This window comes from Pinus tabuliformis, chromosome 4_1 (genome assembly GCF_031772625.1).
Source record: "Pinus tabuliformis cultivar Carrire ecotype Pingquan chromosome 4_1, CPIR1, whole genome shotgun sequence".
In the NCBI taxonomy this organism is placed as follows: Eukaryota; Viridiplantae; Streptophyta; class Pinopsida; order Pinales; family Pinaceae; genus Pinus; species Pinus tabuliformis.
Window position 1 is genome coordinate 875,752,509 of NC_142303.1, and position 288,358 is coordinate 876,040,866.

Sequence of the window (288,358 nt, forward strand, 5' to 3'; positions counted from 1 at the left end):
AGACATCTTGTAGGAAAACCTGTAGTGGCCTGTTTTGAGCCAGGATTGAGAAAAATCATCACTAGGAGCTAGGATTAGGCCCCTACTTTCCCTCCAAGACATCTGAACGATTGTACTCCTTTTCGTCCACACCTATCTCCCCTGCCAAAGAACTAAGCAAGATTAGCATTTACATTTTTCAAGCAAAATGATAAAAAGGAAAAAGTTATTTTATATTTATTCATGCACATAGTAGTTAGCACTCTCTAGATCAGATTCCATTCTTTGTTAGTTTAAATCATCACATGTGATAAATAGGGTTAAGCTAGGTTTCTTTTACGTTTATTTCATGATCTTTATGAAATTATAATATGTTTCTTTCCTTGTGCTTTATTTCTTGCAATAGGTTAGGGTTTCCATTTCAGTTCATTTTCTGCAATTAGTTTAGGGTTTGATTTCAGTACATGCACTCCATTACACCATGACTGAAAATGAAGGACACAATGTATGCTGAACATATAGTGTCGATACCTCCTAAGTTTGTATGAACCCTGGGTTGATAAGTAAAGTCGGTAGCCTAGGGAGTTGCAGCATTCTTGCTGCAATACCGAGGCTCATCATTTTGGTTAGGGCTGATTTGACTGTTATTGACTAAGGGTATAATTGCATATTTTATAGGGTTGTTTTGGAGAGTGAATTGGAAAATCAATTTCGACTTTGGCTTTGTATTATTGTACTATGTATCTCTACTGAACATTTTATATAATAATAAGAAGAATTGATCGAAGGGTTTTCTCCATTTGGGGTTTCTCCTTGGAATTTGCCAAATGCTAGTGTTATTAATGATTAATGTGAGTGCTATTGATAATTAAGTGGAAATTGTTAGTCATTTCATAAAAGGACACTGAAGTAATTGTTGCAATCATAGAACATACCATTGTTATCTAAATTTAACACTTAAACTGCTCGAAAGTAGCCCAATCTCTCGCATTCACCACAGCATGATACACAAGAAGTAGGCTCCAAGGGGAAATCCTAGAATGAATATCTTCCCTTCTTATAGAATCTACTTGAAAATACAATACCAAGACTCAACACCCTAGACCAAGTCCTCCTCCAAGCACCAAGTCAGCCATTCAAGGATATCTTTCAAACAAGTTGAAGTTTGGAAAATTCAAAAAAGGTAAAACCACTTCAAATCTTCTTCACTTCAGAATTTTCACCCTCTACTCTAGGTTTGAAACTTAGGCCCTTTAAAACAACAGAAACCCTAAATTATTTGCATGTGTTAGACTTCCAAGAGATTCTTCCTTAAGAAATTCAAGGTATACCAAGTCAATGGAAATCAAACCCTTTACGAAATTCCCCAATTGTTGGCTTTTTGGGGCCTGACCCAGTTTCAGAGATGATTTAGCCAAACAAATCCCGGTACTACTGGCCCTTTTGGCAATAGTCTGTGAAGCGTGGACTAAGGTCTCACCTGAAGTAGTATGGGAAGGTGCTGGAACCAGGTTTCTTCACCCTAGAGATCTCTGATGGGTTTTGAAGGTTCAAGGTTTGACCCTGCATGCATGTTGCTATGCACATTTATCAGTACCTCGCAGCCAGTGACACTGCCTTTGTATAGCCCTACTCGGGGCCCGAACAACGTTATTGCCCAAACGCTTACTAGAAACCCAGTATTAGTTGATTAAATTAGCTTAGCTGTATGCTTTCATTTATACTTAATGATATTTACCATTCATACAAAAGTGCACAGTAAATAAACAATATAATTACACTTGATACCAACCAGGAAATAACACAAGAACTGATACACGAAATTCAGATAAAACTTCTCTTTATTATTCTTCTTCCTTGGTTACAGACTCAACTTCACCCTGTGCACTCAGCTACAAGGGTCCGCACACTCAACTGCGGACTCTACTAGGCCTCTGTGCACTTAGCTGCAGAGCCTCTTCCTACTACTACAACCCAAGATACTAGACTCTTGCTCTATGCTCGCTATCTTCTTGACTCCATCCGTTTTTCAACTTTTTCTTAACTTCTTTACAACTTAGAGCCTTGATCTATTTATACAATCCCATGGTTTGCGGACCATGGGTAGGCCGACACTACATTCAAAACTTAGGGAAGACAACCCTATGACTCTAACATACAATTCGAACATCACGCCTGCAATTCACAGAGTTTTTACAACAATATTACGCAAAACTTGGGCTTTGAGCCCCAAACCATTCTGTTGGGGGATTCCATGCCCAACAAGCCCCCAACATAAATATCATGACTCGCCCTCAAGTCACTCTATCAGCGTGGTGATTTTGGAATGGAGTCCCTCTAGCTGGTCCCGAACGGTCTTGATGTCTGCAGCGCACTGAGCTGCTACTTGCTGAACCTGCTGCATTCTATCTTCTGAGCCCTCTATTTCCAGTGTGTTGTGCTGCATATGTGCATGCATCCCCTGAATCTACATGATATTTCCTTCAATATCTGTTGTGATTGTGAAGGCTTCATCAATCCATGGTTGGATGCGCGCTTTGAGAACTGCTTCCTTATGGCACGCCGCATCCACCTGCTCCTTTAGTGTTTTGGCTTGCTGCATTCTTGCAATCCACTGAATAAGGGCTATTGTCTATGTAGTCCCTCTGATGTTGTCATACTGTTGCTAGAGTTTGTGTGCCTCGGTCTCCAGCCGCTGGATGTTGGAGTCCTCCTACAATGTCATGAGGACCTCAAGCGCTTGATCCAACATGTTGGTACAATCGCGCACTACACCTCCAATCTCTTCCATCCCTGCTGCAATAGTGTTGGCGCGCTGTTGTCTAACCTTTGGGGGAGTGGAAGGTTGTGCCTTCAACCGCAGCTCAACAAGCTGGAGATTCAGCTCCAGCTTTACTCTTGTTGTTTCTTCTCACGCGTTGTGGACTCCACTTGCCAAATAGTGGATCCGCACTTCTGTCGGTAGATCTGCTGCAATGGACAAATCTGGGACGTGCTGGCAAGTGTCATCAACTATCTGCACCAACTTTTGGTTCTGCGACACCAACTCATCGTGCTACAAGCTAAGTTGTTATATATTAATCTTCTGTTCACTCAGAACCTAGATCACGTGGCTCTCCCTGGTGCGGAGTTTTGTTGTTATCCCATCCTACAACTGATATAGTGTGTCTCGAGGAAGAGCAGCCAAATTGAGGCCAAGGCCTTTCATCATATTAAGCGTCACCCGATCCATCGTGTTTTCTGAGACTAGTGCTCCATCTAGCAATACTATTGTGTTGGCCATCCTCGTACGCAACATCTGTTCTGGTGCTGACGTGCCTGCTACGACATGGGTAGACAAGGTACCTTCCTGAGGGGGTCGCACCTGTAACTCCTGCAGCTATGCCTGTAGGGCCCCCAACACAATTTGATGCTCCATCATAAACTCTTGGAGCACTTCACTGGTGACATCGCAGACTATCTCACCAATGTCATGGAGATCACCTTTACTTAAGGTGATTGGGTCAATGGCTAGCTTCGAGGCCTTAACCTTTTTCCTTGGACTTGATCTCTCTGCGATGTGCGGTTGTTTGAGCTGTGTGGATGCAGTCCCTAGATCCATGCTCCTTTCTACTATTTTTCTGTCCTCTGCCTCCTGCCCTGAGGACGTTGCTTGGCCCTCCTCTACCTGTACCGTTCCGGCCTCTATTGTCTGTGCTGTTGCTGCTGCTACTTCTGCGACCTTCTTTTAATCTGCGGCTTCTTATGCTGCTTCGTGGACTGCTCTTACCTCTGTTGCCACTTTTTCATTCTACCTTCTTCTGGCTAGTTGGGTGAAACACAGCTTGGCATCATCCTTCTTTTTCTGTGATACAACTTTTTCTAGTTCTGCCAAATCTGGGGCGCACCACTCAGGAGGCCATATCTCCAATATCATAAATATCGCGTCGTTAGTGGCTACAAATGGTAGCTTCGTCCACTACTTCGCCGGATCCTTTTCCACCCTGATGTATATGTTGTGCATATCCGCCTTGAAGTATGCAAAACTTTGCAGAATATTGTGCACCGTTGGTGACAAGCATGGCCTCTTGTTGATCCACATTTGGATGCTCGCCTCCATGAGCACCCAGAAAATTTTTATATCGTGAATTCGTTTCGCGTCCTTGGTGGCCCAAAGTGAAGCGTACTTCGTGGCTTCTGGTAAGTCCTGGTCAATGTTTGGGAATTGACTATCCTTCGAAAGTTCTCCCGCTACCAACAAGATGGATAAGAGCAACCATGCATAGTAGAAGGTCTTACCAATCTCCTGGGCTTCGCGACAGTTTAACAAAAACTCCTCACAAAGGAACTCAGCCCAGTTGAACTGGACCCCCTCTACGCATTATTCAGCCAATGTGACCACCAGTGCTGGTACCTCATTAGTGCAACATTTTCTCATCACTTTACCCACCAGTAGTTGGGTGGCTACGCGCACCCCCTTATCCTTGATGCTAGAGATGGTGTAGCCCCTCTTCTTTTTCTCTAGCTTATACTTTTCCTTCATGGCCTCTGTGAAAGCCAGATCGCTACTTTTCCCAGATATCGTCATGGGGTCCTTTCCCTTATAGGGAAGCCGAGAAATCCAGTGGATGAGGTCTACCATGATGAGAATAGACTCCTCCAGCCATAGATACCCATCATGCACCAAGTAGAGCAGCTGCCTGATGACGAAAATGGTGATGGGTGCGCGATGGAAATGTGGAATCCATAGCAAGTGCAGAAACCCAACCTTTTCCACACCGTGCAGCCATTTTCGCTGCTCTAACACTATCACTACCCCTTCAGTATTCTACTTCATCAGGTTTGCTGTCTCTAAGTGTGGAAACTTTTCGCTGTCTACGAGGTCCCAATCTTCAAATTTCATGGTGGGCACGTGGCCTAGGTGTGAGCCCTCAAATACAATTCCATTGGGGAGGAGCGAGGTCTGGAGTGAACTCTTCATTGCATCCAAATCCTTCGGTACTTTGGCTTTTTATTTCCACGGAGGGACATATGCGGGTAGTTTCGGGTAGAGCGCAACAGTTGGATGTCCTCCTCCACGTCTTCTTCTTCTTCTGTGGCAGCAATCAGGGCCTACAAATCTTCTTCCTCCTCATCTGATTCAATCATGACTGCCTTCCCTTTTTCTTCCATTGATAACTTGTTATGTCATGGATTCCTCGGGGACATGCATACTAGTCCCATTGCCTACTTATCCTTCTTCGGCCTCGGTGTCCGCAATGATTTTGGGATTTCTGTCACAAGCCCAATGCCTTCGGGAACATCCTGTACCATGGGGGTCTACGCGGCATTGCTGAAAGTTCCTTCCTTAATTCCCAACCCATCCTTAGTGGCCGTCATCATTTCTACATAGTATTTTGTCTCTCACGAACTCAGGGGCCCTATTATCGCTCGGCTCTCAACACTCTATGCTCTGCTCAACCGTTCAATACTCAAATGACTAAGTGTTGTCCACTGGCTAGTCCTTTGAGTTTTATAGCACCTTTCGAATTCAAATTCGACCGTTCCCCCCATTTCGGTCCATCAATGCTTTCCTTCCACCAGATTTTCGTAAATATTACCCATAACTTTCACCTTAAATGTCCGTCGCCTGCTCCATTTGGCCTCAAATCAGACATCACGTTATGAATAGTGACACCAACGGTCACTTTCCAGCCGACCTGTGTGGCAGCGTAGCCCTCCATGTGCGGTCACGAACCCTATAATGTCTTGCTCCTGCACGCATCCCTCATATTGCGCAACCCCCAGGCAGAATCTTTTATAGTCCTGCGCTCCCTTTCAACTGCCTAGAGCGCTAAGACTCTCCTTCCTATAGCTAGTCAAGTGGGCACACCACTCGTGTTGTGCCTCATCTCATCCTCCACCATGGCTCATGGAGAATCCCCATCTTACCTTGTAGTGACCGGCATCGCGCACTCTACTATTTCCACTGTGCTACCCTGGTCACTTCATTTGGCGAGATGCGGTCTCAGCCACAGCAGCAGACTAACCAATTCACGACGATAGATTTCCAATTTGTCAGTATGACTGTACACACCTTGCCTTTCCATCCTCGGTTTCTCGACAAGAAATGCTTCCTTCATTTCAGTTTCTAGCATCTTGACCTCTACATCCATTACGACATCTCTCTTCCTTAGTTGTACCCGGTCTTTTTCAAGTTTGTGAAGTCTAAAGTCCCCCCGTCGAATTTCTTCCTCAAGTCTTATATGTTATGTTTCATGCAACTGTGTGATTTCTTCGTTCCGGTTGTCGCGAACCATCGTATCTACGGGTGTTGTCATGTGCAGACTCATCTTCGCATTCTCCACAGGGACTACAACCCCTGCTTCATACTTCAACTTCAGAAGCGCTTGTGCGGTCAAATTTTTGCACATAGTCCTATAAGCCCAGAAAACCGCTGGTACACGCAGGTCCCAGTCAGTGCATCTCACATGGTGGAACCTGTTCAGCTCTTTGCACACCTTGTCAAAGGCTTCCCCATGTATGATGTTTGGCACGCTAGGTTTTATTGTGCTTCGTCATTCGCACCCTTGTCTTGGTTGCTACTTCCTGTTGTTCCTGCTTCCTATCATGATAGAGGTGTGTGTTCGTGTGGGCTGTGTACCATACGCCTATACCAATCTGGAAAGGTGGGTGTGCAAGCTATTTCTCCCCTCATAACTAGCTCCCATCCGTAGTTGTGGTTTTCCAAATCATATAAGCATTCCCCTTCGGCATTTGCGCCATTCCTCAAAGCTTCTCTGATGCATACCCCACCACCTTGCAGTTGTCGCGCACAGTGCCCATTTCAAAGCATCAAACCACTCATGTTCTAGCACTGCGATTTCAAATTTTTTCAGGAATTCATGCACCGCTGTCAACCCATCATACATAAGTAGATCCCTTACCTATGTTGTCATGCAGTGCAGTGATCTAACAATCATGTTGCAACTGAGCGTGGTTACCTTGTGTAACAGGTTCTACCATCGTTCTGTTTCTTCATCTGAATCTGATGTGCAGGAGCTTTCACACTCCCACGAAATCTGGCCATCCTTTGTAGGATTCACCCAATCCTATACCCAAGTGGTTATCTTGTAGATATAGTCTAGCTCATCGTCGCTCTTGTCGTCACGCACTGGCTCTGTGTAGTGCACTCCTTCCGTAGGGTCTAAAGACACCACTACGTGTAGCAATTTTTTCTCAAAATTTATTTTGCACTCCTTTAAAATTATTACTCTGTTCATATCAATGGCCCAGTCTATTCCTAATAGCGCGGGATAGGGATTGTTGTCATTGACAATCTCTATACTTCGAAATCCGCCAACGCGCTCACACCTTCAATATCCACCGTTACTCCTTGCAATCTTCCCATGGGTAAGATCTTTTGTTGGTTCGCCATTCACAATTGAATAGGAGACCATTGTAACATGGGTCTGCCCATGCATTTCCATGTTTTTTTTGGCAGTACATTCACGCTTGATCCTAGATCTAGAATTACTTGATCCATTTCATACTCCCTGATTTGCGTAGTCAATATCATTTCCCTTCCTGTTCGCGATGTGTGCTTTCTACGTTTCTAGACTACGCACGGTTATCCTGACCCAATGCACCTAGTGATAAGTTCCTATAGCCCTTTCACAGCCTTGCTGTTGTGCAATAGTTTCATACATGTCTCCAGAAAGGTAGTGATCATTGAAGGATCCATCTCTGGCTCTAGTTGATCCTTACTACCTGAAGTGGAGGCCTCCGTGAAGCTCTTCTTAGCTTCCATGAATGTCTCCTTCGAATGCTCTAGATCAAATTTAGGTTCCTTTGTAGGAGCCTTGTGAACCCACGCACTTTCTTCAGGCTGCTTACCTTTGTCCTCTCTTGTCATGATACCGCTTCTGAGCACTATGTTTACATTCGGGTTCTCTTTGCGTGGCTCAGACCTCGTCATTTGCAAATTCTGAGTCGAGGGAGGCTGGAATACCCCTTTCTCGCGCAACCTTGCTATCAGTGTAGGACAGTCCTCTACCTCATGATAAACTGAGTACAGTATAAACATGATGTTCTCTTCGGATTCATATAATCGCGAGCATAGTGCCTTGGGCCTCTGCAATTGTAACAATTATTTGTCTGTGACCCATTCCACCTCAACCTCGTTTGCGCCCTTGAAATCCAGTGCACGCCAGTCCTGCATTTGGGTCGAGGGCTCACGTTTTGGTTTGTACTCTGTAGGTAGGAGTCCGATCCATCATTATTTCGTAGCTTCTGCAGGTGCACTCATCATGGCCTACCGACCTAAAGAAATTACAAAATAATTGCTGGGATGTCTGTGTATACTTCTGCAATAGATGACAATTATCCGTAGTGTGTTTTCCTCCTATCTGAAAAATCGCACACCATAATGCACGTGCCGCACTTGGTCCTGCTTATGCCTCTGGTCTTAATGGCATTGGCCCTCCTCCCACCAAGTAATTCACGAAGACTGGACAATGGTCCTTGTCATGCCCCTGGCCTTTGCATTTTATGCACCATACCTCCTCGCGCGCTTCTGGCCGAGTTGTCTTGTCCTGTTTCAAACTCTACATTTCCAGACACAAATTTTGCAGTTGTGTGTGGATTTGCTAGACTCTCAGACCATGATCTTGTATTGGGGTCTCATACAGTCTCATATCTCCAAAGATTTGGCTTGGGTGGATAACTTCTACTGCGACACTGTCGTTCTTATATGTGGTGTTAGTGACGCTACAAACCATGCGAGGCGTTGCCCATCTGCTAAGGTCATGTTGGCTTCATGAATCATACTCTTCAGTCTCTAGTCCACATCCCATGGGGTATTTCCTGGAATCATCACGATCTCCTTAAATGTGATAATTGATTGTGTCTCCGACTTTGGCCTGCTAAATTCCCTATTCAGCGCAGCCTGGATATCTGCGATCCTTGATTTTAGATGGTCATTAGAATGCTTAATGTACCATGTCAGTGCATGATCCTACAATGCACTCACCAACGTTGCCTTCTTTATATTATCATGCACAACTCCTTGTGTTTCCCATACGGCCCTAACCATGAGCGAAAATTGGTTTGGATCTTCGTTCCCTACCCCTCTCAATACCGGCAATTTTATCACGCTCTACATATTGAACTATGGTGGTGGCGAAGGTGGTGTGGGCAGAGATGGAGGTGAAGATGGTGAGACTGGTGGGGGTGTAGGTGGAGGTGGTAGGCGCGGAATTCACTTCCTTATCATACTGACCGCCCTTCTCGGAGAAACTTTCGCAAGCTCTTCCTCGCTTTCTCGCTGAGGCGAAATTAAGGGGTTATTCTCTATTTATGCGCTACTTTCATTTGTATAGATCCTCCCACTTCGTGTCGCACCAAACATCAATTTATTCTCATAACCCGCTTTTCACACAATAACATCTTAATCCAAGTGTTCAGAGCTTGAATGTACTTACCTCGCAGTCCTTTTAGAAAGCGTCATTCTACCTCGCTGTAGCTGACTGTTGTGTCTATCGCGAACTTGGTGATAAACCCCCTTATAATTCAATTGAGCCAATGGTCAAAAATGCATGTGATCTTATCTTTCGATTCTTCTAGTCTTCACACTAATTCTGGGGTCCACGCAATTTGTTTGTCGAACTTACACCTTCCCTAATTGTCTGCTAGCTTTGCAATCCACTCATACAACTCAAAGGGAAGGATACAAAGAAAATTTCATGGATTTCCATATATAAGTAGCACTCCAACCATTGTTCCTTTGATACTCACGGGTTCCTGTTTTCCTGCATCGTGAACTCGTTAATCTTTCTGTATAACCATCCTTCAATTTCTTTCTTCGTTGGATTCCAGTGACATGACATCAGACATCCCTTATGCAAATCTCGGTCCCGGAAATGGAACCATTTGTTGGCTTGTTGGGGCTTGGCCCAGGTTTAGCCAAATAAATCCCGGTACTACTAGCCCTTTCGGCAACAGTCCGTGGAGTGTGGACTGAGGTCTCACCCGAGGTAATATGGGAGGGTGTTGGAACTAGGCTTCCGCACCCTGGGGATGTCTGATGGGTTCAGAAGGTCCGTGGTTTGACCATGTGCACATGTTGCTATGTGAATTTATTAGTACCTCGCAGTAGGTGATGCTGCCTTCGCGCAGCCCTACTCGGGGCCTGAACAATTTTATTGCCCAAACCCTTACTGGAAACCCAATATTAGTTGATTAATTTAGCTTATCTGTATGCTTTCATTTAAAATTTACAATATTTATCATTCATACAAAAGCATGCAATAAATAAACTATAATTGCACTTGATATCAGATAGGATATAACACAAGAACGGATACACGAAATTCAGATAAAACTTCTCTTTATTATTCTTCTTCCTTAGTTACAGACTCGACACCACCCTGTGCACTCAGCTGCAGGGGTCTGTGCACTCAACTGCGGACTCTACTAAGCCTCTGCTCACTCAGCTGCAGAGCCTCTTCCTACTACTACAACCCAAGATACTAGTGTTGGGTAGCAGATCCCCCGCGTAACGGTTTTGGGGCCTAAAGACCACAATTTTGGGTAATGGTATTATAAAAGCTTCTTGAAGTGCGCAGATGGTAATGAGTCAACTCAAAGGGTTTTCCAGCCTCGAATAATGTAATGTAATAAAGAAGGTGTCATCCTACCCATGGTCCGCGGACCATGGGAATGTATAAATAGAGCGAGGCTCTAAGTGTAAAAGACAGATTTTTGTTGGGTATGATATAAGTATTATGGTTTTCTGAATGCGGTATTGGATGTGAGTCTGTAGACCAGGTTTAGGGTTGTAGTAGGAGATAGAGGCTCCGCAGCTGTGTGTGCGGAGGCCTAGTAGAGTCCGCAGCTGTGTGCACAGACCCCTGCAGCTGTGTGCGCAGGGTAGGTTGTCGATTATAACTGAAAAAAGAATTAATAAAGATAAGTTGGTTTTGGAATATCCCATATCTGTTGCTTTGTTTTTATTTACACATCTATTTACAGTTTATGATTGCGCGCATGTTTGTTTATGTTAAATGGTAAATGAAAGTATTGTGCCTACTTAAATTAATCCAAGATCTATAATAATACTAAGCACAGTAAAGAGAATTCACGCTCGTTCTCCAAGTCGCGCGAAGGTAGTTTCTCTGAACAGGCGGCTACCCGGAAGTAGCATAGTGCGAGGGATCGATTCACGAACCTTCTAGACCTCATCAAGACATCCCTAGGGTGTGGAAACCTAGTTCCAGCACCCTCCCATACTACCTCGGGTGAGACCTCAGTCAGCACTCCATGGACTATTGCTGAAAGGGCCGGTAGTGTCGGGATTTGTTTGGCTAAGCATTTTTGAACCTGGGTCAGGCCCCAATAAGCTAACAAATGGTTATGTTATCGGGGCCGAGATCTGCCTAAGGGATGTCTGATGTCAGAACACTGGAACCCTACGAAGAAGGAAATTGAAGATTGGTTGGATCAAAAGCTTCATGAGTTCGTAGTACAGGAAAACAAAACCCTGCAGATATCTAAGAAGAGGTGGTTGGATCGCTTCATATATATGGAAATCCATGAGATCTTCTTTGCGTCCTTCTCTTCAGAACTGTATGATTGGATCGTGAGGCTAGAAGATAGCCAGGGAAGGTGCAAACTTGATCAACCGATAGTGTGGACTCCAGAGTTGGTGCGCAGGCTAGAAGCATCTAAAGATAAGGTCGCACGAGCCGTAGACCATTGGCTGGATCAGATAATAGGAGGGTTTATCAATGAATTTGCGATAGAAACTACTGTAAGCTACAACAAAGCAGAAAGACGTTTTCTCAAGGGACCGTGAGGTGAGTACATCAAATCCTTGAATACCTAGATTAAGATGTTGTTGTGTGAAAAATGGGTGATGAGAATACATTAATGAGTGGAACGACGCGGAGCGGAAAGGTCTACAAGAGTATCAAAGGGTTAGGAAATAATCCTTTAACTTCACCTCTGCGAGCGAACGAGGAAGAGCGCGCCAAGGTTTCTCCAAGGAGTGCGGTTAGTTTGATAAGGCAACACATTCCACAGCTATCATCCCCACCAATGCCACCACTCACATCACCTCCTTCACCTCCATCTTCTCCAACACTGCCTCCACCAAACTAGCAGTTTAGCATGGCGAGCACGATCAAGCTGTCGGTATTTAGAGGAGTAGGAAATGAAGATCCAGATAAGTTTTGGTTTGTAGTAAGAGCAGTGTGGGAAGCACACGGGGTTACGGATGATAACATTAAGAAGACCACATTGGTAAGCACGCTGCAGGACCACGCACTAACGTGGTATATCAAGCACTTGAATGATCACCTGAATGTAGGAATAGTGGAGATCCAGATTGTGTTGAACAAAGTGTTTAGCTAGCCAAAGTTAGAGATGTATTCAATCATTGGATTTAAGGAGATCGTGATGATTCCAGGCGAAACCCCTGGGATCTAGATTATAGGCTGAAAAGTACGATCCACAAGGCTAATATGACACTTAAAGATGTGCAGCACCAAGCATGGTTTGTGGCATCTTTGACACCACACCTGAGGATGACGTTGTCTCAGCAGAAGCTCTCTACCTAGGCAGAAGATTTGGAAATAGCGATGAGGTTGCATGAAACATCAATCCAGGATCCAAGGTTGGGAGTCCAACAAATCCACGCTCAACTATAGAACCTATGCTTGGAGATGCAAAGTTTGAAGTAAGATAGGGCACCCCGACCTGAAGCGCGCGAAGAAGTATGGTGCATAAAATGTAAAGGACAGGGCCACGATAAGGATCACTGTCCAGTATTCGCAAACTATTTGGTAGGAGGGGGACCCATGCCATTGAGACCAGAGGCTCAGGTAGGGCCAAGTGTGGCACCCACGCTCTAGTGCATGATCTCTCAGGTGGGAGGGAAGCACACCATGGACAACTATCACCTATTGCAGAAGTATACACAGACTCCACAGTAGCTATTTTGTAACTTCTGTAGATTAGTGGGCCACGATGAGTGAAACTGTCAAAGTTATGAACTGTTAATGGATCGAACACTTGTCTACATGATGTAGATCGAGGCGTGAGGTCAAGATCCAACTACAGCCATAATGCGCGATGGATTCCAAGGACGCAGACGTGGATGAGGAGGAATGGGACCTGGACAAGGGTGTGCACAGCTAATCTATTATAATTGCATAGGACCAGGGCACTACACTCGTGATTGTACCAACCCAATGAGAATATCTTGTTCGTAATGTGAGCAGTTTGATCATGAAATGGTATATTTCCCAATGCTGATCGCACAAATTCACGAGAAAGGGGTGCTACAACCTATGCTGATGCAGAATATTCAAATGATGAGGTATGAACCACGTGAAGAAGACCCAAACGTAAACATGGTGCTCAGAAGTGGCCCGACCACAGGAGAAGATAAGGGAAAGCAACCCAAGGGATATACATGGGCTCGCAAGGCTCCTACGAAGGACTTTGAGTTTGACTTGGAGCGCGCAAGGGAAACGTTTATGGAAGCTAAGAAGAGCTTCATAGAGGCCTCTACTTCAGGTAGTAAGGATCAACCAGAGTCGGGAATGGATCCTTCTATGCTTACTACCTTTTTAGAGACATGCATGAAGCTACTACACAATGATAAGGTGGTTAAAGGATTACAGGAGTTGATAACAAGGTGCGCAAGGTTAGGAGAACCGCGCATAGTCCAGAAACTGGGGAGGCATGCACTGCGTACCGAGAGGGAAATGAGATTGACGACACAGATTAGCGAGTATGAAATGGATCAGATGATATTAGACTTGGGCTCAGACGCGAATGTGTTACCAAAATAGACATGGGAACGCATGGGTAGGCCCACGTTGCAGTGGTCTCCTATTCAATTATGGATGGCGAACCAACAAAAACATTTGCCCATGGGAACATTGCAAGGGGTAACAGTGGATATTGAAGGTGCGAGCACGTAGACTGACTTTGAAGTAATAGAGATTGTGGATGAAAATAACCCTTACCCTGCGTTGTTAGGGATAGACTAGGCCACGGACATGAATGGAGTCATCAACTTGAAGAAGCAGAAAATGATTTTCGAGAAAAATTCCCTACGCGTAGTGGTTCCGCTCGATCCGGCCGAAGGGGTGTGCTACATAGAACCTGTGCATGAGGATGACAGCGATGATGAGCTGGTTTGCATCTATTAGATAACGGCACAAGACCAGGATCGGGTGAACCCGATTGAAGATGGGCAAATCTCATAGAAAAATGACAGTTCCTGTACTTTGGATTCAGATGAAGAAATAGAACGCTGGAAGAACCGGTTGCACGAAGTTACAATGCTGAACTGCAACATGATGATTCGATCACTACGACGCATGACGACCGAAGCAAGGGAATTTCCAACAGATGATACGGTAACAAGAATGGATAGATCCTTAGACACAGTTGAAAGTACCGCACTAGACTGGGGTTCACTCGAATGGGTGTTGTGTGTGACACCCGCACAACGGGTGCATATACGTCAAAAGAATATCGAAAATTGGCGTGAATTCTGGCGGATTGGTGGAAAAAAAGAGAACGGCTTGCAGGCATACCTTTGTCGATGGGAGTGGCCTATACCAGCGTGTAGCAATATTACAATATCAGGCCTAAACAGGATGCATTGGAGGAAGAGAAGGATCACACTACCAAGCGTGAGGGAGAGAGCACCCACCAAGATATGCGAAGTCATGAATAAGGGTTAGTAGATATAGTGTAAGAAAGGGGACATGCACGCCCCAGTGGATAGTTGGGCATATACGACAATATGCAAGAACCTAGCCGCATAGTCGAGTTTGAGGCTGTAGAGGGGTATAAGAATTGAGGTCCATTAAGAACTCCCACAGACGGCCGTGAACATAGCAATGTCGGTGCTGAGAATAGTGCGCGAAGTCCAAACAGAAGAACTCGTAAAATAGTGCAACGAGGAGCATGTAGGGATTTAGGAAGCTATTCGGCAAGGGAATTTGCAACTTCGCGAACTGGAAAGAAACAGGGTACTACTTCGAATGAAGAATATGATGTTGGACGCAAAGATTAAGTTTCTAGAAAAGGAACTAAAGAAGGACTTTCTGAATGAAAAACCTGGAAAGTTGCGGCTAGATGTGCGCAAACCCAAGGATGAATTGCAGGAATATGACCACAAGGTAATCGGTCGAATGCCATGGTTAAGGCAACGCCTTACGCTTGAGAGAAATCAGGAGAGCGTGCTGCATCTAGCAGTGTGCGTAGCAGCAACAATAGAGATCGTGTCGCGGGGTGCTCGCTAAGATGCGCTAGCGGTGCACCAAGGGGGTACGACCACCTGACTATTCGAAAAGGAGACAGCCTCAACACTCCAGATAGTTGAAAGAGAGCACGGGACTACAAAACAGTCTATTAGGAGGCTGCGCGACCACAGGGGTGCACGTAGGGGCGGTATATCACAAGGGTCACAGACGCGCAGGAGGGTCTACGCTACCTCGTGGATAAACAAGGAAGTCACTGTTGGTGTCATTGTTCATGACAAGACATCCGAGTTAAGGTGAAAAGGAGTGGGTGGTGCACATTTAAGACATAAAGTTAGAATTAGATTTAAAATTATCTGCCAACCCTATAGCATTAATGAGCCAGAATATGGAGGGATGATCAAATTTGAAATTCAGCGGGCCTATAAATCACAGATGGCCCTACCCCAAGCAACCCTTAGCATTTAGCGAAAAAAATTGTTGCATTATCAAGCGGACGGGTACTCGATGAATGAGGAGGTCGTAAGAGCAAGTCCATGGTTTGAAGCATTGTCGAAGGATACACAGGAAGCCCTAATCAGAATCATGTCAACAACCAAGGGAGCCGCGTAGAGTCCTACGCCATCGGTAGGGGATGCACCAGAAATCCCTAAGTCGCCCTACACCCTGAGGCCCAAGAAGGACCCACAGGTAGCTGGACCAGTCCATATGTCTCTGCGAAATCCACGGTTGGACAAACTATCAATGGAAGAAAATGGAAAAAATATTAATATTGAGAGCGATGATGAGGAAGAGGATCATCTGGCCTTTGTCGAAGAAATGGAAGAAGATATCCATCCAATACGTGCCGCGGAAAAACTGCCCAAGTATGTTCCTCTGTGGAAAGGTAGGGTAAAGGTACCCGAAGATTTGGATGCCATTAAAAGCACACTTAACACTTTCTCCCTCCCCGAGGGGGTTCTATTCGAAGGAGCAGTTGTGGGTCGCATTCCTACTATGAAGTTTGAAGACTGGGACCTTGCGGATAGTGAGAAGTTTCCTCATTTGGAAACTAGTGAACTGATGGAACAAAGCATGGAGGGGGCCATTACAACATTGCAACCGCAGACATGGTTGCATGGGGTGGAGGAGGCTGGGCTACTCCACCTCCTATCAATTCCACATTTTCATCGGGCCCCAATCGTGATATTTGTCTTCAGGCAACTACTTTTCCTGGTGCACGATGGGTACTTATGGTTTGAAGATCCCATTCCTATCATGAAGGAGCTCATTCATAGGATTTCTCGGCTTCCCTGTGAAGGAAGGGACCCTACAGAAATAGTTGACACAGGTGGAGACTTGACGATTGCAGAGGCCATGAAAAAGAAATATAAGTTGGAGAAAAAACAGAGAGTGTACGTTATCACTAGTACTCAAGACAAAAGGGTCCGCGTTGCTACCCAGTTGTTGGTAGGAAAGGTGATGAGAAAATGTCAGGGCAATGAGGTACCAGTAACGGTCATCGCACTCGCCGAGCAATGCACAGAAGGGGTATGGTTCAATTGGCTGCAGTTTCTCCATGACGAGTTCCTGACGAAGTGCAGGGAGGCCCAAGAGCAGGGTAAGACCTTCCACTACGCGTGGTTGCTCTTATCCATCTTGTTGATTATAGGTGAATTTCCCGAGGATACTCAGTTTCCTCCCCTTGACCAGGATTGGCCAGAGGTAGCAAAATACGCATCACTATGGGTAACAAAGGATGCTACAATAATCTGAGAAACCAAGATCTTCTGCATACTGATGGAGGTGAGCATACGACTGTGGATCAACAACCGACCGTGCCTATCCACATCGGTATACGACAGTGTTAAGAGTTTTGCAGACTTTAAAGCAGATATGCACCATGTGTATATCAGGGCATGGAAGAATCTAGAATAGAAGTGGACCATGATCCCCTTCATCGTAATAGATGATGATGTCTTCACGGTGCTCGACACATGGCCAATGGAATGGCGCGCACCAGATGCGGTGGTGTGCAATGAAACAGAGATTCAAAAACAGAAGGTTGCCGCCAAATTTCTAGCAGAACAGAGGTGGAATGAACAACTAGCTGAAGAGGTACAGGCATCTTGGGAGGTAGCGAAGGCCACTATCGAAAAAGCAGTAGCAGGAGGGACCGCTACGATAGAAAAAGAAAGAGGCTCAAACATGACTATAGGGCAGGGGACAAATAGTACGACGAAAGGTGTGGACCCAAGCACCACCTCTACACCCTTAAAATGACCATGCGTAACAGAACAAACAAGGCCATGAAAGAAGACCAAGGCTTCCAAGTTGCATGGGGAGCCTATCACGCTGACCGAGGGTGACCTATGCGACATCAACGATACAGTTTGCAAAGTTTCCAGGGAGGCACTCCAAGAGTGTTATAGACATTTTTGTGCCCTACAACTCCAAGCATGAAATGTCCATAAACCAAGGGCTCCTAAGTCCCCAAAAGTGTTGTTCTAACCCCTAAAGGAACAAGGTCAACAGATTACATCTTCTCCCAGAAGTTCTCCACCAGAAACTGCTCAGAATAAGTCAAAACAGGATCATTTCAGCTGCTCCACTGGTTAGGTGCATTGCATTGCACCTAAATACACTGTGAGGGTGCGTTGCATTTCAAAAGTCCCTTCTGTGGGGTGCGATGGGTGAGAAATGACAAATGGCAGTGTCATTCCGCGAGGTGGAGAGACAATGGAAGCTTCCAGAATCTTCTCCTGAGACACTTGCCTCACTGAATTCGACCAAGGATGAGTAAGAGGCCTTCAGCCTCCAAGTGGAAGCAAGAACTGACAGAGAGAAGACACTAATCAAATCACAAGCTGACTCATCCTCCTTACACATATCTATATATGGATCCCTCATCTCAGAGATCGAGAGGCTGGAATTTTGCATATTGTAAGGAATTGTTGTTGGTTTTTGAGACAAACATCAGAGTATTGAGTGATCTATGCTTTGTTTGAGGTGAAGAGGGGCTTCTTTGGTGGGAGGTTTATGCTGGGTCAGGAACCATCGGTTGTAACTCCTCCTGGATCTTTTCTTGTTCATCAATAAAAACTATTTGAGTTTTTCCTCCATGCTTTTGTATCATTGATGCTTGTTACATTTGTATGGTTAACTTGAATCTGATCCTAAGTTGTTCATGAATATAGATCCATGTCTTTGTATAGTGTTCTTCTTCTGTGATCTTACAAGTACTTTGTGAAGCTGGGCAAGTAAAGGAGCAGGTAGCTGGAGACTGTCAAAGAAGAGAGAGATTGGATCAAAGGATTAGCGCAAGACACAAGTTGGTTCTTTCTATTCCTCTCTATCTATAGTTCATAAAGGAAATACAAAAGTAGTTTTTCTATGTTTGTTTCCAAGGCAGCTGTCACACCTTAGTGGGATAGAGCAGTTCTAAATAGACACTTTTCCCTGTAACAAAATGGCAACTCCACTGGGGAATGTCTAATTAGTTTGTTTGTGTATCTCTTTGTTGTTTGTTTCATAAACTTATAAGTAGCTTTCGAACTGCATTTGCCATAAAAAATGCAAAGTAGACAACCGCTACTTCAATCCATTCACTGGATCTATTTATGATTTAAACAACTGATTCACAAACTATCTCATTTCCCTTGTGATAGCTTTTAGACCCTCCTTAGATCTACCCCTGATTGTTCATTACTGATTGCTTTTACTCGGCCAAAAACCAAAGACTGAACTACAAACTGTGACCCAGAACCCGGACAGATTCTCGTTTATGGCCCAGCGCAGGTACTATTAAGAGATCCTGAATTTCAGCGCACTTCCCGAAAGGGCAACCTGCGCTGCATTTCAGATTCTCTGTGTTACAGTTGTGCTGATCAGACTAGCCCTGTGCAGCTGTGGTTCTTGTGCTTCATTCTTTCCAGTTCTATCTCTGAATTTTGTTGCCTGTGATCAATATATGTCTGTTTAAAACCCCTTTTCCTTGCTGTTATTCCACCTCCTTTGTACAAAATAACTATAGATGTTTTTGTGTGTTTGTTGAGTCGTTTACAGTTTTCCATTGCAAAAGTAGAATAGTCGTATTGTCGTCCTTTGATTTGAATCTGTCGCAAGTGTCGATTTCAATCATAGGAGAAAGTTTGATTGCTGTTGATGGTCGATTATACTATTACTATTGCCTTTGGTCTGAATTTGTGATTTTCTAGTGTCAAGAACAAGTGTTCATTTCAAAATCGCAAGGTGTCGTAATCATCTCTGTTTTTGATTTCGAAAAAGAGCTTGTTTATATTTGTCGCTTGAAAAGAAATTCAGATTTGTACATCAACTTTCTTTTTAGCATCAATACTAAGAAAGTCGAAAACAAATACATGCATGTGCATTTGCATATAGACAGTCTGTTTGGCTTGATTTAGGAAAGTGCATTTACAGTGTCCTCTTTGCTCTTGTGAAAAGATTGTGTCTTTCTTTTCCTCTAGTAGCTAGGATTTTCATTGCACAAAAGAGATAAAAGTTTGTTTATCATCTTTAGATTGCATTTTAGGAATTACATCTACATCTCGTGGTGAACCCAAAAGGAAAACTTCATAAGCAAGATCAACTTAAAATAAATTCAATGAATCTAACAACGCTTTGGAACTTAATGTACAACATTTAGAGGTCTAGGCTAGAGACGTATTCCAGCGTCGTAAAGCCTGGTAACTATTGTCCTCACTGATGGTTGGGTGATTCCTCCACTTTGAGACGATAAGTGCCAGTACGGACTTGTGCTCCCACGTACCGTCAAGTATATTTTGGGAGACCCCTATAGGCTTAAATCCTTTATCCTTAGGAAGCCGTGTCTGTCGCCTTATCGATCGCAATGCACTGAACACAGCATTCGGGAAGATTGACTGCCATACCGTAAAAAGTATTCTGCAATTTTGCGATTGGTTTGGTACTCCCTCTACCTAGATCTACAGAGTAGTCCCTTTCGTTCCTTTTCAGACTCCTTAACGGAAAAGGTCCATCTGAGCACTTGTCACTTCAGGCTCATTAAAAATCGAAGGAGACTAGAGTCATCTTTTGTTTTTTCTCGACTCTTAAAAACTGAAAAAACAAGTTGTGTCAAAGCATCTAAAATTCATTTAATTCAGAAAAGTACCTTCCCTTTATTTTAGTTGATCGAGTAATCTGAAATCGTGGAATAAAGTCAATTGAAACCCCGTCGTTCACGGAGGCTTACGAGTCAACCGTCTTTGTCCCCGGAATCGAAACCAGTACGGACAAAGCGAACTCGTTTAACCTGTTCCAAATCTCCTATCAAAGTTAGAACAAGTGTTCCAACGACATCAGAGACTCCGGTTACTCCAAACATTTCTGGAATCCCTGTCTCTACAGAAGAAGTTCAACAGCCACAGAAGGACAGTGATACTGATCCTAGTTTGAGAATAAACACTTGTGTTACCGAACCAGTTCCATCTACAACTGGTTCGGAGAGTCTTACTCTTCAAACATCTGTTGCTGCCACACCTTCTTCGACACCAGAAATATTTTACGGACCTGACGGTCTTCCCCTTCCACCTGGTCTGATTGCAATAGAATAAATTGTAGAAGATCCTCAAACAAGTACTCCAACGCACTTTGGAGTCGGGATCACTCTATATCCTTCTTCATCAGAAGTTAGTCTACCACCAGTGGAAGCTCCTGTAGAATCGCTAGGTAATCTTTTGGATAGACTACAAATGTCTGAACAACTATCAATATCTAGGACTGTGTCGTCTGACACAGCGACGGTAGAACTCCCTGCTATCACTCCGACAATGTTCGCCGGTATACCATCTGTCCCGACTAGCTCTCAGTCACTAGAAGGAGCCCACTCAGGGGCTATTTCGACAGTATGGTCCGTTCCTGTTTGTTCATCCAGAATAATATCTGGAAACTCTTATGTTGAGTCTCAACAAATTGATCCATTTGGAGGTCAATTTGGGCAGTCCGGTCCCCAAGGGCAAACAATTCCCTTGAGTTCCGGATTACCACCGTATGGGGGGCAGTATACCCTTTCATTATCCCCTCCGGGAGGATATCCATACGGGAGTTCACAACAACATTCAGGTTATACTGGAATTACATCAAGTGGTTGGGTACCTATACTACCTCAATGACCAAGAGTTGTGTACTCAATGCAACAATGCGTACCTATGTCGAATATCCCGACTACACTGGCTATTGTGACGGTGTCGCAAGTTCAAGTGCTGCCTGTTGTATGTCAACCTCAGGTTTCTCAGGTTGTAATGCAACAACCCCTTGACCATGCGACTCAACCACAATTGCCAACTGGTGGAGCGACACAGGTTTAGACGGGTACAATTACCCCTCATCTTGGTCAAACTGTTAGTATCGGGCAATAGCACATGGCTTCACAACCATGGCTGGTGCAATACCAACAACTGCAATTCCAACAAGTATACCAAGGTTCTGAGTAGCAAATCTTTGCTAACAGTGGATAGCCATACATTCAAAACGGTCAAAATCAACCATTTTACAATGGTCATGTCCACCAACCTTATCAAACATACCAGCAGCATATGCATTATGCTGGTATGCAAAGACCAACTGCTCAGGCAATACCATCTTACCCTGGGTATGCTTCACCTAACCTAAACCAACAGTCACCCTTTGTGGCAACCTTAGAGTTACCTGATTTAAATCGATTAACGAACGATCCAATTGCTTATGCCCCTTGGTGGCCAGCGATTCCGCATAAACTTCCATGATATATTCCTAAATTTAATGGAAATCCTGGTGAAGATCCATCGAATCACATGATGAACTTTCATATATGGTGTTCATCAAACACCTTAAATGATGATTTGATAAGACTTCGCCTCTTTCAGAGGACGTTAACGGGACCGGCGGCAAAATGGTACATCGAATTGCCTAGAGCTTCGTTCGACAACTTCAGTACCTTAGCCACAACCTTTTTAACCCATTTTCAGTTACCAATAAGGTACGAAATGGGAACAGAACTTCTTACCAACTTCAAACAGACAACAGCCACTCACATATCTGATCATATAAATGAGTGGCGACGTCGTCGTAGGATGGTAAAAACGTACGTCCCCGATCAGCTCTTAGCTGAATGGTTTATCAAGTCATTACTGCCTTCCATCACGAAAGATGTGGCAAAGGGGGGAGTCGTAATAGAAGAGCAAGTTATCGCTCGTGTGCAATATCTGGACTTGATTTACACTCAGTCTGGCACGCTCTACGAAAAAATACCTGATGCCCCTAGACCGGAATTCTCAATTCCTCCTCCTCCTAAATCAAACAATGACTCTCATGCCAGCGATGGTGTGATTGGCATGACAGACACGAAATCGACAAAGGCTACATCCAAAAAGGCCCGTAATATTTCAGATCAAAATGCAAAAGACGAACTTCTTGCTTCGGAAGTAAATGCCGTATCGACAGACAAAGGCAAAGAAACCAAACAACCAGGGAGCAAGAAAAAAGGCAAAGGGAAGAAGAAGAAACAAGAGGAATCATCACCTGAAAAATCTTCTTCAAACCCTCCTGGAAATAGGAAACCAAAAAATCCATGCTTTATATGCGATGAGGATCATTGGACCGCAGATTGTCCACACAGGGCTGAGCTTAAGAAATTCTTCAAGAATTCGAAAACCTCCGCAGTGTTAACTGATCCGTTTCCAAATCCAGGAACAAATCTGGTTGAGAGTGGAAACGCTTCCCCGTCTCAAGTGCTAATGTTGTCGGTTTCAAAACAGCAAAATGATGCTTTGATATCAACAAGGAACAAGGATTATGGGAATCCACAGTGATCGAATAACAAGGCTAATGAACAACCTAGTAGTTGGACAACAACTTTGACCGAAGTTGTGCCACCCATCATTCCTGAACCAATGATAAAGCCGCCAAAGGGAGTAGTACACAAATCGACATTTAATCCTCGTGCAAAAGTAGCACAAAATTATAATATAGTAGAGGACCTGGCCCAATCGTCATCCGCTATGTCGACACTTGAGGTACCGCAAAATTGCCCCTCCCAAAAGCAAGCTTTATTATCAGCAATAGGTGGGATTGACCCAATGGATTCCAATCTTGTAGCCTTCGATCATAAAGGATATGACCCTCAATTACCGGCTCAACTAGCTTTCCTTATTCAAGTGAAAGCCCTCAACAAAACTATTCATCGAACAATTATTGATGAGGGGGCATCTACATGTATTATGTCGATGAGTTGCTGGAAAAATTTAGGCTCACCACCCTTGTCGAGATTGTCAACGACATTAAAAGCATTTGATGGACGATCATACACTCCATATGGGATTTTAAGTAACTTGCAAGTTGAACTAGGGGGCAAAACAGTAGAAATTGATGTTGAGTTTATCCATGAAAACCTCGATTACAACATCTTGCTGGGAAGGCCCTGGATATATGCCATGGCCGCAGTTGTGTCGACCTACTTCAGGAAGATTGCATTTCCCTTTCAAGGAAGAATTACAATCGTCAACCAACAAACATTTCTCCCCAACAGTTCACAAGTTACGGGAAGCATTCCAATGATCCATGGGAGCAATCATTTGCTTCAAAATATCGGAGTAGGTCTCTTAAAAGACCCTGCCTTAATGGGTACTTTTGCCCTACCACCTCCGAGTAATCTGGCAGAAGTGGCCACAGTGGAAACCTACAATATGAAATATTCTATATTTAATGGATTCCGAAGATTCCTAAACATTTTTTCAGCATGGATCATCGCCATTTTAGAAATATTGTAGCAATCAATTTTCTTGGCCTAGGGGGCAACCCCAAATCAATGCTCATCGAGTGTTTGGATAGATAGGTCTAAAGAATAGGGCACCTCTTCAAATCCTTGGCCGCATGTACATTCTACAGACAAAGGAATCATTCAATCAATGATGAAAGAAGAGGCACCATGGGAATATTACCACCATCACTCCCATCTTCTAGATTACCACGAAGATTATTCCAGCAACCTTAATCATCCTTCAGTTTTTGATTTTCTATCAAATACTCTAAATACAGTGGATGCCGAGGACGGTTCTTATCTCATGTAAACCTCGTTAAAAAATGAAACAAGGAGTCATGAGGATAGTTATTTTACTGTGTCAACCTCATTAAAAAATGAAACAAATCCCCTTTCCAAATCTCAAAGGTAAACCTTCATTCCAACCACCGAGTTGAATGCAATGAAGCTTGGGGGGCATGCACCTCGATTTGCGTTATTATGCTGGGGGAATGCAAACTTATCACAAGCAGTGTTACTGTAGGGTTCAAGCTCGTTAAAAAAAAATAAACCCACATCGAGCAGTGTTACCGCAAGGTTCAAGCTCGTTAAAAAATAAACCCGCATCGAGCAGTGTTACCTCAAGGTTCAAGCTCGTTAAAAAATAAACCCGCATCGAGCAGTTTTAGCACATAGTTCAAGCTCGTTAAAAAAATAAACATAAGACATGAGAAAATGATTCCACTCGTGTTTAAGCTCGTTAAAAAATGAACTATTCCCCGGTAAATAACTACAGTGAATGTAGTACTTCAGCCATTAAATCCTTGGTCGTGTTTGCACCGTCACCTACACTTTTTCATTGGCCGATCATTCACCTCCATTTGATTGTTTACCCATTTTGAGGAATAGCTGCGAAGAGTGATTTCACTAGCCATCCTTGTGACACTGCCGTGATTGGAAAATTCCAAACCTTACCTGGAATCAGCTGCTACCCGTTTTATCACTCGTTCCTCAAAAGACGAGTCTCCTTTAAGCTTTTTTCAACTGACTCGTAAAATATGAAAAGATTGCCGAGTCCTTGGCCTTCCAGCTCGTTAAAGGGACAGGAAGTGCTATCCCTCATCTAGATTTTAATCTTTTTGGACCTGAGGGATTATTGCACAAAAAGATCGAGCGCTTGTTTTGTTCGGCTCGTTAAAACTATCAAAAATTCATCCCTTATGTATTGTTTTATACTTTTTCGGACTTAAGGGATTAGATGACGAAAAAGGAATTTTGGAGTTATCTTTACGTTCCTTTTCAGACTCTCTAAAATTGAAAAGGACCGAGTTATCTTTGTCGTTAAACTCATTAAAAAGATTAATAGCGACAAACTTGTCTTTAGACGAGAAAGAGTTTCACTATCGCTAGGCTCGTTAAAACATAGCGATGGATTTGCCCAAAGGGCAAATTATAGAACAAGCATATGTTATCCTCCTCAAGCTTGACAAAAATAAAGAGGTATTGGTCAGCAATGACTGGGGAAAAATTGGGAAGAAAACTCAAAGAATCTTTATTGGTAGCAAGTCGCTCTTGAACATGACACTTCCACTCTGTGTCCGAGTCGGGTTGGGTTGTTTCATTCACCGGCCACATCGCCATGGTCACACCATACCATCCACATTTGGGGTTAATGCTACCAGTCCATCACATCAGTGTCGCCAATATGTTCAAGAGAAGTCATCCAGAGAAGTCACCTGTGTCTCACCCACTACCATACATTATATTCTATTCTTTCATGACCGCCACCTTGAACATTATATCATCAGATTGTTTTCACCTCCATCAAAATCATTTGCTCCGTTCCGTGTCATTGATGTGGGATTCATTAAGGCCCTCCTTTGACGGATCACTTCTTGTCGACATCAGCTCATTATCCAAGAAGTTGGTCTAGGAACGCCCCATTCAGTACTTTGAAGCTTGCATGCCTCAATGGCAAGTTTCTCACTTCTGGCGACAGGTTTACATCAATGACCTTCGACCGAAAGATTTTGCATGGTGTTCGACGCCAAGTCCTTTATTCACACCACGTGAATTGTACTGCAGTACCTTGAGGATCATTATCATTATCGGTGATTCCTCTCGTGCTTGTTAACAGTTTACATCATTGACTGGTAATCAAGCGATGTCTTTCCATGTTCGACTTCAAAACATTTCTCACATGGATCGACTTGTACTTCAAGTAAAGATCAGACGAGATTGAATACCCCGGATCTAGTTTCATCCATCCGGGCTGCGATATATATTTAGGGAAATAAAGACATCAAATGTACAACATTGCAGCACAGATAATCATCCTACCAAAAGGATGATGGCTCTATCAGAATCACCAGTCTACACTCACACGATTGTCTGTCCTATGTACATGAAAATGAATTTATAAAGTTGAGCATGGGAATGCCCGCCTCAGCTAGATCATGAAAACAGTATGAAGATAATGTATTGTATTGTATCTTATTACAGGTCTCCTCCCAGCATTGAAAGAACTTCGGATCCTCATAATAAAGCATTTCACCCGACACCAAAAGGTTAACGGCCTCATACTTTAGGGGGCAACTATTATAGACATTTTTGTGCCCTACAACTCCAAGCATGAAATGTCCATAAACCAAGGGCTCCTAAGTCCCCAAAAGTGTTGTTCTAACCCCTAAAGGAAAAATGTCAACAAATTACAGCTCCTCCCAGAAGTTCTCCACCAGAAACTGCTCAGAAAAAGTCAAAACAGGATCATTTCAGCTGCTCCACTGGCTAGGTGCGTTGCATTGCACCTAAATACACTGTGAGGATGCGTTGCATTTCAAAAGTCCCTTCTGTGGGGTGTGATGGGTGAGAAATGACAAATGGCAGTGTCATTCCGTGAGGTGGAGAGACAATGGAAGCTTCCAGAATCTTCTCCTGAGACACTTGCCTCACTGAATTCAACCAAGGATGAGTAAGAGGCCTTTAGTCTCCAAGTGGAAGCAAGAACTGACAGAGAGAAGACACTAATCAAATCACAAGCTGACTCATCCTCCTTACAGATATCTATATATGGATCCCTCATCTCAGAGATCCAGAGGTTGGAATTTTGCATATTGTAAGGAATTGTTGTTGGTTTTTGAGACAAACATCGGAGTATTGAGTGATCTATGCTTTTTTTGAGGTGAAGATGGGCTTCTTTGCTGGGAGGTTGATACTGGGTCAGGAACCACCGGTTGTAACTCCTCCTGGATCTTTTCTTGTTCATCAATAAAAACTATTTAAGTTTTTCCTCCATGCTTTTGTATCATTGATGCTTGTTACATTTGTATGGTTAACTTGAATCTGATCCTAAGTTGTTTATGAGTATAGATCCATGTATTTGTATAGTGTTCTTCTTCTGTGATCTTACAGGTACTTTGTGAAGCTGGGCAAGTAAGGGAGCAGGTAGCTAGAGACTGCCAAAGAAGAGAGAGATTGGATCAAAGGATTAGCGCAAGACACAGGTTGGTTCTTTCTATTCCTCTCTATCTATAGTTCATAAAGGAAATACAAAAGTAGATTTTCTCTGTTTGTTTCTAAGGCAGCTGTCACACCTTAGTGGGATAGAGCAGTTCTAAATAGACACTTTTCCATGTAACAAAGAGGCAATAACGGAGCAACAGATTTTGTTGGGGGCACTCAGGACGCAACTTTAGGAACTTCAGCTGTGGTCTCCACAACCGGGAATGGTAGCCGCCTACGGGGCTATGGGTACATCAGCAATCGAGCAGTTGCTGCAGGCAAAAATGGCTAATACTGTCGCTCTGCCAGAAGAAGCACTGCCAGTAGACAACACGGAGGACAGAGCCACAGTAGGACAGCTCAAAGGACTCGGCTTAAACTTGGCCGCCCTCCCATGAGAAATCTTATTCCTGCTACAAGATAGAGCAATGACAGAGCTCTGCGCTAGGGAAGGGCGCGCAGTACAAATGCTCATTGAACAGCGAATCAGCATTGAGTAGTTGAGCCTCCAATGTAATGAAGCAATAGCGCAGACTCAGTAGTTGGAGAAAATCATCGAGGAAGCATGTCATCATGTCCCAGAGCCCGAGATTGCAGCAGACATACCAGTAGGCATACGGATCCACAAATTGGCCAGTGGGTTCCACGAGGTAAAGGAGGAAGCAACAAGGATCCAGTTGGACCTCAACTTGCAGATCGCAGAGCTAAGGCTGAAGGCGCAGCCTGCTACACCACCGGAGGTCAGAGAATAGCGACACCATGCCATTCAAGCAGGGTTGGAAGCAATAGAGCGTGCCATCCAGGATTGCACTGGCTTGCTAGATCATTCACTCATCACCCTCACTTCACTACAGGAAGACCCAACGCTCCAGCGATTAGAGACAGAAGCACGGGAGCTACACCAGGTTTATGACAATGTCCGGGGACTGCACAGACAGTCGCCCTTACTCAACTGCTGACCAAGATGAGGGAAGCCCAAGCTCTAAAGGCCCAGGTGGACACTGTGTGTCAAAAAGAAGCGGTGCTCAAAGAACGTATTCAACCTTGGCTCAAGGAAGCATTCACGGTCACCGCCAAGATCAAGGAAAAGTTGGCACACATGCAGGGCGTATATGAAATCAGGCAAGGACTTGCACCTGACAACAAAACATTGGAGCTACATGCACAATGGGTACAACAGACAGCGGAAGAATGTGTTGCAGACGTAAGCGAAGCTCAGAGATTACTGGATGATCTTCGTGTGAAAATCACCGAACCAGCCAAGTGACTCGGGATGAGTCATGATATTTGTGTTGGGGGCCTGTTGGGCAGCGGATCCCTCGAGTAACAGTTTTGGGGCCTAAAGCCCATAATTTTGGGTAATGGTATTGTAAAAGCTTCGCGAGGTGCGCAGAGCACGGATGGTAATGAGTCGAGTCAAAGGGTTGTCCGCCCTCAAATAATGTAATGTAATAAAGAAGGTGTCGGCCTACCCATGGTTCGCAGACCATGGGAATGTATAAATAGAGCGAGGCTCTAAGTGTAAAAGGCAGTTTTTTTGGGGTATGATCTAAGTATTATGGTTTTCTGAATGCGGTATTGGATCTGAGTCTGTAGACTAGGTTTAGGGTTGTAGTAGGAGATAGAGGCTCCACAACTGTGTGCGCGGAGGCCTAGTAGAGTCCGCAGCTGTGTGCGCAGACCCCTACAGCTATGTGCACAGGGTAGGAAGTGGATTGTAACTGAAAAAGCATTAATAAAGATAAGTTGGTTTTGGAATATCGCATATTTGTTGCTCTATTTCTATTTACAGTTTATGATTGCACGCATGTCTGTTTATGTTAAGTGGTAAATGAAAGTATTGTGCCTACTTAAATTAATCCAAGATCTATAATAATACTAAGCACAGTAAAGAGCATTTGCACTCGTTTTCCAAGCTGCACGAAGGTAGTTGCTCTGAATAGGCAGTTGCGCAAAAGTAGCATAGTGCGAGGGATTGATTCATGAACCTTCCAAACCTCATCAAGACATCCCTAGGGTGCGGAAACCTGGTTCCAGCACCCTCCCATACTACCTCGGGTGAGACCTCAGTCCGCGCTCTACAGACTGTTTCCAAAAGGGCCGGTAGTGTTGGGATTTGTTTGGCTAAGAATTTATGAACCTGGGTCAGTCCCCTATAAGCCAACAACTAGACTCTTGCTCTATGCTTGCTATATTCTTGACTCCATCCGTTTCTCAATTTTTTCTTAACTTCTTTACAACTTAGAGCCTCGCTCTATTTATACAATCCCATGGTCTGCGGACCATGGGTAGGCTGACACTACATTCAAAACTTAGGGCGGATGGCCCTATGACTCTAACATACAATTCGCGCTCCGCACCCGCAATTCACGAAGTTTTTACAACAATATTACTCAAAACTTGGGCTTTGAGCCCCAAACCATGTTGTGGGGAAATTCCATGCCCAACACCAATCAAGGTCTTGGTCATTTAACTTCGGATCTACAACTTGGCCTTCAACTTTTGGTCCTGCAATCAACCTAGAACAATTAGATTCTCACTTTTATGAATAGAATTAAAACTGATTTTCGGTCTTCCTCTTCGGCTGCATCTTTCTCCTTGACATTTTGATCTTTCCTCTCTATTTCCTTCTCTTTTCACTATAGATCAAACTTGTTTCTTATACAAGTCAAATTATGTGTTAAGGAGGTTAAACCTACTTCTTTATATAGGCTTTCATTGAGGTTGAATATCTCTTCTTAGTCGAAATTCTTGTTGGTAAGGCTGACTTATGCTTGGAGGCTCATAAAGACTTTCTAGACTCAAAATAATATCTTTTACATGCTACAACTTTCCTAATAGGGTCTTATACAAATGATAAAGACTCTTTTGACTCAAGAAAAATATCCTTTTCACATGACAACTCTAGGAGCATGAAATTGATGCTTGACCTAGATGACAAATCAAATGAAGGATGAAGTCCATGCTTAAAAAAATATTCTCATTCTTATTTTTCTTGTAACATAATATATACATATTAACATGAGTACAATGACAATTATGAGGACCGAAACTAGTTACATTTTTCAATAGTATGTCCCTCAGAGGCAATGGTATCCAAACTTATGCCTCCCAACATTATGGTATGATCTAATGGAGACATAGAGTTTGTTAGTAAAGGCTTTGCTATTTTTGACAATGTTGGATATGATGATGTAAATCATCATTGATGCTTATCAATTTGAATCATTTCTTATATTAATATTTCAACTTGAGAGTATATTGTTGTGACATTATGAATACCTTCCTAGTTAAGAGGGAGTGTTGAAAAATGTAATCAATCTCGGTATTTATAATGTAATAAAACATAATTTTTATCATATTCATTTTTATTTTATTTTCATAAAAGCATGTTCTTCATTCTTATAATAGTCAAAAAGAAATTATTTTGAGTCGAGGAAAATCTATTTGAGTCAAGTACCATTTAATCCTTTCTAAAGAAATAATGTCAAATTTTTATTGAGTCAAAGTCTTGGACACATATCTCTCTCTCTCTCTCTCTCTCTCTCTCTCTCTCTCTCTCTCTCTCTCTCTCTCTCTCTCTCTCTATATATATATATATATATATATATATATATAGATATAGGACAATTTTATCACTTTGAAGGACACACATTCATGATCATTGTACATATATTCTACAACTGATTAGGGGATAAAAGGACGAAAAAGAAGGAAACTATTTGCAAGATGGAGTAGAACCAATCTTTTTTGTGACAACCTTTAATTTCAGGGCCAAAATTTCAGGAAAAGGCTCAAATTTTAAAAATATATAGTTTGACCATTATTGACTTTCACTAGAGTAGAGAAAATTTGGAGGTGACTTGGAGGAGAGTTGGACTTGACATTTTAGTGGCAATTTTGAGTCTTAGTCTTGGTCTTAGATATTTCCTTTTGATCTAATTCTATAAGATAATATTTTTGGGATTTCCCCCTTGTACGGCTTTTCCCTAGCATAGAGCCTTATTTCTAGTGTCTCTTGTCTCTTGTGCATTACGTTCTCTATGTTTTTCTATTGTCTAATTTCTTGATGACATAAATAAACAAGTAAAAACTAATAAAAGAATACATATCAGTCACAAGTAATTACCATGATAAGAAATTCTATATTCTATCATAGTTTCAATAGGATGTAGTAGATGCATTATATTGTTACCACCCTAATTGATTTGTTTCTAACCTCCTTGAAATTTGGTCTAGGATATGCACCAAATTTACCTCAAACACTCAGTTTGCACTTGCATAGTTGTAGTCAATGCAAGATAAAAAACAACCGGTCCTAATTTTCTCAAATATTCAAATTATGTTTAATTTTAATCCTTTTCTCTTCCATATCCTTCAGCATATCAAACCTAAGGACCACCTTTGTACTACATTATCCTAATTATGATTAGAGCACTACACTTCCTATGATAAAATCGTTTAAATGATATCATTTTTAATGAGAGCTCAAATACCCATTGTTGTAGGAAAATCCAACTATGTGTATATAACCCTTCATCACAAATGGTTTGTCCATCACACTCACACACATTTTGAGTATGTCCCCAAAGATATTATTAGATCTTGTTTCATACCTATCTATGTGTGGATGATAGGTTTTAGTTTTGTTCAAATTTGTGTCTTACCCCTTCAATAACCCCTTCAAAGAAATAAAGCTAAATTTAAAATTTCTATTTGACAAAACAATTTTTAGCACTCCATGAAATTCGATAGTTTCTTTCATATATATCTATGAAATTTATGTTTCCTTATCACTTGTCTTGAGTAGGATGGAATGTGAACTTTAGTTCAATATTTTACCACCACCATGATTGAGTCATGCCACTTCACTTTTATGACAAATTTAGTGATGATAATCATGTTGATTACAACTTGTAGTTAATATGTTGGGTTCTTATGCTTGGCCTTTGCCCCATGGAAGTCCATGCTACATCCTTCTTCAGGCCTAGGAAAATATATTAACTTTTTATAGCTACATTAGTCTTCTAATAACCTAGGTTTCTATCATAGGTAACATTATGCATATCCCCTAATATTAGATATTTCTGCTTTTATGAATTTGGCACATATATTTTTATCCCTATATGTCACGGTTCTATCATCTTTTAACTCATAATGATTATATGTTTTTTTACTTGCAAAAAGTGCTAATCCAAATTTGCAATCTCAAAAAATCTAAATTTAAATATGTATTATACACACTTATGGATGTGGCATGCATCTCATGTATCCTTTTGTTGAGCGTATCAAATACTTTGTTTTCTTTTACCTTAATGTTTTTTGTCTTCTATTCATATTCACTAGGAAAATTCAAGCCATTTATCTAGCTTTGCATTCAATGTTAGCTATTCAAATAAATATTTCGAACCACTATGGTATGTCCTCAACTCAAACCTTTGTCCCATAAGATAAGGTCTCTACATTTTCAAAGCGTACAATATGGATGTGAACTCTAATTCATGAGGCATAATTATTTTATGTTCATTTAATTTCCAATACTGACTACATAGTTGTTTTTCATGCATTAGTGTACACAATACATTCTTCAAATAATAAAACAATTTTCACACTATATTGTCAATTCAAATTTAATACCCTTGCTTTAAAAAGACAGTGATCGAGTTTGAAATCTTTGAAAATCCTTGAATAGATCCTCTATATTAGTTGGAAAACCTCATGAATTATCTAACGTTAGTGACATTCTTGGTGTTGAACAACTTCTAATTGTTGCAATTTTCTCTAGATTCACCGCTATGCATTAGACAATATGCCTCAAATTGTAGAGATGCTTTCGGTAAAATGAAAATTTATTCAATTTGAAAAAATGTTGATATTCTCTTAATACTTGTAGCACTATCCCCAAATGGTTCTCCTACTCATATTATGATTTGAAATAAATTAATATGTTATTTAAGAAGATAATGAAAAATTTAATCAAATAATTTCTAAAAATTTCATTTATCAATCACATAAAAATAGTTGGTGAATTTATCAATCCAAATGGCATGCCTACAAACTCATTGTGTACATACCTTGTTGTGAAGGCTATCTTAATTCATTATCTCTGATTATTACTATATAGTACATAGATCTTAGATCATTCTTCAAAAATACCTTTAATATTCTTACTCCATTAAAGAGATCATCAATTCTGAAGTGGGTACTTTTTCTTCAACAAATTATTTTAAATCTAACCATAATTGCTAATAAAACTAACAAATCTTTTAAAAAAATCATCTTGAAGCTATTAATATCAAATTTAAAACAATTTTACCACAAAATATTCTATTTTTAATGACAATATTTTGATGACTATTTTTAACATCCTCTTCAAGCAAAATATTGTAACAAAATTCCTCCAGTTTCTAGGTTACTATGGCTATCTTCCAATCTCAGCTAAGAACTCCTATATGCTCAACCAATTTTGTCATTTTTCTCGCCTAAAATTAGAATTTGTAGCTTGGGAAAGTTACATATCAATTTAGACAAATTTCTTCATACCATACCCTTCACGTCTCCAATTTTTGGAGGTAAACAAAAACTCTTTTATGAAGAGAATGCACCATAATAGAGTCAATATAAAAATAGTGAAATAGAGAGAGCCATCTTCCTCAAAGGATAGGGTGAACCAAATGAGCCATAGAGACCTTATATTTATACAAATTGATGGAGGGTTTTTGCTTGTGAGGCTAACTTTAGTATGGAGGGAAAGTTCAAATTCAATTTCCATTTCAATTTGTAAATCACTTGCCCCAAAAAATTTCTTTTTCCATATCAAACAATAATAATATTTCTTCATTCATTTGAATTCTTCTTTGACCATTATAAATTCCCTTTGGGTCTCAATGGGCTTTTCTACGGGCTTAGGATTTTCCTTTAGGTAAATTAGTCCCGAAGTTTCCCAAATTTCAACACTCCCTCTGATCTAGGGAGGAGTTTCCATTCTCATCTCAGTTGAACAAGTATGCTACATCACGTCTCATCTTGTCTCATCTCATCTCATTAGAATAAGAAGATTAATCCATAATTTACTGTAGGGGAGGTCCGTCCTCAAAACCCTAGTAGACTCTAGGTAAAATTCCATGACCTTCATCTCAACTATATCAACAGAACAACCAACTCATTGTGTCTTAACTTGATTCCTATGATCATTAGTTAAACAATGATGCCTAAGGAAGAACAATTATCATAAGGGTGCTTCTGGCTACCACCCTATATCTAATTGACAGTGGGTAGGATACAAATTACCATGAAAAATAAGGATCATAGATATCTTATCATAAAGATAATCGGCAAGGATACTACTTACCATAGGAGGTAAGGATCACAATTGACCTATATTTAACTGAAATTCCCAACTACACCCTCAAGAGTCAGTGGTAGAACACTTACATCCCTTCACTTGGGAAGGATACTATTTACCATAAATGGTAAGGATCACAACTATCCCAAGTCTCCTCACCCATTGGCCAGATGGGTGGAAAACTCAACAAGCCCAACTTGTGGGTAGGATGCCAGCTTGGGTATACCCTGTCAAGTCTCGGAGATGACAATAGGTAAGATACTACTTACCATGTGGTAAGGATCATAGTTATCATATTTTCAAACAATAGGCAGGATACTACTTACCGTGAGGTAAATATCACAACTATCCTATTATCGAGAGTTCCTTCAACCCTATGATCTCTCTGACTCAATTCCACTCCTTGAGATCTCAGATAGTGGGGACAAGCATATCTCAGTGTACTTGAATAGTTGAGACCCTTTCATCTTGTCAGTGCCTTCACTAGGCTTACGACTATTAATATTTTCCATAACACATGGCACCTAAAGAATATTGGGTCAACCACAAGCTTACATGTTTGATCTCAAGAAGCCAATTGTTTTCCTATTCATCAATCAAAATTTGATGGAGTCTCATATCTCCTCTTTGCATCATATCCAAAATATAATGATATTTGATCTCAATGTGATTGATCCTCTCATGGAACACAGGATTCTCTGTATTCCGTATCTCATAATATGTCACAGTATATCATAGTTGTGCCCAACATATGCTCAAATAAGTCTTTGAAGAGCTTTCTCAACTATATTGTCAGCCATGCTAGCAACAATGCACACAACCTTTCAACACAAAAGAATTTCTATGCTAGGAAATCATCTAGAAATCTAGGGAAGACCTAAGGCAACACTCAGATGTGTTCTTCCATTCAACAACATTATGAGCATCAGTGTATCTATCAATTTTTTGGTAGTGTGTCTTAGTCCATGATTAATAGTTAGCAACAACCCAATATACATATCCACGCTCTATCTTGCTCATGCTACAAAGTAAGAATTTATCTAATTGTCCTCTCATCCTAGGATCCATGAGAATCTAAATCTGAAGAGGAGTCTCTCTCAACAGCTTTAGTGTAATTCATCTCTCAAGTTCTTTAGTGTAATTCATCATGCTAATATTTTGACAACATACTTCTCTTAAGAAGGAAGTCCTCATCACCTCTTCTAATCTCAAACTATTGATCATGTGGACTTAAGGGTCAACTCCCTTAGGGATTGAACACAAAGATGATTTGATTGTGTCATAAATCAATTGTCAACATATATAACTAGATATAAAATACATACCTACAACCTTGAAGGGAGGTTGGTGTCCACATCATATGATCATCAATCCAAGTGTGCTAAGACTAGAGGGCTTGCTTGAGTCCATATGGGAATTTCTTCCATTTGAAATCATGAATCACATCATATGTGCCTTAAGGCTTTCAAGTATCTCCAAATATACTTTATTCCTTATATACATCATGGAGGAAGCCAACTTAATATACATACAATTAGTGCATCTGGTAAAAGGAGATACAATCTTCTCCCTCTAAGTGTATATTCCTTATGAAATTGATTTTGCTTAAGAATTTGGAACTATAAAATCTTGTCATTTGGAATGGTCCTTGTAGGACGTTTCACTCTGTTAATTTTAGATAACAATGGTATGTTCTATGCTTTAGATAAATTTACTTCAATTTTTCTTATTAACCCAATATCAATTTCAAGATTAGAAATCACATTAACATTGATAGTAAATTCAAATAGAACATAAACAATAAGCAGAAGACAAGCCAAGATAAGAGAACACGATATTTGGCAGATGCCAGGGAAAAACCCCAATGTGGGGAACAATCTTTCATCAAATATTTTTACTATTCTTCAAAAGTTTAGCAGAGAGTGATCTAGGTGGCTCCATAGACACACACAGGACAAAGAGGACTCATGAAAGCTCAAAACTCAAGGCATTTAGATTATGCTCAAACTAGGACCAGAGTGTAGATCTCGCTGTCCTGATCACGGTGGTGCGAATGGTTCATCAATCCAAGTCCGTATGAGAAAGTTAGAAGCAATCAAAGTTGGGTTAATTTTTTGATGATTGGGCAGGGTTAAGGAGGCCACAATTTGGAATTTTCCCGGCCATCGGATTGCAGCCAACCTGGGCCGTATTCTGGACGAAATTGTGGGGTCATTAAATTGTCTCCTATGGCTAAAATTCGAATTTCAAAAAAGGTGCATTTTGTTATTATTAAATATATATATATATATATATATATATATATATATATATATAAAGGGGGTGGGGGCCACCAACCCCACCACCCCGAACTCACCAACCATAACATTAAGCATCAATTAAGGTGGTGGGCCAGCCCTTGGGGCAGGGACCCAACCACCAAATAGAAACCATTGTTGCCAATAAACTTGGGCCGACCCTTGGGGCGCGGACCCAGCGTACAACCGCCCGTACAAATGAAGTGGAGTAGGGGATAGATGAGGTGGGCAGGCTGCCCAAGGCGGGCCCAACCCAACCTCCCTTCCCATTTAAAATTTGATATGTAAAAAAAAGGGAGAAGGCAATGTTTGACTGCCCGACCTCCTCCATAATAACCAAATCTTTAAACCAACTCAACCCAACGATTTCTTGTAAAATCAGCCTTAAAATTTTAATATAAACCTTCATCTGCCCAGTGCACCTAGATGGAGAAACCAGGAGCAGGCATGAATTTCGAGACAAAGGAGGCAGAATCTTGGCATATAGTTTGAGGGGTGAAATTTCACTTTGTCAGAATTTGAAACGTTGACGGAAAAATGGTTTTTACTGTGGATTCTCCGGTAATTTCAAAAAAAAAATTATATGGTTTCAACACTTCTCGATGCCTCGAATGCAATGGCATTGTCCATGCCTCAATCAGAGTTCTGCATTTTTCGTCCATTTCCAGTATGAGGGTGGAACCATGATTGCTGAAAAAACAAGGAGCGGAACCATGAGCCTTGAAATTTTTCCGTGGAGATAAATTTTCTCTATGTCGGAATATAGTCAAGTTTATAATCATTTTTCGCGGTTTTCCGCAGGGATTGCAATGGTGAGGTCAGATTAGCGATTTGAGTTGTAGATTTCCAGTCCACCCTTGGAGTAGAATCTTTGAGGAATCTAAAAGATTCCTTAAGCCCCAAATTCTCAATTTCTCAGAATTCATATTTTGGACAGTCGATTTTGCACTACTTGATGCCAAAAATCTGACGATGCATTTAGATTTCTCATTCTCTCAATCATTTTCCAGCCACTTTTCTAAGTGCCAATTCAGGTGTCCACATTCATGTGTGAGAAATCATTTTCATGTGATCCATGCCGTGAGATCGATGGTCCGAACTGCTTCAACAATGTGACATCCTTTTCGTCAGATGGCCCTTGGTTGTGAGATATATGATGTGTTCATGTACTTCTTTATGCATTGTGCTTCACAAATCCTTGATTGATGTTGATGCAGGATCTTATTTCTTACTCTTTTTTACGATTCCTACTTGATGTGACGTGGAATCGCCTATGTGATGTACTTGTTGTCATGATTCATCATTTTATGTTTTGAGGTCCCTTTGTTGTATCTTGATGGGATACTTATGTTGTTGTCATGCATATTTGCATTGAGATCCCTTTTATGCCATGTTGGCGGGATGATCACCATGCATGAGTTTGCGTCATACTGATAGGAGTCTTTTGACTGAGAGTTCCTGTAGTGGAACATCTCTTGGAGCCACTCCTGCATGAGGGCAGTTTCCTTGTATGATCGCGACATCATCTCTTGTGTACATCATCACTATTGACAACACTTAATGCAGCGGCCTACACCATCTTGACACTGGGGCCCAGAGACGTAGTCCCTCCTGGACGAACTCCGTTATCAACGCTTATGTTTTTATGTTGTGGATGATTGACATGTTCCTTTTCTTTACAACATGCAAATGTATTCATTTATATCCTTTTAAAAATGCAATTTAACACATCACGAAAGTAAAAGGTCTTGGAAGGGTCCTTCGTCATACCAAGACCTGGATCAAGTGGTATCAGAGCGGTCTTTATGTTGATGTGAATTGCAGCATGAACAATGGAATGTGTAGCGGCAGAGGACGAAAAAGTGATGTATGAGACCATGCTCAACATTTCAAAAAGGGTAGAAATAATGTATGAAACTCTACAAAAAGAGATAGAGGAAAAGGAGCGATTTCAACATCAGCTGCAAGCCATGGAAGAGGCCCTGAAAGAACTCAAGTACAATAAGCAGAATCTTCAAACAGAGAATGTTGAATTGAAGATGTGTCTACATGAAGAGAAAGATGAAAAAAATAGTTTGGTGAGACAACTGCGAGCAAAGGACGAGGCCTTGGAAAAGCTACAGAGTGACCCATGTGAGGTAAAAAGTAGTTCTCTAAACTCATGCATGTTTCCTGATGATGATTTCGTTGTTTTTGAAAATCACACAACAGGTATTGGCTCCAAACTATTGAAGAAAATAGGGTATGAAGAAAAAGGCTTGGGCATTAATGGCCAAGGCATTGTTAACCTCATCAAAGTAGAGGAATTACCGTGTCGAAAAGGACTTGTGTATGTTAGAAAGGAAGTTGGGGAATGCGTTGAGACAGCTAGCGAACCACCAACAACAGACGATGAGAAGCCCTCATTAGGTCTTTCCAAATCGACAGAGGAGGTAAAAGATGTTGATTTCCTTTTGGTTTCATCTTCACATAGTATGATTTCTATTGGAGATTTGGAGATCCCAATTACAAGGACAAACATCAGGCTCCTTACCAGGATGAGGCACGAGGAGGAAAAACAACTTGGTATTAATAACCAAGGCATAAATCAACCTTTGGAGGTTGTGCATGAACACCAATTTGCAGGTTTGAGATACACTAAAGGAGAATGGTCGAAGGTGTCAGAGTCATCCGAGACATCGTTGAAATTGTCAAGGAAAGAGAATGATGGGAACACATCCCCATCATCCCACGACAGTGCCCATTGTAGGGAGAGAGTTGAGGCAAGCTCTCATTACCATACTTACACCAGAGATAACAGGGAAAGGTATAACCACTTTTGACATGCAAATGTTCATTTCGATTATGATCATGTTGTTAATGATGAACATAAAACATGGCATTGAAAAACATGTACCTTTTGTGGATTACATAACCATACATTTTCTAAGTGTTGGAAAAGAATGGCAACACACAAAAGAATGAGGCGTGAAAGACCCTCTCAACAATACGTTAAACAGATATGGAGAAAGAAGATGTATTGCAATCATTGTGACAGAAATGGCCATCAAAGAGCCACTTGTTGGAGGCTCCATCCAGATCCGCGCCTTAAAGACAAAGCATCGGTGCGTGAACCAGGTGAAGTAGTTGTTCGACAAGAAAAACCACCACAAAGAGGTGACCCATTCACCTTGTTCAGTGAAAAATGGTTCCTAGACATGTTAGCGTTTCATGGTCATAGTTTTGTAGATCATTTGTTGCATTTTAAAATGTAATAGTGATGATGTGTTTTCCATCACTTGTTCAGCAACAATGATGTCTGGGCTTATTTTGAGTCGCATTTTACACTCTTAAAGTGATGTTATGTTTCCATCACTTTTCAAAACAATAATTTTTGGCCTTATCTTTGTAAATCATGTGTTGCGGTGATGATGTGTTTTCCATCACTTGTTGAAGCAACAATAATATGTTGGTCTTGTTTTCGTAGCTAGGGTATTACGTCCATCTTGCTGTAAACTTGACCTCTGAGTATGTATTATAAGCTCATGGCAAGTGTGGGACATTTGAGTCATTAGTTGGTCATGAAAGTCAAGCATGTAATATGAGAAAACAATGTACTACAGGTTGCAGAGGTTGCAGGTGTCGACTCATCACTTAAGGCTCCGAAGAACAAAGGTGAAGGAGATGGAAGCAAGATCTTTCAGGACGCTTGTGATGGAAACTAGCTATAGAGAAGTTGCAGATTATTTTTCATGCTTTTGGAGGACCAAAAGCTCCTCAGTGGGGAGGATTGACCTAGGCGGCTCCAAAGAGAAACACAGGACAAACAGGACTCAGGAAAGCTCAAAAATCAAAGTGTTTGGATTATGCTCGAACCCGGACTAGAGCGTAGATCTCGTCGTCCTGATTGAGGTGGTGTGAACGGTTCGTCAATCCGAGTCGTATGCGAAAGTTAGAAGTAGTCAAAGTTGGGTTGACTTTTTGATGACTAGGCAGACTTAAGGAGGCCACAATTTGGACTTTTCCCAACCACCGGATTCCAGGCGAAATTGTGGGGTTGTTAAATTGTCTCCTACAGCTAAAATTTGAATTTCAAAAATAAGTACATTTTGTTATTATTAAACAAAAAATATATATTTAAAAGGGATGGGGGCCACCAACCCCACCACCCCCAACTCACCAATTGTAACATTAAGCACCAATTAAGGTGGTGGGTCAGCCCTTGGGGCACAAACCCAACCACCAAATAGAAACCATCGTTGCCAATAAAAAAGGCCGGCCCTTGGGGCGCAGACCCAGTGTACAACCGCCCACACAAATGAAGTGGAGTAGGGGATAGGTGAGGTGGGCGGGCCCAACTCGACCTCCCTTCCTATTTAAAATTTGATATGTAAAAAAAAGGGAGGAGGTAGGGTTTGACCGCACGACCTCCTCCATAATAACCGAATCTTTAAACCAACTTAGCCCAACGAATTTCATTTAAACTCAGCCTTAAAAGTTTAATACAAAACTTCATTTTCCCAGTGCACCCAGATGGAGGAACCAGGAGCAGGCATGAATTTCGAGACAAAGGAGGCAGAATCTTGGCACGCAGTTCGAGGGAGCATTTTGCAGGATGGGTGAAATTTCACTTTGTTAGAATTTGGAAATTTTTATATGGTTTCAACACTTCTCGATGCCACAAACGCAATGGCATTGTCTATGTCTCCATCAAAGTTCTGCATTTTTCGGCCATTTTCATTATGAGGGTGGAACCATGATTGCTGCAAAAACAGGGAGTGGAACCATGAGCCTTGAAATTTTCCCGAGTAGGTAAATTTTTTCCATGTCGGAATATAGTCAAGTTTATACTTGTTTTTCACGGTTTTCTGCAGGGATCACAATGGCAAGGTCAGATTCACCATTTGAGTTGTAGATTTCCAGTCCACCCATGGAGCAGAATCTTTAAGGAATCTAGGGGCAATCTAAAAGATTCCTTGAGCCCCAGATTCTCAATTTCTCAGAATTCAGATTTTGGATAGTTGATTTTGCACTACTCGATGCCACAAATCTGATGGTGCATTCAGATTTTTCATTCTCTCATTTCATTTTCCAACCACTTTTCTAAGTGCCAGTGCAGGTGTCCACGTTCATGTGTGAGCAGTCATTTTCATGCAATCGATGTTGTGAGATCGATGGTTCGAATAGCTTTAGCAGTGTGACATCCTTTCTTCAGATGGCCCTTGGTTGTGAGGTATATGATGTGTTCATGTACTTCTTCTTTATGCATTATGCTGCACAGATCCTTGATTGATGTTGATGCAAAATCTTGTTTCTTACTCATTTTTATGATTCCTTCTTGATGTGATGCGGAATCGCCTATGTGATGTACTTGTTGTCATGATTCATCATTTTATGTTTTAAGGTCCCTTTGTTGTACATTGATGGGATACTCATGTTGTCATCATGCAAGTTTACATTGAGATCCCTTTTATGCCATGTTGGTGAGATGCTCACCATGCATGAGTTTGTGTCATACTGATAGGAGTCTTTTGACTAAGAGTTCCTGTAGTGGAACATCTCTTCGAGCCACTCGTGCGTGAGGGCATTTTCCTTGTATGATCGCGACATCATCTCTTGTGTACATCATCATTATTGGCAACACTTAATGCAGCAGCCTACACCATCTTGACACTGGGGCTCGGAGACGTAGTCCCCCCTAGATGACCTCCGTTATCAACGTTTATATTTTTATGTTTCCAATGATTGACATGTTCCTTTTCTTTACAACATGCAGATGTATTCATTTATATCCTTTTAAAAATGCAATTTAACACATCACGAAAGTAAAAGGTCTTGGAAGGGTCCTTCGTCACACCGGGACCTGGATCAGAGAGAGTACATCATACAAAATTTTCTTGCCCAAACATTGTCAAAATAGTCTAGCCAATCTAAAATCAACAGGATGCCCTAACCAAAAATTCAACACTGGTCAAACCAGTAGAAATTTTCCTCCAGATAAAATCGGTCAAACCTAGTCAACTCAGTCTCCAAAAATAGTCTGAATCAGCCCACAACAGTCCTAAAATTCTCGGTCAAACATAGTCAACGTAGACTCAATGTTGCAGTCAAAGGCCCTGTGGTCAATGTTGGTCAAACCACTGCAAATTCCTCGATTTTTGTGCAAAGAGATGCGGCCTAAGGAAATCGAATTTCCTTCCTTAAAAATGTAGTCAAAGGATAGAGTTTGATCCTCGGCCAATGCTGGTCAATGTCCCTGTAATTTGCCCAAAACAAATTTGTAAATTTTGCCCTGAAATTTCTGTCAACCCAAGTCAACACATGAAGAAGAAGATGCTCCTGTTTGATGTATGAACCAATGAGAATAAGAGAGATAAAGATGTGTTTATGATGTGTACAAATGAGGAAAATGGCTCTTATATTTATACACAATGTTGAGGGTGAAGAGACACATCTGTTGGGCTTCATGAACCTACATTAGACTTCTCACCAACCTTAACAATTTGTCCATAGGAGAAATAAATTCATAATTCCATTTCTACTTGTCAAAGTGAGATGATCTTTAGATCAATCTTGCACCTCTCGGAAAGAGGAATCAAATAAAAATATCATCTCCATCATATGAGTTGTTCAAGGTGGAGTTTTTCCCTAATTTCCAATTTTAACACTCCCTCTCAACTAGGGAGAAATCCACCTGCCAAATCATCTGTCAATCTATACCATCTTTGTTAGCCCTTCCCTACTCTGCTCTTCTCTTCTCTTCTCTGCTAAACCGTGAAGAAATAATGAAGACGAATCATCGAGAGTGTATCATACCACTCTCAATTGACCCGAATTCAGTATGCATTGATCCCACATCAATATCAAACATCCTAGAATAGGGAGTATGGTAGTAAATGATGCATGAATATGTAGTACTATGGTCCCTATCCTCATTTCCCAACTCATTGTCGAGATGAAAGGTACTTCCCATGAGTCTCATACTACATGGGAATGATGTATCAGTAGGTGAAGGTGAACCACTCATCCTGCTCATATGCAATAGGAGAAGGTGAACAACTCATCCTACTCATATGCCACAGGAGAAGGTGAAGCACTCATCCTATGCATATATAAACCATCATGGGGTATCATAGGGGAAGTTGAACCACTTACCTTGTACACAACGCACCACTAGGGGAAGGTGAACCACCCACCCTATGGTCGCTCAAAGCTCCAAGACGTACCCAAAGCCCCCCGGAGCTCCCAGAGCTCAATATCCAACTCAAAAGGGACCCTCATAAGAGTGGCTTTTGATGAATCCAAGTTGTTCATTGAATATTAAGAATTTGAACTTCCCCAGGGGCTTCATAAGAATATCTACGACTTGTTCATCAGTCCCAATGTGATGGAGCCTTATTGCTCTCTGTTGTACCATATTCGAGATAAAGTGGTACCTGATATCAATATGCTTGGAGTGGTCATGAAGCAGGGGATTATTAGAAAGATGAATCCCACTTTGGTTGTCGTAGTAGATCACAATGGTATCCAGCAAATTCCCAAATAGCTCACTAAATACCTTCCTCAAACAAAAAATTTCACAAGAGGTTGTACTAGCAACAATATTTTTGGCCTCAATGGTGCTCAAAGCAACCGATTCTTTCTTCTTGATCATATAGGATATCGATGCAGAACCTAGTGAAAAGAAACATCATGATGTGCTCTTATGATCCACCACACTTCCGGCTTCGTCAACATCATAATAACCATGGAGCCTCAAATTCCCGGTATTGTATCTCAAACAATAGGTGATTGTGCCCAAGAGATATCTCAAGAGATTCTTAGCAACAATCCAATGTATATGATGAGGCTCAACCATAAAGTGACCCAATGTTTCACTTCAAAGCATATGTCTGGACAGGAGTTCACCAAGAACATCAACCCCCCATGAGTTGATGATACTTAGAAGGATTTCCCAAATCGGGCCCAACAACACTTCCACATAACTTATTGAAGTTAAGTTCCATCAGAGTAGTCACGGACTTACAATCCACCATCCCAAATCTTTCAAGTAGCTTCATAATGAATTTTCATTGGGATAGGAAAATATCACTTGGCTTTTGCTAGACCACCAAGCCTAAGAAGAAATGCATAAATACTAGGTCCTTCATCTCAAATTTGGAATCCAACTCCCTCTTGAATTGATAAATAATAGGGTTGGAACCTGTTAGAAAGAGATCATCCACATAAAGTACCAAGATGATAGGTTTATCATTTTCAACCTTGAAGTAAGGTTCAGATCAACTTCACTTCTTGTAAAACCAATATTCATTAGATAGTTGTCGATCCTCTCATACCAAGCCCGGGGATCTTGCTTCAACCCATAGAGGGCTTTATTCAACCTACTTACATGTGTCTTTCGATCTATAACTTTGAACCCCTCATGTTGTTATACATAGACTTCCTCCCTAAGTGAACCATGTGAGAAGGCGATCTTGACATCCATTTGATGTAAATTCCATCCTTGAGAGGTAGCAAGGACAATGATTGAAAAAATGGTGGTATATAGGGAATCTGGTGCAAATATCTCATCACAGTCCACACCTTCCATTTGAGAGAAACCTCGAGCAACAAACATGGCCTTGAAATTTTCGACACTTCCATCAGCTCCATGCTTGATCTTGTAAAGCCATTTCAAGGTGACGACATATTTGTCCTTGGGTGTAGGGACCACATCCCAAACATCATTATTCATAATCGACTCATAGTCTCCATTCATAACATCCTTCCAAACTTGGTGCTTCATAGCTTCTTTAAATGTGCAAGGATCAGTTTGAACAATGGTGCTCATGGCAGCTAAGTACCCTTGGTACCTATTCGACTTCTTACTTTCACGAAATGTCCCTCTTGGTGCAATATTTCTCTTAACATCTTCAAGAGTGTCCCTAAGCCATGATAGTCCCCTTTTTAAGGAGGAGAGCTCATTGGGAGGTCGATCAATGGGATCCATCAATCCTTCAACATCGGGCATCAGCTCATCTTGTGGTTCTCCCTACTTTACAGTATCTTCTTCTTTGTCCTTCCTTGGAATAGTAAGGTTCCTAATTTTCCCAAGGGAAGCATCTTCATCGGAGGTGAAATCATGACTTATTTCCACTTCTCTTTGACCAGTCACATATATTCTATATTCTTTTAACGTTTCATTGCAGCCCAAAAATGTTCCTTTCTTCCCAGATGCATCCAATTTTCTTCTCTTTTCTTTCAACACATGAAAATACATGGGACTACCAAAAATTCTAAAATGTAAAAGATCAGGTTTCTTACCGGTGAAAAATTCTTCAGGATTTTTGGAGTCCAATGCTTGAAGAGGGCATCTATTTTGAGCATACACGCCAGTGTTGGAAACTTCTCCCCATATGAACTTTGGAAGGCCTTGATCATTAAGCATTGCATGAGTGGCTTCTTGTTGGCTTAGTGGGTCTTGACCCGGGTTTAGAGTTAGTTGCACCAAACAAATCCCTACACTACTGGCCCTTTTGGCTTCAATCCGTGGAGCGCGAACTCAAGTCTCACCCGAAGTAGTATGGTGGGATGTTGGAACCAAGTTTCCACACCCAGAGATGAGCATGATGTCATTTTATGCCCTAAATCTACCTTCGCGCAGATTGATAAACCTTTATGGCTTATCTATAAACTCTTGTTAATCAGCCTCTACACCTCAGCGAAGGTTTATGATGGTATTTTGTGGATGTTCAATAAACTAATCAGCTACTTACATGCATCAAATATTACTTATAACCCGGTAATTACTCAGATCAACTTAAGTGTTCGATAACTTCAACCCACAACAAGATAATCTTTGCATAAATAGTTAATAGTAATTGTGTTCATATAACAGTATAAGTCATGTAAAGTCGCACACCAATACATAATTATTTCATAAACCCAATATAACATAAGGCGCATTCATATAAACAGAATTAAAGAGATAAACACAAGTATTTATGCAAAAATCTTCTTTATTAATACTCAGTTCTGCTTACAAACTCAAGACTTCCCTGCGCACTCAACTGCAGGGGTCTGCGCACTCAACTGCAGACTCTACTCTACACCTCTACGCACACAGCTGCAGAGTCTTTCTTCCTACTCTTCTCCCCTAACTCCTTAGACTTCTCCCATAGACCAAAATCCATTTATTGCCTTAGACATCCTAAGACACACCTATTTATACAATCCCATGGTCCGCGGACCATTGGTAGATCTTCAAAAGTTGAAGTCCTTTAGACCGTTATCCTCTAGTACTTCTTCCATGCGATCCTTCTAGGCTATATAATTTGAACTGCCATCAAGGGCATATTCGAGTCTCAAACCATTGAACGCCATAGGTAAAATAGAGATGTGATAAGAATTCAATTTCTATATTCAGGAATCACAAACTTCAACTTCTCCCTTCTTGTATACTATTCTTCCTTGATCACCTATGCTCCGATACCATGTAGAAATTTCCCACCTATAGATCACCTGATAATGCAATATACTAAAGCAAAATACTTGATCTACTTCTACAATCAATTTAGCGAAAGCTTAATCAATTTGAGCAACATCAATAAGAACACATATAACTGATATGGAGAAATCAATCACACATAACACCGAAGATATTACCCGGGGAAAGCCTCGGCCTAAAACCCCAACTCTGTATTATCATACAAGTGGAAATATAGCGAGTATTACAAAAAGAATCAGCTCAAAATCTATCCTGCTCTCTCTGCAATACCTCTGCTGCTCATAGACAGTCAAAGGCCTCTATCTAACCTCTGGTCTGCCCTCCAAGCCTCCTATTTCTTTGCACAATTCTGATTGGGGTCCAGTGCAGCCACTTATGTGAATTGGCCTCTTCACACACTCAATAACCTCTGATACAACTACGCAGTCCTGAAGGAGATAAATCCTCATCATGGATGAGCTTCCTTTATAGGAAAAACATCCATCCAACTGATAGTACACTGTCCCTTCTCTGACCTCAACTGGGTTTCTGTCTGAACTGACATTCATGAGTTATTCATGAGATAATCTTCAGTTATCTGAAGTGTAGCAATTATATGCAAGCATGCATTAACTAACTGAACTTACTTAATTTAAACAAACTGTTTAAATCAATTATAACTGGACTTGACTCAGATAACTAGCCAACTAATTACTACTAAAATTAGAACTCATCCTTATCTCTTTAACTGATGGATAAATTCCTCAATTAATAGAGAAATTGTTGCATGTCCCCACATAGACTTCAGGTTTGATTTTCCTTAACTAATTAACTCAAGATGAATTAATTAATTAATTTACAAACTACTGTTAATATCAAATTCGAATTTTACTTCCTATTTTTAGTCCAGGGACTGACTAAAATAGGAATCCATCCTGAACTGCTAAAAATAGCAATTCTATTTTTAGCACTTCCATTTTTCATTCCCTGTTGCCCAATCCAGCACTAGTACCCAAACTACTATTTTTAGCACTTCTATTTTTAGCATTTCTTGTTGCCATTTTCAACACTCCCTCTCAACAAGAAAGACATTCAACTCAAACCCGATCCTGTACCTCTGAAATGTTCTGCATGCAACACTTCTACCAAGTGTGGTTGCTCCAGCAACTCTCAGAACAAGAAAACTCCCCACTAACCTCTCTGTTGGGCTAGAAACATACTATGATGCTGAAGCTCTACCTACTGCTGACAAGTGCTCCCTCTCTGACCTCTGAGCTGCTGCAACACCCCATGCATCTCACACTATTGCACACCTCTCTGTGCCATCCTGCAATGGTGCAACACTCCTATGCCTCTCGCATCATTGCAACCTACTAGCTCTACATAGTCATAGGATTTGTGCACTGTAGCTCTCTTTGCCGCTCCATCCACACCTTTCTCTACCCAATCAGTCAGTCCTGCTACTCCTCATCGAGGCTCCCGTAGCAGAGTCGAATCAAAGAGGTTGGGTACCTCAAGGATCCTGCACCTCCTGCTTTGGGACTCTCACTCCACATTGCCCCACCTCCTACCTAGAGGTATGGCTGCATGTGATCCCTCTACCCACCTGGCTCGAAGTTTCCCCGTACTAGAGGTCTCTCCATGAGTAGATGTCTCTACTCAATCTCCTCTCACCTTCTCTAGTTGTGGCTACTCCACAACCCCCTGAAGTTGCTTAACCAATCGTGGCTCCTCCATAATCGTCTGAGACTTCTTCTGGTGCTGCATGTTGAGAGGTAATATACTCTCCCTCTCAACCACCAAGTCTCCATTATTTGCCTTACTGCTCAAGGATTTTCATGCATCTTGAACCTCAAGAGCATACAGGTTCTTGATCCATGAACCAATCTTCTTCACCTGTCTAGTGATGATCTTGTCTAAGGAAAAAATTTCCCTTACTGAAGACTACATCATAGCCTCTATCTTCGAGCATCGCGATCGACACGAAGTGCCTCTTCAGTCTTGGTACATACTTGACATCGGTCAAGGTAAGGAGAGCTCCATGCTCCCTCCGAAAAATAACCGTGCCTACAACTGAGACATTATACTTTTCATCATTACCCATCACTATGAGTATCTGGAGATATTTCTCCTCGAAATTACTGAACAAACTCTTATTGCCAGTCATGTGGAAAGAAGCTCCACTGTCAAGAAACCAACCACTTCCCACCATGGATTAAAGCATGCATGTGAAGAGTGTGAAATCCAACTCAAAATGTGAAGCAAGTGCCTCACCTTCTGATCCTTCCCCAGATCCCTTCTTGGATTTCCTATGTGGACAATTTGTAGCAAAATGGCCCACCTCATGACAACGAAAGCATCGCACTTTCGATTTGTCAACCCTCTTCCCACCATGGGAAGAACTAGATTCTGAATGAGAAACCTTCTCCTTCCCCTTCTTCACCTTACTCGCTAAGGAATAGTTTTCTTCATCCTCCATGGATGAAGAACCATCTCTGGTGCTTCTTCTAATCTCCTCCTGCATCAAATTTGACCAAAGTCATTCCCAATCTGTTAGTTTCTCTCTTCCATTAACCGAGTCCTGGTAGCTATGACGGCTCTTAGGAAGACCAAGGAGTGCAAGACTCGCCATGTCATCATCAGCTGTCGTGATCCCTACACTTCCAAGCTCATCCCTGCATGTGGTGAGCTTGTCCAGATACGTAGATATCGTGTCGCCCTTTTCACACTTGATCTTCCAAAGTTTGTCTTTCAGTGCCAGCTTCCTCTAATCACTACTATTCTGATATAGATATTTCAATGTTTTCCACATTGAAAATGGTGTCTCCTTCCCATGGAGACTCGAGACTATGTGATCTCGAACTCCCTCCAAAAGGATTCTCCTTGCTCTAGCCACACATTTCTTCCATTCGGCCAACTCAGCAGCACCAGTCGGCTTGGGAACTTCTTGATCAATGAAGTCCTTTAGACTGTTATCCTCTAGTACTGCTTCCATGCGATCCTTCCAGGCTATATAATTCAAATTTCCATCAAGGGCATATTCGAGTCTCAAACCATTGAATGCCATAGGTGAAATAAAGATGTGATAAGAACTTGATTTCTATATTTAGGAATCACAAACTTCAACTTCTCCCTTATTGTATATTGTTCTTCCTTGATCACCTGTGCTCTAATACCATGTAGAAATTTCCCACTTGTAGATCATCTGATAATGCAATATGATCTACTTCTACAATCAATTCAGTGGAAGCTTAAATTTGAGCAACATCAATCAGAAAACATATAACTGAAATGGAGAAATCAATCGCACATAACACAAAAGATATAACCTGGGGAAAGCCTCAGCCTAAACTCCAATGCTATATTATCATACAAGTGGAAATATAGCCAGTATTACAAAAAGAATCAGCTCAAAAGCTATCCTGCTCTCTCTGCAATACCTATGCTGCTCATAGACAGTCAAAGGCCTCTATCTAACCTCCGTTCTGCACTCCAAGCCTCCTATTTCTTTGTGCAATTCTGATTGGGGTCTAGTGCAGCCACTTGTGTGAATTGGCCTCTTCACACACTCACTAACCTCTGATCCAACTACACAGTCTTGAAGGAGATAAATCCTCATCATGGATGAACTTCCTTTATAGGAAAAACATTCATCCAACTGATAGTACACTGTCCCTTCTTTGATCTCAACTGGGTTTCTGTCTGAACTGACATGCATGAGTTATTCATGAGAGAATCTTCAGTTATCTGAAGTGTAGCAGTTATATGCAAGCATGCATTAACTAACTGAACTTACTTAATTTAAACAAACTGTTTAAATCAATTATAACTGGACTTGACTCAGTTAACTAAGCCAACTAATTACTACTCAAATTAGAACTCATCCTTATCTCTTTAATTGATGGATAAATTCCTCAACTAATAGAAAAATTGTTGCATGTCCCTACATAGACTTCAAGTTTGATTTTCCTTAACTAATTAACTCAAGATGAATTAATTAATTAATTTAAAAACTACTGTTAATATCAAATTCGAATTTTACTTTCTATTTTTAGTCCAGGGACTGACTAAAATAGGAATCCATCCTGAGCTGCTAAAAATAGCAATTCTATTTTTAGCACTTCCATTTTTCATTCCCTGTTACCCAATCCAGCACTGGTACCCAAACTGCTATTTTTAGTAGTGCTATTTTTAGCACTTCTATTTTTTTCATTTCTTGTTGCCATTTTCAAAATTTTGCTGCGGATCCTTCCATGCCCAGATGTACACATGGTGGAAGTCATCTTTAAACTCTGCATACCCTGAAAGTTGTTCAAACACAATTAGTGACAACCGTAGCTTCTGGTTGATGGCCATGCGAATGCTCGCCTCCATCAACACCCAAAAGACTTTGGTCTTTGTGACCCAAACTTTGGAACCTCCAACAAATCTTTCTCCACAGGAGGAAACTGGTTGTCCTTCAGTAGATCCCAAGTGACAAGCACAATCAAGAGCCACAACCACGAATAGTGGAATGTTTTACTCTCATGTTGTGCCTCTCGACAGTTCGCGAGGAACTCACTACAAAGATAGTGCGCCCAGTTGAATTGTACGCCCTCCGCGCACTATGTAGCCAAGGAGATCGCTGGCACCAGAACCTCGTCCGCACATCATTTTCTCATAACCTTGCCAGCAAGGATTTGTGTGGTAACCTTTACTATGGGGTCAGTGGTCGAGGTAATAGAGTACCTGCGTGGCTTCTTTACAAGCTTGAACTTTTCCTTCATCTTCTTTGTGAGCTTGTGCCCGCTCGTCTTTCCACCAAACTCCTTGGTTGGATTCAATCCTGAGTGTGGCAACAACATGATTTGATGGATCAGCATATCAGTGATAAGGATCAACACGCTCAGCCACAAGCATCCATCATGCACTAGGCACAACAACTGCTTAATGACAATCAAGTTGATATTGGAGCGATGGTAGTGGGGCACCCACAACAGGTTCAACAACCTCGACTGGTTCACTCTACGAATCCACTCCACAAGCTCCAATGCGGTGACATTAGATTCTTTGTAAAAGACCCTCTTCATATAGGTGTTTTTGAGTGATAAAAGGTTTCCTTTTAACTCCTAATTATCTTCACATTAATTCTCAACCCAGGGACGATTTTTTATTTCAAGAGTGTACTCAATCTGAGGCGGTCACTTACTCAAGATTAATGTTTTGCGGTATAGTGCTTTAAATGAAAAAGTAAATGAATGCTGAAAACAAAATATAATTGGAACAACAAGAAACTGAAATGTTATGAACTAAATCACTCACTCAAACAACCATTAGTTGAGGACTCAGTAATGATAACTCTCTCCCCTGTAAACTGATGCAAATGAAAATCAATCATAGGCAAGATCTCCAATCTGAGAATTTAGGGAGTGGTAGTCAGTGTCCTTTACAGTTGTTGATCTTTCAATCCACACTAAATCAAATAACTAGAAATGGAAATTCAATTGGAAATGCTCACTAAAACACACTCACTGCAATATCAATTGAAAGATGAAATCTAATCCTTGCAGAAAAGGAAAACCAACTAAGTCTATTGGAAAATTGAACAACAAAGCTTCATCTAATAGAAATTATTTATTAATGGAAAGGAATAGTAATGCTAAATTACTAGAATTAAACAATAATCTTAAATAGAACTGAACAACAAAGCTAATTAATTAGAAACACACAACAACTATAATTGTAACTAAATCAGCAATCTGTAATGAATGGCAAAATCTGAAGTGAACAACAGAGCTTTAATGAATAGCATAACAATTTAAGTTGTAATGAATAATAATCTTGTTATGATGGAAGTGAACAACAACACAATTCAATTATAGCATAGAAAATAGAGCAATTCATTAAGTCTGGCAATACGAAACAGTAAAGCGATGCGACTACAATAAATAGAAATGAAATCAAACCATCACACGACAGAAATTGTAAAGATATAATATAGAGTAGCAGCTTAATCCACCAGATGCTGGGCCCTTAGCTGCCAGCGGATGCTGCTGGGCTTCTTTAGGAAATGCAAGGGACTGTAACTATTTTTATATATTAATCATTGCATAAACATTACAGTAATTTCGTTCTCTACTTCTGCAATGAGAGTCAACAATAACAATTACAATTTGTCAATAGTAATTCTCCTATTCCTCCTATCCTACCCTTTCTATCTGTAATCTAACAATCCATCTAATTCTCTTTCTAATCATCTGTCATGAATCATGAATCCATCATCATTCTTGAATCTCCAATTCTGAAATCATAATTCTGAATTCATTTCTTTGATCCCTGTTTTCATTTAAATAGAGAAAGAGCAGAGAGTAGTTACAACAGAGATGATTACAATATGATTCTCATTACAAAATTGGATTGTTCTCAACAAATTGATAAGCAAGATCATCTCTGAGATATATTTCCATCAATCATTCAACAAGAATAGGTCGAATTTGGCATTGCAACTGGGATAATTTGGAAAACGACCACACAACAAATCTGAGAAAAATGTCTTCATAAAACCTTCCGTTTCTATCAATACAGACTGAATTTGGGAAAACTGACTATTGCAAGACTAATGTGATCCATTTTGAACAAAACCCATGTTTCAGATTTTCCAGATTCTTCTCCATTTTCCCAAAGCGTTCAATACAAAATCATCACTTCTTATTCCAGTGAATTTCTGATTTGGCACATTTAATGATCAAATCTTCAATCTGAAAATTATCTTGGAAGCTAAAAATGGTGAGTAATGTTACAAATTTATTAATAAACCATCATTGATAAAATCATTCATAATCATCAATTTATTAAAAATAGAGAATAAATAATATTTTTCCATAGGAGCATAAATCATTATAAGATGGAATTATATGATAAACCATGATAAATGACATGATAAAGAAGAGTAGAAATGAGTGGAATAGGCGTTCAAAAGTGATAATAATAATGACATATTAACGATCCAACACACCCCCACACTGAAAATATTGCATGTCCTCATGCAACAAAAAAACTAAATATATTGCATGTCCTAATGCAACCCAAAGACAAAACGGATGTGTTAACCAAGCAATAAAAAATTTCTTCATCCCGACTCATGAAATGGATGGAACAGAAGAATTCTTCATCAATTAATGAATATTAAATTTTAGCAATCTTGATGAAGGCGTAACAATTTTTTCATTGACGTTCAACTTATGTGTATATGAAATTGTAGCAAAATATGATATAAGTAACAACAAACTTCATTAACCATTTTCTCAAAAACTACTAACCAGATTTTGTTGAAATTTTGCAAGTAGATTTCTACTATATTAATGCTTCTATGATCCAAAAATCAAATCATTTTGATGCACGGATCATGAGATATAAAAAAAATGGTTGTAGGCGACAGGGCGTGATTTCTGAAATTTTATGAACTAATTTAACTGGAAATTATCTGGGTTTGTGTATTTTAATGATACGTCTATGTTTTCTAGAGATCATAAGAATTGAATTCATAGTTTTAAAAACATTATGGAAATCAATTTTTGCACTGTGTAAAAATGAAATTATATGCCTTAAATGAGAAAGAAAGTAGAAAACATCCATCATGTGTAGCAATTCCTCCCCCTCTCTGAAGAATTAGTATGCCCTCATCCAATGATAGAAAAAAATGTAGGTGGTTGCTACCATCTATTGAATTCTATGCTTGGTGTAAAACAACATGGAATAAGGGAGGGGTTGAGAATGAATAAGAATAGCAATGGATGATAAAGAATATTAATAACATGGGCATAAGAAAAAATGAATGAAAGCAACACTCCCCAAAACTGAAATATGATATGCCGCTAAAAAAAGGGAAGTGGTAAAGATGTGGAATGAAGGATTATAAATAATGCTCAAAATGGATTTTCATTAAATTCTCCTAAATTCATAATAAATCAGAAATTTATGTTATTTTACCTCAAGTTTTACCTCCAAAAAGAAAAATGTGGAATGACATATATGTACTGGCATTTGTTGAAGCTTATGTAGGAAGAGTTGGTGTTGAAAGTGATGCAAAAGGTGGAATTCAGGCAAGCACATCATGTCTGAACAATTGTTCACGTTCACGAGTTGCTCGAGCCTCTTTTGTTAGTTGCAATAGTGTGGTCATGTTGCGAATAGTGTTTCCCCACATACTTGTTGTTCTCCTGTAAACAAATAACTGTTTTGCATACAATGTTCTTGAATCCACAGTGTTAGTTTTGAATAACAATAGATAAGATGCATGCAAAAATTTCAATCAGGAAAGCTTTTGTATACATGCAATACTAATATTTTGTCAAATCAACAAGTTATGGCAGAGTGAAGTAATTATATCACATGCTAACCCATAATGCATACATTCACCCCTCCAATTGGAATAGGGATTCCATGACCATAAAACATATGAAAGGTGTTGTGCTAACGGCAAGGTAAGAAAATGAAATTTACAACAGTAAATGAAGCAGAGTACACATATCAATGATAGGACAATGAGAGTTATGGTTATAATGAGAGTAGAGTGTGTAAAGATAATTATGAATAAGAGATAGGATGTTTTGGATTGATGATAAGTTATGCGAAAAAGAAAAAGGACGACAATATGCCAAAAAGATGCTTTGCTGACGGTATTCTAGCTAAAAATGATGTGATTGATCAGAAAATAATTTCTCATGCGTAAAGGTTCAAAATAGGGAAAAAATTAAGGAAATAACTTCTCTGATAAAAAGAAAAAATAAGAAAAGGGTATTATAGTAATAATTGATGATAAGATATAACTTCAATACCATAAGCAGAGCCTCTGCTGCTAGCAAGCATCCAAAGCCTCGGATGGGTTGCTTTTTAACCCATATGAGTCAGGATCCTCAATTTATAAATGGAGAGTTCCAGTGTTGTTCTATAGAAGAGATCAGTGTGCTAGCATGGTAACCAGATAACCACACTGCCATTCACTGGGATGTAGCAAAAGTGATCAGGCCGGCTCGTGATGAGACCTCCTATTCCAAGGATAATTTGGCTATCCAATGGATCATAACCCTGGTGTGGTGGCCATAATGAGAATGTCACTTTGTTATAGCCTTATAAACATGGTAGGTTGGCTCGTAATGAGACCCCCTATCCTCCATCTGCGAACAAAATTTTGTTGTTATTACACATTTTTATGATAAAAAGAGGGAGGCTCAGTAGTACTTAAGAGTAGGGATGGTGGAAGAAGTTGAACATGTCAATAGAAAAAAATATACCCATAATTTCATTTATTACAGACAGAGAATATTATAACCAGGAAGGGTGGAATCAGCATGGTAGTAAGATGATCAATCAATATCATGTTCAACATAAAATAATGCATTAAAGTAGTATATAAATAATTGTGTCCCTTTTGAAAAGAATCTATCATCAAGGAGCTATCATGTTAAAGATCATAACGTGAATGATATTAAATCGCTTTAATAGAATCCATAATTCTTGTCCTCATAAAAGTAATGTACCTCATGCCATGAAAGGGAATCAGTAAAATGTGGTTGAGATAAACTAGGAATAATCCCACAAGAGGAAGGAAGGGTTGTTCTCGAAATACTCCCAAAGTGTTGCTCCTTTAAAAGAATAACAAAAACACATGAAAAAGTGTTTTTCCGTGCAGGGAACAACAAAGAAAATGCACACCAAAAAGCAAAAATACACATGAAAAAGTGTTGTTCCCTGTAGGAAACAACAACAAAAAATGCATGTGAAAAAAGTGTTGTTCCCTGTAGGGAACAACAACAAAAATACACCCAAAAAAAGTGTTGTTCCTTAAAAGGAACAACAGAAAAATGCATGCGAAAAAGTGTTTTTCTTTAAAAGGAACAACAAAAAAACACCCAAAAAAGTGTTGTTCTTTTGGAAGGAACAACAAAAATGCAAAAATGTTGTTCCTTCGGAAAGGAACAGCAAAAATGTGTAAGTGTTGTTCCTTTGAAAGGGACAACAAAAATGCAAAAATGATGTTCCTTTGAAAGGAACAACAAAAATGCGAAAATGATGTTCCTTCGGAAAGGAACAGTAAAAATGCAGAAGTGTTGTTCCTTCGGAAAGGAACAAAAAACATGCGAAAGTGCAGAAGTGTTGTTCCTTCGGAAAAGAACAAAAAAAATGCAGAAGTGCAGAAGTGTTGTTCCTTCAGAAAGGAACAACAGAAATGCAAAATTGTTGTTCCTTCGGAAAGGAACAGCAAAAATGCAGAAGTGTTGTTCTTTTGAAAAGGAACAGCAAAAATGCAGAAGTGCAGAAGTGTTGTTCCTTCGGAAAGGAACAACAAAAATGCAGAAGTGTTGTTCCTTCTGAAAGGAACAACAAAAATGCACAATCATAAAATGTAGGCACACAAAAAACGAATTAGTTGTTCACTATATTGATGCTGAAGATGGGTTACAGTTTGAATGAAGCAACACCTGAAACACAAAATATAAGATAAATCTGAAAAGAAACAACATTTTATTTAAAAACAGTGTGTAAATAAATAAATTAAGTTACAACCGCTATGATGTTATTAAAAAAAACGATATCTTTGAAAAATGTTTTGACAGAAGTGACAAGACATAAATCTTCAAATTGAAATCAATTCTTCATTTTTTCTATTATGAATCCATTTGGTAATGAGTTGGATGAAATTCTCTTGTTTCATTAAAATTTCTTTCAAGAATCGCTCGTCCATAAATTGACCTTCTTTTTCTCCTAGTACCTGCAAAAAAATGAGTGTCTACCTGCAATAAAATATTAAATCATGGAGAAAGAGAGGTGACCTGACTCCCCTAATCCAAGAATTATGCAAAAAAAAACAACAAATAGTTACTTTATATAACAAATCCTATTGCGAAAATAACAAAGTAAAATTTATTTATCACCTGCTGGAGAGCAGTGGTCGACCATACTAACCAACAGTGTTTTAATCACAACTTATTTGTTTTTCGTCCAAATTGAGTGATTCAAAAATCAAATGATAGACAATTCAAAGGTGTATCTCCAATAGAAACATTTTTTAAAAATTCAATGATATGATATGTCAATTTTACTTAGAACAACCTGCATAACAGAGTCATTTTCAATTACCCCACTTAGAACAACAGTGGATATTTTAAGCATATATTCTTCGTTTGATGTCGGATTCGAGTGATTAAAATTGGAAATGAAATTAGATTCATTTATTTATCTCCAATATAAATATATTTTAAAAACAAGAATAATTAATAGGTCAAATACTCTAAGGAATAGCTGGAAAGACAGAGTTTTAAGAGTGCTGATTTACGATAGACAGTCAGTATTTTGATCATAACTTACTCATACGATATCAAAAATGAGTGATTCAAATTTCTTTGTAAACTATATCCGTAGGGTAATCTACCATCGAAACAGGTTTTAAAAATTCTGTCATTTAGGCCTCCAAATATCGCCTGTCCCAACTTTGTTCTTGCGTTGCCTGCTTGACACCTTGTCAATGTTTTGGTTCTAACGTTTTCATTTCAAATCCAAATTGAGTAATTAAAATTGGGTTGGAAAATATAAATCAAGGGCTACTTAGTATAGAAATAGGTTTTAAAAATATTCCCTTTTGGTCCCTCAAAACATGACTGTGCCGACTATGTTTTTAGAAATTTCATCAAGCGCACAAGCCAAAAAAATATGATATTCAAGAATTTTTTCCAAATTGGTGATAAAAATGAATATGAGTGTTTGTAGAACTTTTATTTCCATTATAATTCATCTACATACACAAATAAATTAAAACATTTATCACCTATGTTGATTTCCACAGCGTGTTGCAACAAAAAACAACTAGTTTTACATAAAAAACAAAATGTATTTATTTATGTCCTTATTTATTTATTTTCTACACTAACCTACTTTGATTTGAAAAATGAATATGATTACGTATAATAGTACTTCCAGTGGAGCCATTTTCGAAATAAGGCTTCAAATATGTACATACCCAAATTTGAAAAATGCATGTTAATGAATATTAGGGTATGAGAAGCCAACTTCCCTTGAAAAGATGGTGTCAAAAATTGTTGAAGTATGGAGTGATGCTGCAAACAAGTGATGGAGTGAAACCAATCTTCAATATATCATTTACTTTCTTGATTTTCCATAGCCATCATACCATGAAGTTCTTGAGCTTTTAAAATGACTTGTTGATGCATACTAAAAGAAACCTCATTTTCTTCCATAGCTTCTACAATTTTTGAATTTGAAACATTCTGAATCTCATTGTAAGTTTTTTCAAGTGGCATATGTGAGATAGAATGGGTGGGAAGGGTGGGTAAATTTTGCAGTTGAACACTGTAAGCATGTTGTACTGGTTTATTATGGTGAAGGTGTGGAATGAGTTGAGCAGGAAATTGTGTACGGAATGGAGCATTTTGATGATGTAGATGATTGGGTTGAGTGGATGATTTTGATAGGCAAGCAAAATGTTGTGGAAGAGTTGGTGAAGAATATGGAGGATGTGTTTGTGCTATAGGATGAGGGAGAGTAGTCATGCAATCATAAGGTGAACCATGCCAAACTTGTAGACAAGATTGGTGGTGGTTATATTGAGATTGACATGGCTGCCCTAACACATTAGTATTCCATAATGGATTATGCACGTAAGAGAATGGAGAAGAAGTGTTTTGAACCATACCTGTAGGTCATGATTTCCATGATTTTGACCTTGTTGCAGCTTCCTCATATCTTTGATATGCTACTTCCATCCTAGATAAGGAAGAGTGAGTATCTATGAGATGCACCTTTCAGTCATGAGGGCAAAACACTTCATCAAATTCTTGATTTTTCTGAACCTGCAAAGCATCCAATTTTGAGTTTAGAGAGCTAATTGTTATAGACATTTTTGTGCCTAACATCATGAAGCATGAAATGTCAATAATCTAAGGGATCCAAAGTCCCTAAACATGTTGTTCCTACCCCTAGAGGAACAAGGTCAGCAAACCACAGCACTTCAGATCAGTTCTCCACCTGAAAACACTCAAAAACAAGCAATTTCAGTATCATGTCAACTGCTCCACTGAGCATCTGCGCTGAATGTCAACTGCTCCACTCTGTACCTGGCTGAATGTCAAATCTAATGAAGGCTACCTGCGCTGGGCGAGATTGGCCAAGTGGCACAGTCATTCTGCAAGGTGTCAGGTGCCCAGGAAGCTTCTAAAATGACACTTGGATCAGCAAATTCGCCCTATGATGAGTAAGAGGTCCTTAAACTCCAAGTGGAAGCTAGGATCTCCAAGTGGACTCAAGAACTGGAGTATAACTGAAGAGGGAGAGGACACAAGTCAGCTTCATGTCAGTCTCAAGCTGACTCATCCTTTCTCCAAATATCCTATATATAGAGCTCTCTCATGAGGTCTAAGGAGGCTGGAATTTTGTGAATGTAAGGAAGTGCTGTTGGTTTGAGTATAGAACTATTGGGTGATTGCTTTGAAGGAGGTGAAGAGGAGATTTCTTTCTGCTGGGAGGTGTTGCTGGATTGGGCCTCTTATGGTTGTAACACTCTCAGAACTTTACTTCTTCCATTAATAAAGCATTTGAGGTTCTTCTATATGCATGTATCTTAATGATGTATTGATGCTTGTATATTTGATTTATTCTAATCCTTGAATCAATTATGGATGTATGCTTCTTGTAGTTTCCCTTTCTTGTGCTTTTGCAGGACCTTTGTGTAGCTGGGCCAGTGAAAGAGCAAGGAGCTGGGAGCAAGCGGCAAGGAGAGAAGATTGGATCAACACTAGCGAAAGACATCGGTTGGTGGATCTCTTTCTCCCCTATTTACTTTCATAAAGAAGAAATCTTAGAGAGCTTTACTTTCAGTTGTTGCTGAGGTACTATCACCCTTAGAGTGGGATAGGGTCATTCCGTGTCGGATACTTTTCCCTACAACACTAATAAAATCAACTTTAAATTTTTCAAATAAAACATTGATTTCAGCTCTTTTGTCTCTTGTTCCTGTAGCAGATTTGGAAAAGAAAGAAGAAAATTCTTTAGAATTATTACCAGCCTTGAAGATTCCTCTTGAATACCTTATGCACAATTCACAAAAGTCATCATATGAAAACTGAAAAACATCACCTTTTCCTATCAAATTTAATAGTTCTAAAAATTCATCTTTGATTCCTTTGAGTAGGAGTGTTTTTAAAATCTCTTTTTCTAAATACTTATGCTTTAATTTTTGAAGGTTGTAATGAAATCGATCTACATAGTCCTCCAAGCTTTCATCTTCCCCTTGTATCATATTGAAAATATCTTCATTGGTCTTGCAATAGTCTTGGTACTTCTTCAAGAATATGTTCTTCATATCCTCCCTTGTTTGGATGTAGTTCCCACCTAGGTTCATGAACCATCAGAGAGCTTCTCCTTTTAGAGTAAGAGGAAACACTTTCAACCGTTGATCATTAGTACAATAATCATATCCTCTACAAAGTAGTTCAAACTCAAATAAGAATGTATTTGGATCTTCATTTGTTAAGCCATGAAAATTTGGTAGAGAAGATGGGGGAATTATGTGCATTTGTGTCACTCCTCCTAGATCTTTGATAGGGAATTCAAAAGTAGAAATGTGAGTCATTTCTTACCATAATAGAAGATGTTCTTCATGTGTTCTTTTTTAGGCTCCTTCTTCAAATGTTCCTGTCAATTGGTTAGTGAAGTGGGTGGTGCTTACATCACCACTTGAGTGAAATCATGAGATTTATCTTTTAAAATTTCTATTTTTTCTTAGTCATTCATACAGAGATTCAAACATTTATTTCTACCTTAAGTTCTTTAACAATCCTACTGGAAAGCGGGAAGGGGAGCAGGGCTTTTACATGCTCCATACGCAGGTTCTTACCTTCCATTTTTAATATCCAATTCCCTCCTAACAAGTACTCATCAGATGCACACTACTCCTTAGAAGTGGCTACACTCTCCCCGGCAACAACGCCAAAATGTTGAGCGATAAAAGGTGTCTTTTTAACTCCTAATTATCTTCAAATTAATTGTCAACCCAGGGACGATTTTTTATTTCAAGAGTGTACTCAGTGTGAGGTGGTCACTTGCTAAAGAGTAATGTTTTGAAGTATAGTGCTTTAAATGCAAAAGTTAATGAATGTTGGAAACAAAATATAATCGAAACAACAAGAAACTAAAATGTTCTGAACTAAATCACTCACTTAAACAACCATCAGTCGAGGACTCAGTAATGATAACTCTCTCCCATGTAAACTGATGCAAATGAAAATCAATCATAGGTAAGATCTACAATCTGAGAACTTAGGCAGCGGTAGTCAGTGTCCTTTACAGTTGTTGATCTTTCAATCCACACTAAAGAAAATAACTGGAAATGGAAATTCAATTGGAAATGCTCACTAAAACACACTTGCTGCAATATCAATTAAAAGATGAAATCAAATCCTTGCAGAAAAGGAACAACAACTAAGTCTATTGGAAAAATGAACAACAAAGTTTCATCTAATAGAAATGATTTATTAATGGAAAGGAATAGTAATGCTAAATTACTAGAATTAAACAACAATCTTAAATAGAACTGAATAGCAAAGCTAATTAATTAGAAACACACATCAGCTATAAATGTAACTAAATCAACAATCTGTAATGAACAGGAAAATCTGAAGTGACACTACAACAAAACCAGCGATTAGCGTCCCTTTTTACTTCTTTTTTTGCATCTAGAGCCCATTTTTGGTGCTATTTGCATCCATTTATCAAATATGGTGCAAAACTTGACACAAAATTTGCATCAAGTTTTGCACCAAATCTTACACCAAGTTTAGCACCAGGTATTGCAATAGGTTTTGCACCACGTTTTGCACCAAATTTTATGCCAAGTTTTGTGTCATCCTTTACACCAGGTTTTGTTCCAGGTTTTGCATCAAGTTTGGCACCTAATTTTGTTTGACATACTTTTGCATCCACTTTTTGCACCTACACTTGCATCAACTTTTGCATCGACTTTTGCGTCCTTTTTTGCATCCTTTTTTAAATCATTTTTTGCATCCATTTTTTCATCCATTTGTGCATCCCTTTTGTGCCAAGTTTTACATCGTGTTTTGTGTCTCGTTTTGCATAAAATTTTGCATCTACTTTTGTTGCATCCACTTTTCCCTCTTGTTTGGCATCCATATTTACATCCTCTTTTGCATCTATTATTGTACCCACTATTGCATCTAATATTTTTGTGCCACAATTAGCGCCTAGTTTGGCACCTCCTTTTGCACCCACTTTTGATTATAATTTTGCATCCACGTTTGCATCCTCATTTGCGTCTAGGTTTTCATCAACTACTACATCTATTTTTGCATCCCTTTTTGTATCCAATTTTGGACTGGGATTTGCATCGGGTTTTGTGTCTCGTTTTGCATCTACTTTTGCATCGACTTCTATTGCATCCACTTTTGCACACAATTTTGCATCCACTGTTGCACCCATTTTAAATTTCACTTTTTGCATCCCTTTTTACATCTTCATTTGCATCATACTTTGATTCTTTTTTTGCATCTATCATTACATCCACTTTTGTTATGCCACAATTTGCACCATCTTTTGCACTCACTGTTGTATCCACGTTTGCTTCCAATTTTGCATCCATGTTCACATCCTCTTTTGCATCAAATATTGCATCTATTTTTGCATCCACTTTTATGTCAGGTTTATGCATTGGGTTTTGCATCTCGTTTTGTATCTACTTTTGCATCTACTTACATTATATCCATTTTTTGCATCCAATTTTGTTTTTCCTGTTGCATCAATGTTTGCTTCCACTTTTACATCCATTTTTGCATCTTATTTTGCATATTTTTTGTCTATTGTTACATCCACTTTTGTTGCATCATATCTTGCGCCTACCATTGCAACCACATTTGCTTCCACATTTGCATCCCCTATTGCATCCACTTTTGTTTCATCCATTTTTTCATATACTTTTGTTTCCGTTGTTGCATCCACATTTGTTTCACCACAATTTGTGCCAAGTTTTACACCTACCATTGGACCCATGTTTGCTTCCACTTTTGCCTTCATGTTTTCATCCAAGTTTGCATTGACAACTTCATCTACTTTTGCATCCACTTTTGTGTCAGGTTTTTCATGTTGTTGTGCATCTACTTATGTTGTATCCACTTTTCATCCAATTTTACTTCTATTGTTGCCCCCATTTCTATGTTCGCTTTTGCATCCCTTTTCCAACACTCATCATATTTTCTGCATTGATGATATTCCTTATGGCATTGACAATTATGAACAATTGATGACAATGTCAATAATATTGACAATGATGAAAATGAAGATGATGGCGATGACATGAATTGTGATTATGATGATAAAGACGATAGTGGTTACAATGACAATGATGATGATGGCAATGATTATGATGAGGACGATGCTAATGACGTTGGCGAATCTTCCCAATTTTAGATGTTTTCATTGTCATAATCATAAGCATTATCTTTGGTGTCATGATCATCATTTTCATCTAGGTCATCATCAAAAACAATAATGGCATGAATGATGATGATGCATGATTACAACAATGTCGATAGAAATTACATTAATGATGATGACGGGGATGATAAAAATGACAATGACGATGATAATGGTGGTGATGATGATCATCATCGATCATCTGTCAAAAATAGAGTTGTTATTTCTCTTACGTATATCAATGTGTCCTAAACAACCCTTTTCTAGCACTGATCACATTTTTTGGGTTGATGATATTTCTTACAACATCTACAATTATGAACAATTGCAAACAATGTCCATAATGATGATGATGATGGCATGAATGGTGATTATGATGATAATGCAATGATGGCAATAACAATGACAAGGATGATGGTGATGATGATGACAATGATTATGATAATGATAATGACCTTACAATCTTATGGATTCGTGAACAATTACTAGTTTCAATACCATCTTCTGGATACGTATTACTATCATACTTTTTAAATTTTCTGTCTCTCTTGAGGTATCTTACTATAATGGTGTTGTCAATACTAGAAAGATATCTTGTTGTAATGGTGGTTCGAATGTTATCACTAGCAAAGTTTAGTAGGGAGGATGCTACTACAAGAGGAATTCATTCTAAGTGACTATGGCATTCAAAATGAGGCTTTATGGGCTGCTTGTTAACACATGTTCTCATGCTCATATAAAATTAATGTGAAAATTTGCTTTAATTGGTTCCCATGCATAATTGATATCGATAATGGGGTGGTATAAAATTGTAATGGGCATATCCGTTAGTTAGTTATGATGGGTCAACAACATTGAAACCATCCAAGTGACATTTCACCTTGGAACAATCGTCGCTCGTGCGAAAACATGAAGTTTATGTAAATGAAAGTTGTGATTGTAGTGGAATTAAAACCATCGAGAAATATCAAAGAAGACGCTGCCTACCAGTTTTGAAAGAAAACCAAGGCATTGAACAACTATTTGCGTTAGGATGTAGTGAGGGAATCGAAGGAAATTTGGCAGCCCTAAGTTGCCATTACTATTGCCAATCACACATTCAATAGTAACCATAAAAGGTAGCCACATATAAACAAAACCTCGAGGTGTTGACAGTCAGAATCTATTGTAATAGCTTTGACGTATATATAGTTTTGTGTTTAGATGAGAATGAAGTGGGCTTCATCCAGGGTTCGGCTCAATCCTCGTCCATTCCATGCAGTGGTGTTTAATTTGCCAAGCAAGAGAATATTACGTGAGTGTTCAGAGTTAAATCAACAGAAATCAAGGATGTGTGATTGTCAAATTATTGCTCCTCCCTTATCATTGAGCGCTTGATGCGATGGTCATTATCCTTGGGTGATACTTTTATTCCCCATTTTCTATTGAAAAAGTAGTGTTTTTCTGTTCAATTATGATAGGATTGGATGAACGCCGGTTTGGGTGGATGTAGACCCATGCTCTTTTGTGGTGATCTTCAAATGTCTTGAGGATAAGAAAAAAATCCTTGACCAAGGTCCATGGTTTTGGGGATGAGTTGGTCTTCTAGTGAAGCCATGGTTTCCCAACTTCAATCCTCTCACTATGTTGCCGATGACTACTCTAGTATGGGTAAGATTCCCAGTTTTCCCATTCACTTTACCCATCTAGATCTCTGAGAAAAATTGGGCAATTTTATTGGAAGATTCATCAAAGTAGACAGGGAAAGACTTTTGAAAGGCATTTTCACCTATGTTTGCATATGTGTTTAGGTAGATCCCAATGAAGTTTTGCGAGATAAAATTGAGCTCAAGTGGATGGGAATTTTGTATTCCCAACCCCTGGACTATGAACATACAACTTTTTGATATAGGAATTACCAACAAGATAGACACCTTCAAACTGTCTGTCCCTTTCCAATAGGGGCTTCCTCCTTACAGTCATCTAAGAACTCTAGCTGCAGTTGGAGGGATCTTAAGGAAAGAGAGGGATCCAAAATGTTACACCCCTCCCTTGTGTGTCAAATTTTGCAAACCTAAGCTGAGAAAAGCTAGGTATGATGTGTAATATAAAAAGTAAATACATTATTAATAAATTAATCACTTGGAAAAGCGAGACACCAAGAGATGAGATTCTTTCCAAATCACATTGGTGAATGGGAAAGGATAATTCTTTCATGGTAAAGCTTCTCGATTTAATTCTAGATAAGTTGGATGGATTGGAGATAAATATCCATTGAGAAAAACATAAAAGTTGTGCAGGAGAGAAAGGCAATCTTCTATGAGGAAAATCCTCATGGGAGAGAAAGGTGAGCTTTTATGAGATAAGCCTACGCAAATGGATAAAAAGATCCATAAAAGCGAGACACCGCTAATTGAAACCATATCATGAAAGAAGGTATTAAATACCCATTGCATAGATCAATTGGAGGCGGTTGATCCATGGCAAGAACCTCGACTCGGTGGTGAACTAAAGAGTCATTTCTAGGTTGGGTAGCGGTGCTCTGTTTTCCAAGTGTCATTCTCTCTTTTGATCTAGTTTGACTCACTTGCGTGGATTGTTCTGTATGTTGGTTTCTTACCCTCTATGTTATAAATTCCTTAGCATATGAGAGAATTTTCTTGAGTTTTAAATGCACTGCATGTGGCGTTAATGAGATGATTTTATGGATGCACATAAATGAAATTATAATTACAGTCACAGTATGTGGATCTTATGTAGAATTGGTGTTAACCTGTCTTTTGTTAAGATAGTGAATAGTCATGCTTGAGCCGCTATGCAAATTTGTTAACTGTGGTTAAGGCTCGACTGTATAAACTATGGTACAAGTTACTTGTGCTATGCATCCAATGTTGTGCTTCTGGTTAATTGTGCATAATCCCTAAGATACACATGTTAACGTGTCATGCAACTGTGGCAGACGGATTATTGATTATGTATGATAAATGATTTTGTTTTGAAATGGTAGAGCCTATGGTTCGGGTTATCTAATATATGCATTATGCATTATAGGATGAATTGCATCCATTGAGGCATTCTAATTATTTATTCGTATTGCATAAGATATATGTCGGGGGTACTTTCGGCCATGACAATAGGAATATGAACATGCTATATGGCAAAGCTAGTTATTGTAAATGGATGACCTGATCTCCATAAATGTTGGATTGAATCCTCAAAGGAGGGATACTCGAATGCGGGATATTTAATAATATTGATTGATTCCTCCTCTGTGATGTGATGTAGGCATGGGTAGAAGTGCTTGTGTTAGCTTTGTTATGAGGTAGTTGTATATGAACGCGTGTGACAACCATTACATCTAAATTTATTACAAGCTAAAATTAGTAAAGGAAACAAATATGTTGCCTTTAATACTGTGGCTAGGAGGTTTCCACTGAAAGAGGACCCAAAGTTGATCATAATTCATGGAAAAAGGTACCAATCAACCTTAAGCACAATGCAAGAATAGGATGAAAACCTTAAGCATGACCACCAACTCATCAAATGGCCTTGAGGCTGCAATATGCAAGAAGAGGATGAAAAACATTGACTTTGAAAGCTTTTACAACCAGAGAACCTTAAACCCCAACTCCCTCCTTAGGACAAGTGTATTTGAGTTTACCAAGAGTTGGCTTCCAACACACCCAACGCTCAATGCTAAACATGACATGGTACACTAAAACACAAAGACCGTAAAACCTTTCAACATATCGACAAAGTACACATTCTTCCTTGAAATACACATTCTAAGGAAACCCACAAATGACTTCTCCTCATTTTGAGGATGGTACCTAAGTTAAATTGGATTGCATAGGGATTTCTTAACACAGGGTTCAAAATTATTACAACAATATACTCATTAATCACTAAATATGTCATTTGTAGGAATTGCAGTTAGGTGGGGAGGATAACACTCCTATCCATTTTTAAAGCTACACCCAATTAATAAGTTCTCCATGTGCCACAATAAATGCAATTTTTATGACTATAGTGACACATCCCTCGAGATTTCCTTCCACACCAACACTTTTATCCATGAACTAAAGAGTGACTATTTCATTATTATATTATACATACATGTTAATATAAGCATTAAAATTTGTATTCCTTTGTAAAAAATGCTAGTCCAAGAGATACATTTGATCACCTTGTCTTGTATCCAATATCCAATGTTGACCCGTATATCCTTAGATCTAGAGTGAAGGTTTCATTTCTAATGTTGTGTTTGAGCTTAAATTCTAATTAAATATTTGGGTTAGCCAAGTTCATTACTTAACTTAATGGCTTTGCAATATACAATGTATCATATTTTTTTTAAGTTCAATTGGTGAGATATGTCTGGGGGATTGAACTTTCGATCACTTGGATACACAAGGGCTTGCCAACATGCTTTTTTCCAATTGTGCTACTACCCTCAGAAAATATACAATGTATCATATTAACATCCACTTAAACCAAATTGACTTTTGGGACACATGTCTCTTTGATGATGAAGGGAATCCAATTATGTGATGTCAAACACATTCCCTCACAAACACTCACAAAGACCCTACACTTTTTAGGGTTCGAACCTAGGTTGTCTGTTATGGAACCAACTCACAAAAAGATAGAAAAGATAGATCAACAACTTAGAAATCAACCTCTTCGAGGGGGCAACCTCCTTTACATTACACAAAAGAACAATTATTGGATGATACAAATGACAAAGCCTCATTTCTATATATAGGAGTCTAAGGGGTCACAATATAATCAAAGTCAACATAACAATAATAATATAAGGGCACAAAAATAACAATAGTGGGCTTCTATGGGGCACAATAATAACAATATGGGGACAATAAGGGCACAACAATAACAGTAAGGGCCACAATGACACTAGTAATGGGGGAATCACTAGTGTTATAGGGACCTAACATTGTCTATATGGAAACACTGTATAATTTTGAATTTATTTATTGTAGATTTGTACATAGATGGATATTCCTTTCTTTGCATTTATCTTTTAGACTTCTTGCTTTCACCAATTGATTTGGAGCTTATGGAGTCTCAAGTAGCACCAATCCCCTTGCTTCTATTGGATTGAATAACATGATTTCTCTTTTGAAATCCATAATATCTCATTCACATGCTTCCTATTTCTCCCATAAGACTTTAGCACAGACTCCATGATCATGTTTGTGTCCCTCTTAATAACGCACTCCTTGGAAGGGGTCATAAAATCTTTTATTAGGACTAAACTTGGATGTCTCTTCTTTCTTGCCCTTTGATTCTTCATTCAATCATACCACCCATCAACTTGTTATTTTTCCATTTTTCTTATAATGACCTTTGTTGTTGGGAAGGTGCCTTTCAAGTATTTTGTCTTTGCATATAGATACACATAAAGTATCATTATTTTAATCTAATGGACGTGGTTGTTAAAATCACCAATATTTAATTAAATATGCATTGTTATACCTTTGCTCAAGTCAACTTCAATTCAAATTCTAACACATGTGTGTATACCCTTCCTTGCTTAGTTTGTATATTGTTGTAAGTCCCCAATATATTTATGTTGGCTTTTGAAAGATCATCTCATCCCAAAATAAGTAGGGGGGATTCAATATTCAAATCCGGCAGAGTGGGGTTGAAGAAATGGATATTGAAGATGGATTCAATTATAGAAACTATCTTTTGAAAACCGGTTAGTTTTGCCCCAAAAAGAAAGTTCCTCCTTTGAGACCTTGCCACAACTTCCATAGTTGTGAAATTTTACAATAATAGAACCTCTAGAGTAGAGGTTTACCATATACTTAGAACTTAGGTTGGAATTGATTTGATTCTTGAACTCTTTAGATGATGACTAGAGATCATTAAATACATATTTTGAAGCGTTTGCTTGTAGTTATTAATGAACTTGTTAACCATCCATAGATGAATACTTCCCTTGCACGTGTGCTTGATTTTGTCAATAATGAAAGAATCCTACTATGTTTTTGGTATATTCGACAAGACTACATCTTTAAAATAAAGAAGATTCAATTCTTAATGCTTTGCAATCCTGTAAGAGGGAGGGACAATCGAAGTCACGCAGAAGGAGGTATTCCCTTTGTTTAGCGAAACTCTACAGAGATAAAGCACTAAATGCAAGATTAACCCCTTGTTTATGTGATAATTAGGGAATATATATCTATTCTCTCAAAGATTAGTCTTATATATTCAAAAAGAATTTCTCATTTATTCTAAATAACACTTAACAGTGTTTATAGAATAATTTCTCACCATTACAATCACAATAATCATTTTTCAAGGCAAAAACTACATCAAAACTTTTTGAATATGCAAGTAGATAATCTCCACAAATGAAGATGAAAACATATTTTGAGCATGTTTAAAGTGGATTAAAATATAATAATAAAAGACACAACAAAAATCTTGATACAATAATAGCTCAAATAATTATCTTTAACAAAAATCTATTAAAAATTACTATAAAATTATAAAATGAAATTAACATTAATAAATAGTCAATTAATTTATATAAAATCCCAATTTAATAATGAATAATTACTTAATTCTTTAAGTTCCACTTCAAAGAAAGCATTGGCACATCAGCTAGAGAAGGGTGCATTATTGTTTTGGAGTAAGAGAAGGGTGCATTAGAATCCGTCGCATCAATATTTTATTTGATGTGCCCAATTATTTTTCCAAAGTAAAACTATTATTCAGCTTAAATAATAGAATGTATAATATTTCAAATTCTATAAAATGTATAATATTTCAAATTCTTTGAAAATCCGTTTTACTGAAACACAAATATATGGCCGTCGATTACATGATCGGACGGTAAATATTCTATCCCGCCTTTAAATTCAAATCCTCTTGGTAGTTTGGCGCCATTGCACATAGCCCTCTCAACGAGCTCAGTAGCTGGCATATGAACAATCATGGTTTGCAATCGCATAAACATTGCCCCAGAATCGATCCACGAGCCACCAGATCTCTCTCTGCACGACTTCCAATAGTTCATCTGCGTTTCTTCGTGGTCAAAACGATTTCAGAAAAGGTATTTTTCTGCAAGAGAGTGCTAAAATTGCAAAGCGCCATTATTTTCTTGTCGCCGTCATGAATCCTCTACGCCTTGTCCTAATGAAATTATTTAGAGTTCTTGATTGGAAAAATTTGCCATATTTCAACTTTCTGGAAATATTTCATTAAATAAGCTACCGTATTATCTAAAATAAATCTGAAGAAAGAGGCCGTGCTCAAAACAATGTTTTAAGCAGCAAATTTCACAAGGGTTATTTCTGGTCAAACTGTCAATATGTATTGGTCTAGAATCTGTGGTCTTCATCAGGAAAACCCTAAAACTTTGGTTTTCTATCAACAATAACTCCATTTCCTAGGCTCTGATTTGCACAATTTTTTTGAAGCTGGGTATTTTTCTAGAGGAACCCAGATCTACAACTGGTTTCTTCATATTTTAAAATTTTAGAATTTGATTTGCTTTTTGCTGTCCTCTTTTTCCTTTGAAAAATTTATATAAAAAAAAAAAAAATTCTTCCACTTTGTACCTCGAAAAAGCTTTGATACCACTTCAAACTGAGCCAAAAAATCCAATAATCTGCTAACTCAGCTAATATTTTCCATTTTTTGGTGACATTTTGTTGATATATCAGGATATTTTCAAAATATCGTGATATGTTCAAAATTTGTAAAATTCACAACTTTTTCTACTGATAATATCCCTGAGCTGAGAGAATCATGATATCTCATGATATTGACGATAGATAACCAATCTTTGCAACACTGTATTGGACAACAGAGCATTAATTGAAGATTTTTGGTCTCATTTCGATGATTCTTTGAGCATCAATACATTCCTTTGCCTTTGGTACTTTTACATACAGTTTTCCACAGCCACCACTTTTTCCCAAAAGTGAGTGTGGGGTAAGATGTTATTATTTTTGCCCATTAGTAATTACAGAATGGTTACATAACGGTAGTAGTTAATTATTATTAAACTAAGAGCGTGAATCCTTTGTTTATATTCGCATCTCCTTCCACCCTGGAAGGCACAGAAGGGCAAGTGTTATTATAAATTTTCTGCCACTTATTTCTTGTTTGTGGATTGTTGGCTTGACATATTACAGGCTATTAATTCTCTATTTTTGTTGTATTGGGCTTGTTTCCTTTTGTCTAACATTTCAACTGATAGACGATGGATGGTAGCCACGTGAAAAGTAGCTAAATTTTAGCAACAGTTTCCTTTGAATTATATATGTTGAAAATGGTTGTTATTGATGTCAAAGGCTATCCAAATGAAAGAGAGTTATATAGTCAAATAACATATTTTGAGACCTTTCCAACGATATATGACACACCTTCTTGAAATATTGTTTTTGGATTTTTGATGTCCCATTTAGGTATCCTATCTTTGAATGCATTTTTACTCCAATTATGGAACATGATATATATATATATATATATATATATATATATATATATATATATATATATATATGGTTGGAAAGCTTATTCCAAGATTTTTGCAACATTATATGGCACTCCCCCTAACTTCTTTTGGTTAAAGAGATGATTTTTTTCAATATTATAGTCTGCCAAGTTAGCGTAGCCAGTGGGCAAGTCAGCCTTGCTTTTGGTGGTCAAACACACTATATATAGGTGTTATGTGTAGGGACCTAGGACTTAATCGCTCAAGCCAATTCAGGTTTGTCTAAGCAAGCAAAGGAGTAATTCTAAGGTTCATACCTCATGAACCAAGTGAATCATAGCTGGAGAGTTTTCTTGTGGGAAGGGTTTTTGGCACTCTTTGTGAAGGTTTTTGGTCCTAGTTAGAAGGTGAGTTGCAACGCTGTTCTAGAGGCTGAGTTTTAGCCCTGTTGAAGGCCGAACTTCAATGTTGTTGAGGCTGAGTTTCAGGTTTGTTCTGGTGGCCAAATTTCGATGTTTGAAGGTTGAGCTTAGGCCTAATTTGAACTTTGAAGGCCAAGTCTTGTAGTTTTGATGGGAAAATTCAGGGTTTGTTTGAGGGTTCAATATAGGGTTTATGTGTGGATGAAGTGCAGAAACCCAGGGAACTTACCCAATGGTGGGCATGCAGCCTTGTACTTATCTTCATGGCTTGTGGAACTTATTGGCAAGATACCTCTTCTTGATCCAACTGTCTGATGTGAATGCCATCCTTGAGAATAGGCAATGATATGGTAATGGAGGTGTAGTTTATATGGAAGTTTTCTTTCAAGATTCAAGTGACACATGACAAGAGTGCTCGTTCTTGTCCTATTTAGGTGAAGATAATACTATATAGAATGTTCAAGGTAAATTTTTACTGTGAGTAGGGGCAATATGGCAATATCCAGCTGCTTGAAATCTCGCTGACCCCAACAAATTGAGGTGACCAATATGCCAGCTGAAGAAATATACAACAACCCAAATGGTAACTTGCTGGTTGCATACGATCAGAGTCTCATTTCTGGCCCTAACTAAATCAAGGCAAAAGCTATGTAGCAAGCTTCCTTACTAGTCCCATGAGATTGAGGAACAAGATACATTCAAACAAACATTGTAGTAGTAAGGTTTCTTGAATATATCTCTGCCTACACATTCCTTTTGCAAGTGTGTAGTTGGTTATACCAGCTTATCATATAAGGGTCAAGGGAAAATTGCAGAATGTGCAATGTGCAGTATCTGGCTAGTTGCACCAATAAGAAAAACCATAACCAACAACATCATCTTCTTATCTATGAAAGTGAGATGGTTGGCAGGGGCAAGTTGAGAGTTGATGTAGCTTTAATCCTCAGCAAGAGAAAGAATAATTTTACTCCATTTGACATATCATGACCCCTCTTTGTTTTCCCAAGGCAATCTGGTTCATAATCCAATTAATTGCAAGCTTCACATGTTGGCTAAATAAAATGTTGTCATCTATGCATAGGTATATCCCTTGGCAATTGGCACTTGAGCTCTCATTTTACACAATTGATGCATGTATGTATGTATGATTGTATGCATGTGTGTATGGATTGTATGCATGTATGTATGCATAGTACATATCCATAGATACATGTATACAATCCATACATACATGTATACAATCCATACATACATACAATGTATGCATGTATGGATGTATGCATGTATGCATGCATACATACATCCATGCAATCCATACATACATGCATACAATCCATCCATACATTTTTTTATTTATTTGTTCAGTAGAAAAAAAATATCTTTCATTATTAAAACAAGGAGCCACTGCTGTGGCGGTAGTCCCTGCCGGGGTCTGCAGGGACAATACAATACAAACGCTTAAAGTTGTCCTGATTCATGTGAAGAACAACACGAGTTGTAAGGTAGGATGAAAATGGAGGATGTATTTATCGCATACCCATCAGCTGGTAGTATGATCTGTACATTGCAGCTGTCCCATCTATTATCATCAGCCTTCCATTTGCATGCTTTAAGCCTGAACTATTTAAATTTTTATCCAAAGTGTATGGAATGCCCTCAGTCTTGTTCGTTTCAACAAGTAAAGGACCTCCTGTAGATTCCCCATCATAGGTTGGTCCACAGCTTTCTATAGATTCCTGATTGTCTGATTCTTCAAAGATTTCCTGGAAAATAAAATTAAAGAAAACACAAATTTTGAGAGGCATTGCAATATAATATTACATTTAAATCACAAGAAGAACTGGATGGCAGTAAAAGGAAAATAATTTTCAGTTAAGGCATTCTTCTATCCATAAAAGACTGCAGTTCATCACTGTAGCATAACCACTTCGAAAGGTAGTATTATCAATTACCTTGAGGTTTGCACTAGCTGAGAAACACTGGCCCTGAACACGTAGAGGTAAATGAAAAGCAGTGGTTGATTTTTGCCTGCCAAGTACCTGAAGAGAAGAACCTCCCAGCTTTGGCAATGATCTTCACAAATGACAGATGTACTAATGTGAAACCCAGGAGGATGTCATTCTCCCAGCATCAGCAGCACATATTGCTTTAGATTATTCCATTAATAGAATGCATGCCCATTTAGAGAGTAGCTGAGTTATTGTTTGCCTCGACAAAAGAGTTTTGCCAAGGCCTGATCTTGGAATAAAAGCTGATAGAGGGATATAGTTAAGCAGTGACCATATGTTTATTTTTGATACTTAAAGAGTTTAATATACACGCTGCATACTAAACCCATTTGTCTTCTGTTTCCTGTTATTTTATGGCCTTGTAAATGCACATCGCATAATCCCAAGAAATGGCCTTGTAAATGCACATCACATAATCCCAAGAAGTGCTTCCAATTGCAACCAAAAGAAACTTAAATATCTTATTTATAGAGCAATTTCACTTTGCAGTCTGCACATATAAAATACCAACAAAAATCATAATATATATCAGAGAAAAATAGGTTAGTTTAATGAAGTGACAAAATACGAACTGTTGGCCATCTCCAAGGACTCACAATTTGATCTGCCTGTCAGAGTATGTACCTGTTTAACAACACAAGATTGGTCATAACAGACTTGAATTTCAGGGTTAGAATCCAAGCATTAAGACGTCCATTAAGATAACATCATTCTCTCAAAGTGCGCTCCTTTAATGGCTCCATAGGAAATTAACTAATGGTTGCTTGAGGAAAACTCAGAGGAAGCAGCTGGAGCCTGAAACATAATAAAACCATTTAAGCATCAGAGCTCATTTGCAGCAAGGCTGAATCATTGAATTTACTTGAACGAAAACAGTGTCTAGGCTGTTAGAATATTTAAAGTCAGTTTGACATGTTAATAGTTTAATATTGTCCACATGATTCTGTATGCACACAGATTTACCACCCATGGTTTTATTAGGTCAGCGAGTTGTTTGTTATGTAAGCAGCCCTGCCCAAACTAGTATACATCTGAGCTCTTGAATTGTAAAATATAATCAATTGAGTACTGAAACAGATTGTATTATTTGGGCATGTCTCTTTCTGTTTAGCGTGCATATTATTTTATGGTAAACCCTAAAATCTAGCATGGTATCAGAACCATGCTATAAGGTGTGTGACAGGTCTCCTCTATCACTATTTAGTATTTTGTAAGCAGATGAATTCGAGGGCAAATTTTATTAGATAGTTGAAAGTGGTGAGTTGTGCAAGTGCTACTGTATACATGACATGCAACCATACGGAGAAAAGGCAAATGCAAAAGTTACACCATCTTAGTAAATAGTTGCAGCAAAGGCATACTTTACAGACTGCTAGCAAATCACATGAAACAGAAAGCCTTGTTGACTAGCAGTGACAATCTGTGTGAGCTTTGGCAAAGAAGATTTGGTCAACGGAACTATGGATCCTTGCCTCTTCTGAAGGATATGTTGGTTGGATTTTCTGATTTCAAGGTGGAGAGGATACAAGTGTGCAAGGAAATGTGAATTCAGCAAGCATGCCAAGGCTGTTTTCCCAAGCGATGATTACCGATCAAGAGGGATCTTTGATCTAATTCATTCAGATCTCTGTGGACCCATGCCATCATCATTATTGACAGAAAATCTCTATGATGTTACTTTCATAGATGATTCTTCCAAGAAAACCTGGGTATATTTAATGAATACCAAGACTGAGATCTTTAACAGGTTCTGAGAGTTTAAAGCTCTTGTTGAGAACCACACATGTAGGAAGATCAAGGTACCAATAGCAGACAGTATTCCTCCAATGGTTTTGATTCTTTTCGCAGAGAAGCAGGAGAAAAAGGGAATTTATGGCGTCTTACAACCCACAGTAGAATGGGGTTGCAGAAAGAAAGAACAGGTCCACAGTAGAAACTGCTAAGTCCATAGTTCATTACATAAATCTGCCTATGTTTCTTTGGGCAGAAGCACATTGTACGGCAATCTGCATACTAAATAGGTGTCCTCACCAAGTGTTGAAGGACAAGACTCCAGGAGAAGCTTTTACAGGAGAAAAACCTTATGTTTCTCATTTCAAAGTGTTTGGGAGTCCAATCTACATTCATGTTCCAGGGGTGAAGAGGACAAAGCTTGGACCCTCTATTTTGAATGGTATTCTACCTGGCTATAATGAGTTTTCTACGACTTACAAGATATATGTTTCACCTAAGAGGAAGATACTAGTGAGTTGAGATTTGAAGGTTGATGAAGATGCATGGTCTTCAGGGTCACAGGGACCTCCAGCAAAGGTTAAAGAGGTAGAAACAGCTGTTGTCCTGATTGCTGAGCAACAATCAGCAAGAGAAGATTCAGATCAGCCAAGTTCTAGTACAGATACAGAGATAGTTTTACCTTCAAGGATTGTTAGGAAGCCGTGGTGGCTTACCAAGTCATTGCAAGAGGTAGAGGAGCAAATTGGTGCTCCAAATACGTCTTTTCCAGTAAGTCATCCTCCGCCGAAATTTCTGAGTTATCTTACACGGATGTCTTCCATCATTGATGCAGAGCCTTCAAGTGATGAGAAATCAGCAGGATGCCATGGTGGAGGACAAAGTCATATGATGCATGGGAGATCGTGCCTAGACCATAAAGGAAATCATTTGTTTATTCCAGGTGGTTGTACAATGTGATGCATGCAGCTAATGGCACCATAGAGAAGTACAAGGCTCAAATCACTTCGGTAAATAATCCGGTAATGGATGAAAAAGTTTGACACGTGTTTCTTACCACAGACACGTTATCAACTGCATGAACCAAGATGGTCAAATGGGGGCCGTTCATCTGACTACGTGTGGAAGTTTTCCATTAATGTTTTATTTGGATAACTTTCAGCGAGAACCCGGACGGCCGATTTTCATCTCCCTGCTCATCAATAAACTCTGTTAATGTTCGTTGAATGTTGAATTGTCCCGAATCTTAATTACATTCTTCCTAGAACAGAAGCCGCCGCTGTCCGTCCGTTAAAGAGAAGACCGAGAAGCGTCTGAGAGTGCGACCGTTATATTGACGGAAATACTGTCAACAAAGGCGAGTCCGTTGGCTGATTAGGTAGGTATGCTGTGCGTTATTTCCGAAATTTGTTCTCTGTGAATGGATGAATTTAGCAGGACCAGGATCAATGGATAGATCAACCATCTAAACTAGCTAGTATGAGTATTATATTTGGTTCAACTCTATTTGGGGTGTTAAATGGTATTGTTAGAGATCTCTTGATCCCAAACGAGAATCAAAATCTTAAATTTGTTTACCGTAAATTTGGCTCAATTCTCTTTGGGGTGTTAAAATGGTTTTGTTTTTGAGATCTGTTGATCCCAAATGAGCAATCAAAATCCTAAATTTGTTTAATTGGTGTTGTTAATGTTTACCAAATGTATAAGGTTAAGGTTCAAATATTTAGAAGGTATTGATAATATTAAGGGTATTGTATTGGGATATGTTGATCCCAAATGAGCAATCAAAATCCTAAATTTGTAATAAAAAGTATAAGGTTCAAATTACTTGAGAAGGTATTGTTAATGTTTAACAAAGTTGCAAAGGGCGTTAAATAAACGGATTTATTTTTGGGATGTAAGGGATTTGTACATCCCAGTGAGTAATTAAAAGCCTCTATTTCTTATTTTTTAATCCCTCTAGGTGATTAACTGCATTTAATAAAATTTTCGGCCCTATGGGTGCTTCATAGATTATATCTATGATTATAGATAAATAATGATCCATCTTAAATCTAAACCTCACCCCAAATTTGTTAATACAGAAACAGAGGGCAAATCTGCCAAATCTGGTAATACAGAGACAGACCTCAAGTCTGCTAAATCTGTTATGCACCCAAAGGTATCAATTTTTGGAGGCGCCATACCCAAAATCCCAACGTATAGGGCCACACCATAGAACCATTTCAATTTTCAACACAGTTTCAGATTCCTGAGCCACAACATAGAACCATTTTAACACAGTTTCAGAATATAGAACCATTTCAACACACCGTTTCAGATTCCTGAGCCACAACATAGTACCATTTTAACACGCAGTTTCAGATTCCTCTAGATGCAGGAGTTCTTGGCGCATTAGATTTAAAGATTAAAATAAATTGATGCTAGTTTGTATTTTTTGTTAGTACCATTTTAACACGCAGTTTCAGATTCCTCTAGATGCAGGAGTTCTTGGCGCATTAGATTTAAAGATTAAAATAAATTGATGCTAGTTTGTATTTTTTGGTGCCATGCTACACACCATCGCATATTCAGATACACAAAATGGAGCCACAAGAAATTCATCTAATGATATAGTGACACATACCTCGTAACAGTGAGAATGCCAAAGCTTCTGCTCTTCTTCAGGGAGAGCCTCAAACAAACGCTCTGATATGATATACTCCACACCTGAAAAACCCAACAAAGATTTGTGCCCAAATTTAACATCCATAGCTTAAATTCAAGATGTTATCATTACTAACATGAGGATCAACTGCAACTAAAACTTCAGGAAAAAAAACATGGGCTTTCCCCAACTTTCCTATGAGACGTGCATCGCTGGCATCTGAATCATACACAACACACTGCAAGAAATCCTCATTCACCGTGGCCACATAATGGTGTGTTTCAATCTGTCTGGTCATATCGTGTCCATATATTGCCCAAGTGCACACATGTTGTACACAAATTGCACAAATTGCGTTAATAAAAAGCAAAGGCCAGAAAGAAAAGGCAGAGAAACCAGTTACTACCGGACGGAATTCAGCATCACACCAGGGTTGTATTTGTGTTTTTTTGAAACGCACCTGACTTTTGAACGCAATAGCCTTCCATGACTTCTGGACGCAATAGCCTTCCTTGCTCCTGCCTCCATTACTATCAGGTATCTTAGCCTGCCCAGCCTTCCCTGCTCCTATCCCCATTACAACCTGTCTCCATTACCAACAGGTCTCTTAGCCTGCCCATCTCAAAACAAAAACAAAAAGCTTACACGCGGAGGCAGAGGACTGTCAAAAATACACGTGGAGGCAGAGGAATGTCAAGAAGTAACATGTAGCATCGATGGCATCAGCGCCCGGGCTAAACAAAACTACTTTGGATAAACAAAACAAAACTTTGGATATAAATAAGTTGCAACATTCCTCGACCTTGGATAAATATAACTTGTCATACTATTTCTATATTGGGATATGCGAAGCCGGCAATAAGAGGTCGATTTCTTTCCAGTGAAAAACTTTGGTTAAAATTTGGAAGGATAACGATTGCAACTCTAAAACTTTGGCTAAACGGTGAGAAAGCTTAAAAAAAAAAGAAGTCAACGATGAATTAATGAGGGTCAACGATCTACCGATCGCTATAGTCCTGCTGAAGGCAGGGACTAATAAAAGAGGTTACATATTCCCGAGTCTTTACTGTTCCTTATACAACCAGATGAAGAAAAAACAATGCATCAAGTTAACAACAAATAATCTAAAGCCAGATAAACCAGTGGAGAACCTCCCTTCCAGATAGCAAGAAACCACAAAAAGCCTAGAAAACTATTAAAAAGTGGACTAGAAAAGGGGGAAGCCAAGAGAAAAATCCGACAACTAAAAAAATAGAGATAACAAGGATTGACTAGCAAATACAAAACCCAGGAAAGTACAGGAAAAACAGAGAAGCAAAAAGACCTTCATGAAAGAACAAAGGTGTCGGAGCTGGTGGCAATGTCCTGAACTAAAAATGAAATAGTCCACCCGAAGCAAAGACATCGTGCTTGGAAAGATGATCAACTAAAATATTTTTCTCCCGATAGACGTGGCAGAAAGATATAGAGGAGAAACATGCCCTCATGGAAGAAATTGCTTGAGCGAGTGGATTAATGAAGGCATAGTAAGAGAGTGATGCCCCAACGCCCAGTTAATGGCCACCTTCGAATTGCCAACAATAAGGATCTTGTCTATCCTATAGCAAACTATATCAGGATTTAAATTTTTTCATCTCCATTAGATAGTTCCTTGCATGGTCCACTCTACCAGCGTTGCACAAAGCATTGATCAATGCATTCAAATGGATTGTCCACTCCGAGAAAGGATTGTCCCTGATTTTAATATATAGTGTGACAAACCGTATGTGACAGGCAGGTGGAAAACTTTTCTCGCAATTGACTAAGCGACGTCCTGCGAGCCAGACTTGAGACGGAAACCCTCGTCAGAAGTATATGCTTGGCTCTTTTCCAAACAAATGAAAAGTCAATGAGGTTTTGTGTAATCACTTCTGGTATCGTATTGGGTTATTGTTAGAAGCGATAATTGGATTCGGATTCTCATCGAGTGAGTTGTTCTGCTTTCTCAATTTGAGAGGGTTTGTTTGGAGGGAAAAACGAAAGAGGACATACAAGAATAGTGAGGGGAAAGATGCAGAGGAAGAGGATTGAGAACATCACCAGCAGGCAGGCTACATTTTCCAAACGTAGGTGGATTGCTGAAGAAAGCTTACGAGCTCTCTGTGCTCTGCACTACAGAAGTTGAACTTGTGATTTTCTCCCCAGCAGGAAAGCTCTATGAACTGTTTTTTAGTGCAAATCCTACTATTTTGATTCTAATAATCATGGCTATGCAAACCTCATGAGATTCTTACTAATAACCCCGGTGGTGCAAGCCCTAGTAAGCTCGATGTTGAAAAACTTAGTGTAAAACCTCCAACAACAACATAATCAATACATGATGTCAAAAAAAATGGAGAAGCATCCAAGGTTCTTAAGCAATGATGTAATGAATGAGGTGGAGAAGCATCCAATGTTATTGAGCGATGGTTAGCTATACGAGGAAACATGCAATGTCATCTTCCTTTCATTTTCATGGATATAACTTAATATAACTTTCTTATGTAGAAAACATGGCTTATCTTAGGCTTAACCATGCATATAAAATACCACCTATCATCTTCATTGAAAAAAGAATGGTGTCTTTGTTCATAAATATCAGTGATTAATCGTAGGAATGGCTATTATTCTCTATCAAACAAAATCAAGGACTAAGTAATGAAGATCTTGGTCGACAACAAAACTTATGATTATTAACTTCACATTAAAATTCACTTCATCTCTGCCACCTTCAAGGAAATCTTTGTTATCCATCACCATATTGATGTTGTGACTTGGTCCTTGAAAAACATTCAGCATGTTTGATTCATGGAAACCTTCAAGTTAGACAGTATATGTCATGCTAACTTGCAAGAGATTGGTGTGAGGTACATTGAGGCTTGCAGGGCCTGCCCTGCAGTTTTCCCTCATGAAAGCATAGAAGTAGATTATAACCAGTTTCTTAGGAAACCATGAATCCTTTCTAGCCTTGACATATCCGTGACCAACAAGATATACAACTCCTGATAATTCAGAACACTTCCATAGTTCCAAATGTACATCACAAGAAGGAAGCAGGTGGCAAAAACCATTTATCCAACCATTTTCCCCCACTTTCATCAAAACTGCAGAAAAATAAATTAGCTCAGTTGATCCAAATAGAACAGGAAATCCAATCGCAAGGAATATATTTTTTGCCCATATAAGAACCATGACAAGAGTCACTAGGCTTGTAGTCACCATAATCATCTCTACCTTTGCAATGCCATATGCATTTGATATCTCGACCATGCTCTTAAAACAATCACATACCAAGACACACATTATCATTAGAACCGAGTTGATGACAAGAATGTAGATCTGACCCATGAACCGTGGGGATGTGTGAATTATTTTCAATCTGGGAAAGCATCCTAGGGCCATGGACATTTTAATAGATGAAATTGTTGCTGAGATCATTGCCTGGCTTGCAATCATGGCAACAACACTAGCTATCATGAAGACTGGCCAGATAAAACCATCTGGAATTGAAGCAGAGAATACGTTCTCCACCACAGAGGGATGCTTCATAAGATATGCAACTTGATCCATGTAAGCCAATAGTAGGCATGGGAATACTACACATGTGAAGGCTATCTGGATGGATCTTACTGAGAAGTGACCCAAATCAGCAAACATAGCTTCAGCTCCTATTATGCATAACACACAGCCTCCTAGGGACATCCATACTTTGATAGTGTTCCTCTTGAACAAGTAATAGATATAAACATGATTGAATGCCCTTAAAATTGTCATGTCATGTTAAATAATATTGTAAAGTAAAATAGAACCAATAGAGAAAAACCATATCATGAGTGCCAGAGAAAATGTCATGCCTACTTTGCTTGTACCAAACTGTTTTATACTGAACAAGATCACCAGGAATATGATTGAGACAATGACCACTGTGTCTTCCGTAAAGCTAGATATTTCATCTTGCATGCCACTAACAACAGACATGACTGATATTGCAGGTGTAAGTATGCCATCCCCAATTACCATGGAAGTACCCATGAGAAACAAGAGTAGCAGTAGGGTCTTCAATTTTGTACTTCTCTAAAGGCTTTCTTTGATTCTTAATAATATTTCCAGTTTCGGGGTGGGCAACTTGAGCTTGAAACTGGAATTTTTTTCATCTGATGGTTGCTGGTTGGGGAGCAGATTGACCTTCGCATATGTGCAAATCAAAGAGTACAAGGAAAATGTCCCCCCTTCACCATTGTCATTGGCTTTGAGCATAATGAACACCTATTTAGCCAAAGGGATGAGGGCTATTGTGTACATCACTAAAGCTAATGCACCCAAAACATCTTCCTCTCCTTTGGTACGAGCTTGGATGAATACACTAGTGAAAACATACAAGGAGTTGGTACCCATATCTCCATAGACCACTCCAAGTGTTTGGAATGCCAAGTCGAGCGTCCGTCCTAATGAAAGGTCCTTATCATGGCCCTTATGAACACTGGGCACGTCCATGGCCTCCACATCAAAGGAATCCACTCACTTGGTCTTCAGAACGAGCCCACGCCTCATTTTGTGTCATGTCTGATCATCGTCAACAAACCACCTTGGGGATTACCCTTCCATTTCACTGCCATCAACCGACCTGGACTCTGATGACAACAAAGACATTGAGCCCTCACTGATCCCATCCCTGTCTTTCTCATCCTAGAAATTGATATGATAATGGGGTTGACAATGACAAGAATGATACACAAAAGAGAAATCAATAAAAACTTAGGAGAATCCCCACAACTGTTTATAAAAAAAGCACAAGTTTATCATCCAAAGAAGCAATTTTTGCATTCAAAGACCACAATCCTCAATCTCATAATTTTATCATCCATAGAAACAACTCCTGCATTCAAATCCCATAATCCAGAAAAAGAAAGAGCTCAATCTCTTCGACCCACATCGTAACATCGCATCCCACATCCAGATTTCCATTGAAATCTTGAAAATCCTCATACCCAAATGATTTTTTGCAGTGACTTCTATGAATACATTACCATCCTTCGATCAGAGCGTTTTTCTTATCTCATCAGAGAAATTCTCTAAGGTCATGTTAATTCCAATAAAATTATACAGAGCGATAACCCGTAGTTATGAAACAAAATTGACACACTAGAATCTCAGCTGAAGCAATGTATGTTATAAAGATGATAAGCTCGTGGAAGATGTTCATTGTAGTTTTGTTGGATTATTGAATATTAAATCATAGATAGTTTAAATTGATTTAGGTGATAATGGCTTCATTGTAGACCATGTTAAAACATTAATTCTAAATCATAGATAAAATTTTAACCTTTTTTATATAGCATTAATTGTGTAACAATTTACAGTGTTAATTGTTTATTTACTTATAAATTAATAAAATATAAATTATTTATAAATTAATAAAATATAAGTGATGGCTTTAGGTACCCAGAAATATCTGCAAATAAATTAGCTACTCTACGAGTATGTTAATTTTTTGAGTTAGATTACAAATATAAAATTTAAAAGTATATAATATTTGTTTTATGAATTTTTCTTACTAATTTTTTTTGTTTTTGTTTTTGTTTTTTTTTTTTTAAAGTTAAATTACAAATACAAAATTTAAAAGTATATAATATTTGTTTTATGATTTTTTTTACAAATTTTGTTTTTGTTTTTGTTTTTTGTTTTTTGTTTTCTTTACATTTGGTTATTTTTCTGTGTTCTCTCCATGTGATTTTTTCTCACTAGTGAACAATCATGGTATTAAAAACTCGATGATGGGATAATGTGTTCTATCATATCTCAAGCTATTCCCTCGCCGTAAACACTCTTAAATGATCATTTTCATGGTATTAAAAACTCACAATGATGGGACACTGTGTGCTACCATATCTCAAACTATTCCCACACTTTTTAGATGTAAACACTCTTAAAATTATCATTTTTAAATTGCCTATAAATATGAACTTTTTATTACTATATGAATAAACCATTAAAATGTTATAAATAAGATATATGAAATAAAAATTCTTAATTTCTTTTTTATTATTATGTAAAGCCAAATTATGTTGAATTGTCAAAATTTAGACTTTAAAATTGTTAATATTCTTTTATTATATAAAGCTAACCTCTCCTAACCCAAAACATCACTTAAATCAATCTCTTATATCATAAAATATTCTAAAAAGTGAGATTTTATATTCTTTTCAACTTTAGTATTTTGTCAAATATTAAGAAATGCGAAACATAATATATATGTTAAAGAAGAAACATATTATATATCTTCAAGGAGAAACATATAATGGTAATGCAAAGTTTTAAAAGGTATGTGATCCTTAGGCTTATTGGAGAGTATATAAAAAAATTCACACCTTTTTATGAGATATGGGAGGAAAACATGTTAAAGATTTTTAATAAATATAAAATTTCCAAAATGATGCTAGTTACGTGTGATTCTTTTTTCATTGTTTGTGATTATGAAAAATGAAACTCAATGTTTTTTCATTAGTGCACACATATTTCATTATATAATTGCATATAGAAAAATCATTCCAGAGCCGATAACAATAAAAGTGAAGAATTTATGGTCCAACGTTATATTTAAGGGAGATGTTTAAGGATGACGTTTGAATTTTGTTTTTCATTTTAAGACATTTGGAGCAAATATTAGGAAGGACTTTGAGAAAGGATTGTCCTTGATTTTCGAAAATGGAGTTGTTCCTTTCCAGCCATATGCCCCAAGTGACCATCAAAGGGAGAGCTCATATGTTTTTTGGATGTTTTCTTTATAGCCATTTTTTTACACATATCCATAGAGTCCCCATGCCATTGATGTGAATTACTTGTTCAGTTTTTTTTAACCAAAATTTTTAACCAAACAAGAAAAATTAAAAAAATGCCTCAAGATCAAAGACTGAAACAAAGACCTATTGACATACCTTTTAAAGTATGGAAAGAACTTGTAAAATCATATGAGAAGTTGGATGCACAAAGAAAAGTCGGCAATGAGAGCATTCAGGTATTGAATTTTTCATTAAACATTATTTAGAATGTATTAATACTTATAAGTATCTTAGACATGTATTTGTGTGAAAATAAATTGAATTGGTTTATGTTTAAGGACAAGGCATCCAAGGCGAGGTTAACCAAGACAAAAGTCACTCATCGTAGTGGCCAGAAAGGTTTAAAAGCACTGATAACAACCTTTGTAAGTATATTAAACATGTGATATTTTTTTAATAAATTTTGTACTAGAAGAAAGTCATTGTTATCTAATTTCTCCCTATTTACTGATTAATAGGAACTAAAATATGGAAGACCTCCAAATCATTTGGAAAAGGAGGTGCTGCAGCAAAAGAGATGGGTTGAATTTGTTGTTTGGATGGACTCTATGGTATGTAATCTTAGTTGGATTTCCAATATACTTTTAAACCATATTTTCATTTTATTTTTTAGTACTATTAGATATTATATCTTACCTCATTTTATGGTTAACATTGTATAACAAAAACATGCGTTGTGTTTTGTAATTAATACTAACATGTAATATTGATTTTTTTTGTCAGAATGCTATAGGTAATGATTGCCAAGACGATGATCCAAATTATGTTCAACATATATCAGGAGATGATGAGGATGAGGATGAGGATGATGGTGGTGAAGGAGGAGATGATGATGATAGTTGCGGTGTTGGTGATGATGTGGATCAGAGTAATGAGGATGGTCAAGATGATCATGAGGATGATCTTGGTGGTGGTAGCTAGGCATGCACATGCATTGTTTTTTATGAAGAAATTATTGTGTAGAATGACATTGTTATGTTTAGATGGGTGTTGTGAATTTACCCTATATCAATGAGACATTTTGATTTTGTAATCATACGATGAGTTTGATTTATGTATGTTGTTAATTTATCGTAGAATAACGATATTCATGAAATATTTTGATTTGTTAATCATATTTGAATTTTACTTGTTTTGATTAAAAATAATACTGATTTTATTAGTATTATGTTGCTATTTTATACATGTTTTGAAAATTGTTAATGACACATTGTTATTTTTTTGGATGGATGTTGTCAATTTCTCTTAAATTTCTTTACAAATGATTTTGAATTGTGATATCTGCTTTAATGATATTTAGAAACTATCATATATTTCACTATGAATCGATAAAGGGGGTCATATATGTAAAGAAAAATATACTCTATATAAGAAGTCAAATGCGGATGTAACCATGGATGCAAAATTGAAAGTAAAATTGGATGTTAAACTATGAATTAATACAAAATGCAAACAATTGACATACAAAGTGTTTTAAATTAGAAGTGAAAAATTGTGCAATAGTTGACACAAAGAAGGGAACAAAACATGGCATACAAAAGGATATCAAATTGGGCAAAAACAAGGACACATAAATGGGCACCAAATTAGATGCAAAAAAAGACAACAACTAGATGTACAATAAGATGCAAAGTTGAGCGTTAAAAAGAAGCAGAAAACATTACAAATTAATATGCCAAATGATGATGCAAATAATGGTGTAAATCTGGGATGCAAACTTGGGTGCAAAAAAGGAAAAAAAAAAGATGTAAGAAAAGACATAAAACAAGATGCAAAATGGGGCTGAAAAAAGGTGAAACCAAGGATGCCATATTGGATGTAAAAAATGATTCCTAATCACATGCAAATTTAGGCTCGAACTCAGACACAAAATTATATGCAAATGTGGACACAAAATGAGGCAAAAAAAGATGCAAATTTGGATGGTGAAAACGATGTAAAACTAGACACCAAAAAAATGCAAAATTGGATGAAAAAGTCGGTGTAAATAATGGTGCAACATTGGACAGAAGTAGACACAAAAAAATGGTGCAAAAAGGGGCATAAAATAGCTTAAAATTGGATGAAAAACTTGGTGCAAAAACAAATACAAAAGTAGACGTAAAAAATGGCTCTAAATTGAATGTACCATTAGACACAAAATAAGATGCAAAGGTGGACACAACACATGACTCAACATAAGATGCAAATATAAATGCAAATTTGGATGCTCAAAATGATGTAACATTAGATGCAAGACATGGTGTTAAAAATGATGCAAAATTGGATGAAACAAATGACGCAAAATATGGTGCAAAATGAGATGGGAAAAATGGAGACAAATCAAACGTAAATGTGGATGTAAAAAATGGTCCAAAAAAAGATGCAAAAATGGGCACAAAAATGGATGCAAAATTTGGTGCTAAATCAAATTCAACACATGGTGCAAAGATAGGCACCAAAGCTGGTGCAAAAATAGAAGCAAAAACTAGTGTAAGACTAGATACAAAACCTGGCGTAAGACTAGATGCAAAAACTGACACAAAATGGATGCATAAAAAGACGTTAAATTGGATTCAAAATACAGTGTAAACTTGATGCAAACGATGGTGAAAAAATGGAAGCAAAGAATGACACAAAATAGGAAGCAAAAGAGAATGAAAAATATATGCAAAAAATGACACAAAACTAGAAGCAAAACCTGTCATAAAATAAGATGCAAATCTTGGTTCAAAATTTGACGCAAAAAATGATGCATAGTTTGGTGTAAAAAATGATGCAAAATCTAGCGTGAAAAAGGATGCAAAATCAGGTGCAAAAAAGGACGCTTTAAAAATTGTACAATAGAGCCAGATTTAGCGCCAGGTTGCTCATCACAATTACAAAAAAAATGCACTAAAATCTGGCGCTAAATCTGGCGCAAATCGCTGGTTTTGTTGTAGTGTGAACAGCGGAGCTTTAATGAATAGCATAATAGTTTAAGTTGTAATGAATAATAATCTGGTTATGATGGAAGTGAACAACAACATGATTCAATTACAGCATAGAAAATAGAGAAATTCATTAAGTCTGGCAATACGAAACAGTAAAGCAATTCGATTACAATAAATAGAAATGAAACCAAACCATCACACGACAAAAATCGTAAAGATATAATATAGAGCAGTAGCTTAATCCACCAGAGGCTAGGCCCTTAGCTGCCAGCTGATGCTACTAGGCTTCTTCAGGAAATTCAAGGGACTACAACTATTTTTATATATTAATCATTGCATAAACATTACAGTAATTTCGTTCTCTGCTTCAGCAATGAGAGTCAACAATAACAGTTACGATTTCTCAATCGTAATTCTCCAATTCCTCCTATCCTACCCTTTATATCTATAATCTAACAATCCATCTAATTCTCCTTCTAATCATCTGCCATGAATCGTGAATCCATCATCATTCTTGAATCTCCAATTCTAAAATCATAATTCTGAATTCACTTCTCTGATCCCTGTTTTCATTTAAATAGAGAAAGAGCAGAGAGCAGTTACAACAGAGATGATTACAATATGATTCTCATTACAAAATTGTATTGTTCTCAACAAATTGATAAGAAAGATCATCTCTGAGATATCTTTCCATCAATCATTCAACAAGAACAGGTCGAATTTGGCATTGCAACTGGGATAATTTGGAAAACGACCACACAACAAATCTGAGAAAAACGTCTTCAAAAAACCTTCCGTTTCTCTCAATACGGACCGAATTTTGGACAAAAACACATTGCAAAACTAATATGGTCCGTTTTGGACAAAACCCATGTTTCAGATTTTCCATATTCTTCTCCATTTGCCCAAAACATTCAATACAAAATCATCATTTCTTATTCTAGCGAATTTCTCAGTTGGCACATTTAATGATCAAATCTTCAATCTGGAAATTATCTTGGAGGCTAAAAATGGTGAGTAATGTTGCAACCAATTTATTAATAAACTATCATTGATAAAATCATGCATAATCATCAAATTATTAAAAATAAAGGAGAATAAATAATATTTTTCCATAAGAGCATAAATCATTATAAGATGGAATTATATGATAAACCATGATAAATCACATGATAAAGAAGAGTAGAAATGGGTGGAATAGGTGTTCAAAAGTGATAATAATAATGACATATTAACGGCCCAACAGGTGTCTATAGCAAGGTGGGGGAACCGCTCATGGTCCACCAAATCACAGTCCTCTAGCTTCGAATGTGGGATGCGCGGACCTTCAAAAGTGAGATTCTCCGATAACAAGGGTGTATTGAGGAGGAATTGTCCTGCATATGCGTCCTTAGGGACCTTCACTTTCCCCTTGTACGGAGGGATGTAATCCAGTAAATTAGATATTAGATCCACCCCCTCGGTGTCTATGTCCTCCGCACCCTCTTCAGCCTCCAAGTCCACCACTTTCCCCTTCTCTTTCATTCTCGGTTTGTATTTCTTTTGACCCTGGGTGGATGCATGCTACCTCGATGACTCGCGCACTAGCCTGGGCTTATTCTGCTTGTCCTTCTTAGGCTTGGGGACTTCCCTCACCTGCGTTGGCTTGGGCCTAAGCAACCTCGGTGCCGTAGGCACTGCATCTAGAGTCTCCATGCTCATGACCTCTGGAGCAGCTCCTTCAGAGGCAACAACCCCTCTAGTACTAGCAATCTCTCTTGGTCCAAACATCATGTTGATAATAAACCACTGGGTTTCCTCAAGTAACCTGTCAAATACAGAACTAGCAACCAAATCAGTGTAAACCTAAGGATTCATAAACAATTGACAATTGAACACCAAAATTCTAATAATGAAAAGTGTTTTCCACTGAATGACCATGCGTAATTTATAGGTGAATTCAATTCAAATTTGACCGTTCCCCCCAAAATCCATTCATAAATGTTGAATTGGCAGTAGATTTCCAAAGATTTCACTCTTAAATTCAGCCTTAAATGTTGCCCCCCCACTCCTCTTAACCGTCTTCTGGTAGTCAAATCATGAATAGTGATTTTAACGATTACTTTTTGGCTGCGTTGCGTGGTCTCTCCCCCTATAGTGCATCTCCCTTCACGCTTCTTCTAGTACTGTGACAACATTCGCTTTCTCGCAGACCCCCTGTCACGTAGCTCTATTAACCAGGCAGTGTAGTTTATATAGCTGCGCCTCCTTGCAGCTTCCTGGAGTGCTAAGACTGTGCTACCGTCATGTAGTCATTGGGCCAGATCCATGGTGTATGGATTGAATCGGCTTCCATTTACCCTTCCCAGAAATGGATCTCCATTCAACTTTGCAAGATGAACTGCTCCACCATCTGTAATCTCTTTGATAACATATGGCCCCAACCAGTGCATCTGAAATTTTTCTGGAAAATTATCAAACTTACTGTCATATAATAAAACTAAATCATTTACCTTGAAGGTGTGTAGTTTGATGTGCCGATCATGCCAAGATTTTTCACGTCCCTTCTAAACCTGTTGATGGAATCCAGCCAAAAACTAATCTTCCTCGAGCTCTGTTAGCTACGCGAGCCTTTCTTCTAAGGCTCTGCAGTCTACCATTCTAGTGAAAGCCACTATGTGTAGACTAGGCACAATTTATTCCATAGGCATTACAACCTCTAAACCATAGACCAACGTAAAAGGTGTCTGACCAGTAAGCTTTTTACAAGTTGTTCTGTAGGCCCATAACACTACTGGTATGCGCATGTCCCAATCATTCCACTGTGCGTTGCAAACCATTGTTAATGTATTATCCAATATCTTATTAAAAGCCTCAACCGTTGCATTGGCCTGAGGATGGTATGGCATACTCTTTTGATGGTAAACCTGGAACTCTTTTGTCAGCGTGTTGATCGTTTCATTGAGAAAATGTGTACCAAGATTGCTCATCAATACCTTTGGGTAACCAAACTCGGTCAACACATATTCAAACAATAATTTCGTTGTTGTTTCCCCTGTACAATCCTTCACAGGCTATGCCTCCACCCATCTGGTCAAATATTTTATCGTGGTGATGATATACCGCGCACCTATTTTCTTACCTAGAGGTTGAATCGGTCCTACAAAATCAATTGCCCATTTCTCAAATGGTTGCAATGACACCTACGGGTTCAAAGGCAGCTCACCCCTCCATGATGGCCTGCCCATCCTCTTACATGCGTCGCATGCCCTACAATATGATTTAGAATCCTTATGCAGTGTCATCCACCACAACCCGGCACGCAAAATCTTCTGCGTTGTTGCTTTTCCTGCATAATGCCCTCCCGCAGCTCCTCCATGAGCTTCAGTGAGGATATTGTTTCTTTCAATGTCGGGCACATAGCGTCGAAGTATTTCATCCAATCCCATCTTATACAAATGGCCTGCAATAACTGAAAATTCCTCACCACCAATTCTTGCTTCTGTTGACTGGTGTATCCCTCTAGAGCCATCCCTATGTTCAGAAAGTGGATAATGTCCGCAAAGTGATTATATGTTATGCGCAATGTGAAGAGTTGTGTGTCAGGCAACCCTTCCTCGAAATTGGTAGGATCCTCTCCTATTTCAATGCATGACAGATGGTCTGGCCCTGCATTCAACCGTCCTGGCTTCACAATCACCTCGAAATCATACTACTGAAACAACAATAGTCATCTGCATATTCCTCCCCCCAACACAGGCTTATTGACTAGGTATTTCAATGTAGAATGGTCTGTGTACATCTTGAAATGTCAGCCTAGCAGGTAATGTTTGAACTTCTAGAGCATGTACACCATTTCCAAGCCTTTGCGCTTTGTCTTCGAATAATTATTTTCAGCTTTAGACAACTTCCTGCTCACAAACGCTATAGGGTGATCCAACTCTCCTTCGCCAGCCTATGTCAGCACTGCTCCTAGCACAATACATGAGGCATCTACATGCACATGGAACTCCTTTTTCCAATCCGGGAAGACTAGGATCGACGCGGTGACCATTTTCTCCTTCAGTACATCCAGGCTACACTGACATTCTTCGTCCCAACAGAATGTAGCATCCTTCTTCAATAACTTTTCCATAGGCACGGTAATCTAAGCATAACTTTTGATGAACTTCCGATAATACCCATTGTGGCCTAGTGTTGTGCATAGCTTTTTAACAATTCTTGGGGCTTCCAAATTGATTATTACTGTGATCTTAATAGGGTCCGCCATAAGTCCTTGCCTGCATACCACATGACCCAGCAAAATCCCAAACGGGACGCAGAACAAGCATTTCTTTAGGTTTAGTGCAATCTGATACCTTCATCATGTACCCAACATTAAGCATAGACTGTCTACATGGAACTTAACTATCCAAAACACTATCCAGTCATCGAAATAGACTTCCAAGAACTTGTGAATGAACTCCTTGAATGCTGCGATGACCATGCGCGAGAAGATCGCCAATGCATTCTTAAGTTGAAAATGCATCATTGTATACTGGAAACATCCCCACTCTATTTCGAATGTGGTGTTACTCCTATCTTCTGGCGCGATCTTTATCTAATGGTATCGAGAGAACCCATTAGTGAATGAATAGGCCTCCTGCTTGCCAACATTATCCAGTACCTCATCTATGAATGGAGCTGGAAAAGGATCATGAATGCAAGCATCGTTGAGCTTCCTAAGATCTACACAAATCCTTATTTCATACTTCTGCTTCTTGTCCTAGATGACCATTGGACTTACCCAATCAGGTTCCTCTACTGGTTCAATAATACCCGCTACAAGCATCTTGTCCAACTCCAAGTGGACCTTTTCCTTGTATTTGGGATTAAGGCGATAGAACCTCTGCTTAACAGGCTTCGTGTCTAGTTTCAAATTTATTTTCATCACTCCCAAATCGCCTACCATGCCTTTTAAGTCTAAAAATTTTGTGGGGAATAAATCTTGATATTCGCGGAGCAACTCAGTGACTTTATCGACTGTAGCATCATCCCAGTAATCCCCAATCTTTGCAAACTTCAGTTCCGCTTCTATATCAATGTTTACCTACTTAGTTTTCAATGGCACGGTGATGTCAAGGTTCTCTATCTACAGTCCCTCTATTTCGTGGTGGCCTTCTACTTCAGGGATGCTAATATTACTTATATCCTCATCCTCTCCTTCAGTAGTCATATTATAGCATTCCAGCACATGACGCAACTGGGTGCTCCAATCCAATTGAATCAATTCCAAGGGATCCTGCGGAATTCTAAAGATTGTTGCCTTAACCTCCTACAACACTTCATCAATAATTTCGAATCCATCTTCAAATCTGAATGTCCTCACGAACCCCTCTCTTAAGATATCCCATTCGGGGGTGCCGTGGCAGATATTTGTTTCCAAATACCAGTTCATAGAGATGATGTCCAAAGTGTGACAGAAAATATGCACCCACTCTAGCTGCAACTCTGCTCCATAAACCTTAGTCCACTTTTCCAAATGATCGCATGGATCATTTCTCTCGTCATACTTCTCAGTCATCCATACCTTGGGGTGACCAAATCACATACTCATCATATTTCTATAGTCATGCCATTCATCAAAACTATATTTATGCGTACCCCACCACCAGGAAGGCATAGCGCACAGTACTAAATCCAAAGCTTGGAAGAGATGCTTCTGAGGCACTTACCTTTCAAATGCATCCAGAAATTTATCTACATCAGTTAGACCATTATAATAAGGCAAACTTCTTACCTAAGATGATACATAGTGTAGCAATAGTCATCATATTACATTGCAGTGTAGATACTTCGTGCAACATATTCAGCCAGTGCTCCAATTCTTCGTCCAAATCTGATGTACAGGAGCTTTCGCGGTCCCATGCAATTCATCCATCGGCTGTCAGATTAACCCATTATTGGTCTCGTGTTGTTATCTTATATATCTTGTGCAAATCATCGTCACTTTCCTCATAGTCGCAGACCAGTTCAGTATAGCGCGGTCCTTCCGCAAGGTCCAATGGTACTACCACACAGAGCTTTTTCCTTTCAAACAACATTGTCTGCTTCTTCAAATTGATGACCCCATTCACGTCGATAGCCCAATCAATTCCAAGGAGCACGTGATATGGATTGCTATCATCAACAATCTCTATTACTTCAAAGTCAACCAACACGCTTGCACCTTCTATATGTATAGTTACTCCATGCAATATCCCCATAGGGATAATATTATGTTGATTTTCCATTCTTAATTGAATCGGAGACCACTGCAGTGTAGGCCTCCCCATTTTTTCCCAAGTTTGTTTAGGAAAAACACTCACATTTGACCACAGATCCAGAATAACTTGATCCATCTCGTATTCTCCTATTTGTGAGGTGAGCCTCATCTCGTGTCTTGTTCTCGCCTTATGTCTACCGATCTTTCTAACCGCGTTGTGCCCATTAGAAGAATTATCCCTACTAGCACATCTATTTATCAACTTCTGTAATCCTTTCACAACCCTGTTGTCGTGCAAGAGTTTCATGAAAGTCTCCAAGAAAGTAGTAAGCATGGAGGGGTTAACTTCTTCAGATAGCCTATCCTAACATCTTGAGGTAGAGGCTTCATCAAATATTTTCTTTGCTTCCATGAACATTTCCTTTGCGTGCTCCAGATCATAGCCGACTTCTTTCTCTGGAGCCTTGCAGTCCCATCCACCTTCTTCAGGTTATTTTCCCTTATCGTCACTAATCATCATACCACTTTGCAGCCTAATATTGACATTGGGATCGTCTTTGCGAGGCTCTGCCCTCATCATCTATAGGTTCTGGGTAGGCTACTGAGGTTGTGCCTTCTTCTCCTGCATTTTAATTATCAATAAAGGGCATTCTTCTATCGTGTGGTCAAACTTAGTACAATATCGGAATGACAGTCGTTTCTAGCTCATAAACTCCCGTACGTAGTGTCCTGGCACTCTGTAATTATAGAAAATAACTTTCCCTCGACCTCTACCAGGTCGTCCTCCTCCTCGGCCTCATCCGTGTCCCTAATATCCTCTGCGTGCTCCCCTGGTGCCTTGATCCAGAGGCTGCATTTCTATTTACATTCGATATGTGGGCATTATTTCCATCGTCAATTCATAACTATGGCAGTTACGTTTGTCATGGCCCACTGATTTACATAAATTGCAGAATAGTTGTTGTGGTGTCTGCACAAAGGTTTGCAGCAAGTGGAAATTGTCTGTTACATGTTTTCTTGCTGCTTGATAGATTGCAGACCATAGTGCGGGCCTTGTACTTGGTCCAGCTTGAGCTTCCTGCCTCAGGGGCATTGACCCTCCTCCTGCCATATAATTCGTGAAAACAGGGCAACGATCCTTATCATGCCCATGGTTATTACACTTGAGGCACCAAACTTATTCATGCACCTCTGGTTGAGCCTCTTTCTCCTTTTTCAAGCTCTGAAACTTGAAGCAAAGGTTCTGCAACTCAGCATGAATTTGTTGAACTCCCAATGTCGTGTCCTGGATAGGTGTCTCATGTAATCTCATTGTGATCTCCAGTGCTTCGGCCTGAGTCCCTATGTTTTGTTGTGACAAATAAATCCTTAAGTGAGGCAGGAGTGTGGCTATAAGCCAGTTGCAATGATGAGTGTCTGTGAGATTCATTTTAGCTTTGTGGATTACGCACTTCAGACTCCGATCCAACTCCTAGGGTGTTTCACCAATTCTCATCACGATTTCCTTGAATTCCACTACTGATTGAGTTTCAGACTTAGGCCTACCAAATTCCTTATTCAAAGTAGTTTGAGTGTCTGCTAATGATGCCAATGGATTATCAGTGCACTACTTAATGTACCATGTCAACGTGCGATCTTGTATAGAAGTAACCAACTGCGCTTTCTTCATATGATCATCTATAATATTCTTCATTGTCCACACATCCTTCGCAATGAACCAAAACTGATCTGGGTCTTCATTTCCCAAGCCCTTGAAAACGGGCAACTTCATCGTATTCGACATGTTGAACAGTGGTGGAGGTGGTGGTGGTGTGGGCGAAGGTGTATGTTGTGGAGGTGAAGGTGGAGGTGGTGTGGGGGGATGAGGTATTCACAAAAAACCCTATCTTATCAACTGTACATCACTTCATGATGAGGCCTGTACTTCTCCCTCGTCGTTGCTCAAAGGAGGTTCTATCAACGGGTTGTATTCGAGACCTGTTCTCTCCGAATTTCTAAAGAATCATCCACTTCGCATAGATCCAAACATCAAGGCACTGGCATAACCCACTTTTCACACAAGATCATTTTAATCCAAGTATTCAAAGATCTCAAATACTTACAACGCACTCTGTTGAAAAAACGTCGCTCTACTTTAGTGTAATTGACTGAGGTATCGAGTGCAAATTCTGTCACGAATATTCCTATGACTCGATAAATCAAGTGATCAACAATGAGCACGCGCTTATATTCAAAGGCTTCCAACATCTGTACTAGCTCCAGGGTCCACACTATTGGACAGTCAAGCCTCCACCTTCCTTGGTCGTCTGCCAATTTAATGATTCACTCGTATAGTTCGACCAGGAAGGTACACAAAAAGATCTCTTGTATTTCTGTGTACAGATATCTGTCCAACCACTGTTCCTTCATCAGGTGCGAATTTCTATTTTCTCGCACTGTGAATTCATGGATCTGTCTATCCAACCACTCCTCAATTTCTTTCTTGGTTAGATTCTAGTGATGTGACATCACACATCTCTTTATGCAGACCTCGGTCCCAACAACGGAGCCATTTGTTCACTTCGTGGGTCCTAACCTAGGTTTAGTGTTAGTTGTGCTAAACAAATCCCTACACTAGTAGCCCTTTCGGCATCAATCCACGGAGCGTGTTGGGTCCCCATAATACTAGTGATTACCCCATTACTGTTGTAGTTATACCCCTTATTAATATTGTTGTGCCCCTATTTCCCCCATATTGTTATTATTGTGCCCCATAGAATCCCTCTATTGTTATTTTTGTGGCTTTATATTATTATTGTTAGGTCGGCTGGATTATATTGTGACTCCTTAGACTCCTATATATAGAAAGGAGGTTTTGTCATTTGAATCATCCAAGAATTTTTCATGTATGTAATGTAAAGGAGGTTGCCCCCTTGAAGAGGCTGAATTCTAAGGCGTTTATCTATCTTTTCTATCTTTCCTTGAGCTAGATTCATAACATTTGGTATCAGAGGTTTGGATTCTAGGGTTTTGCTGCTCCAAACAGGTCATTATGGAATTTTCGCTATAACTGTTTTTTTGCGACGTTTCAGAAGTTGAAACCAAAACCCATTTGAGAAGAGATCTCGCTGAACCTCGGGTCCAAATTTCAAATCTTTTCGCGCTATATCTACAGAGATATGATCTGAGGAAGTTGGTCTTTTTACAGACTCTTGAATTACATTCCAAACAGGTGACCTAGGGAAAATCGTCATAACTTTCTTTCTGAGCATCGGATTGAAATTTTACCAGGAGGTACAGAAAGAGGATAGACTTTAGTTTTCTTGTATATATTTTTTAGCGTCAAAGGTAGAAACAGTGACACGTGGCGCTTCATACAAGTTCGCTCTACTGAACTAGTCTACAATCAGGTCACTGCGGGAGATTGTGCATAACTCTTTCTTGGAGAATCCAATTTGTATCAGACTAGTGGCATTGGAAAGAGGACACAGAGCGCTACTCCAAGACACAATTTCAGAATTGGATGATTCGAAATTATAGAGATACATCAGATTCAATATCAGGCTTCTACAAAGTGAAAAAACGTGTGTAGTTTTTTTTTTTTTTTTTGCGTAAGCTTGGTTTGAAGGAATTCAAAGGGCATAGTAAAGCATTATTATCGGTAATTGATGCCCCGAGGAAAGAAAATGCAAAAACCTAGTAAGAAACTTGAAAGCTCTAGCATGACTTATGAAGAAGAGGAAGAAATGCAATATGATATAGCAGAATTACGAGACCGAGTGCAACAAGTGTCACTTGCACAAAAAAGAACAGAATCTAAGATGGATGGTTTAAAGAAAGATGTAGAAGCTAAGATGGATGGTTTAAAGAAAGGAGTAGAAGCTAATATGGACGACTTGAATATAGATTTGAAGACAAACATGGAAGAATTGAAGAAGTTGCTACAAGAAAGGGTCACTAATGGTGAAAGGGTAGTAAAGGAAACTCATGATGAGAACAAAAGAAATGTTAATCATGATTCCATAGACTCTATGTTGGATCAAAGACCCAGCATATTCCAAAAATTGATATGAGGAAGTTTGATGGCAAGGATCCTGCAACATGGATATTACAGATGGAGAAATTCTTCGATCTTAATAATATGCAAAACACACAAAAGGTATGTATGGCAACTTTATATTTGGAACCAAATCAGTTTGTATGGTATCAATGGCTTTTCTCTCGTAAACAATTTATCACTTGGGAAATTTTTACGGAAGAATTGACAGCACATTATGATGATACAAAAAGAAAAACTTTTTTTAGCCAATTGATAAGTCTCAAACAAAAGGGTTCAATAATGGAGCACATTGAGGAGTTCCAAAAATTGAACATAAGGGTAAAATATATTCCAGAGGAGCATAGGATTGATGTGCTCATAGGGTCTTTAAAGGATAATATCCAACATGATGTTCGCCTTTGGTTTCCTGATTCATTAGAGAAGGCATTCAGGTTAGCAAGAAAAATGGGAAGCAAAATTATGGCAACCAAGAAGCATACCACTCACAACTATAAAGACGGAAGTGTTTTTGCCCCTAGTCTTCCACAACCTATAAGGTTGACACCACAACAATTGGAATAAAAAAGAGCAAAAGGGCTTTGTTACAGTTGTCATAGCAAATACACTAAAGGTCATAAGTGTGCTGAGAAGAAATTATTCTACATAGATTGTGAAGAGGAAGAAGAAAAAGAGCAAGAAAGGTCAAAAGAAGAGGATATACTCCAGGAACAAAGCCTAGATGAAGAACAAATAAATCCGACCATATCTTGTAATGCATTGCTAGGAATTACCACTCCTCAAACCATCAAGATAGAAGGACAAATCAAGAAGAAAAAGGTAATAGTGTTGATTGATTCAGGAAGCACCCACAATTTTATTCATTGTAAGGTAGCAAAAGAATTGAATTGCTTCCTATATCCAACACCAGAGTGTCAAGTGATGATTACAAATGGAGGAACAATAAATTGCTTTGGAAAGTGCCATAATACCAAGCTATCCATGGGAGAATATGTATTGACTAGCCCAATGCTTTCCATTCCAATGGGAGGTGCTAATGTTGTACTAGGAGTCCAATGGTTACAATCCTTGGGTACAATAGCTTTTAATTTTCAAGAACTTTCCATCAAATTTTCTACGGAAGGAAAGGAATTTGAATTAAGGGGTATTGTAGGGAAACTAGGAAAGATAATCAGCTCTAATGGTATGACAAAGCTTTTAAAAAAGGAGCAAAGAGGTGTAATTGCATAATTATGTTCGCTAGATGTTTCCACATCGGAATCATCTATTTCTCAAGATCTCCAAAAAGTCCTGGACAATCATTCCAAGGTATTTGAGACTCCCAAAGGTCTCCCACCTATGCATGATCATGATCATGCTACTCATCTGACTCCAGGAAGTGTTCCTCCAAACATCAGGCCGTACAGATATCCCTATGTCCAAAAGAGTGAAATTGAACGTATGGTTGCAGAAATCCTAGAGGCTGGTATAATTCAACCGAGTCAAAGTTCTTTCTCTGCTCCAGTAGTATTGGTGCACAAGAAGGATGGATCATGGCACATGTGTCCGGATTATAGGGAGCTCAACAAGCTCACTATTAAAGATAAGTTCCCCATTCCTATCATTGATGAATTACTGGATGAATTGCATGGATCAACTTACTTCACCAAGTTGGATCTTCATTCAGGATATGATCAAATCAGAATGAAGATTGAAGACATTCTGAAAATAGCATTTAGAACTCATGAGCGTCATTATGAATTTTTGGTCATGCCTTTTGGCCTTATCAATGCACCTTCAACATTTCAAGGTTTGACGAATTTAATTTTCAAACCATTCCTTAGAAAATTTGTGTTAGTATTTTTTGATGATATACTAATCTACAACAAGTCTTGGAAGGATCATGTAAAACATGTTGACAGGGTGCTACAACTATTGGAGGAGAAAGAATTGTATGCAAAAAGATCCAAATGTTTCTTTGGAGTCCAGGAGGTGGAATATCTGGATCATATTGTATCTCATGAAGGAGTTAAGGTAGACCCTAGAAAAATTAAAGCCATTAAGGAATGGAAAATCGCCACATCCATAAAGCATCTATGAGGATTTCTTGGGTTGATAGGGTATTATCGCAAGTTTGTTAAGAATTATGGGAGAATAGCAGCACCTCTAACAACATTATTGAAGAAAGATGCATTTTCATGGACTCCAGAAGCAACAAAGGCCTTTGAACATCTTAAAGAGGCAATGTTCCAAGCACCGGTCTTAGCTACACCGGACTTCAAAAATACCTTTATTGTGGAATGTGATGCTTCAAGAAATGGAATTGGTGGTGTTCTAATGCAAGATGAAAGACCCATTGCTTTTGAAAGTCGTCCAATCAAGGGAAAGTTTTTAAGCAAATCTATTTATGAGAAGGAAATGTTGGCAATACTCCATGCACTTAAGAAATGGCGACCCTACCTAATGGGAAGACACTTCAAGGTAAAAATGGATCATGGTAGTCTTAAATACTTTTTAGAACAAAGATTATCCTCTAAAGAGCAACAAAATTGGGTCACAAAGATGTTGGGTTATGACTTTGAAATCATTTACAAAAAGGGAAGCAAAATGTGGTGGCAGATGCACTCTCAAGAAAGGATGAGGATGTGGAACCTTTGTTGTGTGCCATTTCTATTATCCAACCAGATTGGATAAATGAAGAAAGGGAGGAGTGGAAGAATGACGAAGAAGTGTGGGCACTTATTCGAAAGTTACAACAAGATTCTAGTACGTCTGATACATTTAGCTGGAAAAATGATTCGTTATGGTACAAAGATCGCTTATACCTCTGTAAGAATTCCCAGCTAAAACAAAAGATTCTTATGGAATTGCACACTTCTCCCTGTACAGTTTCTACTGCATTTATGGAAACAATTCAAAAGCTACATGGAAACCCAAAGATTGTTGTAAGTGACAGAGATCCCATTTTCACTGGAAATTTTTGGACAGAATTATTTTCTTGTCTTGGTACTCAGTTAACTCATAGCTCATCTTATCATCCTCAATCTGATGTTAAAACTGAGATAGTAAACAAATGTTTGGAAGGATATCTTCATTGCTTTGTATCTGATAAACAGACACAATGGGTCAATGGTTGCCTCTGGCAGAATGGTGGTATAACACTTCCTTCCATACAGCAACAAAAATGACCCCATTTATGGCACTTTATGGGTATCAACCACCATCCATCACATCATATTTAAGAGAAAATTCTAAGTTTCAGGCAGTGGAACATCACATTGAAAATCAACAACAAGTCCTCCAACTATTAAAGGATAACCTCGTGTTGGCACAGAATAGAATGAAACAACAAGCATATCAACATCGCAATGAAAGAAGTTTTGATGTAGGTGATTGGGTATTCCTACAGCTACAACCATATAAGAAAATGTCCCTCAAGCAAGCTAAGAAGGATAATAAATTATCACCAAAGTATTATGGTCTGTACAAGGTGTTGCAAAAGATTGGTACTATGGCATACAAATTGGAGCTTCCTGCAGCTTCTCGATTGCACCCAGTTTTCCATGTTTCATGTTTAAAGAAGGTTATAGGAGACAAGCTCCCAGTTCAAACAATATTGCCAGAACTTGACGAGGAAGGAAAAATTATATTGGAACCGGAAGCAGTCACAGAAACAAGAACTCGACAGCTACGAAATTGATCAATTTTAGAGTATCTTATCAAGTGGAAGAACTTCTACGCTGAAGATTCCACATGGGAGGATGAGAATTTTATGCAAAAATATCCAGAACTACTCAAGCGTTGAGGACAACACTTTTTTTGAAGGTGAGGGGCATGTTGGGTCCCCATAATACTAGTGATTACCCCATTACTATTGTAGTTATACCCCTTATTAATATTGTTGTGCCCCTATTGCCCCCATATTTTTATTATTGTGCCCCATAGAATCCCTCTATTGTTATTTTTGTGGCTTTATATTATTATTGTTAGGTCGGCTGGATTATATTGTGACTCCTTAGACTCCTATATATAGAAAGGAGGTTTTGTCATTTGAATCAGCCAAGAATTGCTCATTTATGTAATGTAAAGGAGGTTGCCCCCTCAAAGAGGCTGAATTCTAAGGCGTTGATCTATCTTTTCTATCTTTTCTTGAGCTGGGTTCATAACAGAGTGCCAACTGAAGTCTCACCCGACGCAGTATGGGGGGATACTAGAACTAAGTTTCCACACCCAAAGATGAGCATGATGTCATTTTATGCCCTAAAGCTGCCTTTGCATAGATTGATAAGCCTTTATGGCTTATCGATAAACTCTTGTTAATCAACCTCTACACCTCCACAAAGGTTTACGATAATGTTTCGTGGACCTTGAATAGACTAATCAACTACTTACATGCATCAAATATTACTTATATCCCAGTAATTACTCAGATCGGCTTAAGTGTTCGATAACTTCAACCTACAACAAGATAATCTTCGCGTAAACAGTTAATAGTAATTGTGTTCATATAACAGTATAAGTCATGTAAAGTTGCGCATCAATACATTATTATTTTATAAACCCATTATAAGATAAGGCGCATTCATATAAACAGAAGTAAAAAGATAAACACAAGTATTTCTGCAACAATCTTCTTTATTAATACTCAGTTCTTCTTATGGACTCAAGACTTCCCTACGAACTCAGCTGCAGAGGTCCATGTACATAGTTGCGGACTCTACTCTACACCTATGCGCACACAGCTACAGAGTCTTTCTTCCTACTCTTCTCGCTAACTCCTTAGATTTCTCCCATAGAGCAAACTTCATTTCTTGCCTTAGACATCCTAAGACACACCTATTTATACAATCCCATGGTTCGCGGACCATGGGTAGATCTTCAAAAGCCAACTCAACTTACATAAAAGAAGGGTAAAACCCTTTATGACTCTTTAATTATCTACGCGCTCCACGACCACAACTTGTGGAGACTTTACATCTTTATACAACAAAACTTGGGCTCTTGCCCCAAAATTGACCCTAGGGGACCCCATCCCAACACTTCTATAATAGAACGATTCTTCCTTTCAGGAACACCATTTTTCTCAGGAGTATATGTGGTAGTAGTCTCCCTCTTAATGCCAACTTCTCTACAATAATCTTTCAACTCATTTGATCCATATAAGGTTTCATTATTGGTCCTCAATATTTTTATCTTCTTCGTTGTTTGATTTTCGACCAAAGCTTTGAAAGAGCGGAACCATGTGAACTCTTCATCCTTCTTATTCAAGAAATAAATCCAAGTTTTGTGAGAGAATTCATCCACAAATATAGGATAATACAAATATCCTTCAAAATTTGTCATGGGAAACATACTAGATAGATCATAATGAATCAATTGCAAAATGTCAGTAGTCTTGCTATCACTTCATGGGTGTGGTCCCCTTGTATTTTTTCCTTTGGTAGATCCCATACAAACACCTTCATGATCTACTTTAAATTCAGGCATACCTATCACCATCTTCCTTTCATCGGGTAGGGCTTTAAAATGAAGATGAGAAAATATTTGGTGCCATAATTCGAATTGAAGAGATTTGTCGCAAAACATAGCTCCCAATGGACTTCCTCCAACTTGATATAGGTTGTCAACCCTAAATCCAAGAGTGAATACTTCTTTGAAATATATTTTCCAAACACGTAACTTTCCATCAATGAATTCCACTTTGAATCCTTTGTCCTCCATTGCTGAGATAGATACCAAGTTCTTCTTTAGATCGGGTACATATAGTACTTCTTGTAGATGAATGGTATTACTTTGATTCAACTGAAGAGTAACATTCCCGGGATGGGTGGCACTGTCTCCAGAAATGATTTCCAAATTTGTATCCTTTTCTATTGGGTTTTAAAGAGATTCCTTATACCTAGTGAAGTACCTTGAGGCACCACTATCAATCAACCAATTTCCCAAGGTATCCGGAGGACAAGCAGTAAAGAGGGAAGATATAAGATAAAATTCTTATTGCTTGTTATCTACAACATTAGATTCATCATTGATCCGAATGGAAAATGGCATCAACCCATGGTACTCATCCACCCATATTATTCATCGACCCATGGAATTTACCCATGGTATTGTAAATGGCATCCGCCCGTGGTATTGTAAAATCCACCCATGGTATTCATTCACCCATGGAATTTACCCATGGTATTGTAAATGGCATCTGCCCGTGGTATTGTAAAATCCACCCATGGTATTCATTCACCCATGGAATTGACCCGTAGCATTATAACTGAAAAATACTATAAGTAACAAGTCACATTTTGTAAAAGGACAGATTGTCCGCCACAATGTAGCCTTTACAGTTATTATCGGTTTTAATAAAAAAGTTTCTTTGTGGTTTTGTTTATTGGGCATTCTCCTATTTTTCTTCTGGCAATGCAAGTTTTCAGATCTTGGGGGTCTCTCCTCCCAAGATCCATTTCAATCTTCTAGATCTTGGAGCCTTTCCCCTAAGATCCATTTCAAGTTTTCAGATCTTAGGGTCCTTTCCCCCAAGATCCATTTCAAGTTTTCAGATCTTGGGGGTCTCTCCCCCCAAGATCCAATTCAATCTTTTAGATCTTGGGGGCCTCCTCCCAAGATCCGGATCAGTGGTATCAGAGCAGGTTATGATTCCATGGAAATGAGGGTTTGATGCATATTTTAGTTTCAAATTTTGCAGCAATATTCAACAAACTTCAGGCATTTTCTACAACCTCCATAGAGCACTTTCTTGGGTCAAGCAAGAAGAATTTTTCTTTTCTCATTTTTTTGCAGGAATTTTTTTGGGCAGCGACTTTGCAGATCAGATCTGAAAGATTTGGTACAAAATTTACAAAAACAAATACCAGATCTGGATTCCTCTCGAAAAATCACCCAATTTCAAAAAACAAATGGGTCGAATCGGAGTTCGGATGTGGGAGATATCACTGATTTAAAATCAGCTATTTTATCAGAATTTTTGTGACGGCGGAATTGTTGCAGTGCGAATCTGAGATCTCAGAGTGCCCAGATAAGGATTTCCATCACATGGGAAGATGCAAAATGGTCCTTCTGCTTCCAAAAACAGGTTATAATAAATATTCTGAGCTATATTGGCCGAGTTATGTCCATTTTAATTCTGGAGCAGCATTCAGAGTGGGTTTCCATTGGAGACGTGCCCTCCCACCCCAGGCTATGTAGGGACCTGCTTCACATTCATCAGTTTCAACATAGCAGCAATCGGCTTGGGTTATTTGGAGATGTGCCCTCCCACCCCAGGCTATGTAGGCACCTGCTACTTCATCAGCAACCAACATCACGGTTGTGGGTCATCCACAAACCCACACTTCATCAAAGTCCATTTACTAGGCCGTACACTGTTAGTATCATAGTTGGTCACAAGCATTACAGGGTATCTCTATCCTCGGATCTTCATTCTTCATGGTTATGGGTCATCCACAAACCCACAGTTCATCGAAGTCCATTTGCTAGGCCACACACTGTCAGAATCATAGTTGGTCACAAGCATTACAGGGTATCTCTATCCTTGGATCTTCATTTATCAGGGTTTTGGGTTAACCACGTAAAACCCTTATCTTCAGTGGATCTTCATATTCAAAAAAGGCTTTGCAGGAGGGAACTTTACGCAATGGGGACCATTGCTTCTTAAGGAGGGAGGAATGATCCGAATGGAAAATGGCATCAACCCATGGTACTCATCCACCCATATTATTCATCGACCCATGGAATTTACCCATGGTATTGTAAATGGCATCCGCCCATGGTATTGTAAAATCCACCCATGGTATTCATTCACCCATGGAATTTACCCATGGTATTGTAAATGGCATCTGCCCGTGGTATTGTAAAATCCACCCATGGTATTCATTCACCCATGGAATTGACCTGTGGTATTGTAAGTGAAAAATACTATAAGTAACAAGTCACATTTTGTAAAAGGATAGATTGTCCGCCACAATTTAGCCTTTACAGTTATTATCGGTTTTAATAAAAAAGTTTCTTTGTGGTTTTGTTTATTGGGCATTCTCCTATTTTTCTTCTGGCAATGCAAGTTTTCAGATCTTGGGGGTCTCTCCTCCCAAGATCCATTTCAATCTTCTAGATCTTGGGGCCTTTCCCCCAAGATCCATTTCAAGTTTTCAGATCTTGGGGTCCTTTCCCCCAAGATCCATTTCAAGTTTTCAGATCTTGGGGGTCTCTCCCCCCAAGATCCAATTCAATCTTTTAGATCTTGGGGGCCTCCTCCCAAGATCCGGATCAATCATACCTGAAGTTTCTTGATCTTTTGGGAGGTCGGTGATTTCCATGTTGAGTAGCGGTATAATTCATTTTTCCTTTGTTGTTGAACACATCATTCCTTTGATTTTTGTTGCCCTTGAAATTGTTGCAGTTGTTGTTGTCATCATCTTGAGGCATATCCCTTTTATTAGGACACTCCCTAGCATAGTGGCCAAACATGTTACAAATGAAGCATCTACCCTTTCTTCCATCTTTGAATCCATGTCATCCTTGGCCTTTCTTCTTTGAACCTGGATTTTTCTTCTTTTTAGCATGAGCAGAGAATGAAGTAGGATCTCTCTCCTTCATCCTTGTCTCTTCTTGAGTAAACCTAGTCAACAATTCATCAAAACATGGAATCCGATCATTGTTGAGGATAGTAGTATTGAACACATCCCATTCATGAGGGAGACCTCCAAGGGTAATGAGAGTGAGCTCCTTGTCAACTATAACTTCTCCAACAGATAGAATTTCTTTTATTTCAGTAATCTTCATGAAGTAGGATTGGATAACTTCTCCTCTTCCCTTCTTTATGTCCTTCAACTTATTCTTGAGAAAGAGGTCTTAGTTTCCATTGCTCAATTTAAACATGCTAACCAACTTCTCATACATCTCCTTAGATGTTCCCAAATAGGAGATGTAAGCAACTAAATGCTTATGAATAGAATCCATGATAATTGTGTTGGCTTTGACCTCACCTTTCTTGAAGGAGGTTCAACAATCTTTCCCTACACATAGTCCATAGCATCATGATCTTCCAAAGTCAAGTCAAGATACATCTTCCATGCATGATAATCAAACTTATCATTGAGCTTGTCATCAGATTTGAAGTAAGATGAGGAGGCCATTGAATCTTGTCATTGTCCAACAAATCTCAGTGATTTCTTTTCTCACTCTTTCTTGGGCTCTGCCTTCACCTCCACTCCGATACCATGTTAGTTTTATATAAGAATGGTATGTTCTATGTTTTAGAGAAATTTACTTCATTTTTTCTTATTAGCCCAATATCAATTTCCAGATTATCAATCACATTAACATCAATAGTAAATGCAGATAGAACATAAACAATAAGTATAAGAATAGCCAAGACAAGAGAAAAAATATTTTGTGGATGCTAGGGAAAAACCCCAATGTGGGGAAAACCCTTTGATAATATTTTCTTATTATTCTTCAAAAGTTCAGCTAAGAGAGAGAGTACATCATACAAAATTTACTTGCCCAAACACTGTCAAAATAATCCAATCAAAATGTAGTCAACAAGATGCCCTAACCAGAAAGTCAACGCTAGTCAAACTAGAAAAAAGTTTCCTCCAAATAAGCTCGGTCAAACCCAGTCAACTCGGCCCCCAAAGAGAGTCTAAATGAGCCCAAAATAGTCCTGAAATTATCGGTCAAACCTGGTCAACGGAGAGTCAACATTGGTCAAACAACTGTAAATTCCTCGATTTATGTGCCAGGAGATGCTGCCTAAGGAAATAAAATTTCTTGCATGAAAAACATAGTCAAAGGATAGATTTTGACCCTCGGTCAATTCTGGTCAACATCCTCGTAATTTGGCCAAAAGAGATCTGAAATTTTCGGCCTGAAATTTCAATCAACCCAAGTCAACACATGAAGAAGAAGATGCTCCTGTTTGTTGTACGAACCAATGAGAAGAAGGGAGAGAGATGTGCTGATGGTGTGTATAAATGAGGCAAATTCCTCTTCCATTTATAAGCAACGTTGAGGGTGAAGAGACGTGTGTTGGGCTTCATGAGCCTAAATTAGACTTCTAGTCGACCTTGACAATTTGTGCATAGAAGAAATAAATTCATAATTCCATTTCTACTTGTCATAATAAGATGACCTTTAGATCAATCTTGCACCTCTCGGAAGGAGGAATCCAATAAAAATATCATATCCATCATATGAGCTATCCAAGGTGGATTTTGGCCCTAGTTTCCAATTTTAACACACTTTCATCATCTCCTTATCCCAAAATATATTGTTTTACTTTTACATTCAATTTGACAATATAGTCCCTCTAAATAGGAGGCTTATTTAATCATTCACTAGGGATCATTCCTTCAAGGTCTGACTTATTGTGTGTCTTTTCAGAGCTACTCTAATCATGGTATGTCTCTCCATTCTCAATCTTAATATAGAGGACTTGTTTCTCACATCATTTTAAGGTACATGTCGATCCCAAAGCAAAAGAAATAGAAATAATGTAAAAGTAAATAATCATAATCAAAGTGTACTTAGTGATGAGGCAAGACTATCTCTTTTTTCTAGAAAGTCATCAAGGTAGAGTATTGAGCATTTATATATACATGCCATTGTAGTCTCAATTGAGCCACATAGATAAATGTATATGGTGAGCTAAACCGAGTGCATGAAAGAACATTATATTGTATGCCATAGAAAGTATGTGAATTATATCACAATGAAATATGAGCCTTCACAAGGTAAAAATTTGACCCATAGGTTTATTTCCATTGATATATGAAGTGAGCCACACACAAAGATTAACAAGCCACGATAATGTGTCACAATAGAGTCAATGTAAAAACCCAACACAGAGATCCATCTTCCTTAAATGATACAATGAATTGAATTAGCCATAGAGACCTTATATTTATTCAAATATAGGGAGAACTTTTGCTCGTAAGGGCAAATTTAGTATGGAGGGACAATTCAAATTCAACTTCCATTTCAATTTTTAAATGGATTTCCCAAATATTTTCCTTTTTCCATATAAAACAATAATAATATTTCTTTATTCATTTGAATTCTTCTTTAACCCTTTTAAATTCCCTTTGGGGCTCAGTTAGTTTTCAGGGGTTTAGGGTTTCCCCTAATGACAAATTTATCCAAATAGTTTCTAAGAATTTTATTCATTATTCACATAAAAAATGTTGGTAAATTTGTCAATCCAAATGACATCCCTACAAAATCATAGTCCATTCCTAGTACTGAAGGCTTTATTACTTATGGCATTCTCTTTGATTATTACTGGATAATACCCAAATAGTAGATCTTGGTCACAAAAACATTTTATCTTCTTAGTTCATCAAAGAGATAATAAATTCTAAAGAAGGTACTTGTTCTTCACTCTAATTTTATTATACTACCTAAATTTATCGAATATCATCAATGTCCCATCCTTTTTCATAAGATGTATTGATGCTTCCCAAGATGACATGCTTGAGGTCTAAATAATACGATAAAACCACTTCTAACTACATTACATCGATAGAAAAATATATTTATTTTAGTTGGTAAACAAAAAATATTTACAAATACATCCTAAAATTATTGTAGCACTACATAATTCACCTAATTTGGACACTTATTTTTCACTAGCTCCTCCACTCACGCTGTAAATATTTGACAACCTTTCATAAAAAAAATTTCAAGTTGTGGGGTTGAAGTTTGAGTTATGGATATGGGTTTTGGAATCCATTGAACTTTCTTTCATTACACTTCCTCATAAAGGAAATAAATTCCCAACAAGAATATCATAGGAACCCAATGGAATGATATTTAAATATGCAATTGTGTCCACCCCATTCACATTTATAGGATAGCTCTTGAAAATTTAGCTAATCTTTCTCTTGGTTCCAATGGTTTGCTTAACCACCAAGATATTTCAATATGGCTCTTTTTCAAATGAAATATACCCACTAACTTAGAATCAATGTAACTATGGTTTTCTCCTAAATCAACTAAAATTACATTAGCCTTATCTTCCACCTCCATCATGTGTAACTCATGTTCAACTTTTAGATCTTCAAAGGATGCATATATCTTTAGAATGTTCCTCATTATTCTCTCCTTATCAAACCTCTATCATTGCACTTTCAATTTTAGACTCTTCATGGTCATTATTATCTTAATTAGATATGCTCTACTCCCATGCCCACTAGACTCTATGTCTTCATTACCCATACTAATGTTCATGCTTCTTACTTTTAATATTACATATTTTAATCTTCATAAAACTTTCTAGTGACTATTAATATGTTCAGTTCATAAAGTTATCGTGATATGAACTTTGTAAAATTTGCCCAAATTTTCCGTTTAATTTCAACAAGCAACTTGCTTGTGATCTCTTAAGGATTTGAGTACGTAGACTTTCCTATCCAACATATTTATGATTACTACTCTTATGCTAGATTCTTAGCTCCAAGAAGAAATTTATGCTTCATTATTTACAATACATAATTTTTATAATGTAACTCCCCAACTTATATGACTTATGCCAATATTTCACCTCCATCCCCCATGAGGGGCTTGAAGTAGATAAGGTTAAACACCTCAACAAAGAAAGAAAATAGTAACTTAGGGTTAGTTTTGTCTTTTGTCTATCATACTCTTCATAAATTGTTTGTGGAAAATCTACACCTTCAACTTGAAGTAAAAAATTCAAAATAAGTCAAAAATGTTTGAACCCAATTGTTGGACAAAACCATTGATGTATATAGAAGAGAAAAAGTCTCATGTTAAAGATAAAGAGAAAGGCACTTAAGTTCATCAAAAAAATTTTCATATTATTGGTGGGGCAAGGAAGATGGAATGTTTGAGATGTAATGACTCAAAATCCTCACTCCGATTCTAGTGAAAAAGTTCATTCTTCAACCTCAAGATTTTATCATAAATGTGCTTAGCCTTTGTTTTAAGATACATGTCTACAACTTTCATAAATTTTAATGGTGGAATATAAGTACACTTTGATCTTAACTTGAGGAATATTCTCTTCCTAAATTACCAAATAATAACTCTTGGCTACAAGACAAAACCTCTCCATCATTACATGATGTCTAGGCCTGGTAGGCTCAACCCTTTTTTAGTTTACATTAAAATGAAACTTCACTAACTTCCTGTTCTATAATTGATCATAAATAATTCAAATCAACCTTTTGTGAAACCTTGGTTAGGTAGTAAAGAATATAAATAACTATGCATAATTAAAAAATAAATCTCTTAAGATTCTAACACCCTACATTGTCAGCATTTAAAGTCATCTATATAATAAGAATAACAGAAGTTAATAATATAATAAAGGGAAACAATAAAACAAATAGCTAAAAATGGGTTTATGCATATCATGGGGTTTATAAACTAGTAAGCAATGTAATATACATAAACACGTGCTAAATAAAAAATTATTAATATCATTTATAAATTTTATATTTAAAATTTCATATACAAATAATACCATCTCACATTGCATTGTTATGTTAAATTTCTTAAAGATTCAAAACATTTAAGAAATAATAGAGGAGAATGCAAAACTCACACCATATAAATATTATGGTTATAAGTTTTTAATATAAAAGAAGCACAATTTCATTTACAAATTTTATATTGATATAAATGTCTTAATTCAGTGTTTTATAGACCACATTTAATTAATAATTTATTTTAAATCTAATCATAATTGGTAATAAAACTAACAAATATTTAAAGAATATATTTAAGTTATTACTATCACATTTAAAATAATTTTACCACAAAACTTTCTAGTCCTAATCACAGAGTTTTGATGATTATTTTTAACATTCTTTTGAAGCAAGATATTGTAACAAAAATCTTCTAGTTTTGTCACTTTTCTAGTCTAAAATCAGATTTTGCAGCTTGTTGAAGTTACATATCAATTTAGGCAAATTTCATTATATTATACCCTTCAGTTCTCCAATTTCAAAAGGTTAACGAAAACTCTTTTTCAATTATCTTTCAAAATGATGCTTTATTCCCATTATATTTCAATTGTTGCTTACAACATTTGTAAGTTTTAAGGCAGTCAGATTTATTTTCTTCTCAATGATTAATGCCTAACTTTTCAAACAAATCTACAACACCATAATGTTTTTCCTTCTCGATTTCAATAACAACTTTGTCAAAAGCAACTTTTGTTATATGTATATTGAAAACTGAAAAATAAATCCATGAAAAGAAAAAAAAAAGCTAACTACTTTGTATGGAATGACTACAATTCTTCTTTATATGCATGGCACAATCTCTGCAACCAAACTGCTTCCTTGCTTGCATGAGTGGCTGCCATGTATTCTGCCTCTGTAGTTGATAGTGCCACTACAGATTGTTTCTTACTCATCCAACTGACTGCACCTCCAAATAGGTTAAACACATACCCACTTGTAGATGTTCTCTGATCCAGATCTCCAGCCCAGTCTGCATCAACAAAGCCATAAATATCGAACAATCTGTCCAATCCTAGTCTTCCTTGGTAGCAAAAACCATAATCACTAATGCCACGCAAGTACCTGAAAACCCGCTAAACTGCTGTCCAGTGCTCATTCCCAGGTTTTGACATAAACCTGCTCAATACTCCCACTGCATGTGCAATTTCTGGTCTAGTACAGACCATTGCATACATCAAGCTACCCACTGCACTTGCATATGGAACACGGGACATGTCCTCTTCCTCTTCTTGTGTCTTGGGACACTGTTCAGCAGATAACCTCACACCTACAGGAATAGGAACCTTCACCGGTTTACTATCCTGCATATTAAACCTCTGGAGTATTGTCTCGACATACTTCCTCTGGTTTAACCAGAGCTTCCTCTTTGACCGATCTCTTTTAATTTCCATGCCCAAAATATAGTTTGCAGCACTAAGATCTTTCATGTCAAATTTGGAGGACAATTGGGTCTTCAAATCTTGGATAATTTCTTTGTCATTTCCAACGAGCAACATATCATCCACATACAAGACCAGATAAATAATACGGTCACCAATTAATTTAAAATACACATAATGATCTGCTTTGCTTCTAGTGAAGCCAAGTCCCCGTATAAATGTATCAAATTTCTGATACCACATCCTTGGTGACTGTTTTAACCCATACAGAGACTTCTTTAACTTGCATACCAGTTCTTTCTTACCCTTCACCGCAAAGCCTTCAGGTTGCTTCATGTAGATTTCCTCTTCCAAATCCCCGTGAAGAAATGTTGTCTTCACATCCATCTGTTCTACCTCCTGATCAAAAGCAGCAGCAACAGATAAAAGTAGTCTAATAGAAGTTACCTTGGAAACAGGAGAAAAAATATCACCAAAATCAATTCCCGACACCTGGGAATAACCTTTTGCTACCAACCGAGCTTTGTATTTCTCCACCTTTCCTTCTGCATTTGTCTTCTTCTTGAACACCCATATGCTGCCAATGGGTTTCCTTCCAGCCGGCAACTCCACCAGATCCCGAGCCTCATTTTCGTGCAAAGATGCCATTTCATCGACCATGGCCTCTTTCCAGAGTTTTCCATCCTCTGAATCCACTGCTTCCTTCACAGTTCTGGGATCATTATCAGTAACAGACAAAGAAAAATTTGAACTGAAAGCAGATGGACTATACCTTTCTGGCTGCCTTCTTTCTCGAACTGATCTTCTCACAGCCGGAGTTTGTGGCTCTTCATCTTCTGATTCCTCCTCTGCTGCAGAGTCTGATTCTTCCTCCTTTGGCTCAAACTCTATCTTCTCACGTTCCTTTGGTTGGACTTCATGTTGAATAACATCTTTTACCTCTCTGAACAACACATCTTGGCTGTACACAACCTTTCGTGTGACTGGGTTCCAAAGCTTATAACCCTTTAAACCATCCTTATACCCAATAAAGATGCACTTTTCAGATTTACTATCCAACTTGGTTCGTTTCTCCTTTGGAACATGTACATATGCATCACATCCAAATACCCTTAGATGTGAAAGAGAGGGTTTCTTACCAGTCCATACTTCTTGTGGAGTCTTATCCTCCAACGCTGATGAAGGTGATCTGTTGATCAGGTAACATGCAGTATCCATCGCCTCTACCCAGAATTCCTGTCCTAACCCGGCACCACTGAGCATGCTTCTCGCCCTTTCCATCAACGTCTTGTTCATTCTTTCTGCGACTCCATTTTGCTGAGGTGTATATGGAGTAGTCTTCTGCCGTGCTATACCATACTTCTTACAAAATTCTTCAAATTCCTTGTTGCAAAATTCTCCACCATTATCTGTCCTCAGCACCTTTATCTTCTTCTCTGTCTGATTTTCCACCAGAGCCTTAAATTCTTTAAACATGTTAAAGACTTTAGATTTCTTCTTAAGAAAATATATCCATGTATTCCTTGAGAAGTCATCTATGAATGATACATAGTACACATACTTACCCAGTGATGGAACCTTCACAGGTCCAAACACATCACTGTGCACAAGCTCTAATATCTATTTCGTCCTCTTACCACCAGAGGGGAAACTCACCCGATTCTGCTTCCCATATACACAATTTTCACAGAAATCAAAATCCAGAGAGCTATTATTCATACCTTCTACCATACCTTTACCATGAAGTATTTGAAGGCCCTTCTCTCCAATATGTCCAAGCCTTTGATGCCACAACATGGTCTTCTCTCCAGAGACCACTAGATTCTCTACTCCATTTTCAGGAACCATAGAACTATTGCACCCATCAACAACAGTGCTACCTTGCAGCTTGTACAGAGTTCCAATCCAAACTCCCCGCATTAATATCAGTGCTCCTCGAACCATCTTGCAGGTATCTTTCTCGAACACCGTCTCTACACCTGCATCATCCAACTTGCTTACAGAAATCAGATTTCTGGCCAATGCAGGAATATGTAGAACACCCGGAAGTGTTCTAACCCTTCCACCTTGCAACTTCAACTTTACTTTTCCCCGACCAATGATTCTAGCCTTCCTATCATCTCCTAAGAAGACATCACCACCATCGTATTTCTTATACTCGCAGAACCACTCTTTATGGGGAGTGAAGTGAAAGGATGCACCTGAGTCAATCAACCATGCCTCATGATCTACATGTGTACTTGAAGAAGCCAAGTACACATCCCCACCTTCATCTGAGGTGGTTTTCACCTCTGCAGAAGGAGCATCATCAGATCCCTTTCCTTTATCAGGAGCTTTAGATTTGCAATCCCTTCTGAAGTGCCCTTCCTTTCCGCATTTCCAACACACCACCTTTGTAGGTTTTCCTGGAGATTTAGATCTCCCTCTAGATTTAGATCTCCCACTCGATGACTTATTTTTGTTTCTATTCTGGGACCGTCCTCGTATAGACAAGGCATCACCATTCTGGTTGTCCATATTTTTCCGTCTCATCTCCTCCGTCAGCAAGGCTGATACTATTTCATCAAACTGCAAAGCAGTTGCATTGCTACCTATTGCAATAACCAGACTATCCCACGAATCTGATAGAGAACACAACAGACTGATGCACTTATCTTCATCTGAAATTTTAATATCAACAGATAATAACTGACTTACCACAGTATTAAACGCATTCAGATGCTCTGTCACCGAGTCTCCATCTTTCATCCTCAGGTTATACAGCTTTTTCTGCAGGAACAGTTTATTCACTAGAGACTTAGATTGGTACAAAGTCCCTAACTTGACCCACAAAGCCTTTGTCGTAGCTTCCCCTGATACATTCAGCAATACTGAATCTGAGACACACAATCGTATTGTGCTCTTTGCCTTCCGATCCAACTTCTTCCATTCTTCATCGGTAAATCCTGATGGTTTAGTACCCGGATCTACCATGATCCACTGATCTTTATCCACCAATAGATCCTCCATCTTGAGTTTCCACAACTCAAAATTCTGACCATTGAACTTCTCAATCTCTATCTTTCCACTACTCGTCATCTTCTTTCACTACCAGAATCGATCTCGTAGATCTCCCACTGAACAGGGTCTACCACAGGCCCGAGCGAATCCCCTCAGCAACAAAGGCGTCCCTTTGAAGCCAAAACAACTCTGATACCAAATGTAGGTTTTAACCTTGTATAGAAATTACCTGCATACGAATTCTTAAACAAAGAAAATAAACAATGCGAGAGCATAACCCATAAAACACATATGCACAGAGATTTTTCCCTGGATCCCAAAACTGGGACTACCAGCTTGATTTTTCATTATGTTCCTTTCAATGTTACAATACATATTTATACATGTCGAAGCATCCAATACCATGGACCGAAAACCATCACGTCCAATTCCATGGACCGAAAACCATCGCGTCCAAAAAACATGTGCGAAAATCATGCACAAAACCATAGGTGGGTCCGCCCAACCTAACATATGGTCCAAAACCAAAATTTTCCGGGGCGCTGCCCCGGACCCCATAAAGTGGGGTTACGGGTGCCCTTCAAACCCCCTATTAACTACGTGGAAAGAATATAACACAACCCAACACATCATTACAATCACATCCCCTAGGTGGCGAAGGCATCCACCCATATGGATAAATAACCTCAGTTGTGTAAATAAATATTATTAGACTTTCATCATCAATGGTATTCACTGCACAAATTTGTTTTCTCTCTTTGCCTCCAGAAATGTCCTTAATGCAAAGACCTTCAGGAATTGGATGTTTTTGTGCCCTCCCTATAAATTCAACTGCCTTCAAGCCAAAATCTAGTTGACCAGGCTATCTTTTTAACTAGAATTTGAATTCTGAGTATCCAGATGCCCCTTTATCAAGCCAAATTATGTTCACATCATAGAGCCCATCATAGTATATATTACATTGACGACGCCTTTTATGTTTTCTTGAATTCCTATATTCTTCTGCTTGTATCGATAGATAACTCTCATTGGTATCATCCTGTCTATGTTGTTCTTAACAACTAAGTTTCTGTGTTCATGGTGTTTGTTCTACCTTTTGTCCCCACTATAGTTATTTCCACCATGGCCAGTGTATATCAACAAATCCCCACCTTCTATATCATCTTCATAAACACCTGATGCCACGATGTTGGTAACCAGTGGCACATTTCCCCCTTTAAAGAAGTCAATTCCAGCCTGTATCTGCCAATGAAGACCCACAATGTAGAGCTCAATTTTATAATGAAATTGGTCTCGAACTTCTAATCTAGGAACAACTCCTACAATTTTTTTACCCATATTGACATATAGGTTATTATCTCTTAATATTTTGGATGCCTTTAGAGCTACATCCAAACATTTACCATCTAATGCAGGGTTTTGAACTTGAGCTTCATGATTCTACAACAATTTTCGGCAAGCTACTTGAAATAATAGCAAGGTTTCTTTAACTTTTTACCGGGTATGGGCCTTTCCAAATTTAAGAACTGCATTAGGTAGATATTTAGATGGCGGAAGCTTTGGGGCATTTGTCACAAACCTAGGCAGATAGAGTGGATCTCAGGTTCTAACATTCTTTGAAGAGAGATACTTAGGGGTTGACACACCCTTATATGGAGCCACTTTATTGGTTCCAATTGTATTATGTTGAGAACATAACCCTTGAACCTTGACTGTAGAATGTCCTAGGTTGGCTTCTTTCTAGATCATATGGGCCACTTGATTAGTGTTCTCTATTTTGGGTCACACCTTGAAATGTTTCAAGTTTTTGTATCTAACTTGGCTAGAATGATTAGAAAGATAGTGTGATTATTTCAACGCTGGTCTACAAGGATGGATGTTTTCATTCTCTTTGTTTTTAAAAGACAACATGTTTTTCTTCTTTCTGTTTCCGAAACCATCTTCTTTGTTTCTAGCACGATCTTTTTTCACACAATCCGACTGAAAGTTGCCCTCTCTATTTCTAAAAGACAACATGTTTTCCTTCTCTACGTGAAGCAGAAAACTTAAGATGCATAGAAATTTATATATATAAATATTTTATTAAGAGATGAATTACAGATGATGCTTATTACAATTGCGGGTGCCTGGCTTATATACTGCCATGAACACCCTTTGGGGAAAGGGCATGATCTTATGATTGTGCCCTTTCATATAATTTAACTGAAAATTAAATAATAACCTAATCTAACTAATTTTTACATGACAATAAGTTTCCAAAACCATCTTCTTTGTTTCTAGCACCATCTTTGTTCACACAATCCGACTGATGGTTGCCTCGAAATTTGACACTTTCTTTAGAACCCGAATGATTATTTAATTTGGAATGTTGCTGAATGCTTCCCTTAACACCATTAAGATGGGATTTAGGGGAAGCATATAATTGGTATTGATCCTTATTTACTGAGGGAACGATTCTACCATTATGAGAGGTATAATTTGCAGAAGCTGAAATTGGTGGCATGAGAAATATTGTGGCAAACATTTATAACTCATAGGTGCAACATGAGCTTTCCAGATTTATAACTCACAGGTGAAATATTAGATATTCAAGATTTATAACTCACAGGTGCAATAGGATATGCATATCTCCCACAACTAGGAGAAAAATCCCTTACTGCAGATGGCTTGATTGGCTTCTTAAGCTTAGGAACAAGGTTACTTTCCTGTGAAACATTGTTGTCCTTTTCAAATATTATTTTCCCTACAATTTTATGTAGATCTTCTCTACGATCAAGGTTAAAACTCTTACCAGACTTCCACTTCTTGATCTTAGGTAAATGTACATGTTTTAGGGGATCATCCTTGTTCTGGTCTTCTTCACTTCTGCATTTACCCAAAATTCTCTTACCAGCAGCATCATATTGGGAGAAATTAGCCTCACCAGAATATCTAAGAATGTTATATTCTGTTTGGTTTCTCATTCCCACTTCAAGGATTGCCATCCAGAATATATTATTTGCAACATTTCCTCCTCTTCCATATAAGAAAATTATCCACAGATTGACAAATGTTTCAAAAAATACAGGTGTAGAAATCATTAACACCATAAAGGCATGCAATATGATTACCATAATAGGAATTATGTATTAAGAAGGTCAAATCTACTCCTTTATATAGGATTTCCATGAGGTTTAATACCCCTTCTTAGTCCAACTTCTTGTTGGTAAGGTTGACTTGTGCTTGGAGGCTCATAAATACTTTCTAGACTAAAAAAATATATATTTTATATGTTAAAACTTGCCCAATAGGGTATGATACAAATTATAAAGACTTTTTTTTACTCAAGAAAAATATTATTTTCACATGCCAACCCTACGAGCGTGAAATGCATGGTTAAACTAGATGACACATAAAATGAAGCATGAAACCCACACTTAAAAAAATATTTTTCATTCTTATTTTCCTTGTAACATAAGATATACAAATTAACATGAGTACAATAACAATTATGAGACCGAAACTAGTTACATTTCCGAATAGTATGTACCTGAGAGGCAATGGTGTCCAAACTTATGCCTCCCAACATTGTGGTATGATCTGATGGAGACATAGAGTTTGTTAGTAAAGGCCTTGCTATTTTTGAAAATGTTAGCTATGATGATGTAAATCATCATTGATGCTTATCAATCTGAATCCTTTCTTATATTATTATTTCAACTTGAGAGTATATAGTTGTGGCATTATGAATACCTACCTAGTTAAGAGAGGAGTGTTGAAAAATGTAACTATTGTCAGTCTTTATAATGTAATAAGACGTAAGTTTTATCATATTCATTATTATTTTATTTTGGCCAAAGAAAGTTATCCATGCTTATAATAGTCAAAAATAAATTATTTTGAGTCAAAGGAAATGTATTTGAGTCAAGTCCCATTTGGTCCTGGATATCAGTCACAATGATAAGAAATTCTATCATCTATCATAATTTCAATAGGATGTAGTATTTGTATTAGATTGTTACCACCCTAATTGATTTTTTCCTAACCTCCTTGAAATTTGGTCTAGGATATGCACCAAATCAACCTTAAAGACTCAGTTTGCACATGTAGAGATGTAGTCAATGCAAGATAAAAACCAACTGGTCCTATTTCACTCAAATCTTCAAATTATGTTTAATTTTAATCATTTTCTCTACCATCTCCTTCAACATATCAAACCCCAGGACCACCTTTCTACTACATTATCCTAATTATGATTAGAGCACTACACTTCCTATGATATATTGGTTTAAATAGTATCATTTTTAATGACAACTTAAATACCCATTGTTGTAGTAAAATCCAACTAAGTGTATATAATCCTTCATCATGAATGGTTTTTGCATCACACGCACACACATTTTGAGTATTTCTTCAACGATATTATTAGATATTTTTTCCTACCTATATATGTGTGGATGATATGTTCTAGTGGTGTTCAAATTTGTGCCTTACCCCTTGAATAACCCTTTCAAACAAATAAAGCTAAATTTAGAATTTCTATTTGACAAAACAATTTTTAGCACTCCATGAAATTGGAAGGTTTCTTTCATATATATCTATGCAATTTATGCTTGGCCCTCACCCGTGGAATTCCATTTGCTTTTCCATGACCTTGGTGTCTGAGATAAAGTCTAAAAATATCTAACATTACCAAACCAAGAATCACAACAATACTACTTTGCACAACGGAATATAAGAAACAATAAATCTACTAGTGCACAAAATATTTTTTTACAAATTTCAATCCAACTTCATTATATTAAACAACATATAATACAAAAGTATAGGGATAATGTACCAATGATAATGGCCCTCATACATCCATTGATACAAGATGCAAAAATGGGGCTTGGTGTTCGTGCATCGATAACAAATCTACCCTCAACAAGATACTCTGACCATTTGGCTGATGTAGTCAACCCTCTCAAATCCTCTCGGTTGTACCCTATAATTTACTAGTCCTTTGGCTCCTGATCTGTAGTTCTACATGCTCAACACTCACTCATGCTGCCTGCACTAGCATGTGTCTATACTTGCATGTTCCTACACTCGTGCATTCCTGTACTCATGTTCCTTCACTCCCACATTCCTACACTTGTGCGTTCCTGCACTCGCACGTTCCTACACTCACACGTTCTTGCACTCTTGTTCCTGCACTCTCGTGTTCGTGCACATGCGCATTTTTGCACTCACATTCCTGCACTAGCGCATTCTAGCACTTGAATGTTCCTGCACTCATGCTTCCCTGCACTCACGCTTCCTGCACTTCCACTGCCTTTCTTTATGTGTATACTATGAAAGATGATTCTTGGATATGTCTAAGTTGCTCACACCAAAGTTATATTTATAGGCATCAAGTGGCTCCAATAAATTTGTCTTTGGGCACTACTTTAACCTCAAGTCGACCTACCCAACTAGACAAATTTACCCATCTTAACTTCAAAAATTCATTTCTCTTAAACCACAACTTTGAATTGGATGATGTTTGATGCATCATATTGATCTCAATGAGTACTATCATCCTCATCCATCTCCATAGTTTTTCCCTAACATCGATGGGTGAAAAAAACCCATGCTTGGATTTCAATCCCAGAAGGCAATTTGTGGAACCTCTTCCTCCAAACCCTCGATCCTCAAGGCTTGGAGTACCTACCAACCTATAAAAATAAAAAATCCCTCTTAGCAAGGGAGGTACTTAGAAGATTAGGAAGTAACCATCATCGTTGGTGATACTAGCCCATATGGCATCCATTACTGCAACATACCCTCTAGAATGAACCTGACAACCTCGTTAGTGCCTCTATCTGAACCTAAAGATCCAAAATCTCCATAGGGTTGCTCTCTCGAAGGCTAGACTCCCTCTAGGCCTACATGATCTCCACTAGCTTAGTCCTACAAGCACTCATGATTTTGGATCAAATACTACTCATGAAAATCCCTCCCATATCGGATATGGAACATCATGATTCGATGAAGATTCTAATATTCCAATATGAAGTCCATCAAATGAAAACATATCGATCAACCTGATATTTTCCATGCCAAAGAAACCCTCGAGTTGTTATGATCATCCATGACAAGTCAAAGGAGGTCCATGATCTGCAAACCACTACAAAACATAGTTAAGTGTACTGGATTCACAACCAATCCACTAGAACTCCCAACCCATCCCTCCACGTAACTTGTCAAGACCACATCTCCATGTCCTCATGTGAACCCTCTGCTCCATGATCTAGATACTCACAAATCTCTCTAAGTTGCTTCACTGTTCACACTCTGATTCACTATCCTTCAAAGTAGCTCAAGTACCCTCTGATACTATGTTGTTTTTCTATGACCTTGGTATCAAGGATAGAGTCTTAAAATATCTAATGCTACCAAACCAAGAATCAAAACAATACTCATTTGCGCAAAAAATATAAACAACAGTAAACGTACTAGTGCACAAAATATATACAAGGTTTTACAAAATTCATCCCAACTTCATTATATTAAATAACATATAATACAACATTTTAGGGTTCCCATATCATGGATAATGTCCCTCATATATCCATTGATACAAGATACAAAATTGGGGGTTGGTGTCAGTCCACCGACAAATAATTTGCCCTCAAAAAGATACTCTGGCCATTTGGGTGATGTAGTCGACTCTCTCATCTCATCTCAGTCATACCCTGTACCTTCCTAGTCCTTCAGCTCTCGATCTGCATATGTTGCCTCTATCAATGCTCCCAGTCCATCTAACCAGTGAATCTCGGCTATCAATATACTCACTAGTTGATCATTCGTCCATCAACACATCAAGACTCTTGTTGAGTTGTTCAGAGCTCCACTTGGGAACAACGCTCAATCTTCCCACTGTTGCTCCTCAGCTACTTAGGGACTTCAACCCACTATGGTCCTCCTGTATTGCTCCAATGAAGACCAACATAGGGCCGGAGGGCTGCCACTTATCGCTGCAGGATGAGCATCTCCCACAATGAACACAAGCTGGGAGGACTAACCATCATTTAGTGTAGAAGTCATTCTCCACATGCAAGTCTAGGGCTGCTCAAGTGCTCCTGTCTGATCATACCCTTGAGGTCAATGACTTCCACTCTAGCAGCTAATTTTTTCCATCAAAGTATTACACATCAAGCTTCATCTTAGACACTATCATGTTATCCTCCAACAAACCACAAATTCCCAATCCACTACCCACACTTGGTCCACTCCCATATTTCCCTCCAAAAGACAATGAGTGAATAATCCTTGTTTTATCATCTGCTCTTGGTTAGGGAATTCAACCACATAGGAAAACCTTCCTCTTTGCTGCTAACATACTTCCAAATTGTCCTCTCCTAGGACACCATCCACTAGCATCAATTCAACCTTAACACATCAATAGAATACATACCTATCCCTGTGCAGCTTCTGCGTCAGCCTGGTGTAGTCTACTACATGCTCAACCCTCACTTGTGCTGCCTACACTCACGTGTTCCTACATGTGAGTTCCTACACTCGCTCATTCTCACACTTGCGCATTCCTGCACTCACACATTCCTGCACTCATGTTTTCCTACACTTGCATTCCTATACTCTTGCATTCCTGCACTCTTGCGTTCTTTCACTCGCACGTTCTTTCACACGTGCATTCCTGCACTCACATTCTCACACTCATGCTTCCCGAACTTGCACTACCTTTCTTGATGTGTAGACTATGAAAGATGATTCTAGGATGTGTCTAAATGGCTCACACTTGACCTATATTTATAGGCATCAAGTGGCTCCAATGAATTCGTCTTTGGGCAGCACTTCAACCTCAAGCCGACCTACCAAACTAGACAAATTTACCCATCTTAACTTCAAAAATTCATTTCTCTTCAACCACAACTCAGAATTGGATGATTTTCGATGTGTCAGATTTATGATGAGTACTATCATCCTCATCCATCACATGTCGAAATCTCTCAATAGTTTTTCCCCAACATCGATGGGTGAAAAATCCCAAGCTTGGGTTTCAAGCACACAAGGCCATTTGTGGAGCTTCTTCCTCCAAACCTTCGATCCCCAAGGCTTGGAGTACCTCCCAAGCTACAAAAATAAACATTCTTAATCCTTCTTTAGGCCTAGGAAAAGATATTAACCTTTTATAGCTACAATAGTTTTTGAATAACCTAGGTTTCTAGCATAGGGAACATTATGCATATCCCCTAATATTAGATATTTCTGCTTTTATGAATTTGGCACATATATTTTTATCCCTATATGTGGGTGTTATATCATGTTTTAACTTATAATCGTTATATTTGTTTTTTTACTTGCAAAAAGTGCTAATCTAAATTTGCAATCTCAAAAATTCTAAATTTAAATATGTATTATACACACTTATGGATGTGGCATACATCTCATGTATCATTTTGTCTAGTGTATCAACCACTTTGTTTTCTTTTCCCTTAATATGTTTTCTCTTCTAGTCACATTCACTAGGATAATTCAAGCCATTTACCTAGCTTTGCATTCAATGTTAGATATTCAAATAAATATTTCAAACCACTACAGTATGTCCTCAACTCAAACCTTTGTCCCATAAGATAAGGTCTCCACATTTTCAAATCATACATTATGGTTGTGAACTCTAAGTCATGAGGCGTAATTATTCTAATGTTCATTTAATTTCCAATACCCACTACATATTTGTTTTGAAAAAATACTCCACCAATCCCTTTTTTGCATGCATTAGTGTACACAATACATTGTTCAAATACTAAAAACTTTTCTCACACTATATTGCCAATTCAAATTTAACACCCTTGCTTTACAAACAAAGTGATCGAGTTTGAAATCTTTGAAAATCCTTGAATAAATCCTCTATATTAGTTGGAAAACCCCTTGAATTATCTAACTTTAGTGTGATTCTTGGTGTTGGAGAACTTCTAATTGTTGCAATTTTCTCTATATTCACCACTATGCATTAAACAATTTGCCTCAATTTGTTGATATGCTTTTGGTAAAAAGAAAATTTACTCAATTTGATATAATGTTGACATTCTCTTAATACTTGTAGCACTACCCTTAAATGGTTCTCACACTCTTCTTATGATTTGGAATAAATCAATATGTTATTTAGGAAGATAATGAAAATTTTAATCAAATAGTTTTCCAAACATTTCATTCATCAATCACATAAAAATAGCTGATGAATTTATCAATCCAAATGACATGCCTACAAACTCATAGCGCACATACCTTCTTGTGAATACTATCTTACTTATTTCATTCTCTTTTATTATTACTATATAGTACATATGTCTTATATTATTCTTCAAAAATATGTTTAATCTTCTTAATTCATCGAAGACATCATCAATTCTGAAGTGGGTACTTTTTATTCAACAAATTATTTTAAGTATAACCATAATTGCTAATAAAACTAACAAAATTTTAAATAATATCTTGATGTTATGAATATCAGATTTACAACAATTTTGCCAAAAAATCTTCTATTTCAAATGATAATATTTTGATGACTATTTTTAGCATCCTCTTCAACCAAGATGTCATAACAAAATTCTTCCAGTTTCTAGGTTACTATGGCTATCTTTGAATATCAACTGAGAACTTCTATATTCTCAACCAATTTTTTCCATTTTATCAACTAAAATAAGATTTCGTAGCTTGGGAAAGTTACATATGAATGTAGACAAATTTCTTCATACCACACCCTTCAGGTCTCCAATTTTGGAGACAAACAAAAACTCTTTTTCATTTATCTTTCAAAATAATGCTTTATTACTATTATCTTTCACTTGTAACTTACAACATTTGTAACCTTTAACACTGTCAAGTTTGCTTCTTAATGATTGTTGTCTAACTTTTCCAATAAATCTACAACACCCCAATTTTTTTTCCTTTTCTATTTCAGTAACAACTCTATCAAAAAAATTGTTTGTTATATGTATATTGAACACCGAAAAAAAAAATTGTGAAAAGAAAAAATGAGCTCACTTCGTGTGTAAGATGACTACAATTGTTCTTTATATGCATGACAACACTTCCCAATAGCCAAAGCACATGCATAACATGCATCCAAACAATCCAAATAACACAAAAAAAATTTCACCAATAAAATTCTACTTGTTCCAACACAATAGATATTCTAAGAATGAATCCCATACCCACATGTTTCATTCTTAGCATAAAATTTATTAAAGAGAAAATCAAAATAGACTTCAGTAATAAAATAAAAAATTAGAATACAACATATGTTGATTAATTCAATAACTAATTGAAGAAAATTTAATAAACTAAAAACTTATGAGTGCATAGTATGGTTTAGTACATCAGAAAAAAGCCCTAATTGTGTATCAAATATTGCAACGAGAACTTCCTAGAACTTAATGAATCCTCTCAATGCATTCTGAAGAGACATAATAATAGGATTTCATTTTTATGTTACTATCACAATTAATAACTTCATCGAGACTATAATTATAGTCATGAAAAACATCCCTCATAGGAGGAATGTTCTCAACAACAAAGAGAAAGATATGAGGCAACTTTCTGTCATCATGGTCATAAAGAACATTCTGTGCATAAAGATTAGGAGAAAAAGTGTGATTAACAAATATGCCCACATTTCCACACTTGGCTACATCAATAGTGAATCCCACATCATCCACCAAGTGATAGGTTTTATCATTCTTAATGTCAGGCATCAAGCTAGAAAGATCACTCCAAAGAGATTGATCTTTGTTATTGCAATTGTGTCGAATATGAAATAGGTACTCATCATTCCAAATAAATTTCTTGGCTTTAGTATCGGAAATAAGCTCACTAGTATATTCACAGGTAAAGGTATCGGAAGGTATGGAATCTAATGATATGACCCCTCCCAACCTCTCTTACCTATCTTGAAAACCTCAAGCTTATATCGAACACAATGTTGACTGGCTCTATTGTGGAAAGTAGAAGGAAAACTACTAGACTTGGTTATTGACTCATCCATGCTTTTAACTGTATAGCTCAAGCTCATAGTGTAGTGTATACAACCTGAAGGTATTCATTTTGCAAATGACCCTTGGTCACAAACACCTGAAACTACCACCTAGACATTCCCTGGGCCCATACTCATATACATACGCCACTACTGACTTGGAGGCTTGAATGCCTTGGTGCCCATGTCATTTTAGATAACATTACTTAAGAATTATAGGCTTTCGGGCTTTCAGCCTGGACCACTTGACCATAGCACCCTTCCCCTGGTATCTTTACCTTTTTTCTTGCAGTGGACTAGGTGTTATGACATCCAACTTAGGCCTCAGGGTGCTAAACTACTTTTTTGGCTTACAGGGGCTAAATTCCCTTTATAAATTTTTCACTCCCCTAGTTCTATGTTGTAGGTATAACCTCATGCCACTTAGAAACTGAAGGGCCCCACTCATATACATACATTTTTGTCGAGTTGGAGTTTGGATGCAATAATTCCCATATGTCTTTTTAATACTGTTCATTTAGAACTTCAGAGTAGTTATGGGTGCCAATGAGGGTTGTTGCCATGTGTTAAGATGTTAAGTTCAAACATTTGGTGTTATTTCTTATCTGGCGAGGCATAATTGTTCTTCCTTCGTTGGGGGCTTTTGGGCTTTCATGCTTGTCCCACTTGTGTGCCCTACTGAAAAATGAGGACCTCCACCTATCAGCCCAACTAGAAATACCAAATCCTTAATGATAATTGCTTCTGAGCTTCCAACCTTCTAGGAAATCGATGTTATGGGTTCCATCAATTGACAGTTCGACAATTGTCATTCCCTGCTATCACGACTCCATTTATCCTATGCCATTTATTAATAAATTTACGAGCTTCCAGAAACTGTAATTTTGACCATGGGGGTTCTTACTTTGACTCGCAGTAAATTTTGATATAGGGGAGAATGTGCAGACTTCAGCATACCTTTGGAAATATATTTCCCAGCACTCTCCAACTATGTTGCTTCCAAGATCATTTGACCTATCTATTGAGACATAATTTCCTCCAAAGTCTAGTACTCTCAACCATCGGTCATCATATTATGTCTTCTTTAATAAGCCTCCTACTATGATGATTCTCTACAAGAGACTACAACACCCATAGGACTCCCCCTGAGCTTGACACACCAAGGATATCTATTTCCACTAATCTCAATGCTAATTTGGTTGACATCAATGCCATCACACCTGTTGCCACTATCCATTTGGACAAAATCAACTGGCCAATAAAGACTTTGTCATTGAGCCGACATACTCATTCTACAACCCAGTATGATGGGATGTGTAAGTTTTTCCATTAATCCATCTATTGAGTTTACACATGCCCCTTGAAAAAAAATAAAAAATTATGCTCTAAATAGAAAAACAATGTCGATTATAATAAAACATATTAAATATGCTATAAAGTAATTAGACATAAAAAATTGTATGGGTGAAATGTTTAAAGCATATACTTTACAAAAATATTTCAATAGGATATTTAAGTAAACTATTTGAAGATCTTTGTTAACTAATTTATGTCAATATCAACTTCATATATATCTATATATAGATTTTTTTTGTAAAATGAGATATTTTAGTGTTGTAAATAAAAAACATTCAATGTGGTTTATCAATAAAATTCATATACCTAAAAAAATACTGATAATAAAATAACCATTTTAATTTACACTGATTAAATGTGTCATGTACATGTTATGTAAAATATTTTAATGTCAATTATGTACATATTATATATCATTTAAAAAAAATAGTTTTTTATCGTTAAAGCATATATTTGGTGCTGTATATACTCTATATAGCATTTAAAAATACAATTAAAACAATGAAAAATAACACATTGTATTTTACACTCTAAAGAAGTTTTTACATAAAGAAATTTGATCCCTCTCAGCTCATATTAGATCCATACTTAAGATGGATCTATGCTGGTATGAATCTCAATCAATCTTACATAACTTATTGTCCTATGTTAGAACGCAAGTCAAATTATAAAGTAGAGGGTTCATCTGTAATTCATACTATTGAGCAAGACACAAATATATAACATACCATTGTATCATGCTAGAGGAATCAAATCACTATGTGTATCATTATAACATGCGATAGAACCAAATGTAGTGTGCTAAAGAACCAAGTCCATGTAGCATGCCAAAGAACCAAAGCATTGTGTGTATCACTATAACGTGCAAAGAAACAAATGTAGCATGCCAAAGAACCAAATCACTATGTGTATCACTGTAATGTAGACCATGATATTTCTAGTGATAGATTGCCACCATATCTCTCCGAGCTTGGGTGCGAGGCATCGAACAAATATGTGAGCCACCTAACAAATATTCCATTGTACATGAATATGATTCGAGAGGTAACCTTGCCATAGATGTGATGTTATTATGATGATATATATCGAGTCTAGAATAGCGAAGCCACTAGAATTTAATATTCATCGTAATTCCATTGTGAAATATATAATGTAATATTCACCATAATGCCATTGTGAAATATAGCTTTCCTCAGAAAGTCATCAAGCTAAAGTATCAAGCCATTATATATAGATGCCACTATAGCCTAAAACAAGCCACAAAGATAAATGTATATCGTGAGCTAAATAGACCGCATGTAATAATGTTATATTATACGCCAGAAAAAGTATCTTAATTATATCACAATAGAATACAAGCTTTCACAACATAAAAACCCAAACAAAAGGTTACTTTCCATAAAGATACAAAGTGAGCAACATGTAGAGCTAAACGAGCCATGAGAGTGTGTCATAATAGATTTAATGTAAAAGTAGTGAAACAAAGAGCGATCTTCCTCAAATCATACGTGAATCAAATGAGGCATAGAGACCTTATATTTATACAAATTGATGGAGGTCCTTTGCTTGTGAGGCTAACTTTAGTATGGAGGGAAAGATCAAATTCAATTTCCATTTCAATTTGTAAATGACTTGCCTAAAAAAATTCCTTTTTCCATATAAAGTAATAATAATATTTCTTCATTCATTTGAATTATTATTTGACCATTATAAATTCCCTTTTGGACTCAATGGGATTTCCTAAGGGCTTAGGGTTTTTATTTATGTAAATATGTCCTGAAGCTACCCAAATTTCAACACTCCCTCTCACTTAGGGAGGATTTTCCATTCTCATCTCAATCGAGCAAGTATTCTACATCATGTCTCATCTTGTCTTATCTTGTCTCATATTATAGTTGTTATATTTACCTCATGGTAAGTAGTATCCTACGTACTGATGTAGAATTCCTCTCCTTGGGAGCTTATGCAGTGTTGACAAGCATAACTTAGTGTACTCGAGTACTCGAGACCCTTTCTTCTCATCAATGCCTTCACTAGGCTTATGAATATTAGTCTTGGGCATAGGCATGACACCTAAAGAATATTGTGTCAACTATAATCTTACATGTTGGAACTCAAGAATCCAATTATCTACCTATTCATCAATCAAAATATTTTGGAGTCTCATAGCTCCTCTCTGCATGAGGAGCTAGTGATATTTGATCTCAATGTGCTTGAGCCTCTCATGGAACACAATATTCTCTACATGTAAGATCTCATAATATGTCACAATATATTATATTCTTTCCCAACACATGCTCAAACAACTCTATGAATATCTTTCTCAACCATATTATCAACCATGCTAGCAACAATTCACACCGCCTCTCAACAAAACAAATTTATATGCTAGGAAATCGTCTAGGAAGCTAGGGAAAACCCAAGGCAACACTCATATTTGATTTTCCATTCAATAAAATTATGATCATCAGTAAGCATCAGTGTATCTATCAAGTTTTCGGTAATGTTTTTGAGTCCATGATTAATAATTAGCAACAGTCCAATATACATATCCATGCTCTATCTTGCTCATGCTACAAAGTAAGAATTTATCAAATTGTAATATCATCCTTGGATCGTTCTGAATTTGAATCTGAAGAGGAGTATCTATAAAATTCTTTAGTGTAATTCATCATGATAAGCTTCTGAAACCATACTTCTCTTGAAAAGGAATTCCTCATCACCTCTTCTAATCTCAAGTTATTGATCATCTCAACTCAGGGGTTAGCTACCTTTAGGAGTGAACACAAAGATGATTTGATCTTGTCATAAATAAATTGTCAGCAAATATAACTAGATACCAAATCCATACCTGCAAACTTGAAGGGAGGTTGGTGTCTTCATCAGATGACCATCGATCCAAGTGTGCTAAGACAACAGGGCTTGCTCGAGTCCATATGGGAATTTCTTCCATCTGTATTCATGAATCAAATCATATGTGGCTTAAGGCTTTGAGGTATCTCCAAGTACACTTTATTCCTTATATGCATCATGGAAGAAGCCAACTTCATATACATCCAATTAGTGCATTTGGAAACAGGAGCGATAGTCTTCTCCCTCTAAGTGCATATTCCTTATGAAATTGATTTCGCGAAAGCAAGCCTACACTAGATTAAACACCCCTAGAACAACATGGTAAATAATATAAGTACTCTCTCTTCCCATAACCCTAGTAATTAATTGTAAGGTTGGATTAACATGCTCATCAAAAGTTTCTAGGGGAAACTGAGTTGGCTCAAGAGATAAATTTTGTCTTTATGGCATAAGATAGAATGATAATTGGGCATAATCACTTCTAGAAAAAATTTGAAAGCTTGCTAACAGGGTTTCCTCTAAAAATTAAGTATAACGTTATGAAGGTGGAAAATCAAGAGCTTGTTGGGTTAATAAGGTAAAGACTTGAAAGATATTTTCTCCTAGTGCATTCATTGGAAAACATTTATGAGGATACAACAAAGAGACCGACCAAGCAAAAAAAATTTGGTAAACATATGTCTGAGGGATTATGGTAGAAAATAGGCATGATATTACAATTGCAGAGTATACATGGGAGTATTTTTGGCGAGATAAAATGTTTTGGAAGATTTCCCTCAGGTTCAACGAGCAAACAAGGTAAAAAATGTCCCTTTCTGTGTCCATGAGGGGAATATGGTTGCAAAGTCTTCCATTGAAAATTTCTTCGACATTCTAAATGGCTGAGTGTAGGTAAACACAATGGATAAGTACTTGGATGTTGTTGGCTGAAACCAGATTCAATTGATGAGATGGAATTCATGAAGTGCTTACAGATGCTCCAAAACTTGAACAAGCAATGCGACCTATGAAAGTAATAAAAAAGGTTTTATGGGTAACTCGAAAAAAGTTGATGGAAAATGGAACTGAATGCAAAAGTGACGGGCGTATGGAATGATGTGGTAGTGATGATGTGGATGATGTGATAGTGATGACATGGTGGACGTGGATGACATGGCAATGAGATGTCAGTGACATGGTGCAATCACGCTTGCTTGTCATAGACCCTCAATGGCATTCCCTAACCATTCACTAGAGCACCCATGGTGGTAGAGAGACCATATAAGGGTGATACCATAATAGATATCCTCCTTTGATTGTAAGTCAATGATTTAGCATTGGCTTCTTTACGGGGCACTCGCAACAATAAATATTGTGCTTGTTGTGATGTCGGGTTTCTTCGATTGAGAAGCCCCGACATCTCTATTGAGATCACATGTCAAACATGCCCGAACATTAATATTTTGACCTCTTGGACTCCTTCCAAGTTCCTCCAATCATAAAATTTATTTAATCCTGCACTATCTCAGTCTAAAACAATACCTCTATTATTCTTCGAAAACAAAGTATCATCCTAAGTAATCTTGATTTTGTCTTTATGATATTTTTTTTTTGTTTCTTTTGGAATATATAGTTTTTCTTTTTCACATTTTGGACATAGTGAAAATGAGCTACAACATCTAGCTCCACCTAGGGATAGTGTTTTGGAAAAAACACTAGGAACCACAGATTAGTGCCTTCACTTCGAGTATGGAGTCATATCATAGCTTAAAACATTACAATGAAAAGCTCACCAGGTACATACAACATTCAAACCGGTATTTACAATGGAAGAAATTAAAAAGATCAATTCTGAAAGTAGTGTTTCAAACAATTCCCAAATACAGGAAGTTGAAATAGTTCTCCATCCAAAATTTCCAGAATGAAAGTATTGTTGCCTCTAGCTTTTGCTATTTTGAAAGTTCCAAACCACAAAGGATCAAATTTTCCATGCTTTCCTTTATCTTCCCTTCTTACTTCCCATCTCAAGACAAGGTCTCCACACTAAAATATTATCTCCTTAGCATTTCTGTCAAAAATAAATCTCATATTTTCTTGATAGTTGATTAGATTTTCAATCACTTGCTCTCTATTCTCATGCAGTTCTACTAGTTGGTTAATCCTTTGAGTTAATTCATTGGGTTCATCCTCAGCATATTGAATGAGGGCAACTACTTGTTTGGATAATTGACTAGGGAAAAGAGTTGTTGGTCCATACACTAATTCCAAAGGGTACTTACCAGTAGATATTTTGGTAGTTACTTTGTTTTCCCGTAAGGCAAATTTTCAGCAATTATTTTCTTGAGTATCCTTACCATAGATTATTTGAGGATTTTTCCAACCTATTTCCTTGAGGATAATAGGTGGTAGAATGAGAAATAATGACATTGTAATTTTGGAAAAAATTAGTTAGTTTTGCAAATTTGAATACTTGGGCATTGTCTGTAACCAATTTCTTAGGGCAGCCAAACCTTGCAAAAATTGTTTCTTCCAAAAACTTGATCACTACTGTATTGGAATTGCTTCCACCCATTTTGTAAAGTAATAAATGGCTATTAAGATCCACTTGTGTTGTCCATTGGAAGGTGTATTTATCTCCCTTATGAAATCTAACCGCCATTGCCTGAAAGGATCTTCAACAAACATGAGAACTAAGGGAAGTGGAGCTAATTTTTTCTTCTCAGCAAAAAGTTGGCAATTTTTAAAACATTTAACCAATCTGTAAACATCTGAGAATAAATTCGGCCAATAAAAACCAACCTTCAAGATTTTATGTGTTGTTACCTTCCATTTATAATGTCCTCCACAAGCACATCCATGCTACTCATTAAAAATTTCAATCATTTCCCCTTCTTTCAGACAAAGCAGAAAAAATCCAACGGGATATTTCTAATATAATTGGCCATTTGTTATCACATACTTGTGTGCTTTCAGTCTTAGTGATTTATATTTTTTTCTATCTAGGAAAGTTATGCAGCTAAGAAATGATAAGTAATGAACAATATTTGTATACCAATTGGAGAAGAGATATTTATATTGAATTATGTTATCTGGTTACTTCTCTTAACCTTTTTGATCATCTAATTTTGATTCTGAAATTTATGCAAGAAAATTAATTCCCATGGCCTCATAATTTTGTTCTGTTAAAATATTTAATAATCCCCATCCCTTTATTAATTTCATTGCTTTAATGTCCATGTCATACTCTTGAATCTTGGCTATCCACTTTCCCCTTCTTTCATTTATTGTCACTCTACATCAACACATCTTTTACAGCTCAGTTTGGTATAAATGCAATGATTTGAGACTGCAAAACATATGCTCTTAAATAGGCTTTAACTAGAGAATAGGCTTGTTTCTCTAAAATGTTATAATTTAACTTAGCATCTCTTAATACTTTGCTGAAAAATGCTACTCGTTGCTCCTTATTGTCATGAGTCCTTTGTAAAAGAACAACTGCAACAACAGAAGTTGAATCAAAATAAAAAAATTTGGAATGTTTTCTTGTAATCAGGATTTACTGAAATAGGCGCTTCATTAAAAACCTTTTCAATTCTACCAAAAGATTCCCTGGTTCTTGGGGTCCATTTAACTTCTACATCCTTCTTTATCATATCTGGTATTTCCTTAACAATCTTTGCATATTTTAGATAGAGGAGGAATGACCTGTTATAGAGTTTTATAAGCCCAACGTTTCGGACTACCAAGTGAGTCCATCATCACGGGATGCGTAGATATTCTGAGGCTATTAATGATGCATCCATGAGCTATATTTCAGAGTATATATATATAGGTTATGAAAGAAATGATGTAAGAGATTTGGTCGGCTATTATCTGATTAATTTATTAATATTTAGGTTATTATTATTATTATTATTTTTATTTTTTAATTAATTAATTAATTAATTAGTTTAATTAATTAAACTAATTAATTAACAAATTAATTAAAAAATAAAAATAATAATAATAATAATAACCTAAATATTAATAAATTAATCAGATAATAGCCGACCAAATCTCTTACATCATTTCTTTCATAACCTATATATATATATATATATATATATATATATATATATATATATATATATATATATATATATATATATATATATATATATATATATATATATATATATATATACTCTGAAATATAGCTCATGGATGCATCATTAATAGCCTCAGAATATCTACGCATCCCGTGATGATGGACTCACTTGGTAGTCCGAAACGTTGGGCTTATAAAACTCTATAACACGTCATTCCTCCTCTATCTAAAATATGCAAAGATTGTTAAGGAAATACCAGATATGATAAAGAAGAATGTAGAAGTTAAATGGACCCCAACAACCAAGAAATCTTTTGGTAGAATTGAAAAGGCTTTTAATGAAGCGCCTATTTCAGTACATCCTGATTACAAGAAAACATTCCAAATTTTTTATTTTGATTCAACTTCTGTTGTTGCAGTTGTTCTTTTACAAAGGACTCATGACAATAAGGAGCAACCAGGAGCATTTTTCAGCAAAGTATTAAGAGATGCTAAGTTAAATTATAACATTTTAGAGAAACAAGCCTATTCTCTAGTTAAAGCCTATTTAAGAACATATGTTTTGCAGTCTCAAATCATTGCATATGTACCAAACTGAGTTGTAAAAGATGTGTTGATGTAGAGTGACAATAAATGAAAGAAGGGGAAAGTGGATAGCCAAGATTCAAGAGTATGACATGGACATTAAAGCAATGAAATTAATAAAGGGATGGGGATTATTAAATATTTTAACAGAACAAAATTATGAGGCCATGGGAATTAATTTTCTTGCAGAAATTTCAGAATCAAAATTAGATGATGAAAAAGGTTAAGAGAAGTAACCAGATAACATAATTCAATATAAATATCTCTTCTCCAATTGGTATACAAATATTGTTCATTACTTATCATTTCTTAGCTGCATAACTTCCCTAGACAGAAAAAAATATAAATCACTAAGACTGAAAGCACACAAGTATGTGATAACAAATGGCCAATTATATTAGAAATATCCCGTTGGATTTTTTCTGCTTTGTTTGAAAGAAGGGGAAATGATTGAAATTTTTAATGAGTAGCATGGATGTGCTTGTGGAGGACATTATAAATGGAAGGTAACAACACATAAAATCTTGAAGGTTGGTTTTTATTGGCCAAATTTATTCTCAGATGTTTACAGATTGGTTACATGTTTTAAAAATTGCTAACTTTTTGCTGAGAAGAAAAAATTAGCTCCACTTCCATTAGTTCTCATGTTTGTTGAAGATCCTTTCAGGAAATGGTGGTTAGATTTCATAAGGGAGATAAATACACCTTCCAATGGACAACACAAGTGGATCTTAATAGCCATTTATTACATTACAAAATGGGTGGAAGCAATTCCAATATAGTAGTGATCAAGTTTTTGGAAGAAACAATTTTTGCAAGGTTTGGCTGCCCTAAGAAATTGGTTACAGACAATGCCCAAGTATTCAAATTTGCAAAACTAACTAATTTTTTCCAAAATTACAATGCCATTCTTTCTCATTCTACCACCTATTATCCTCAAGGAAATAGGTTGGAAAAATCCTCAAATAATCTATGGTAAGGATACTCAAGAAAATAATTGCTGAAAATAAGAAGAATTGGGATTATGAACTGAAATTTGCCTTACGGGAAAACAAAATAACTACCAAAATATCTACTGGTAAGTACCCTTTGGAATTAGTGTATGGACCAACAACTCTTTTCCCTAGTCAATTATCCAAACAAGTAGTTTCCCTCATTCAATATGCTGAGGATGAACCCAATGAATTAACTCGAAGGACTAACCAACTAGTAGAACTGCATGAGAATAGAGAGCAAGTGATTGAAAATCTAATCAACTATCAAGAAAATATGAGATTTATTTTTGACAGAAATGCTAAGGAGATAATATTTTAGTGTGGAGACCTTGTCTTGAGATGGGAAGTAAGAAGGGAAGATAAAGGAAAGCATGGAAAATTTGATCCTTTGTGGTTTGGAACTTTCAAAATAGAAAAAGCTAGAGGCAACAATACTTTCATTCTGGAAATTTTGGATGGAGAACTACTTCAACTTCCTGTATTTGGGAATTGTTTGAAACACTACTTTCAGAATTGATCTTTTTAATTTCTTCCATTGTAAATACCGGTTTGATTGTTGTATGTACCTGGTGAGCTTTTCATTGTAATGTTTTAAGCTATGATATGACTCCATACTCGAAGTGAAGGCACTAATCTGTGGTTCCTAGTGTTTTTTCCAAAACACTATCCCTAGGTGGAGCTAGATGTTGTAGCTCATTTTCACTATGTCCAAAATGTGAAAAAGAAAAACTATATATTCCAAAAGAAACAAAAAAAAAAAAATATCATAAAGACAAAATCAAGATTACTTAGGATGATACTTTGTTTTTGAAGAATAATAGAGGTATTGTTTTAGACTGAGATAGTGCAGGATTAAATAAATTTTATGATTGGAGGAACTTGGAGGGAGTCCAAGAGGTCAAAATATTAATGTTCGGGCATGTTTGACATGTGATCTCAATAGAGATGTCGGGGCTTCTCAATCGAAGAAACCCGACATCACAACAAGCACAATATTTATTGTTGCGAGTGCCCCGTAAAGAAGCCAATGCTAAATCATTGACTTACAATCAAAGGAGGATATCTATTATGGTATCACCCTTATATGGTCCCTCTACCACCATGGGTGCTCTAGTGAATGGTTAGGGAATTCCATTGAGGGTCTATGACAAGCAAGCGTGATTGCACCATGTCACTGACATCTCATTGCCATGTCATCCACGTCCACCATGTCATCACTATCACATCATCCACATCATCACTACCACATCATTCCATACGCCCGTCACTTTTGCATTCAGTTCCATTTTCCATCAACTTTTTTCGAGTTACCCATAAAACCTTTTTTATTACTTTCATAGGTCGCATTGCTTGTTCAAGTTTTGGAGCATCTGTAAGCACTTCATGAATTCCATCTCATCAATTGAATCTGGTTTCAGCCAACAACATCCAAGTACTTATCCATTGTGTTTACCTACACTCAGCCATTTAGAATGTCGAAGAAATTTTCAATGGAAGACTTTGCAACCATATTCCCCTCATGGACACAGAAAGGGACATTTTTTACCTTGTTTGCTCGTTGAACGTGAGGGAAATCTTCCAAAACATTTTATCTCGCCAAAAATACTCCCATGTAGACTCTGCAATTGTAATATCATGCCTATTTTCTACCATAATCCCTCAGACATATGTTTACCAAACTTTTTTTGCTTGGTCGGTCTCTTTGTTGTATCCTCATAAATGTTTTCCAATGAATGCACTAGGAGAAAATATCTTTCAAGTATTTACCTTATTAACCCAACAAGCTCTTGATTTTCCACCTTCATAACGTTATACTTAATTTTTAGAGGAAACCCTGTTAGAAAGCTTTCAAATTTTTTCTAGAAGTGATTATGCCCAATTATCATTCTATCTTATGCCATAAAGACAAAATTTATCTCTTGAGCCAACTCAGTTTCCCCTAGAAACTTTTGATGAGCATGTTAATCCAACCTTACAATTAATTACTAGGGTTATGGGAAGAGAGAGTACTTATATTATTTACCATGTTGTTCTAGGGGTGTTTAATCTAGTGTAGGCTTGCTTTCGCGAAATCAATTTCATAAGGAATATGCGCTCAGAGGGAGAAGACTATAGATCTTGTTTCCAAATGCACTAATTGGATGTATATGAAGTTGGCTTCCTCCCTGATGCATATAAGTAATAAAGTGTACGTAGAGATACCTCAAAGCCTTAAGGCACATATCATGTGATTCATGATTACAGATGGAAGAAATTCCCATATGGACTCGAGCAAGCCCTGTTGTCTTAGCACACTTGGATTGATGGTCATCTGATGAAGACACCAACCTCCCTTCAAGTTTGCAGGTATGGATTTGGTATCTAGTTATATTTGCTGACAATTTATTTATGACGAGATCAAATCATCTTTGTGTTCACTCCTAAAGGTAGCTAACCCCTGAGTTGAGATGATCAATAACTTGAGATTAGAAGAGGTGATGAGGAATTCCTTTCCAAGAGAAGTATGGTTTCAGAAGCTTATCATGATGAATTACACTAAAGAATTTTATAGATACTCCTCTTCAGATTCAAATTCAAAACGATCCAAGGATGATATTACAATTTGATAAATTCTTACTTTGTAGGATGAGCAAGATAGAGCATGGATATGTATATTGGACTGTTGCTAATTATTAATCATGGACTCAAAAACATTACTGAAAACTTGATAGATACACTGATGCTTACTGATGATCATAATTTTATTGAATGGAAAATCAAATATGAGTGTTGCCTTGGGTTTTCCCTAGCTTCCTAGACGATTTCCTAGCATATAAATTTGTTTTGTTGAGAGGCAGTGTGCACTATTGCTAGCATGGTTGATAATATGGTTGAGAAAGATATTCAAAGAGTTGTTTGAGCATATGTTGGGCAACATTATCATATATTGTGACATATTATGAGATCTGACATGGAAATAATCTTGTGTTCCATGAGAGGCTCAAGCACATTGAGATCAAATATCACTAGCTATTCATGCAGAGAGTAGCTATGAGACTCCATCATATTTTGATTGATGAATAGGTAGACAATTGGATTCTTGAGTTCCAATATGTAAGATTATGGTTGACACAATATTCTTTAGGTGTCATGCCCTATGCCCAAGACTAATAGTCATAAGCCTAGTGAAGGCATTGATGAGAAGAAAGGGTCTCGAGTACTCGAGTACACTAAGTTATGCTTGTCAACACTGCATAAGCTCCTAAGGAGAGGAATTCTACATCAATAGGTAGGATACTACTTACCATGAGGTAAATATCACAACTATAATATGAGACAAGATGAGACAAGATGAGACATGATGTAGAATACTTGCTTGATTGAGATGAGAATGGAAAATCCTCCCTAAGTGAGAGGGAGTGTTGAAATTTGGGTAGCTTCAGGACAGATTTACATAAATAAAAACCCTAAGCCCTTAGGAAATCCCATTGAGTCCAAAAGGGAATTTATAATGGTCAAATAAGAATTCAAATGAATGAAGAAATATACTTGATGATCTCTCCTCGTACATTATCACTGTTCTAGTACATAATGACACTATGATGATAACATAACTTCTATGAGAGAGCCATTCTATCCCAAAAGAAGCCATACTTTCCTTATCATTGTCTACACTAAATAATTCAAGGGCAGACACAAAGAAAAACAAATTTCACCACCTTAGAGGCATCTCTTTATAATAATTTCCATGCCATGTGAAAGAGGTTTTTTCCCACTTTCCAATGAGCCCTTACTCGCCTCCAAACTCCCGGTGGTTAGTGAGAAACTGAATTTTTAAGTTAAAAATTATATATTTACTTATGAGCCGACCTATACCCTGGGTACTCATTTTGGCCTATTTGTAGAGACATGGCTCTTTGTTCATCATTGCAAAAACACTATGCATTAGGCATTTGATTTCATTCTTCAATCATCCATTTGATCATAAAACACAGAACAATGAGAAATAGTTCACATCTCGTGAACTCTAAGGAAGGAGAAAATAAAAATAAAGAAGAAAAGGAGCATGAAAGTTAAACAAAATTTGTCTTTCTAACTCGAACAAGGATCTTACACCTTGACAGGCTCGATTTTCTAGACAGAGGTTGAGCTCTTGATAATTCCCGGATTGGTGAACTAACTCTTGTTTTGGTGGACTGTCTCTCGGATTGGTGTCTAGCATGGATTGAAGGACTATCACTTGGATTGGTGGACTGTCTCTTGGCTCTCATTATGGGATCTTTGCAGTGGACTGTCCTTGTCTCTCAGATTGGTGGCACGGCCTATACCTCGGGTCTGTGGTTATATACCTCAGAACAACGGCTCATATTTTGGACTGTGACTTCATACCTTCAGATTGTGGCCTATGTATCTTCAGTCCATACTCTTGGATTGGGTATCTCTCTCTGATGCTTATACCTCATCAACAAAACTCATACCTTGGATAATGAATTGTGAATGTAGACCTCAACTCTAGGAGTCTGGCTTAGTCTTGAAATTTTACACTCAGACTTCATATTAAGTAGTGATAAGACTGTCTCTAAGTGATCAGTGGATCTCCCTGAACTAGAATGGACCAGACTATAGTGTTGCTTGAATAGTGACACAATGTTTTGTATAATCCTCCTTTCGACAGTGAAGAACTCTCTCTTGAACAATCAATTGATAAAGTGAAGCCCAAAATTGAAGACAACACAGTGAAGTGGAATAATTGAACAGTGAAGTCTTTAGGAAGTATTTAAACATTGAAGGCTTTGGGAAGAGATTGTGTAGTTAAGTCTTTTGGAAGTGATTGAATAGTGAAGTCTTTGGAAATTGATTGAACATTGAAGAATTATGTCAAGGACAGTCAAGTAAGTACTTATGACATTCCCTATTAAAGGAAGATAAAAGGATTGGTTTCCTATGGGTTGGTGCCTCTAAACACAAGGATAGAGCCTTGAGAAGGATATGGTCGAAGCCTCATCAAAGTCTAAGTTGGTGCTTGGAAATAGGTTGGTGCTTGGAAAATTGAAGGGTTGGTTCCCTCACATTATTATTGTACTCAATTATTTGAAAAGAGGATTGGAGTCCTCTCTTGTTCTTAATAAAACTATTATTATTGATTTTTTGGATTATAATTGTGAATAATCTACTTGGTAAAAATAACAATTGCAAATAAATATTGATCCACCCCCCTCTTACAATTTCCAACACTTCATTATGGTAGGTGCTAAGCCTTGGGTTCTTTGTCTCGCACTGCCCTTTGATTTGTTTCACAACTAACTCGGAATATCCAAAAACATAAATACCTTCTATCTTCATATTCTTAGTAGCTTTCAAACCAAGAATTACAGCCTCATACTCTGTTATATTATTGGTAGAATCAAATTCCAATTTGTAAGAAAGAGGAATGATCTCACCTTTTGGGGAAAGCAGAAGAACACCTGCACCATTCCCTTCCTTTGAATATGCTCCATCAAAATATAACTTCCAAATTCCACTTACTACTACTTCTTTGTTATGGATTGCTGAAGAAACCTGCACCTTTGTATCTTCAACAATTTATTTAGGTACTTGCAACATAAAACAAGAAAAATCATCTTTCTCCTGGCTATAAATAGGAGAATTACTCGAACCTTCCTTTGTGATAGTCTTTACAAACCTAGACTCTCTGTATAGTCTTCTTTCTTCTCCACCGAAGACTAAAATGATGGCATAAGTAAAGTCCAGCTTCAGTACTCCTATTAGTTTAGCACCCCAAGATATTGAAATACGCATTCCAAATCGGGCTGGAATATATGCCACTATCACATCCATCACAATACTTCTGGCTGGAATTTGAGCTAGGGAGATGACAAGGCCTTTAATAAGCCCAACACACTTAACTTTTTTGGAATCAAAGGAATATAAATCCTTGTATGGTTTGTGTTGGGCCTCAAAAATGTCATCCACTTTCACCTTAATGTCCATCATTTTACGCTCATTTCGTAACTCTGTAACTACATAACCCTACATTAAGTAACCATTTTCATGATCATATCGGTTTAGCATTGTATTTTCCAAAGTCATTTATTTTAAGAATTTTAAGTGAATATATGATTAAATATTATAAAATTAACATGTTTTCATATATACATGAAAGTGGTATAAGTTTTGTGATATTGTAGGCCTACTTGGAGCTTCTAGAAGGGTCCTACTTGGCCTCCTAACTACAAATTCGAATTTCAAGTTCCAACTCATGAAGATTTGTGGAGTAATTATCGAAGATGAGGATCATTATCTATACATATTCAAAGGAGAAGAATCATGGATGAGAGGATTTTGAGAGGATATGTATCTCACATTTTTAGGAGATTGGTTGTAACCACATGAGATAAATGTGGATTTAGGAGAGATTTGAGGGATTTTCATTTACTGATCAATCATCCTCATTTTTTTTATAAATAGGGGTGCATCCTTAAAAGGAACCCATTTATCTATCTATGTATTCTTTTCTTCCAATCAATAAATAGTACAATCCAAGATTCTCCAGCGTATTGTTACTTTAAAGATGAGATGGTAGTTTGGTTTGCTTGATGAGCAATGGAGGGCCCCCACCAACGACAGTTTGCACATCTTTGTACATTGGTAACATAGTATAGTTTTGTTATTTTATTTCTTTTCATGCAAGTTTATTTTTACTTTCAGCAAGTGTGTTTCCATTTCATGCAAGTTTGTTTCTACTTTCAGCAAGTGTGTTTCCATTTCATGCAAGTGTGCTTTTACTTTCAGTAAGTGTGATTGACTTTATGCAAGTGTGATTTCCTTTATATAAGTGTGATATCAATTTATTTATGTTTGATTTCAATTTGGTTTGGTTTTGATTGATATAATTTGTTTTTTAATTATTTTTAGATTGCATTAGATTAATCTAATCTGAAAGATATCCAGGTAGTACATATATTACAACTATACCTCATCAGTTTACGAAACCCCCAAGCTGACAAATTAAATGACAAAGATTTAACTAACCATTAAATCACCCAACGTTTTGGTGTCATTGTTGGGGAGGTATACATAGGTGTTTATTTTGAAGTTTATAGAATTCATTATAGTTGCATTCATTTTTATTTGCGGGATTAAAAGCATGCTAAAATCATTTTTCATATTAAATTTAAAAAAAAATAAAAAAAATGTACTAATCTATGCATGCAATAGGAATTATCAACCAGTTGGAGCAATTCATAGATGATTAAGAAGGTTATTCTTTATTTACTTCCTAATTGCATTATCTAAGCAACTGGTATTTCATGCTGTGCATATTTTTAATGTAGATTTTTCTAACCTTAGCATGAATATATTTTTGATCCTGTTACGCAGATGGTTACACTGGAAGTATGCATATACTTTATCAATTCTTCTATTTCCAGTAGAGTAGAATAGGTGATGTTTTTAAGTTTTTTGTTAGATTTCATTTTGCTTTCAATTTTGTTTTGTTGGTGGTGCAGTAATAGCCACCCATCTCATTAATAATTTGTAGGAGGTTGAAGAAAGGGAAGGAAAAGAGGAGAACAAATAGAGTTTTGAGAGCCACGATACGAATTTAGAGATCTAAACCTTGTGTTTTGTCTTTTAAATTTCACATTCAAATTGAATAAATAGCTCCAATAATGTTCAATATACTATCTTATTGTTCTCTCTGCAATATGGAAGATCATAAAAGACAATTGAACAAATTTAATTTTAGAATTTTGCAATAAAAATTGGAAAACAAATTTAAATTCTCAATGAAAAGTACAATTACAAACCTTTATGAAGCACAAACAACCAAAATAATCCTTCCAATGGATCAAACACTGTTGAAAAACCCTATTTTGACTCTTTTTGCACCTCATATGGTTAAAAATCAAGAAAGATATGACTGTTTTAAGTTTCTACCCAATTCTGTTGTTAATGAGCCTACAAATCGACCAAAACTCGACAAGTGCGCCTAGAAATCCGGAACGGTGTGAGAATCTGGCCTTGTAGACCGACGGGTGAATTTGTATGACATGTTAACAGCGTCCCCAAATCCTCCGCGCCTATGGTCATATTGTGCTCCATGGGACCAGGGGCTAGGGGTTAGCCCCAACCCCTCCCCAAAAATGGCGTGCATAATGTTTAAAAAGTGTTTTTGAGGGTTATTTTAAGAAGAAGTAATATAACGGAGTTTCTTAAGAGCTATTATTCATGAATAGAAGGTATTGGGTTCGATTTTCATGAACGCCATTTCACATTTGATGTAATTTTGGCCACCACGAGGATGCCACATGGAAACCAATGATTGGCCCACATGGCACTTCGTCGTTGGGCCATCTCAACCACTCGATGACCAAGAAAAACTTACCATATGCCAACCAACCAGCCAGTGACAAGTGTCAACCTCGCATTGGCCAATGAGGCATAGTCAACTTTCCAGGTCAACGTACGGATTGCTGGCTGGGCGTACCTGTAAACTCAAAATTTCATTTTTAGTTGTTTCCTAAAATGATGAGAACTTGATTCTGGGAGCATCCAAAGTCAGATTTCAGTAAAATGAAATGTGTTGTATTCAGAACGACGAGATCTATTCTTTGGCATTAATTTCAAGTTGATCTAAGAATTTTGAATTTGAGCATTTTCTTGATCCACATGATCATGGACAAGGGTGGAGCGCTAAATACAAAGGAAAAATGTAGTTATAGACTTCAACCTGCATAAAAACCTTGCAGATATTAAAAATCTAACTGTGATAATTAAAAAACCCACCATCTGAATCTAATGGTAGGTTGTAAAAGTGGCAAGGCAGTGAAACAATCTATGTTTTTGGTAGTTTCAAAATCGACACAATTTAGTATCTTATGGAAAATTGATTTATGATATATTATCGAAACATTAAGTGTATGGAGAAGAGGTCTCAAGCTCAAAATTGGTAAGAAACAGGTAAAAATGCATTTAATTTATCTTGAATTTGTTCCTTGAATTTGTTTTATTAGTACAATTTCTAAGCTTTTTTGTGTATATATCAGATGAAGGGAGACTGATCACCTCTCTCTCTCTTGATAGAATTACATTATATTCATAAAAAAGCGCTAGGTTTTTGTAGGTTCCAAAACACGATGAGAGAACATCACTATATGCACGAGAAGACCAAGTTTCTTTCAGAAGAGCATGATTATTTCATGCCAAATCAGATCCATTAGACCATTGATACTAAACAAAATACCAATTACCAATGCTACTCGTTTTAAACCTACAGTTGATCCATAGTTATCCATCTCCCTACTACCAAAAGCTCATTTCCTTCACAATTTTCATACTTCCCTGCCTCATTTTCATTCACTATTAACCCAGAAATAAAAGTCATTCAACTCCCTTACAAAACTAAGTCACCCCATTTTCCTCTTCATTCATGTCAAATAAACCTTGCTCCAATACAAATATTTTGTCCGTAGTCCTCCAAATTATTATTCTACACTCACATTAGATGATGGAAGATTCATTAAGGCCTTCCTTCTAAAACGTTTTGACCCATCGATTGCGACACATCATCTGGGATCAAGACTAGAGACATTTAATGTACCTTGAGGCTTGCATGCCTTAACGAAAATTTATCTCGCCAATAAATAGTGGGAATACATCAATGTACCATGTTTGTTGGATCTTCTAGGTGACCCAACTTCGACACACCTATTCATAAATAGTAAGATGTACTTAGGCACCCTGACTCTCATTGACATCAATGGTGAGTAGTCTCGTGTTGGTTAATGGAATTCATTAATGACCAGTAATTCAACAATTTATTTTCTATGTTCGACATCAACACATATATTCACATAATAAGAATTATGCCATCGAGCGGGAACAAATGAAGGCTACATGATTTTAGTAGTTTGCAGCAGGACCTAATTCCGCATCCATAGCAATAAAGATTCCAATCTCACCCTCAATCCATACAACCAACGGAAAGAAGAAGAAGATCATATCATTTTACTTCATATTTCATGATCCACTAGGAGCAACCACACTCTTCTATATACATAACTTGTCAACTTTTCAAATAAGTGAAGGTATGTAATTTTCTAATTTTTAATCATGTAATTCCTTAAATGTTGAAATTGTGATTTTGGAAAATCCCTCACTGCATTCATATTCATTCATATTCCCTTTCTCATTTGCAAGAAAATTGAAAAAACTTTTAGTTGGGGGGAAGGGATATTCATATTTCATGTCACATGTCACATGCCACATTTCATTTCATTCTAACTAACATATTTTCCCAATCAACTATTATTGCATTTTGATTCCAAAAGTTTAAATGTTTTGTAATGATGAGCACATTAAATGGCTGACAGTCAGTATGGGACTTCAAACATTCTCAATGTTTTCAAGTATTTTGATGCAACAAAAATAAAATAAGTATTGTTACACAAGAACCAATACTCAAAAAGTCTGGTTGTCACACAAGAACCAACCATAAAAATATGTTGCAATCAAATGATTTTAAAGTGTACTTTGCAAAAAAATAAAAAAAAATGAAGTTATCAAATGATATGATAATGCAAAGTTAAAAGAGAATCAATAGAGAGCCAAAGCTCATAAAGAAGCAAAACATTTCAAAAAAATTAACTTATGACTAAGGGAATCAATGCAATAGTTACATGAGGACATGCAACAACTTCAGTTGGGGGGTATGTTGGGCCTCAAAAATGTCATCCACTTTCACCTTAATGTCCATCATTTTACCGTCATTCCATAACTCTGTAACTACATAACCATACATTAAGTAACCATTTTCATGATCATATGGGTTTAGCATTATATTTTCCAAAGTCATTTATTTTAAGTATTTTAAGTGAATTTGTGATTAAATATTAATAAATTAACATGTTTTCATATATACATAAAAGTGGTAGGATTTTTGTGATATTGTAGGCACACTTGGAGCTTCTAAAGGGTCCTAGTTAGCCTCCTAACTACAAATTCGAATTTCAAGTTCAACTCATGAAGATTTGTGGAGTAATTATAGAAGATGAGGATCATTATCTATGCATATTCAAAGGATAAGAATCATGGATGAGAGGATTTTGGGAGGATATGTATCTCACATTCTTAGGAGATTGGTTGTAACTACATGAGATAAATGTGGATTTAGGAGATATTTGAGGGATCTGCATTTATTGATCAGTCATCCTCAGTTTTTGTATAAATAGGGGTGCATCCTTCAAAGGAACCCATCTATATATCTATGTATTCTATTCTTCCAATCAATAAAATAGTTCAGTCCAAGATTCTCCAACATATTTTTACTTTGAAGATGTGATGGTAGTTTGGTGTGCTTGCTGAGGAATGGAGGGCCCCCATCAACCACAGTTTGCACATCTTTATACATTGGTAACATAGTATAATTTTTTTATTTCATTTCCTTTCATGCAAGTGCGTTTTTACTTTCAACCAGTTTGTTTCAATTTCATGCAAGTGTGTTTTTACTTTCAGCAAGTGTGTTTCCATTTCATGCAAGTGTGCTTTTACTTTCAGTAAGTGTGATTTAATTTATGCAAGTTTGATTTCCTTCATATAAGTGTGATTTCAATTTATTTTTGTCTGATTTCAATTTGGTTTGGTTTTGATTGATTTAATTCGTTTCGTAATTAGTTTTAGATTTCATTAGATTAATCTAATCTAAAAGATAACCACCTAGTACATATAGTATTGGTATACCTCATCAGTTTACGAAATCCCTGGGTTGAAAAATTAATTGGCAGGTATTTAACTAACCATTAAATCAGCCAATATTTTGGCTCCATTGCCAGGGAGGTATACATAGGTGTTTATTTTGAAGTTTAGAAAACTCATTAGAGTTGCATTCATTTTTTTTTGCATGATTAAAACAATCTTAAAATCATTTTGCATATTAAAATTTCAAAAAAATTCAAAATTTTGTGTACTAATCTGTGCGTGCAACAGGAATTATCAACGAGTTGGAGAAATTCACACACGATTAAGAATTTTATTCTTTCCTTACTTCCTAATCGAATTATCTAAGCAACTGGTATTTCATGATTTGATTATATTTAATGTACATTTTTCTAACCTTAGCATGAATATATTTTTGATCTTGTTACGCACATGTTTACACTGGAAATATTCATACACTTGATCAATTCTTCTATTTCCAGTATAGTAGAATAGGTAATGTTTTTAAGTTTTTTATGTTAGATTTCATTTTGTTTTCAATTTTATTTTATTGGTGGTGCAGTAAGAGTCACCCATCTTATTAATAATTTGTAGGAGGTTGAAGAAAGAGAAGGAAAAGAGGAGAACAAATCAAGTTTTCAGAGCCACAATGTGAATTTAGAGATCAAATCCTTGTGTTTTGTCTTTTAAATTTCGCATTCCAATTGAATAAATAGATTTAATATTGTTGAGTATGGTCTCTTCTTGTGTTCTCTGCAATCTGGAAGATCATAAAAGACAATTAAAAAAAATTAGTTTTAGAATTTTGCAATAAAAATGCGAAAAGAAATCTAAATTCACAATTAAAAGTACAATTACATATCCTTATAAAGTTGAAACAGCCGAACAGATGCTTCCAATGGATCCAACATTGTTGAAAACCTGTTTTGACTTTTCTTTCACCCCATTTGGTTAAAATTGCGAAAGATATGAATTTTTGTAGTACTGTCTTCCGGAGTCATATTTGCATTGAAAACTCATGTGTTGTGGCCAAAATTGACCATTACCACCATAGGAAATTCAGAGAAGCCATCGAAATAGGTAAACACCCTAATAACCTCAACCGCAATGATGGTTGGAAAATTAGTGACAATTGGATCCCAACTCTTAACTCTAATCCCTCATTCTCCTAAAAATGTCCCTACCTTCTCATCCCTCGACTGGACCTCCATGATCTTCCTCGTTATGACATAAGCCCTAAATTCATTAAACCCTTCTCCTTTAAATCATCAAGTATAAACCCTTTCTATAATCATTATTTTAAGTCAAAAAAATTAATAATAATAATAATTAATTAATTAGTATAATAAGTTTAGTTTAATTGAATCAATAGTGCATAAAATAATTAAGTCTACAAACATTTAATTCAAATAAAAACAAAAATAAATACATAAATAAATAATATTTAATTTAATTTAATTATTAAATTCATATTTGGAATTAATAATAATATTTAACTTAGTATGCATAACCATAAAATTAGTTTTTAAATCATTACTAGACACTAGGCACTAAATATGATTTTAATATACATCATTATATATTACTTTATATTATATTATATTATATTACATTATATCATATTCTATTTTATTTTTAATTATAACTAAAATTAAGATAATTCATATATATCATATAATAATTCATAAATATCATATATAATTCACATATATATCATATTATTAATATTCATTTCAATCATACCATATCATATCATTAATATTCATTATTCATTTCAATCATATCATTTCACTAATATTCATTTCAAAAATAAATAAATAAAATTAATTAATTATGAAATTAATTATTGGTTAGTTAGTAATCACTAATTAATATTTATAACTATAATCCTAATTTTAATCTTAAAAAAAAAACTAGATATTAAATTATGTATTAAAAACCAATAAACAATGACTAAATTAATAATAAAAATGAAAATAAACAATTATAAAGCGAAATTACATCATCTAACATGTCGGCCATTATTCATTCCCATCCCAACCCTAACCTTATTTAAACCTCATTGAATTCTGACTTATTTCACTCATGGATCTAATCCTGATGATGAACCACAGAGGTTGGTTTGAAACGTCGATTCCAATCAAACATGAATGCGATGACTCCGGAAGACAGTACTACAAAGAATATAGATCACAGAAGCCTCAAATCAATAAATATATGATTGTTTTAAGTTTCTACACAATTTTGTTGTTAATGAGCCTACAAATCGACCCAAACCCGACCAGTGCACCTGGAAATCGGGAACGGTGTGAGAATCTGGCCTTGCCGACCAACGGGCGAATTTGTAGGACAGGTTAATACTTACCCCAAGTCCTTCGCGCCTATGGTCATATTACGCTCCATGGGACTAGGGGCTAGGGCTTAGTCCTCACCCCTTCCCAAAAATGGTGTCCATAATGTTTAAAAAGTGATTTCGAGGGTTATTTTAACAAGAAACAATATATCAGAGTTCGTTAAGAGCTATTGTTTGTGAATAGAAAATCTTGGGTTCGATTCTCACAAAGGCCATTTGACTTTCAATGTAATTTTGGCCACCACAAGGATGCCACATGGCAACCAATGGTTGGCCCACATGGCACTTCCTTGTTGGGCCATCTCAACCACCTCTTGAACAACAAAAAATTGCCACGTGTCAACCAACCAACCAGTGACAAGTGTCAGCCTCACATTGGCTGATGAGGTATAGTCAACTTTCCACGTCAGGGTACGGATTGCTAACTGGGCATACCTGCAAACTCAAAATTTCATTTTTAGTTGTTTCCTAAAATGATCAGAACGCGATTTCGGGAGCATCCGAAGTTGGATTTAAGTAAAACAAAGTTTGTTGGGTTTAGAACAACGAGATCTACACTTTGGCATTCGTTTAAAGATGATCCAAGAATTTTGAATTTTGAGCATTTTCTTGATCCACAGGACCATGGACAAGGGTGGAGCGCTAAATAAAAACGAAAAACATAGTTACAGACTTCAATCTACATAAAATCCTTGCAAATATTAAAAATATAACTGCAATAATTAAAAAACCCACCATCTGAGTCTAATTGCAGCTTGTAAAAGTGGCAAGGCAGTGCAACAATCTATGTTTTTGGTAGCTGTAGAATTGACACAATTCAGTAGCTTATGAAAAATTGGTTTATGATCTATTATCAAAACATTATTTGTATGGAGAAGAGGTCTCAAGCTTAAAATTGGTAAGAAACAGGTAAAAATGCATCTATTTTTTCTTGAATTTGTTCCTTGAATTTGTTTTATTAGTACTATTTATGAGTTTTTTTTGTGTATATATAAAATGAAGCGAGACTGATCACCTCTCTCTCTCGATAGACTTACAATCTATTACAGAAAAAATTGCTATGTTTTTGTAGGTTCCAAGACACGATGAAAGAAGATCACTATAGAAGACCAAGTTTCTTTCAGAAGAGCATGATCATTTCATGCCAAATTAGATCCATTAGACCATTTCTACTAAACAAAATACCAATTTTACCAACACTACTCATTTTAAGCCTGCAGTCAATCCATAATTATCCATCTCCCTACTACCAAAAACTCATTTCCTTCGCAATTGTCATACTTCTCTGCCTCATTTTCATTCACTGTTAACCCATAAATAAAAGTCATTCAACTGCCTTACAAAGTTGAGTCAGCCAATTTTCCTCTTCATTCATGTCAAATAAACCTTGCTCCATTACAAATATTTTATTCATAGTCCTTCAAATTATTATTGTACACTCATGTTAGATGATGGAGGATTCATTAAGGCCTTCATTCCAACAAGTTTTTACCCATCGACTATGACACATCATCTGGGATCAAGATAGAGATATTTAAAGTACCTTGAGGCTTGCATGACTTAATGACAAGTTCTCTTGCCAATAAACAATGGGAATACATCAATGTACCCTATTTGTTAGATCTTCTAGGTGAATCAACTTCGACACATCTATTCATACCGAGTAAGATGTACTTATGCATCTTGACTCTCATTGACATCAATGGTGAGTAGTCTCGTGTTGGTTAATGGCATTCATTAATGACTAGTAATCCAAAAATTTATTTTCTATGTTTGACATCAACACATCAATTCACATAGATAAGAATTATTCCATCGAGCGGGAACGAATGAAGACTACATGATTTAAGCAGTTTGTAGCAGGACTCAATTCAACATCCATAGCAATAAAGATCCTGATCTCATCCTCAATTCATACAACCAAGGGAAAGAAGAAGCAGAACAGATCCTTTTACTTCACATTTCATGATCTACCATCAACAACCACACTCTTCTATATACATAACTTGTCCACTTTTCAGGTAAGTGAAGGTATGTAATTTTCTAATTTTTAATCATGTAATTCCTTAAATGCTAAAATTGTGATTTTGGAAAATCCCTCACCACATTCATATTAATTCATATTCCCTTTCTCATTTGCAAGAACACTGAAAACACCTTTAGTTGGGGGGAAGGGATATTCATATTTCATGTCACATTTCGCATGACACATTTCATTTCATTCTAACTAACATATTTTCCCAATCAACTATTATTGCATTTTCATTCCAAAAGTTTAAATTTTTTGTAATGATGAGCACATTAAATGGTTGACAGGCACTATGGGACTTAAAAGAATTCTCAATGTTTTCAAGTATTTTGATGCAACAAAAATAAAATAATTAGTGTTACACAAGAACTAATACTAAAAAAGTCTGGTTGTCACAGAAGAACCAACCATAAAAAATATGTTTCAATCAAATGATTTCAAATTGTACTTTGCAAAAAAAATAAAAAAAAATGAAGTTATCAAATGATATGATAATGCAAAGTTAAAATATAATCAATACGGAGCCAAAGCTCATAAAGAGGAAAAACATTTCAAGAAACTTAACAGTTATGACTAAGGGAATCAATGCAATAGTTGCATGAGCACATGCAACAACTTTAGTTGGGGGTTATGTTGGACCTCCAAAATGTCATTCACTTTCACCTTAATGTCCATCATTTTACCCTCATTCCGTAACTTTGTGACTACATAACCCTACATTAAGTAACCATTTTCATGATCATATGGGTTTAACATTATATTTTCCAAAGTTGTTTATTTTAAGTATTTTAAGTGAATTTATGATTAAATATTATATAATTAGTATGTTTTCATATATACATGAAAGTGGTATAAGTTTTGTGATATTGTAGGCCTACTTGGAGCTTCTAGAAGGGTCATACTTGACCTCCTAACTACAAATTCGAATTTCAAGTTCCAACTCATGAAGATTTGTGGAGTAATTATAGAATATGGGGATCATTATTTATGCATATTCAAAGGAGAAGAAACATGGATGAGAGGATTTTGAGAAGATATGTATCTCACATTTTTAGGAGATTGGTTGTAACCACATGAGATAAATGTGGATTTAGGAGAGATTTGAGGGATCTACATTTATTGATCAATCATCCTCAATTTTTGTATAAATAGGGGTGCATCCTTCAAAGGAACCCATATATCTATCTATGTATTATATTCTTCCAATCAATAAAATAGTTCAATCCAATATTCTCCAGCATATTGTTACTTTGAAGATGTGATTGTAGTTTGGTGTGCTTGCTGAGCAATGGAGGCCCTCCATGAACCACAGTTTGCACACATTTGTACATTGGTAACATATTATAGTTTTGTTGTTTTATTTCTTTTCATGCAAGTGTGTTTTTACTTTCAGCAAGTGTGTTTCTACTTTCAACAAGTGTGTTTCCATTTCATGCAAGTGTTCTTTTACTTTCAGTAAGTGTGATTTACTTTATGCAAGTGTGATTTCCTTTATATAAGTGTGATTTCAATTTATTTATGTTTAATTTCAATTTGGTTTGGTTTTTATTGATTTAATTTGTTTTGTAATTAGTTTTAGATTGCATTGGATTAATCTAATATGAAATATAACCACCTAGTACATATAGTACACCTATACCTCATCAGTTTATGAAACCCCCGGGTTGACAAATTAAACGACAGGGATTTAAATAACCATTAGATCACCCAATAGTTGGTGGTCTGGAGATTTAGCTGCTTCATCACTGAGAGAGGCAGTAAATCATGAGAAGACCCTCAATCCAACATACAATTATGAAGAATAAAAGTATGTATTAGAAGAGAAATATAAAAAGGAGGAGTTGAAGAATCATATTCCTCCACATGAGGGCCAAAAATACCATTGGCCTCACCTCCTGCAAATTGGTTGTATCAGTTGCATCATTGTTTTGAGATAAATTGATAAAATCTGAAATTTGTTTTTTTTAAGAAGATTATTTCACCAACTCAGTCAATGGAATAGGTATTTTGACCTTCTCTAATTCTTTCTGAATACTGAAAAAATGAGCCTCCTTTGCTACTTTAGACTGCTCCTCCTCTTTTGGCTTCTCTTTTTGTAGATTTTTCTTACTTATTACAGGATGTCAAACTTGTTTCTCCTATGTCACCTTAATTTTTTGGTTTCTAGAAGTCTCTCCTTCTGGAACTAGAACTGTTCTCAAAGGTTGCTTCCCCTTTTCAGCCCTTTTTGGCACAAACTACTGGGATGCATGTTTTGATTGATATTTTACATGATGGTTAGTCCTCGACCTCTTCGTTGAAATGTGATCATAATTACTGTGCAAGTCTACCTGCATTAAATCTATAAACTTCTTGAAATATTCATCAATCTCTTCATCATCTAATGAAATTTGAGGCTCAATAATTAAATCCTGGTATTAATTATTTCTTCTTCTTCCTCTAACAAAGAAGAATATTGATTTTCCTACAATCTAAGAGTCTCTTCCACTGCTTCTTCTAGTTCATCTTCAATGTACAAAGGAGGATGAACTTGATCTTGGTCTTTCTTCTCCCTCTGCATAATCTGCAATGGTGGTCTCCTAAATTGAGGATTAAATTTTCTATATTGACTAGGAGGATTTTTATTAACAAGCTCCAACTTCACTAATTTGTTAGACAGATTCCTGATGACTTTTGTCATCTCATCGAGTTTTTGCTCATGTAAATCTTTAGGCTGATTAGAAGGCCTTGCTTCTTCTTTTCCCTTATTTTTGTCGACTTCTTCATCTTTTTGTTTGATTTTCCTTGTTTCAAATAAATTGGCTTCAATCTCCAATGCATCAGTTTGAATTTGATCTAAAGTAGGAGACCGTCTTTCCCTTAAAGTAAAACCAAAATATGACTCAAATGCCCCTGCAAACACCACTTTTGCACCAACAGGAGGTGGTTTTATTTCTACAGGAAGACTATTGTATAGTTTATTGAACCTTTTGATGAAATCAACTACTTCTTCATTTGGTTTCCTTTTTATTGCATTAAATTCAGTCAAGAAATATCCATGATCTTTATTTTCTCCCCATATTTGTATAAAATAATTCTCTAATTCCTCCTAGGTATTGATTGAATTAGCTAGGAGGGTATTGAACCATTTTCTTTCTTCTCCATCCAATGATTGTACAAACAACCTCATAACCACATCCAAATATTCCACATTCAATTTTCTCACAAAAGAGAAAAAATTTGCCACATGTTTTTCTATTGTTATCTCATCCTCTCCTATGAATCTTGTTAGTAACTTCAAATAACCCTGAGTCATAACATTCATGGGTTGGGAAGACTTAATGGAGCATATCAGCTCAAAAGAAAACCTAGAATCACCATGTTTTGATTTTGGAGGGGAGGAGAGGGGTTTCCTTCCTGAAATACAAAAGGAGGAGGTGGAACCACAGATATAGGAACTAGTTGAGAAATTATAGGGATTGTCTAGTATGAAGTAGAAAAATCAATTTTTTCTATTTCTTCAACTTCTGAAATAACCAGAGAATAAAAAAAAATGGGCTCAACGGACCTCTCTTCAAGAGTATGCCTAGGAAATATGGCTTGAGGGGAAATCAAGTGCCTTCAGAAAAATCTATTTTTTAATGATTTCTTTTGGATGATGACCTCTCGGGGATTATGACAAAGAACTAGTACCAAGGGCTGACAAAGTGGGACTTGGAGTCACTATAGACTTTTCTCTCCAAACCCTTCGAGAAACTAATTTTTCAGGATCAGATAAAACTGAGGCTTTTTGTTGTGAGGTATCTGACCTCGTGTGAGGCCTTCTGGGAGCTAGGACTACTATCTTTACTCACTCTTGGTGAGAAATCTCAGCCAACACACTTTCTGTGCTCACCAAACAAAGAAATGGTTTTCAAAGAAACCCATGGAAAAATAAATTTTTTCTCTGTTCCTCAACAACGATGCCAAAAAATGTTGTAACCCTAGAGACAACCCCTGATTGAGTGGAGGTCAGTACTTAGGACATCCATACAAAAATTAACTGAATTTTATTTGTTTTCCCATCATGATATCTTAGAAGTGTGTTTCACAAGTAATGTTAGGTGGATCTTCTGGGATAAAAACACCTTCCAAGATGGCCTCAATGGTAATGAAAATGATTCGAAGTTGTAGCATGGTGATGGACATAAATGGTAAAAGGTCCAAAATAGAAGGCCACTTAGAGCAGAATATTTTGTCTCAAACCTTCGTAGAAAATATGGAAGATAGAAAAATTAGCGTATAGAAAAGAGGAGTGCATATTAAGGTTATTTAATTTAAAGATTACAGGTACTGTGAGTTCATTAAATTTGTATTATCAAAACAACCAACTCCTTCATTACTCTTTTTCAAAGAAGAAATAACAATAAATGACTTACGATGAACATGACACATATCAATTTGAAATACTGCTTGGAATTACCTTGAAAAGGTTTATTTAATCTCCAAAAAAAATAGATAGAAACATTACATAGAAAATTCCACTTTTGAAGTGAAAAATTCAGAACCCCAAATGGTTCTCCAAAGTCTCTTTTGTAGTTACATTAAAATGGTGACTGTTATAAAAACTATTAATTGTTACAAACTCCTAAAACCACCTTAAAAAATACTTTAAGTCTTATTCAGTCCTTCTCAGGACTTAGAATTTTTTATAAAATTAACAACATAATTGTGTCAATATTACAAATATCATATCTCTAATATTTCATAAAATAAAACAAGTGGTCATTTTTCACTACATAACTTGTGATCCTTGTGCAGTATCGCTTGTAGGAGGACCATATTATGTTGCTACTACTGTTGGAAATATGCATGCTCTGCACCTTTTCCATATTGTTAAGTCTGAACTTGGACATTGGAAAAACCTTGTATGAGCCATCCTAAAACTAGTGATCGAACTGTATTACGGATTCTCCGTAAAAATGGTTTTAATTAACCATAATAGTTGAAAGTCTCTGTGAAGGTAATTGACAATAGTTGACCCTTTAAAAGTTGTTGTTTTCTCATGATAACAACCAATATTACTCTTTTCTTCTACCGACAAAGTCTCATAGGTCTCCCATTGAATAAAATTTACCTATTGATCCCAACATGAGGGCAATACTACCCTCATCCTTTTATCAAAATTTGTATTAAATTTCAGGATAGATTCTTTGTTCTCACTAAGATTGGCCTCTGTTGTTTTCATGTATAAATTCTTTTGCACCAATTTATTTATTTCTAGAGCCAACTCTATTATATCTTCAATTCACATAGTTCTTAATTCCCGAGATTATTTGGAATTGAGAAAATCAATCATTTTCTTTGCTAGCAAGGCACATTGTTGGGTTTTCTCTTTATGAGTAGAAATGATGCTTTCAAGGTCCTTGACAATGATCTTATCTTCTACTATTATCAACATATAATCACAAGTGGCCTTTAATTGCTGGATAATATCATTTGAAATTATTTCTCTGGCTTTTATAAGTGACATATTCGCCCTTACTTTCTCCTTCAAATCTTTGATCTCATCACAAGTTGTCTGATAATTTTTCTGTTATTGTGATGCACGTCTTTTTCCATATTCAATTGCATTTCTTTAATTTTTAGAAGTTCATTTGTGTCATCCAAGTTCTTCTACATGTTATTCATTTCATCATTTAAAATTTTCAACTCAGTCATAACCCTGGTTAAGTTATCAACTAGATGTTCTAAATCTGGTTGTACTAGAGTTGTACAAATGTTAGTATCCAACTTTTCCTACAAGCTAGTATTCAATTCTTTCAAGGCAGTCACTTCATTGTTTCTCTCCAATAATTCTTTGGTTAAAATATCCTTTTCTTTTTCCACTTGGGCTACCTTTGAGGCCATAAAATGTTCTACTACATGAAACTTTAATTTCTTTCTCAACACTTGAACTTATGACTCTGCCCCGTATAAATATTTTGCACAACATATCTATCTTCAGGATTTACACCAATCTTGACAATTAATTTTTTCAGTTCTTCAATTTGGGTAAACAAGGCTCTGGAGGTTTCCTTTTCCAACTTCAATTGATTTATCACCTTCCCCAATGAGGCTTCTGTTATTCTGGCTTCTAGGGATGTTTTACTCAAATCACTATAGATTAGTTCTCCAGTTTTCCCATGCAAGTTGATTTTGTTAGGAAATGGAATATCCCTTGAATATATAGTTAGATTCATAGTTTTGAAACTAGCTAATGAAGAATTAGTCAAAGCCGAAGGATGAGAAAAAGATAATTTGAGTTGACTCATTTCCAAATCCATGGTTGATAACAACTTGGTGTGATACTCTGATATTGACTGAGCTGCAAGCTGAGATATAAAATTTTCTTTAATATTCTTATTCTTTCCTTCAATTTGGCCATATACCTCCTTTAAAACAAAGACAAAAGTCTCTGGAGTATATTCAGGAGCAAGGATGAAGGTGTGCATGTCACTTCTAATTGTAATTGGAAATAGCTGCACTAGAGGAACTTTCATCCAAACGCTCATCCCCATGTAACATTGTTTTCTTGGAACTGTGAATTTTTTCATCATCCAAATCAATAATCTCTTCAATTCCTCTCTTCAAGCCTTTTTTTGTAGGATGGGGAGTTTCAATCTCCATTCCCTTTTGTGCTTCATATTTACAACCATTAGCCAACTTTTCAATATATTGTCTAGATTCATGTGTATATAGAGCATAATAATTATCTACCCTTATTTTTGAAATAGCATGATGACAGTCATAGGGTCATTTATCCCCTTACTGAAATTACACGTTTTGAAGAATTTTCTCAACTTCCTCCATGGCCTGTCTATTATTAACAATAAAATGCCCAATAGTATTGGGCAACTTGAATAAATGTCCCTTCTTTGCTGGCACAAAATGAAGTTGATCAACATTCAAACTTTGTCTAATGAATTCCAAAGAAAAAAATCTCATTGGTACAAAATAAGGAAGCCTGTAAGGGGAAACCTCTGCTCCATATAAATTGATCTCAACATAATCTTCAAACTCAAACCAATCCCCTACTTTGACATCTTTTCTAAGTTTCAAGAACGATTGGGATTCTGGAAAGAGGCATGTTGGAACAAAGATATTTGTAATGGAATAGACAACTAACATAGAAGAAATAGTGAAATATGCTAATCCTTAATGATTAGGGTGACTTCTTACAGGGCTTGTCTAGTTTACTATTGATTGTTTCTTTTTGTGTACATCCATTATGTTCAGAACTAAGTGCATGAATATTTCGACATGGACATAAAGGAACAAATAGGTAAATAGTGATGGAAATTTGAGACAACCAGTAAGATTCAGATTTGACAAATGAGACTTCATTAATCCCTCCCATAAGATTGGTATATCAAGAATAGTTCCAGGTTGCATGACTAAAATTAAACAACCCTAGAACAACACGACCAACAATAGAAGTACTCTCTCTTCCCATAATCTTATCAGTTACTTGTAAGATTGGCTTAACATGCTCATGAAAAGTTTCTAGGGGAAACTAAGTTGGTTCAAGAGATAAATTATGTCCTCATGGGATAAGTTAGAATGAAAATTGGGCATAGTCTCTTCCAAACAAATTTTGAAATCTTGCTAGTAGGGTTTCCTCTAAAAATGAAGTATAATGTTCCGAAGTTGGAAAATCAAGAGCTTGGTGGACTTATAAGGTAGAGATTTGAAAGACATTTTCTCCTAGTGCATTCATTACAAAACATTTCTCATGTTACATGGAAGAGACCAACCAACTAGTAAATTCTAGGTAAACATATGTCTGACGTATTATGGTAGAAAATAGGCATGATCTTACAACCGCAGAGTATATAGGGGAGTCTATTTTGCAAACTTAAATTTTTTGGCGAAGTTCCATCAGGTTCAACAAGAAGATAGGGTAAAAACGTCCCTTTTTGTGTCCATGAGGGGAATATGGGTTTCAAAGCCTAGCATTGAAACTTTCTTCAGAATTTTAAATGATTGAATGGATTTAAGCATAGTGGATAAGTTCTTGGATGTTGATGGCTAACACTGGAGTCTTAATTGATGAACCGAAGGATGTGAATGTGCTTACAGATGCTCGAAAACTTGAATAGACAATGTGAACTATGAAAGTAATAAACAAGGTTTTATGGGTAAACCAGAAAAAGGTGAGGGAAAATGGAATTGAATGTGAAAACGATGGGTGTACGGAATGACATGGCTGTGATGAGATGGATGTGGTGACAATGATGAAATAGTGGATGTGGATGACATGGTGGTGATATGTCAATGACATGGTGTCGGCTTGTTGGGTCCTGACCTAGGTTCAGAGGTGATTTAGCCAAACAAATCCTTATACTACTAGCCCTTTTGGAAACAGTCCACGGAGCGCAGACTGAGGTCTCACCTGAAGTAGTATGGGAGGGTGCTAGAACCAGGTTTCTGCACCCTGGAGATGTTTGATGAGTTAAAGTGGTCCGCGGTTCGATCCAGTGCATACGTCGCTACGCGTACTTAATCGTACCTCGCAGCCTGAGATGTTGCCTTCGCATAGCCCTACTCGGGGGCCGAATGCTATTATTACCCAAGTTCTTACTAGTATTCCACTGCTAGTTGATTAACTTAGCCTACTTGTATGTGTTAAGTTATACTTAGCAATATAAATCATTCATACTAGTGTGCACAGTAAATAAACAATATAATTGCAATTTATATCAAACAGGTAATAAACCAAGAAAAGGTACACGAAAATAAGATAAAAACTTCTCTTTATTATTATCTTCCTTAGTTATAGACTCTTCTCCACCCTACGCACTCAGCTGCAGGGGTCTGCGCACTCAGTTACGAACTACTAGGCCTCTGCGCACTCCCCTACAGAGCCTTCTCCTACTCTACGACCCAAGACACACTAGAAGCTTACACTCTTGCTCTTCGCTTCTACTTTTACATCTTCTACATTGATCTCTTTTACACTTAGAGCCTCGCTCTATTTATATAATCCCATGGTCCGCGGACCATGGGTAGGCCGACCTTACATTACAAACTAAGGCGGACAACCCTATGACTCTAACATACTTATGCGCCCACAATTCGCGGGGCTTTACAACATCATTCGGTCAAAACATGGGCTTTGAGCCCAAAAACATTCCTGAGGGGGATTCCATGCCCAAAACGTGGTGTAATCACGCTCTCTTGTCACAAACCATAGTGGAATCCCCTTACCATTCACGAGAGCACCCATGCTGGTAAGAAGGACCATCTAAGGGTGACACAGTAATAGATCTCCACTGTTGATTATAATTTAGAAATTTAGTGCTAACATCTTTACAGTGGTACCCACAACAATAAGTATTTGTTTGTTTTGATGTCAAGTTTCTTCCATCAGGAAGGCTTGACATATCTATTTAGACCGCACACCAAACGTGCCCAACTGTTAAGATTTCAACCTTTTGGACTCCCATCAGGCCCCTCAAATCATAAAAATTATTTAATCCCGCACTATCTTAGTCTAAAATCAATCCACCTCTCTTATTATTCGAAAAAAAAGTATAATCCTAAGTAATCTTGATTTTTTTCTTTATGAGGATTTTTTTTATTTTTAGAATATATAATTTTTCTTTTTCACATTTTGGACATAGAGAAAACGAGCTACAAAAACATCATAAGTTATTTCATTTTGTTAATGATAAATGGATGCATGCATGGGATTGATTGTAGGGCTGGCTAATCTATAGGGAAAGGCACCTTTACCACTTCCATCTTGAGCTCCTTCATCTTCTCTTTCCACCTCCAAACTTTGTCCCAAAACCTCATTTTATAAGTCATTTTTCCTATTACACTAAGAACACTCATCCTAGTGCAAGACATGCCTATGAGAGGTCTTGAGCTTGGCTAGGGGCTCAAAGTAGCACCCCTCCATTGGTTTCCACTTCCATCCATCTCTCCATACCCTTAAGACATCATTTTCACCTTCAAAAACCACTCAGATGCCCTCCTGTAGCATTACAGGCCTTCTTGTAGCATTACAGGCCTCATGTAGTAATCACCTATAGAAAAAATGTAGCATCATGTTCCTTCATAATTTTTTATCCCCGCAACAACTTTGACTTAGTCTGAATGAACAATGACGCCCAGCTTTGATTTTGTGATCAGGGGAAGCTCCTAGGCCACTCCAACCCTTCCTTTCCTTCACTACAAAAACATAGTAGAGTTATTTTCTTTATCATAAGTATGATGCAAGCAGGTTACTAATTTACGAGCAAGTGTGAACTAGGTAGATGGTACATGCAATTATGATTAATAGTTTTATAAATTATGAAAGACAAAATAGTTTCCTTTCTGCAAGTATATTTGGTAGTTTGATGGATTTTGCAAGATAAAATAGATTTATTTCTACAGAATATTAATCTTTGTCCTTTCATGAGTTGATTAGTTAGCATTTACAAGTTGAGTCAATGGCGTTTCCAGTTTCATAGCTAGAAGTAATTTCCAATTGTACCTTCATCAACAAGTTTTTATTCTAATTAAGTAGGAGGAATGGTCTCTGAGCAATTTTAATCTAATGTCATCACTAAGGGTGTCATTAGTGGAATCCTATCGGTTGTGAATATAACATTGTCACCACAAATTTTGTACAAACTCCGGGTTGATGATTTGAGTTGAGAAGCCCTAGGGAGTTGCAACATTCTTGGTGCAATACGAGGTCTCACCACCTGCAATGTTGGATCTTGAACTCGGCCTTCAATTTTTGGTCCTATAATCAACACAAAAACACTAGATCTTGTATGTGTGAACATAATTAATTGTGATTTTTGGTCTTCCTCTTTTGTTGGATCTTTCTCCTTAAATTCTTGATCTTTTCTCTCTATTTCCTTCTCTTTTGATTGTAGATCGAACTTGTTTCTTGTCCAAGTTCAATTGTGTGTTAAGGAGAGTGAAGTTTCTTCTTTATATAATACTTCCATGAGGTCAAATACCCCTTCTTATGTCAACTTCTTGCTGGTAGGGTTGAATTGTTCTTGAATGCTCATAAGGACTTTCTAGACCCAAAATAATATATTTTACATATTAAAAATTTCCCAATAGGGTCTTATACAAATTATAAAGTATATTTTGACTTAATAAAAATATTATTTTGACATGAAAAACCCTAGGAGCATGAAATGCATGCTTGATTTAGATCACCAATAAAATAAAGCATGAAACCCACACTTAAAAATAATAATTTTCGTTCTTATTTTTCTAGTAACATAAGATATACATATTAAAATGAGTACAATGATAATTATGAAGACAAAAACTAGATACATTTTCCAACACCCCCCCTTAACTAGGGAGGTCTTCATAATTGTACAACTGGTACAAGGATATTCTCAAACCGAAGAGTTCTCATAAGAAGAGTTGGATTGGTAGGCCATCTTTTAAGCATCAACATCATGACCAACATTGTCAACATAGTAAGGCCTTAACTTGCCAAGCTCTTTCTTATGCTAGCATAATTTTGGGAGTATTTGTGTGAGATACCACACTACCTCTACAAGGTACATACCCCATCTCGATGTTCACAAGGTATGTTCCTTTAGGACTATTCTTATCTTGGATTCCCAATCCTCAAATAATATCGATGATATTTGACCACTCTTGTCTTGGATACCTGTCCAATAATCAAAGAGTGTCGATCCAATTCATCTCTTGGATTTTATATCCTCAAGGAAATCACATATGCTTATCCAATGCTCCATCCCTCATTTCTCTTTCCATGGCCTCCACTTAGATGTGTGATTGTTAGTCTTTACCTAGAGCATGACACATGAAGAACAAAATATAAAGTCCATCATCTCTCCCTCTTAACCAGGGATGATATCCTCATTCCCACTTGATCAGGGAATAGGTCCTTGCTCCTTTTCAATTATTAAAGGATAATTCCAAATCCTTCTAAAACATAAAGGAGATGATTTCACTTCCTTTCAATTAGGAAGCCATAACCACAAGCTCTTTAGCTTGTCTTCATAAGTATGTCAACTATCATTTCTTCATAGCTACATGGATATTTTTCTTTGTATCTCATCATATTGATATTCCTTCTTTCTGGATCCATCTTCTAAATTCAATCTTGTGAAAGTGTTAAGGTAATCAACCTTTCACATCACTTTCCTCTACTCATCATTAAAGAAGGCATCATATTGATCCTATCACTACAAGAAAAAATGACATTGGTGAGGGTCGAAAAAGGTCACCATAAGCTCATTGGGGATGGTCAAAAGAGCCTTCGTCACCAAAACCTGAATGTCCCTAAAGGTGGCATCAGAAAAAGTATAGGTGTTATGGTGACATTCAAGGTTCATCACCAATAATGATTTATAATTACGGATAGTGACCTTCACCATTTTCATAAGAGAAATGGTGACGGACCTTAGCCTCTATCACCAAAAAACTAAGCCTCACTAAAGGTGGTGTCACCAAAAGTACAAGTGTTGTGGTGGCATTCAACGTCCATCATGAATAATTATTATAATGAAAGACAGTGAGCATTACCATTTCCTATGAACAACAATTATTTATTGTGATGGACCTTTCATGGTCGTCACTATTGATGCATATTATATATGGTGAAGTTTGTTGACCGTCACCATTTCATATTTGGTGAGGGTCGAAAAATGTCACCATAAGCTCATTAGTGATAGTCAAAAGAGTATTTGTCACCAAAAACTAATCATCGCCATTCCATATGAATATCAGGGCATGATGGAATCAAACCACCAATCTCCTCCTTGTAAAGCAGGTGCTCTTCCATTGTGCTAGCACCCTTTAAAAAATTAGACCTTGAAACCTTAAAATTTTTAAATTCTACAGCTTTCAATAAATTATAAAACTTTATAAAGTCTTGGAAAAACTTTTACTAAAGAAGCAAAATAGCATCAAAGTTGTAGGTCCCTACCTAATGGTTATGGAAGTTATAAAAAGTGGGTGGAGGGAAAAATAGTTACGTATAAGATACTCAATATGTCCAGTTGAATACTCAATTAAAAGTAAAACTTTCAAGACATTTATAGCCTATAAATGACCTATAATTATCAAACCTAAAATATGCAATTACACAAAAGATTGATTTTTCACCTTGTGAATCATGTAAATCGATTGTGACAACATAAAAATATGTCTCTAAAAGATCAATTTGCATGCCAAAAAGGAAAAAGTAGTGAATATATATTATGCAATTATTAATAATGACCTACATGAATGCAACTACCAATGGGGTATACAAAACTAATTGGGAGTGCTTGTTATTGATTACATAGAATTTGTGAATTTAGATGATTTTTATTTAGGTGAAATTTTGAAAGACAGTAGTTGCATGGAGAGAAGCAGCAAGGTACATTCTACAATAGGGGGGCTAGGGTACTCCATTCACACTTAGGCTAAATTTAAAAATATATTGAATGTAGAAAATAAATTGGGTTCATTGGATATAGAATCACAAGAGTCATGTAAGCCCAATGGGTGGGATGGGGTGATCCATCGACAATTATATCCAGAGGGATGTGTTGGGTCCATTGAATATAGATCCAAGCATAAACCCATCAAGTCCTTGTGGGTGTAGGGTTGATCCTTCAACATATGATCCATCAAATTCCATCCATTCTTAGTGTAAAGATATATTGAACCTAAATGATACATTAGTGGATTAGATATTTCTACCATGCACAAACCCATGTAATACCAGTGGGTAGGTGTGATTCATCAAACAAAAATATCCAAAAAATATATTGGGTGCCAAAATCCATCTAGCCGTAGTTGGGATGGGAGTGATTATTTATATATATTTACATAATGCATTGGATGTATTAAATATAGATCCAACAAATTCTTATGTTGTTTAACATTTTTTTTTCAATCTAAGTTGAGACTAGGCCAAGGGTAGCCCTAATATTGGATGGAAGAATAATTTGTACAACTACAGGATATTGTCACGATGATTTTGTGAGACTTAGTCAAGCCTAGACACCCCTTGGGACAATTTTTATCCCCCACAATTGGCTACCACCCTCAACCCCTCCCCATGAAATTTGAACCCGAGAACTGATGGGACTAAACCCCACACAAACCCACTAGTCTACACCTCATAAGTATTGGGTTTAGTATATATATCTACATGATGTATTGAAGGCATTGAATATAGATCCAACAAAGACCCATCTAGTCCTGTAGGGTGGGATTGCTACTTCAACCTATATATATTATAGACAATGCATTGGGCACATTGAATATAAATCTAGCAAAGACCTATCTAGTCTCAATAGGGAGGGAGATGAACCACCCATATACGTTGGAAGAGGAAAGTATTTAATATTAATATGAAACAAAATCTGAACATAGGGATATACCAATGGTGTCAGATAGTATTAGGTGCATTGAATATAAATCACACCACAAACCTATCTACACACATTGGAAAGAGAAAGAGAGGGAGATTGTTAATATGAAACAAAATCCCAAAATACAAATATGTTACTGCATTGAATCTAGATTACAACAAAGACCTATCTATGTATTCCCTATGAGAGTGGGTGTGACACATTGGATGCATTGATAGATCCCAAATCCCATCCCAATACATGTCCATCTAAATAGGCATCTGATGTGTACATCTAAAATTGTGAACTTCCAAGGTGTACATATCACAACTTCAAAGTTCACGCAAATGGCTAGTTGAAGCCTAATAGGTCAAATATTGGAGCTCAAACCAAACTCGACATAGGATATGCCACTGCTGTAAGTATTGGGTTCTTTGAATTTATAGATCAGCACAGACACATCTATCTAGTCCATATGGGGTTGGAGGCAATCTATCAACATATATATCTAATTGAGACATTTGGTGCATTGAGTATAGATCCCATCCCAACACAAAAACATCTAAATGGATATCTGATGTGCACCTGAAATTATGAAGTTCCACTGTATATATTTCAACTTCACATGTTGGTGCCTGAAATTATGAAGTTCCATTGTATATATTTCAACTTCACATGTTGGTGCCTAAAATTATGAAGTTCCACTATATATATTTCAACTTCACATGTTTGTGCAAATGGCTAGCTGATAACTGAAATATTGGAGCTCAAAGAGATGCATTTCAGACCTTGGTTTAGAGGGGTTTGTGCTGCTAGAAAATAACTATTTGTGGGAACTAACCCTTTTAAATTTTTCGAGTTTACCTACAGTTGTTGCACCACTGCCACCTTCCAAGCTTATAGTCCATCCTCCACACCAGTACCCCAGAATGTCTGCATGACTGCCTACTACAAGTATCTTTGGAGCATTCTTGTCAAGAGGAAATAATGGTTTTCCAAGCATTTTCCCATTCTTCAAGAGAACAAGAGACTTGTGTAAAAAATCTCTATCCAGCTCTCTATGTGCCTAAATCGTAAAGAAACACAATGAAATTTATGAATCAAATGGATCATGAAAGAATCAAAACTTCTTTTACTTTTTACATGAAGGAAGTCATTCGATTATAACATTAGAGAGTGGAAAAATATAAAATATGAAAAGAATAAAAATGTTATGCTTACAAGATTGCCAACCATGCCCAATAAGGAGTAGTCTGTTTTGGGGTGCTCAAACAAACCAGTAACGAATTTGACTTTTTGAATCCTCCTAACTACATCATCTATTTGGCTCATGGAGATCACACTCGAGTTCACTAGAGTTGTGAGCTCATCAACATAATCACCTACAATGTTAAAATACCATATTTCTTTAGCAATACTAAATAACATAGAAGATTAGAGCCTAATGAGTTGAAAAAAAAAAAAGATGGAAAAACAAAGTAAAAAGGGGAGAATTTCAAGACCTATTAAAGAAGAGAATATAAAACAGAATTATCTACCATGTCAATTCCTGCATTGACTGAAGCAGAAATGTTGTAGTTGTAGTTTTCCTTCCGTGGTGAGGTAATCTTGTCTATTGCTTCCCAATCTGAAATGATGAATTTCTGTACGAAATAATCAATAGAATGATCAATGCCAATGCATGCTTCACAACTTGCTTAAGTGTAGCCTGACAAGGTATACTAGAGTGATTGTCATGTCTTAGTCATAAGAAATAAATTTCCATCTCTAATTGTGAATCATGTTTCGCCTCAGGAGAGATATTGGGCAAAAGATCAGGTCCTTCCTTCCATTCACATTTATACAATCTCCCTAATAGTAACCAGACACATAACCTTCCTTCCATTCACATTTATACAATCTTCCTAATAGTAATCAGACACATAACCTGAGTAAGCTAATGTTGTAGTAAAAGGACCCTCTTTCCAATCACAAATCCAATGAGAATCCAATACAAATTTTCAGAAATTATTAAAATTATACCATGATCTAAGGTCAATACATGGTAGAATGATGCATGCAGGGGTAAAATCGATCTAGGCCTCAAAAAATTGATCTCTGACTTCCTGTGTCACCAGACTCCAGCAGTTCCTACAAGATTAAACAGGAGCATAACCTAGCTTACTAGGTTGGGGGCCACTATGCATGACAACCTGCAACCCAATGCAGGCATGATTCCACAACAATTTAATTTATGTTTCTGGCTCTCTGGACTCTTCTAATTGTGTGGGCAAGTTGACATGTTTTATATGTGTTTAATGAAAATTAAATGTATTGGCTAGGCTATACAAGAGCCATAGAAGAAGCTCAGTGATAAGATCTGCAAAGTGTCTTCTTCACCCTGTGGGAAAAAGTATTTATTTGGAATTTCTGCATATGTCATGTAGGGTGTTTAACAAGGGAGAAAATAGCCAACCATACCAACAAAAGAAACAAAACAAATTGCTGGTAGACAGAATATAATGGAAAAGAAATTTACGTGCATCAGTGTGTTTAGGACATATTTACATGACCTTGAAGATGCACTAGATAGGACCAAGTTGAATATTTTGTCTATCTGAATATATAGTACAATAATGAATCAATTACCATAGTATGTTAGTATGTTTATTTTGATGTGACTAACAACATCAAGAAATTGTGAGCAGTGAAAATATTTAATCTACCACACACAATTTTATAAATCCACAAACCTTCATTATCAAGAATGACACAATATGGTCTACATCATCTACAAGATTATCCATGGATTTTCTTTCATGATAATTATTTGCTTGACTCAGTTGATAGAAAACATGCTTCATGCCTTCAAAAATCTATGTGAAGATAGAAACACCAAACTAAGAGAAGTGTCTTAAAAAAAATCCCATGCCCTCTCCATCATAAGGTCCATTAGAATGTGAATCATGAGGAGATGGTATATATTTAATGGAGCAAGAATACAACATTATATGAATAGGATTAGTTATAAGAAGAAGTCCCCATAAAGAAAGGTAGTTGTATCTAAGCTTTAGTATATATGCTCTATCAGTGAGAAAACAATATTGGGATATCATGAAATCTCACAAACAACCTGATTCAGTGATCCATAGTCAATACCATCAATTACTTCATTCCAATTGGATGATCATGGAGCCACTGCTAATGCATGAGAGCCACTAACATGTTTATCTGCAAAAGCCTATAAATGTCCATGGCTGATACAAATTATGTAAAGAATAACAAAGGACAAGGAATGACATTTTCTTAACTGTTTAATTGAGAGCAAAGAGAGAAACTAATAAAAATATGCAACTATAATTTATGAAACTCATAAGAGAAATCTAACTCAAGGTTGCATGCTTGTAAGGCACTGTAAAGAAGTGAAAACAAATGTATAAGGGTTGTAGGAGACTCTATTTTACACTATTTGTTTAGGATAGGTTTCAAAATAGTTTTGGGAGTGAGTTGCAAGCTTGAAATCAGGTTGAATTGCATACCTGAATAGGCCCAAAATCAAGCTGAATTACATCCCTGAATAGGCTTGAATCAACCCTTGTTCCAGGCCTAAATTGTCTTGGTTGCGGGTCCGAATTACCCTAATTGCATGGCGTGGAGAGGTTGGATTGCAGACTGAAGTGGAGACCAAGATTTTGTAGTTGAACATGCCACATTTTGGGCAGCTTTTACACTTGTTTTGAACTAGGTTGAACCTGTATAAATGGCTAGCTGGTAACCCCTGTAAGAACAAATATTAGACTTGTTTAGTAGGTCGAGCCCTAAACCATTGAATATTGCATATTTGTGATATTTTATAGGCATGTTGTGGATAATATTTTGTGCATATGAGTTAGTGTTAAGGCTGAGATATTCTTGGACAAACAAGGTGTTTTAGGACCAAGAAGAGTAGGGTCAAGCACCGTGAATAGAGTTGGACTATAGCTAGGAGTAGGCCCTTGATCGTGCACAGTTTGCAAGGCAATGAGGTGCTAGGAGAGCCCTGAAAGATACTTTAGTTGTGAGAATTTGTGACACCTCATGATGTAGGATTTGAAGAATGTTTGTGGGTAAGGTATAAACAATGTGCTGTCAGCAGATTAAATTTATCATCATTGGTTCGTAGACTAACGAACAGTAATTTGAACCAAGGTGTTCAATATTTCCTTCCAACACATACTTTGTTTTGTTCTAATTAAGTTTATTTGCATTGTTTTCATATTAGTCTCATAAAATTGGGTTTGATCTTTGATGTTTTTCCATCCCTAAAATTGTGGCTCTTACATATTCAAATCTTTTCCACCCTTTAACCTCCTTGAAATTACTTTATCTTTCATATCCAAACTAACTATTATTATTTCCTTATTTTGCATCTTTTGCTTGCCAGGATTTGAGTTGCTTGATATTTTTTTAGGGCCTCATTAGCATTGTTTTTTGTTTATATTTTATACCTTCAAAAAAGTATATACATATCTTGTTATTGGTAGATGGTAAACATATAATCATTCATGAATTGGATCCCTAACTACTAGGAAATTGAAATTATTAAACTCCTATGAAAATAGTATAATATGAAAACTAGATTTGCATATATGGAGAAATTAAAAGCACTAATAGCATGTATAGATATGAATTCTCAACCACATATTTCTTTTATGATTTGGAAATATGAACTACAATGTAAGAGCTCAAACCTCTAATTCACTCATTCGCTTCATAAATAGTACCCCTCCACGAGATTCTTTTATAATGAAGAATAGGCTATGTGAAATGGGCATCCAATTTTATGAAGAAAGAAAACCATGTATAAATGGTTAAGTGTGCCCATGCATGCATGGATAATGCTACCAATATTAGAGTGCACCAATTGCATAATTTTGCACAGGCATGCATTGTCCTCTTTGCGATGTAGGTCTTCCTGGAATAGATAATCCTAGTACAAAAAATTTCCTAACCTAATATTAGAATTTCAACTTACAACTAGTGAAAATAGAATTGTAATTTTGGAACAACAAACTAATACAACAAATTTTCTCCTAAAGTTAGCACACAAATGATTTAGAGTAAGTGTGCAACCCAATCTCAACGTATAAGATTTTTGCACCTCTCCAAGAGGCTTGTTTCTCTTGTCCTATCACCCATTGCCATCCTTGCCACTAAAGGAAGACTTCAAGATGCAAATGCCAGAAATTCCAGTGTTGTGAAACTCTGCAATATTTAACTAAAGAAGAAAAACAAAGATCTAGTTCTAAATTTAGATCACATTTCTTTCAAATTCAATAGATTATATACATTTGAAATAATTACCCTTGGCAAAATTAGAGAACATGTAGGCATCATGACAAGTTAACGTTTTCATGAAATCCCAAACATGACATCAAGTTTTTATACTTATCTCAAAATTGAATGTGTTTACATGGTTGCTTTGAAGTGTATCAGCGATTTCCAATTGACAAAACAACAGGTCAAATAAAGGTTTGCAGCTGAAACATGACTCACCAGAACAAATTACAATAATATGCCTCTATGGTGATCAATTAAGAGTTTATCAAATTATCTCAAATTTTAATCCACTATGGTTAACTCCATTAGATGGATGGTTTGGAATTAAGATTCTTAGTACTAAAAAATATATGGGAAGTGGTGTGAATTTCATGCATGCGAAGTTAGGATTACTCATCCAGGAGAAAGGGTTTTCTAAAGAATTGATAAAGGATTTTTTTCATAACCAAGATATGTCTCAGGAGGTTTTGTGACTGCATATGTGTCAAAAGTTAGTCAAAATTATGAACAGAGATGTGCAATACCTCAAGGAAGTAGGTGGTTGAAAGGTTGAACAATCGTAGAATCTTTGAAGAGTTAACTTCTTGAACTTGTAGATTTAAATCAAAAATTTCAGGTAGAATCTTGGTGCAATTATCATTAGCATGATATCGAATGAAGAGAAGGCAAGGCTGACTGCTAATGTTGTGAAGGAATATCACACCATAGTTCTTCCTATGGTTTTTATGGCCAGGTTTGATGATGAAAGGAGATAAGTAGATGGCCAGGAAATTAAATAAAACCCTCACTCTGCAAAGGTGGTGATATTACTGGCAGAAACACTAGAGATCATGGATTTTGACAACCCAAAAAATCTTTCTGTTGAGATTTTGAAGCTTTAAATTACAAAAAAAGGGGTTCGGTCTCCTTTCTCATCCAAGCAACCAAAAAAACCCGCAGCCAATGCCACATTACAAGTTATAGGCACTGTTGGTTGGTGGGCCCATCCTACAAAAAATGAAGTTGTTCAAGTTGTTTCCAAACCTATCCATGAATGGTCCACGACTCATGAGTGAGGACGAATTTTTTAAATGTTAGGGAACAAATTGGTGAAGATGTGCAGGATGAAGAAGTCGGAGCACCGAAAAAAAACCTCAACATAGGCTATTGTAGTAATTTCAAGAATGCGCTCAAGAGTACCCTGAGACTTCCATGGTGGGAGGTTATCAGTGGGTCATTCAGCCATATCAGCATGATAAGTCAGCCATCTGGTGAAAGCACAATAGTGGGGTGTTTCTATCAACTGAAACTTACCAAGATAGCCATTGAAATCAAGTTAAAAATATTATGGTCACTCAATAAACATTGTTGCATAACTTGTGTCATAGAGAAAATGAAAATAATTATGATTCGATTGAATTTGAGATTCTTGGTTGTCATTGAGAAGATGCCTAACCTAGGTCATAGGTTCTGTCTCACTTGTCATGAAAGGCGAGTTTTGTAGCCTTAAGTTTGGAAGGCCTACAATGGCTTAGAAGCAGTCCTTTAAGCCAGCGAAGAAGTCACCTAGAAATTAAAAGGAGATCGTAGGTTGGAGTGGCATTTTAAGCCTAGTCTTAAGGTTTTTGCAGTGACTATTGTAAGGCCTAACCAGAGGGCCAAAGTTGTAGAGTATTCACACATATCAATAGCCTTAACACAAGTACCAAATCTATTTTTAAAGCAGTGAATTAAGAACTGTTGATTAGAAGGCATCCATAATTATTTGGAAAAGAATAAGGTTGAGTTAGAAGTATTGTAGTGGTAACTACAGTGTACCCTAACTAGAAGACAAAAGGAGCAGTAGCTTGGCATATTAGTCTTGGGACCATTTAAAGCAAGCCTAATATTGAAGTGAACCTTAAATGCATCATCAAATTCAAGTAATTTTTGTATTTCTCTCTATGTCTCATGAATCTAATACTATGTCTTCATGCTGAAAAGAAGGAAATAAACTTGATGGGACATCCAACTTCCAAGCATGGAAGAACATGATAGATCTTATCCTCATAGAAAATGATATCATAGACCATGTCCTAGGAAAATTTGTAGAACCAAATAAGATCAATACCAAATATTGGAACAAATACTTCAGGGATGAAACAAGGGATCAACGAATCCTTATTGAATCAATCAAGGATCACCTTATTCCATTTTTTTTAGATTTGGATAAGGCAAAATATTTCTATGATAGGTTGACTAAGCTATATGTAGTAATCATTTCAAGACATAAGATATTTTTTAGGATTCTCTTGTACAAGGCAAGGCTATCCTTCGATGAATACATGTCCTCATACCTAGTGAATATATCTTAGTTGAGGGATCAACTCTAAGCTCTTGTAGAAATTGTTTCAGATGCAGAATTGACAACCTCTATGCTCAATGCTCTACCTCCCGAATGGAACACTTTTGTGACTAGTATCTACTCATAGAAAGACACTCCAAGCTTCAATGCTTTATGGTCTCAATGTTGTAGGATTCTCAAGGCTTTGCTTGTGCAAGTAAAAAATAACTCGACCCAATATTTATTATTATTACTGAAATTTATTTCTTGATGAATCCCTTATGTCTTTTTTGTTGTATTAATGGCTTAGTTTGCATGTATTCACTTACCATTCACCTCTCTTCTTTCTTCTTTAATTATTGGTTTGGAAAATTCCAATACATGAAGAAGGGCTTCAATTATAGATTTGAATTCTGAGAATGTAATTCATATTTTCTTAGTATCTAGTAGAAACAAACAAATTGCGATGAGTTATGCCATCATCTAGCAGACTTGTTTGCTTGTAGCTTGTGGGTAAGTGGGGAGTGGATCCCTCTACAAGGGTTGTAGACTTTGTTGCTTTATGGTCTCACTAATCTACAGACATTTTTTTTGCTTGACCATCTCACTAATCATGGGATAATCATTTCCTTAAATACAATTGTAGGACAACTCTGTTTCAGAAAATCTGCTTTCTAAACCTCAGATATACTTCATTACATTTACAATGGCGAACCTTGTTCAAGTTATCAATTTGTGATGGCCAAAACCTTCAAGTACTCATGCTTTTACTTGGATATATAAATATATATCAAATTTTTTATGATTCCTTTATGCTAAAAGAATTAGTCAGAATAATTGTTGAATAATTTAGGGTTCATTCATCTTACAATGATTTCTAAATAATTTTTACTTGTATATATAAATATATATCAATTTTTTTTTATTCCTTTATGCTAAAAGAATTAGTCACAATAATTGTTGAATAATTTAGGGTTCATTCATCTTACAATAATTTCTAAATAATTTTTACTTGTATATATAAATATATATCAATTTTTTTATGATTTCTTTATACTAAAAGAATTAGTCATGCTAATTTTTAAATAGTTTAAGGTTCATCATCTCAAAATAATTGCTAAATAATTTAGGGGGTTCATTCAACCGTATTTTCTTTATGTTATAGAATACTATAGATAAATTTATTTTGTGTTGAATCCAAACTAACATGGGTAACTGGTGTGAAGCCCATTGCATCAGTCATCCATTATTCCTCAGGCCCTTACCTTGACTGCGCGAGCAACACAGCAGGCCAATATTGGTTGATACCCTGAGACCAAAACTTTGCACCTTCCCTTCCCTGGTTTTGTGGCCTAGGTTGGGAACTGGGGAAAAACTCAAGTTACAGATATTCTGTCATAATAGAAGACCTTTTATATATATATATTGCATAGATAAACATATTGTGCATCCATGTATGAAATATGGCATTAGCAATAACAGATCCAAAACCCAAAGGCCATAGAAACATTCATGATTTATGGGCTCAATGCATCTTGGAAGAGACTAAATTGAAGGCAAAGGATGACACCAATTCCAATGGTAAGTCTCAAGCCTTTGATGCTAAAGTAAAGAAGTTGAAGAAAGGGAAGTTTGGGAAGTTTGAACCTCATCAAAAGAAGATAAATATATCCAAAATACAATGATTTGGATGTAATGAGTATGAACACTTCAAGAGAGACAGTCCTAAGAATCCTTAAAGGAAAGGGATGGAGCTCACGTAGTTGAAAAAGGAAAAGAACTTGAAAGGAAGCCTAAGTTTGAAGATCCCAAGGATCTCTTCTATTAGCTCCATCATAATAATTTTTTCATTTTGGAGAGTAGATTATGTAGATGCATTGGTAGAAGTATTAATTTTGGCATCATAGATAACACCATATAAATATGAAGAATTCAAGTATTCATAAAAATAGTCATCTAACAGTAGGACAAATGCATGAAACAACTCTTTGTATCATGTCTTATCAAGAGAGGATCTCCAAGATCCTCTACCAGAAAGAAATCATGAGAGATTCTTCAATTTGTAGAAGAAGAATCATGATGAAATTGCAGGAATATTATATACTCTCATATTTTGATAGCAAGCTTCCTAGGAGTTTGTAGGTAAAGTTTCAGTATGGAGGAAGTCTCATGTTCAAGTCAATTCATATTTTCAGATTATTATAGGAAGAGCATGTTGTAGGAATATGCTTGGTTGCATAAGCATGATATGTTCTGAATTTAGACTCTTTCGGTTGAAGACATGATAGTTGAGAATGAAGATCAACATCCGATATGGTCTCTTGAAGTATGGAAGATTGCTGACTCCAAATAGGAATTATAGAAACTCTGACAGATGTGACTTGTTTGAAATCCACGCTGATAAGTGGATGACTAGGAGTATGTAAAAGTACTCCAACATGAAGAAGAACCATGATGAAGGATGTTGACAAAAAGGCAAGACATAACAATACATCTGATCAAGTTATCATGGTAACACTAATATTGATTTGGTATTGATGTCCTGATTGGAATATGACTTTTCTACCTAGAAAGATGTGTTGTAGGAATTCATGAGACAGTTGGGAACTATCTGGTCACAACTAAATATATGAATTGAGTGATGACTTTGGCATATGGCCCAAAGGAATTTATGACAACATGTGTACATTGCACCAATCAGTAAGGTAGCAGGACATGAGATAGCTCAATGATCATGTTTTGATAAGGAAAGTCACTTTCCCGATGTTTAGAGAGAGTTATGACTAAGCTCTACATTGTTTAAATTAATAGGATACAACTAATGATGATCAAGTGATGAACCCTGTCTCAATGAGAAACTGTGAAAATGGATGCTCCATGATATTTAGGAAGGTCGAAGTTCACATATGACATGATGATGTGAAAGGAGGAGCCCATGTAGCTACTACTATGATCTCCACTAAAGAACAAGTAGTTGATGATGGTCAGGTATCCCTAGTTGAGAGGGAGATTTGATATATTCCCTAAGTATGAGAGGGAATGAGAATCTCCTCTTTGGTTGAGAGGAAGTGATGATGGACATTCCTCCCTAAGAGGGAGTGATGATGGATATGGTTCTCTACTTCATGATTCATGCACTAGGCCAGAACTAACAGTCATACGTCTAGTGAAGTTCATGAAAAGAGAATGAGGTCTGGAGGATTGGGTAAACATCTAAGACTAGTACTCCTTGAGGATTATAAATCAAAGATAGGGAAGTAATCTCATATACCAACGCTCTTTGAGAATTAGACATGGTATCCAAGATAAGAGTGGTCGAAGAGGATCATATTCTCTGAGTATTGCGAATCCAAGATAAGAATAGTCCTACAAGGACATACCTTGTGAACATTCAGATGGGTTATGTGCCTTGAGAGGTAGTGTGATGTCTTGCGTAAATCCTCCTATTATTGCGCTCTTATATTGTGTTGAAATAGAGAATGTTAATGAAGGCCTTGCAATAATAACATGTGACAATGTTGGTTATGAGTTTGATGCTTCAAGATGGCTTACCAGTCTGGCTCTTCTTACGAGAACTTTTCAAGTGAGTATTCTCCTTGTACCGATTAGACAATTATGAATACCTCCCTAGTTAACAGGGAGTGTTGGAAGATGTAACTAGTTTATGTCTTCATAATTGTCATTTGACTCATATTTGTATCAAAAGAAAAAGAAGAAGATTATTTTGTAAAGCATGGGTTTCATGCTCATGTATTTTGTCAATTAGGTCAAGCATTCTATTAATTCTCCTGAGTCTTACATAAGTCAAAAAGTTGAACTTTGTAAAAGACCCTATTGGGCACTTGTATTAAGAAAAGAATTAATATTTTGTCTCTTGAATAGTCTAAAGGACTCCCAAGACTACGTCAGCCAGCTATGATGAAGTCGGACTACAGAGGGCTATTTCAGCCTCTTGGAAAGGTTATTTAAAAGAGGAACTTCGACCAAATTTGATGTACACATCTCACATTTGATCTACAATTGGAAAGGAAGTGAAAATGCCTTGGGAGGCAAGGAAATACCTTGAAAAGGAGTGAGAAACCCTAATGAAGTTCGATCTCTAAAATTATCTCTATTACAACTCATAGGTGTGAAGTAATTAGAGTTTCTAGGTACTCTATAAGTCCGAGAATTGCAAGAAAAGTAGAAAAGCTTCTTTGGGAGGCTGAAAGGCTAGTCTAGCCTTGATTTAAAGAGATTTTGCTTCATTTTCCTTGGAGACTATGTTTTACCTTGGAGAATACTTGTTGGATTGTTGGCTTGGTTCTTGGTGGATGTCTTGTTTTGGTCTCGAGTCCTGAAAGTCTCATTTGAATTGATTCTATCAGAAGATAAGTTATTTATGAGTTTTCCCCTTGGAGGGGTTTTTCCCTATCTTGGAGCCTATATCTTGTGTCCTTCTTTCTTTCTTGTGATATTAAATGTTTGGAAACTTATTTGATGATAAGAACATAATAATAATAATAATAATAATAATAATAAAGAAAATACGAAAGAACATCACAAGTAATTTGTCAAGATAAGAGAAATTTGTATTCTTTCCACCCTAATCAATTTCTCAACAGAGGATTGTAGCTTTCCTTCTAAACTAACTGAGGCCATTCCCCCCTTCCAAAGAAGTATCACCATTATTGTACGGGAATAAATTGAAATCAAGATGGTCCAAGGGTGTTAGATTTAACTTTTCCCAATGTATGTGTGGATTATCCACATAAATTATTAACATTATTTCTTTTCAATCGCAAATGCATGAAGCCATTAACACCTAAAAATTTTATTCTCGTTGGAGTGGAAACAAACTCACTTTACTACATTAATGCCTCAACTACTCTCATCATGATTATCAATATATTTACTGTCATGTATTTTTGCTATTAGCTACATACTTCACGAGGCTTGACAGGAATCTAGTGGTCTCAAGAGAATCCAGTAATTGAATTAAAACATTAATTTCCATTGCCATGGGCCATTTTTTTATATAAGATGACAATACACATTTTATCTGATTTAGTGTATATACGAAGAAGAGACCAACTCAAGTAGCATCTCTTCTAAAATCATCATAGAAAACCTGCAATGGACCAACAACTTAAATAATGATACCATTAACAAGCACAAGGCTCCCAATTTTGACCACACCCTTTTCTACTTGAAGACTTGTCATAGCCATATCAGTAGTAATCCCCACAGACAAAATGGCAGATTGGCCTCCATTTAATGTGGTTGGAAAATAATCTGCATCATGTTGTAGGACAGATGAAAAGAACAATTTAAGGAACACATAAAAGATAATTACTTTGATGTTATGTAAACGAGGACATAGTGCTCGACCTAAGATGATTTGCAAACATTTAGGGAATATTTTATCATAATAGAATGCAATCTTAAGCATTTTGTCACATTACTCATAAAAGAACATCTTTGACAGTTGGCACCTCTTTTCCTTCATCCTTATTCTACACTAGCATTTCAAGTGAGAATGAAAATCACTTTGCAAACGTAGTGGTCATCTATGAAAGTCATGCTACTATAGTATTTTTTATAAAGTTTATATTTTTGGAACTTGGAAATAATTGGAAAATGATATACATGCAAGTTCTAATTGGTTGGTAGGTAGATGATATAGATTTTTTTTTTTTTTTTTTTTTTTTTTTGCGGGGGAGGGGGCAAGGTCGGGGTGGTTTGGAGATTGTTTTATATCCAAGAATACACATGCATCTATTTTTAGATGGCTTGATTGATAATAAAAGTGGCATGCATGTTGAGGGGAGATTTAGCATTTTATGGAATACTTGTCTATGGCTTCTAATCAATAAAATCACTTATACTCGCACAAAACAATAAACTATTAAATAACCTCAATCACCATCTGCATGTGCATGGATAAATAAACTCTAAATAACCATAGTCAACATGATAAATAAATGAATAAAGTGAAAATACATGTTATATCCACTGAGTGCTCACAGATGAGATCAATACCATCATCCAATGTAGCAATGACACATTATGAGGATTGGAATATATTAAAAGTGATAACAATCAAATAATAAAAGGGGTTATGTAATGTACACCCTCTTAACCAATAAACCACCATGCAATCATCACAATGTTGAATACACTAGAACATGCCATCAAAACACACACAAAGACATGAATTGATCACTTTGCATATGACATCTTTATCAAAAACATCACAACACCCACAGTTGAGCAGTGGTCAATTCCATGGGGAACCATAAGGGTAATGCCAAGAATATTGTGTGCTTACATAATTATCAATAAGTCTCTGTATAATTCCATTGAATAATATGGACACATGAAAATGTCTAACAATGGCACCAAAGGTGATTAGGAATATGCCCATGCATCGTGCTAGGTAACATATCACATACATTGTTTCCCCTTCCTGGATATCTATTGCCCTACTGAGCTCTTTCCAATTGTACCAATCTACTTTGCATGGTTATGTATTTTTCGGTAAATATGGACTCCATATGTTTAATAGATTTATTTTAATTTTTTTTACTACAGCAGGAGTAAGAGCAAGATCAATTGTATTAACCACTCAAGATCTTTCTTCAACTCAGGCAATATTTGCGCTTGAAGAACTAGGTTGATTTGTTTTACTAGAAATGGTCATCTTCTTCACAATTTTAACTGTTGAAATTTGGACTCCTTGAAGGTTATGGGATCCTTTTCTCTACTTTGGAAACCAATATTTCCATCAATTGAATCAAGGTAATATATAAGGATGGTTACCTCTAGACTTCTAATATTTTCACGGTGATTTTTGCACAATCTGATTAAACCACTTATTAAACTCTTATATAGTTTCATTCTGATTTCCTTTAGCACTACTTAGAGCAACCAATAAGTATCTATTATATTTTCATTCTCCCCGTTTCTCAAGGAAATAATTTTGAAGGGGGTCCATGCATTGAATTAATTATCAAGCAATCCTTTCCACCATTCCACAACATCATCCACAGGAGACAATGCAAACAACTTTGTGGTGACATCTAAGTGTCTTGCTCCTCCCATTCTAAATGTCACACTCCTAATTTTGGCCAATGATCCAAGGAAAAAAGAACATTATTTCCTTGGAATGTAGGAATGCTATCAATGGCATTTTCTAGAATTTCTTGTGGAGCTTCATTAATTTGGGAGAATTCAAGTGGTTTGTAGATGTCATCTAACCATAGTGTGGCCATATCTATTAAAAATAAGGAACTTATATCATCAACAAACTAAATACTTGAGCTACTTGACTTTTGTAACTAACATGCTAATTTTTATACCTTTCTTCTATAATATGTTTCCAGTTCTGCAATCTAGTGAAAAATGCCTAATGAGGACGTTATTGTAGAATATATCTTAAAAACAACCTCCTTATGCGGAGTCACCAGGTGAACTTTTACAACTTGTAATTCTAGGATCATCAATATATGAATGAAAAAGTTCAAGACATGATCAAGTGGGCTTTATCCTTGGCAATAGTGCCAAACTGTTACCACCAAAGTTGTCACTTAAGATAAAAAAGCCCTAACTATAAATGTGAAACCCCAAGGGAAACTTAGAAATACTATCATTGTCAACTCAGTGATATCTTCCCTCGCATTAGGTTGGTTCTTCTCCAATACAAGGGGGATATCCCTAAGGTAATTTATGTCCAAAAAAAAGTTCCCATGCTCATCTTCTTAAATAGGTTTTCCACGGATATCAAAAGTATGGGATATCCTTGAATCCAAAGAAGTCAACCTTCAGATTTTATGAAAGAAAGCTAAGTCAGCCTTCAGATTTTATGAAAGAAAGCTCCCTAGAAACATAATGTCAAAAGAAGGCATCAAGATCGATCCAACGATCATAGAAGCAATTCAATAAATCCCATTACCTAGAAGCAAAAAATTAGTGCAACCTCCATTCGATAAACTAAATTTCATCAAGAGGTACATACTAAATTTTGTAGAGATTACCAAACCCATATCAAATTTGTTGAAGGACTAAGATATTAAATGGGATGACGAGTGCGTGAAGCACTTCTAAAATATAAAGGAAGATATTTTCATGTAATGTTCCCCAGCTAAAATATGTTGGTTTTAATTCACAAAAATGTAAACCTCTTTGATGCATTTCTTCAAACGTTTCGTTAAATATTTGAAAGACAAAGTAATGAACACATGCAACAGGGGAAAATTTAATGATTCTTATTAGCTTGGTCTGAATATTTACAATGCTCTGTTGAACCCGGCTTATAGATCTGGAAACAATGAAACAACTTGGCTTGTAGAAGAAGCTTATCTCGATCTTCCAAAACACTGGAACCTTCAACAACTTTTGCTACTCTTCGCTTAAGGATACGACCTCAGAAAATGATGATCATGTCCCGGATCAATAATTCGACCTCTTTGATAACAAATCTACCTCACCATCCACGGTAGGGGGTCCGTCCCTCTAGCCGCCATGGTTGGTTATGCTCTTGGTGTTATAGTGGCAGCAATGAGGTTTGATCCTGGGTCTCCCGTGGATTAAACTTGATAGTTACCGATTCACCATGTGGTTAAAAAAAAAAAAAAAACAAATCCACCTCACCATGTGGTTAAAAAAAAAAAAAAAAAACAAATCCACCTCCCACATAGATTCAACGTCTTAAAAAATATGGTCACAAAACTTGATGGGCTTGCCTTCCAATAACAAAAATTGTCCTCAAGATAATTCTGGTAATGCTGAACAATTTCTGCCTCCAATCCAATTGAACTCAACCTCCCAATAAATGTGCCTGGAACTCAACCTAACAGTAAATGTTCCCTTGGTTGGCGACATAAATGCCCTTTGACTAGCTGAAGTGTAGGGAGGCCTCGGCTTCATTCTAAACTTTCCCTTCTCAACACAGTACACCGCCCCACGCTGCCTACCCGGGCCAGTTGAATCCGGGCATTGTAGAAGTGGAAGGACTTGCAGGACAAAGATCTGATTTCTTCTGCTTACCCGACGTTGTGGGTGTTCAGAACCTGCATATGCATCATCTTTGCTACTAACAACATGGAGAAGGCACACCTACTTTGCGAGGCTCCTATGCAATCTAACAACAGACGACTTGAGTATGTTGAATATAGAGCCACAATTTTCAGTTTTTGGTTTAGATAGAAAATAATGCACGACTTGGAGTTTCCCTTAAAAATTGGGCTAAAGAAAAACTATAACTACATGAACAACCCATCATTTGAAAGTAAGTAATAAGAGGGAAAAATATGTTTGAACACCATGAATGGACCAAATATGTGATGGTTTCAAAAAGTGAGATAGTTAATTAAAAAGGAAAGATAGAGAATGTTTTTCCTCCTAATGGGATACAATTTTTTTCCCTCCGAATATGATATAATGTCGAAATCACAAAGTGGTTGTTATAGCCTTAATTGCATCAAAAAAAGGGTAAAAGAAAGTCAATAAGAGTAGATGTATATATATATTTAAGAAAGAAAAAAAATCTTTTAATCTTTGAAATTTTAATCTAAATAGTAAGAAAGTGAACATATTTTATACACCAAAATTGTATGTTCAATTTATTTAACAATGTAATAGTACACATATAAATAAATAAGAGTTTTTTTTTTTTTTTGAGAAAAATGTGTTATCTTGGCACATTAAAAACATGTTAAAGAAATTTCAATTGTTTACTAACTTAAAAAATCTTGTTGACCAAAATTTTTCATCAACCCGTGAGCTAACAACCTACTAAAAACACATAAGAAGAATACACATGTTGAGACCAATGGTCTTGGTTTTGATTCAATATAATGAAAGGTGTACCTTGTTTGTACATCTCTAACCAATCTCCATTGCTACCACAAGGAATATCATTGTCATGGTTTGGATGAAATTCCAAAAAATCTCTATGATGTCTAGAACATCATTATCTCCCTGTTGCAAACTCATAATTCCAAAATATCTACCATTAACATTGGTTGTCAAATAATATTTCTTTAATTCATCTTTCACCACTATAATAACTAACCACTAGTTATTCATTGTAGAAACTTTCTAGTATCTATACGGAAAATTCTTCATATATTCTCATCCATTATGATTTACTTATAGGATTGTCATCCCAAAAAACATATGAATTGGAGTCCAATCATACATTTTGGTCGAACATTAGGACCACACAAAATAATTAGGAACTTATTGTACTCTAGGGCCTAACATCAGCTTAACTATAAACATTTAACAATAAGGAATTTTATGAACATACTTCCATCTATCAGGACATCTATGTACCCAAATAGCGTTCCCACTAATTCTCTAAGGGAAAATGTTATAGATATAGAATGCATCCAAATTGGTCTTGCACTCTATACTTACAAATCTAAGGACTTATGAAACCACATTCATTAACAAAACTTTCATCAATTAACAACTATAGGAGATATAACCTCTTATTATATTTTCCTTTTAGCTACAACGCATCATATCAAGCAAACCCAAGAATGGCCTTTACATGAAAAAGTGTTTCATTGCAAGGCTATAATAATCAACAAAAGTTAATGGTACATGTGACTAAAGAATTTTCCTTACATATTTCTCTAGGGTCATGAACATACTTGGTGTCTTCATATACATCTTCAAATTATGGATTCAACATGAATCTTGGATATTCATTTGTTTCCTTTTATTTGTTAGAATCATGAACTTTAACAAAATGGTTGAATTCCCATATTGGGTTAACTAAGCTCAATACACTTTTTGAGTTTTGACTTCAAGACATTTTTATCACCACCATCAAAGTTCTACATCAACATGTATAAATGGAATTTGATCTAAGGATTTAATCATCTTACCAAAAAGCATAAGGCTTTCTTACAATACCTTTTTTCCTATCAACCTAACCATGGCCAATTATTAGCCACAAAGGAAAGTAGATTTTGTTTGTTCTTGAAGTCACCCACATAAGGGATGTGACTTCTAGGATTCATTGAAGAAGTTTATATCTACCACATGACCCTAGCCACACAAACTTATATTTGTTTTCAATAACATATATATAGGGAGTGCATGTTTTGTTGTATTCCAATATTTCCCCAAATCCAAAATAAAGTTAACAATAGAAGATAAAGAAACAGATGAAGAGAGAGTAAATGATAGTGGCGTCATCGAAGTAGTGACTAAGTGGAGTTGTGGATGATCAAATTTGTGCTCCGTGGAAACCCCATCAATTATCATAGGAACAATCACAGTGAGGTATAGAGTCGAAGTTGTTGGATAGTAAGAACAATTAAAGAAAGGACATGAGGTGTTGTCGTCGTTGGGACAAAGCCTTTCTCTTTCATCTTGGGAGATGAGTGATTATACTTACGTTTGTTGCCATGGAACCCTAGTGGATAGTTTGTAGCATTGTGTTTGTGCTTGTGACATCCATGGAATTTGAAGGGGATTCCATCATAGTCTAAACTCTAAAGAGAAGTGATTCCTTGATGTTGGAGTTTCATTTTACCCCATAAGTTGTCTATGATATCCAAATTTACCAATACCCTTTCCACCTTCATCTCCATAGAGTATTTGAAATTGAGGTTGGGCTCCAAACATTCCCCCATCTTGTTTCCAATTTCCCTAAGAGGTTGCTACGACCTGAATTTCACTTTTACTTCAAGAAGTCGAACCCATATAGGGGCCTTGTCTAGTTTCTCTCTAAGTGGGATAAAAAAGAGGGGTCCAATGCTTAAGCATGAAATGGGCAGAGTCAATACTCTAAACTTTATTCAGATCCCAATGAACCTCTTTACACTTTCTGAAAAATAAAATTATCCAACCTCTTACCCATATCTTGAAACTGGGCAACAGGTTGATGTGAGCCCCCCACTCCTTTACCATCCATTTTGATATTTTCTTCCCGCTAAAATGGAGGCCATGAGTGCAAGCCACCCGTGAAAACTCATACATTTGAACAACTTCATGCATCTCGATCCTCTCACCCAGAACGAAGGAGACTTGGCCCTTATTTTCTTTCGCAGAGGGGTTCTTTCAATTTTTAGTAGTAGATAAGGGGTTGAGCTCGCGGGAATGAGTGGCCTCTTGTGGGGGGGTTGTGGTCAAGGGAGGAGGTGTCAATGAGATCAGTGGGGGGACTATGGGAGAAGGAAAAGGAATGGAGATAAGACTATCAGGTGGAGGAGAGACTTTGAGAGAACTAGAAGGAATACATTCTTCAAATCCGACAGGCGGGACAAAGAGAGCTAGAGGAAAGGAGGGGGAATAAATCCCATGGGTGGAAAGGGTAGTCATGTTTGTCAATGGTAGTGAAAGACTTCCGCAAAGGTAGGGCTCTATAATGAAAATTGGTAACCCATAAGGAGTAGTACACGGGGCAGATAAATCCAAGGATAAAACCTCGGTTTTCAACCCATAAGTAAGTGGATCATCAAAAGCAGAAAAGATTAGTGGGGGAAGGTGGAAATGAGAAACCCTCCAAGAAATGCAAACCCCAACTGATAAAAGTCTAGAAATTAGTGATGCTAGTGTGAGGACCTGAATCTCGAGTTGTACCCATTTTGTTTCTTTAAATAGAAGCTCACTAATGAAAACCCTCCATGAGTGAACCTCCAAAAAGAGGCAAGACCTTGTCAACAAATTGATCCATCAAACCCTATACCATGCTTCATTCAAACCCCAATCTACCAATTGGAGCCACAAAACCTTGTTCCATGCTTCCTTCAAGCCTTGATTTGCCAAGTGGAGCCACAAAACCCTATGCCATGTGTGGAGCACTGGAAAGGTATGTTTTTGACGAACAATTTAGTGACTTTTCAATAACAATTGTAACCCTTTCTGCATAATGAGCTTAAAGAAATAAAGAATTTTAATAGAATGTGTGAGAATTAGCATGGAAAACTTAATCGCTGATAATTGTTATTTTTCCATGCAGGAAAGGGTGGAAATGAAGGATTGCCATTCGAAAGGAAAGGACAAAGAAGCAATAACTGCTGTCCCTTTAGGAGGGAACCGGATGCGAACAAGATCGAACAGATCGAAGCAAGACGACCCTGGAAAGGAAGAAGGATTATCGACTCGGCGGAGTAGGGGAAGAAAAGTAAAGGATTAACGGCTTGGTGAATCCCTCAGGATCTTTGATCCTGAGGGATAGTTGTTTTGCTTATTTTTGTTACCTAGATACCTCCGCCGTTACTCTTATAAAAAGGGACAGCAGTGTTAAGCAAGAGGACTTTTTGTTCATATATGTAACTGTGAATTCCAGATTCAACTTTGATCATCGACTCTCACTAAGACTCGTTTTGTTGTACATTTGTTGATGTTTTAATACAAAAGACTTGGTGTTTATTTCATCTCTGCGTCTGGAGTAACCTAAGGCAGTGTGCCGTTGGAAGCTAAGGGCCCGGCTCCAAAGGACACTTGCTTTTGTATCATTATAATTTGGTTTCTGTGTGATTTGTTTATCTTTACAGTTCGGTAATCTGATATGTTTTTCATATGCTATTCCATGCTCTGTTACAATTAATTCATTAATGGTTTCTTTCGAGAAGATTTATGTCGTGACTCTGTATTGCGTGAGTGAATCTCTTCAGAGTTGATTGCATGTTTGCAGACTAAGCCAACTATTTATGTTACAGAGCCTTCATATTGAATATTGCTGTATTGGATTCATTTGAAATCTCAGTTATTGGAATCCGGAAGTAATATTATTCTATTTGGAAACATAGTCATATTCTCTTTAATCATCAGATTGCTATAGTAAGTGTGTTGTGTATATACGTTTGATGATTGTTGTTCCATAATTCATTTGTGAATATTGTTCCATAAAGTATAATTCATTGAAGTTGCTTTAGAGAGAAGATTGTTATTTGATTGCAGGATGTGAGTTTAATTCAATAGAGCAAGCATAGTCTGACTCGCAAGATTTAGTTTATTGGATTGCTGTTCCATTTCTTGCTGTTACATTTATTGCTGTTCAGATTTGTTGTTCCATTTTCTGTTTGCTGTTCCATTTTACTTTCTGCCGTTCCAGTTACTTGCATTTACTGTTTTGGTGTGAGATAAGGTGTAAGGCTGTAGTGAGCCTCAGCAAGTCGCTGCGTAGCTCCCAAACCTATGGTCCATGCTCTAATTTCCTTTCCATCAGTTTCTAGAGGGATGGGTTATCGCTTCCTTACCCTTGACTGATAAACTGCGTTGTGTTATTTTATTCTTTTTGAAAGCAATTTAGTCATAGGTTTAGCAGCCGTTTACTCTTGTATTTTCTAGACACTGTACTACTAAGCATTACTCTGACGAATAGCCTCGGATTGAGTTACTCTTTGCAATAACAAAGCGTTCCCGGATTGACTTATTAATGTAGCATAACTAGAGGTGAAAGAGACCCTTGTTACAGCTCTACATTTTGGCGCCGTTGCCGGGGAAAGAGTACAACCATTTGTCTTTTACAGAGTAGTGTACGAGTCTGCTAGGGGAGAGTTGGATTTTAAAAACGGAAGGTAAGAACCTGCGTACGGAGCATGTAAAAGCCCTGCTCCACCGTCCGCTTTCCTGGCAGAATTGTGGGTTGAATAGAATTTGGTAGTTTATAGAGTGCATGACTAAGCAGAAAAAGCCAGAAAAAATTATCAAACCTCCGTTCAAACCCGAAAAAGCCAAAGGGCCGGTGACCCTTGGCCGAACAACCTTCATAGACGAAATCGATAAGAAAACTGAATGTCAGCCATCAGTAGGGTTTAGGAAAACCAATTCTAAACAACCTACTAGCTCCCTTCAGGCCGCAGGATCACCATCTGTAGCCTTCGCTGAGGTGCATAGTCAGACTGATGAACAGGACTTTCAAGAAATTGAAAATTCTATTCCAGAACGACTGCAGGAAGGGAATCTAAGCAATCTTTGTGAAGGAGAAGGGGAAACAGGAGAAGTTGAGGAGCCAAGATCTCCTCCTAGGATAATTCATCCATTAAAAAGCCCAGATAAAGGAAGCGCTGTAAAAATCATTGTTGAAGGGATTCAATCTCCTCAAGCAACAGGGACTCTCGTTATTCCAGATAAAGGAAGTACTATTAAAACAATCCCTGTTAAGGCCATTCCTTCTCCGCCTAGGAATACCCTCTTAGAAATCCCGGAAGGTTACTGGCACATATTCGATCCCATGGCACAGAATCAGCCAAACACTCAAACTTCTACATTACAATATCCTATAGTGGATTCCGCAGCAAATGCTCCTATGAAAGCAATTCCCCTTCAACACATTCCTACATTTCATGGACTTACATCAGAGGATCCTGATGCATTCTTATTTGAATTTGATGTATTATGCAGGGGATATGATTACACCACTGACCCCCAGAAATTAAAGTTGTTCCCCTCCACTTTGAAAGGAGCAGCTTTAAGATGGTTTATGGGTTTAGGTGGTGGGGTTATAAATAACTGGGAGCAGATGAAAGAATCTTTCCTAAAGAAATATCAAGATTATTGTAGGTCTAGAGAACTGAAAGATGAAATATTTCAGATGACAGCTAGACCAAACGAAACACTAGAAGAATATGTAGAACGTTTTCAGTATAATTTGCAGAGATCTCCATATGCATCACTACCTCTGCCTGATAATGTGTTAAAAACAGCATTGATTAGAGGCATGAAGGAACAATGGATTGAAACATTAAATATCATGGGAAAAGGGGATATTTATCAAGAAAATTTTGCTGACATCATTGATTTATGTATCAGGAGCTCGAGAGGTAGAACGAGCATAAAGCCAGCAGAATATGATCGGTTTGTCAGAGATAACGAAATACCAACAGAAGGAGTAACACCTGTAGAACTTGGGAATTTATTAGAAAATTTTAAAACTGATATCCTGGGGACATTGACTACACAACTTGATATTGTGCAGGCTAAACAGAAGCAAATAGAGGCAGAACAGAATTTGGCGATCTTCTGCCCCCGATGTAGAAGAAAACATAGCCACAAGGAATGTCCACTGGATGTAGTTCAAACATGTGCTATCTGTACAAAAGATCATCTTACTGAAAGTTGCCCCTCACTTCCTGGATTGAAAGCAGTATATAAGGAAGCAGAAGAAGAGCCAGAATCAGCATACTTCGTTAACCAGCGTCGCCAATGGAAACCAAGGCAATCAGGTATGTTTTCAGATCCAACTTCTTCTTTTCAGCCTCCACAATATAACGCTCAGCAATATAGTATGTGGCAAAACCAATCTCAACCTCCATTTCCGAACTGGTCATCACAACCATTTCCTTCTTCAAATCCATGGATGAATCAGCCAAGCCAATTTGGTTGGCCGAATTTTCCTTACGCCCCACCATATTGGCAGAATAGCTCATACCCTCCGCAATGGACCCCCCCTACTTCACAAAGTTCACCCTGGCAGACAAATTGGCCAAAATCGACATATCAGCCAACAGGAACTATTCCGCTCCCTCAACCAACTCTGCCAGCTTTGCAACAAAATCCCCAGTCTAATCTGAGACCGCAACTCCCAGCCCAACCCAATCCTAATCCTAATAACAGGCCGGTCCAATCCCTCCAAATTATAGAATCAGCAGAAATTGGACCCGAACTGAGGGAGTGCAATGATCTTCAGTTAAGATCTAGACGTATAATAGAAATAGAGGGAGATAAAACAATTCACATTGAAGATCAGTTACCAATAGAACAGCCGTTACAACAAGAGGGTGCAAATAAGGAGCAGACTCATCATCAAGCAAATACGCCCTCTCCTCCCTTCCCAAAACGATTAGTCATACCACGACCTATACAACATCCAGACTTTGACATTCTGGGAGAGCTACAAAACCTGTACATACGAATTCCTTTCCTCCAAGCCATTCAAGACATCCCTATATATGCAAAAACTATAAAACAATTGTGCATAAAAAAACCAAGGAGGAATGTAACCACTAACCCAAGAGTCCAAGTAGTCGGTACTTTATCTGACCTGTTATCAGGAGCACCCATTAAATATGAAGATCGAGGAAATCCAATCCTAATTGTCCAGATCTATGGCCAGACCCTGACTAATGCTTTAGTTGATTTAGGAGCTGCAATTAATATTTTGACAACTTCTACTTGCCAAAAGCTCGGTATTACATCGGTAGAACCCACCTCTACTTTGTTAGAATTGGCTGACCGATCTGTAGTTCGACCAGAAGGAACTCTATATGATGTCATGGTCTCTATAGATTCTTGGGAATACCTAACTGATTTCCTGGTAATTAATCCAAAAACCCGACTGGATGGACACCCGCTAATTCTAGGTAGACCTTGGCTTGCTACCGCCGATGCTTACATTGGTTGCCGGCAGGGGAATATGACCATAACCAGAGGACCAGATATTAAAAACCTAGTCCTATACCCTCCAGCACAGCCAAGTCTGACAATGATAAAAACTAACCAGCACCCTGTATCATACCTTACTGACAATATCAGATCACCATTGACTATACAGAGGGCCCTAGACTTTAAAGACCAAACAGAAGATGATGCCAATGACTGAAGGACCCATTCTCAGACATTTCATCTCAGCAGCTGGAATTCAGGTAGATCCGGCCAAAATTCAAATTCTGTTGCTTATCCCCACCCCCACTACTCAGACAGAAGTACGCAGCTTTCTTGGATTTTCTGGGTATTACGGACGATTTATAGAACATTATTCACACATTGCTGCACCTTTATATTCATTAACTGGTAATGTTGATTTCATGTGGACAGAAAAATGCGACGCGCTTTCCAGGATTTAAAGAAGCTTGTATCAACAGCTCCAGTCCTTCAAGGACCAAACTGGAATTTACCATTCCAAATCTTATCTGATGCCTCAGACACAGCAATCGGTGCAGTCCTGGGGCAGGAGGAGGATAAAAAACCATACGCTATTTATTATATCAGCAAAAATTTATCCCCTGCTGAATTAAATTACACTGTCACCGAAAATGAATTCCTCGCTGTAATACATGCTGTCAATAAATTTAGACATTATATTTCAGGCTATCCCATTGTTTTATACATAGATCATTCTGCTATCAAATATTTAGCAAATAAGCCTGTTACAAATGCTAGAATAACGAGATGGTTGATCTTATTGCAGGAGTTCGATATCACAATCAAAGATAAACCCGGCAAGGAAAACCCTGTAGCTGATTTTCTCTCACGAATACCAAAATCAATTGAGGCAGCAGCAGTGGAAGACCAATTTCCCGATGAGCACCTGTTTGTTGTTGCTGTTCAAACACCTTGGTATGCTGATGTTGCCAACTACCTTGCAGTAGGTAAGCTACCAAAACACTTAACCCCTAATGAACATAAGCAGATTGTTCAGAAGAGTACTCGGTTTCGTGGATCGGGGGTTATTTGTTCCACACAGGGGCAGACATGCAAATTAGAAGGTGTATCCGAGAAGATGAAATTTTCGACATCTTAAAAGCTTGTCATAATGGACAATGTGGGGGACACTTTGCCGAGAAACGAACAGCACATAAAGTATTGCAGACGGGATACTACTGGCCTACAATCTTTAAGGATTCAAAGAAATTTGTTCAAGCCTGTGACAGCTGCCAGCGAGCAGGACGACCTGGTCAAGCCGACGAAATGCCTCTGAGGCCACAATTAGTTATTGAACCATTTGAACGATGGGCTCTTGACTTCGTTGGACCCATCAACCCATCATCAAATCAGAGAACATATATTTTGGTAGCCACAGAATATGTTACCAAATGGGTTGAGGTCGAAGCGTTGCCTAGAGCTACAGAAGATTCGGTAATACAGTTCCTGTTCCATTTGTTTGTACGATATGGCCTTCCGAGAGAAATAATCATGGATGGAGGACCAAAATTTGTCGGAAACAAATTAGCTACAACACTTGACAATTATCACATCCAGCACAAAATTACTACCCCATATCACCCGCAGGCGAATGGGCAAGTAGAAAGTAGCAATAAGGTAATAGAATCAATCTTAACAAAAACCATTACTTCACATAGGCGCGATTGGGCCGCCCGACTACCTAAAGCACTCTGGGCCTATAGAACCACCTGGAGAAGCACCACTGGTTATTCACCATATCAATTAGTGTTTGGGAAACAACCTATTTTCCCCATAGAATTCGAAATCCAAACACTACGAACTGCACAGGAAGTTGGCCTAGATTTAAGTGAGGCACAAATCAATCGACTACAGCAGATTAATGAACTGGACGAAATAAGGCTCTCTGCATTACAAAACACAACACTTATTCAGCAGTAGCGAGCTAAATGGCATGATGCACTTATCAAGAATAAAGTCTTTCATGAAGGAGACTGGGCTCTGTTATATGACTCTCGGTTTCAGGATTTCCCGGGGAAACTGCACACTCGTTGGTTGGGGCCATACGAAATCCAGAAAGTACATGATAATGGGACCCTTACCCTCATCACAATCGATGGTTCTGGATATGCATTCAAGGTAAATGGCCACCGAGTTCGTCTCTATCGCAGGCCACTCACTAGGGAATCCTTCTGTGAGCAGCTACGTCAAGACACTGACATGGAAATTCTAGGAGAGGAAGTAAAACCTTCCTCACCTATAGTTCAGTAAGGAACGCATTTTTTTGACCTGTACATAAGTTCTTGTATATACGTTTTCTTAATATTTCTTTGATCTTTCTTTCTTAAGATTGCTTTTTACAGTCAGCGTGTTTTTGCTGTTCCTTTTCCAAAAGGAACAGCAGTTGCTTCATCGTGTTTTTGCTGTTCCTTTTCCAAAGGAACAGCATTTTTGGGGTTTTGTTGTTCCTTTTCAAAAGGAACAGCAGTTGAGAGTTATTGCTGTTCCTTTTCCAAAAGGAACAGCAGTTGCTTATTTTCATGTTTTTGCTGTTCCTTTCTCAAAAGGAACAACATTTCGTGTTTTTGCTGTTCCTTTTTCAAAAGGAACAGCATTTCGTGTTTTTGCTGTTCCTTTCTCAAAAGGAACAACATTTCGTGTTTTTGTTGTTCCTTTTTCAAAAGGAACAGCATTTCGTGTTTTTGTTGTTCCTTTTCAAAAGGAACAGCATTTGCGAGTTATTGTTGTTCCTTTTCAAAAGGAACAGTAGTTGAGAGTTTTTGCAAACAGCACTCATGATCTTAGGCTGTTTCTTCTCAAAGAACGGCATCCCAACTATTTGTTTGCATGGATTCTTCTCTTTCAAAAGGAATACCATAGCCATATCTTTGCTCTCAGTGATGATTCATATTAAGGATGCTTCTCGCCCATGATCTCTCCAGTCTTTAAGATACAGCTATATACTTATGCAATGAACATTAATTACAACATGTCGAAGTCAGCAGATCATAAAATCGCTATCTTTATAGAGCCTAGTATTGATAAGAGGAAAAAAGGAGGGACATACTTTACTTCTAATCACCATTGTCATTGACTTATTCCCATTGTCCTGGTTGGTTATCTTTATCATGGCGATCTCCTTAAAAATCTTTCTCTGATTATTACACAAGAATAAGAACAGAGGATTTATATCTTCTTGTTGGGATGATAAGACTTCTTCCACCATTTCCACTCTTAAGGAGTGCTGAACCACCCTTATGTGTAAATAAATAAGAAAAAGGTTCTTTGCAAAGAAAGAAATGATAATCAATATGGATTATTAATTGTCAAATGCAGGATAGGGGGTCTCATCAAAGAGCCAGCCTACCATGATCATCAGGTTGGAGGCGAAGTGGCATTCCCAACATGGCCACCACACCAGGGATATGGTCCAAAAGGTACACTAAATAAACAGACCTTGGAACAGGGGGTCTCATCACGAGCCAGCCTGCCCACAATTCGCACCCTCCTTGTGAATGGCATTATGGCTACCTGGTTACCAAGCCAGCATAATGGCCTGCGTTTTGACAAAACACTTTTTATACACATACAGGATCATGGTTCCACGGGTGAAATAAACAACTCTGCCAAGGTTATGAACACCTGTCGGCAGCAGAGCTCTATTAATGGTATCGAAGTCATAATACTTACACCAACAGGGATGATATTAATACCTCTTCGTCTCTTCTATCCTATGAATAATTCATATTTTATTTCCCGATGAACATATCGCACGTACACTCATTACTACCAATCATGGCAAGGGAACTGACAATGACTTCTGGGGATTTCGTACGATTGACAGACGTCCCATCCCCCAGCCTTGCATCATATTACGCAGGCTCTTATGTAAAACGCGATCCACCTTTTTGCCTCGATTTCGGTATTTCGTTGTCCATCTAAAACATGGCGTAATTCTATATGCTGTTCCTTTATGACTGGTTACACGATGGCTGCTGCTCCTCTATTTGACGGCTGGGGCAGCCTATCACATCGCGGGGGGGAAGGTAATCTCATTACTCCACGAGTTACGTGTCAGCACACCATTCGGGGTAGATAGTGTACGAAAGTATGGCATGGTTTAACGGTATGATAATTCTATTTTACGCAAAGTTGCCATCCGCAATCCATTTTTGCTGCATACTCTGTTTTTTTCCGCGACGATCACCTTCTCTGCATCCCAAAACAGCACAGGCAGTTGCTGTTCCATTGAAAATCCTTAGTAGAACCATGGGAGGAAAGGTAGTACAAAGCGAACCTCAAGAATTGACAGTCTCTGCTACTGCCCGGGAGATCCTGGAAAAGGCTGGATGGCTGAATTATTTCAGTCGCCTACAAGAATCAAACGAGACAGTGGCGTTGGAATTTCTGCAAAACTTGCAGGAGGACCACTCCATAGTAAGAGAAAGGCAGATAGCGGTCACTGACGATGTAATTGCAGAAGTCTCAGGCCTACCAGCCACCGGACCTGTATGGACGCTGAAGAAAGAAAGACTGCAGAAGATTATGGAGATTTTTCAGGACGAAGGCCAAAGCTTGACAGTAAAGGGGAAGGGAGTTCTGCCAGCAACGTTAGGAGAACCCTGGACCGAACTAGCAAGGATAGTACAGAGCTACATTACGTGCGAAGGAAGGAGGGACGTGGTAAGACCACGCCATCTTAAACTTTTAGCTGTTTTGAAAGAGAAATGTTCTGTAAATATGCCTGCACTTTTAAATTCACTATTGCATGATGCGGCCCGAAGCCTGAAAACGGCACAGCACGTAGAAGCAGTTGTTAGCCACCATAGACTGATTCGGTTGATAGTGAGCCATAGTCTCACTCAATAGCAGAGCAACTGGGAGGAGCTCGTTGCATTGATTGAAGGGAAATTGGCTGCACCATCTCCAAAACCTAAAACTTCCTCTAGCACACCAGAACGATCAGAGAAACGCAGAGAAGTGGCAGCAGGAAAACGTGTTGCTCCAAAACGAAAGCATTCTTCAAGTACACCGGAGCGACCAGAAAAACGCAGAGAAGTGATAGCAGAAAAACCTGTTGCTTGCACACCTGAACAACCAGAGAAACCAAGAAAATCAGTCCGGCTAGCTCGAATTCGAGGAAGGCTGGAAAAGATTCGAGAAAGCACCAGCCAACCAATTGAGATCATAGACGAACCCCTAGAACCAAAAGGAGTACCTTCCGAAGAAAATGCTGGGCAATCTGGGGGCGAAGCTGAGCAAGCCAGAGGAGGAGGTGAGGAGAGAGAAGTGCACTCTGAAATAGAAACGGATGCTGAATGCCCTAAGGCAGTCACTGAACAGGACAATCGGGAGGAGGAAGTAATACAGCTAGAAAGCAGCCCGCTGCGAGACCCTGTGGGCGAAGAAGAATTGGCCGCAATCCTGGCCAGTTTGGGGGAATATGGCCAACCCTCCAGCCCAGCAGGTCCTCCCGATGAACCTCCAGAGGAAGACATACCTGAGGGTTCACATGCAGAAAAGGAAGGAGAAGAAAACCCGCCCATTCATGAGGAAGAAATAAGGGACACCAACCGAGAACAATCTGCTCCCAAGGCACCAGAAGAAACTCTAGATAGAATAGGAGCAGATTTAAGGGCCAGTCGCAAACCCTCTGCTGAAGCAAGGGAAATCAAGAAATTAAGGACTAAACAGCAGAGGCTGCTGAACACTGTAGCCCAGCTCCGACAGCAAATTCAGATTTTGAAAGCCAGTCTGAGGATACAAAGGACCACAAGGAAAAGAAAGAGGACCACTGCAGCAAAATCCCGCAGAACAAGAAGACGAAGGACTTACAGTCGCACTGTTGGTCGAAACCCGATTGGAAGATCTGTTGCTATTCCAAATGACACTGAGGAACAAACTGTTGTTCCAATTGTCACAGAAGAACAGACTGTTGTTCCAAATGACGCTGAGGGACAGACTGTTGTTCCAAATGACAATGAGGAACAGACTGTTGTTCCAATTGATAATGAAGAACAGACTGCCATTCCATTTGGGGCAGAGGGACAGGATGATGTTCCATTAACAGAGGAACCACAGCAACCTTTCATTCGGCTTAAGAAAGAAAAGGAGAATAAGGAGATCCAAACAGAGGCACCGCCCTAAGGGGTGATCTGGGGTCTGAACTCCAAACAGCATAATAAAAAGGTTCAGGTAAAACTCCCGGCCTCCACGGCCCTATGGAAAAAGGATCCAAAAACACGAACCTTGCACAAGATGATGAAGCAAGCTCAACAAGAAGCTGAACAGTTGAAGGAACAAACAGTCTCCCGGGAGAAATATGAAGAGTTGCAACAGCAACTTCGGGATATTAGTCAGTCCGAGAGCGAGGCCTTCGAAGGCTGGCAAAAGGAGCAAGAAAAGGTTGCAAAGGTAACTCGTCGATTAGATATTGTTGTTAGGCAGATGGACACTGTGTGTTCTTTGTATAATGACGTTCTGGCCTGTAGGGCCCCTGCTAAAAACTATGCTTTATTTTTGCTTGAACGATATTTACGATTAAAGATAAAAGCTGTCAGGGCAGGTGCCCCTATACAAATCAATACTGTTAATGATTTCATAGATTGTTGCAAGCATTATGGAGTTAAGGTTCAAAGGTTATTATGTGAATTTTACTTGCATAACCTCGTGCTAGACCAGGAAACTGATTTAAATCCTGGCCCTTTTGTTGGGGACATCCAATTGCAAGCCTTCGTTTCCTTCGGGGTTAATCAGCTAGAATGGCTTAGGGCTTATAACACTTTTCAGAGACAGGAAAATAGCCTAGACTTGTGGGTAAGAGCCAAGCCTAGAGACCCAGTACTATTATGGAGAGCACATAGGAACCTTATGAGAACCCCGGGTGTTATGGAGACATTAGGACCCATGCACGAGGACCTAATCCGACAAAATCTGGAATATTTTCTGACTATTAAAGACCTTGCCATCGATGCTGCAAAATTTCGATACCAGACTTCGAACCCAAACATCCAGCTCAGGGAACCATTCAGATATGAAAATTTTGAGCTAGTTGCCAGCTGATTGAACCTTTATGGCGAGCGTATTTTGCAAGCAGGGCCATCCTGGTTAGGGTATCGATTTCGTAGTCCAATTATTTGGCACCCTGCACCCGGATATCAGGCCTTGTATGAAATGCCTGAAGGTCAAACAAATCAGTACTTTGATGATCTAGTTGCTCATCACGGCTGTAGGCCTCCACACGAGGTTCCCTCTCCAGCCTATTCTCTTACCGCTTTGCATGTCAACTATAATGTTTTCATGAGGGTATGAAACAGGGTAAGCAGGGGGGTGTGTGGAGCACTAGAAAGGTATGTTTTTGACGAACAATTTAGTGACTTTTCAGTAACAATTGTAACCCTTTCTGCATAATGAGCTTAAAGAAATAAAGAATTTTAATAGAATGTGTGAGAATTAGCATGGAAAACTTAATCGCTGATAATTGTTATTTTTCCATGCAGGAAAGGGTGGAAACGAAGGATTGCCATTCGAAAGGAAAAGACAAAGAAGCAATAACTGCTATCCCTTTAGGAGGGAACCGGATGCAAACAAGATCGAACAGATCGAGGCAAGATGACCCTGGAAAGGAAGAAGGATTATCGACTCGGCGGAGCAGGGGAAGAAAAGTAAAGGATTAACCGCTTGGCGAATCCCTCAGGATCTTTGATCCTGAGGGATCGCTGTTTTGCTTATTTTTGTTACCTAGATACCTCTGCCGTTACTCTTATAAAAAGGGACAGCAGTGTTAAGCAAGAGGACTTTTTGTTCATATATGTAACTGTGAATTCTAGATTCAACTTTGATCATCGACTCTTACTAAGACTCATTTTGCTGTACATTTGTTGATGTTTTAATACAAAAGACTTGGTGTTTATTTCATCTCTGCGTCTGGAGTAACCTAAGGCAGTGTGCCGTTGGAAGCTAAGGGCCCGACTCCGAAGGACACTTGCTTTTGTATCATTATAATTTGGTTTCTGTGTGATTTGTTTATCTTTATAGTTCGGTAATCTGATATGTTTTTCATATGCTATTCCATGCTCTGTTACAATTAATTCATTAATGGTTTCTTTCGAGAAGATTTATGTCGTGACTCTGTATTGCGTGAGTGAATCTCTTCAGAGTTGATTGCATGTTTGCAGTCTAAGCCAACTGTTTCTGTTACAGAGCCTTCATATTGAATATTGCTGTATTGGATTCATTTGAAATCTCAGTTATTGGAATCTGGAAGTAATATTATTCTATTTGGAAACATAGTCATATTCTCTTTAATCATCAGATTGCTATAGTAAGTGTGTTGTGTATATACGTTTGATGATTGTTGTTCCATAATTCATTTGTGAATATTGTTCCATAAAGTATAATTCATTGAAGTTGCTTTAGAGAGAAGATTGCTATTTGATTGCAGGATGTGAGTTTAATTCAATAGAGCAAGCGTAGTCTGACTCGCGAGATTTAGTTTATTGGATTGTTGTTCCATTTCTTGCTGTTCCATTTATTGCTGTTCAGATTTGCTGTTCCATTTTCTGTTTGTTGTTCCATTTTACTTTCTGCCGTTCCAGTTACTTGCATTTACTGTTTTGGTGTGAGATAAGGTGTAAGGCTGTAGTGAGCCTCAGCAAGTCGCTTCCTAGCTCCCAGACCTATGGTCCATGCTCTAATTTCCTTTCCATCAGTTTCTAGAGGGATGGGTTATCGCTTCCGTACCCTTGACTGATAAACTGCGTTGTGTGATTTTATTCTTTTTAAAAGCAATTTAGTCATAGGTTTAGCAGCCGTTTACTCTTGTATTTTCTAGACACTGTACTACTAAGCATTACTCTGACGAATAGCCTCGGATTGAGTTACTCTTTGCAATAACAAAGCGTTCCCGGATTGACTTATTAATGTAGCATAACTAGAGATGAAAGAGACCCTTGTTACAGCTCTACACCATGCTTCCTTCAAGCTCCGATCTGCCAACTGGAATCGCAAAAATGTTTCCTTTTAGCACCAGGTCCTCCCAATAATCAACCACCTTGATCTCTTCCATGATAGAGACCCAAACCCAAATAAAACACAATTAAAAAACTAGAAGCGAGTTGTATCCAAAGGGTAAATACCACTAATTGAAAATTGTAAAAAGAGGGAACATGCTACGAGTTGCAGCCAAAGTGGGATAAGTTGAACAACGGGCTTATAGAGCACCTAGAGGGATGTGCGACCTCAATGTGGGAGTCATATTGGTGTGCACAGAGACAAAGTTGAACTAGTTGCGCAAGTTGAAAGGCAACAAATTTCTCTATCGAGGGATCTTGAAGAAATAAGGAAAGAAAAAGAAGTACTTGAAGGACGAATTAAAGAGAAATAGAATGTTTCATATTTATTTTCTAAATAGAAGAAGACCAAAGGAAATTGTTTGAATCCATCGTTGCAGAGAAAGAAAGTGCTTGCACTACAACTACAAAAACTATCAAAGAGTACACAGAAACAATTGTTTCCCTCGAGAAAAATCTCAAGGAGAAGGAATTATATTTTAAGTTGTTTTTAAAAGGTAAGGAAGATGAAATGCAACATAAGTATCTCTTCCAGAAACAGGTGAAAAAGTTGAATATGGTTGTCAAGAACATGCAAATGTACACACAAGCAATTGAAAAGAAAAATAAGATAGAGGTTGTTGAGTCTCTTAAAAGATGCATGGATGCATCACTGGAGTTGGAACACATGGTGATGAAGAAAATGCAAGAGAATACGTCAAGGTGATAAATGAAATCTGAAAAGGGTATATTCAAAATTTACATGGCCTTAAAAGTTTATCGATGTTCAAAACACCCAATAAAACTAATGTAGGAGAAAATGCTACAACAATTGGACAAACAAAATTCTACCACACCCTCTGTTATAAGGTGTTTAGTTTTATGAGTATGAGTTGAAGGCATAGGTTCATATCTAGATTTGAGATCTCTTTTGCTAGTTTCTCTAGTGAAAAAATATTGCACTCTTACTAAAAATTTATACAAATCTTATTTTGATTATAGTTGCAATAGAGATTTCCCTTTCCATATTCTTCAGTACAGTTGGGTGTGATATTTGTCTTCGTAACTTGTTAAGTTGTATGAGTTGAGATTCAACATGAGTAGCCTAAGATGAGTTATATGAATTTCTCAGTGAACAAGGCATAGTCTACTAGTAGTAACTATAATTTGTCAAGATGTTGTAGTTGAGGAAGGATTTGGTTGGGTTCTCATGTTGCAAAAAACGTAAGGGTAGTTGTGAGGGTATGATAGATAAGGAGTGCCATGGCATGCTAAGGAATGAAAAGGCATGCTAACACATGCTAGATAGTGTGACTTCATGTCGAGGAGTGTTGGGGACTGTCAGGGCATCACAAGGGAGAACTAGGTCAAAATGCATGGAAATGAACAAATAAAAATATGTGCCAAGGAGTGTTAGTGAACTCTAGGTGTCCTAAGGATGAAGTGTATTAGGAGAATTTTAGAATAGGACTTGCAAGAGGCAAGCCTACAATTGTGTTAAGGGGCTAGACAAAGCAATTTTAGACAAAAGGTGACTTGGGCTAGGCACAACATTATTTTTTCAATGACTTGGTTAGTTTCCCAAGCCGCAAAAAAAGTAAGGCTATCTATAAGGGCATACTAACAAGGGAGTGCCAATGTGTGCTAGGGAATGTCAAGAAGTGCTAAGAGATGCTAGATAGTTCCAAGTCATGTTAGGCATGCTAAGTGCTAAGGCATGCCAAGATGTTCTAGGTGTTAGGGTGTGGTGCCAGTGCATTCTAAGGAGTGTTAGAGAGTTCCAAGAAACACAAGGGAGCACTAGTTTCAATTGCATGGAAACGAATGAATAAGAGTGTGTAATAGGGAGTTTTAGTAAGTTCTAAGTGTGCTAAAGAGGGAGTGATAAGGTATGTTAGGCAGTGCCAATGCATGTTATAGTGCTGGGGAAGCATGCCAAGATGTACCAAGTCCCAAGGTGTGCCAATGTGTGTTAAGGATTGTTAGTGAGTGCTAGGGAAACACACGGGAGAAGTAGGTCAAAATGCATGGAAATGAATGAACAAGTGTGTGACAGGGAGTTTCAGCAAGTTCCAGGTGTGTTAAGGATGGAGTGACATGGTCTTATAGGTAGTGTTAAGGCATGTTAGAGTTCCAAGGTAGCATGTTTCCAAGATGTGTTAGGTGCCAGGGTGTACCAACACGTGCTAGAAAGTGTTACAAAGTGCCATGGAATCACAAGGGAGCACTAGGTAAAAATAATTCATGGAAATGAATGAATAATATTTTACGATAGGACGTGTCAGTGAGTTCTAAGTGTTCTAAGGAGGGAGTGACAAGATATTCTAGGCATTGCTAAGGCATGCTAGAGTCCAAGGCAACATGCCAAGATTTTCTAGGTGCTAGGGTGTGCTAATGCATGCTAGGGATTGTTAGGGAGTGCCACAAAAACACAAGGGAGAACTAGTTTCAAATGCATGGAAATGAATGAATAAGATTGTTTGACAGGGAGTGTTAGTGACTTCTGAGTGTGTTAAGGAGGGAGTGACAAGGTATGCTAGGTAGTGCCAAGGTTACATGCCAAGATTTGTCAAGTGCTAGGATGTATGAATGTGTGCCAGGGAGTATTGGGGATCTCCATGGAAACACAAGGGAGAACTAGTTCAAAATGCATGGAAATGAATGTTGAATAAGAGTGTGTGATAGGGAGTGTCAGTGAGCTTCAGGTATGTTAAGGAGGGAGTGACAAGGTTATATGCTAGGTAGTGGCAAGGCATGCTAGAGTGTCAGGGCATGTTAGGGAATGGTAGGGTGTGCTAAGGAGTGCCAAAGCATGCCAAGGAATTCAGGGGGTGCTAATGCATGCCACATAGTTCCAAGGGATTGATAGATGTGCCAAGTTTTATGGCATGTCAAGATGTAAACTATGTTGCTGAGTTGTTTTATGGACATGGTTGGACATGATCCTTGACTTGGTCACTTGTAACTTCTTAAGTGGGATAAGTTGAAATTGTACATGAGTAGCCTAAGATGAGTTATAGTCAATTCTTAGGTTAACAAGGTGTAGTCGAGTTGTAGTAATTTTAACTTGGTCAAGCTATTGTAGTCGAGGCAAGACTTGGTTGGATTCCCAAGTCCCAAAAAAGGTAAGGGTAGTTGTGAGGGCTTGATAGCTAAGGAGTGTCAGGGCATGCCAAGGAATGAAAAGATAGCCTAACACATGTCAGACATTTTCAATGCATGTTGAGGAGTGTTAGGGAGTTTCAGAGCATCACAAGGGAGAACTAGGTCAAAATGCATGTAAATGAACAAATATGAGTGTGCGTCAAGGAGTGTCAACGAATTCTAGGTGTCTCAAGGACAAAGTGTGTTAGGAGAAGGTCAGAATAGGACTCGTAGGAGGGAAGCCTATGGTTAAAATAAGGTGTTGGTCAAAGTAGTTTTAGATAAAGGGAGACTCTCTGTTGGGCACAACACTGTTTTTCCAATGACTTGGTTGGGTTCCCAAGTCGCAAAAAAGTAAGGCTATCTATGAGGGCATGACATCTAGGGAGAGCCAACGTGTGTCAAGGAATGCCAAGAAGTACTAACACATGCTAGACAGTTCTAAGGAATGTTAGGCATGCCAATACAAGCCAACTACTAAGGCATACCAAGATGTGTCAGGTGCCAAGGTGTGGTGCAAACGTAGGGTAGGGAGTGATAGGGACAAGTGCCAGGGAAACACAGGGGATCACTAGTTTTAAATGCATGTAAATGAAGTTTCAGTGAGTTCCAGGTGTGCTAAGGAGCGAGTGACAAGGTATGATATGCAATGCCAAGGCTTATTAGAGTGTTAGGGAAGCATAACAATATGTGCCAAGCAACAAGGTGTGCCAATAAATGCTAAGGAGTGTTAGGGAGTGAAAAGGTATTAGTCAAGCTATTGTAGTCAAGGTAGGACTTGGTTGGGTTCCCAAGTCTCAGAGAAGGTAAGGGTAGTTGTGAGGGCAGGATAGCTAAGGAGTGCCAGGGCATGCCAAGGAATGGAAGGGCATGCTAATGCATGGCGTAAAATGTCAATGCATGTTGAGGAGTGTTAGGGAGTTACAGGGTAACATAAGGGAGAATTAGGTCAAAATGCTTGGAAATGAACGAATAAGAGTGTGTGCCAAGGAGTGTTAGTGAATTCTTGTTATCTTAAGGATGAAGTGTTTTAAAAGAAGTTTAGAATAGGACTTGAAGGAGGGAATCTCATGGTTGTGAAAAGGTGGACAAAGAAATTTCAGAGAAAGGGAGACTTTGGGTTGGGTGCAACATTGTTTTGCTAATGACTTGGTTGGGTTCCCAAGTTGCAAAAAAGGTAAGGCTATCTATGAGGGCATGACAACAAGGGAGTTTCAAGGTGTTCCATGGAATGTAAGGTTCCCAAGTTGTGGAAAAATGCAAGGCTAGTTGTGAGGGCATTAGTGCCAAGGTGTGCTTGGGAATGCTAACATGTGAGAGATAGTGGGAAGGCATGTCAAACACATTAAGATGTGTTAAGTGCTAAGGAAGGCATGTCAAACACATTAAGATGTGTTAAGTGCTAAGGCATGCCAAGATGTGCAAGGGTGTGACAATGCATGACAGGGACTGTTAAGGCAACAAAATGGAGAAACAAGTTAAACTACAAGGAAATGAACACATAAAAGGATTAATAAGTCATCAATTTACCTTTTCCATGAGGACCATTCTAAGCACACCAACACTAGGTGAAAATAGATGTCAAGTGCCAAGTGTTAGTGCATTCTAAGTGCCAAATATTCCTATGTTGCTTCTCATCTACTTTACAAAAATTGATCTCAAATAACTTTAATGTTAAACCATGCCAAAGCATACCAAGTCATCTCAATGCATGCTAGACATGCTAGGACTTTCCAAGCACCAACACGTTCCAAGTGCCAATGTGTTCCAGGGAGTGTTATGCATGCTATGAAGTGGCAAGTCATGTTGAAGAGTGTTAAGGTGTGCTAGAGTGTTCCAATACATGTTGAGGAGTGTTAGTGAGTAGTAGGACAACACAACTGAGCACTAGGTCAAAATTCATGGAAGTGAATGAATATGAGGGTGTGCTAGGGAGTTCCAGTAAGTGCTAGTTATCATGCCAAGGAGGGAGTGACAAGGTATGTTAACCATTGATAAGGCATGATAGGGAATATCAGGTCATGTCAAGAAGTGCCAGAGTGTGATAGGTATTTCTAGGTTGTGCTAACATGTGCCAAACAATGTCAAGGCATGCCAAGACATGTCGGGTTCTAAGGCATGCTAGGATGTGCAGGGTGTAGGGGTATGCCAATATGTGTCAAGGAGTGTCAAGGAAACAAAATGAAGAACCAAGATAAAATTCAAGGAAATGAACACATAAGAGGGTTAAAAAGTCGAGACTTTATGCTTTTTCAAAAGGGGCATGCTAGGCACACTAATAATAGTTTCCAATACATACCAAGTGCTAATGGATATCAATGCATGCCAAGGTGTTCCAGGGCATTCCAAGGACTAAAGGGCATGTCAAAACATGCTAGGAGAGTGCTATGATATGCTATGGCATGTCAACATGTGCTTGGGTGTCCTAGTCATGGTAAGATGTTCTAGGTATAAAGATATTCCAAGATATGTGAGGTACCAAGGAATGTTAGTGTGTGAGAAATCATGTTAAGGTGTGCCAAGAGTGTTGAGGAGTGTTAGGTCTCTCTCATTAATTGAATTTACAAAGATTTATTATGTATTAAATAATATAGTTCTTACACACACTAGTAGAACTTTATCTAAAGGGAATTTACTATATAATAATCCTAATAGAGTTGAATCATGCGTTGACTCATAGGATAATTGTATTCTCATTACTTGAGGGAAATGATAAACACTAATTACTTCTTAACAAATTGACTAACTCTAACCACTATGTCCTTGGACACATAATGAAAAAGACTCCATAAGAATGGCCTTAAATCATTATCTTTTTACAAAAAATATAGTAACACAAACATAGCGTCATCAAAAACTCATTGGAATGATCAATGATGACGAACATTTTTTTATCGTCACCAAAATTAACAAAAGAGAGCATCGGTGAGGGTCAATAAAGTATTTTCACTAGAAGTGTCACCAAAGAGAGAATTAGTGACGGGCCTTTAACGACCCTCACCAAAAGTGTCAATGAAAGTGATTTTGGTGACAAACCTTAAAGGACCATCACTATACACACTTACAACAACGCTATTTTAAGGACCATCACCATATGCGACATTGGTGTCGGACCTTAGATGTCCATCATAGGAATGACCCTCAACAATGACCTTTTTTGTTGTAGTGTATCAAAATAGTGTTAATCATAGCTCCCTCTAATCTTGAAAGTGAACATCAAGTTATCTTCTTATATTGCTACCTATAAATCCCGAGATTATTATATAATCATCTTGACTACATAATCCTTCAAGTATTGTCAAATTCATTCACTCAATCCATATGTTCTATGAATTGAGTTCAAACAAATCATAAACTACCAAAGGCACAAAACTAGCAACAAACACCATGACTTAATCCCATGGGTTCCCAATTACTCCAAGGGAAATCTAAATTGAGCCTTCTTCAATATTTCATGGCAATCTCTTTGTCATGCAATTCCCTGTATCATACTGCCATAAACACATAACTTTCAGTGTATAAATAAATATAACAATATATTAGTTATCTTACCTTGTTATGTCAAGCACGCTGACCTGTAACTGAACACATCCATACCATCTCTCAATGGACTCATATTCTCTCAATGAACCCAACTATAACTAGAAACTAGCTAATATATCTGTCAAATACATGCTTAGGAATATAAAATATATCCACATAATGTGAGACAAATTCTAGGTTAACAAGACTTCCTGTATTCAAAGCATTCATTTGTTTGGAATTGTGGTTCCCAAACATTTCCAAAGGAATTCTTACCCAATTCCTTTCTTTTATCTTGCTTCAATCGAATCCTACTATGTACTGTCACATCGCCCATCCGTTAGTTATATAAACACATCAAATATTACCTTGTCATGCTAATACCAAGCATGTTTCCTTGAAAATATTCACATATGTCGATCACATGTTCCAAATATCAAGACAACATATCTATTAATTTGAAATCAACCTTTACCAAGTTTAAAAACCATTTCATAATCAACAATCAATTCATATTCATCAGTCATAATAGATAATTGTCCAACTATCACCTACTTAAACTCAGGTAAATATGAGTTGTCTCAACACATATGTATTAGTACAACCATCTTAAAACAAGATCATTTCTTCATGAAATATTATAGACACATACTCATGTCATGAAATTAATTAAGCATTCAAACAACATATAAACAACATAATCAAACATTCAAGCACCAAGTAGACAACATAAGCAAACTATACCTTAATGTATCTCAGGGGAGGCTATCTTGTCTACAAAATCAATTTAGATTAGTGCAATATAACTTCACAAAGTATCAACTCAAACATAAATAAGGTCATGAGGTCCATAACGGTAACTAGAAAACATGTTCACATCATAAACTCATAAACAATTATCATTCATGCATAACAATCACATATGCATAGTCAGTCGAAATTAGTAAAACACCATATCACAAATATGTTGGCTCATACTTGAATATCGTAACCATAACCATATGCATAGGCCAATCCAGGTTAACACAATACATATAACATCATGATATTAAATGCACCAACCCTACACATCAAGTTAACTAACATAAAACAACAAGAAGTTACTACCATGCATGACTATCCAACATGTGCATATGACTACACTAATCAACTAACATCTACCATGCATATAACCACACCAACAATAGAATGAAAGTATATAAGTAACCCTAATTCTTATAAGAATCATTAACCACATACCTACATGCCCAACATGCAAATATATATGATGATCTAATCTTACCCCTAAGTCTAGTGTTGTAACCTCGCTTTGATGATCTGCATCTCCCACTTTATCTCAACCAACACATCAGCATCATAACAACCAAAAACATCATGATGATACAAACTACATACAATGACCTCAAAATGCATTTTTTACCTACTATATATGCATAACCATGACAATGCACGCATAACAACATATCGACACTTACATGCATAAGAAATACATATACAACCAACATGCATTCATGACAAGCACATCACAATATCCACATCCGCAAACTCTACATGACAACACAAATGTAACAATGGCCACTACCATGCATACCTAACAAGAACATATACAACATACATGCATGCATGACAAACACATTCCACCCTTCGAGTCCAAGTGTTGAATCGTGCTCTGATACCACTTTGTAACATCCTACTCCCACATTTACCCAAGCTAATTGGTCCACTGGCATAAACATGTGACAAATATTTGCAATGATATGATTCAACACCCTAAGTGTAGTTAATGAAGTGGAACCAATCCACCAACACCTTGCAGACCTCCTTCAAGTGTTACAAGACCCACAAGAGCTAATCTACCACTCCAGGTGGCCAACCCCTGAGTTAACCTAGCCTTTCAATCAATTAAATGCATAGTATCTCCCATGACATGGGCATGCATGCGACTGGGGCCCTCCATTCACTCCCAAAACACCTACAAGGGAGAGACAACAGTGTTTTTTAGCCAGTTCTGAGATTTAAGCCATTTTTGAAGGGCTAGTATCCAAACCACTACCCTGAACTTGATGAGACTTTCCAAGAAAATAAATGAAACCAAGACAAATCCTCTCACAGAAAACTTGATCAAGGACTTGAGCTAACCAAGCCTAACCATGAGAGACATTTCATCGAACACATTGTGCACATGTAATCTATAGGTTATAACAACATATCTAAGCATAGGGGTCTCATACTTATCTGAGATTTGTAAGGAGGCACAAATGCCTTATAAAATTAGTTTCATTATCATCTATTAGGTCATATATTCATTGTTCATTCATTTATCAACCAAAACATGATGAGAGCCATACATCATAACTGGCATAAAACATTCTCATAACCAACATATAACCAAAGAAATTAACAAGCACACAACAACCCTAAATACCACATATGAACTAGTAAATTTACACATGAAATACCAAGGAGAAGGAATTATTATTAATGAATGCTCCTAACCATATATTGGCTAAACCAGATCTTTCTTTCAGCCAATCACCCCTGTGCCATATTCCAAGCATGAATGTGGGACTCAAACCAAAATAACCAACCAGGGCTTCCCAAGGCTAAACCACCTCACCCTCATCAATAGAATAAATGTTTACCAGAATTCTTACTAGATCACTAGGCCCTAAAAAAGCATGGATGCCATTGGATTTCTCCACCTACACCATAAGGAATTTTCATGTCTCCTAGTCTCTAGGCTTTACCACAAACCACAATCTGATCTAGGGATCACTAGGCCATAATCGATACACCACCCTCTAGGCTTTACCGTATATCCAGCCATTCACCAAAAGGGATTCCTAGGCCTGATCAAGGGAAACCACCTTTAGGGTATATCCCGTCATTCATTAATCGAGGATTCCTAGGCCCACCGAGGCACATAATACTTGGCTTTACTGCAACACATAATCCGGTTCAGGGGTCACTAGGCCAGTGGTTTTACCGCAATCCACAGTCTAGTTTAGGGATCACTAGGCCATGTGTTCTTTCCTTTCGGAGATCCACCTCAATCAAATTCAAATCCATCCAACAATCCAACTCAACCAAAACATGAGAAAACCATTACACAATTGCTATCTTGAAATTGAAAGGTTAGGGTGAAGAACTCTCTCATAGTTGGAAAAACTAATGCCAATGAGAACAAGAGAACTAAGAACACACATGCATAACCATGCATGCCAAAACTAGCAAGGAAATCATATATGCAGCTCGATCCCTACAAATAATCGTGTGGTAGTCGCTTGATCCTACTCTTCATTTCTTGATCTTTGCTTCCTCTCGCCTTCTTTTCTTTTCTTGATCCAATGCTGAAGTGCTCCAAGAAAAGTCTAAGTGTCCAAGAGTGTGACAGAGAGATAATAGAGAGAGCTCCAAAACTGAATTGACAAATGTCTTCCAACTGATCCTTAGAAGCCTTTTTATTAATGAGACCTCTATTTTCTTCAATTTTCCATTATTTTCCTTCATTTTCCTTCTCACATGCAACCTGTGACTTTTCACCTTCCTTTCCTCCCAATTTCCATTACTTTTATAAATAAAATGTCAATTAATGTCATTTTTCCTTTCCAAGGCCTTTGTCATTGCCTTTGTCAATTTCCTTTAGGCATAACAAACAAAATCAAACCCCACTAGGATGTTTTTCCCACCATTCAACTTGGAATACATGTCCCATGACCTTTGTCTAATATTTTTTTACATGAATTTTTAACTTGGGTTGTTACAAATAATAAAAAAATGGACACAAGAAGTAAGTTGCATGCGAGGGAAAAACGTCTCCAAGGGGAAAACCTAGAAAGAAACTCTTCTCTTCTTACAAAATATGCTACAAATGAGAATACCAAGACTCAAGATGCTAAACCAAGTCCTCCTCTAAGCACCAAGTCAACCCTTCAAGGATCTCTTTCAAACAAGTTGAAGTTTGACCAATTCAAAAAGTAAAAGCACTTCAAATCTGCTTCACTTCATAATTTTGGCCCTCTACTCTAGGTATTAAACGTTGACCCTTTAAAACAACAGAAACCCTAAATTATTTGCATGTGTTAGACTTTCAAGAGATCCTTCCTTCAACAATCCAAGGTCTTCCATGTCAATAAAAATCAAACCCTTTACAAACTTCCCTAATCAAGGTCTCGGTCGTGCAACTTTGGATTTGCAACTTGGCCTTCAACTTTTGGTCATGCAATTAGCCCATGACCACTAGATTCTCAAGTCTTGTTTGAAAAAAATTAAAATTGGTTTTTGGTAGTCCTCTTCTGCTAGATCTTTCTCCTTGACTTCTTGATCTTTGCTCTCTATTTCCTTATCTTTTCACTATAGATCAAACTTGTTTCTTATTGTTGGTTGGATAAATCGTTCTTGTGGACAAGGCTGATCTCCCTAGTATCAATAGATATCTAGCAACAAGCAGGACAAGCAAATCTACCTTTCTCTAAACATTTTGTTTCATTAATAAAAACTATAGAGGTGTTTTAGACCCTACCTTAAGTCCAATGCTAGTTTGTGGCAGCCAACCTTCAATCGTCTGGAAGAGTTCCTCTTCAGAATCTGCAAACATAAACAAGCACACATCAAATAACACCTTCATAGCTAATATCATAAAACATGTTCATTATGGTGATTAAGGAATCCATAAAATAAACCATAAAAGATAGCTTATTGAGAAAAATAAACTTGATTGTATTAACTTTGAAATAGAAGAACTTTAGAACCTTTGGTGCCTTGATGCTGTACAAGCTCTTCCCAGGATCCAAATAGGAATCTCTTCTACTTTGACAAGCCTCACACTCTTCCCAATGAGATCAAAAAAGGTATGTAATCTCTCCTCTCAAGCTCAATTAGGAAGACTAAATTCCAACAGCATTTCAACTCAAAAATATTCAGCTTTCAACCTCCTCAGTAACCAGCCCAATGCCTCCTTTATAGTGCAAAGGAAGGAGGTTATAGGTCCACCTATGAAGGGATAGATTCCTCCTTCAAAGGGATAAGCTCCTCACATCAAGGGGTTAGCTCCTTTAGGTATGGGATGCGTGAACCTTAAAGGAGCGAACTTGCCACCTCAAGATTCCCTGTAGAAGCTTCCAGAAATAACCCAAAGTGAGTTTTTAAGAATGTACTTGCGCCTTTTTTACTTTTACAAGGGTCTGCACCCATTACATAGAAACAGAGCGGTCAGGTATGCAGGTGACATGACCAGTGGGTGCGGGACCACATGTAATGCTAAGAGAAAGTGCGGAACCAGAGTTTTAGAGATTTTTAAGGGCTTTCTCTTATTTTTCAAGGTTTGACATGAAGAATTGAGGTTTAAGACTTGCAAAGGAGGAAAGTATGAGTGGTGATAGACTCACACTAATTGCAGAATGTCATGGTGACAATATTTTGTGTAACACTTATGCAAGTCCAATTGTGTATTAAGGAGGTCAAAGCTACTTCTTTATATAGGCTTTCCATGAGGTTGAATACCCCTTCTTAGTTCAACTTCTTATTGGTAAGGCCGACTTGTGCTTGGAGGCTCATAAAGACTTTCTAGACTCAAAATAATATCTTTTACATGTTACAACTTGCCTAATAGGGTCTTACAAAAATTTTAAATACTTTTTTGACTCAAGAAAAATATTCTTTTTAAATAACAACCATAGGAGCATCAAATGCATGCTTGACCTAGATGAAAAATAAAATGAAGCATGAAACCCATTCTTAAAAAAATATTTTTCATTCTTCTTTTCCTTCTAACATAAGATACACATATTAACATGGAGACATAGAGTTTGTTAGTAAAGACCTTGATATTTTTGACAATGTTGGTTATGATGATGTAAATCATCATTGATGCTTATGAATATGAATCCTTTCTTATATTAATATTTCAACTTGAGAGTATACAATTGTGTCATTATGAATACCTCCGTAGTTAAGAGGGAGTGTTGAAAAATGTAACTAATCTCAGTCTTCATAATGTAATGAAACATATTTTTTATCATATTAATTATTATTTTATTTTGGACAAATGATGGCATTCATGCTTATAAGAGTCAAAAATAAATTATTTTGATTCAAAGAAAATGTATTTGAATCAAGTCCCATTTGGTCCTAGGGTCCCCTAACAAAACTAAATTTCTCTAATTTTAAATACAATAAAGTGGGAAATAAATTATTTCTAACTAAACATTTAATCAATGATAATTTACCATTAAAATTTATTTCCCACAATTAAATAGTAAGTATTTCATTTCAATCACTTACATGAGTAATCTATAAACAGAGGAATACCTGTTCTGATAGCCTTGTTGAGATTCCCTTGAGCTCCTAATCATGCTTGGATGCTCGTCTTGACTACCAATTTGATTTACCTCCTAGCCAACTAGGAAGTATTTCCTAGCCCACGAAACCTCCACAAGTTCCCTAGCCCTCTGAGCCCAAGTCCAACCAGATTTAGTGCGTCCAAGATAAACAATACTCTCCTTCTCTCCCTTCTCTCCCTTCTCTTTTCTCCACCTTCCTTTCAAAACAAATCCTCCAAAACCACAACCAAACCAAAACCAAAAGCAAGACCAAGGATCCCCTCTCCTCCCCTCATCCTTCCTGTTTTATGCCCCCTTCTCTTCTCCACCTCAACCACCTATCATTAATGTCATAACTACCCCTCATCCTTACTTTTGACTTATCATCTCCCAAGTAAATTTGAGAGGACATTTTGGGGATGAGATATGAATATATAATTTGGTAATTAATTGGAGAGGACCATGTCTTCTCCCAAGTAAATTTGAGAGGACATTTTGGGGATGATATATGAATATATAATTTGGTAATTAATTGGAGAGGACCATTCTTCTCCCAAGTAAATTTGAGAGGAAATTTTGGGAATGAGATATGAATATATAATTGGGTAATTAATTAGAGAGGACCATGTCTTCTCCCAAGTAAATTTGAGAGGACATTTTTGCGATGAGATATGAATATTTAAATTGGAATAACTAGAAGGAGACCATATCCTATCAAAATTTAAATATGAGGAGGTAAGTTGAGAATTGAATAATAACAAACTTTATATCAGTAATAAATTTACAGTTTCACCAATGTAGGCACGTACCAATATTTCTTGATAATTATAAGGCAATATTTTAAGGTAATTTAAACATTAGAAAAATTTGCATGATAAGATTAAGTAGGGGATTACATACACTCCTCCTTCAGAAAACTTTGTCCCGAAGTTAGAGTGTAAAAGATACAAGGAGTTCGAAGCAGTTTGGCAATAAGGCATAACAAAATAGAGAGGGAGGTATAGTGGTAAAATTTGATAAGTTAGACAATGACATTGCGTTCCATCAAGAGTCTCCAACTGATCTATATCCTCCTATCCTTCCTGACCTACTTCCGTTCCCACCCTATCCATCCTCTGCTGCTATATATGGTGGCATAGGCTATACCAATCTAACCACTGATAAAACCAATATGGTGGAAGCATCGACTATATCAACCTAACTTTCCCAAGAGGCAATTGGCAATCATCATCACACGTCTAGGGGAGTGTATCAACCACTTCCCTCCCACAATTCCAAATTTGGATGTTACATGGTAGGAAATACCTCCACCCCTCCTCGCAACTAGGGTCAATTCCCTAATGTGGACCACACTACAGCGCTGGTTAGATACTTGTCATTGAATAATCCAGTCAGGTAGTCTTGTCACCTGTCATTCACATTTTACCCATGTCATAAGAGTGCATATCCAGTAGATACAAAATGTAATAAAACAATGTACATTATACCTTTCCTTATGAGATGTCTCGACCTTCCCCCAATGGAAGATTAGATATTGGCTATCATATAGTTCTTTCCAATCTGCGGGTTAGCTCTAATTCATGCATTTATATAACAACAAGATATATATAGATAAGTGATCTTAAACATCATGTTATTAAGTCTAGTACCCACGTGTCAATCTTGTAGTTCATACTGGAAATAAATAATAATTTCACTAAATCATTCATTAAATAAATCATATCCACTTGAGCCATACATGAAACAACAATAATTCTGATAAGTCATGCACTAGATAATTCATCACCAAGTAGGTCATACATTAGGCCATACATTAAATATTTCCATCATCAATACCAAATAAATCTAATGATTGATATAAGTAGTTTCACATGTCCAATTAAATGCATCAATATTACATAGCACTCATAAATAAATAACATGGAACTGTAAAATAGAGCCTCAACATAGGTAGCTATCTAAGTAAAAATGGGCATCACAGATGCTCGAAAAGTGAGGGGCAGTCATGACGTATAGTCTCTGCATCCTCCGAGGTAGAAAATCCTAGGCTATACTTGTCCCACTAGACCTTAACTTGGTCCACCATGTGACGTCTAAGTTGTTGAACCCTACGGTCCAAATATGCGTAATGGTTTGACCACTATGATTCCCATGTCCGAGACCTACAGTTGTCTCCAATCCAGTTTGTGAGATTCATTAGAAACATAATGTCGTAAAACATATACATGAAAAACATCATGAGTTTTATGCAAATGGGGTGGTAGTACAAGATGATAGGAAATTGGTCCAATCTTCTTCTTGATCCTAAAAGGTCCTACAAACTGAGGTGACAACTTCGTCCCTTTCCAAAATTGAATGGTGCTTTTGTTGGGTCAGATACGAATAAAAACTTGGTCCCCTACTTCATAATTGTGATCAATCCTATGTGAATCAACATAACTCTTTTGTCTATCTTGTGATTCCTTTAACCTTTGTCCAATCTGTTTTACTTGTTCCTCCATTTCTTGAACTAATTCTAGCCCAACTATTACTCATTCCTCCAACTTTTCCCAACTCAACGACATCCTACATGGCCTTCCACATATAGCTTGATAAGGAGGCATCCCGATTGAACTACGATAACTATTATTATAGGCAAACTCTACTGATGGTAAGTACCTTTCCCACTGAGTCTGATTATCCATGACGTACATCCTAAGCATGCCTTCCATAACCTGATTTACTCTTTCAGTTTACTCATGTGTTTTTGGATGATATGCAGTGCTCAGGTTCAACTGAGTCCCTAGTGCTGACTACAAACTTGTCCAAAACCTAGATGTAAATCGAGAGTCTCTATCAAAAATTATCTTTGTGGATAACCCATGTAGTCGAATAACTTCACTTATAAAGACTTGTGCCACATCAGTAACATCGTAAGTGTCTCTTACTGGAATGAAATGGGCACTTTTGGTCAATTTATCAACTATAACCAATATAGCATTGTGCCTCTGGGACGTGAGTGGCAAACCCACAACAAAATCCATAGAAATTACCTCCCATTTAGACATAGGGATGTCATGTGGTTGTAGGAGTCCTGCTGGATGGCGATGATCAGCCTTCACTCGTTGACATTCAAGACATTTGGCGACAAACTAGACTATGTCATGCTTCATGCCTGCCCAAAGAAGAGTTTCTTCATGTCTTCACATAGACCTTCTTCACTCCAGGATTTTCACAATAGAGTGCTCTATGTGACTCTTCGAGGATGCTCCTTCTTATACCCCCTTCCTTAGGTATGTACATTCTCCCTTGAAATCTCAATATTCCATCTGGTTCAAGGACATATCCCTCAAACTTTGGTTCTATCTCCTTCCCACTCCAGAGTTCTGAGATAACCTTTAGATACCAACTATGTTCAAAGAGTTTCTCCAACACACATTCCCTTAAATTTACCTTTAAGGATACTAGGGAGAAGGTTCGTGGTCTCCTTCTTAGTGCATCAACCACCACATTCTCCTTTCCCTTAATGTATGAGATCTCAAAATCATACTCACTCATGAATTCGATCCATCACCTTTGTCTAGCATTCAAATCCCTTTGAGTGAAGAGATGTTTCAGGCTTTGATGATCTGTTCTTAACTCAAATCTTCTCCCAACGAGGTACTATCTCCACAGTTTCAAAGCTAACATCATTGATGCTAATTATATGTCATGGGTAGCATACCACTCTTCATGTTTCTTTAATTTTCTAGATGCGTAAGCTATTACTCCACCTTCTTGCATCAATACTATACCCAATCCTTGCTTCGAAGCATCGGTGCAGACAGTGAAGTATTTTTCCATGTCCGGTACTCAAAGGATCGGTGCACTAGTTGGTAACCTCTTTAGTTCTATGAATGGAGTGTCACATTCATTTGCACATTCATACTTGACTCCCTTTCGCTGTAATGTGGTGATGGGTTTTGCAACCCTCAAAAACCCTTCCAGAAACATGTGATAAAACCTTGCTAGCCCTATAAAACTACGCACCTCATGAGAATTTTTTGGTACTGGCCAATCCATTATGGCCTTCACCTTTTCCCAGTCAACTTAAATCCCTTCTCTTGAAATGATGTACCCAAGGTAATGAACTTTCTTCTGAAAGAAGGAAAATTTTGACAATTTTCCATACAATTGATTTTCCCTTAAGCAAGTCAATACAACCCTTAGGTGCTTTTCATGCTCCTTTTCATTCTTGGAATACACAAGAATGTCATCCAGAAAGACTTGCACAAATTGGTCCAAATACTTCCTAAACACACCATTCATGAGGCTCATGAATACTGCCGGTGAATTGGTCAAACCAAATGGAACAACTATGAACTCATAGTGCCCAAACCGAGTTTGAAATGTAGTTTTTGATATGTCCTCTTCCTTAACCCACAATTGGTGGTATCCAGATTGTAGATCGATCTTTGAGAAAACCGTTTCTCCCTTCATTTGATGAAAAAGGTAATCTATTCGAGGTATCGGGTACCTATTCTTTATTGTGGCTCTATTCAAGTCCTTATAATCTATGCATAGCTATAAGGAACCATCCTTCTTCTTGACAAAAATCACTGGTGCACTCTAAGGTGAAATACTAGGTCTGATAAATCCCAATTCTAAGAGGTCTTTTAACTGCATCTACAACTCACAAATTTATGGAGTTGTCATCCTATAGGGTCTCTTAGATATTGGTTCTACACCATGTTTTAGGTCGATTGTGAAATCAATCTCCCTTATATGAGGTAATCCAGGCAATTCCTTAGGAAAAACATCCTTGAATTCTAACAAAATTTGGTGTTGATCTAGGGAGGGTCCTTTCTGGTCACTTATAACCTCGACCACATATAGCTTGCAACCTTGTTGGAGACAATGTTTTACCTTCATCATGGATATGAATTGTAGTGACACTCCTCTCTTGATTCCAAAAATTTCAATTGCCCTACCTTCATAATCTAAACAAATCACCTTTTTCTTGAATCAATCTACCAAAGCTCGAAGAGCTTCTAGCCAGTCCATTCCAATAATTACATCATACATCCCCAATGTTGTGACGTATGCCTTCAACTTAGTCATACACACCCCGAGGTTTACTTGACATTGGTCAACACTAGGTCCTACTGCTTGTTTTATCCCAGAATCCATCTCAACTTGCTTAAAGTCATCGTGATCATAGGCTTCCAACCCACATTTTTCTAATGCAACTAGTGAAATGAAACTATTTGTAGCACCTGAATCAAACAAAATTTTAACTTTTACTTTGTCTAACATACCTGAGATTTCTACCACGGCAGAATGTTGTTCAACTTGTTGGATATCAATCGCTGCATAGATTCGATGGTGGCTACTTCCCCCCCCACTGGTGCTTTTCCTTCTCTACGGTTGTTACTAGTTTGTAACTCAAGGAAGTCACGCTAGTAATGAGGTCCCCCGCATCCCCAACAAGTGATGCATAGTAGACCTTAAACCGAATGTTGTGGAGTTCTCTGGAAAGAGTTCCTTCCCTTGGGACCCCTGCCCTTACTTGTTGCTTCTTGCATATGACCTTGATTTGCACGCGCCCTTGAAGTTGCGAGTGAAGCTACACTAGTAACCATTGAAATCCCCATTTTCAGTGCTCTGGGTAAAACCCTGTTTCCATATGGCGGTGGCCTCAAACTTCCTCCCTTGGAGAAGGTGCGAGGGGCCTTCCCCATAAACCTTGGTTGTTGTGGAAAAATGGTTTTATTTAACCGTTTAAGTCTAAGTGTTCTTCAACATAAGGAGCATGTTCCACAGCTTCTGCAACTGAGGATGGTTTCCACATCTGTACCATTGCCCTAAACTTAGGGTTCAATCCATAAATGAAACAATTGGCTTGGCACTGGTCCATATCCATGTAGGAGACATACTTAACCAATTCCATGAATCTAATCTCATATTCTTCTATCGTATGATTTCCCTATACCAAGGCATGGAAGGCTCCTACCTGTTGTTCTTCATAATATGCTGGCAGGTACTTTTTCCTGAATCTCTCCTCAAATAACTCCCAAGTAACTGTGTCTAGAGTGAGGTGTAGTTGATGCTCTAAGTTACCCCACCAATTCAGAGCACTATCTCTGAGTTGGAATATTGCTATTTTAGCTTTTGAATTGGAATTATAATCCCTTAGTGCGAAGCACCTTCTCATTCCTTCTAACCAGGTTTCCGCATGTTCGCTAGCACGACCTCCAGCAAACTATGGGAGCTTAATCAGAGTCTCTTAATCCCTCGAGATTCCCTAACCCTGACGGAGGGTCCTCAACTTCCACTTCAATTTTTTGGTGCCCTTTTAAGGTCTCATTAATTGCTTCTAGGGAACGCAAGATGAGAGTCAACTCCGATGAAGGTAATGGGTTATTTGTAGGAGGTCCTTGTGATGACTCTCCTTGACCTTGATTTCTTCGCATCCTCACCGTTTTGAATTGTTCAATATATGTATGATACGTAAGACTTATTAGCGCAACTTAGGACTTGTCCACTCTTAGATGACTCACACACATGTATATACGATAGTCATAAGTTTTTCTTTTACTATGTTTGTAAATGAGAATTACTAATACTGATCAGATCCAAAAGGCTTTATTAAATCCTCTTATGTGAGCTCCTAAAATATTTCTTTGAATACTAGCTAGATTACTAGTGCAATGTACCTGTTAGTCATGCTCTAAATGCTTTATTAACACCAAATTATTATTTTATTATTATTATTATCTTTTTTCCTTTTCTTTTCTTTTTTCACCTCCATTTAATCAAAATTTACTTAATACATAGTACATTTATGTAATAAATAACATACACTTTACATAAAAACAATCCATACTATATATATATATAATTTCAATTTATACAATACTAATTTCGGACTACTAATATTAACCATCTATTTGTGCATTCCCTTAAATAGATGTAAAAAAAAAAGTAATAATATCAAATATTATTAATAATTTCTATTTAAATGTGAATATATATTGACACCATATAAAATGTTCGAGATAAATAAATACACTAAATATATTTATTTACTAAATATTCATGATATTATATATTATTATATATAACTAATAAATAATTCATAAATGAAATATTGTATATTCATTACGAATAAGGTATCACCTAGAAGTAAAAGTTCCCATCCTCCACTCTTTCCATAATTTATAGTACAACCACCGCTCCTTCCAAAAATAAAATAAAACAAATATAAAGATTATTTTATTTACCTTATTGGATATTTAAACTATCTTATGCCTATATAATAAATAAACTTTCCAATAGGAATAAATAAAAAGAGATTTAAAAAAGAAGACAATTAGAAGGTACGAAATCATTGAGAGATGCAATTACAGTATAAAATAATGAGATATGGTAACGTTTTTATTAATTATTGAAGGTTGAAAAAAGAATTTGGTGGGGCGTGAAACCATAGGCAAGAAGGTGGAGAAGGCTCGGTCTATTTAGATCTAAAAAGTATGGGAAAGTTTCTAATCCTAGAAAGGCTTCATACAATGATCCATTACCCGAATCTGTTGCTTCTGTTGATGAGGCAAATACTGAATCTATAGGAAAAAAAGTCCAGTCAGAGGGTGACCTGGTGACTGTATTGCTTGTAAAGGAATCCAAGAACTTGGAGGAAAAGAAAAAGCGGCTTCAATAGTCTTTCATCGTTTTGGATTGCTATTTGTGCCTGGTTCCCTTTGGCTCATGTACGTAAGAGTACTTGTTCCAAAAAGCAATCTTGAGAGCAACAAGTTTGTGATGATGACATGCTTTATTGCAGCATGTGTGAAGTGGAGGTCTTCAAATACATCAAGCACTGCCGAGTATGTGACAAATGTGTTGATGGCTTTGATTATCATTGGCGGTGGCTTAATAACTGCATTGGTAGGAAGAACTACAAGGGATTTTTCACACTTAGTAATGTATGCTAGGTTCTTTGTGGAAAGAAGATAGGGTAACGTGAGTGGCTATCATGTAACACATAATTCCTGTGTGAATGTAATAAAAAGAGAAAGGAATTTTATTTGCTTTCCGTAGAAATGAAGATTTGTATGGAAGAAGGAAATGACAGTACTTTTAATTCTTTCTTCTTTCCAAAAGAAAATGAGAACATAATTACTGTAAAAGAAAAACAAATTCTCTATGTCTATGTAAAGCTTTTAACATGAGGAAAACTAAAGTAAAATTTCTGTGACAATTCTTTGTTTAAAATAAAGAGTTTGTGTTCATATGAAAAGAACCTGTCTCTGTTCACATGAAGCGATACTAGTAAAAAATGAAACCCTGTAATTTAAGTCCTGACATATCATAGGATACATTATAGATCTCACATAGTTAACAAGATCCATTATGGGGTCGTCCTGGATCCATATCTATTGCAGGATCTATTCCGACCAAGGATCCAAATATCACACGAGCAAGCATCTCTTGATGATATTATTTTAATAAAGAACATTTTATATCAAGAATTGGGCCGAAACAATATCCTAAACTAATTAATTGACACAATCTCTCGATTCAAAAGGCTCGTGTGAGGCTTGGTAATGTTGGAGTGATTAGGGCTGGAATGTTTACTAAAATCAGAAAGGGAGGACATGCTCTATTCATCCCTGTTTCTGTGAACTTGGAAAAAGTTAGATGAACTCGGTAAGACAATCTCTACATTTTCCGGTGTAGGTTTGTTGTAAAATGATAATATTCAACAGGTTTTCTTTAAGTCATGAAGTAAATTCATGAAACGTTCCAAATTATCATCAAGGTGTAGATAATTGTTGAGTCTCAAAATTACTCTCTCCCTAGCAACTCTTCTCATTCATTTTCTTTGTTTTTCCATGAGAAAGATGCATTCTCATCACCAATGATCAATATATACCATCTCAAGGAGGACATTTAGTGATTTACATATTATGCTTTTATGTTTTACTGTTTGAATAAATTTTTGTATATTAGCTACGGAACACAACCTGTTATGCAGCTAATCAGGTGTTCCGCAACTAACTTCATGGTTTAACAGGTTCCAGGTGTTAAAAGGAGAAACTAACTACATGGGCAACTTGGAAATCATCGTGACATGGACCTTGTCCTATTCACCTAGCCCAGGTCGACAAGGAAGTTGGTATAAGACTACGGTCAATGGAGAAGTCAAACGCAGAGACCAAAGGTAACAGGACTCTGTTTCATGGTTAACTAACACGTTTCACAGTAATGGGAAGTGTTATCCGAAACAACTACCTGAACCTACGGACTCCAACAGCCACCTGTGCAACCGAATCCAACAGCCACCATCTTGGATTTATGTCTCCAGCAACCGAGGAAGAAATTTCGCGTACCTGTCTTCTACGTGTTTTGACTATAGCATATTTTTCTCCACAAACAGTTGTATGATTTTCTTATAAATACCTGTGTAAATAATTGAGGAAGTTAGTAGTGATAGTGATAGTTTTATTGTGAAATCAAATTCTGAACTCTGTAATTTCTGGGCATTTTGTGTCCTTGTTGTTAATATGAAGACCACATGTTTTATGAGAATTTGAAGGAGTTTCTTTGGAGTTGATTGAGCAAGCATAGCCTAATCAGTTGCAGAGGGCCCCTACACTGAAAAGGTTTCATTTCATGTTATTTTTCTTCTTCTTGTTAACTGTATATTCATCATTTTCTTTCACAATGTTTATAATCATTTTCTTGCTAACAATGCATGTAATGCAGTTTCCATCATTTTCTTGTTAACAGTGTTCATAATTTAAAGTAGCTTCCATTTGCTTGATCTCTTTCTAGTTTTTATCAGTAGTTAGAAGATGAAGTTTAGTAATATAATCTAGTTTACTTCATTCACTATTTTACTAGTCTTTAAATTCTCAGTTAGACTGATCAGTGCCATTTACTGTCTTCTATTTTTAGTTTACTAACTCATGGTGTTAATGAATGTCTTTAAAAACCCTTGAAGTTGATAATTCATCCTAAACTAAGTGGTTGAGCGTTTCATTTATGCAATGAGTCTTTGCTGCATCTTTGTATTTGCTCTCTGTTAAATTAATGAAGTACATAATTCCTCAAATATCATCCCAAGGAGTCTTTCTCCCAAAATTGAGAGGCAGAGTAACTAAGTATTTCATTTAGTTTTATTTCTGTAATTAGTTAGGCATCAGTTACAAATTTCACTTCCAGTTCTTAAATCATGATTTGGAAATAATGGTAAAACAGGAATAGAAACTTTGTTTTAATTTCTTGCTTAAGCTTTGCTTCCAAGTCTGTCTCAGCTCTATTTTCATTTCTTCCTTAAAATCTTTGTTTTCATTTTTAGATTTTAAGTAGTCCTTACAAAAGTTAGACTCAAGTTTTCGACAATTACATTGTAAATCTTAGGTATTAAAAGACCAAAAACCCCTCAAAACAACATAAAACACAAAAACAATGAAGTAAGAAAGGTTATCTAGCACAAACAGTGCACTACACTTCATCAGTTTATGATACCCGGATTGATAATTTATGTAGAGCAATTAGGATGCTAAATTGACCAAACAATAATCCCCCCTTTTATACTCATGGTTTTTGACATGTTTGGACTGGCGGTATGGCCATTTTACGTGGGGAATATTTTCTGGAGCTCATTATCATCTTTCTACTTGGCCTTACTTCTGGTAGTCCACTTATCAAGGTCTTTAACCTTGAGGATATGGAATTGAAGGAATATGTTGTCTTGAATGGTTTTTTTTGGAATTCTTGATGATGGGCAAACTGGAACTAAATGTGACATTGGAAATTCATCCTGTGGTTTTCATGACATGAAGAAATTGGTTTTATGTGAAGAAGAATTGAATGGGATTGGGTCATTGAATACAGCTTGCCAGCTTAATACTAGCTTGTAGTTTGATAATGATGTTTTGATCACCAGAGAAGGCAATTTAGATATTCTATCGCCTGTTTCTATGGGATGTCCATTTGCAGGTTGTCTGATCATTATTAATATCTAAGGGAACTTATTATTGGGTAAGTATGCATATCTTTTGGCAGGGACATTGATCGTACGTGCAAGAAACTTGTTTTTACAAAATAATTATTTCCTGAAGACAACTGCATTAGGTGGTGCACCAAGCCCCCAAACGAGTGGAACACCACTCAGTGTTGATGGTGCAGGTGGAGGTCACAGAGGTAGAGGTGCTTGATACATTAAGAGTGATGGCAAGGATCTAGAAGATACTTGGGGTGGAGATGCTTATGCTTGGTCTACTCTTACGAAACCTTGGAGTGATGGAAGCAGGGGTGGGACAAAAAGTAGGGAGGGTGAATTTTGTGGTGGGGAAGGTGGGCATGTCAAGATTATTGCAAGGAGCATTTTGAATGTCAATGGAACTATTAGTGTTGGAACAGTGATATCTAAGACTTGGGAGGATGGTCAAGTACTCAAATACAGTCAAGTTCACTTGAGGTTTATAAACTCTTTTAGCAGAGATTTGGGTCTAGTGAGTCTTAGGTCTAAATTTTGAATCAGGGCTCTGATACCACATCTAAGGCTCCATCCTAGGGTCCTTTAACAAAACTAAATTTCTCTAATTTTAAATACAATAAAATGGGAAATAACTTATTTCTAACTAAAAGTTTAATCGATGATAATTTACCATTACAATTTATTTCCCATAATTAAATAGTAAGCATTTCATTTCAATCACTTACATGAGTAATCTATAAACAGAGGAATACTTGTTCTGATAGACTGGTTGAGATGCCCATGAGCTCCTGATCCTGCTGAGATGATCCTCTTGACTACCGACTGGGTTTACCTCCTAGCCAACTAAGAAGTATTTCCTAGCCCGGGAAACCTCTACAGGCTTCCTAGCCCTCCAAGCCCAAGTCCAACCAGATGTAGTGTGTCCAAGATAAACAATACTCTCCTTCTCTCCCTTCTCTTTTCTCCACCTTCCTCTCAAAAAAAATCCTCTAAAACCACAACCAAACCAAAACGAAAAGCAAGACCAAGGATCCCCTCTCCTCCCCCCATCCTTCCCCTCTTATGCCCCTTTCTCTTATCCACCTCAACCACCTATCATTAATGTCATAACTACCTCCTCATCCTTACATTTGACTTATCCTCCCCCAAGTAAATTTGAGAGGACATTTTGGGGATGAGATATGAATATATAATTTGGTAATTAATTGGAGAGGACCATGTCTTCTCTCAAATAAATTTGAGAGGACATTTTGGAGATGAGATATCAATATATAATTTGGTAATTAATTGAGAGGACCATGTCTTCTCCCAAGTAAATTTGAGAAGACATTTTGGGGATGAGATATGAATATTTAAATTGGAATAAATGGAAGGAGACCATATCCTATCAAAATTTAAATTTGAGGAGGTAAGTTGGGAATTGAATAATAACAAAATTTATATTAGTAATAAATTTATAGTTTCACCAATGTAAGTATGTACCAATATTTCTTGATAATTATAAGTCAATATTTTACGGTAATTTAAACACTAGTAAAATTTGCATGATAAGATTAAGTAGGGCATTACACAAAGTCATGGATATATATATATATATATATATATATATATATATATATATATATATATATATATAGGGAAATTTGATCACTTTGAAGGACACATATTCATGATCATCATACATATATTGTACAACTTATTAGGGGATAAAAGGACGAAGAAGAAAGAAACTATTTGAAATATGAAGGTGTAGCACCAATTTTTTGTGACAACCTTTAATTTCAGGGCCAAAATTTCAGGACAAGGCTCAAATTTTAGGAAGAGATAATTTGACCATTGTTGACTTTGAGTAGAGTAGATAAAATTTAGAGGTGACTTGGAGGAGAGTTGGACTTGACATTTTGGTGGCAGTTTTAAGTCTCAGCCTTGGTCTTAGATATTTCGTTTTGATCTAATTCTATAAGAGAAGGATTTTTTGGATTTCCCCTTATGGGGTTTTTCCTTGGCTCAAAGCCCAATTTCTAGTGTCTCTTATCTCTTCTGAATTATGTTCTATATGTTTCACTATTGTGTAATTTGTTGATGGCATAAATAAACAAGTAAAAACTAAGAAAATAATACATATCAGTCACAAGTAATTACCATGATAAGAAATTCTATTAGCTATCATAATTTCAATAGGATGTAGTAGATGCATTAGATTGTTACAACCTTAATTGATTTGTTCCTAAACTTCTTGAAATTTGGTTTAGGATATACACAAAATCTACCTCAAAGTCTCAGTTTGCACAGGCATAGATTTACTCAATGCAAGATAAAAAAAACAACGGGTCCTATTTTTCTCAAATCTTCAGATTATGTTTAATTTTAATCATTTTCTCTTCCATATCCTTCAAAATATCAAAACACAAGGACCATCTTTGTACTACATTATCCTAATTATGATTAGAACATTACAATTCCTATGATATATTGGTTTAAATAGTATCAGTTTTAATGACAACTCAAATATCCATTGTTGTAGGAAAATCCAACTAAGTGTATATAATCCTTCATTATGAATGGTTTGTCCATCACACTAACACACATTTTGAGTATTTCTTCAATGATATTATTAGACCTTTTCCCCTACCTATCTATGTGTGTATGATAGGTTTTAGTAGTGTTCAAATTTGTGCCTTACCCCTTGAATAACCCTTTCAAAGAAATAAAGGTAAATTTATAATTTATAATTGAAATCAATTTTTAGTACTCCATGAAATTGGATAGTTTCTTTAATATATATCTATGCAATTTATGTTTCCTTATCACTCATCTAGAGTAGGATGGAATATGAACTTTAGTTAAACTTTTTACCTCCACCATTATTGAGTCATGCCATTTCACTTTTATGATAAATTTAGTGATGATGACCATGGTGATCACAACTTGTAGTTGATATGTTGGGTCCTTATGCTTGGCCTTCACTCCATGGAATTCCATTTGTTTTTCCACTACCTTTGTGTTTGGAATAGATTCTTAAAATCTATGATGCTACCAAACCAAGAATCACAATGATACTACTTTTCACAACCGAATATAAACTATAGTAAATCTACTAGTGCACAAAATATAAACAACATTTTACAAATTTAAACCCAACTTCATTATGTTAAACAACATATAATAAAACGTTCTAGGGTTCTCGTACCAATTATAATGGCCCTCATACATCCACTAATACAAGATACAAAATTGGGGCTTGGTGTTAGTTCATCGACAACCAATCTACCCTCAACAAGATACTTTGACCATATGGATGACATAATGAACTTTCTCAGCTCCTCTCGTTCGTACCCTATACCTGCCTAGTCCTTTTGATCTCATTCTGCAGCTCTTGCCTCTATCAATGCTCCAAGTCCATCTGACCATTGAACCTTGACTTTCAATCTTCTCACTAGTTGATCATTCGTCCATCAATGCATCAACACACCGAGACTCCTATCGAGTTGTTCACAACTCCACTTGTGAATAACTCTCAATCTGCCAATTGTTACTCCTCAGCTACTCAAGGCTTCAACCCACTATGGTCTTCATGCACTTCCCCAATGAATACCAACATGGGGCACACAGGGCTACCACTTATCACTGCAAGATGTCCATCTCATAAAATGAACATGGGCTAGGAGGATTTCCTATCATTTTTTGTATAAGTCCTTATCCACACAAAATTCTAGGGATGTTCAACTTCTCCCAGATGACGAGACCCTTGAGCTCAATCACTACCACTCTAGAAGCTACTTTTTTCCATCAAGGTGTTGCACACCAGGCTCCAACTTGGACATTATCACGTTGTCCTCCAACAAACCATAACTGCCCAATTCATTTACCACACTTGGTCCACTCTCACGATGCCCTCCAGTAGAACATGAGTGACCAATCCTTTCTGTAGCACCTTCTCCTAGTTAGGGCATCCAACCACCTAGGAAATCCTTCCTCTTGGATGCTAACAGACTTCCAAACTTTCCTCTCCAAGGACACCATCCACTAGCATCAATTCAACCTTAACACATCAATATAATACATACCTAGACCTATGCATCTTTTGTGTCACCCTAATGCAGTGTTCTACATGCGCAACCCTCATTCGTATTGCCTACACTAGCGCATTCCTACTCTAGAACGTTCCTGCACTCGTGTTCCTGCATTCATGTTCCTGCAATTACGTGTTTCTGCACTCACATGTTCCTGCACTCGCGTGTTCCTACACTCCCACATTCCTACACACGCACGTTTATGCACTGATGCTCCTGCACTCGAATGTTCCTACACTCGCATGTTCCCACACTCATGGGTTCATGCACTCACACTACCTGCACTTGCACCGCCTTTCTTGATGTGTATACTACGCAAGATGGCTCTTGGATGTGTCTAAATTCCTCACACTTGACCCATATTTATAGGCATTAAGTGGCTCCAACAAATTTCTCTTCAGGCACTAATTTTACCTAAATTTGACATGCCCAAGTAGACAAAATTCCCCATCTTAACTTCAAAAATTCATTTCTCTTTAACCACAACTTGGAATTGGATTATTTTTAATGTGTTGGCTTTGTCTCAATGAGTATTATCATCCTCATCCATCACATGTCAAAATATCTCGATAGTTTTGTCCACAACATCAATGGGTAAAAAACCCCATGCTTGGGTTTCAAGTCCACAAGGCCATTTGTGGAGATCGTTCCTCCAAACCCTCATTCTTAGCAAGGGAGGTACTTCCAAGGCTACGAAGTAACCACATCATCTGTGAAACTAGCCCACATGGCATCCATCAGTGCAACATACCCTGTAGAATGAACCCGGCAACCTTGGTAGTTCCTCTATCTGAACCTGAAGATCCCAAACCTCCATATGGTTTCCCTCTCTAAGGCTAGACTCCCTCTCAGCCTACACTATCTCAACTAGCTTAGTCCTGCAAGTAATCATCCTTTTGGATCAAATACTACGTGTGCAAACCCCTCCAATCTCGGATATGAAACATCATGATGTGATGAAGACTCTAGCCTGCCAATGTGAAGTCCATCACATGAATCCATCTCAATCAACCTGATCTCTTCCATGCCAAAGAAAGCCTTGAGTTTTCCTAATCATCCATGAAAAGTCAAATCAATTCCATGATCTGTAAACCACCACACAACATACTGAAATGCACCAGGTTCATCACTGATCCACCAGAACTCCCAAACCATATCGCTATGTAACATTTCAAGACCACATCTCCATACCCTCAACTAAATCCTTTGCTCCATGATCTAGACACCCACAACTCTCTCTCAGTTGCTTCGTTGTGCACACTTTGATTCATTATCCTACAAAGTAGTTCAGCTACCCTCTGATACCATGTTGTTTATCCACGACCTTGGTGTCTATCATAGAGTCTTAAAATATCTGATGCTACAAGACCAAGAATCACAATGATACTACTTTGCACAATGGAATATAAACAATAGTAAATCTACTAGTGCACAAAATATAGAAAACTATTTATAAATTTCAAACCAACTTCACTATATTAAACTATAATACAATAATCTACGACTCACGTATCAGGTTTAATGGCCCTCGTACATCCATTGATACAAGATACAGAAATGGGGCTTGGTATTAGTCCATTGACAATCAATCTACCCTCAACAAGATACTCTGACCATCTAGCTAATGTAGTCGACTCTCTCAGCTCCTCTCGGTTGTACCCTATACCTTACCGGTCGTTTGGCTCCCGACCTGAAGCTCTTGCCTCTATAAATTCTCCAAGTCCATCTAACCACTGAATCTTGACTATCACTAATCTCACTAGTTGATCGTTTGTCCATCAATGCATCTACACATCAAGACTCCTGTCAAGCTGTTCACAACTCAACTTATGAACAACGCTCAATCTTCCCACTACTGCTGCTTAGCTACTCAGGGACTTCAGCCCACTATGGTCTTCCTATGTTGCTCCAATGAAGACCAACATAGGGCACCGAGGGCTGCCACTTCTCATGGCAAGATGTGCATCTCCTACAATTAACACGAACTAGGAGGACCACCCATCATTTGTGGTATAAGTCCTTCTCCACACATAAGTCTAGGGCTGCTCAACATCTCCTGGCTGATTAGACCCTTCTGCTCAATGAATTCCACTCTATGAGCTACTTTTGTTCATCAAAGTGCTACACATTGGGCTTCAACTTAGACATTATCATGCTGTCCTCCAACAGACCATAAATTCCCAATCCACCATCCACACTTGTTCAACTGTCATACTACCCTCCAATAGATAATAAGCGACGAATCCTTGTTGTAGCATTTACTCTTGGTTAGACCATCCAACCACCTACGAAACCCTTCATCTTTGCTACTAATAGACTTCCAAATTGTCCTCTCCTAGGACAACATCCATTGGAATTATTTCAACCTTAACACATCAATATAATACATACCTAGCCTTGCACAACTTCTACGTCACCCTGGTGCAGTGTCCTACATGGTCATCCCTCACTCATGTTGCTTTCACTAGTGCATTCTTGAATGCACGCATTCCTGCACTCATGTGTTCTTGCACTTGAGTTTTCCTGCACTTACACATTCTTGCACTCGTGAATTCCTGCACTCCCACATTCCTAAACTCACACCTTCCTGCACATATGCCTACACTCGCATTCTTTCACTCAAGTTCCTACACTTGTGCATTAATGCACTGACACGTTCCTCCACTCCTGCATTCATGCACTCATGTTGCCCGCACTTGCACTACCTTTCTTGATGTGTGGACTATGAAAGATGCTTCTTGGATGTGTCTAAATGCCTCACATTTGACCTATATTTATAAGCATCAAGCGGTTTCAACGAATTTTTCTTTGTGCACTACATTAACCTTAAGTTTACCTGCCCAACTAGAGAAATTCACCTTTCTTAACTTCAAAAATTCATTTCTCTTCAACCACAACTTGGAATGAGATGATTTTTGATGCGTCATATTTGTCTCAACGAGTACTATCATCCTCATCCATCACATGTTGAAATATCTCCATAGTTTTTTCCCAACATCGATGGGTGTAAAACCACAAGTTTGGTTTTCAAGCCCACAAGGCCATTTCTAGAGCTCCTTCCTACAAACACTCGATCCTCAAGGCTTGGAGTACCTCCCAAGCTACAAAAATCAACATGCTTCATCCTTCTTTAGGCCTAGTAAAATATATTAACCTTTTATAGCTACAATAGTCTTCTAGTAACCTAGGTTTCTATCATAGGGAACATTATGTATATCCCCTAATACTAGATATTTATGCTTTTATGAATTTGGAACATATATTTTTATCCCTATATGTGAGGGTTCTATCATCTTTTAACTCATAACCATTATATTTATTTTTTGACTTGTAAAAAGTGCTAATCTAAATTTGCAATCTCATAAATTTTAAATTTAAATATGTATTATACACACTTATGGATGTAGCATACATCTCATGTACCCTTTTGTCGAGTGTATCAACCACTTTGTTTTCTTTTCCCTTAATGTGTTTTTTCTTCTAGTCATACTCACTAGGTGAATTCTAGCCATTTATCTAGCTTTGTATTCAATGCTAACTATTCAAATAAATATTTCAAACCACTCAAACCTTTGTCCCATAAGATAAGGTCTCCACATTTTCAAAGAATACATTATGGATGTGAACTCTAAGTCACGAGGCATAATTATTTTAATGTTGATTTAGTTTCCAATACTCACTACATAGTTGTTTTACAAAAATACTCCACCAATCCCCTTTTTTGCATGCATTAGTGTACATAATACATTGTTCAAATACTAAAAACTTTTTTCACACTATATTTTCAATTCAAATTTAACACCCTTGATTTACAAAGAAAGTGATCGAGTTTGATATCTTTGAAAATACTTGAATAAATCCTCTATATTAGTTGGAAAATCCCATGAACTATCTATCTTTAGTGACATTATTGGTGTTGGACAACTTCTAATAGTTGAAATTTTCTCTAGATTCACCACTATGCATTAGACAATATACCTCAAGTTGTAGATATGCTTTTGGTAAAAAGAACATCTACTCAATTTGACATAATTTTGATATTCTCTTAATACTTGTAGTACTATCATTAAATGATTCTCATACTCTTCTTATGATTTGGAATAAATCAATATCTTATTTAGGAAGATAATGAAAAATTTATTCAAATAGTTTCTAAACATTTGATTCATCAATCACATAAAAATAGTTGGTGAATTTATCAATCCAAATGGCATGCCTACAAACTCATAGTGTACATAGTTTGTTGTGCAGGTTATCTTACTTATTTCATTCTCTTTTATTATTACTATACAGTACATAGATCTTAGATCATTCTTCAAAAATAACTTTAAACTTCATAGTTCATAAAAGAGATCATCAATTCTGAACTAGGTACTTTTTCTTCAACAAATTATTTTAAATATAACCATAATTGCTAATAAAACTAACAAATTTATAAAGACTATATTGAAGTTATTAATATCACATTTACAACAATTTTACCAAAAAACATTATATTTCTAATGACAATATTTTGATGACTACTTTTAGCATCCTCTTCAAGCAAGATGTTGTAACAAAATTCCTCTTGTTTCTAGGTTACTATGGCTATCTTACAATCTGAGCTGAGAACTTCTATATGCTCAAAAAATTTCGTCATATTTCTCGACTAAAATCAGATTTTGTAGCTTGGAAAAGTTACATATCAATTTAGAAAAAATTCTTCATACCATACCCTTCACGTCTCCAATTATTGGAGGTAAACAAAAATTTGTTTTAGTTATCTTTAAAAATAATGCTTTATTGCTATTATCTTTCAGTTGTTTCTTATAACATTGCTAAGCTTTAAGACTCAAATTTGCTTCAAAATGATTGTTCTCTAACTTTTCCAATAAATCTACAACACCACAACGTTTTTCCTTCTCTATTTCAGTAACAACTCTATCAAAAACAACTTTTGCTATACATGTATTGAACACTGAAAAAAAAATGGTGAAAAGACAGAATGAGCTCTCTCATGTATTAGATGATTCCAATTCTTCTTTATATGCATGTTGTCAGTTCACAATAGCCAAAGAACATGCATAACATGCATCCAAACAATCCAAATAACACAAAAATTTCTGCACCTATAAAAGTCCACTTGTTCCAACATAATAGATATTCTAAGAATCAATTCCATGCCCACATGTTTCATTCTTAGCATAACATTCATTAAAAAGAAAACCAAAATAGACTTCAGTAATGAAATAGAAAATAAGAATACAACAATTTTTTATTAATTCAATAACTCATTGAAGCAACTTTAACAAACAAAACAATTATGAATGCAGTGTATCGGTTAGTATCTGGGAAACAAATACCTAATTGTATATCAAATATTGCAACCAGAACTTCGTGGAACTTAATGCATCCTCTCAAGGCATTCACAAGAGCCACAATAGCAGGATTACATTTTTATTTTACCATCACAATCGAGAACCTCATTGAGACTGTAATTATAGTCATAAAAAAGATCCCTCATAGGAGGAATGTTCTGAGCAACAAATAGCAAGATATGAGGAAAATTTTCATCATCATGGTCATAAAGAACATTTTTTGCATAGATGTTAGGAGAAAAACTTTGATTAGCAAATTTTCCCACATTTCCACACTTGGTTACATCAATAGTGAATCCCGCATCATGTACCAAGCAACAAGTTGTATCATCCTCAATGTTAGACATCAAGCTAGAAAGATTACTCCAAAGAGATTGATATTTGTTATTGCAACTTGCAAGTGTGTCTATTATGAAAGAGGTACTCATCATTCCCAACACATTTCTTTCCATTAGTATCTATCTTGAAAACCTCAAGCTTATATCGAACACCATGCTGATTAACTCTATTATGGCACGTAGTAGGACAACTATAAGACTCAACTATCAACCCCACTCATATGCATACAATGATATTGAGACATTCACGGATGCCACTCATATACATACACTACCATTGAGTTGGAGTTTGGATGGGTTGATGCCCAAATATCTTTTTAATAATGTTCATTTAGAAATTTCAGGCTTGTGGGATTTTATGCTTGTCCCACTTGTGTTCCCTACTAAAAATGAGGACCTCCACCTATGAGCCCCACTAGCAATTCCAAATCCTCAATTACAAATGCTTCTGAACTTCCAACCTTCTGGGAAATATCTATTATGGGTTCCATCAATTGATAGTTCATCAATTGTCATTCCCTACTATCCCAACTCCATGCTATCATGTGCCATTTATTAATAAAATTATGAGCTTCTAGACACTGTAAATTTGACCATGCATGTTCTTAATTTTACTCAAAATAAATTTTGATTTACGGGGCCCATTTTCAGACATAAGCATACCTTTGGAAATATCTTTCCAAGAACTCTCCAACTATGTTGTTTCCAAGATCATTTTAACTAATCTATTGAGGCATAATTTCCTCCAAAGTCTAGTACTCTCAACTATCGGTCATCATATTATGTCTTCTTTAATAATCCTCCTACTATGATGATTCTCTACAAGAGACTACAACAACCATAGGACTCCCCCTGAGCTTAACACATGAAGGACATCTGTTACCACTAATCTCAATGCTAATTTGGTTGACATCAATGCCAACACGCCTGCTGCCACTGTCCATTTGGACAAAACCAACTACCCAACAAAGACTTTGTAATTAAGCCAACACGCTCATTCTACAACCCATAATGATGGGATGTGTAAGTTTTTCAGTTCGTCCATATATTGAGTTGACATGTGCCCCTTGAAAATAAAAATAAAAACAATTATGCTCTAAATAGAACAAAAATGCTAGTTATAATAAGAAAAATTAAATATGCTATAAAGTAATTAGAAGTAAATAAAATGTATGAGCGAAATATTTAAAGCATATACTTTTTAAAAATATTTCAAGAGGCGATTTAAATAAACTATTTGAATATCTATGTTAAGTACTTTATGTCAATATGAACTTTACATATATCTATATATAGAAATAAAATTCTAAAATAAGATATTTTAATGTTGTATATAAACAAATATTCAATGTGGTTTATCAATAAAATATATATACCTAAAAAAATATTAATAATGAAAAAACCATTTTAATTTGCACTGATAAAATGTGTCATGTACATGTTATATAAAATATTTTAATGTCAATTATGTATATATTATATATCATTAAAAAAAAATTGTATTCCATGAAAATTTAAGTTCTATGGTTAAAAAATATATTTTGTCCTATATATACTCTATATAGCATTTTGAAAATACAATTTAAACAATGAAAAATAACACATTGTATTTTACACTTTAAATAAGTTTGTACATGAAGAAATTTGATCGGTATCAGCTCATATTAGAACCATGATTAAGATGGATCTATGCTGGTATGAATCTCAGTCAATCTTACATAACTTATTGTCTTATGTTAGAATAAATGTCAAATTATAAAGTATAGTGTTCATCTGTAATTCATACTACTAAGCAAGACACAAATATATAACATACAATTGTAGCATTCTAGAGGAATCAAATCACTCTGTGTATCAATGTAATGTGCCATAGAATGAAATGTAGTGTGCTAAAGAATCAAATCCACGTAGCGTGCTAAAGAACCAAAGCATTGTGTGTATCACTATAATGTGCCAAAGAAACAAATGTAGCATGCCAAAGAACCAAATCACTATGCATATCACTATAATGTAGACCATGATATTTATAGTGATAGATTGTCACCATATCTCTGTGAGCTTGAGTGCGAACCATCGAACAAATATGTGAGCCACCTAACAAATATTCCAATGTACATGTATATGATGCTAGAGATAACCATGCCATAGATGTGATGTTATTATGATGATGTATATCGAGTCTAGAATAGCGAAGCCACTAGAATGTAATATTCACTGTATAAAATGTAATATTCACCATAATGCCATTGTGAAATATAGCTTTCCTCAGAAAGTGATTGAGCTAGAATCTCAAGCCTTTATAGATAGATGCCACTATAGTCTAAATCAAGCCACACAAATAAATGTATATCGTGAGCTAAATAGAACGCATGTAACAATGTTATATTGTAAGACACATATCGTATCTTAATTATATCACAATAGAATATGAGCCTTCAAAAGATAAAAACCCAAGCCAAAGGTTACTTTCCGTAAAGATAGGAAATGAGCAATAGGCAAAGATAAACAAGCCATAAGAACGTGTTATAATAGAGTCAATTTAAAAATAGTGAATTAGAGAGAGTCACCTTCCTCAAATGATACAGTGAATCAAATGAGCCATAGAGACCTTATATTTATACAAATCAATGGAGGGCATTTGCTTGTGAGGAAAACTTTAGTATGGAGGGAAAGTTTAAATTCAATTTCCATTTCAATTTGTAAATCAATTGCCTAAAAAATTTCATTTTTCCATATAAAATAATAATCATATTTCTTCATTCATTTAAATTATTCTTTGACCATTATAAATTCCCTTTTGGACTCAATGGTCTTTCTTAGGGGCTTACGGTTTTCCTTTAGGTAAATTTGTCCTGAAGGTGACCATATTTCAACACTCCCTCTCATCATCTAAAGAGGAGTTTCCATTCTCATCTCAGTAGAATAAGTATTCTACATTATGTCTCATCTCATCTCATTAGAAGAAGAAGATTAATCCATAATTTAGTGTAGGGGAGGTCAATCATCAAAACCCTACTAGACTCCACGTAAAATTCCATGACCTTCATCTAAACTATATCAATAAAATAACCAACTCATCTTGTCTCAACTTGTTTCCTTTTATCATTACTTGAACAATGATGTTTAAAGAAGAAGAATCAGCGTAAGGGAGGGTTTGGCTACCACCTTATATCCAATGGAAAACAGGTAGGATATAACTTACCATGAAAAGTAAGGATCATATCTATCTTATCATCACGATAATAGGTAGGATACTATTTACCATAGAAGGTATGGAACATAATTGAATTATCTTTAGTTGATCTTCCCAACTGCACCCTCAAGAGTCAGTGGTAGAACACTTGCACCCTTCACTTGGGAAGGATACTACTTACCATAAATGGTAAGGGTCACAACTATCCCAAGTCTCCTCACCCATTGGCCAAATGGGTGGAAAAACCAACAAGTCCAATGTAGGTTTTAACCCCGTACAGAAATTACCTGCATACGAATTTTAAAACACAGAAAATAAATAATGCGAGAGCATAACACATAAAACACATATACACAGAGATTTTCCCCTGTATCACAAAACTGGGACTACCAACTTGATTTTTCACTATATTCCTTTCAATGCTACAATACACATTTATACATGTCGAAGCATCTAATACCATGGATCGAAAACCATCGCGTCCAAAACCATGGACCGAAAAACATCGCATCCAAAACCATGCACAAAACCATAGGTAGGTCTGCCCAACCTAATATTGTGGAAATAATATAACACAACCCAATATTCTCCCACATGTTATTTTCTTTCCACAGGGGGCCACCGGAGGGCTTACTCATTTATCTAGCCCTGCAATGCTTATTGTTTCTCTACACCAAGAGAAATTCTTAGAGCTCACAGATTTTGTCAATGAATCTACAGTATTCTTCAAAGTGTCCACCTTTACCAACAACACCTTTTTGTCTTCTATCATATCCCTCAAAAAGTGATACTAAACATCAATGTGTTTTGTCTTTGAATGATAAGTAGGTTTCTTTGCAAAGAAAATTGCACTTTGGCTGTCACAGTCTATCCTTATAGCTCACTGTACTAACTCCATACTGGAACACAATCTCTACAACCAAACAGCTTCCTTGCTTGCATGAGTGGCTACTATGTATTCTGCCTCTGTAGTTGATAGTGCCACTACAGATGTTTTCTTACTCATCCAACTGACTGCGCCTCCAAATAGGTTAAACACATACCCACTTGTAGGTATTCACTAATCTATATCTCCAGCCTAGTCTGCATCAACAAAGCCACAGATATCCAACACTCTATCCAATCTTAGTCTTGGTCTTCCTTGGTACCACAAACCATAATCACTAGTGCCACACAAATATCTGAAAATCCTCTTCATTGTTGTCCAATGCTCCTTTCCTGGTTTTGACATAAACCTGCTTAATACTCCCACTGCATGTGCAATATCTGGTATAATACAAACCATTGCATGCATCAGGCTACCATCTGAAGTTGTATATGGAACATGGGACATGTCCTCTTCCTCTTCTTGTGTCTTGGGAAACTGTTCAGCAGATAACTTTACACCTATAGGAATAGGAACTTTTACCGGTTTACTATCTTGCATATTAAACCTTTGCAATATTGTCTCAACATACTTCCTCTAGTTTAACCAGAGCTTTCTCTTTGCCCGATCTCATTTAATTTCCATGCAAAAAATATAGTTTGCAGCACCAAGATCTTTCATGTCGAATTTGGAGGATAATAGGGTCTTCAAATCTTGAATAATTTCTTTGTCATTTCCGACCAGCAACATATCATCCACATACAAGACCAGATAAATAACACGGTCACCAATTAATTTAAAATACACACAATGATCTTCTTTGCTTCTGGTGAAGCCATGTCAACGTATAAATGTATCAAATTTCTAATACCACATCCTTGGTGATTGTTTTAAGCCATACAAAGACTTCTTTAACTTGCATACCAGTTCTTTCTTACCCTTCACTGCAAAACCTCCAGGTTTCTTCATGTAGATCTCCTCTTCTAGATCCCGTAAAGAAATGTTGTCTTCACATCCATCTGTTCTACTTGAAAATAAAAAGCAACAACAACAAATAAAATTAATCTAATAGAAGCTACCTTGGAAACAGGAGAAAAAATATCACCAAAATCAATTCCTGACACCTAGGAATAACCTTTTTTTACCAACTGAGCTTTGTATTTCTCCACCTTTCCTTCTGCATTAGTCTCTTGAACACCCATTTACTGCCAATGGGTTTCATTATAGCCAGAAACTCCACCAGATCCCAAACCTCATTTTTGTGAAAAGATGCCATTTCATCAACCATGGATTCTTTCCAGAGTTTGCCATCCTCCAAGTCTACTGCTTCCTTCACAGTTCTGGGATCATCATTAGTAACAGATAAAGTAAAATTTGAACAGAAATAAGATGGATTATACCTTTCCAACCTCCTTCTTTCTCGAACTGATCTTCTCACATCTAGAGTTTATGGATGTTCATATTTTGATTCCTCCTCTGTTGTAGAGTCTGATTCTTCCTCCTTAAGCTCAAACTCTATCTTCTCAGGTTCCTTTGGTTGGATTTCATGTTTAATAACATCTTTCAGCTCTCTGAACACCACATCTCAGTTGTACACAACCTTCCTTGTTACTGGGTTCCAAAGCTTATAACCCTTTAAACCATCCTTATACCTAATAAAGATGCACCTTTCAGATTTACTATCCAACTTGGTTCTTTTCTCCTTTGGAACATGTACATATGCATCACATCCAAATGCCCTTAGATGTGAAAGAGAGGGTTTCTTACCAGTCCATACCTCTTGTGGAGTTTTATCCTTCAATGCTAATGAAAGTGATCTGTTGACTAGGTAACATGTTATCTCCACCGCCTCTGCCTAGAATTCCTATCCTAACCCGGCACCACTGAGCATGCTTCTTGCCATTTTCATCAACGTCTTGTTCATTCTTTCTGCAACTCCATTTTTCTTAGGTGTGTATGGAGTAGTCCTTTTTTGTGCTATACCACACTTCTTACAGAATTCTTCAAATTCCTGCCTGTAAAACTCCCCACTGTTATCTAACCTCAACACCTTTATCTTCTTCTCTGTTTGGTTTTCCACCAGAGCCTTAAATTCTTTAAACCTGTTAAAGACTTTAGATTTCTTCTTAAGGAAATATATCCATGTACTCCTTGAGAAGTCATCTATAAATGATACATAGTACACAGACTTACCCAGTGATGGAGCCTTCACAGGTCCAAACACATCACTGTGCACAAGCTCTAATATCTATCTCGCCCTCTTACCACCAGAGGGGAAATTCACCCAAATCTGCTTCCCATATACATAATTTTCATAGAAATCAAAATCCAGAGAACTATTAATCATACCTTTACCAAGAAGTATTCGAAGCCCCTTCTCTCCAATATGTCCAAGCCTTTGATGCCACAACATGGTCTTCTCTCCAGAGACCACTAAATTTTCTACTCCACTTCCAGCAACCACAAAATTGTTGCACTCATCAACAACAGTGCTACCTTGCAGCTTGTACAAAGTTCCAATCCGAACTCCCCGCATCAATACTAGTTCTCCCCAAACCATCTTGCAGGTATCCTCCTCGAACACTATTTTTGCACCTACATCATCGAGCTTGCTTACAGAAATTAGACTTCTGGCCAATGTAGGAATATGCAGAACACCCGAAAGTGTTCTAACCCTTCCACCTTGAAACTTCAACTTTACCTTTCCGCAACCAACGATTCTAGCCTTCCTATGATCCCCTAAGAAGACATCACCACCATCGTACTTCTCATTCTCATAGAACCACTCTCTGTGGGGAGTGAAGTGAAAGGATGCACCTGAGTCAATCAACCATGCCTCATGATCTACATGTGTACTTGAAGAAGCCAAGTACACATCCCCACCTTCATCTGAGGTGGTTTTCGCCTCTGCAAAAGAAGCATCATCAAATCCCTTTCCTTTTGTCCAGAGCTTTAGACTTACAGTCCCCTTTGTAGTGCCCTTCCTTTCCACATTTCCAACAAACTACCTTTATAGGTTTTCCTGGAGATTTAGATCTCCATCTAGATTTAGATCTCCCACCCAATGACTTATTTTTGTTTCTATTCTAGGACCGTCCTCATATAGACAAGGCATCACCATTCTGGCTCTTCATATTTTTCCATATCATCTCATCCATCAGCAAGGATGAGACTATTTCATCAAACCGCTAGGCAGTTGCATTTCTTCCTATTGCAATAACCAGACTATCCCACGAATCTGGTAGAGAACACAACAAACTGATGTATCTATCTTCATCTGAAATTTTAATATCAACAAATAATAATTGACTTGCCACAATATTAAATGCATTTAGATGCTCTATCACAGAGTCTCCATCTTTCATCTTTAGGTTATGCAACTTTTTCCATAGGAACAGTTTATTCACCAGAGACTTAGATTGGCACAAATTCCCTAAGTTGTCCCACAAAGCCTTAGTCGTAGCTTCCCTTGATACTTTCAACAATACTGAATCTGAGAGACACAATCATATTGTGCTCTTTGCCTTTCGATCCAACTTCGTCCATTCTTCATCAGACACTCCTGTTGGTTTAGTACCTGGATCTATCGCAATCCATTGATATTTATCCACCAACAGATCCTCCATCTTGAGTTTCCACAATTCAAAACTTTGACCATTAAATTTCTCGATCTCTATCTTTCCACTGCTCACCATCTTCTTTCGCCACCAGAATCGATCCCACAGATCTGCCACTGAACAGGGTCTACCACAGGCCTGAATGAAACCCCTCAGCAACAAAGGCATCCCCTTGAAACCAAAACAACTTTGATACCAAATGTAGGTTTTAACCCCGTACAGAAATTACCAGCGTACGAATTCTAAAACACAGAAAAGAAACAATGCAAGAGAACAACTCATAAAACACCTATACACAGATATTTTCCCTGGATCCCAAAACCGGGACTACCAGCTTGATTTTTCATTATATTCCTTTCAATGTTACAATACATATTTATACATGCTGCAACATCCAATACCATGGACTGAAAACCATCGTGTCCAAAACCATGGACCGAAAACCATCACATATAAAACCATGTGTGAAAACCATGCACAAAAACATAGGTAGGCCTGCCCAACCTAATATAGGGTCCAAAAAAAATTTCCCCAAGGCACTACCTTGGACCCCGTAGAGGGGTTCTACCCACCCCACTCAAACCCCTATGACCCCCTACTGTGCAATTGGCAGGGTGCCAACTGCAGTATGCTCTCTCAAGTCCAAGAGATGACAATAGTTAGGATACTACTTACCATGTGGTAAATATCATAGTTATCGTATTTTCAAACAATAGGTAGGATACTACTTACCATGAGATAAGGGTCACAACTATTGTATTATCGAGAGTTCCCTCAACCCTATGCACTCTTTGAGTCAATTATTCTCCTTAGGAGCTCACATAGAGGGACACGCATGGATTAGTGTATTCGAGTAGTGGAGACCCTTTAGTCTCATCAGTTCCTTCACTAGGCTTACGACTGTTAGTCTTTGCCATTGGGCATGACATCTAAATAATATTGGGTCAGCCACAAGGTAAATCCCTGGCTAGTGCCACATCTTGTGTCCTCTTATCTTGTCTTGTCTTCTATGATTTATATTTATGTTCTATATACAGTTTACTTTAATGTTGATGTCATTGCTAATCTGGAAAAGATATTGAGCTAACTATGAAAATTGAAATAAATTGCTCTAGCATAGAACATACCTAAACTTAACAACCTACCATAAATGGTAAGGATCATAGTTATCTTATTTTCAAACAATAGGCAAGATATTACTTACCGTGAGGTAAGGGTCATAACTATCCTATTATCGAGAGTTCCCTCAACCCTATGAGCTCTTTGAGTCAATTCTCTCCCTAGGGCCAAACTCCATTTGGGTCATCTTATTAATGGCAACTGATATTTTTCTTGGATCCCTCTCATTGAGAGGTGTAGGATTGATCTAAAGATCATCTGATTCTCATAAGTATTCATGAAGATATGAATTTATTTGTGTTATGGGACAATTCATCAAGGTTAGCTAGCAACCAAATAAACCCCACAAGTTCCCAACGTTTTAGTATAAAAGGAGATGACTTGAGAGTCATTCCTTACACATTCATCTCCCTTGATCTCTCCTCTCCACTTGTTTGGGTTGTCCTCTCTCAAGGAGGATGTAGTGGAAAGGGTATTCTAAGAGAGCCCTAGACGCAGTCAACTGAAGATCCCTAGTTGCAGTCTTATGAGGAGATCTATTCACAGGTAAGAGGAGACCTATATGCAAAAAAAAGAAACCCCTATACGCTGTCAAGAGGGGGTCATATTCACAACTCAAGGAGGAAGCCTAGCGGTTGTACAAATAGGGAGATCTAGCCACAGTGAAGGGGACCTATTCACAACTGAAGGAGAATCCCTAATGCACAATCCTAAAGTTCCCTAGCCACAGGTCAAAGGTGCCTTAATATACACTTAAAAACAGACCCTAATCCATTGTAAAGAGAGGTCCAAAACACAGCTAAAGGGAGTCCCTAATCCACATTCATAAAGGAGATTAGGATGCTGTCAAGGGTGGTCCTACTTGCTGTTAAGAAAGCTCCAATATGCAGCAAATATCGAGCCCTAATTCATTGTCCCAAGAGGCCCTAAATCTGTTGTCATAAGAAGATCTATATTCACAATCAAAGAAGCCTAAGGCCACTGTCAATTGAGCCCTAATACTCAACTATGTAAAGACCCTAAGACGCAGCACAGGACTAAGAATGGACAGTGTGTTTGTTGTAGGTGACTGTGTGATAAAGGAATACTGAAGGGATGAACAATAGGTCGTGTATCTTGATAGAAGGTAGAGGATAGAGGCAGTTGTTTGAGAGATGGAACAATCCTCCAAAAAGGCTTCCTCAAACCTGTTCTAAGGGTTGTATAATGCTACTATAATAAGATATGGATAGAGCCATTGTCAAGGGTTATAAGTATGTGTTTTAGTGCATGTAAGCGTTGTCAGCTTGGCCAAGTTCATGAGGAAGGCAACGCTATTGTTAGAGACTATTTGGGTATCATTTGGGAAGGTGAAAAGTTACAGCTAGCTGTTGTGCTAGGATGCAAGCCATAGCACACAGCTGAGGTAGTGTTAAAGACTGTCAAGGGTGGGTAGCAACTTCAAAGGGTAGTGTGGCATGAGAGAAATATCTCCATGGTAAACTACAGTCCTTAAAAGACTTATCTCCTGACTGTGCGGAATACGACAAGTCATAACAACAATGGCAATTAGTGTAGCAGTTGTACATAAGAGAAGCAGTAGCACAGTAAGCATGGTGCAACAGTGGCACTATGTACAGTAGTGCTAGACACTGTGACAACATAAACATGACGTCCAACATTGTGATGATGATTTTAGCATTGAGTGCATATCCATGATGAGAGAAGCTCAGTGATTGGAGTAGCACGGTGAGGTGTAGAACGATGAGGTGCAGCACGGTGAGGTGCAGCATGATGGTGAGATGCAACATGATGATAGGTGAAGGAGTGACCTTGGAGAATCAGTTGAAGCAGCATGTCTTCAACTGATCTCATGTATCATCTTCTTAGAGATGATATATGCTCTCATCTATATAAGTCAAAGTGTTGAATTCGGTTGTAAATGTATTATCTCTCTCTGCTAAACTATTGAAGAACATATAAGAAGAATTGAGCAAGGGTTTCCCCACATTGGGGTTTGTCCCTAGCTAGTGCCACATCTTATGTCCTCTTGTCTTTGCTTGTCTTCTGCAATTTATATTTATGTTCTATCTACAGTTTACTTTAATGCTGATGTGATTGATAATCTATAAAAGATATTTAGCTAACTGTGAAAATTGAAATAAATTTCTCTATCATAGAACATACCTAAAATTAACATGGTATGAGAGGTGAGGTGAAGACAAAGCCCAATCAAGAGTGAAAGGGCAATCACTGAAGATAGTTGGGAAAGGACAAAAGGATCAATTGATTCCTCATCACTCTTCCAAGGGTGAAGTCGAAGCAGAGAAAATTATCAGAATGGTGCAGGAGAAGTTTTCGATGGCCTACCTGAAGATTAGTTCTATGGGAAGTTCGGATCTAAGGATGTAAAGAAAGGTAGTTCGGCCATTATGTGAAGGAGTGTCCGACTGGCAGGGACACATCACTTGATGATGATAACAATAATTCTAGGGACATCTTCAATGATCAGAGGAATGACAGGTAATGCAAGTCATCAAGGATACAATCAACTCTTCAATGAAAGCCAGGAACCTCTTGTGTGAAGAATCAAATGTTGTTTTTGATAAGATAAAGAAGTGTTATCTTGTATTGGCCCTCTCCTTCAGATTCTTTGGGAATTTGGCTTATTGATTGTAGTACTCCAAGGAACCTCATCAGATAGAAGGGTGCTCTCTCGAATTTGGTAGAGATGGAAACGATCGTGGGATTATACTTGGAGTCGATGCCACCTATTCCGAAAAGGGTGTTGGATGTTACTCCTCAATTAAATTAGGGTAACTCGATTCATTTACAAAATCTCTTTTATGTACATGATCACAAGAAGAACCTGGTATTATTTTGGAAATTGAAGTAAAAGGTTTTAGGGTGGCATTGATAGATGGAAAGGTACATGTTTGAGAATATAATTTTCAAAGATTCTTTTAGTCGCAGGTTCAGGGTTGGAAATTTGTATTAAATTGAAGAAAGTACATTGGGCACCATGTCAGTTGACACATAGCACCGGAGGTTTGTGAGTCAGATGATGAGAGGGATGCCTGAAGTCAAAAGGATCATGAAGGTACATGTCTGAGATGTACCGAAGGAAAATCTCATAAGGGGACCATTCCCCTCATGTAGCAGGTCCACAAGTTTGGAACAACCCATGGGGTTTGAGGTTCATCAGGAATCTCATGTATGTAGGTGGAAGAAAGCCCTCTATGGCTTGAAGCTAACCACCCCGGGTTTTATATGAGACGATTGATAGCTGTCAGATCAAGTTGAGATTCACTATGAGTGAAACCGATCCAAACCATTGTTTAAAGGTTGTGTATGATAGACCTCTCATACCGGCACCTTTTGTGGATGACCTATTTCTAACAGGTGCAGACCCTCTCACTTGCAGAAGTAAGAGGGAGTTGGATTCCGGATGTGGAATGGTAAACTGTAAGCCAACGACTACCTCGAGGATCTTAACTTTCAGAAGTTATATGGTGGTGATGATGGACCAGATTTGGGAAATGCCTCTTTGGATTGCTATTCTTGGTTACCTTCCATCCTGATATATGTTTTATAGTTAGCATGGTGAGCTCATATTTGGTTGAGCCTCACTGGATTGGTGCCAAGAATATTCCGAGATATCTTCAGGGCACAATCTCTCATGGATTGAGATACACTACTGGAAATATGAAGCTACATGATTATTCAAATTCTGACTTGGCAAGAAGTGTGGAGGATCACTAGAGCACTTCTTAGTGCTCATTCTCTTTGGATTTTGCTTCGATATCATGGATGAGCAGGAAGAAGAAGTCGGTTGCTATAAGCACCGCCGAGATCGAATACATAGATACGAGTATGATCTTGTGTGAAACTTCTTGGTTGTGGATGCTCTTCAATGAGTTGTTTGTACACATGATGAATACCATTGTGATTCTCTGTGACAACCAAGGGGGATTCGATTGTTGAGGAATCTCGTATTTGATGATTGCTCCAACTGATAGAAATCAGATACTACCTTATCTGGTATATGGTAAGTCGATGAGCGAAGAGGCTCCATCACATTGAGACTGATGTACAGGTCGCAGACATTTTTTCAAAGCTCTTGGGAAAGGTCAAATCTGTGACATTCCTGAATGACTTGGAGTCACTGAGATACCTTCTTATAAGGGTCCTACATGTTGCATGCATTGAGCTCTAGGAGCTCTAGGGGTTTGGGGTACTTAATAGAGTGACATATGACCACAGGGTGACTCACCCTCCCCTGGTGGTGCGCTATGTACATGGTGAAAGGTTTAACCTTCCCCTGTGATACCCCATATCGACTTTGGATATGATGATTAGTTCTCTTATGGGCCAAGATGATTAGTTCTCCTGTGGGCTAGGATGATCAGTTCTCCTATGGCAACTATTGGACAGGATGATTCATTCTCATATGGGACAGAATGATTAGTTCTACTGTCGAGGCATCCTACCCATGCATTCTGGGACTCATGGGAAGTACCTCTCATCTGATCAATGAGTAGAGAAATGGGGTTAGGGACCATTAGTAGTACTATCAATGGACGCATCATTGTATCTATTATACTCCCTATGCTAGGATGACCTCCAATAATCTGGGATCACTATGAGTGGTTTGAGACACTCTCTTGTGATATTGATCTAGGGTTAGCAAAACTGACTTCTGGTCAGTAACAGTGGTATGAAAAACTCTCCTTATATGAAACTAACTTCGGGTCAGTAGAGAATGGTATGAGACATTCTCGATCAATTTTTCTTCTTCATGGTTCAGCAAAGCAAAGCAGAACAGAGCAAAGCAATGCAAGGCACTGATGGCAGAGATAGTACAGTCGAACATATGGATCAGCGGATGGAGTTCTCCCTAGTTGAGAGGGAGTGTTAAAATTGGAAACTAGGGCCAAACTCCATGTGGGTCATCTTACTAATGGCAATTGATATTTTTCTTGGATCTATATCATCGAGAGGTGTAGGATTGATCTAAAGATCATCTGATTCTGATAAGTATTCATGAAGATGTGAATTTATTTGTGTTATGGAACAATTCGTCAAGGTCGGCCAGCAACCAAATAAACCCCACAAGTGCTCAACGTTTTATTATAAAAGGAGATGACTTGAGAGTCATTCCTTACACATTCATCTCCCTTGATCTCTCCTCTCCACTTGTTTGGGTTGTCCTCTCTCAAGGAGGATGTAGTTGAAAGGGTCTTCTAAGAGAGCCCTAGACGCAGTCAACTAAAGAGCCCTAGCTGCAGTCTTATGAGGATATCTATTCGCGGGTAAGATGAGACCTATACGTAGCTCAAAGAAACCCCTATACACTTTCAAGAGAGAGTCATATTTGCAGCTCTAGGAGGAAGCCTAGCCGCTATCCAAATAGGGAGATCTAGCCACAGTGAAGGAGGCCTATTCATAGTTGAAGGAGAAGCCCTAATGTGCAGTCCTAAAGTGCCCTAGCCACAGGTCAAAGGTGCCTTAATCTTAAAGAGAGTCCCTAATCCGCTGTAAAGAGAGCTCCAAAACATAGCTAAAGGGAGTCCCTAATCCGCAGTCATAAAGGAGACTAGGACACTATCAAGGGTCGTCTTACTTGGTGTCATGAAAGCTCCAATATGTAGCAAACAAGGAGCCCTAATTTGCTGTCCCAAGAGGCCCTAAATCTGTTTTCCTAAGAATCTCTATATTTGCAGTCAAAGAACCGTAAAGCCACTATCAATGGAGCCCTAATACTCAGCTATGTAAATACCCTAAGGCACAACATAGGTAGCCCTAGAACGTAACAAGAAAGTGTCTTAACACAACACTAAGCATGGATAGTGTGTTTGTTGTAGGTGACTGTGTGAAAAAGGAAGACTCAAGGGATGAATAAGAGGTTGTGTATCTTGCTAGAAGGCAGAGGATAGAGGGAGTTGCTTGAGAGATGGAACAATCTTCTAGAAAGACTGCCTCAGACCTGTTCTAAGGGCTGTATAAACCTACTGTAGTAAGAGATGGACAAAGTCATTGTCAAGGGTTATAAGTATGCATTTGAGTGCAGGTAAGTGTTATCAGTTTGGTTGTGTTCATGAGGAAGGAAATGCTACTATTAGAGATTGTTTGGGTATCATTTGGGAAGGTCAAAAGTTATAGCTAGTGGTTGTGCTAGGATGCAAGCCATAGTGCACAACTGAGGTTGTGTTAAAGATTGTCAAGGGTGGGCAGCACCTTCAAAGGGCAGCATGGCATGAGAGAAAGCTCTCCAAGGTAAAATACTACCCTAAAAATACCTATCTCTTGACTATGTGGAAGGCTACAATTCATAACAACAATGGAAATTAGTGTAGTAGTTGTACATAGGAGCAGCTGTAGCACAATAAGCATGGTGCAATAGTGGCATTATGTACAACAGTGCTAGACACTGTGACAATAGCAACATGAGGTAAAACATTGTGATGATGAGTGCAACATTGAGTGCAGATCCATGATGAGAGCAGCTTAATGATTGGAGCAGCATGGTGAGTTACATCATGATGACAAGATGCAACACGATGATAGGTGAAGTAGTCACATTGGAGAATCAGTTGAAGCAGCATGTATTCAACTGATCTCATGTATCATCTTCTTAGAGATGATCTATTTTCTCATCTAGATGAGTCAAATTGTTGACTTTAGTTGTAAATGTACTATCTCTCTGTGTTGAACTATTTAAGAACATATAAGAAGAATTGATCAAGGGTTTCCCCACATTGGTGTTTGTCCCTAGCTAGTGCCACATCTTTTGTCCTCTTGTCTTGGCTTGTCTTCTGAAGAGAAGTTGGTGTCCTCATCAGATGACCATCAATCCAAGTGTGCTAAGACTAGAGGGCTAGAGGGCGTGCTCGAGTCCATATGGGAATTTCTTCCATCTGTAATCATGAATCACACCCTATGTGCCTTAAGGGTTTGAGGTATCTCCAAGTACCCTTTATTCCTTATATGCATCATGGAGGAATCCAACTTCATATACATCCAATTAGTGCATCTACAAACAAGAGGGATAGTCTTTTCCCTCTAAGTTCATATTCCTTATAGTCTTTTCCCTCTAAACCAGGTTTTCACATCCAGAGGGTTTATGTAGTGTGGCTTTAAGGCTTATATTAGTTTAGGGCTCAATCTGACCTTTCTTAACCGTTAACCTTACTGTTACAGGCGTATCTCAATTACCTACCTACCAAGATTGCACACTACTCCTTTCTATTCTAACATGCATTACTCATTAAATAAAACACATTCACCCTTCACGATTTAATTACCAAATAAATTTGTCAGAATGAACCCTAATAATGCAGAGATAATTTATAAACAGAAAGTATACAAACACATAGAAATACACAGGTTTGTCTTCAAATACTTATTTATTAGCTTATATTCTTCGGTTACAATCCTTCTTACGTTGTGCACACTGCTGTAGGGGATTGCGCACACAACTGCAAACTTACCAAGGTCTCTACACACACAGCGTCACAAGCCTTCCCCTTCACTAAACCCAGAAATATTTTACAATTCAGATTAAACATAAAATTCCAATTACATTAATGCCTTTGACTTACTAAGGAAATCCTATATATATATATATATATATATATATATATATATATCTTTTTCCCTTACAATACGATGGTCCGAAAACCATGGGCGAAGCTGAAAACATACAAATTAATTGCATCCCTTTATAAAATAAGGGGCTTTGACCCTCCCTAAAGCCCATATGACCCTTAAAGCATTGTACGAAATGTTCTTTACTCCTCAAAATGTAGGCTCTTTACAAAACTTTGACCTAGGGGGACCCTACCCAATAGGCCATCAACAAAACAATGTGACTCGTCCTGAATCACTCAGCTAGTACGTCCTAAATCTTGGCTCTGAGGCTACTATATGCATCCTGCAATGGTTGAATAATAGTTTTTCACTACATGGAGACCTGTCATGCTTCCTCTACTAGCTTCACTATCGTCAGCCCTATTGTCACTATGTTAGCGCTTGAAATTTCACCTCAGGCTGAAAAAGGTAAACTCCAAGGCAACATCAAACCACTTAGCCTCGTAGCTAGCCCTACAGGGCAGGAGAGGGCTCTCTCCAGTCTATCTTGGAAAAGATCTTCAACGGGCAGAGATAACCAATAAAGAACACTGATTTTAGGCTAGTAAACTGATAAAAAGGTTTGATTTGGGATTTTTAGGGTTTTGGTGGAAAATTGGGGAAAGGCAATTTTGGGTGCAGGGATTGGACACAGTTTTCACAGGGGGTTCTTTGGGGCAAGGTAGGAGACTGTATTGGTGCCTTTGAAAGATTTGGATGGATGAGAATGACTGGTGACAAGCTAAGGAGAGCAAGCAATCACCTTGAATTCTCCTTAAACAGCTGAAAACATTGATATTAAGCAAACTTAAAGGCAGAGCATAGCAACCATGAATTCTACCTTAACACTTCATTTGCCTAATTTGCAGAAGAAAAAGTAAGAAGATGATTCACATAACAAACTTACAAGTACAAAGAGAAACACACCATCAATACATGTAACCACAGGAATCCCAAAAAGGACTGCAAAACCCTGGTCTTCCTTTGCCTCAAATTGCAGAGATACAATGAGTAATACAATAGAAGCTTTCTCCCTCAAGAGTCCAACCATGAAAATGACCAAGAAAATACATAATATAGGCAAGATAACACCTTTCCTTGCCTCTAGGGGTCGAGCTCATCATCCTAGGAGCTGTTTCAACCAATTCCAAACTGAGCACTAAAATCTAGGCAGTCAAAACAACTTGCCTCTATAAGCTAGGAAACCAATTCATTCATTAAATTTTTGCCTATTTCATGAATGAATCTTCTAGAAGAGATAAATAAGTGTCAAAGCATCATAAAATTACATCATTTACATCAAGGAGGACCAAAACCCACTCCAAAAAGTCAAACCTAGTCAAAACTGTGTTTTGCTGAGCTGTAGGTGCATTTCTGGAAAAATAGCCTGATGCGTAGCGCCCTGATTCTCAACGCGTAGTGCCCAACCAATTTTTGCACTGCAGAGACTACCCTGACGCGTAGCGCGCACCCAATGTGTCGCGCGTAGGCCCTGATGCGTAGCGCGCAGGTGCAGTCACCAAATTCGCCCAGTTTCACACTAAATCGCCTTTCACACTTGCTCTTGGAGTCTTGGAGACAAAAGAATTACAAAATGAGGAGAGAGGGGCTTTTATAAGCTTGATTTAAATTTATTTCCCCTCAAACCCACTTTATAATGTTTATGCAATGACACTTTTTAAAACTAGTTGCTGCTGACTTGTGGTTTCCTTTTGTTATGAAATTGGTTGAAATGATGCTTTTTCTTGAAAATTTTTGCAGGGATAGCTTCTGAGGAGTCTTGGCAAAGGAGACCAAGGCTGCATGCCAACTTCTGGAGAGTTTGAATTTTTTACAAATTTTTACAAAAAATGAGAAAATGACCTTGCCTTCAAAAACAGGGTTTTTGAACTCAAGGTAAAAATTAGCTATACAATATGAAATCATTTGAAGTGATGCTTTGCTGGACATCCCTCTGGCCTGCTGGGCATTTATTGACCTTAAAAGACATGACCTCAAAAGACAAAATTGGACTAAACCCTAAACCTAGGACCTTGACTTCAAGACAAGACCAATGACCCTGTAAAGAATTTTATTGACTGAAACAAACTGGATCTAGCAGTGCCAAGAGGGGAATAAAGACACAAGCTCCTCCATCAGGGTTATGGCATGCCTAATGGAATGCAATAAGATGACACTGATGAGACACCTACTTATGCAAATGCAAAGAGCTTTGATCGCTGATGGAGGGCTACTAGACCGACTCTAACATTGGCTCCAATGGGGATGGTAGCTCCTTGGAGGTGCCAAGAACCTTAGACCTCTGGGAGAGCAGACCAGTGCCTTTTAATCATTGGGCAATGGAGTCATTATTTACATATTTGACCCAAACTGGGATAGCTTTATTGACTTGATAAGTGACTGAAAATTGGACCAATTTTGACTCAAACTGACTTCAACTTTAAACAGAAAATGAATTGATACAAACAACATGACAAACTCACACCAACTAATCTTCATCTTCAGAATTATAGCCTTCACCGCGGGCCCCAGACAAAAGATGAAAGATCAGTTCACACTTGCAGTGGAATCAAAGTGAAATGGTAATTACAATGATAATGACTAGAGCAGAAAATGCTCAGACATGGTACCTTTTAAGCAGTCGACCATTGACCGACCCTCCGAGACAATCATCACCATTCATTTCTTTGAGAAGAAAGGCATTTGGACCACGGTATGCTGCAATTTTGTAGGGACCTTTCCACAAGTTGTCAAACTTTCCATGTTTCCCTTTGTCTTCATTTTGGGCATCCCATCTCAAAACAACATCATCTATTTGGAAATCATCCGGTTTTGCTTTCCTGTCATAGATTTTCTTTATGCGCTCTTGCAACTTGAGAGTATTGTGAAGAACCTCCTCCCGTGTCTGCTGTAAATGAATCATTTGACCAATCCGCCTTTGCATGGAATCCTCCTCACCACCAGCTTCTTGAAGCAACTTTGCTACCGGAATACTAAGTGAAGTAGGAAACACTGAATCTGTCCCGTAAACCAGTTCAAAAGGTGACATACCAATTGACTTTTTTTGACTTACACGATTAGCCCATAATGCATTTACTAACTTTTTGTGCCAGCTCTTCTTATTGATTTCCAGCAATTTCTTTATGATGTTTACCAAGGATTTATTCGAAGATTCAGCCAGCCCATTTCCTTGCAGATGATAGGCGGTCGAATGCCCCAAGGTGATATTATATTTGTAGCAAAAATCAACCATCTTCTTTGATTTAAACGCTGCCACATTATCTGTAATCAGCTTATGTGGACAGCCGAAACGTGACAATATGTATTTTCAAGGAAAGAAATAATTACCAATTCCGTGGCCTGCTGGGTGGGAATGGCTTCAATCCATTTCGTGAAGTAATCGGTGGCTGTCAATATCCATCGATGCTATCCGGAAGATGCTGGATGAATTTCGCCGATGAAATCCAAGCCCCACTGCTGAAATGGTGCGCTGACTTCAATGGGCTTGAGAGGCAATGGTTGTAATTTCTGCTTTCCTTGAAAAATTTGACATTCATGACAACTCTTGACTGCTTTATATACATCTGAAAACAATGAAGGCCAATAAAAACCTGCCCTTAAGATCTTGTTTGCCGTGGTCTTCCAAAACAAGTGGCCCCCACAGTCACCTTTGTGGAAATCCTCTACAGCTCTCTTAGCTTCCTCCTCGACCAAACAATTCAGCAATATTCCACCGGGGTCTTTCCAATATAGTGCAGATTTTATGATGCAAAATTTGGCAGCCTTTAATTTCAATGTCCTAGCTTTGTTTCGAGACATCCCGGGAGGTGAAGACAAATTTTGAAGCACATATACAATATCAGCATACCAAGGAGAAGAAATAAAGATGTCAGATACCTGTAGTGCTGAATTCTCCTCGTCTTCATCAGATAGGGCAGCTATCAAATTAATGTCTAGGACATGGAGATTTGTTTCAGCCATCAATTTAGCGAGACCTTGACCCTTGATCAGCTTGGTAGGCTTAATTTCCACATCATATTCTAATAGTGCAACAATCCACTTACACCGCCTTCCTTCCAGTTCCGCTTATACCAAAACATCTTTAACAGCTGCATTAGGAACATATGCCAAAATGTGAGAATTCAATATGTACACACGGAAATCTTTCAAGGCTTTTACCAGCGCCAATGCTTGTTTTTCAATGATATTATACCTCAGCGCTCTGTCCCTTATAATACGACTGAAAAAAGTAATGGGCTTCTTAACTCCATCTCTCTTTTGCATCAGCACAACTACCAATGTATGCTCAGAAGCAAATGAAAATAGAATAAAATCTTGTGTATAATCCGGGCTGATTAGAGTTGGGGCTGAAGATAAAATTAACTTTACCAAATTGAAAGACTTTACCGCCTCTTCGGTCCATTTGAGCTGGCTGTCCTTTTTTAGCATGCTAGTGATTTCTCTGAGGTGTTCGGCAAGATTCGGAATAAAGCGACGCAGAAAATTCAACTTGCCATTAAAGGACTAAATCTCCTTCTTGTTTCGGGGCTGCTCTAATTGCTGAATAGCTTCCACACGTGTAGGATCTATACAAATGTCATCTTTGGAAATGATGTGGCCCAACAGCTTGCCTTCACTCATGGCGAAAAGGCTCTTCTTTGGATTCAATGAGATACCATATTTTCTGCACTTTTGAAACACCATTGTTAAATGATACAAATGTTCTTCATCAGATTTAGATAACACAGTTAAATCATCAAGATAAACGACCAAAAAGACATCCTTCTCATTAGCAAAGGCCATGTCCATCTCCCGCTGAAAGGTAGCACCTGCATTTTTCAATCCAAACGGCATCTTGGCATAATGAAATGTCCCCCATGGAGTAGTGAATGCAGTCTTATCACGGTCATCCTCATGCACCAAAATCTGATTATACCCATAATAACCATCAAGTAGCGACATCCTTGATGCCCCAACTACCCGCTGCAATATATGATCCATCTTGGGCAACGGATAATTGTCCTTTAGCGACACCTTATTCAGATTTCTGAAGTCTATACACAAGCGGATCTCACCGGTCTTCTTTCTCACGGGCACCAAGTTGGAAATCCAGTCGGAAAATCTAATTGACACTATATTCCAGACTTGTACAACCTGTTAACTTCTTTCTCAATCAAAGGCAGCAACTTAGGATTAATTCTTCTCAACTTTTGTCGGAAAGGCTTTTGATTTGGCTTTATGGGAATGGTATGTTGAATGATACTTGTGTCATAAGTTTTCAAATCTGAATAATCCCATGCAAAAACATTAGAAAACAAAGACAACAATCTGATATATTCTTTCTTTACCTTTGGCGACAATGCTTTCGATAGTTTCACCATCTTTGGATTTTCAGCTGTTCCGACATTCACTTCTTCAACACCTTCTTCCGTTGGCCTCAAAGTTGGTTTGCGGGCCACGTCATCTTGATCAAACAGCTCCTCCAAAGGAATTAATCCTTTAGGAATAAAATTATCTTTAAGTTGCAATACATCCATCTGATTTACTTCCTCAGGTTCTGTATCTATGGAGATGTCTTTGAACTCACCTTCAACTTGCAGAAAATCCTTGATTTCTTCGTCATCTTGGAAAACTTGCCAACATCTTTGATTGTCTGGAACTGTAGGACGGTGCTTCACATAAATCTCAAACTTATTGCTGGAATTCATGGGAATTTTTAGATTGCTTGCTGCCTTAGCCAATGCATCCGCAACACCATTTTGGATACGGGGCACACATGTCAAAGTATGTTCAGAAAACAGCTTCAAGATATCTAGGATAGCATTTCAATATGCTTGCATACGAGGATGCTTGGCCTGGAACTCAACTTTCACTTGCTTTATAACCAACTCGGAGTCGCCATATACTGCTATCTTCTTTGCCTTCAGCTTCCGAAGGATTTTCAGGCCAGCAATGAGAGCCTCATATTCCGCCTCATTGTTTGAACAATCGAATGCCAATTTGTAAGAACATACTCGTACCTTGCTTGGGACTTTTTTCGGACGTAAAATGGACTTCGAATCCACACACCTATACCAGCACCATCGCTGCCCACAGCGCCATCAAAATCCATGGTCCAAAGACCATCCTCATCGTCCTCTAAGTGCTGAAAATGTGATGTCTCTGCATTTTCTGTTTGCTGCCCATTGATTTCAGCTATTGGCTCCATGACAGCGGACCTTTCTTCACTTTCCTTTCTCAAAATTTCTCTAAAATTTTCTGTAATGCCTGGTATATCTTCTGCTTGAACTAACTGACTATCGATCTCATTAAAATTATCCGCAAACAAAACAAATGACTCTAAATCTGTATGTACATAATTTACAGGATGATTAACTGGCTTTTCCTTACTAGTGATCATGTATTTCATCTTTTGTTCCCGATATAATTTCCTCATCTGACCAAAGACCGGGATTGTAGCATAAGAAAAATTGAGCTGAAGTGTACCTTTGAGCTTAGCTCCCCAAGATATCGAAAGCAACATTCCTAATCGCGGAGGAATATCCGCCACCACCACATCCATCAAAACATTCTTTGCTGGGATTTGATCTAGGCTCACTACCAAGTCCTTGATTAAACCAATACATTTTACCCGGTTGGAATCAAACGAATACAAATAATGATATTTCCTCGTGATGTCTAGTCCCAGCTTTTCCATGATTGCTTTCGGCATCAAATTATGCAAAGCTCCCGAGTCAAACATGGCATTATGTAAAACATACTCATGCAATCGCAAACTGATATAGAATGGAGGAACATCACTTTCGGGAGACTCACCATTTAAAGCGGGCCCAAAAATCAATTCTGGCTGATCATCTGCTACATTCACCGTGTCTAGCATTGGATCAAAATTCAGCATCTTGGAGATTTGGCCTCGGTAAGTGCTGTTCTTCATGATTTCCATCAAAGGAATGGACACTTTCAACTTTGAAATTTCATTCTCCAAACTGAAAACTGAAACCTTCTCACCTTCTTTGGCCGGAACTTCTCTTTTTTCAACTTTATCTCTCGGTGTACTTGATGGCTGATCTATCTTGCTTGCTGATGATGATTGACCTGCTGGAGGATCGCTTATCTCTTTCCCTTTTTTCTGTGGGGCAGCTAAACCATTATTTGTTGAAGTATCTGTCCTCTTCTGGATGGGATTTATGGGAACAACTCAGTTTCTTAATTGTCTTTGCTGAGCGGATAAAGCATTCAAGTACCCTCTTTGATACTCTTTTGATTCTTCTTCAAGCGCTGCATCATTTGATAAGATATAATGCTCATCCTGAGGGACAATGGAGTTTCTCACCAACTCTTCTTCTTCTGTAATATAAGTGGGCAGATCATCAAGAGTGAAGAAGTGATTTTCCTCTCCCACCGTATCACCTTCATCCTCGGTTTCTTGGCTCACAAAATTTTGCTGAAGTGGAGGTTTAATTTGCTGTTGAACCGCTGCCTCTTGTGCTCTTGTTTCACGCTGTTTGATTCTATATTGCGGCTGCTGCGGACCTCGAAAATTTGGATTGAAAATCTGAGGCTCCGGCTTGTCAAGATGAACATGTTCAAGTGCTCTTTCAATCTTTTCAACCTTACAGAGGAGCTGATCTGATGTAGAAGCTTCCTCTTTGATTGTGACTCATTTTTCCGCCTTCATCCTTGATCTCTTATCATTCAAGTTTGCCTCAACACTAACAACAATTTTTTGCATATCCTCCAAGGTAGGAGGATCTCTATCTCTCAATGAATAAGCCATCTCCGGATCAAAGCCATCCGGGAATTTGAGAAGTGCTGATTTTCTAGATGGCCTTAAATCATCTGGAATAGCATTGTAAACTGTGTTAAATCTGATAATGTAATCTTGAACGGACTCACCATGATTGCGCTTGAGATTGTTGTACTCAGCATTGATCTGAAGTGGATCCTTTCTGATTTCCCATCGATCTAGAAACTGCCTCTGAAGTGCTTCCAAGGTGGGTATGCTTCTAGCTGTCAAACCTCTGAACCATTTTCTTACTTCTCCATCAAATGTTTGTACAAACAAATGCATAGTCACATCCTCTTCATCTATCTCATATAGATCAAAGAAAGTCGTCATTTTGTCTATATGTTGCTGAGCAGAGACACTTTGAGGAGTGCCATCAAACATAGGGATTTTACTCTGGTAGTCGGCTGGCATATCATGCAGATTTTGGGGAAGAGCAAGGGGAGCAAATCGGGCAGCCATTGCTTTGGGTAAATTGGGTCTAGGAGTAGCAGGTGGAGTAGGTGTAGCTGTAGTATGAGGAGTATGAGGAGGAGAAGTGGTATGGGATGTAGAGGGCGAACCAACTGTAGATTCTGGATAAGTGATTATAGGAGAAACAGAAATAAAAGGAGGATTGGTCTGCTCATGCGCCGTGATAGTGGATCCAATATGAACAGATATAGTTTCAACGAACTCAGCAAGATTGGTAGCGTGAATATCTGACTGAAGAGTTCTTAGGATGAAATTGTCAACCAATTTATTGTGTCTCTCAATTTCAAGGGCAGCAGCAAAATCAGGGTTGGGAACTAGAGAATCAAGTGCACTTTCAGATTTGGTTTTGAACAAGGACAACTCAAAACTCTCGTCAAAATCAATGTCTTCAAGATACTCAAAAATAGCTGGACATGAATGAGATTTGAATATATGACCAGAATCGGAAGCCAGTTTGGATATCAAGGAACAAATAACCAATCAGCCTGTGAAAACTCTTAACTAATCATCCAAAAGTTCAGAGTTTGCAAATATACTGGGGTGAAATGCAAATGAAGTGTTACATTCACAAGCTCACGGAGGTCGACTGAAGCAGCGTTTATCTACTTGCGCTTATGCAAAGCAAAAGCGTTTCGAAGGCTACCTGGCATATCTTCAGACTCCGTCTAAGCCTTATGAAATAAACACATCAATCAGCAAACAATTTTTTCTCCCCAGTATGGTCGCCAGTATGTTAGCGCTTGAAATTTCACCTCAGGCTGAAAAAGGTAAACTCCAAGGAAACATCAAACCACTTAGCCTCGTAGCTAGCCCTACGGGGCAGGAGAGGGCTCTCTCCGGTCTATCTCGGCAAAGATCTTCAACGGGAAGAGATAACCAATAAAGAACACTGATTTTAGGCTAGTAAAATGATAAAAAGGTTTGATTTGGGATTTTTAGGGTTTTGGTGGAAAATTGGGGAAAGGCAATTTTGGGTGCAGGGATTGGACACAGTTTTCGCAGGGGGTTCTTTGGGGCAAGGTAGGAGACTGTATTGATGCCTTTGAAATATTTGGATGGATGAGAATGACTGGTGAGGAGCTAAGGAGAGCAAGCAATCACCTTGAATTCTCCTTAAACAGCTGAAAACATTGATATTAAGCAAACTTAAAGGCAGAGCATAGCAACCATGAATTCTACCTTAACACTTCATTTGCCTAATTTGCAGAAGAAAAAGTAAGAAGATGATTCACATAAAAAACTTACAAGTACAAAGAGAAACACACCATCAACACATGTAACCACAGGAATCCCAAAAAGGACTGCAAAACCCTGGTCTTCCTTTGCCTAAAATTGCAGAGATATAATGAGTAATACAATAGAATCTTTCTCCCTCAAGAGTCCAACCATGAAAATTACCAAGAAAATACATAATATAGGCAAGCTAACACCTTTCCTTGCCTCTAGGGGTCGAGCTCATCATCCTAGGAGCTGTTTCAACCAATTCCAAACTGAGCACTAAAATCTAGGCAGTCAAAACAACTTGCCTCTATAAGCTAGGGAACCAATTCATTCATTAAATTTTTTCCTATTTCATGAATGAATCTTCTAGAAGAGATAAATAAGTGTCAAAGTATCATAAAATTACATCATTTACATCAAGGAGGATCAAAACCCACTCCAAAAAGTCAAACCTAGTCAAAACTGCGTTTTGCTGAGCTGTAGGTGCATTTCTGGAAAAATAGCCTGATGCGTAGTGCCCTTATTCTCAATGCGTAGCGCCCGACCAATTTTTTCACTGCAGAGACTTCCCTGACACGTAGCGTGTGCCCAACGCGTAGCGCGCAGGCCTTGATGTGTAGCGCGCAGGTGCAGTCACCAAATTCGCCCAGTTTCACACTAAATCGCCTTTCACACTTGCTCTTGGAGTCTTGGAGACAAAAGAATTAAAAAATGAGGAGAGAGGGGCTTTTATAAGCTTGATTTAAATTTATTTCCCCTCAAACCCACTTTATAATGTTTATGCAATGACACTTTTTAAAACTAATTGTTGATGACTTGTGGTTTCCTTTTGTTATGAAATTGGTTGAAATGATGCTTTTTCTTGAAAATTTTTGCAGGGATAGCTTCTGAGGAGTCTTGGCAAAGGAGACCAAGGCTACATGCCAAATTCTGGAGAGTTTTAATTTTTTACAAATTTTTACAAAAAATGAGAAAATGACCTTGCCTTCAAAAACAGGGTTTTTGAACTCAAGGTAAAAATTAGCTATACAATATGAAATCATTTGAAGTGATGCTTTGCCGGACATCCCTCTGGCCTGCTGGGCATTTACTGACCTTAAAAGACATGACCTCAAAAGACAAAATTGGACTAAACCCTAAACCTAGGACCTTGACTTCAAGACAAGACCAATGACCCTGTAAAGAATTTTATTGACTGAAACAAATTGGATCCAGCAGTGCCAAGAGGGGAATAAAGACACAAGCTCCTCCATCAGGGTTATGGCATGCCTAATGGAATGCAATAAGATGACACTGATGAGACACCTACTTATGCAAATGCAAAGAGCTTTGATCGCTGATGGAGGGCTACTAGACCGACTCTAACACACTAATCGGGGGTTCTTTGCATCTTCCTAATCTTCTTCAACTTTCTCTCCATTATCTGTGAGACCTAAATGGATTCAGTGGCCCATGGTTAAATCTGTGTTAAAATGATCTTCTTCTTTCATTGCAACTCATTGATCTATTCCTACAAAAAAATTCCCTCTTGAAGATGGGAAAATCGTTGCGCAGGTGCTAGGGTATGTGTCATCACTTTGATTGTATCAAACTATTGTTGCTTGTCACATATTTTTGCCTCAGTCTTTTGTACGTGTGGTTTCTCCTCTAGCGAGGTCCATATCTCTATAGTGTCTTCAAAAATATAACTACAGTCCTTGACTATAGTCGCTATATCTTCCATGGAAACGTTTATATCAATTTCGCGTTGCTCGTGACCTTCAGATGGAGTTGTTGGCTACAGCTTCATCTGCAACTCTGTGATCTACATTTCTAGCTCAAACCAAACCTTGTCAACCTATGCCTTTGATTCCTTGACTACAGTCACAAGCTTGTGAAGCTTTTCCTTTCGTGCTGCTTTTTTCTATATTTGGAGCTCTAGTAGTTCACTGCAAGCGTTGGAGATGGCCTCTTCTATTTGATGCCTATGCACAGCTACCTCATCATGGTCCTGTATCACCTTATTCTTCTCCTCGAACATTTTCTTACTGTCCTACTTAAATTCCTTGATCACCAGCAAGGCGCATTGCTCATGCACCTTCAGTTCATCGGTGACTCCCCGATGTAATTCGTTAAAGGTCTAAATGGGGAGCAACGCTAGATTGATACTCAAATTTTTTCGGTGCGGCATGCACTCCTGATATTTGGTTGTCTCATAATGTAGAGCATCACCTGGTAGTTGCATACCCTAGAGCTTGGATGTAAGTACTGTAGATGTGCATACTGGTGCCACACTCACTTGAACCGCACTTGCCTGAACTTGTAGCTCCTTGAGGCCCTGTTGGACCTCTGTCAAAACTTCTTTGTATTGGTCTTAAATATTCCCCCATATATCTCCTGTCACAACTCAGACTATGTCTCCAATTTCATCAATGTCACCCTCAGTGTTGTGAAGAAAAATCCTCTCTGCGGATAGAGATGATCCCTCTAGCCGAATGAGTGGGTCTAGCAACAAATGAGACAATCTACAAGAAACTTTCCTAGAATACAATAAAAATTAAAGAAGAGGAAGGATACCTACCTAATTCTGATGCCGTAATGTATTCCCTTGTTGGAAATATTAATTTCTTTCTCCCTCTGGCTCAATCCTCGCTACTCATGGTGTTTGAATACCTGCACAAGAGACCAAGAACACAACAAAGCATAAACATGCAACCAAAATAATTCAAATGCAATCCACTTAACAGATCAAGGAGCATTAAGATAAATGAAGCATAAAAAAAACATTTAGGGAAAGTGAACCAACAATTGTATATATTAAGAAACTAAAAAGGGAAGCATACAACCTATGCCTTGAGGTTGAAGCCTTCCTTTTGGTGGATGTCCAAGTCAAAGAAAAGACTCTTCGAGAACTCATTCTACAAGCTAGAAATGGGAAGCATTTAAGCATAATATCAACATAGGGATGCGACAATCAATGACCAACCATTTGGGAATGGAAGGGGGTGAATTTATAGGAAGGGAGAGGAAGTTAGGGATCCACAGAAGAGGGAGGAAGGTCCACATCTCAAGGGGAAATCCCATGATGATAAGATCAAGAGGCCCAAATGAGAGATCTCGACCATATCAACAACAAATAATATCCATCTCACTATTCCTGAAGGTTCTACTGACCGAAGCTTCTCCTCTAGTTTGGGAAAGCCTACTAGAAGGAGTTCAGAGCAAGTTTTCCTATGAAAACCTACGGTGGCAACGCAAGTGTCTAGCCAAGAAACTTGCCATTAGCATGGGAAGACAGTGGAGCAAAATACACTAATGCTAGAAATTACTTTTCAAGGAAACTTTCCCTAGAATGATATCAGGGCAGCTTTCCTTTGATTCTTCAGGGAGGTTTTTGTCTGTGTATCATGATGGATATTCTACACAATATTAAATGTTTTGGCACTCTGGAATATGGCATGGGAAGTGAATAGGAGACATGAAAAAATACTGTGTAACAGATGCCCCCTAAAGCATAAAGGTAGAACAAGGAGTGATGGATGAGGTGCTTTACAAGTCAGTGCAAGGACAAGAACAAAACTATGAGGGGACCTACAAATCAAGCATATCCATACACATATCTAAAATCTCTGATGATCATGCCTAACAATATAGGAATGGAAATCTAATAATACATGAATCCATGGTATGGATGTAGCCATTCGAATAAGAGGGATAACGTGTAAGGATCCTCGCTATGGTCACAACCATCCGAATAGAAAGGATCATAAATATGTACCCACGGTATGGTCGCAACCATTTGTCTAGAAGAAACATTTGTATAATCATGAATGTCTCATAACTCCACACAACCTGGATTCGATTAGAAAAAATCCAGGGTCTTGCGCTCCGCCTCGACCTGATCAACGTACGAATTCTAACATGTGAATAGATGTGTCGAAGTCAAACATGATAGAAACCTACCTGATTACTGGTCGAGGATGTAAACCGTTAATGAGTATGAGATAAACCACCAATAATGACAATGTCTCTCAAGGTACAATCAACACAATGGACGAATTTGAACAATGGGACTGAAGTCAAACACCCGTGAAGTCATTTGATCAAAGGTCAATAATGTAAACTTGTCGTCGAATGTGAAGAAGTTTCCATTGAGGCATGAAAGCTCTAAGGTACTAGAACGAATTTTCTAAATCATCTTCCTAGATAATGAGCTGAAGTCGACATGAAGTGAGTCATCAAAGGAGGTCCATAATGATTCCCTCATCATCGACACAAAACAAGGAATAAAGTAGAATAAATAATTATGATCCAGGACTGTGAAAAATGGTCAGGCAATGTATAGGTAGTAAAAACTACAGATAGGACTTCTCTTGAACATATTGATGACATGACCTCAAAGTGTGGCAGCATTTGACTCAGGATATAACCAAGGATCATGATGATGAAGTGGAATAATCATATGAAAGGAAAAATCGATTACCCAAATGCGAAAGGATAAGTGACTAAGTGAGGATATGGAAAACCCAAAACGAGAAACAAATGATTGTCATCTTCAATAACGACATTTTTCCTATACAAGATATGTTTCACTTTCACTTTTTCCCCACTATTTCTTCAAATGAATCCATCTTAGTAAGTTTTATGAGTCCTAGGAAGGAGAAACTTGGTCTCTTCATGGTAACAAGTGTTTCGTCATTTAATTTTTATGAGTCTAGAAGAAGAGTAACTCAGTTTATTTTTCATATTTATAGAGTTTGAAAAAGATATGAAAAACAAAACTCCATCAGGTCCCTTTTCATAATTTTTCTCTTGAACTTGAAAAGGCAGAAAACAATATTTGAGAGAACCTCCTAGCCATGTTCAACTAAGGTGTTCACTTTTCTTAGAATAGTCTATCTCAGTCTAGAAAATGGTTAAAATTATAATAAATAGACATAATTTCATTTATTTTTATGAATTTCAAACGAAAAGTACTCGACAATCTTTTCATTTTTCGAAAGTTAGAAAAGAGCTTAAAAATGACTCCACATACAAGAACGAGTGATATAAAAGGATAGAAATTGGTTATGATCAAGATGGAACTACTCAAAAAATGTAAAGATCAAGAGGCTTGCTAGTAAGACCACTCATTGCAGATTTTCCCCAGGTAAGGGTAAAGCAACCAAGTGAAATTGTATGATCGGCCAAAGAGATGGTGACGATGGAAAGGAAAAACCAAGGCTCATCTAGCAAAAATAGGCTGATAAAAACGACAATCATGAGAGGTAAAATGGGAATGGTTTCATTTTTACACAAGCTTGAAACATGGGAAAATATGCCTGAGTATAATTGAAGATGGTTTCATTTTTCACAAGCTTGAAACATGCAAAAAAAATATGTTTGGATTTGGTTTCATTTTTACACAATATTGAAACAAAGATAAACTATGCTTGAGATAAATTTGCATGCCCCCATCATAAAGACACAATTCGAGGCACTTGACCCCCAAGATTCATTTCATTCACCTAAGAAGACTACTCGTTACAAACAGGTGGAAGGAATGAAGGTTCACTTATGAGATTAAGTGAAAGACTTGACTAGGATTTTACAAGATCAAATCAAAGACTCGAATTGGAAGGGGATTTGTTTCATTTTCTAACGAGCTTGACAGAGGAAAAGAACCATGCTCATGACACCTTGTTTCATTTTTTAACAAGGTTGACATAGTAAAAGAACTATCCTCATGGGAACTTATTTAATTTTTTAATGACGTTTAGATAGTAAGAGAACTATCATCATATCCCTTGTTTCATTTTTTAACGAGCTTCACACAAGACAAGGAACTTTGATCCAAACCCTTGATCACAGACCAAAAGAGGCCATGGCTTCCAAGAGGTTCTCATCATATGGGAGAACAACAGAGTGGAAATAATACATGTCCAGGGATTCATTGGAAAAATCGGGCTCCAATGCCCCCAATACATGGCATACTACATCACCTACTAGATCATCAGTGGATGTGGGCATGGAACAGGTGGCCACGTAATTAATTTGTGGAGGGGGTGATACTGCTTGCACATAAGAACCATTTTGGGATGATGATTGACTGGGAGTTGATTCAGGACCAATGAATGTAAGTTGATTAATTATCACAATGTTTTCTTCATGCAGGAAACACATCACTCCAAAGAGGGAAGAGACAAGAGCTCCCATGACGTAAACATAGTCATGACCAAGGAGTGGATTAAAATCAAACGTTCCTTGGACAACCATCACATCTATATAGATAGTCTTTCGTCCTAAAGTAATAGGTAACTTAGGAAGGATCCCTAACAGTTGACTAGTTCCTAGGTAAAAATCTAACAGATTCTAGGTGACGGGGACAAGTTGCGGAGAACCTAGAGCTTTCCAGGCTATTGAGGACAAAATACTAACATATGCGCCCTCGTCAATGACTGTTCTTGGTACGACCATATTATAAGCCAATACTATAATTTGGAAATGAACATAAGACAAAAGGAAATATCCTTCCAGTCAATTCCAATCAAAAGAAGTGACTAAACTACTTGGAGGGGGTGTCGTACAAATGTGAGAGCTACCCTCTTGTGCTATGGGAACAGGAGAACTTCTCTCATGAACCTCAGGAACAGAAGGATTTCCCTTTAGCTCATTCGAAACTGAAGAAACCGGAAGAACCTGAGAAATATGAGCTTCACTTCCTACTGAAAAGGTATGGTGAATGGAAGGTGCAACCAAGTCTACCATTTTGTCAACCAATGGTTGGTCGAGAACATACTCACAAGAATCACTTTTGGAGAGAGTGAGGTTGACCAAAGATGGTTTTTTATCAATCATTGGATCAACTAGTGGAGAATTAGGGGAAAGCTTTCGATAACCAATTGGAATATGAGGTTGGGAAGCCGTAAGGTTTTCCAACTCTTTGGAGGCCTCATCCAGAAGAGGAAAAAGGTGAATGGTATGATTACCTTCACACAACTTACAGGGAAATTTTAATTTTCCCTTTTTCCCATGAACCTTATTATTACTTGTTGAAGGTTTGTCACCAGCATGATCACTAGAGGATGATGACAAAGGTTGATGTTAACCTATGGACCACACTTCTAAGACTTTGGGAATACCAAGACAAGTTCGAAGAAGTTGGTCACCCTTACATAATATGCAAGGGAATTTTACTTTCTGGGGCTAGTTGGAATATTTTTCTACATTAGTGGCATCCATAACAATAGTTGTTTAGTTCCTCCCTTTCTTATTTTGTTTCTTCTTCTTTGTACTCTTCTTCTTCTTCTTCTTAGCTTCCTGACTACTAGAATCCAGACTTTTACCAGGCGAAGAGAAAGAAAGGGGTGAAGAAATAGGTGAAGAAGGTGAGGGGTCAACTTAAGGATCAACATGAAGTTGATGTTGTTCAGGTGGAGGAGAACTTGGTTGAAAAGCATTTTGGACACTCGGAATCACCGAGGTCAAAAATAACCAAACTGATAGACCAATGGTCAATCTAGGAAGGGGCAATGTTTCCATATAGGGAGCACTAGTATTTCCAAAAGAAGGAAAACAACTAGGATTCCCATTAGAGTTGTTTCCTTGACTAGTAGACTTAGGAAATGTTGCCATCAATATCAATCTAAGATCTACTAAGGAGTATTTCCACAAGAAGGATGCTTTTCCGTAGTTAATTAATTGATTTTAGAAATTAAAAAAACAAAATAAAACAGGGGTAAGCTAGGCAAGAGGGTTTGCCAAGTATCTTTGAACCTCAATATACACCTTAGCCGAAACCAAGGACTTAACGTATGATGGACAGTCTCCCCAAATGTTATGTTCAGTGTATCACATCTACAAGGCATCTGACTTGGTTAGCTGTGGCTAAAATATAGCAACCTAGTGGGGTCTCGAAATATATACTCGATGGTATGAGAAGCACAAGTCTGTTTTAGTGTTGTCTAATGCATAACTATTTAGTGAGAGAATTCCCATATACTTTCCATACTGAAGTGTCTCAAATATACCTGAAAGTATTGGAGAACCTTGGATATACTTCCACACTGGCATGAGATTTCACCCCCATGATACAATGCAGGAAGTTAACAATAGATGCTAGGTTTATAGAAATCAAAACACGTCTCTAGCCCAGACCTATAATTGTTTGTGTTAAGTTATAGATCATCCTTAGGTTAATTCAATAAATTTTAAAGTTTTTTTTTTTAATTAGGTTTCAATTTCGGGCTCAACGATGTCACCTAAATCCTAGTATGCAACTATATGAGAAAAAGGAAACCTTTCATTAAAATGAATTCTATGCTAACGAGGGAAGAGAGTACAATAAATTAATGCATCAAACCAAATGTCTCCACTAACTTTTAGTTTTGTCTTCCAAGTGCAATGCCAAAAGTAAAAATGATTTTCACTTTTGACTATCCTAAATGCAACTTTTCGAAAGCAAATGATTTTGACTTTACTAAGATGCACTTATAGGAATTATGTTTTTCTTTTCGTTTTGAATTATTTGATGCACCTAATACAATTTTTAGCTTTCAATTATTGAAAAATGTGATTTATTTTCAATGATGAATCTCAAAAAAGATTTTTTCAATGCAACTAGTCTAATGCATTTTCACGAAAAGTAAATTTTGAAAGACAAGCTAAAACAAATGCAAAATGATGTTTTAAATGATTTCAACAGAAAACAACACTCAATCAATGAGCAAAACCAACATCTCTATGAAACCAACAAGAAGAAAGTGATGACCAATTGACTAGAAACCCTAGAAATCAATCAGATTTCACTTCAAATCCAATAAGACAAATTTTGAAAATTAATCAAGACAATCAATAAAAAAACACTAACAAATCCAAGCATACAGGATGGGAAAATACCTCAGGGGCCAAGACACACTATATTCTAAGTTAGAAACCCTAAAAATTCTCACATTCAAGGATCAACGCTACTTTATATAGCAAAACCCATACTGATAGGGTCATCAATGCTACTTTTCATAGAAAAACCTGTGTTGTCAGCACTACTTTTTATAGAAAAAAATCATGCTGGTCTTCAATGCAGGTAAACAATGGAGAAAAGGTTTTTCAGCATGACTATAAGGGTAAAAACAAGAGTTTCCAATGTGACTATGACTAATAAAGCTCATGCTAGGCAAAGAATATGGGAAGAAACAAAAAATATTTCACAAACACTCCAGACTTAGCACTCTAAAGTAGTAACCAGTGATTGTGGAGACCTATATCAACCCAAACTAACTGAGAACATGATGGTTGATCAAACTGATCGAGAGGAATAGCCTATAGCTTCCCCAGTGGAGTCGCCATTTTGTTGTGAAGGAAAATCCCCTTTGTGGGTTGAGGTGATCTCTCTAGCCTAATGAGTGGGTCTAGAAATAAACAAAACAATCTAGTACTCCTTTTCCTAGATTATGTTTAAAAAATGTAATGAGAAGGAGGAACCTACTTTGTTCTGATGCTAATAACTCGTTCTTGAGAGATGGCTTTAAATATTTTTCTCCAGGCCTCACTCCTAAGTCATTCTTCACGTCCGTAAACCTACAAGGAAGATCAAAGTAATATGTATGACACGAGAGTATATATAACATGTATCAAGCATTAACTACTTAACAGATGAAGAAACATTAAGCTAGTTGCATTCATATTTACACAATTATGAAATTGAACATCAGATGTATATATTAAGAAACTAAAAAGGGAAACATACAACCTATGCCTTGATGTTGAGGCCTTCCTTTGGGTGGATGTCCAAGTCCAAGAAAGACTCTTTAAGCACTCCTTCTCCAAGCTAGAATGGGAAGCATGTAAGGATAATCTCATCATAGTGATGCAACAATCAATGACCAACCATTTGGGAATGGATGGGGATGAATTTTTAGTCAAGTAGAGAGAGTTAGAATCTCACCAAATGTAGAGGAAGGCCCACATCTCATGGAGGAAGCTCATAGGGATAAGATCAAAGGGAAATATTGGGATAATTCAACCACATCCACAATGGACAACATCCAGGTGATCATTCTGTAAGCCTCTATATCACGAAGCTTCTCCTCCAATTTGGGAAAACTTTCCTTAAATAGTTCAGTGCAAGTATCCAAGAAAAAATTGTGTTGGTAGGATGAGGGGCCTATAATGCAACCTACCATTAGCACAAGAGGGTAGTGTCACAATCGCGCTAGCCAAGAAATTAGGCTTTTGAGCTTATCTTTCTCAGAAAAGGCTCAAGAAAACTTTTCAATAGTTCTTCATGGAGGATTTGGTCTACATATCAGGATCGGTACACTACATAGTTGTCATTTTTTTGGCATTACGGGGTATGACAAAGGGAAGTGGAAGGGGTGTGAAAAAATATTGTGTAACACTTAGTGAGGACCATCAACATTGTGCTAGCGTATTTGTTAGACTTTTGTTTCTTATGCATGCCTCCAACACTTGGTTTTTTTCGTTTAACTATGAATGGGGAAACTACCTCCTCAACGTCAACAATAGGGTCTTCACCACCTTGATCACCTCCTTGGGTGTTCTATTTCTCCTGCTCATATGCGTTCCCTCTCTCTGGTGCAACGTCTTTATCTAAGCTCAATTATGACTTTCTTATTCACCTTCTTGGTCATTTGCTTTATGATATACGCACTTGGTAGATATTTCATTGTTTGACTGGTGCCTACTCATTTTGTCTCTGTCCCTTCTGTGGGTGGAATTAGCTAATACCGTGCCTAATGGCTCACTGCTTACACGATGTCATCATCAGTGACCAAGTATGGCATCTCATACTATACCTCCTCCATGCCCTTCTTGGCACGGATGTGTACATGGTGAAAGTCCACCTTGAAGTCTAGAATCATTCAGTATTGTTCAAACAAAACTAGTTACAACCTCAACGTCTGGTTGATCACGAGGCACAAATCCATTCCAAACAAAACCCATAACAACTTGTTCCCTATAACATGGGTCAGCTCCTTGGAAGCCCATAATAAGGCGTACCTCATAGCCTTACAAACGACAGGGTACATAATGGGGAACTGTGACTCCTATGGTGTTCTCCATGCTATCAATGCTATCAAGAGAAATAACCACATGTAGTGGAATTGATTTCCCTCCTCATGTGCCTCCCAAAAGTCATCCAAAAATTTTTGGCACAAATATCCTTCCCAGTTAAAATGCACGTCCTTGATGCATTGTGTAGCCAGTGATATGACCAGTGCAGGTACCTCTTCTACCCAACACTTCCTCATTAGTTTCCTAGCCAAAATGTGCACGAAAAAGCACACAACTTGATCCTTAATGCATCTGATTTGAAATACCTAAGACTTCCTTATTAGACCATAATCCATATTCATCTCCTTGGCCACTTGTTTCTCTTGAGAGTTTCTGAGAAATGTGTCGGCGAGGTTTGCTCCTTCGTAGGGAAAAGCACTTATTCTTCTTATCAACATATCATCAATGGGGATATGCATCCCCAGCTTAAGACATCCATCATGCACTAATGCAAACAGCTGGCATACACAGATTGTGTTGATATTGTTGCACCCGAAGTGAAAAATATATAACACATTCAACATCCATCTCGATGAATTCTTGGTGCCCATGACAGTGGTTCGACCCTTGTCACTCCAGCCTCTTCATAAGAAACTACTTTCAGATACTTGTTGTTGAGGTATAAAAGGTGTCTTTTTAACTCCTATTTATCCTACATTAATGATCAAACCAGGAATGATTTTCTATTTCAAGAGTGTACTCAGTCTGAGGGAGCAATTTCAATCCAAGAGTAATGTTTTCCAACTTGTAGTACAATGCTTAAAATATAAGAGTAAACGAATGCTTGAAATAAAACCTATTTGCAACTAAAAGAAACTCAATGCTCTGAAACTAAATCATTCACTTAGGAAATTAACAACAACTATCAGTCAAGGATGCGGTAGCAATAACTCTTTCCTTTTTCAACTGATGAAGATGAAATCAAACATAAACAAGATCCACAATCTGAGAACTCTAACAATAGTAGCCAATGTTCTTTACAGTTGTTGATCTCACACTCCACACTAAAGCGACTAATGAGAAATGATAAGGAATCAAATCAACAATGCTACTAATGGAATAAATGTGCTAACTGTAATGATGCAAAAAGGCAAAACCAAATTCTTGCAGAAAAGAAATGAACAACAATGTTATCTAGTAGAAACAAAGAGCAATGTCATTCAACAAAAATGAACAACAATCTTATTTAATAGAAACAAATAGAAATCTGCAATGAATAGCAAAGTCAGTTTACTGGAATGAACAACAAGCTTTATAATTGAAATGAATGGGATAACAATATAGTTTCTCAAGATGATAATCTTATTATGATGAAAAAGGAACGGCAACACAATTCAGTTACAGTAAGACAATTCATAAACTCTGGAAATGAAGAACAGTAAAGTAATTGTTGGCATTATGATACATATGTTGTACTTGATGGCAACCCACTCATCTCAGATAATAAATTATAGTGTAGAGAAAAGTTCACGCACTTATATGCAGAGAAAAGTTTATTTCATGTAGAGAAAAGTTCACGCACTTTTATGCAGAGAAAATTTTATTTCATGTAGAGAAAAGTTCACACACTTTTATGCAGAGAAAAGTTTATTTCATGTAGAGAAAAAGTTCACGCACTTTCATGCAAGGAAAAGCGCGTATATGTTGGAGAACTTACCTTTGGTCCATGGTAGTTAGTCCTTGGTATTTGAACCTATGAGGAAAAGCGCGTATATGTTGGAGAACTTACCGTTGGTCCATGGTAGTTAGTCCTTGGTATTTGAACCTATGAGGAAAAGCGTGTATATGTTGGAGAACTTACCTTTGGTCCATGGTAGTTAGTCCTTGGTATTTGAACCTATGGTTTTGGACCATGGTACGCACTTTCATGCAAGGAAAAGCGTGTATATGTTGGAGAACTTAACTTTGGTCCATGGTAGTTAGTCCTTGGTATTTGAACCTATGGTTTTGGACCATGGTACCTCGTCAAAAGTGTTGATCTCACGCAATTTCATGGTTGGTTCATGGTATTAGTCCGACAGTTTTTGATCCTATGGTTTTGGCCCGTGGTATTGCATCCAAAAGTGTTGATCTCACGTACTTTCATGGTTGGTTCATGGTATTAGTCCAACAGTTTTTTTGATCCTATGGTTTTGGCCCGTGGTATTGTGAAAGGCCTAAGACTATAAAAGAGGAAGGAGATCCTTTGGCAAAGAATCTTCTGAATTATCGAATATCTGATAAAGTGCTAGATCTGGAATATTGTGATTGGGTTTTGGTGCAGATCTGGATCTGAATGAAGAAGGAACCTGAGCGTAAGGAGAAGGATAAGTTCTATTGATGGGTCAAAATCTTAAGGCTGGAATAGTGGTATCTCTATATGATTTTGATCTGTGATATGTGGCATACGCTTGATCTATAAATCTAATAATCTGGGTCTGAATTATTGATGCATGTTTTATTTTACACATGTTATGATCTGGGTATGTATGATGTAACAACTGCAAAGTTATAAGGAAATATTTGCAGATCTGTATGCGGGTTGGCTTTGGTGAAATCAGAGATTGATGATGCAAGTGTAGTTGATGGGTTTTCGATGTTCTTGGATCCAATTTGAAAATTTATGAAAAGTGGTCCTTGAAAGAAAAGAAGTAGGGAGTTGTAGCTCCCTTCCAAGAGAGACTAGAAAACGAGAGAGAGTTGTAGCTCTCTGCAGGTTGCAGCCTGCGTACTGGTAAAGGACTACACCAGTACAAAACCATTGTAAAAGGAGTTTCTAATTTGAAAGAAGATAGAGACATATTGCAGCAGGTGGTTTTCACCCACATTGGGTTTCCACCTTACATCTTGTGTTCTTTGGTGTGACTATCTGTTTTCTTTGTTCATGCTCATTATTTTATGGTACTGACATGCAAAAATAATTCAAAGAATAAATAAGGAAGATTTATTAAAAGAACTTGATAATACTGATTCACCCCCCCCCCCCCCCCTCTCAGTATTATTACCAACAATTGGTATCAGAGCAGGTCCTTCAGAGAAGCTTGATCGCTTGAAGGAAGATCATTCATCATGAGCAACTACCAGAGGGAAGCATTAATCAGGCCACCAATTTTTGATGGGACAAACTTCAATTATTGGAAGGTAAGAGTTACTGCCTATCTTCAATCTCTTGGTACAGAAGTTTGGGATATCATAGATACAGGCTACACTTTTCCTTCAGCTACTCCTACAGATATGGCCGAAAAGAAGAAATATGAAACAAATGCTAAAGCAGTCAATACTCTGCTGGGATGCTTATCTCAAACAGAATTCGTGAAGGTTATGCAATATAAATCCGCAAAAGAAATATGGGACAAGATTGTCTTGAGCTACGAAGGAGATGAATAGGTAAAGCATGCTAAACTTCAAACCCTCAGGATTCAGTATGAGAATCTCAAAATGTATAATGATGAAAGTGTGGCTAACTATTTCCTTCGGGTAGATGAGATTGTTAATTTCATGAAAAACTTGGGTGAAGAAATAAAAGAGGCTATTGTGTTTGAAAAAGTTATAAGATCATTGTCCCCCAAGTTTGAATTTAAAGTGTCTGCAATAGAAGAAAATGAAAATCTACGAATTCTTACTATGTCTCAGCTACACGGAATTCTAACTGCTTATGAAATGAGAAAGGGAGGTCCATTAGACAGAAGAGAAGCTGCTTTCAAGGCTTCAGGCAAAGGAGACTATTATGAAGCAAGTCACGTGCCAGAAGAAGAAGAAGAAGAATCAAATTTTGTCAGAAATCTTCAAAGGGGAACTGGAAGGTTCAAAGGTAAGTTACCTTTTAAATGCTTTGCTTGTGGAAGAGTAGGTCATTATGCTGCAAAATGTCCTCATAAGGATAAAGGAAAAGAACCTGTTAGATGGAACAAGAAACAGATTGCAAATAAGAAAAGCTACTACACTCATGAAGATAGTGATGGTCTATCAAATAGTGATGAAGATGAACGAGGTAATGACTATAAACTCTTAATGGCATTTGAAGATGATGATTACATGGATGCTATAGATGTGGATAGCTTTTGTGAAGAAATTTCTAGACTCAAGACATGTATAGAAGAAAAGAATGGGATCATTGATACTCTACAACTTCAAATTGATGAAAAAGAAAAATATCTTGAAAAGTTAGAAGGCGAAATTGTTGGTCTTAGAAAAGAGATTGAGAAAACAAAGGCTATTAATCTTAAGTTTGTCAAAGGATCTGAAACTCTGGATGAGATCATTAATGTACAGCGCTCTCCTCTAAACAAGACAGGTCTGGGCTATAATGGAGAAACTTCTCAAGCATCCACCTCAAAGAGTTATCTTGATGCAGCAAGAAGGAATGAGCAAAAGCACAATGGAGATCACCAAGAAAAGCAGGGACCAATTACAAACAAAGACTATCAGGCAAATCAGGGGCAATCTGTCTTAAGGATGAACAAAAGCTACAACCAGCCACAGGTAAAATCCTCTCAATTTGCTTCAAGAATGAATGACAATAGAAATTACAATCGTTTGGCCAGAAGATTTGATAACCACAGAAATTTCTTCAATGGACAATGCTTTTCTTGCCATAACTTTGGTCACAAAGCAGCTCAATGTGTTGCATATAAAACGATCATGACTAGAGAAGCTCAAAAACAAAGAAGTATGACCAGGATTACAAAAAGGACCTATAACAACTTTTCGGTTCTTGAAAATGAAGTTGAATGTTCTATTTGCAATAACTTTGGTCATGAAGATTCTGAATGCAGGAGCAGGTTTCAGCAGACAAAGCAACAAGCCTCAAGCACCAAAACATGGAGAATAAAGGAACCACAAACAGAAAGATGTGGGATAGCATTTTATGCAGAGGGACAGGAAAATCTATGGTACATTGACAGTGGATGTTCGAAGCATATGACAGGTGATAAAGAAAAACTTGAATCATATTCTGCTCTAGAAAAAGGAAAGAAAGTTTCTTTTGGAAATGATACTCCTGCAACTATAAAAGGAAAAGGCACTGCTCAGTTAAAAGAAAAGGTCAAAGCTGGAAATGTTTTGCATGTTGATAGATTGAAACATAATCTTCTAAGTGTCAGCTAGATGTGTGATCAAAGAACCGAGGTGATATTCAGATCAAATGGATGTCTTGTTCGTGATCTTGATATAGGTAAAACAGTGATCAAAGGTAAAAGAATTCCAAATAATCTATACATATTTGAAGAAGGACAACAACAATTCTATCTGAGCAAGGATGATGAGCACTGGTTATGGCACCGGAGGTTGGGGCATCTAAGCTTTTCACAAATAAGGAAAGCATGCAAATATCAGGCAGTTCGTGGTCTTCTAGATATCAAAGTTCCAGACAACACCATATGCAAATCATGTCAGTTTGGAAAGCAAACCAGAACTACCTTTCCGGAAAAGGAAGGATCAGCTAGCATGCCTCTTGAGCTAGTACATATAGATACATGTGGTCCATTCAGGAAAAGGACACCTCGAGGAGAAGAATACTTGATATTATTCATTGAAGATTTCTCCAGGTTTATCTGGTTAGGACTTATGAAGCACAAAGATGAAGCATTCGAAAAATTCAAATCCTTTAAAGCCTTGGTTGAAAATGAATCAGGATACAAAATTAAGTGTCTTAGATCCGACAGAGGTGGGGAGTTTACCTCAAATGAATTTTTCGATTTCTGTGAAGAACATGGGATAAGAAGAGAATTCTCTACAACTAGAACTCCTCAGCAAAATGGAGTGGTGGAAAGAATGAACAGAACTGTCCAACAAATGGCTCGTGCTATGCTTGATGAATCTGGAACTCCCGCAACTTTCTGGGGTGAAGCAGCACATGCTGCAGTTATTATTCTCAACAAAACAAATGTCCAAGTGAACAGCACTCAAACCCCTCATGAGCTCTAGTATGGTGAGACTCCTTCGGTAAAGCACTTCAAAATCTTTGGGAGCAAATGCTATATTAAAAATACTGATGAGCAACTTGGCAAACTTGAACCTAGAGCAGATGAAGGCATCCTTCTTGGTTATTCTCCACACATCAAAGCATACAAGTGCTATAATAAAAGACTTGGGAGAATTGTTGACAGCATTGATCTAGTGGTTGATGAGAAGGGATACATTCCTAGGCAAGTAAATCATGAAGATATCGAAGAAGATGAAGGCCATCCTCAAAGACAGAATGATGAAGAAGAAGAACCTCAAGAAGAACTAGAGGAGCAGATAAGGATACAAGAGAAGACTCCATCCAGATATGTTCAGAAGAATCATCCAGAATCTCAGATTTTGGGACAAAAAGAAGCAGGTGTACAAACAAGAAGAAAAATTGCAGAAGCTTCAAGCTATTTGGCATTACTCTCTTCCACTGAACCACAAAATGTGAAAGAGGCATGCAAAGATGAATGTTGGGTCAAAGAAATGGATGAAGAACTTGAGCAGATCGAAAAGAACAACACTTGGGAGCTGGTTCCTAGACCAAAGGATAATAATGTTACAGGAACAAAATGGGTCTTCAAAAATAAATTGAATGAAAATGGAGAAGTAATTAGAAACAAGGCCAGACTTGTTTGTAAAGGGTATGCGCAGCAAGAAGGAATAGATTTTGAAGAAACTTTTGCTCCTGTTGCAATACTTGAGGCCATCCGAATGTTCCTTGCTCTCTCAAGCTTTCAGAACTTCAAAGTATTTCAAATGGACGTGAAATCAGCCTTTCTGAATGGAGACTTAGAAGAATAAGTATACATTGAGCAGCCAGATGGTTTCATTCTTGGAAATGATCCAAATCTTGTATGCAGATTGAAAAAGGCTCTCTATGGCCTCAAACAAGCTCCAAGGGCTTGGTACTATCATTTGGACAAATATCTTCATCAACAAGGTTTTTCAAAAGGATCAGCAGACAACAATCTTTATATAAAGTTGAAAATGACAAATTGCTGATACTTGTTGTGTATGTAGATGACATTATCTTTGGCAGCAATGAAGAAGCTATGAGTCAAAGCTTTGCCTTGGTGATGCGGAAAGAATTCGAAATGTCCTTGCTGGAAGAACTGACATATTTTCTTGGTTTGCAAATCCAACAAAATGAAGGAGGGATCTTCTTGTCTCAAACCAAGTATCTCAAGCAGATTTTGAAGAAATATGGTATGGAAGAAGCAAAACGAGTATGTACACCCATGGTCACAGGATGTAACCTCAGTGCAAATGATGAATCAGCAACAGTGCATCAACCAACTTACAGATCTATGATTGGAAGTCTACTTTATTTGATAGGTACCCGACCAGACATCATGCATGCAGTGGGAATAGTTGGAAGATTTCAGGCAAATCGAAAGGAAACTCATCTTCAAGAAGTAAAGAGAATCTTCAAATATCTTCAAGGGACTCAAAACTATGGCTTATGGTATCCTAGAGATACAGATCTCACACTTCATGCTTATACAGATGTAGATTGGTCCGGAAGCGTGGATGACAGGAAAAGCACAAGTGGTGGTGCATTCTTTATGGGTTCCAGATTAGTATCTTGGTTCAGCAAGAAACAGAGTTCGATTGCCTTGTCTACAGCTGGAGCAGAATATGTTGCTGCTGCATCTTGCTGCACTCAACTCCTCTGGATGATGCAGACCTTACAGGATTTTCAAATCACTTGTACACCACCCATCTCCATCTTTTGTGATAATACAAGTGCAATCAGCATTTCAAAGAACCCAGTCATGCATTCAAAAACCAAGCACATACCAATCAAGTATCACTTTCTCCGGGAACAAGTGCTTGAACAAAAGGTCAAGTTGGAGTATGTTCCTTCTAAGGAACATGTTGCTGATATACTCACCAAACCATTGCCTAGGGAGACCTTTGAATACCTCAGGCAAAAGCTGGGGGTTGTTGATGCATCATCTTGTTGTTGAATCTCTTCTGATTGTTGGTTGTACGCAAGGTTCATCTGAAGTATATGCGTACATGTGCTGGGTTGTGGATTGGTCAAAGATCGAATGGCACAGGTTCAGGGGGAGCATATCATGCATTGTTGGCATTATGGAGGAAGTACAGAAGGCGATCATGGATGCTGGTCTGAATATTGCTGCAATACGTCTCTATCTCTTTCATGGTCATGGATTATGGTTCTTCTTTGCAGATCTAGTTTATAGTCAGGGGGAGCATGTTCTTAGGGGGAGCATAACCCTTTGCCCTTGATGTCAAAGGGGGAGAGTGATTGGTTGTTGTTTCCATCAAGTCCAAAGGGGGAGATTGTTGGCATTATGATACATATGTTGTACTTGATGGCAACCCACTCATCTCAGATAATAAATTATAGTGTAGAGAAAAGTTCACGCACTTATATGCAGAGAAAAGTTTATTTCATGTAGAGAAAATTTCACGCACTTTTATGCAGAGAAAAGTTTATTTCATGTAGAGAAAAGTTCACGCACTTTTATGCAGAGAAAAGTTTATTTCATGTAGAGAAAAAGTTCACGCACTTTCATGCAAGGAAAAGTGCGTATATGTTGGATAACTTACCTTTGGTCCATGGTAGTTAGTCCTTGGTATTTGAACCTATGAGGAAAAGCGTGTATATGTTGGAGAACTTACCTTTGGTCCATGGTAGTTAGTCCTTGGTATTTGAACCTATGGTTTTGGACCATGGTACGCACTTTCATGCAAGGAAAAGCACGTATATGTTGGAGAACTTACCTTTGGTCCATGGTAGTTAGTCCTTGGTATTTGAACCTATGGTTTTGGACCATGGTACGTCGTCAAAAGTGTTGATCTCACGCAATTTCATGGTTGGTTCATGGTATTAGTCCGACAGTTTTTGATCCTATGGTTTTGGCCCGTGGTATTGCATCCAAAAGTGTTGATCTCACGTACTTTCATGGTTGGTTCATGGTATTAGTCCAACAATTTTTTTGATCCTATGGTTTTGGCCCATGGTATTGTGAAAGGCCTAAGACTATAAAAGAGGAAGGAGATCATTTGGCAAAGCATCTTCTGAATTATCGAATATCTGATAAAGTGCTAGATCTGGAATATTGTGATTGGGTTTTGGTGCAGATCTAGATCTGAATGAAGAAGGAACCTGAGCGTAAGGAGAAGGATAAGTTCTATTGATGGGTCAAAATCTTAAGGTTGGAATAGTGGTATCTCTATATGATTTTGATCTGTGATATGTGGCATACGCTTGATCTATAAATCTAATACTCTGGGTCTGAATTATTGATGCATGTTTTATTTTACACATGTTATGATCTGGGTATGTCTGATGTAACAACTGCAAAGTTATAAGGAAATATTTGCAGATCTGTATGCGGGTTGGCTTTGGTGAAATCAGAGATTGATGATGCAAGTGTAGTTGATGGGTTTTTGATGTTCTTGGATCCAGTTTGAAAATTTATGAAAAGTGGTCCTTGAAAGAAAAGAAGTAGGGAGTTGTAGCTCCCTTCCAGGAGAGACTGGAAAACAATAGAGAGTTGTAGCTCTCTGCAGGTTGCAGCCTGCATACTGGTAAAGGACTGCACCAGTACAAAACCATTGTAAAAGGAGTTTCTAATTTGAAAGAAGATAGAGACATATTGCAGCAGGTGGTTTTCACCCACATTGGGTTTCCACCTTACATCTTGTGTTCTTTGGTGTGACTATCTGTTTTCTTTGTTCATGCTCATTATTTTATGGTACTGACATGCAAAAATAATTCAAAGAATAAATAAGGAAGATTTATTAAAAGAACTTGATAATACTAATTCACCCCCCCTCTCAGTATTATTTCCAACAGTAATGCAATTTAAATGAATGAAAACCAAACCAAACCATCACACAACTACAATTGAAATTAATGGTACAGATAACAAGTGGATCCACCAGGGTCGAGCCCTTAGCCGCTAGTGAAGCACTGCCGAAAAACTTCAGTATAAATGAATGGAACAACAACCGACTTATGTATTAATCATATGAAAATGTTACAGGAAATCGTACTCTTTTTTAATCAACGAGAGTCGATAATCAAAGTAGGAATACAACAGTGAGTTTTGAATAACGATAATTGATCATCCATCCCTTAATCTTTACAAGCGCTATCTCTTTTATTATGGACAGATGGATAAAACAAGGAATAACAGATAGAATGTAAAACAACAATCCCTCAAGATCAAGAGATCCTAAGGGATATGCTCCATCTTCTGACTCTAGTCAATCCCTTTGTTTTCTTGTGTTGATGCTACGATTTTCCATCCTTATCCTTAACTGTGCACTCCGATCCTAATCTACTTGTCTGGATATGGCTTCCTGGTGAAGGAACAACAATTACTCTATTTTGTCTTTTCCTTCAAAATGGTAGTTTTCCATTTCTTCTATTTTTTTCATGGAAAAAGACAATAATTAATTATTTCGTAATAATCAATAACTCCCTAGTTTCACTATAATTCTTTGATATATTATCATCTTAGGAATAAATGGAGTTATGATAAAAGGAAAAGATAAGGAAATAGATCATGGCAAATTCATACCTTTTCCATAGCCCAACACACCCCCCTGCTTAACCTTTTTCATGGCCTCATGAAAACCTTGTAATTTGCATGCAAAGCAGTCAAATAATAGGCTGGAGAGGGATTGTCATGCAGTGGTCTAAAACCATGATTTGTAGCTAGAACTTCAAAGATGGGCCCTGTTTGCCCTTCAGGTAACTCATATACATCCTTGTACTCTTCTGCAAGATACCAGATAATAGGGCTTCGAAACCTACAACCAAGCCAATACGGGCCTTCCCTCAAAATGAGGTTACTATAGGTAACCAGGTGATCTGCAACTAACTTGAAGTTCTTGTAATTGAATGGCTCTCTATCTTGTATATTTCGATTTGAAGTCTTCCATCTGAATTTAGCTACTGCCAAGGAATTGTCTTTGATAGAGAGGAGATATTCTACCCCTTGTTGGAAAATTTCTTTGTGGATGGGTCCCAGGGTTTGGATCACTCCTTCCCTTTTCATTAGGATTTTATGTTTATCCAGCAGCTGTAATGGGTTTTTTGGTTCACCCCTAACTCAAAGGTCTGGCCCATTTTCTTGTCTCTAAAAAGTATTATGGGTCTTGAGCCACTTTAACTGGTTAACAACAAATGAAATAAATGCTTGAAATTGTACATCACCCACAAAAGGACTGGGATTTTTTTCCATTGCCTTTTCGAATATAAAATTATGTAAATAAAAATCACAGAGTAATCATTGAACTTTTACTCCATGGTGTTTACAACAATTTATAAAATCATCAACAGTTTTTAATTCTATAGATTTCCCTGCTTTAACAGCCTTAATTTTTAACTGTAAATATCTTTCTAACAAAAATAAAGCATAGTTTTTGGCAGGTGGCCTACATGCTAGAACATCTATATATAAAAAACAGAGAGTATCCATTTGACTCTTGATTGTTTTTAGGTTATTCTTTACCTCTTCAACTTTTTCTTCTACCCTTCGATATTTATCGAAGGCTTCATTCTCTAATGCATTGATGTTCCTTAATTGTTGCTATAATTATTGGTATTTCTTCTGAGGAATAGTCTCTTCCTCAAGATTTTTTATAGTCTGCTGAGCTTGTGCCAGATCCTCTTGGAGTTCTATTATACCAGGGTGGTTGTTTATCAAAACATCTTTGGGTTGAAGATTTATCTGGGTACTCTTATCACAATTCCAAGTGCCCATAGTTTGTGTATCTTTATCACAGAATGTCTGGGTGGCCGTATTGCTGGAGGATAGTGCCTTTGTTTGAACATCTTTATTGTAGACATATGCATTTTATGTTTGGGCAGCTGTGTCTGTAACAGCTGCATGTTGTTCCTTACCATCTTGAATGCGTATGGGCTCAGTTTGAGTCTTTGCGGCCTTTGTATCATGGGGTTCAGTTTGTATGGTTGCATCCACTGTTTTCAAGGCTTTTCTTGAGATTTTCCCCTTTTCAGTGCCCTCATCTTCCATCTGAGTTGTTTTACTAAATTTTGCAATTTTTGTTGTTTCTTTCGCGGCCTCTTAATTTCACTTTTCTTCTTCTTCTCAGGAGGAACAACTATTTCCCTAACTGTCTCTATTCTTTTTGGGCTAGGTTATTCAATTGGATTTTGCTCTTCAGGGGCTGTGCCTTTGCCCTGGCTGGTTTCCATATCCTCTATTTGGAGTGTCTCTTCAGTGTTTACATTCTTCGGACTAGGTTCCTCTGGAGGGGTAACCCTAGTTTGGTCTGCCACTTCCTGAGTGGCTTCTGCTCCTACTTCTTCCTCATTATTTATTTCTTCTGATGAATTCTTGGTGCAGGCAGAGTGTTCTTGTGATTGCTCTGCCTCAATATTGAGGTTGAGCGGACTTTGGGGCTGAATATACTCACTTATATTGGCCAAAATTTGAGCCAATTCATCCTCCTACAATGGGTTTTGCGGTGGACTTGCGCTAGGGTTTAAAGGAAGTTTAGTTCCCTCCCTCTCTTCTTCACTAGTGTGTTTAGTTTCTTCCTCCAATTTTGACTCTTGGTTATCTCTTCCTTTGGGTTGTGAAGGCTACTCGTTTTCAAAACTGAGTAATTCTAAGGGTTGGTTGCTACTACCTTGTAGGTTCTCAAACATTCCCCTGCCTATTATTAATCTGGAGGATGTCTGCATTTCAGAGGCCTGTTTTCTGTGCTGGCAGTTCTTTTTCTTTTTGGGGCTGGTAAGGCTAGTCCCCTGTCTATGGAAAACACCAATTCTTCCCAATTGCTCTATTGTTGAGCAAGGCTATAACTTACTATTAATTGAATTAAATAATGGTGGCTCACTGTAGTACCTATATGACGAGATTTGTTTATGCTCTCAATAGCATCATGCAGCAAAAAATTTAGATATGCAGGTAGATTTATGACACCTTTCTATTTTAATACTGATAATAATTTGAGGTGGCATGGTCTTACCACATCCTTTCTCCCATCGCATGTAATGTAGCTTTGCACTACTCTAGCTAGTTTCATCCATGGTTCCCCCAGAGATGAAGGCTGGACTCCTTTTCCTTTAACGATCAGGTTCTATCCCTCGTCCCGAAAGGTGGCCATGGCATCTTGAAGTCTCACTTTCTTATGTGTCCATATGGGACCAACTACTGGTAGTCCAGATACTTCTACAATTACTATATTTGTCACTGTTATTTGCCTTCCTCTTACTATGGAATGATCGTCCTGCAAATTCTGCAGAAATTTGATAGCCACAGTTTCATGGGGCTGCTTTAACCATCTAAAATAGGTGATCCATCTTGCTCTTAACAAAATTTCTTGTGCAGCGCCGAAAACTATTAGTACCTATGGCTCGCTGTGTACTGATCAATCTCACATTTCATCTAAGTTTTACACATTATTAATTTGACACAACAATACACAGAGATAACAATGGAACAACAAACTATGCATATCGGATAATATCCCTTTTTTTAACATCAATACCGTTAAAATTTTCTATTAATGGATCTGATGCAGTCTAGTACCTCCAAATAGGAAACTGACACATATGTAGGAGTATTTTGGAAGTCAGTCGCGCTCCCCTAAAGAATAATAGGTCATCGTTGATCGATTTAAATGGAGGAGCAACGCATTGGACGACAATCGTACAGTATAAAAAAGGAAAGGTGTACATATCCATGAAAAGATCACAAAAAGTATCGAGTTGCTGAAATCGAGGCTTATGATTAAAATCATGAATAGATATGGAGATGCTATGGAGTGATGCGAAAAAGGGAAAAGAACGACTGACATAGGTAAAATGCTTATGCGGTCCTCGTCCCACTTAAACCGTTGTGATTGATTTTTTAAACGATATTCATGCATGAAAGGTTCAAAAACAAATTTGGGAACATAACGTCTTTTGAAATAAATATAAAGAAATAAGAAAAGGGTTTATAATTACTATTGGTGTTGAAAAATATGACTCCAATACCATCAGCAGAGCTTTGTTGCCCACAGGTGTTTATAACCTTGACAAAGTTGTTTTTTCACCCTTGGAACCATAATCCTTTATATATGCCCAGGAAAGTGCTTTGTGATGTCAGAATTGAGGCCATTGTACTAGCTTGGTAACCAATTGGATCACAATTCCATTCACCAGGAAGGAGTTAAAAGTGGGCAGGCCAGCTCATGTTGAGACCTCTTGTTCCAAGGACTTTTATTTTTTCTGTTGTGCCCATTGGATCATATCCTTGTTGTGGTGGGCATAGTGGGAATGCCACTTCACTGCTTTCTTATGATCATGGTAGACTGGCTCTTGATGAGACCCCCTATCCTCCATCTGACAAATCATAGAATTGTTAGT

The 288,358-nt window shown here is 37.6% G+C and overlaps 1 protein-coding gene and 1 pseudogene across 1 annotated transcript; one reads left to right on the forward strand and one right to left on the reverse strand.

The window, feature by feature from the left end:
* Nucleotides 1-83,220: 83,220 nt before the first annotated feature.
* LOC149178974 (putative potassium transporter 12 pseudogene) lies at nucleotides 83,221-84,844 on the reverse strand (annotated as a pseudogene).
* A 1,659-nt stretch (nucleotides 84,845-86,503) lies between these two features.
* On the forward strand, nucleotides 86,504-88,167 carry LOC149178975 (uncharacterized). The gene is made up of 4 exons (XM_089423760.1): nucleotides 86,504-87,308; nucleotides 87,411-87,497; nucleotides 87,591-87,683; nucleotides 87,856-88,167. Exons 1-4 carry the CDS (start codon nucleotides 87,186-87,188, stop codon nucleotides 88,051-88,053), a joined length of 501 nt encoding a protein of 166 aa, XP_089279886.1. The 5' UTR covers nucleotides 86,504-87,185; the 3' UTR covers nucleotides 88,054-88,167.
* The last annotated feature ends 200,191 nt before the right edge of the window (nucleotides 88,168-288,358 follow it).

What these genes read in the sequence shown, in the direction of transcription:
- LOC149178975 (XM_089423760.1), top strand. Translation starts at nt 87,186, where the DNA reads ATGCCTCAAGATCAAAGACTGAAACAAAGACCTATTGACATACCTTTT. An exon ending in TCGGCAATGAGAGCATTCAG is followed by an intron (nt 87,309 to 87,410) that starts GTATTGAATTTT and finishes TTTATGTTTAAG; the next exon opens with GACAAGGCATCCAAGGCGAG. An exon ending in TTGTTTGGATGGACTCTATG is followed by an intron (nt 87,684 to 87,855) that starts GTATGTAATCTT and finishes TTTTTTTGTCAG; the next exon opens with AATGCTATAGGTAATGATTG.